The sequence below is a fragment of the Anastrepha ludens genome, chromosome 6 (assembly GCF_028408465.1).
Source record: "Anastrepha ludens isolate Willacy chromosome 6, idAnaLude1.1, whole genome shotgun sequence".
Classification (NCBI taxonomy): domain Eukaryota; kingdom Metazoa; phylum Arthropoda; class Insecta; order Diptera; family Tephritidae; genus Anastrepha; species Anastrepha ludens.
The window spans coordinates 38,565,762-38,854,119 of record NC_071502.1 but is presented as its reverse complement, the minus strand read 5'-3'; the positions used below and the strand labels follow the sequence as shown (position 1 = coordinate 38,854,119).

Below are 288,358 nucleotides of genomic sequence, written 5' to 3'. Positions count from 1 at the left end.
CTGATTCCAGACAAGTAGTGGGGCTTTCGGAGTTGGAAAAAAGAAACAACCCGAATTGTCTATCGACTCGCAATTAGCAATTCAACAAGTAAATTTGCATATTCGCAGTGAGGCAACAAGAAAAAAGAAGAAAAATAACTAAAAAGAAGAAAAATAAATAAATAAATACAAAAGAAAGAAAGCAGCAAGAAATGGAAAAAAGTAAAGTAAATATTGAAGAAATATAATATTGTGAAAAAAATATTATGAAAGAAGCAGAGCTGATTCTACGCACCTCACCCTCTCCGCTGTTCTATTCAACTCAGAATGAGTCCAGTATTGGATACAAAGGGGCCCGAAACAAATTGATTCATCGCTGGCAATTAACGAATCTATCAGGTTGTGCATTTTTAATTTTCGCTATAAATTTAGCATACACCCATTGTATAAATTTGATACTTGTCCGTATATGTATGTGCGTACATAAGTGAGTATATTATGGACATTTGGAGAAATGATCGTTGAAGACGGCTTGGCTACAAGCGAATCACGCGCTGAATGGCTCCAGTTGCATTGTGTACATTTGTATATATGTATGTATGTATATTGTGCATGCGTCAGCCGGTGAATAACGTTAATTTGATTGTTGATATGCAAATCCACGCAAATTGTCACATCACAAGAAAAAAGTAGTAATTATTGTATAAAAGTTGAAATAAAAACAAAAAATCATAAAAAATTATAACTATCAGCTCTGTTAGCGAGATTTGACCAAATTTATGTCATTTATACTTATAATATAAAAATCAAACGTTTATATGTTGGTTGACTTATGGCTAGGCCAGTAACCGTGTAAATCACCGTATCTGCACTAGTCCACGAACCAGAGAGTTTCATATGTAAATAGCAAACGGATTAGTTTAAAAGTGGTTAAGTAGACGTCCATGTGCGGAGAAAGAAGTAATTAATCATTTGCTTGTGTAAGCTTATGCCTTATATATCTCTCTATTCTGACCTAAATTTATGCACTTTTGATATTCATAAGACCGATATGAGGGTGGTTAAAAAAGTTCATGGAATGAAGAGGAAGTAAGAGCTGACAATTAAATATGAAATTAGTTTTCCCATTCTGGGTATTGTCAAACTTTTCTTTAACCTTGGCTCACTAAACATTCGTCTAATAGACTACGCACGCCTAAAGGTTTGCCAATTCGACATATTCGCGTCCCACCCCCTCATTAACAGAACTTTCATAAATAGTTAATTAGAAATAATGTAATACTTCGTTTAATTTACATTCATTGTTTAAAATAAAAAAAGGAAATATTAAAATACTAGGTTGCGCAATAAGTTTTGCGGTTCGATAAGAGAGTGCATTGCTAATAGCCTAAGTTTTTTTTATTATGTTGGTACACTTTTCATTTGAACGTGAACGAAAGTGAAGTGAATCTGTGAATTCATTCTTAGTTTATAAGCCATTTAAAATCGACGTGTCACAGTATTTTCTACCATAGAAAAGTTCAAGGTTCGTGTATTGATTAAACTTGTATTTTTGGAAGGTTTAGAAGCAAAAGAAATTTATGAACGACTTTCAAGTTGTCATCAATTAGTACAGTAGAAAGATGGCTGAATTTAAACGTGGCCGTACAAGCCTTGAAGACGATCCATGCCAACAGCCTTGAAGACGATCCAAAAACAGTGGCAACACCAGGATGCGTAGAAAAAATACAGTATTGGAAAATCGTCGAGTGACTGAAAGTGATTTAGTAGGAGCCCTAGGCACCTCATTGGGCAGTGTAAGCAATATTTTGACGGAAATATTGGGTTTCAGAAAGTTGTGTGCACAATGAGTCGGCATTCGCTTACAATAGAACAAAACCACAATCGAATGTCGAATGCAACTTTTTCAGAAACAGTTAGATCGTTTTCCAGTTTTTGAAAGGATAAAGTAAATTTCGTGCATCGATTAATCATTACACTGCGTTACAAAAACGAACTTTTTTGCTGTCCTATGAACCAAATATCCTTTTTCGGAAAGGGGAGAAAAAATAAAAATATACGTGTATCAGCGATTTTCATGTACACGTCAGAATTTTTTTTTTATGTATAAAATATAGAGCTCGTAGTCCGCCTGATCAATTTTTAACCCTTTTTCCGTAATCCAATCGCGCTGAATTTCTGCAGGCAGACTCGTGGAAATGTTTTTTAAAAGTAAAAAAAAAAAATTTATCAATTCTCTGATTTTCTTGAATTTTTTTTTTTTCTAAAAAGACAAATTTTTTTCTAAATTTTCGGCATAACTTGAAGGGACTCCAAATTTTTAAACAACTTATTAAAGATTCATGCAGTTATTTTTTTACGAAGTCTTTTAGTAACTTTATTTTTTAATGATGTGTATAATTTAAGGTGTTTTCAGTGGTCCGCAGATAAAAAATATAGTTGCAAATTATGAATTTTCATCTAAATTGAATGCTATCGAAGAACGTGCATGGAAAGGCACAGTTGCCGTTATTGAGCAGTTTCTTGGCAACAAACGAGCTGACAATTATAAAAATATTGCTGCAGAAATGATTTCGGCATATGGCGAAATGGGCATATTAATGTCGCTAAAGATCCATTTCCTTCACAATAATTTAGATTGTTTGCCTTGTGATTTAGGAGCTTTAGCGATGAACATGGCGAAAGGTTCCATCAGGACATTGAAAAGCGCTTTAAAGGACAAGACATTACGCATATGCTTGGCGAATACTGTTGGTCTATTTGTCGCGATACTGACACAAATGCTTACAAACGCAAAAATAAAAGGCCTAAATTTCTTTAAAAGCATTAAAATTTGTAATGTAACAATTTTTAATTTTAATATATTATAATAAAATTAATAAAAAAATTCGGGGTTTTATATCTCTATTGTAATGCGGAGTGAAATACCTTTCTCTTGATACCCACATCGGCACGTCTCATGCAAATTTTTTTTTTTGAACAGGTGGCAACCCTGTGAAACATTGTCAGTGTTAACACACTATCTGTGTGCCCAATTTCATTCAAATCCGTTAAGCTAATCCTGAGATCGTGTGGCTATACAGATATGCATACAAGAATTGCTCGTTTAAAGCTATAAAATACAAACAAAAAATTGTGACGTGTACATGAAAACCGCCGATACACGTGTATTTTTATTTTTTATCCCCTTTCCGAAAAAGTATATTTTGTTCATAGGACAGAATGTGAGTAACGCGGTGTTATGGATGACACTTGGGTCTATCACCATGATCGTAAATCAAAACAAGAGGCTAAAGAGTGGTGAGAGACCGAAACGAGTTCGAGTCCAAAAATCGGCAAAGAAGGGGTTATCATTAGTTTTTTGGGATACGAAAGGAATTCCGTTTGTCGATTACTTGCAAACTGGTGAAACAATAAATTCTGAATATTATTGTAACCTTTTAGACCAGCTGAAGGAAAAAATTCGTGAAAAAATACCCAATTTGCAAAAGAAAAAAAATATTTTTCATCAGGACAATATACACAAGAGTATTTTGGCATGTAGAAGCCTCAAAAAAACGTGTTTTTTTATTTCGATAATCTTAAGAATATACTGTGAAATTTCCATGCCGAAATTCTCTATATTATAGCTTCTACAGCCCACTAACTAGGCAGAGAGCGGTCCGCGCTCTCCTGTGCCTCAAACTTGAAACTCAATTATCTCGAAATGACTTTTTTAAAAACTGCTCGTGTTCTAACTCAAAAAGTTATCGACCGATTTGTTTGAAGTTTGGTGGGGGTGAGGGCTTTCTGTACATTACTATCGGAAGAATAAATCTAAAATTTTAGATATTTCGCGTTGATAAATTATTTTTTGGGGGTTAAAAATGTCAATAAAATAGCCCTAAATTCTGACTTTTTTTCAAAGGCTTATTTTATTTAATTTTATACTTGTTTTTTAATTTTATAGGTTCATCCTTCAAGATGTTATAAAAAAACAACCAATTTCATTTTTTTTGTTTCAGATCGTTAGATTAAGAATAATAAATAGAGCAGTTTGGAACCTCGCGCCGTAGGCAGCCGACAAGAAATGATCCTGAGCTGCCATTTTGGAAAAAAAATATAAAAAAAAATGTTTTTGGTACTCTTGAAAGGTTGAATAAAGTTGTGTTAAAGCTTTACAATAATATAATTATTTTATACCTTTAAAAATATGTTTAAAAAATGAGCGATTTTGAGGCTTCTACATGAGGCTCCCTGCCTGAGCGACCTGCATCTGTTATCAGACCTAAACAAATGAATGCGTGGAAAGCACTTTCATCAAATGGTCAGGTAATATAAGCTGTGGTAGCCTATTTTGCAGCCCTTCCAGATTCTCTCTTCAGGGACGGAATTCATAAATTGAAATCCATTTGGATCAAATGTATTGCTGTTCAGGTAGACTATACTGAATAATTATTTCAAACCATAAAATTGTTTGCGCTCGCCCTCATGGTCTTTTATGCCCTCCCTTATTAGGCTTAGGATAGAGCTGGGTTGGATTGAGTGCATGTGCATTTCTTCTCGCTCCAACTGGCCAGATGTCTCAACCTTCTCCGCGCAAGAGTCCGTAGACCAAATCTCGATCATGACAGAGTAAAACAGTGGTCTATGGTTAAAATAGGTAAATAAGTAACCATCTGCATTTCAAAACAATTTCATCAACTCGTGAGTCGTTTTTATCTCTTATTGTACACTGTTTTCATCAAAGAAGTGAAAGACTACTAAAATTTTGCTAGGAAAATCTTTATAGAGCCTTTTAGCCCTCCATCGAACCAGCAAGCTTAATATTTTTCAGATTTTTTAAAATACAGTTCAAAATGAAATATTGGTTTAAGATGATCCGCAAGCATATACCCTTATAGACAATATAAACCCTTATAGACGATAAACAAAAATTTTCCTTGCGATGTGGGTTTTGTGGTGAAACACTTTTCCTCTGATCAAGAACACAATTCATTTCCCGCGTAAGGAAGGTTCATTTTAATACACTTGTTTCGTAAATAATATTAAGTTCTATAAACCGCGGTCCCGGGAGTGTGTAGGTTCAAATCTCCGTGCATGAAGCAGCCACATACATTACGCATGCATTATGCCAATATGACCCTGCATCTTATTCGTTGATTTTTTATATATCTGACTGCATTTTCTCTTTCTATAAGTATGATATATCCAGCTCTTCGTTATAACTTATTCGATACACGCCATCTTCCATGTGTGGCCCATCTGAGTACTACTTTCCAAATTTAATATTTGTGTCACGTCTTAAAGGTCCATACCTCGCAACCGTATGTAAGGCTTGGTCTAATTAGCAAGTTATATATGCAAAGTTTCTGCACTCTTGTTAACAATCGCGATTCAAAGAGTTTCATATGTAGGTAGAATGATTTGTTCGCAGAGTATATTCGATCACTTAGGGCCACAGATGTATCAGCATTGCTGTTGATGATTATGCCTATGTATTTGAATTCATCCACCCTCTCGATGCATAGTGAAGGGGTTTCTCGGCATTGGATTATTTGCACCAACAAAACAGACATTTATTTAAATACCGTCAATACGTCTGAGTTTAATCTAGCATTTGTGAATAATTAATAACACACTAACATTCATTCATATGCATAATTGAGTAATCATATCAGCAATTATATTACAAAAAATTGTTATTACTCCATTGTAACACTAATTATTCCACCAACAAACATCTTCTCGATTTAATTGCTTTCATTTTCCTCAACATACTCAGTGCAACATTATGAAATGTTTAAAAGCTGTAAATTCATTGATGCGCCACTACCGCAAAAGTCATCATCATTTACTAATCGGACTCATGCCCACCAATCAATGTTTTCATAGCTGCGAGTATTTATGCGTTTGTGTACATAAATTTGCATATTAATTCATTTATTGTCTACACATAAAGATTATTTTTATTTTTCATTCATTCATTGAACAGGTAAGTGCTCAGCTAAAGGCTCACCAGCAACTATGCAAATGATGTTTGTTCATTTTAATGTACTGGATTACATTTATTAAACACAAATCATAGTTCCGTCACATCATAGCCACTTGTGTGCATATTTATGTAGGTTGGTGTTGAAAATGCCATCAATATTATTGAGCTATTAATTACAAAGCGGACGTACAAATGTACATATATATATAAGTATGTATAATATATAGCTATTTTGGTATAATCACTTGATTGCATGACTGTTGAGTGGCATAGGTATGCACATACATTCATACAGGAATACATACAAATATAAATTCATGTTTGGCAGTACGCAGGTTGCCTTTTATATTTTGCGCCTTTGCTACACTACTTGTGATGAGCTATACGAGTAATTCGATACTTTCATCGAAAGTGATGTATTTTTTACCATAAACTTAAATACCTCGTTTTCACTTACGAGCTTTATTTGATCTTTATTTCAATGAATTGAAAAATTCATCTCGCCCAAAAGGTGGAGTTAACTCATGAAAATTTTCGTTGATTTATTTGATTTTGAAGTGCATTGATCAACTTACTTCGACTTTTGGCGCTGAAGCACCATACTTAGCCACTGTGAAACAGTGGTACAAAGAGTTCCAACGCTACCGCCATTCTAGCAGGATGAACTTTGTGAAGGCGATCCAAAAACGGTCGTTGTGCCAAGAGCGACAGAAATCTCCGTGAGACAGCATAATAAAAATAATAGAAAAATTGTCTTCTAATAGCGGCAAGACAATAGCAACCTCCAAGTGTATTTTTGCCTTGAAAAAGCTTCTCATAAGAAATATCTGTCGTTCGGAGTCGACTGAAAACTGTGAGCCCTCCATTTGTGGAACCACATCAAGATGCATGCCACAAACAGGAGGAGGTGTTTGCCAAACACCCAAAATGTGTGTGAGCATCAATTATATACCTATATACCTACATTCTGTCAAAAAAAAATATCGGGAACTATGCATTTAAAAAGCTCGCGTTACACATATGTGTAACTTTTTTTTCTGGAATATTGGTACAACTGTTTTCTATAGTGTCGCAGAGTTTGAGCGTGATCTGCCAATTAGCTTGTTTTTAGCATTTAATTGTATCAGTCCACCGCAGGTGTGCTCTGCGCTTTTCACTATGGATAAAAATATCGAACAAAGAATTTATCTTAAATTTTGCGTTTTGAACGGAATTTCGTGTGCCGAATCTTTGAAAATGTTGCAGAAAGCCTATGGCGAGTGTGATTTATCAAAAAAGCGGATCTACGAGTGGTATAAGGTTTTTGCAGAGGACGGAGAAGTCGTGGCTCGTTCTTAAATGATGGTTTTCCAGCAGCATTTCCTTCATTTTGTCGACGTTTTCATCCGTTGAAGACGTTGATGGGCGACCAGACCGGCTCATCTTCCAACATTTTTTTTTATTTGCAGAGAGTATATGTTTAAAGAATACCGACATGCAAAATATGCGTTGAGTTTCTTCGTTTGTGGACAAATAAGAAAAGGAACAGATTGAGGTACTGCTATGGTCTGGAAAAATGGATTGTGGTGTTGGAGCTGGTATATATTCTCATAGACTTGGAATTGAAAAATCTGTGCGTCTCCCTAATACCAGCAGTGTCTTCCAGGCGGAAGTACTGGCAATTGGGGAAGCCTGCAGGCTACTAATCACGGATTCCTATCGCTATTCTTTCGGATAGCCGGGCTGCAATCCAGGCACTGGACGCGGCTATAACAACCTCTAAAGTGATGGAGCAAAGTAGGAATAGCTTCACTACCTTGAGAGAAAATCATAAAGTAACCTTAATTTGGGTCCCGGGACACCGGAACATAGAAGGTAACGAAAAAGCCGATGAACTGATAAGAGCGGAATCTACCATGAATAGCGTTCTTGTAGTACTGGTATTCACACCATTAGGTATAGTCAAGAATGCAATTTCCCTAAAATACCTTCGAATCGCAGATTGTAGATGGAGAGACCAGACGCAATGCAAAATCAGCAGGACGTTATGGCCCACCTACAACCTCAAGCAATGTCGACGACATTGATAAACATGAAACGACGTCACTCCTGTAGACTAACGGCAGTCATAACTGGCTTTTGGTCTATCGGAGAACAAGCCACCAAAATGGGCATCCCTCACAACACATACTGTCATAGTTGTAAACAACCGCTGAAAAAGGAAACAATCTTCCATTTCCTCTGTGAATGCCCTATGAAAGGACAGAATGTTAACTCTGGGCAAACCGCTGTTCGAGAGTCTCGCTTAGACGTCAACAACCTAATAAGGTTCCTAAACCGCACAGACTGGATATAGTCTTGCTTTAAATAACTGTTAAACAAGTTGGTAACGAGGATGTGGCAACAAAATGGTGCAAAAGCGCTAGTTGGATTCTGGATGAATCACCACTCTAACCAATCAACCAACCATGGCCTGGAAGGAGCCCATCAGCCACGGCGACGATTGTTATTTTTGTTTGGTTAACATAACTGGCATTAACCGGAAAAATCGAGCCAAATGGGAATATCCTTGCATACGGTCGGCACATAGACTTACCTCAAGCTGATCCATCACAGGAGGAGCTTATACTATACATTTGAAAGCGAATTCTGACTGTAAAGGTAAAAGCTTTCAATGTGGCCTGGAAATGCCAAGACCATTCAAGCAAGATGATTTAAACGAGCTTATCAGAGATCTGGGTCTATCAAAGTCTGTTTCACAATTTTTGCTTTTAGGCTAAAGGAATTAAACTTAAACTAAAATTTCTCATCACCGCAGAAGAGAACAAAATCTTCTGAAATAGTTTGCTGAAGAAGATGACTTTTTATTTTGTGAAGTATACCTTGTATAATGTCTACAATGAGATTACAAAATTTCGGTACTAATTAGTGGCGTTTATTCATAGACTCATCAAAACGGAGTCTAAAATGCGTTCTGTGTCACAATGGAATGTAACATGACCATCAAATAACACTTTCTTCATAACCACCTCGACTATTTCTCTGCCAATCTTTTGGAGCTAAGTGAAGAATATGGAGAGCGGTTTCACCAGGACCTTCGTACGATGGAGAAACGTTATCCATGCTACTAGAACGCACATATAATGGCAGACTATTGTTGTAGCATTCAGAACAGCTCTCTGCCTTTAGCTTCAAAAAGAAAATCAAACAAAAGAAAATTTTTTTTTCAGCTTAAAAACTAAATAAAATATGATTCTCTTTAAATATTAGTGTTTTTTTTTATAAAAACACTTATGTGTCATATTTTTTAACAAGAGCTGATTTGAAATTTCAATTACAGATTTGAAGTACTCATAAAAAATTGGACTAAGATCAGGTGTCATAACCCAATCAGCAGACATGATGTTGTGCAGTGAAATGTAGCGGTTTTCTAAATTGATAGAGATTTCCTTGCGTTCTTTACTCGTGCATCTGTTGGCAGTTCTTACTTGTAGTTCCAGTCAACGAGGTTTGCAAAGTTGGTATGCGAAGTAATAGTGACACAATTTTTATGTTATCCAAATTTTTAATTCTGTTTTGAATAAAATAAATCAAAGTCTATTTTTAGATTGCTGTGCTAATATTTTCAATATTACTTTTTCAAATTTATTTGACGACATCTGATAACCAGTCAATATTTACAATGTTTATCAAATTTGAGTTTACCCAAACTTATATATTTTTAGTTAGTTAGCAGTTCGATTTGTAATCTATCATCTCTTTACTAACAATGCGACTCCTCAATATTTTCCTCAATAGAACTCGTCTTACCTATTACATATCCGACGATTGTCATTTTTTATTTACAATACCATTTAATAAATTAAAAATAAAGATAAAAAAATAGAAAGACAATAAAAAGATCGATGGGTGTGCTAAGCAAGTTAGCTAGCAAAATGGCCAAATGGATAGGTTTTATGGAAAAAACTTGGCTGATGGGTTGGTCACCTGCTTGAGCGCGCTCCCCCTCATATTTATGCAAAACATGCAAGCGTCTACACATACATATATACAATTGTTTGTGTATGTATTTATTATAAACTTAAACGTGTTCTTAACGACTGATTAAATGAAATCTCTTCAGCTAATTCTAGACGCTTTGTTATGTGACGCAAAGCTGCGCGGCTTGAGTTTTTGATTCCTCTTTAGACAAAGTGTCTTCATTTTCAGATTCATTTTGATTTAGCCGCTCGATAAAGACGCATTTCGCATTTCACATTTCGCTTGGCGGCGCGTACACACAAAAATACAGACATAACAAATTTTTCAAAGCTCATGATTGTAGAAAAAGCATTTCACATATAAATGAACAGAATAAATAGATTTTTAATAGCTGAAAAAAGCGCCCAGATATAAATGAATATCGGCAAACACATAATGCAAGTGATTAGCAAATTCAATTTTTGATTTGAGTTGTGAATTAAGTGACATTTATTTTTTCAATAAAATGGGCTTTATCTAAAATTTCATGGAGTGACTTTAAAATTTTTACTGGCTTTTTTATGATCGTTTAAAAGTCGTTAGCTACTTGTACCTACTGTGAAATTGCAGCACTTATATTGAAGAAAAAAATATAAAAAAATTAAAAAATATAAAAAAATAAAAAAATTGTAAACCCGCTTATTTCACGGCTGACACTGGCAATTAGCGAAATGTCAACAAAACATAATTTACGAGTTTGCATACACAAGCGTCAGCAAATGCCCAAATGGCAGTGGCAGCAGCATTCGACGATCACAGCAACTCTGTCACTGTTATTGCTGCTACTGCTAGTAGGACATGGCGGCGCACAGTACTCCTGGTGTAATCCGACCTTGTGCGAGAAGGGCGTACGGCATCTGGCCTGCCGCAATAACGGCGTAAGTGCCACAATTGAAAATTTGCTACAAATTTAATTTACTATTTTATAAAAACAACAAAAAAAAATAAAAAATTTTTCTCACTCTTCAGAACTTCGCCAGCCGCTGCGCCGCCGATGCCACAGAGCTGGACATTTCCGATTATAAGGATCAATTTGTGCATGAACACAATAAACGACGAAATTTCTTGGCGCTTGGTCTGTTGCCTGGCTATTATCCGGCGGCTCGTATGGCCACTATGGTACGTATTTTCACATTTACTTTGCATAAAGTCATCAGCAGTATATCTAGAATTAAATAGTCAAAGAATATCGTGTGATTATAATGAGAAAAAAGTGCAAAAATTCAAGAATTTAATGGTTAAATGGTTTAAATTTAAACATAACAGTGTTTTAAAACAAAAGACTCAAGCAGCAAACCCGTTTCACTTTCATTTGCATTTCAAACGTGTGCGCGTCCAGCATTTGGTTCGCTAATTTAGAAGAGGTAACTATGAAAAATGGGAAAACTATAAAATCCAGAATTGGCCACACCTGTTTAGCTACTTTGCGCACTGTGTGCATTGTGTATGTCTGCTGCAGAACGTTTGACGCGCTACTCATCCATATGCAAGCTATAAAAGTACCATTCGATCAGGAATAAATCTTTACTACAAGCAATCAAAGAATGTGTTCGTAAATGTCAGTTTATCTTTATATTGACTCCTTTCAATAAAAAATGATTAATTTTATAATACTGGGTTGAGGTGGCGCTTATATGCATCAGCGGCGCTCTTAGAACCACTACCCTTTGATGCTTTGAATACTCTTTTCTTCTTACCTCCCTAGACTTGGTAAACAGAATGCAGGTAACACTACTGCTCGGCCTGCCCCGACTAATAAATGACGTGATTTAGGTGTTGAACTTTTTGGCTATAGCACTCGGTCTGAATTCAACTAATCCTGCTAAGAACTGTTTGAATGAACCATATTTTAATAGTACTGAAATTCTAGTTAGACATGATTGGGTTGACAATATACCTAGTCCGAAAAACTGCTTATGGTTCCTTACTGACGGCTTACAGCTTGACGATAAGGTTTGCTTTAGCATCTAATATAAGAAGGCGTCTAATGAGGAAACTCCCTGGTATTTAAGTACCTTTAAAGAAGTCTATATTTATTCTGATAGCCAAGTGGTGATTAAATTCCTTGGTGGGGTTGTCACTAAATCCATAAATGGCGCTAGCTACTCAAGAATGAGGAGGAGGAAGAGTCTGTCAGGCATATTCTCTATCACTGTCCTGCGTGCCATGCATCTAGGTTTAGACACTTTGCCACATCGTTCTTGAATAATACTTATGAGCTTAGAGATATATAAGTAAGTGTCAGCCAGATCAATGGGTTTGCACTTAAAACCAAATGGTTCATTGGGGAGTAACAGATAAATTGCTGCTGTGGTATCTCAATGAATAGGCAACGGTCTAAGCGAGTTGGTTTCGAAACCGTCACTTCTATCTATCAACCTATCTGCCATGCAGCGCGCTTAACAATCGATTTATTTGAAATGTTCAAGCCAACTATGACGCCATTTAGCCAAATGTATTGAAAGAAGCAGTCAAAAATTTAACTGATCGAACGGACCATGCAACTCGTAGCCGCGGCGGAAATATGCTAGATATCATATTTGAAAAATAAATGCCGTGAAATGATCAGATTAGAATAAAAAAATCATTACAACAATATTTATATTTTGTATTATCATTTTAAGTTCTCAAGCTCTCAAAAAACACTCGATACTCTTTTTACATATTTGGATACACCTAGCTAAAATAATGGCTAAATCATCATCATCAATTCCTTTTCTCCCTAATGGAACTAAGGGCCTCCTGTTAAATATATTCATAAGTTAGTGAGGATGGCTTACTCATTCATTTTATGAAATTTTGCATATCATTAGTCCATCTCACAAAACGAACGGGCTTATCTCCCTTCGTCCAATTAGAGTTACCAGCCTTAACGGACGGATTTCAAGTTTTAATAACTGAGGAAATGGAGAAGAAACTTAGAACTAACAAGGAATTTTAACATTCCTACCCCGAAAATTTAGTCTCAATTTGTATGCGAAAGATCCAAAAAAATATTTGAGTCTTATCCTTTTTACTTTATTTTTCATATAATAATAATATTTAAAATATTTTAGGTTTGGGACGATGAGCTTCAATATTTGGCATCACTCAATCTACGCACCTGCATACTGGATCATGATCCTTGCCATACAACCTACCGTTTTCAGTATTCCGGCCAAAATCTTTGTGGTGTTGTGCGCGATCGCAATCCGAATGTGAATGTGAGTGGAATAATCGAGGAAGTGATGGGGCTGTGGTTCAATGAATATCCGCTGATCGATAGCAGCTACATAAGGAAATTCAGAGTCACAAAGTACTTGTAAGTATTTGAGTTTAAGTTCATATTTTTTTTAAGCTGTTTGTGTTTTATAGTCCTTAATTTTTGTTTCATTTCTTTTTTCTGTCAAATTGAAAATAAATTTTACTCTTTGGCAAATATTTATAAAATCTCTATATTCTTTTTTCACCTTCAGCGAAGACTATGGCCATTTTGCCGAAATCGCTGTCGATCGTAATACTCATGTGGGCTGTGGTATTATTCGTTTCACCCGCCCCGATGTGCCCTTCGTCTATATCTATAATATGGTTTGCAACTATGCATCGATTTACGCTCTGGACACGCCAGTGTACACAGTGGGTCAACCGGGGTCCCGTTGCTTGTATGGCAAAAATCCATATTACCCTGGTTTATGCTCAGAAAATGAACCAATCAATCCGAATTATTAAAATTTGTATGGTGTGATTTAATATAGTAGTTATTTACTCGTATTTGTTTATGTGTAATGCTAAGTTTATTTTTATGAATTTTTCCAATTTTTATTTGTGTGCAGATAAAAGTGCAAAAATGAATAATATATTTTTAAGCCCTTTAGTTAAAACATTATTGTTTTTTCTTAATGGTATATGCTTTTCATCGTATAATTGGTTCATATACACGTAAATTATGCATATCCAATTAATGCAGGCAAAACTATTTAAAGTATTTATAATTTTATTCTCTTCATGGAACTTGTTATCAATGAAACCAGTTTGCAATGAAAGTTGCCATTTTAAAAACGGCATAATTATTTAAGAAAATATTTGTTTCGATTAACTAAGTGACAATGCTTGTTAGCAGGTTTCAATGAACTACGAATTGGCAAAAGTGATGAAGAAGCAAGCAAAAACAATTTGTGTTAAAGGTTATTGAAATCAGTTGCCAGATTGTAGACTTATTAAATATTCAATGTCAAGGAAAATAAGAAATAAAATTTGCATTGGCAAATATTTAATCTGCTTCAAAAGTATACTGCAAATTTTATTTTTTAAATATTTTATTTCAGCACTGCGTAGCAGCAAAAACAGACAATAATGCAATTTAATAATTATGATAGCGAAATACAATAAGTGTAGAATATTGGATCACCGGCTGTTTTGTCACTAAACGTAATATTTTTCCAAATAATGTATTGAAGTTTGAAGTTATATACAATATTAAAGCTGAAATCGCGGCCGCAGTAACCGAATGGATGGTGCGTGACTACCACTCGGAGGTGCATGAAATACCAAATGATAGAAAAGTTATTTCCATGAGCGGTCGCCCCTCAGCATGCAATGGCAAACCTTTGAGTGTATTTCTGCCATGAAAAAACTCCTCATAAAAAACTATTTGCCGTTCAGAGTCGACTTAAAATTGTAATGTTGGTACCCCTATTTGGGGAACAACATAAAGACGCACACCCCAAATAGGAGGGGGGTCAAACACCCAAAACGTGTGTAAGTGTGTAAAATTTTATATATGCATATATGTATTGAAACTTGCCAAGTTGATATACATATAGTAAAGGGCTATCATATTGGAGATACCTGTCCAATAGGGGTATTTTGATAGATCACACGTGACTGCTGTCATACTTAATACATAATTTTTCCAGTATTCATTGACATTTCACCATGAAAAAACTTACGCCTCAACAACGTTTACAAATCATACAATTCTATTACGAAAATCGATGATCTGTGAAAAGTATTTATGACGCACTCAGGCTAACTTATGTTGCACATAACCGTTTAGCGATGAGGCCTGTTTTTGACTTAATGGCTACGTCAATAAACACAATTTCCGTATTTGGGCTGCAATTCAAGAGCAGCCATTATATCCATTGAAAACAGCCGTTTGGTTCGGTCTATGGGCTGGAGGAATCATCGGCACATATTTCTTCAAAGAAGAGGCTAGCACCAATGTAACAGTGAATGGCGCACGCTATAACGCCATGGTAAGGACTTCTTCATGCCGGAAATTGAAGCCCGTGATACTCATAATATTTATTTTCAACAAGACGGCGCTACTTGTCATACAGTTCTTGAAGCAATGGATTTACTGCGTCGCCGTTTATTATATGTTCAACAGTTCTATGTAAAAATTATTGTGGCATCTTTTTGTAAAAGATTTTAATCCTCTAACTCCTCAATAGATGAGTATTTTGGTATCTTTTGTGGAAGGGTGTAAAAACTACTCTTAAAAAAGGACGAAACGGGTTAAAATGTAATATACTACAAAAATATTTGCCATAAAGTTCCACTATAAGCCTCTTAATGCGCCAAAGCTCAAAGTTCAGGACTAGAATTTTCAAATAATCGAAATTTTTTTATATTTCGAAAGTATATAGAATATGCGGTCAAATTTTTCGAGGGATATTCTCAGTATTTTCGATTCTACAGCTGTTTCGATTCGTCACGCGGCGGCATCAAAGGTCGCATTTAAATGGTCAAAACTTTAAATGCAATTATCTCCAAACTACTTTTTTCGGCCTGGTGTTGTCAAAAAAAAAAACTATTCAACCGAATCGCCTGAAATTAAATTATGTTTTTGTTTTTTTTTTGATTAAAAAACTGAAAAAAACGGTTTTTAGAGTGTCAAATTCAAAACCACGTCATTTAGTCAAGATTTTTTTATTTTTATTCTGGTACGGGATATAGCTACAGCCATGCTGATTAATAAGTTTTTTGGTTTTTGTGTTTCAGATAAATAGAAGAGCCAAAATGGACAACACCGTCCAAGTCCAATTTTTCGGGAAGTCAACTTCAGCGCCATTTTCAAAATTATTAATATTAAAAAACTTTTTTTTTTTTCATTTTTTATGTAAAAGAAGTTAAATAAAAAGTCACAACATTTGACTATCGTTTTTCATTTTTTTTTTTTGTTGCAAAAAAAAAATTACTGAAAATACCCTAAATTTTCGATCTCTAGACCACCGGGACCTATTAATCGTTAGAAATAAATCAAAACATAACACTCCATTTAGCAAAATTTTCAGAACAAAGTGAAGAAAACATCATCAAGTAATAACTACGCACTACTTCAAAAATTTAAAATACTCTTTCGTAACATTTTGTAAATTTTATTTAACGAGTTATAGAATTTTTTTTTGTTCGCTTAAATAATAAAACAAAAAAAATTAAACGCACTGGCTACCAGAGGTAAAGGAAGGCCTAGGAAACGCTGGTTCGACTACGTCATCGGAGATTTCAAGAAACTGCAAACACATAACTGGTGCCTTGAATCGTGTAACTTGGTGAAGGCTAGTTGATGAAACTTAAGCCCACCCCGAGCTGTAAGGCTGCCTGATGATGATGATTTTTTTCGCTAAGTTTTAAGCTATAAATAAAAAACAACGAGCGGCAGTTATGATATCTAATATATATTGAATTTTTTTTTACTTTCTGTGTAGAGTCTATATCTAAGACACTGCTTTTATTTACTCTTCCATTTTTTTTTTACTTTTAACACCTTTGATGGTCAGACAATTCCATACAATATCTGCGCCACCTCTAAACTTCAGAGCAGTCTTCACATGCTGACGCTCCAGCTGGGCTCCGGTTTCTACCCAAGTATGTTAATAACTGTGAACTATTAATAAAGTGAATTATTATGGTCCCATATGGCCGTATAACCTAGAGAAAAATTACTCATATAGATTTTCCTGTGAATATTTTCGTACAAATTCTACCTGGTTTGAAAAGGTATGCTGCCATAATTGAATGAATAAAAAGTTTGCAGCAAAATTATATTCATTATACACAACTGATATCATAAATTCAGGGTTTCTACTTCATCTTTTGTCGCTCGAAAATTTTACTTCAAGAGAGATTCTTTAGTTGATTATGAAAATATTGTTATGCACAGCATTAGTTATTAGTCACTCATACGCCCCGCACATCACTTTTTATAATGCTTTGTACGTACGTATGTACCTATACTAATATAATTACATTATACTAGTTTTAATTTTAGCATAATCTCTCAATACATTCAATAATAATAATCAGTATAACAATTCACGCTAATCAAATATAGTTTGAAAAAGCTTTAATGCGAAAATATTGATAATGAAATTATTGAAAAAAAGACAAGATAACTAAGTAACCAACATAAATTATAAATATACTTATAATAAATGCAAACTAGTTTTTACTTTAAATATACATTTTTCAGCTGAGAGCCTGTTTCCGATATGTGCTACATATTTCTTTAAAACGATTCTACAATTCAACTGCTATACTTATCTGCGCTGGCTTAAGCTGTTCTGGGTCAATGTCATTGTGTGGGTGGGCATGACGAAAAGTGATGTCAGTGAACTGTTTTTATAAAAATAACAATAATACATATGCGATTTCCGCTGCACATCTTAATTGAAAATGTATAAATACATTTCACTAATTAATTAAATGTTTTTAATTTGAGATCGTAGAAATGAGAGAATGATGTTTTCAACTTAAGCAGAGCGATAGATGAATTGTCCATTTACTGCCAAAAAAGTAACAGGGAATTGATCAGTTAAAAATACGGTTTAATATGATTATTAAATTTCAAAAAAAAAAATAGCAGAAGAAGCAAACAACAAATAAAGAATTTTATCTGGCCTTAATGCGGCATTTTCGCTGAAAAATTTATTTATTAAAAAAAGTCATATATATTTAAAAAATAAATCTTTGTTTTCGCATCACGAACATGCGTCGTCTTAAAAGTGTATGCATTATTTCTAAAAAATTATCCAAAAACTGAAACAAAAACAGTAGAATCCAGGTTACGTCATCAAGACCAGAAGCATTAAAGTGAATTTGTTGCCAGAATTGAAGTCGATTCGAGCAAATGCGTTTAGAAAATCTTTTCATTGTAAGAATATCCTCTGCCGCCTATTTTTAAAGCGCTACAACAAATTTGTGTGTGTATAGTAAATTGTAGGTATATTCGAATAATGTATATTTCGAATAATTAAATATTAACTTAAAATATTTTCAATGCCATTTTGCTTTAATACCAACATAGCAAACAAAAATTTAGCAGCGCTTGCAATTTTTATGCAGTTTCACACTGGATGCCGATGCCCATGCAGTTCAAACAGCAGTGGAGTGCGGCGTGCACTATATGCTAAAGGCCGAAATATTTGTAAAGAATTTGTATTATTTTGTATAATATTTAATAATAGCAATTGAGATCAAAATTAAACCCTATGCAATAAGTATTAGCAATAGTGTAATGTACAAAGCGGCGCAAAATTAATCACCCTACCGGAATATTTATAATTCGTGTAAATGGTGTTGCACGGTAATCATATTTGGCACTTGAGAACAAAACAGCTACATCATACTCATCACTCAAAATCATTGTTTTCTTTTGTATTTAGTAAAAAAGTTAATCAAAACAATTTGAATCATTTCTTTATGTAAGTGTTGTTCATTCTGGGGTGAGGGAGGTGTTGCCTGATTAACACAGCCCAGATCCAATTAGCAAATAGAAGCTATGGGGTATCAACCACTTGTAGAACCACTGCATTTTATTAGTCGAACCATCTTGATTTGACTGTGAATCTGCCTATGTCGTCTACTTTCTTTTCTGCAATTTCTTTTAAGTTAGCCATCGAGAATTCCCTATTGGGAAATACACGCCTTAGGAACAGCCTATTTCTGTCGTTATAAGATGCCCCCTGTCTTGCCATTTCAATCTTGTCTGACGATTTTTCAATTGCTTATAGTGGACTTTAAAGCTAAGATGGCTGCTTGACTATCTGAAAAAATACATATTTACCGATAGTTGTTGTGGATGGTTTCTAATTATCCTGCAAGCTTCCCTTATCCCGATAATTTCCAATTCCCCAGGCGAAAAAACTTGGAAGTTTCGAGGTCCTTCGAACGTACACTGACGCCGATGCCAAAATTCATCTTGGATCCGTCAGTGTATAGTGCAGTTGTATTCTTTTTGACTACTGAATGCAAATCCCATTCCTTTCGCATATGGAACTTTACCTTAAATTTTAATCAAAGGTCTAGGGCAGCGGTTGTAAAGTCTGATGAGCTGCTATTAAGCCTTTGGCTGTCTAAAATAAAACTATAACCAAACATCCATTCTACATACTACAAAAAAAAACCAAAAAAAAAAATATATAAATCCAAGTTTCAAACTTTGAGCAAATTCATATACTATATTATATTTAATTTTAATAATTTTTTTATGCAATGATAGTTTATTCTAATACAAAAATCATACAAATATTTGCAAAGTTTTATTTAAAATTAAAATTCTACAAATTTTCATCAAAACTTCAACCTTTTGAAAAATTTCGAGAATTAATGAAATGCAAATTTGAGGTGGCTTTACAATCGCATGCACTTTTTTTGTTTGTTTTTCTGACTGTGTTTGGTGTTTTCTTTTATACAAAAAAGTCTCGAGGATTTGTTATAGATTAAATATATGAAAAAAAATGTTTAAACCAACTAAATTTTTGTGTCACTTAAAAATTGCACTTTGTTCTGCCAAAATGCACTGGGATGTGCACAAAGCGCACTGGAAATTTTTCTAAAAATTCTGTTTAAAACGTGGACAATTTTGATAAAAATTTGATAAACTTTTTTTTCTTTAAATTAAAATGGATTTTTATGATTTTTGTAGTAGAATTAACCAAAACTAACCAAATAAACTGCTAAAACTTGTTGGCAAGTCCCTATGCTATAGTTATGAAACGCATTTTATATAATATTATATTACCTGAAGATATTTAGCCTGAGTTAATCCTCCGTTTTGAGGTGTGCACATAGATTTCTTGTTCTAAATTTAAATTTAAAAAAATAATATGAATAAATACTTCTTCTTAATTTTCGCGATAACCGCTTACGCGATTTTGGCCGAGGTTAACAAAGCGCGCCAGTCGTACCTTTCTCGTTCTAACCGGCGCCAGTTGGACACACTAAGTGAAGCCAAGTCCTTCTCCACCTGATCTTTCCAAAGCAGAGGAGGCCTTCCTCTCCCTCTGCTACCACCAGCTCGTACCGCATCGAATACTTTCAGAGCCATAGTGTTTGTATTCATTCAGATGATGTGACCTGGTTGTTGTTGTTGTTGTAGCAGCATAAACATTCCTCGTGCATATACGAGGAATGCTGCTGAAGTGACAGTCCTTGGCCGGATATAATTCAGGGTCGTTCCGGTGGATCTTTATTCGCTGGGCTATGTCTAGGTCGTCGTAAAACTCGTACAGCCCATTGTTCCATCGCCTACGATACTCGTCATCGCTGGCGTGCAAAGGTCCAAAAATCTTCCACAAAATCTTTCTCTCGAACACGCCAAGCGTCGCTTCATCAGATGTTGTCATCGTCCACGCTTCCGCGTCATACGTTAAGACGGGCATGATGAGAGTCTTTTAGAGTGTTAGTTTTGTTCGTCGAGAGAGGACCTTACTACTCATTTGCCTACTTAGCCCAAAGAAGCACTTGTTGGCAAAAGAGATTCTTCGTTGGATTTCTAGGCTGACATTGTTATCGGTGTTAATGCTGGTTCCTAAATAAACGAAGACTTTTACAACCTGGAAATCATAACTGTCAACGCTGACGTAGGTGCCGATAAACGAGTGCGCCGACTGTTTGTGTGATGACAGGAGGTACTTCGTTTTATCCTCGTTCACCACCGGACCCATTTTCTTTGCTTCTTTATCCAGTTTGGAAAAGGCAGAACTATTAGCACACAATCCTCTTCAACATCAGGTTAAAGAAGCCCCACGACAGCGATTCACTCTGTCTGAAACCTCGTTTGGTATCAAACGGCTCGGAGAGGTTCTTCCCAATTCTGATCGCGCTGCTGGTATTGAGCAACATCATCTTGCATAGCTGTATTAGTTTTACGAGGATACCAACTTCAGACATCGCGGCATACAGGTAACTTCTTTTCGTACTGTCGAATGCAGCTTGGAAATCGATGAAAAGATGGTGTGTGTCGATTCTCCTTTCATGGGTATTTTCCAAAACTTGGCATATTGTGAATATTTGGTCGATGGTAGACTTTTCAAGTCCAATCAGTTGGTTAACGGTGGGCTTCAGTCTTTCACACAATACACTCGCTAGAACCTTATAGGCGATATTTAGAAGACTAATCCCCCGATAATTGGCACAGACTGCAGGATCACCCTTCTTATGGATTGGGCAGAGCACACTTAAATTCCAATCGGTAGGCATGCTTTCATCGGACCATATTTTGCATAGAAGCTGATGCATGCACCTTACCAGCTCCTCAGCGCCATGCTTAAATAGCTCAGCCGGCAGACCGTCGACGCCCGCGGCTTTGTTGTTCATTAGCCGCGTTTTCGCTGATCTCACCTCGACATGATCGGGTAGCGGAACGACAATTCCGTCGTCAACGATTAGGGTATCGGGATCTTCACATTCTCTGTGACATGCCCGATCTCAGCGTGATAGGCAGCATGAAAAAATACTACTCAATATTTTTCAAGCTTTAATTAATTAGTAAGAGTAAATCTACTCGGCAGGCTAGCCATTGCCGCCGTTTAAATGCAGCTCGTCATAGTCCAAAATTAATTGAGACGCCTACTGTTACTCATAAAATCAAAATCGTTGAAAAATATTTAACTGCATTTTTTATGTAAAGTCACCATCTAATGCTCCACCCTCTAATATATATTTTCATTTACTGTGTATGCATATAAAATATGTGAATGTGTTGAGGTTTGACGAAGCTTGATTTAAATTGATTTCGATCAAAGGAAATAAAGAATTACGAGCTCATTACTTTCAATTTTTTGCACATTACAGTTCTCACGCTTTTACGTGCGCACATAAGGTGTATAAAGCAAGTTTGAATGTGTAAGTTGGAACGTAAATGTTGTAATAAAATTCGAAGTCAGCACGCGTTGAATTTCATATACCTCTGCCTCAAAATTTCTTTACCAGCTCACGTGCACCTGCGAAACTTCTCTCTCCTTCGCTCTTCGCTTTTTTAATTTCTTCGTCACCCCAACTTGCTTTTATTTTAATTGTCATTTATCACCATTTTTAGCACTTTTATGAATTTTTAAGTATGAAAAGATTTTTTAAAGCCAACACATAAAAAAATTGAAGCTTTAGAATTTTCGCTCTTCATTTTGAGTATAAATTACAAGCGAATTTTGGCAATGCATTTAAACACTTTTCGGGCACAAACTTACGCAGATATCAATACCTTACATTCATACCTTTTACATAGTTTTAAATTAAAATGCTTTTGGAAAATTATTTTAAAATATATTTGCTATTTTTTGGTTTCGCTACTATGGTGGCAGCAAAATCTAGTAAAAAAATATCTTGGTGTGATCCGCAACTGTGTCCGAATGGGAAGCATCATATTGCGTGCGGCCATGATGGTGTAAGTATATTTGCATTTGTGTTACATTCAATCTTCCATGCATTAACTAAAATCTATTGCCATTCATCTTCGCCAGAAATTCACGGCCGCCTGCCCAGATGATGCTGTCATGATCGATTTACGTTCTTACAAAAAGGAAATTCTGCACGAGCATAACAGACGTCGCAATTTCGTAGCGCTCGGCGAGTTGCCCGGCTATTATCCCGCCGCGCGCATGGCCACCATAACGTGGGATGATGAGCTCGCCTTTCTCGCTGCACTCAACATGAAAATGTGTTATGTCGAGCACGATGATTGCAATAACACGCCACGCTTCAAGAGTGTTGGACAAAATTTATCTGGCGTGGCTTACGAAAGGGAGGGAGTTGACATCAGTGAAGTCATAAGCCGTTCTATGGGTTTGTGGTTTGGTGAATACCCGCTGATCAATAGTAATTATATAACAAAATTTCGGGTCACATCGAATTTGTGAGTATGGAAGATTGAAATATTATTGCGCATACGAGTCTAAACTAAGTTTTATTTTGTTTATTATTTATTTTTTGTAGCGAAAAATATGGCCACTTTGCGGAATTTGTTGTTGACCGTAATACACATGTCGGTTGTGCGATGATCCGTTATACGAATCCTTCATTTCCTTTTTACCATATCTACAATATGGCCTGTAATTATGCCAGCAAATATGCACTGGATGTTCCGGTCTATAGCATTGGCGCACCAACTTCGGAATGTGTAACTGGCAGTAATAGTCAATATCCTGGTTTGTGCTCTGCGAAAGAGATATACAATCCTAACTATGAATAAGACAAAACATAAATAACCGAAATAGAAAGCTTAAATAAAGACTGAATTAGAGATTAGTTTAACACTAAACACAACTTTTTATTAATTTTTAAGTATCTTCGAAAAATAGAAAACTCTGAAATTAGAGTTGATTTCATGTAAAGTGGTTGAAATATATTCAACATGGTCTTAAATATTTCTAAAAATTGGTTTATTTTATGGCTGATTATAATAAGAAGTGACTTGAAAAAAAAAAATTCATAGTTTTGAGATTTATTCAATGTCGAAAATTTTTTTACGGAGGTCAAATATCTTCGGTTCTTTTCATAATTTTTTTAATTTTAATTTTTTAGGAAATAGTATACTTAAAAAGAAATTTTTTTTTGGAACAAAAATTAAACAAAAAAAAATTAATGTTTAAATTTAACAGTAATCTTTCTCATATTTCTTTAAAATACATATTAAAAATTTAGTTTTGAGCAAAAATTATTATCATTATTTTTTCTTATTTTTCTTTTCGAATGAGGAGGTTTCTGATGCCTAATGCATAATTAAAGCTGCCGCCGCAGCAATAGTATGTTCGGAAACTAAACACATCCCTCTCGTTTCGAATCGTTGCCCACCCTGGTGCCGCTTTCGTATTACTTCAGAGTGACGTTCTGTTTTCGTCATTACCAGATCTATGCTTGTGTGCCTGCGTCCAGGTCCAGCTTGTTCATCTGGAAAATTTTTTCCACGAAACCACTGATGATTTCCCACGTTTCCTCACTGCTTAGCATCTTGTCGATTAGATTTTCAGTTCTTGTTCCCAACGCTTGCATTGGAAATAGGTTTGATCATTGTATTTTTCGGCTACATCACCGGGGTGTTTGCATTTCCCTATTTTGAACAGGTCTATCTGGAAATACCCGTGCCCCAAAAGCATTTGGGTTGTATAAAAACTTACTTTCCCGAAGTTCTTGCTACACCATGTAGCGATGTTTTATATTAGCCTAACCGTCCATCTGCTGGATTATTTCTAAATAAATTCATTGAATTTTTAAACTTAAAATTTTACAAAATCCATTCAATGCTGATGTTATAATTTCGAAGAAACAGCATTAACATATTATTTTTTTAATAAAAAAATGAATTATTATTAATTGTTTTAGCACTTTCTGGTAACTTATTGAATAAATTTGCACCATAGTTGCGTACAGAGTTTGCATTTTTCCCTGTTCTGAAAAACGTATTCCTAATATTCGTTGGGAAAAACGCGACATATTGTGATCATGAAAATGGACTTTCAGATTATCATTCTTCTCTCAGCTTTTCTTCCTTAACAATTTCCCACCGCTTCTCGACTCTTTTGCAGAGCCCGACAAGAATATTTTTACCTTCCCTTTGCGTTTCAAACACATCTCACAGCACATTTTATAATATGTAATTAATGTCGAAGTTGGGCGGCCGCCGTAGTCGAATGTGTTGGTGCGTGACTAACATTCGGGAGTGCGTAGGCTCAAATCTCCGTGCATGAAAGAGTAAAGTGATAGAAAAGGTGTTTTCTAATAGCGGTAGCCCCTAGACAGGCAAAATATTTGTCGTTCGGAGTTGGCTTAAAACTGTAAGTCCCTCCATTTCTGGAACAACATAAAGACGCACACCACAAATAGGAGGAGGAGCTCGGCCAAACACAAACAGATGTGTACGCGCAAATTTTATATATTTTTATTTAATTTGCCATGCACAAAACTTTGTCAATTAATTTTCAAGACATGAAACACTTTAAATTAAAATAATAGTTTGGACTCAGGTCAAATTATGGCGTACGAAAAACTTGGAGTACGAAGCAGTTGTCTTCATTGAGACCAAACGATTTCGATATCGAGCAAAGAAGGTTAAAGATGAACCCTTGCAAGGGCATTGTTAAAATTTAAATTTTTTACTAACAGACATCATCAAAACAATATTAAAAAGAAAAATCAATGCGGTTTTTGAGCCATTTGAACTTTATTGTCCCAAAATTCAATGGGCTATAAAACTGCATACCCAACAATTTTCTAAAAAATTCTAGCTAAAACATGTGAATTTTTCATGGAAATTTGTAATATTTTTTATTGGCACAAAGTTTAAAATTGGGGCCTATATGATTTTTTTTTTGTAGGAAATTTTTCATAATAAGATTATTAAATTTAAATAAGAAACAAATAAACCATAGTGATATAGTTATTGAACGCATTATAAGTTTTTAAGCTGGATCGTACTTTAGTCTCCCATTCTCATTGTTATTTTGTTATTGTAGTTATAACTCTATGAGGATGAAATTTAGTTGCTGTTGTAGAATAATCAATCAACCACATTCAATTTTGTATGAAGTAGTTAGAAGAAAAGTAATTAGTTACCTCACTCAACTTCAATAAACTCGCGCGACTGAATACCCACTTTTTTACAGCTAATTCATACTACCGATTTTCTCACAATGGCAATTAATATTTGACAGATGCATAATGAAATAAACGCACAACAATCCAAATGAGTAGACAAACGTACATACTTACATACTTACTTACTTAAAGCACTTAGCGGGCTTACAAATTTCCAATAAATCCTTTCAAGTTATTCCATCTAAGCTTTTGAAGTGTGGAGTGAATTAATTACTCGCAATTAATTGCATGCTAAAGCAAATGTATGTATGTGTGCACCATGCAAATGCATACAAATGTTTATTTTTAACTGTATTTTTAAGAAGTGTTATTATTGCACAAGCAAGAAATGCATTAAGCACCACAAATGGTCAGTCACATTACAGTTCGAACGAGCGTACGACTGTTCGCCGGCTAATATGTGGTTGTGCAAGCCAACAAACACACGTGCATATAAAGTCAGCGTCAAATGAGAGTGTACACCGCATATTGACAAGTTTTGACTATTTATTTTGTTTTTGTTTTGTAATTTCAATTATTTTTAATAGAAATATAGTTCATACTACAACAAAAACCATATAAAGAAAAGTATAAAATTAAAAAAAATTAGAAAATTTTCATCCAAATTTAAAAATAATAATAAAAAATAGAAAATTTTCATCAAAATTTAAAAATAAAAATAAATAAATATAAAATAAAGTACAAGTTTCAAGTGGTTAAAAAATCACATTGATTTTTTAGAAGTTTTTCTTCTCACGGTGTTGTCTTCCGTATAAAAAAAGTGCAGTAGGCGTTAAAAGGAGAAGATGTACAAGACCGCGACCGAAAGTCCCAGAAATTAGTGTGATTTTTGCCGCATTTTTTTTCTTTGTAGAATGAACTGTGTTTTTATAAAAAAATAATTAAAATTAAAAAGCAAATAAATAAATAGTTAAAACTTGTAACAATATATGGTGTCCACTTTCTTTTGACGTTGACTGTATGTAAACGTGCATACATATGCTGTTAGATACCCTCCAAGTAGGGAAATTCGTTGGTTGTGACCTCTCTCACTTCTTCTATGATCTTTTTCAGTAAAAGTAACTGCTTTCCATAGATTTCGTTATTAATTTATTTGCCTTTATTTGGCCTGTGTCGGCAATTCTTCACCGTCTTATGAAATTGTGCTTCAGCAGCATTTTGTAATCAGCCAACTAAAGAACTGCTCACTAACAGTCTGAGCAGACGCTCCCCTTTCATTAGCTTGTTCTAATATCTACAATTCTCAACAGCCTTGTATGTTATGTCATCTATACTATAAAGGTGAATGTTTGTACGTTGTCCGCTCATCACTACGAAACGACAACACCAAATGACGTAAACATTTTTATACATTCATGTTTTCACCCAATGAAGGTTATAGGCATGTTTTTATGATGGAACTCCCTTCCCACAGCCCCCAGGCCGCGCCACCACTCTCATTCGTCACTAATAATCGAATATTTGCTTAAATTTAATCTAAAAAATCTTAGTTTTTCCTATTTCCCACTATTTATAGCACACTCTAGACTTCATAATCCGCATAAGCTGTTCAACTATGACCCAAATGCAAAGTTCAAAAACGGTTTGAGATAGAAAATTAATAAAAATAATTTTGCTTGATATTTTTCTGATTGGTTGTTTTGATTTTATTCAACGAGGCATAGCAACGGATGCCGGGTATTGTAATATTATGGTTATTACAATAATAAAAAATTATTTTCTATGAAATTATTATTTGTAATTCTTTTATATAATATATGTACATATCCTAAATCCCTTAAAACTACTCCTACGCGAGCGGGACCGCGGGCTAAAGCTAGTAGACTATAAAGTAGATGAAGTGAAATGAAATTAAATGAATCGGTACGTTTCTAGACTTGCCGACCCCCGTCAAGCACAAATATTAGCTTGGAGAAAAATAACTCCATTATTTTGCAATGGTTTAAAATCTTTTTAATGGTCAATCCTTAGCTCTTGGGCGATGCTACGACTACTAACATGCCGGTCAACTTCGATTATTTCTGTAACTCTACCGACATTTTCGACGATGGTCCTGCCTGTGAGAGGTGCATCCTTAACATCAAAAATGCCTTAACGGAATCGGCGAAACTAAAATACACCTAATTAGCAGTTACAATAGCGCCCACATAAACGACATTCAGGCTTGCATTTTCGCTTTTATCAAAGAAAAACTGTAAAATTTATCGAATTTCCTCTTTGTTGACTTCCATTGTTAACATCCCGTAAGCCCACAAATATGGAATGGAACAAACAAAAAATAACAAAAGGAATGTCCCCTTGACAACGAGCATAAACTTTAATTTATTTGATGGATAGTTTACGAGATATCGAACACTACAGGCATCTACGAAAATATAAAGGATTTCTTTTCCCCAATGTAATATACGAGTATATTTATTGACACCTTAATCGTTAATATAATATATTACTAACCTCAAGAACTGTAATGGTGCTCACACTCACCAACGCAGAAGTACGAGATGCATTCAAAAAATATAGTAACTATTTTTATTTAACTCGAAAAATATTTATTTAATAATTTCCATATATTATGACGCCTTCAAAATAGTTCCACTCAAATATCAAAAATACTGGTTCAAAATTTTCCTAGGTTTCTTCACTTTGTTAGGCATGCAGAAATATACTTCCTCTCAATGGCTTGAATAAATCTTTGGACGGATTACCTAGCAAGTGCCGGATTAAACTTTTCCGTCAGGCATGCTTCACTCTTATAGGCACGCGGGCGTGAGTGATTTTTTACACATATTAACGCGCATGCAAATTAATGAATTTAATTCCATATGCAGTTCAATTCGCGGCTTCATGAGCGCAGCGGAAGCGTCAATTAGCACTCACATTATAAGTCCTTATACTATACATGATTTAATTTCTTTTGTTTTTGTAGTATTGCTGTATTCATTTTACTTTTACATTCGCTTGTTTCCTTGTACCTTTTAATTGCTTTAAAACAGTAATTGAGCTTTAAGAGCGATCACCTTTTGTTTATTTACGGAAATCTTACGCCTAATGACTAAGCAACCGGGTGGCAAGTAAAAAGAAAACAGTTCATAAGAAATTCATCAATATATTTGGTGTTTTTTGTACTTTTTTCCAGGCGAGTATACAGCAGTGACTGATTATTCATAATTCGGATTAAATTTCTCTTTCAGCGCACAGAGGCCGGGATATTTTGGATTGGGGCCTGTTGTACATTCAGAAGCGGGTGCACCCACGCGATAAACCGGCGTCTCCAGTGCATACTTGCTCGCATAATTGCAGGCTGTGTTGTAGATATAGAGAAAGGGGTAGGTGGGATGTGTGTAGCGCGACATAGCGCAGCCGACATGTGTATTGCGATCGATCATCATTTCCGCAAAGTGGCCATACTTTTCGCTATAATAATGTGAAAGGAAAAATATTTAAATACTTGATTATATTTGCTAAAGCTTTTTACTTTTATCGCTTACAAATTTGACGACACGCGAAATGAGCTAATGTAATTGCTATTAATCAGTGGATATTCGCCAAACCACAAACCCATCGACATATCTATTATATCCGTGACGTTGGCCTCCAAGTCATGACGACGATCGACACCCGAAAGATTTTGTCCTACATTTGGAAAGCGATAAGAATTGTTGCAATCGTCGTGTTCTACATAGCACATTTTTATATTCAGTGATGCGAGATAAGCGAGCTCTTCGTCCCACACCATGGTGGCCATGCGTGCGGCTGGATAGTAGCCGGGTAGCTCGCCAAGCGCTACGAAATTGAGACGTCTATTGTGTTCATGTAGAATGAGCGCGCGATGTGGCCGCAGATCGTACAGTGTGGCATCTTCTGGACAATTTTCACCGAATCGCTGCAATAAGTGAAAACAGGGATAAGGGTAATGATTAATTAATTGGCGGAGAAATAATTAGAATTGATAACTAAAAGAATTTTATTTTACTATTGCGTAGACATACTCGCTTCTGTTCAGTTATTGTTTCTAGGGCTTTTTATTAGAAATTACAGCTTAAGCACACGGCGGCGTTAATTGGGATAACCAGCGTAGTTAATTCTAATTAAAATCGTAGTGTGACAGACGATTGTGACGCGGATTAAACAGCTGATTTGTTTATTAGCTGTCCTGATACTAAAAAAGAATTATTTATTTTAAAAAATCTTAAATTGCTAATTATTTCTCAAACTGTTCCGCAAGGTCATAATGTTCCAGAATTTTAATGCTGCAATGATTGTTTTCAGTCTTTCTTGTTCTTGTTTTTAAAGTTTCATTACTTTTCATTCACAATAGATATTAACTGTCATTTTTCGGCACTGTTGCCATCCCGAATAACCACCGTCGATTTAAGCCAGAATACAAAAAAATTGGCGTCAAATTTCATCGTCAACTCATAAAATTTTCAGTTCGTTGCAAACGCAAATTCAATTTAAGCAATTTTCAATTGCGTGCGAGGAAGTTTAGCTTATTAACATTGCCGCCCAGATGAAAATGCGTTTCGTTGGGAAATATGATTTTTCGAGAAAAAATCCTTGACCATTTCGAGCAGCAATATTTGCAATACTTTCCAACGTTTTTGAAACAAAAAGCTATTCATACTGACTTTCTATCAACATTTCCAGCAGGTAAAAGCTGTCAACTGTCAGCTGTAACTGTCAAAATGACATATGTTCAAAAAAACCACTATATGAACTACCCTGAATAGCAATGCGCATACTAGCAATAAACCAATAGATATCTCATATATTTGAAAATAATTTTTGGTGTATTAGTAAAGTCTAAACTAGCACAACCATCCTAATTACTGTTCGTTCCAACGAGAGTCGATTGTTCCTTATCGGAATGACCCGGATTTTTATCCGGCCAAGGACTGTCACTCCAGCAGCATTCTACGTACATGTATGAGGAATGTTTATGCTACTACAACAACAACAACTGTTCTTAATATCCAAAGATCTAATATCTGTGGGGCCTCTACATTATTAGCGCAAAAGCTGCAGCCAGTAAAATAAAAAAAGTTTGAACTTTTTTCTCAGTGGAAAAGAAATCGGAAGCTCGACCTGAAACCATTGAAGAACAAACCTTATCATACACGCTGGTTGGTTCTAATAAGGCTCCTACGGTAAATGGTACCAAAACAACACTCGCGATTTTTTTCCGAGTTTCGTTTCTTTCTTGTGCTAACCGGAGCCAGTTGGACACACCAAGTGAAGCCAAGTCCTTCTCCACCTGATATTTCCAACTTAGGGGTGGCCTGCCTTCCTCACGACTAAGCCAACCAAGCTTATTTATAGCTAATTTTATTACTCATTAATCTAAGAAAGCCGAAGACCACAGTTGCCAGTGCTTTGGTTGTTAAGTATTATAATTATTTTACTTCTAAATAAATAAGTAAAAAATAAAATTAATCTAAGTATTAACAAAATTAAATTCGCTTGTGGACAGTCATATGTATAGAAAGTGTCAGTATGTTTGTGTCATCGGTACAAAAATGAGTTTCGAACAAAGAGCCTATATCCAATTTTGTTTCAAAATCGGTAAAACGTTTACCGAAAGATTTGAATTGATAAAAAAAGTTGATGGCGATGATTGTCTATTTTGTGACAAAGTTCATGACTGGTTTACAAGTTTCAGAGATGGTTATGAGGACATTAATGACAATGAACACACGGGCCGCCCAAAATCAGTAGTCACCGAAAACTCCATCGAAATTGTTGGTACATTTATCAAAAATTAACCGAAATCATGGTTGAAATTCATGGAATCGGAGTTGAATATCTCCAAAACATCGATTTATCGCATTTTAACTGATAATTTGAGCTTACGAAAGGTCTGTGCACGTTTCATTCCGCACATGTTAACTGAAGACCAAAAATTGCTCAGAATTCAACATTCGAAAGACCTCATTAAAGAGGCGAGAAAAGACGAGAACTTTCTTTACAACATTGTAACTGGTTATGAAACGTAGTGTTTCCAACGTGAACCTGAAACTAAGTGTCAAGGTGCCGAATGGAAAGCCCCAGATGAGCCACCATATATACATATATATGGCGCGTACACACTTTTTTGGGTATTTTACCGAGCTCCTCCTCCTATTTATGGCGTGTGTCTTGATGTAGTTCCACAAATGGAGGGACCTACAGTTTCAAGCCGACTCCGAACGGCAGATATTTTTATGAAGGAGCTTTTTCATGGCAGAAATACACTCGGAGATTTGCCATTGCCTGCCGAGGGGCGACCGCTATTAGAAAAAACGTTTTCTTCATTTTGGTCTTTCGCCGAGATCCGAACCTATGTTCTCTCTGAATTCCGAATGGTAGTCACGCACCAACCCATTCGTACCAACCCACTGTTCACAAGGAGTTCGTGCCAGTGGCCCAAACCGTCAATGCAATTTTCTATCTTGGCGTTTTGAAGTGTTTGTAGCATCGCATTCGTCGAATTCGCCCTGAATACTGCGAAGGAGGAAGCTGGCGCTTATTGCATGATAATGCATCATCTTATCGATCCACTCTTGTGACTGATTTTTTGACTAGAAATCACATTTTAACCATCAATCATTCACCGTATTCGCCTGATATGGCTCACTGTGACTTCCACCTATTCTACCTACTCTACCGTCCGTAGAGGCCATCCAAAAGGTTTGTACCGACATTTCGGTCAATAACCTGAAACACTCTTTCGAAAAGCTTTTAGATCGCCCAAAACAGTGTATCGAGACCAGATGAGACTATTTTGAATAAATAAAGTCGAGGTTATCAGAACAAAGCTCCTGCCGTTTCTATTTTAGCTCAGGCTTGTTTATTTTGGATTTCGCCTTATACATATTTTAGGAATATCGTGTCAAAATGTCAAGTCTATCGGAACAAAATTGACGAAGTTGTAAGTATTTGAACGTCTGGTGGTACAGTTGCGAATTTTAAGCGGTTTCATAATTACATTTTATTGTACTGAAATTGAATGAGCTATAAACTGCGTACTCTAAAATTTTCTAAAAATTCTGATTAAACAACTTTTATAAAAAATTTGACATACAAATTTTTATTTCATAGAATTTGTTGCAAAGTTTGTGCGAATTTTTTAAGACGTAAACTTTTAGTTATATGGTGTATTTTATTGAATGAATTATACTTTTAGAAAAAAAAATAACGCGATACCTTTAACATAAAAATACTTTTGAATATTGTGAAAATAACAATGTTGTAGTTGAAAAATTGTTCAACCAAAAATAAATTTACAAAAAAATAAACAAAAAAACCAACACTAGTTTTTATAAATTACACTTCTTCTATATATATATAAATAGCAAGAGCCGTGCAAAAGTGCAAAAACAAAAAATATATTATTTGGGGAAAAAGAAACCCATTATTTTGTGATCGATATTTCGTAAAGTATTGATGAAAGAATTCAAACATTTTTTAAATTTTTGTAAATTTTTATTAAACGGACACGTAAAGGACTGAAAAATGTATGCGTTTATGGGAGGGTTGTCCGCTCAAGAAAAAAAATTTTTTTTTTTTTTGAGATTTGTGGTTTTTATTGTATATAGTTTTACCTAAAGCATGAACAATATTATTTTTAATAACAACAAATTTTAGCTCGAAAAAAAAATTTTTCAAAACACAAAAAAACCTTGCCGATGAAATAAATTGTTTTCTCTAAAATGGAATGACCGCAAAAATTATGTTAGTTTTTATAAAATGGTAAACAGGATCTTACTTAAAATGAGAAACGAAGGACCAAAGTCAACTGCTTATACAGATGACCTGGCCATCATCATCCCAGGAAAATACTTAAGCATTATGAGTCTAATTTTTGAAGGGGCACTTAAGGGAATCAGCAAGTGGGCAGTTGGATCGGGACTAAAAGTATATAAATCCTGAGAAGGTGTACTTAGTACTGTTCACCAGCAAGTACAAGATTCCGAACTGGACCCCACCTTGACTGGCTAACATCACATTAAAGGTTAAGACATACTCTAAATACCTAGGATCAATATTGGACAGCAAACTAACGTTGAAGCTCAATGTGGAAGAACGATCGAAGAAAGCACCCAATGCCTTATACGGCTGCAGAAAAATGGTCGGTAAAAGATGGGGATTATTTCCACTTTCACATTAGATTTACACGGCGGTAGTAAGACCAATAATGCTCTATGACATTCTAGTGTGCTGGATAAATTTGAATAAGATAACGTACGCTAACAAATTGGAGAAAGTACAAAGAGTTGCAGAGTTTATGTGTAACGGGTGCCATGCGACACCATTCCTAGAGCGGCACTGGACAAGAAACGTGACCGTCGTCCAATAGACTTAATAGTCCGCAAAGTAGTCCGCACTTTGGCTGTTGACAATAGTACGATTAGGTCAAAGACCACATGGCCACAGCCGGATATGCAGAGGCTTAAACGTTAACTCGCACTACCTTATTCCTCAAGCTAATTTCAATAGCGAACCAAGGGTAGTATTAGAAACAAACGGATGGCGGAAGGGACAACAGGATGATTGAGCTAGGAACTGAGGAACAAGCCCCCATCTACGCAGTTTGCTTAAAAACAAAATATAAAGTTCTAAACTCTCCTACTGCGGCTGCCGTAGCCGAATGGGTTGGTGCGTGACTACCATTCGGAATTCAGAGAGAACGTAGGTTCGAATCCCGGGGAAACGTTAAAATAAAGAAAATCATTTTTCTAATAGCGAACGCCCCTCGGTAGGCAAAGGCAAAACCTCCGAGTGTACTTCTGCCATGAAAAAGCTCGTTGTGCTAAAATTTTACTCCAACTATGACACCTTATCCTAAAATCACTATTCACCACCGGCTTTTCTGGAATATTTATTCGCTTTTTACTCACCCCATCGTTATTACAAGCCACATGCCATTTGCCGTTTGGACAGAGCGTCGGATCACACCAGTCCAGATTATCTGTTCCATAGGCGAAAACAGAGGATATCCACCCAGATGTGGCAACAATGAAGAGTAACCATCTGCCGTTAGTGTGTTTCGAAAACATTTTATTTGAACTCCAACTGCTTAAACCCATAATTTGTCTTTGGAAAGTGTTACGGAAAGTGCAAGTGGAAGTTTGACGACTTATTAAACTCAATTCGTGTTCAGCTCAAACATTTATACTCATGTAATCGAAATCGTAAATTGTGTACTTGTACGTTTGAGGTGCTAACGACATTTATGGCTCACGCAGTAAAATGTTGATTTATTTTTTTTTTTCGTTTGAGTTTTATTTGCCATCTCACAGCAGAACCTGCTGTTTGTGGATGTTGCATGACACGCATGACACACTCTCAATCAATCGTCTATATCCTTCACTCATATTGCAGAACTCCATAGCAACACATGCATATCACACACTCATTAACTTGCTTTTTAAAGAGTTTTCGAAATGAACTGATTAAAATAAAATTTAAAATTTATTTTTATCGTTAAAATCTTTTAGTGTCAATTTTTATTGTAATTTGATTTTTCTTATTTTTTCCGTAACGGATATACTCGTACATTTGTATATATATTATGTAAATATATTTTCTCAATAATTCTGTGTGCCCATAATTATTGACCAGGTTATCAAAGGTACAGCTGGCGATAATCGGGTCATAGTTGTACATATGTATGTGAGCAAAACTACACTGAAAATATACAAATAATTGAGAATAGCGAATTATTATGCTAGGTATGTTTTTGTTCTAGCAGACCAAGATTTATTTTCTATTGATGACATACAGACTTTGATGGCATTCAGATTTTTTAACAGTTCTCGTAAAAAATCCAAAACCATTTTACTTTAAAATAAAATTTGTACATAAAAAATCAACAGTACAAGTAAAAAAACACAGTTATCACTAAGAAATATAATATAAAAAAGTAATTTTCTCGAAAAAAAATTGTTTTCGTAACATTTTATTGTATTTTTCGTAGCTTAGTACCTTATAATCGTACTTACCCAAACTACTATTAGTGTTTTAAGAAGCCCGTGATATAGATTACGCATGATTGAATTTTTAGCCTACTGATACTTTCATACCTACCATAGTATACTAAGGTGGCTTAAGAACAGACTCAGACCCGTTCAACAACAGACCCAGTTTTCTTGCTTAAACAAAAAATTCTAAAAAAATGCTATGATCGCAACACAGATATACATCTGCTATTCATGGATTTCAAACAAGCGTTCGGCCGCGTCCACCACTGTAAAATGCCTGAAGTTTTTGCAAAACTGGGCTTGAGCAGCAAACTGTCAAATTTATTATGGCCTCCCTGATAAACACTGCCGGAAAAGTAGTAGTCCCGCAATCCGTCTCGCTTCCCTTTGGAGTCAAACAAGGGGTCTCTTTCTCTCTCCAACTGTTTTCAACCTTCCACTACATTTGCAATTAGAGATGAGTTAAAATTTGGCAAACTCTTTAGCCGATGCGCTAACCATTGTATATGCCGATGACATCGCGGTAATCGCGCAAAATAACAAAATGCCTGGCCGAACTATAGGACTCAAAATAAATTCAGAAAGAACCAAATATCTCAAAAGTTCACACAATATGAAGAGAAGACAGCCAGAAGAATTAGTAATTGGCACCTACCGCTTCGAGACCGTCTAATCGATTAAGTATCTGGGCGTCACGATACAAAACGCCAATAGCTGACACGACACAATATAAAGCTACATTGCGGCAGGAAATAGAGCATATTTTGCTCAAACCATGCTATTAAAATCTGAACTTCTTACGAGAGATTGAAAACTACCTCTGTGCCAGTCAATAATACGACCAGTTCTTGCAGGCGGGTAATGACCTCTAAAGATGAATTGTGTCTAAGAGTATTGGCGCGAAAAGTGCTGCGAAGGGTGTTTGCTCCGCTACGTCTGCAAGATGGTATCTACCGGATGCGCTACAATGAAGAAATGCTGCACTATGTTATGGTGAGGACTTCGTGATATACGTCAATACCCAAAGACTGCGATGGTTTGGTCATATTACGCGCATGAGAGATCAGAAAGCAATCGTGTCATACAACCCCGTAGCGCCTAAAGTACGAGTACGTCCAAGACTAACATGGTTTGAACAAGTCCTAAATGACCCAAGGACAATGGTTGTTAGAACCTAGAGAACTGTTATCGCAGATTGAGATGCATGTAAACGAATCGAGAACAAAGCTACAGCTGATGATGATGATACCTTCATTACTTTGCAAAATTATTTGTTTCTAAATTACTTTTTTACTGAATAATAAAATGATGTTGATTTATGAAAATGTTGACCTTTACGCGCTTCATTGGTTGTCATTACTTCATAATTTTCCGCAGAAAACAATAAAAATTAATTTTTCAGCCTATGGAGTAGTCTAAAATCTTAAGCGACAATCGGGAGATGTGACGTCTAAAATGATGTTCAGATCATCTCTTGGCATTTGGGTTTGAGCGTTTCATTTCTGCCCCTCCTTGGTGAATGTTAATTTCGAAATCACCTAAAGCTGGTAAAATAAAAAAAACGTATATCTCTAAATATAATATATTTAAGAAAAGTTAACAAAAAAAATTTAAGTGTACGAACAAAATTAAGAACGATTAAAGCCGTTGACAACGAAATTCTGGTACGGAATTTTAAAGTTCAATAAACGCTTTGATGCGTTCTACCTAATAATACACGTTTTGACCTTAAGTAACGTGAATCAATCAAAATAGCTGCTGCTGAAAAGATGAGTCAAACGATGGACATATTGATTTTTTCGAAAACTACTTACTTCTGAAAAAAAAATAACTTATATAATACCAGTTTCCTCATAACCCATATATACATACATACATATATATTACACATATTCGAATACATTTACATTTTTGTGATACGCTTTAAATAAAGTATTTATTAAATTTTGCTTAATATTTATTCCTGTAAAACAAACTTTATTTGTGGGTTGATGCACGAAAGCGAGCTTTTTTCTCCTTTATTAATTTGGTTTGAAGGAGTTGTTGTATCATAGCACATTCAACTGATGAGCTTTCAAGGGAGGACTTATGTAAGTACATAGTAGAAGCTTATGCCATTTATATACAATAGTATAAAGTAAGTATATGTATTAGTAAATAAAGGATGGTTCTTTGATTGCTGTCGGAGAACAACTTCGCATATTTATAGGCCTGGCAACAGAATTTTTTTTTCTGAAACATTTAATAAAGTAATTAAAAAAAAACTGCAGCAGTACTGTCTTAAAAATTGTTTAGGCTTCAACAAAAATATGGTGAATACAGTGGATGCTCCAACAATTCGAACTTAATTCGTGGATTTTAGCCATTGTCAAAATGCTCTTGTTACACGGTGCATTGCCCTCATGAAAAAGAACTTGTTCTTTTGCAAACTGGATACGGCTTATCTAAAAGGTTACAATAATATTCATAATTTTCGTGTCCAAAAACACTGATGCTAACAAATTCGTTTCAGAGCCGAGGATCCAGGATAACACTACTCTTTAGCCTCTTGTTTTGATTTAGGATCATGGTTATAGACCCCAGTCTCATACGTAGTGATCAATCGGCGCACAAAATACACTTTATCTTTCGGAAAACGCTCTAAATGTTGCTGAGAAAGTCGCATTCGAATGTGTCTTTGTTCCAATGGTTAGCGAATGCGGCACCTTGTGTGCACACAGCTTTCTGAAACCCAATACTTCAGTCAAAATATTTCCTACACTGTCGAATGACATGCCTAGGTCTCCTATTAAATCACTTTCAGTCGATTTTCCAATACGATATCCCATATTTTTTTTACGATTTCTGGTGTTGTCGCTATTTTCGGAGGTCCTTGACGTGGATCGTCTTCAAGGCTTGTACGACCACGTTTAAATTCAGCCATATTTCTTCTGTACTAATTGATAGCGACTTTCAGGTAAAATCCGCCAAATAATCGCCTTCGATTCTTAAATGCCTAATTGTTGAGAACGTCGAGATATCGAAATTCAAGGTTATTCATCAACACTTTGCTCTACAGCTGCAATATTACCGACGGAACGTCCTGTTTTTGGTCGCTGATCTATCAGTCCTTTTTCTATCTTCGACAGAATCAATTTCTGGACATTTTTTTACCAACCTGTGAATGGTGGACTCATTCGGAGGATTATTTCCTTAAAAAAAATCAGGAATTTTGCGAAATGTTGTCCTCAAAGATCGATCATTTTCATAATAAGTTTCAATAATTTTAATGCGTTGTTCTATCGGGTAAAATGGTACACCTTCCTACTTGACAAATGTCAAAGATGGCATAAAAAAACGGCAACGTCTAGGAATTATTCATTACTGACATGTAGGCGTCACTTTTGAAAGACTTTTCACAAAATTGTTTGCGCTATTGCGGAAATAGGCGAATGTGCTGCCAAATTGGCTAGACAGGATAAGCAACTTTAGGGCCAGTGGCCATTTGGAAGAGCTAGTATTCCAAAACCTATCGGAAGAGTGACTCTATGAAAGCAAAAATTATTGAAAAACATTGAGCACTGATTTTTATAAGAATTTGTAATTTTTTTATTAAAAGAAACCATCCAGTAAGACACGTTTTGCATTAGAAGTGTGAAAAGAACAATTTTGATAAACTAATAATTATTATGCAAATGAACAAGCATCCACTGTTTGTATCTTCAGATGATCGTAAATTGTGAGCAGTTTAAGTGAAATAATAAAATTTTACTGTCGAAAGCGTCATAACAATTTCGGCCGTATATTAAATAGCAGTATTAATAACCGAAATAAAAAAGAACATTAGATTCTAAATATTAAAACACATATGGCTACACACACACAAACAACGTCATGCCACTCTCTACCACCAAATGCCCAAATCGCTGAATAACTCCTCCGACGAGGGCAACTCATAATTCTCATTCACCCACTCGGAATTCTCGCCCGTCTTATGCTGTTTGTCACCATACTCCTTTCTATAGCCAACTTTACGCAAATCTTCCTCATCATACTCTTCTTCATCGTCATCCTCCACCGCCTCCAATGTGCTACGCCTGACCAAACGTGATTTGGCAAAATTGGACTTTTGTTCGCTGGGAATCACTTCAAGCAGCTCACTGAGACCACTGATATCGACTTCTTTCTCTCTCTGTCGTTCGTCTACCTTAGCCACGGGCGTTTCTTCAGTTGTCGCCTCCGTTGTGGCAGCGATACGTTGTATGCGTTCCAATATGGAGAGTATGTGACGCCTAAATCGATTATAGTCGAAATTTGCATGCGTCACATTTGTTTCGATCGCATTTATGCCCTCGCTATTATTCTTGACCCGATTTAAGGGGCCATAATGATAGAGCATATCGATGCCGGGTGACATTGACTCCTCCCAACTCTATAAAATAGACCGAAGGCAAAGTTAGAGTATCACTTTAATATTGGTTAATTTGTAATGAGTAAAAGTATTGTATAACTTACCAATTCCGTCCAATCTTCGATCGGAGTACAAAGTACCGCACAAATAACATTTACCAATTTCTCCTCCATGCGTAGCGCGCTGATAAGTGAAGTGGCTGTGGAAATCGCGCAAGTAAGGTCACAACGTTGGCTATAAGAGACAAGAAGGAGTTCCAATTAGTGGTACACATATTCTCTGTCTTACAAGGTAACCTGATGGCATCAGCTACCAGATCGCAAAGCTGACGTAAGCTGATTCTAGGAATTTATTTATCTATTCACTCTTTCATCAAGTACAACTCAAATAGATTTTCAATACTAAAGCTTAAATCTAATATATGGTAAGAAATATGGTGAGATGCATTAGTCACAATTCAAAAAGTGTATCTCCAGATTAAGTTTTGAGTTGAAAGTTTCTCCTGAGTTAGACAATATATCAAAATCTTTACAAAATTCTTTGCGACGAATTGGTATTGTAAATAGGTATTGTAAATGGATCATATTGCTGAGTCCAAAGCTACGAGTAGGAAAATTAAAAAGTATTAGCTGCAGTAAGTAGTGATATTTGATATGATTCGTGGCTATGTCCCTTATAAACATCACCAATGAAACTCTGCTTCGCATTGCTAATGTTGACAATGCTAATCTAACAAAAGGCATCTATTTTTATATGTACGCAAACTACAAGGCCAATGAAGGGAATGAATGGAACATCTAGTGAACCGTTTCTAAACCTTCTCAATTCTTAAGGGTTCCAGTTAGTGCTGTAATATTCCAGGTTTGATCTAACAAGAGAAAAATACAATTTCTCCAGCATAGAAAGGTCCTGGAACACCTTTGAATTCCTTACTATAAAGCCGAGCATAGATCTAGAATTTGCAATCATAAAGTCTATATGCTTAGAAAACGACATTTTGATGAAAAAATATGTCCAACAAGTCCTTCTTTTCATATATTTTTGTGAGGGTTATAGTGTCCAAATTGTAATCAAAATCAATCGCAACTTTGCGTCTACTGCAGGACAAGTGCTGGCATTTACCGGCATTATGAGATAAGGAGTTATCATCACACCAAGCTTCCAATCTTGTTAGGTTCTCTTGAAATCTTATACAGTCAGCTACACCCTCTATACGACTATAAATTTTCAAGTCATCTGCAGACATTAGACAACGCGATGTCACAAAAACCTCTGGAATATCATTAACAAAGATTAAGAACACTAGTGGCCCGAGATGGCTACCATGAAGTACACCTGGGGTAACTTTGATGGCATCAGATTTTATATTGTTAATACGAGCGAATTGACAGATGGAAGTCTAGGTAAGCTAGGGTGAAGACCAACTGAACACAGCTTTCTAAATAGGATACTATATTTGACTCTATTGAACGCTTTCGAAAAGTCGTTGACTATGACATCGCCTGTTTCAAATTATGTAAAGACAAAATTAGGCTCTACACAGCAGTGGTATGGTATTGTAATATGGAATTCCCTTGAGAAGGGTGTGAACATCAAAAAACTTGACAAGGTTCAAAGACTAGCATCTGTTCTGTTAACCGGTGCGATGTCAACCACATCATCGAAAGCATTATATGCGACATTAAACTTCCTTCCACGCACGCAGTGCAGCAATAAGTCTGAACACTCTAAGTAAGTGATCAAACACGGATTATGGTCACGGTAACATCCTGGCTGGCACTTTGGGGCTTTCCGGACTGATGGAATATGCACTCCCGCCTATACTTGCCATTATAGCGTTAACGACCCTCCTTCCCTCAAGGGAAGAGTGGAACGGGACGATGTAAGACAGGCGAGTCTATTCATGTATGCACAGACGGCTCAAAGCTCGAGGGCAAGGTGGTTGGAGGTGTATACTCCGAACATCTGGGGACCTCCTTCAGTTTTGGGCTCCCCGACTACTGTAGTGTCTTTCAGGCTGAACTGATGGCAATAATGAAAGTCACGACACTGATACGGTGTGATGCGATATCCGGAAATGATATCTAATTTTTCAGTGATAGCCAAGCGCCGATAAAACTCCTCACAAAACAGTCGACAACGAAATGGCTAAGTCATTTCAACTAAAGCTAACATAGGAACCCATGTCAACCCATGGCCATCGTGACATTGAGGGTAACTGTAGAGCCGATGAACTAGCGAAACTCGGCACCAAATTGACCGATGAGTACATAGACAATGACAATGATATAGGGATACCCTTACAAATATGTAAGCTACTCATCCCTGAAGAAATCGTGGCCGACTCTCAAAGCTAAACGCACAGATTCTCTGCTAAGCCAAAATAAACACAGTTTTAGCACACTGATTTCAGTGTGGCACTGCCTAATAGGTAGGCACATCCAAAGGATGGGTGTGTAAGCACATGAGTTCTGTAGAAGTTGTCTAGATGAGGATGAGGAGGACACTGTCCTGCTCTATCCAGACGTAGATTTGCTATTTTAGGTAAACATTTTTTTAATGAGTTGGAAGCTCTCAGTTCTGCAGAAATCAGAAATATTCTACACTTTTTTAAAAGCGCACACTGGTTTTAAAAGAGATAGGGATAAGCCCCCCCCCGCGGCATCACAATGGGCTATGAGCCTGAGTGTGTCTTACAGGATAACCGCTTCAACCTAACCAGACCTAGGTATACTACAGAGAATTTGGCATCCGACTTGCTTCCAGACTTATGAATCGGTATGATAAAAGATTATTTGTTGAAATATGTGTTTAGTTTCTCCCATCGTCTTCCGAAGATACCGCAACATTTAGAATAAGTAGATAGATTATACCTACTTCCTGATTATACTCACACGGAAAGTGATAAATCACTATCACCGAAACAATTAATTTTCGGAATCATTTTTTTAGAAAAAAATCACAGCGCACGGCAGTACGGACGAGTGAGCTCTAGTGTGGTGAAAGCAGACTCGCTACATAGGTATAAAAATACATGCGATTTGTAATCTCTAATCCAGACATCGAATCGGAGTACATAAGATAATGAAAGAAATATTCCGAAAATATAAACTGGATACATATTTGAGTTTCAAGAAATAATCGTTCAAATACTGCGCTAAAAGTGATTTTTTTCGACGATAGTGTTTAGTAAAAAATAAAAGAGGACGAAAAAATTAGAAACTCTGATTCTCTTTCGATAGCTAGAACCGGACTATAATTTTCCGAATATTTTTGAAAAGTTAAATTCGAGCATTTTCGTTTATATTTAAGGTTTGGTAATACCATAGAACATTTTTTTCAAAGAGCTTAATAGTAACTCAATACACAACTCTTTCAATTTTAAGCCATTGTAATAATTTTAAAATAATTTGTTATACACACTAGGGTTGCCGCTATTTCTGAAACTGTTGATAGTGTTAGTGAACACAATTCGTTACGAATTTCCTTTGTTTCCCAAACAACAAAACAGGCAATGCTTAGATCTTTATATTTTGAAAACTCAGTTTTTAAAAGTCGAAGCAATTCAGGGAGTCAATGAAATGGACTACTCTAGCGTCGCAACAAGTGCATAGTGTCAGAATCCAAAAACGAGTTTTTTTCGAGAATTACTAGGTTGTTCAATAAGTTGTGCGGTTCGATAAGGGAGGTGATTACTACTAGACCAAATTTTTTTTGGTTATGTTGGTAAACTCTTCATATGAACCTTTGTGAAAAAAATTCTTTTACATCAGGACAATGCACCGTGTCACAAGAGCATTTTGACAATGGCTAAAATCCATGAATTGGAGTCCGAATTGTTGCGGCTTACATCGTATTCAACAGATTTGGCCCCTATCGACTTCCATCTCCAGACCTAAACAATTGCAAGCGTGGAAAGCATTTTTCATCAAATGATGAGGTCAATACAGCTGTCGAAGCGTATTTTGCAGCCATTTCAGATTCTAACTTTGGGATGTAATTCTTAAATTGGAATCTCCTTAGAACAAGTGTATTGATGTTCAGTTAGACTGAACTGAATAAAAAAGTGTCTTTCAAAGCATACAATTGTTTTTTTCTTATCGAACCGCAAAACTAATTGAACAACCTAGTACGTATGTTGTACTCACATTTTTTCTATCCTTCTTATTTCCATTAATTTATCACCCTCTGCTATCAGATGATCGTAATTTTCCTCAATTTGCATAACTAATGTCTCCTTGGATTCATCCTCAGAGTGATCCTGAAGTTTGCGCTGTAGAGTCTTAAATTGTTGTAATAGCATATCCAATTCAACCTGTAAAAAAAAGAGAAGAAAAAAGTGTAGCAACAAACGACAAACAAACGAAGGAAAACTTAAGGACATCCAGAAAAAGATGTGTGTGTGCAAAGGGCTTTTCAATAGGGCACAACATATCATTGGTAGGACTCAATCGATGAAGTTTTGACAATCCACATGATCAAGAGGTTTCACTTCTTGAATTGACTTGGTCTTTTAAGGGAGTAGGCCAAGATCTTTATATAAAATTCGCCTCAGTGCAGATTGTGAGATTCCCAATTTATGTGAACATCATCGGAACAACTTATCGCGTGCGGCCTCTGTATCCTGGGTACTTTAACCGGTGCGTTGCCTTACAGGCGCAGTGACATTCAATAGTTAATATGTTGACTCGGCTGCTCCGGACTCGAAATCCATTGCAAGCGTGAAACATCAAATGATACGAAATGTTTTTCCAAAAGCAATCGCCACTTAGTAAACACTGGCAAAGCCAAATAAAAACCATTTGCCGACCGTAGATTTCTTCACTTTTACGACAGCCTGAAAACGCATATAAAAAGTTGAAGCGCAAACTCGCCCGAATATCTGATGCACAGCATGGGTATACCCGTAATTTTTATTAATTCGTGTGCAAACTTCGCCATCACACAAATTTAAACTTTGTATAGCGATTTGACTTTGCCAGATCATAAAAAGATAAGCATACGTTTTTATTCAAGTATAGAATTGTTGTACTCCTATTGAAACCCCCTATCTACTCGTTTGTATTTTTTTTTCTAAGGCTACTACCGTTTGCTTGCGTATGTTATCTTGTGTTTCACGATGTGTATCGATCTTATGCAAAATAGAGTGGATTGGTAGTACGGGGTTGGCCATAATCGTTTTCACTTTAGGATTGATCCCATTTTTAACACGTTTTTCCCTCGAAACATTGGCTTCTTGCGCATCCTCCAAAGCTGCTTTCATTATGCGTTCCAATATCATTGGAAATGTCTCCAACGTATCTGATTGTATTCTGAAAAAAGTTAGCAGGAAACACAGTTGAACGGTTTTAAAACGCAGTACTATGATAAACCAACCTCAGACGATTGGAATTCTTTGCCAGAACTATAGTCACAACCTCTTCACTTTTCTCGTCACCAGGACAAAGCAATAGGAGACCCAGCGCCTGCGATTCACTTTCCGGCGTTATGAACTCAGGAAAGAATGTGGATAGCTTCGGTGTAAGTGATTTTGATATAATATTGTATGTCAGTTTAATGTCAGCAGTCTTCTGTGGCGGCTTTGCTTTAAAGAACATGCTAAGCGGTAAATAAGCGGACTGCTGCAATACGCGTGGTATACCCTAACAAAATCCAAATATTTTAGAGATAATCAAATCTACTTAAATCAATATTCGTCAGTCCACTCACTTTGTTACTGATGAATGATATAATCACATCAACACGCGTCGAGTGCACATGCAACAGATCATCCACATAAAAATCCAATTCCAACGTCTCTGCCTGTCCCGCTGTCATTTCCACATAGGTGAGTGTATCTTGACTGCAGCGTACACCTTCCGCCATGCTGAAAACGACCTGCAACTCAGCCAATTCCAGCTTACATCTCAACTTTAATGTGCCCGTACACGTGGGCAGCTCCCTAACAGCCACATGAGCAGGCACATCCAATAGAAGCACATCCGCATCTTCACTAATCTCAGAGTTGATAGTGAATTGTATGCGTACATCCTCGGCGGCACGTTTATCTATGTCTTCTAGATCTGTCATATCGACAGCTGCTTTAATCTCCTCCTCTAACTGTTGTAACTCCTTGTGGGCCTGTGTAAAACTGATATCTTCCATATTAACAGACGGTACTTTGAAGACAAATGGCTCAGAACCAAGATAGCCTATACGTAGTTGACCCGTGGGACCGAGCGCAACAATACCACCGGCCAAACCATTTAAATTGGAACGTTGAATCGCCACCGGAGCATCATCTTTGTACTGAGAAGCCCAAATAATATTAGCACCCTCGTAGATGAAAAGCTTACCTGAGTCGGAGACGATAGCGGTAATTAAGCGTGCACCGGGCTCTGAGTGAAAATGAAAAGAAAAAGTGGGTTATACATATCGGTGTTGTGTGTTGTATGAGTGCCATAGTCCAAGCAAAAAAAAAAGTGATGAAGTGCAGAAGTGCCCCACAGCGCTTCAATTAAACTGTGTAACAAATAGTGCTATCTAACACATGGACTGAAAAGTCCCGCACCCTAGTTTTATACCATTCACCTGTTCTTCAGTAAGTACTAACCTTAAAAAGACAGCTGTTAAATTTCCATGACATTTTTCATTAGTTCGTAAGTTATTGTGCTAAGAGTGACGCTACTTTTGTTATTTTCAAAGCAATGGATGGAAAAGAGTTTCGTGTTTTAATTTTACCCAACTTTTTGAAGGGAAAAAATACCATTCACATGAAGCAATGGCTTGAAAAGTATTATGTGGACTACGCTTCATCAGAAATAACAATAAAACGATGATTTGCTGATTTCAAACGTCGCCGTAGAGACACTGATGATGTACAACAACAGCACAACATACCTTCATTAGTTCGTAAGTTATTGTGCTAAGAGTGACGCTACTTTTGTTATTTTCAAAGCAATGGATGGAAAAGAGTTTCGTGTTTTAATTTTACCCAACTTTTTGAAGGGAAAAAATACCATTCACATGAAGCAATGGCTTGAAAAGTATTATGTGGACTACGCTTCATCAGAAATAACAATAAAACGATGATTTGCTGATTTCAAACGTCGCCGTAGAGACACTGATGATGTACAACAACAGCACAACATCCAAATAAGGCGGTAACACTAGAAAACATCAAAAAAATCCACAACATCGTCTTGAATGATGGAAAAGTGAAGTTGCGTGAGTTAACTGACATCGTAAAGATATCAAAAGAACGTCTTGGCTTTGTATTGCATGAGCATTAGACTATGAGAAAGCTTTGTTCAAAGAGGGTGACGCGTTTGCTCACTGTTGGCCAAAAACTAGAGCGTGTCATCAAGATTCAAAACAATTGAACTGATTTGGCTCCCAGCAACTACTGACTGTTTGCAGACCTAAAAAAACGCTCGCCGGTAAGAAATTTCGCTAGGATGAAGAGGTTATCACAAAAGTGGTATTGAAATGTTAGAGCGGCAGTGGATTGATTGCATTGTTCTTGATGGAAATTACGTTGATGAATAAAGCTAATTTTTAACAAGAAAACATGTTTTCTTTGATAGGTCCGGGACTTTTTAGCTCATGTGTTATTAACAGTATCCCATTATGTCAAAATGTGTCATTACTTTTAATTAGAGTGAATTTAAAAGTTTAAAGCTATTTTTATCCATTTTTAGGTTATAGTTTTTTGTGTTATAAATGAACAATTTATACTTGTGTATAAGTTCTATTTTCCCAGTATAAATGCACGCGGGCGACCGCATTATTATTATTATTATTAGAAGGCCATTACGCACTGCGACCAGAGCTGATCAGTTGTGAAAGGCCTATTTTTGTAACCCTAGAGTTTTAGGCGTTTTAAAAATTTTTGCACAATTTTGGGTTTGTTGTTCCAAAGATTGCATGGAGATACTACGATCCCACCAAGGTGATGAAGTCTCTGTCTGCCCAACGCAGGACATTCACAAAGCACATGTTCTGAGCTTTCTATGTCCATTACGCAAAAGCGGCAGACATTGGTCGCAGATAGACCAATATTATTTAGATGATACCTCAGGCTGCAGTGACCTGTAAGATATCCTGTTAAAAGACGCAGATCTGCTCTGCTTAGTGAGAGAAGCTTAGGAATAGTTTGGCTTGACGCTGACCGGCACAGTTTAGCCAGTGTGCAGCAAATTTTCTTTCTTCCCATTTCCTAAGGAATTCATTAATGTGGCCTTTTGTGAGTCCACAGAAAGGCTCAGGACCAGTAAGTTGCATATTTGCTCCTTGTTTTGCAAGGTCATCAGCCATTTCATTTCCCTCACGTCCTTCATGTCCCGGAATCCAGCCTAGTGTTACTATGTTGAGGTTTCTTAACGTGTTGAGAAAGTTTAGGCAATCATTTACCAATTTAGAAGTGATAGTTGTTGATAGAAGAGCTTTTAGAGCCGCTTGGCCATCTGAAAGTATGTAGATGTGAGTACCTCTCATTTTCCTGCTAAGGTATTCTCTCACACATATTTCAATGGCATGTATTTATTTCTGCCTGGAATATTGTTGGGTGGAGTCCCATCGGAATCAATTCCTGCCCCTGTTCTACCATTTTCCAATTTGGACCCATCAGTAAACCATAGCTGGAAGCCAGGTTTGAAAGTGATAGAATTAGTTCTCCAGTCTGTGCGTTCATTAATTATAACTTGGAAGTTCCTGAAGAGTATTGGTTTGGGTGATAGTATATCATCCCTATGAAGAATGGGACTATGTAGGAAGTCTTCTAAGATCTTTAAATGTCCTTTCATATCCCCACTTTTAAGTTCAGATATACCTTTTAATCTTAAGGCACTCGACCGAGCTTCCCTTTCAATCAAGATTGGAAGCGGTGGTATGTTCAGGAGCGATCGCATAGTCTGGCTAAGGACTGTCACTTCAACCGCACTACTCAAAAATTTATATGGGAAAGAAAAAATTAGTCGTCTGTAATTTCGATAAGTCATTTTCGAGCTTACGATATTCACAAGCTCAAGTTCTTTGATGGTAGAAGCCGCAAATAGGAGGCTGTCCGGTCAACTATTTATTCATCATAAACAGTCATAGTCCTATCGGAAAATATAATCGAGCCATTGAATCTACACATGTAAAAATATTTATATCCAGGTATAGCTCAAATGCTGTAGTGCTATTAGTCCACAGACTTCACGCGCCTTCTCTTTTCTTAAAAACTCCAAGAATCACACCACAGCTCTAAAGAAAATTGGATTTGAAAATATTATAAGAACTTTACGCTATAATTGCCTATTCGGGATCTGCATTTGGTTTCAAGCCTGTTGATATTTTCGAAAATTATGTATTTATTGGACGCAGCTCTTTACAGTCTTAAAAGATCTTTTTACTGCAAAGCAGTAGACTTATTATAACACCAAAGAATTAAGAAACGATATTAGTGCTCTTTGCTTGGTCTCATTTATTTATTATTATAATTCACTAGGAAATGCCTGGCGGCCATCGTAGGGGAATGAGTTTATGGATGCGTACTATTCGATACACCCGGGCTTGAAACCCGTTGTGGGCATGTAAATAACCAAATCCTAGAAAAGGTTTTCTCTAATGGCAGTTGCCTTGCGGAAAGCAAGGACAAAACTCCAATTGTATTTCTGTTATGAAAAAACTTCTCAGAAATCTCTACTTATAAGAAATAATCTGGATGTGCAATGAAATCGAAGAAGACGCATCATATTTTCTGACGAAGCGCATTTTCTTGGGAAATGTCGCTGGAAACGCCAGTTCGGCCACATCGAGCAAGCCATGTATGAGATTAGACCAAAAACCATCCACAAGATCACTAGATCAAGAGGGTGCGCTACTGCGAAGCAAGCCGAGGCAGCCACATTAATGAAACCGTCTTCCACAAATATTGAGGATATTTGCTCTTTCGAAAAAACCAATAATATACCGAAAAAATTGGTTTTTGAGTTAAAAAATAGAAACGTCTATATGGACTATACACAAATTCTAATATAGCCAAATGTCGTGTCCTGTTTGCGGGAGGAGTTCTCGGACATGCCTTTCATTTTCTTGCCTGATACTAGAGTAACTCTATCAGTAGCCAGCGCACTTCGGCACGTCTTATAAATATATCACTAATACACACACGTACATATGAATTAATGTTTTATATATTACCCCAGTAATAGCCGATAACAAACGAATGAAAGCATCTTGGCGTATAATCCAGCTTCAGTATGAAATCCACCAATCCATCATCAGTTAGGCTAATAAAGTTGCGTTCGCCTAATACCATAATCGAGGCTGAATTTCTTTTGAATAGAAAGAATTATTTCTCTATTTAAAGAAATATAATTAAAAATACTTACGTCTTCGTCTGCACCACACAAATATCCACAATACCTTCGCCAATACAAACTGACCAGGAGGGCTTGAACTCCGAACGATTGAGTGAAGAGTGTGAAAGATCCTGATAGCTGTTCAAAATGGTTTTGGAAAAAAGATTTAAACAGCATAAATCCCCTTACATTAGTTTTACATACGTGAAGCACTCCAAATTCCAACCTGCTGTGAAGCGGAAAAAACTATCGGTTCTCTCACAATAGACCACCGGTACGGGTAGTGCACGATTTCCCGGCAATTGGCATTCATATAAAATTCCATCCTGTTCGTGAAAGGTTAATGTGCCATCCAAATGAGTAATGCAGAAAAACTCTCGCCCCTTGACGCGCCCAAAAGCGCCCTTAGTTAACGCCAATGCGCCACGTTCCAATTTATAATCGGCTAGCAAATGCAAACGCAACTGAGCTCCATGCTCAGCGACACCACCAATAGACTGTAGCTTATAGATTGCCACGGAACGTGGATGCAGCACAGCTAGTTGATTGTGTTTCTCATCAGCCAATTGGCCACTAATTTGAAGCAGTTCATAAACGGAAAAGTTCATAAAAGTAGCAAATCTTTAAGCATTTTGCAAACATTTCAACTTACCCACTGAACCGTCCTGCGTATATGCCCAATATTGGCCTTTTGAGATTCACTTCCAACAACAAATCTGTCGGTCTGAAAGCATTCTCGTCGCCTACACGTCGATTTTGGTCTAAGCGTGGATAAAAAATGCTTAAATTGCCGCTATGTGAACCCACCACCAAATAATCCTTTTCATTATCCTCGAGTCCGAAACGGGCGACTAACAAACTGGCCACATCGTAGTTTTCCTCCAAATCGGAGCACTGGGTGTGCCACCAGTTGCAAACGTTGAAGAGCGACATGACGTGCGACGGCTTTGCATAACGCTTTGTGAACTGGCTCAGCTGGTTAAACGTGAGAGGAATTGAAGCGAAAATTTTGCTGTGCTTTTAGTGCTTCCTGTAGAGAGTGTATTTGTTGATTTGTTTACGTGGTCGCAGGAGTGTTGCTATGACAAACTGACGTCAGCTGTTGGAACTTACACAGGCAGGTTTTAACACTGCCACCTCTAACAAAGTCAATAACAAAGTATTATATGACGCCTAATATGGCTGAATGTGTGGCTGAGCATGTCATAGCACCGGAGGGGCGGAGAAGCTATACTTATTACGGGGTAGAATGCGGATATTCGAAAACTTGCAAGCTAACACGGCATGCTTTTTAAAAATTATCCTGCAGATTTGAAGGCTGCAAATTAAAGCCATAAGATTGGTAACGTCTAACTCGAAATGTGTTGAAAGTGTCGAAGATGCTTATAATATTATATCTTCGGCAGCACAGCTCCAATATGTACTTTGATCTCGATAAACAAGCAAACTTGGAACTCACTGAGTCTTTCAGAAATGAACATATGGCTTCCCACGGGAATACTAAGGAACTATGGACTAAGCCAAGGCCCGTGATCAACTCACGAGTTCTGTATGAGCTGTAAACATAAAGAAGAAGAGATGAGCATGAAATTTCCCAAATTCTACTGACAGAACGCGTTACATTGGCTTTGTTGTAGAAATTTTGCGACTCAAAGTGGCTTAACTATGTGAGCGCAGGTGTATTTTATAGCTATTCGATTCATTAACACTTACATTTTACTTATTGCAGCGAAGAATTCGATGTAGAATGCAACCAATCCTGATGCATTTCCCATGAATCCAGACACTCATTCCTTTTACATTTAGAGACCTCAAAACATGGCACATAGTCATACAGTGAAGGGCTTAAGTCTACATACAGCAGCATATTTTCTTATTTCCAAGAAGATATAGAATAATTGAAAAAAAGTTGATGAAGTTTTTTTCGGAATTCATACAATATTTATTCATAAATTTATTGGGTATGGGAATCAGTTTCCGTCCTTTCTTAGCCAAATTTACAAATTATTTAAACAATTAAATAATACATGATATTATGTGAAGTATGTGCCATTGGAAGCTACAACTTTACTTCATCTTTCAGGCAACATACGGACTCCTCTGACGAAAAATTCGAGGTCTTTCGACATCATCCATTCATTGAGTCAGTTTGTGATGGTCTCGTAAGAAGTGAACCGCACTCCAATAAAAGCTGACTGCATTGATCGGAATAGATGGAAATCCGAAGGTACAATGTCTAGGAAATACGGCGGATAGAGCAAGATTTCCCAACTCAGTCCCTCTGAATATTTCTGGACCGATTTAGCAACGTGTGGCCTGGCGTTGTCATGCAGCAAAATCAGTTTGTCATGTCTACCGTCCCATTTCGGCCACTTTTCTTTGAGAGCTCGATTCAAACGCATTAGCTGCACTCGGTAACGATGAACCAGTGATGGTTTCAGATGGTTTAAGGAGTTCATAAGAGATGACACCCTTCTGATCGCACACGTCACCAAACGTCTCTCGATATCCCTCTTCTTCAATTGATGTGGCATCCAGTTACCTGCTTTCTGGACCATTCCCATCACGTGCAAACGTTTACCGGCCCTTGATCTGTCAACATCCAACTATTTAGACATATCAGGAAGGGTTCGACATGTGTCCTCATCCTATGAATGTTGTAGATGAGTATCTTCGATTTTTTTCGGTGGCCTTTTGCGCTCTTTATCACACATGCCGAAATTGCCACTTTGTAAGCGTCGAAACCACTCTTCCCAAGTTGTATTTGATGGAACGTGATTGCCGTAAATATTGATCAATATAAAACACGTTTCAGCTGCACTTTTAAAAGTTCTTTAAAAGGTAATAATGAAGCATAACTTCCCGCAATTGCTGTTTTTTCGGGACGAACGTAGACATTTTTGACGTCAGATAGAAAAGTATCTTCACGCTTCAAACGAATGTCAACTACTGCGGTCGAGACCTCACACATACACCTTCAAATCACCAGTACATTACTAGAGCGAACATAAAAATAGTATCAGCAGCGATATCTCTTTTGCGAGAGCGAAAACCTATTCCCATATCCAATACAAAAATTAAATTATTTCACTTGCTTCATAACAAAAAAATTAACAAAACAACAAAAAAGTGGTATAACAAAAGTGTACATACGAGTACATCCATCTTCTTTGGTTCACTCAAGCAAAGCAAACATTGAAAAAGTAGCTGTAAAGTACCGTTATAAGAAAATTTTAATTGATAAGTCGTTGTTGTTATTGCATATAGTATATATATAACTACATGTAATAATTCGTATGAAAATAAAAAGTGAACCGGCAGCTTAAGGCCGGCGGGCCAATTAGATGTCCTAAATTCAGTAGTTTTCGCGAAGCGTTGTAGGATGAGAAAAAAAACAATTAGCCAAATGAAGTTTTGGGGATAGTTTAATATATATTTGAACTAAAAAAAAAATTTGTACAATCTCCAACAATATATTGCAAGCCGAGTTATCAATAGATTCCCAGAGCGCCTTGCCACTGAAGTATCCAACTTCTGTACAAGATACAACTTGCAATTTTCATCTGAAAACAAAAAAAAAAAAGATTATTAATTTTGATGTAATTATCTTCGATGTGAACTAAGAAAATTGGGAGAAACACGTAAAATTCGAATTTTTTTGGAAGGTAGAAAAAAAAGTGGTTTTTCAAGGACAAAAAAAACTCTTCAACTGGGTAAAAAAGTCGCTTAAAAAAAGTTTTTGGATGTTTTTTTTAGTTCACATAGAAGAGAAAACAATACTGAAGATAACGCATTTTGAATGAAATGGATAGCTCGTTCATACATAAATTAGGTAAAATCGTGAAAATGAAAAGCCGAGAAAACGCGCTTCAAACTACAACAATAAGCGCACGGTTGCTCGACGCCGCACTACGCTCGGCTCTGTAGCTCTGCAAATACTTGGAATTTAACTCTGAAAATTTGTGTCTCATGTTCTTGAATATCTAAGCTATTGATTTCAGGAAAAACAAATCGATTTTTTTGACCTTTTAATTGGCCCGCCGGCCTTAATGAAGCTGTCCAGAATGGGTGTAAGCCCAATTTTAAGGGAAATCGGCCAAAATCCGAAATTTAGTGCTCCGAAATTAATCCAAAATATTGTCGAGACATCCAGAAACTTTTCAGAGATATCTTAATAATAACGGATATTTCAGCAGGATACCACGTGAAAAGCCTCTGATTTCAGAAAAAACGTTGTCTTCAGCTTGAGTTTACAAGGAAATGGATTTCTGGTCTAAAGTTTTCTTCACTGAATCATTGAATTTCAATATATTATATTTGGAAGTGTTGGCCGGGCTAAAATGTGGAGGAAACGAAATGCTGATATGAGAGTGAAAATTGTGATAGCTCCTGTCAGGCACGGAGGTGATAGCGGACCGGCTTGGGGAGCTATAGTTGCATCTGGCGTGGGAAAGATGACCTTTATTGAAGGTACTATGGACCGAAATAAATATAAAAACATATTGAAACAGCATTTGAGGCTATCAGTAGCATGCTTGTGTTTTGGGCAGCGATTTTTCCAAAAAGACAATGAGCGTAAGCATATTGTACGAATTGGCAAAGAATGGCTCTTATATTACACACCCAGACAAATAAATACACCGCCGCAGAGTCCGGATTTAAATCTGATAGAGTATGTTTGGGAGTTTTTAGAGAGAAAAATTCGACAAAGTATAGTAACTGACAAAAAATTAGTAAAGAGAGAGTTGATGGGTAGGTAGGTAGGTGAAATGGTTGAAGTGCCAGTCTGGCACTCATCAAGTAGCACTGAAGAGCCGTTTTGATACTATTATGAGACCTCCAACAGGCAGATATCTACAGCCAGCCAGAGCTGTGAATATAATGGAGAAGATTGATGGGATTTAGGTTGGCGCACTGCCCAAGGCTTTCAAAGAAAGGAGCGCCCAGTGACCTTAGTCGTCTACCAAACCCGGACATTTACAGAGAAAATGATCTCCTTGAAAGGTCCCCACAGCTTCTGCAATGGGGGTTAAATGGTGACCCTAGCTTTTCCGCGTGTGTGCCGATCGTCCAGTGACTAGTAAATACAGCTATGAGTTTTGAAATCGAATGGCGAGGAGTTCAAAGGACTTTCTGAGTCCTTTGTATATCGTATTGGGGCCAAAGTGTTTTCGAAACAGTACATGAAGAAATGGAGCTCCATCTTTTCTGCGCTTTCCTGAGAAATAATTTTTACAGTTCCCCTTTAACAACTGTCAGAGGGATGCCGATGACCGGGTAGGAGGTATCTGAAGCCAATTCAGTCCCCTTCCTGGCAAGCTCATCAGCAATTTCATTTCCCTCTATGTTCATATGTCCTGGTTGATGGGAGCATGGAACCAAATAAAGCAAGAAGAGCTTACTCAACACTAGATCAATACCCGACGCCTTCAAGCAATGATTGATGACGGTACAGCCAATTGAACTGTATGTAGGACTTTTGTCATACCGCTTTTTTGTTGTTTTTTTTTTGTGTTATAAAGCAATTAGAATAATTTTTATAATATAAATTTATGAATATGAATTCCAAAAATACTACATAAAGTTTCTTTTAAATGTTGTATACCTTCTGGGAAATAAGAAAATGTGCAGCTGTATGTAGACTTAAGTCATTCACTGTATGTTCGCTTCAAAGTCTCCATCGAGGCCAGCACCTATCTGACATGCGTTCCCGCCACAGTGGGTTCTACGTAATCGTTATATCCGGCGAAGGGCTGCCAGTCCAGCAGCATTCCTCAAACATTTATGTTGAATATACATACATACATATATGATGTTATAACAACATGACAGCACTTGACAAATATGCAAAGATTGGACCCTCCTCCTACAGTATTGAGGTAACATTTATTACCCAATTTGTTCAACCCAAAGAAAAGCGTTAGCATTTTTTGGAACATTCTCTCTATTTATTACATATTTAATTTAATTAGTTTGGGAATAATTATGTACTGCTTACCACATTATGCTATTACAAACGCTTAAAATGTAATTTTCAATTAAAAAATATTAGCTTAAAATTATAAATACAGTTTATGAGCGATTTTTGTTTTTAATTGTAAATATTATTATTAATCGTAAATTATGGAAACATGAGGAATTTATGATAGTAGATAATTAACAAGATACAAACTACGTTAATATCATATTGATTAGCAGTATATGTATTACACATACATACATCTATATTCTACTCCATACAAACGTATTATATTACGTAGTTTAATTATTATTGTAATATAATATTTAGAACTAATAATAACGATTAAGAATATAATACTCTTAGATTTTTTAGGGCCAATTGTAGATGCTATTACAATCAGCACTTTCTTTTTTGTAATACTTAAAAGAAAGATTACTCTTCTTCCATCTATGGTAAGCATTCATTCTTTTTCACTACGTATTTGCATGATTTTCTTCTTCACCAATGTGCGCACCTGTTGCGCTGTAGCCTGTTGTGTTTGTTGCTGTTGCTGCTGGCCGCCACCGCCACCGGATGTGGCAACCGTTTGTGTTATGGTCATCACCTCGCCCTGCGATGCGCCCGACGAGCTGACAATACTGGATGAGGCAATATTTTGTTGCTGCTGTTGTTGTATGTTTTGCTGTTGCACGACTGCAACCAAATTTCCACCAGCTGTTTGTAGTCGCACTGGACTGGCATTCTGCCGTTGACCCTGTTGTGCGGCTACTTGTTGTTGTATGAGATGAATAGCCTGCTGGGTCTGCGACGGATTGCCGCTGGTGGTGCCCACCTTAATGGTACCGGCAATGTTCTGACCACTGGCAACGTGTGCGCGCAGATTGCCAGCTGCGAGTGCTTGAGCCGAAGCAGCCGAAACCACCTATTTGAAGAGGAAAATATGAAAAAATGATATTTACTTAAAATTTGCAAATATTTTACTTTACAAAAGGAAAAGAGAAAATATTTTCTTTCTTTATATTAATTTTGTTTTTACTTTTTCATTAAAATTTTTTAAATAACTTTTTATTTTTCTTTTTAATTTTTCTTAAATTTTTTAAAAAACTTTTTAAATTTTTTTTTTAAGTTTTTTTTTTTTTTAATTTTTTTTTTTTTTAATACAGTCGAACTTCCATATAGTGAATTCGCACGGGACCTGAAAATCACTTCACTATATAGAAACTTCATTATAAAGAAACATTGATTTTTTATGTAATTTTATTTAAAATAATCAGTGAGTTTGGTTTGAATTACAGTCTTCCATTTTTCATTTTCAATAAAAGCTTCCAAATCATGTAGAGAGTTGAAAACATTAATCGGCACGTCATTCCTCATTTCCACAAAGGCTCTAATTACGCTAATGGATGAAGCAGCTTGTATCAACGTAGGTAATGCCTCCTCAGTTTCTGCCAATTCTTCAACGGTCAAATCGTGTTCATCGTTATCTGAAATAATATTTACATATTAAATTTTTGTTTGACTATAAAAAGATAAATGCTTACCAGGTTCAGCTGGAACTCCGCGACTTTCAAAAATGCTGTTGAGAATATCTTCTTCGGATGGTTTGTCCCAAGTCTGCACACCATTATCAACATTTACGTAGTCATCAAACGATGCTTCGATATTTGCTACTTTTTTAAATGAAGACTGTAAAGCGGCCTAATCCGATATTAAAAGAAGGTCCTCTTCATCCCAATGCTCAAATGGAATCTGCATAACATCTTTTGAAAATCCAGCCTTTTTAAAACAGTTGGCAACTGTTTCCGGTTTAACATAGACATTCCATATATTGCTAAGATTTCGAACTGCTTGCAGCAAGTCTATGGCCATAACAGAATTTCCCTCATCCACTTGAGTCAATATATTCGTTAAAATTCGTTTTCTGTAATGTTGTTTCATGTTGTAGATAATGCCTTGGTCCATTGGTTGCAGTAACGAAGTCATGTTGGTTGCAGTAACGAAGTCATGTTTCTCAACTTGTCTCTTACATCTTTAGGGTGGGCAGTGCAGTTATCAACAAAAAACAACACCTTTCTGTTTTGATCACAAAATTTTTTGTCGAGTTTTACAATCCATTTCGTAAAAATCTCACTGGTCATCCATGCTTTTTTGTTAAACTCATAATCGACACCTAAAGATTTTATTCCCTTGAAGTACCTCGGATTTTTGGCCTTTCCGATTACCAGCAATTTTAGCTTTTCTGATCCAGTCATATTGCTTCCCACCAGGACAGTTATTCTCTCCTTGCTTTGCTTCCCACCAAAGCATTTTTCATTTTTGAATGCCAGTGTTTTAGTTGGCAAGCATTTGAAAAACAAAGCAGTCTCGTCGGCATTAAAAATGTCGTTAATGTTGTAATTTTCAATTAATTTCGGTAAGACGTTCGTCACCCATTCATCACGGTTTTCTATGTTGGTGTCAGCACTTTCCCCACATAATGTCTTTTGAATAACGCCATGCCGACTTTTGAACTTGTCTAACCAACCTGTACTTGCCTCAAATTCGTGGTGTCCTAGTGCTTCCGCAAAATCTCTGGCCTTTTGCTTCAATAATGGTCCAGATAAAGGGAGATTCTTACCACGTGCAACGAGTAACCATTTCAGCATTGCTTCGTCAATATCCTCAAAATGACAAGGTCGAAGTCTTTTGCGTTTGGTATTTACTGCCACATCCTCCGCATTTTTTAAAATCACTTCCTTATTTTTTAAAATATTTGATAAAGTGCTGGGAAGAACTCCGAATTCATTGGCAATATCTTTTTTTTTTCTTTCCTTCATTAACTTTGTTAATCATTAATAACTTTTTTTCAAGCGAAATGCTGCTTCGATGCATCATTTTAACTTCAATCACGGAATAAAACTGTAATAGCTCAGCTCTTTCTGTTTTAATTTCCACATCTAACTGTAATTTTTTGCAACAGAAAACTTTTGAAAAAATTCACTATATGGAGACAAAAACTTAGGACGCTTGAATTTCCAGCTGTAAAATTTGTTCATTATATAGAAAACTTCACTATATAGAAATTCATTATAAGGAGACAAAAATACACCGAAAGTAGAACGAAAAAGCAGTGTCTTCGAAACCAGTTCATTATAAGGAGAGCTTCATTATATGGAAGTTCACTGTAGAGAAGTTCGACTGTATTTTAAATTTTTTTTTAAGTTTTTTTAATTTTTTTTTTTTTAATTTTTTTTTAATTTTCTAATTTTTTTTAATTGTTTCTAATTTTTTAAAATTTTCTTTCTGCTTTCTTTTTTTTATTTTATGTTTTCTCTTACTAATTTTTTTTTTTTTACTTTTAATTTATGTGTTCTTTTTATTAATTTTTTTACTTTTATTTTCTGTTTTCTTTTTTTTTTAATTTTTTTTTAATTTTTTTTAATTTTTTTTACTTTTATTTTCTGTGTGTTCTTATTAATTTTCTTCTTTTATTTGTTGATTTCTTTTTTTAAATTTTTTTTTTACTTTTAATTACTGTTTTCTTTTTTATTTTATTCCTAGTTTTTAATATTTTGCGATTACTAAACTTCTTATTAAAATGTTTTTGTTAATTTTATCGTCAACAAGTTTTTACTTTATATCTTTTGTTTGTTTTCTGGTCGCTAAATCAATTATATTTGTTGTTCCTAATCCTATATTTATTTTCCTTTTTTCTAATTATAAGCATTGATTTTTTCTTACCTGTATGGTTTGCCGCTGATTCGACTGCGATGCCACAGACACGGGTATTACCCGGCCCACACTAGTCTTGCTCAGCACAAGCCCCGTGGCGTTTAACGATCCCTGCTGCCCTTGTTGTCGCATTACCTGCTGTATTTGCTGTACTGTCACCGAGCTGGGCAGTGATTTGGTATTTTGTATATGCACCAATTGTGTCTGTACGCTGCCGGGACCTTTGGGCTGTTGTACCACCGTTGCGCCGGATGAAGACTGCCCCACCGAAGTGGTCACTTGCTGTCCAGCCTGTGCAGCCGTCGCTATCTGCGTCATGCGATTGATTTTGCGCGGCATATTCAGTGGCTGCATATGCAGTTGTCGCATTTGTGCCTGATTCGCCATAGAGGTGGTCACCTTTATCTGGCCGCCTGGTTTGATGTGCGATAACGCCATATTCACAGTGCCTTGCTGACCGCCTCCCGTTGAGACGGTAACACTGCCGCCACCGCCGCTACTTGCCTGCTGTACAACACCTGCTCCAGAAGATGTTTTCACAAGTGTGGCTATTTGTTGCGCAGTCACCTGTTGCACTTGTTGCTGCTGAGATTGTATCTGTTGCTGGCCACTACCGACGGAGCCTTGTGCTTGTGACTGTTGTTGTTGTAGCTGGACTGAAGCTTGAGCAGAACTGCCCGTGGTGTTGAATATCTGTCCCTGTTGTAACACTTGTGCTTTTTGGTGTGCGCCAATTACCTGACGTTTAACCAGCACCATATCGTCGCCCACTTGACGGGCTATCGTCTGTTTCCCGCCGACTTGCTTGATGAACTGTGTGCGGCCTTGGTGCGCCACTTGCACCGTGCCCACTGACGTTGAATTACCGCCACTTGACCCCGCCGCCATGCCGGTCGATGATACTGTGGCTACGGCGACCTTTTGACCTTGCACCTGCATTGTAGCCTGACCGCCGGCGGTTTGTACGAGACTGCCCTGTATGATCGTGCCAGCGGCATTCACCAAAGCTGTTTGTCCACTGGCCGTTTGCACGAGAGTTTGACTGCCGCCTTGAGCTGGTGTGGCTTGCAGTACCTTTAGCTGTTGACGCTGGCGATAGAGTTGTATGTGCGCGGGCTGATTGCCTCCGACGTTGCCGGCAATCTTGCCGCCCTGTTGCAAAGTGTTGACAGGCACCTTTGTGACCTGTTGAGAAGATCCTGCCATTGAGGCCAGACGCAGCTGCGCTGCTTGAAATTGTGCGGCCGCTACACTCTGTCCCAAATTGGACATGGACACAATCGTTGGGCTGGGATTGCCGCTGCGCTGTTGAAGTACGACATCCTGTAGTGTACCCGCGGTTGCTGCAACAATGCGTTGCGCACGTAGCGCCGAAGTGTTCAGTGTTGTCACCGTAGCGCTGGGCTGCAAGCTGGCCGATGTGGTCAAAACAGTGCCCACTGTGGCGAGTTGAGATACAGAAACCACTTGTGGTAGTGATTGAGATGGAATTGTCTGTACAATGGTGCCGCTATTCTGTGACCCACTGGACACTATAGTTTGTGGTGATATCGATACTATTTGCGCGGTAGATGATTGTGCATGTTGCTGCGCGGATTGCACGCTGGACGTCAGCGTTTGCACCGGCGTGGTCAGCACCACCGAAACGGACGACGACGTACCAACGTTTCCTTGCTGCTGCAGTTGGACGTGCTGCGCGCCCGCAGCAGCCGCCTGTTGCGTCAATTGCTGCATTTGGCCAGCTGTGAGCAAACCTGATTGTGGCGCAACTATCGCCTTTACAATCTGCGTATTGCCCATGCCCGTGCGCAATATTTGCTGCTGAGATTGTGCTGATGTGGAGCCGGCCGATTGCTGTTGATGCGTTACCGGCAAGGCACCGGTATGTTGCAATACAATCGCGGTGGCCGTCGGTTGCTGAGCAACACCTTGCACATTGCCGCTTGGTATGTGCTGGATTTGAAGCTGTTGGGTGTGCAGTGCGCCGGCTTGTTGTACTGTAGTTGTGCCTGTAGAGGCGTTTTGCTGTTGCTGCTGCACTACCATTTCTTGTATTTGTACTTGCGCAACTGAGGCGGTGGACTGTTGCTGAGTCTGTTGTTGCTGCACCGCCACCGCTTGTGTCGGCGCTGGCGGTGGTGGTGGTGGGCATTGATTGCGCTGCTTCTCGCGTATTTTATTTGCCTTCATGGCGGCAATATTTAGCGGTGAGATCGGTTGATCGTAGTTCACAATTCCGAACTCTTGCAACACTTCCATGTGCTTGGGATTCATCAGATTAGGTGTACTAAAGTGACGCTTTGGTGGTGGCGCCTTCTTAAGGTATGCCGCTTTAATGCAATCGAAACGCGAACGCATTAATTTCGTAAATGTGGTGTTATTGTCGTTAGCATACAAATTCGTGGTGCGTAAATAACGTAAAGGACCCTTGAGGTATTCCGATTTCAGCATCGTCTTTAATTTCTTCTGCTTCTTCGGACTCTCCACAAATTTGCCCTCTTCACGCGGCTGTATGACCATTTCGTAACGCCAACGACACTGTTTCGGCGAACGATATGTTTTCGATTGGAAATTCACAATCTCCGAAACCAAATCCCAATTGGGTGTGTGCCCCGGTGAGAGCACCATCAGATTGCAAGGCAACCCCTGCAAATTGACTAAAACGTGCAAGATTACAATGTCCTCGAAGATGGTCCACTCGGCCATACCCTCCGGTTCGACCAGCTGCTTCTGTGGCGTTTGTGGTTTCAGCCCGGGTATTTGAACATTCGGTTTAAAAACTCCACGATAACGTAGATTCTTCAGATCTCGACGAATGCGCGCTATGGCCGCCGATGGACGATCGAAGAGTGAACGGGGCGCAACATAGTTTTCCTCGCGGCGCATTTTCAATGGACGCCGACTACCATCCAGTGGAAAGCCGGCATCGCCACGCGAACGCTTGTAGTCTTTCTTAATATAGACTGGCGGCAACTCTGATTCAGGTATTGGACTCATCTCGTACATGAACGTTAGCGAGTAGTCGATGTAAATGTCGTTGTCATCTTGCGGTGGAGTAGGAGGACACCACATCTACAGAGGATTGAGTGAAGCGGAAGAAGGTAAATAGTGAGAATGCAAGTGTCTATTTGCATAATATTTTTAAACTTAATTACTTATAATCTCTACGAACTTAATCTGACTACAATTCACCTGCGTCTTCTGATTTTGTGAAACTTTTTTTGAAATACGAAACACTTCATTTTGAGCTTATATTTGGTGTTTAGGATAATCTTGCTTTTACATTTTTGCGAGACATAAAGTGTCGAAGTAAGGAGATAAAATAAAAGGCAATGGGGGAGAATGTGCTCTTATTTAAAAATGGTCGATTGGAATATTGAATTTAACTTCAAAAACATGCCAGCGTATTTTTAATGAAAATTACTTTAGAATTTAACTTCATATAAGGTTGTTATATTCTCATATGTAATACATATAGAAGAAAGCAATGAACGATTTGTGTTTTTTTTTTTTTTCTCAGAACTAATTTTAAATAGGATCGATGCTTTGTGAAAAGTGTTCATCGCGCGCTCAGGCTAACTTATTTATTTTTTGGTCCATTCAATAAGAAGGTGCGGTATTTGCGCTGAAATTGAAAACAACCGTTTGGTGCGGTCTATGGGCTGGAGGGATCATCGGCCCACATTTGTTCAAAGACGAGGTTGGAGCCAATGTAACAATGATGATGATGATTGATGCCGGAAATTAAAGCCCGTGTCTCCACAACATTTGTTTCCAACAAGACGGCAAAAGTCGCTACTTGCCATACAGCCCTTGACTCAATGGATTTACTGCGGCGTCGTTTCAGTGAGCAATTTATCTCTCGTCTTGGACCAGTGAATTGGCCACCAAGATCTTGTGATATCACAACTTTGGACTTTTTATTGTGGGGGTATGTAAAGTTGAAATGCTTTGTTGATAAACCAGCTTCGATTGAGACATTGGAAGCTTGGAAGCCAACATTACTAAAGTTATTCACGAAATACCGAACGAGTCCTCCAGCGAGTCATTCAAAATTGGTGTTTACGGATGGCCGAATTACGACGCAGTTACGGCCAACATTTGAAAGGGATTATCTTTAAAAAATAAATGCCATGAATGGTTCTACACAAAAATAATAAAGGTTGCCCGCCCAATCGATATGAATTTTCGTCGCCTTATTTCAATGTAAAATGCGATACGTCTAAATTGATCAACCTTTAATAAAATTGATTGCGGTATAAAACTGCATACCTTGAAGTTTTCTAAAAAGTTTCTTTAAGATAAAAACTGTTATAAATTTATTTCAAAACTTTTAAACTTTTGTGAATTTCGTACAAAGTTTGCAACTTTGAATTATATAGTTTTTCTTATAGAATGCACTATTCTTTCATAAAAGCATATAACAAAAAAATTACAACTTGGTAATTCATCGTGCTACTATTATTTTGAACTCAGGTGTATGTAAACAAATTGGCAAAAAAACAAAAATAAAAACAATTACTATATAAAAAGTTATATGTGCATTTCGACTTACCGGCATTTGTTCCATGGTATTATCCGATATCCAAATCTATGGAGTTTCGTAGAAAATAAGGAAACGAACACGCAACCGCCAGAGTGGAATCAAAGGTTTTTTATTGGAAAAATTTCGAGTTTTTTGCACAATCAGCGTAGCAGTCACAGAAGTGTCAGTGGATGCGGGAGACAGATGTCAGTCAATGAATGAATTGAGGCGTACGAAAGAAAAGAATAAAAAATATATAACGATGAATATTATTTTCTTCAATAAAATCTGTTTTGGTGTTTTTTTTTTTTTGGCTTAAATTTCTATTTGTAAAATTTTGCCTTAAGCAGAGCAGAAGAGTTTATTAATAGAACGCGCAGTTTTATGCTTAAAATACAACACATAAAATATAGAAGAGCAGTGGCGAGAAGGCTTCACTTTGTTGCATTGCTATTTGTTTTTGAGTCCTATTTTTTATGATTTTAGGCAGTTAACAGTGAAAACAATAAACAGTTGCGGGCAATTTATTTATATATAGCAATTTTATTTGTGCTTTGCATTGCTTATGCTGCAGACAATTTTTTCGCATTTTCTTGTGCGTTTTTATTCATTTATTTATTCTTTATGGTTTTGCGAAAATCTAAGAAAACAATTAAATAAAAATCTGTGGCCGTTTGGAAGTGGCAACGAAGTTTTTTTTCTTCTTTTTTTGAATTGGGGAAAACGCATACACATCATACATACAAATATCAGCTGTTCCTTCACTTTTTTCGTGTTCTTTTTTGTTTGTTTGTTTGTGGTGAGTATGAGCATCTTTAAACTAATTTCTGTTTTCTTCAAACCGTAAGCGAATTTCGGTTAAACGTTTTGTGGTGCAACTGTTTTGGTGCCCAAGCAAAAACTAATGAAGTTGTAATAAAATTAAGCTATTTGCACAAATTATTGATTTTTATGTAGGTTGATTGATTTTTTGAATAATCAAGAACTATTCAAGTACTATTTTAATGCATAAGTACAAATGTTGCAGCAGTTGCCCGGCTTTGTCTTTGCCATTTACCAAACCCAAACCAAATATTTAAGTGAATTTTAATTTGCTATGCCGTTTTTTTTTTTTTGTTTTTATTTTGTTTTTAACGTTGTCAAAATTAAATAACTAAGCGCGCCTAAGCAATACACGTTTCCGTGGCGTTGGACAAAAAAGTGACCTAGACACCAAAACAGATTCTAAAAAAATTGCAAGCAGAAAATAATATTTATACGAGATATATTTTTTATGTCACAAATTCGTATTCATCGTCTTTTTCAATTCTTGCTTAGTTTATCACTACTTAGTAGCTGCGTAAGAGAGGATTGGGTGCGTGGTTATTTCCAAACGATTTTACAACGGGGCCAAAGATTGTTATTGTTATTTGTCTCCTTATGCTTTCGACAAAATCAGAAAGGCAAAAAAATAAATAAATAAGAAAAAAAAAACGAACCATCTCAAGAAAGAGAGTTGTACGAAAAAATCGACGACAATCGATCGTCAAACACAGCAAAAGTTAAATAAAATTGCAATAAAACCACAACAATTTCTTTTGATACTTGATTTTTTTTTTTAAAAGCATATAAATTAGTTTTTTATTTTCTTTTGTTCTTCATCTTTTCTCTTTAGCTCTTTCAGTTAAACGGTTATCATTACCTACTGCTTACATATACATATACATATACATACAATATAAATACAAATATGCATTTTACGCTCTGTCATTCGATTCTCCACCCAACATAACAACAACAACAACAATTGTGTTGCGAATCGCACTATTGAGGAATATTATACTCCTACTTGATTTTCATCTTTTTGTTATGAAATTTTAAATCGACTTTGATAGAGAAAATATTAACTTACGGCGAGAGTAAACATAGAGTCATAAACAATATGTTCTGCTACTAATTCCTGGTTAAATAACTTAACATTAAAGCTTATTGCTTACAATTTAAATAAAATGCTAACTAATGTTACTAGTTATGAGTGTAAATAATCCGACCGGGTCGTGCGGAGGTTGTTGATATGAGTAGGATGATTGCCTTTTTGAGAGTATACAAAATAAAAGCTACACATTTGTGGGACTTTTGACAAAATATCTTTTCTTACTATAGCGGTTTTTGCTTTTCGAGTAATAGATGCAAATTATTTATAAAAAATGTATCATTTCAATTAAATTTGTATTCCAGATGAGCAGCGTTTGAACTATGAAAGCATCGATGAATCGATTTAAGTTTTTTTGTCAAAAGATCACGAAAATTAGTGCCGCAAAAGAAAATGCAAACTATTTAATTTACAAAAAAAAACTAATAATTTTATTTTTTTTTTGTTCACAGACCTACATATGTGGAAATAATTCTCTTGCAAATTGGAAAATCAAAATTAAAAAAAAAATCATACAAATATTGGTGATTGTGCATTAGTAATGAAAATTGTTTATTCTTTGATTTCGCTGCGTATGAAATGCGATTGGGTGCCATTGAAGCCATGTGTACTACATAACCTCAATTATTATAATTTTTTTTAATAATGGCATAAAACTAGTCAACAACGTAAATGAATGCCAGTTATGAAAGAAGATAATGAATACCCGATACGGATATATATACATCATATATGCCCTGCAGTCGTAGCTACACTTTCTGCATAAAAGTACCTAGCAGTGCGTAAAAACTAACTATTGTTTTATAGTAATTTTTTCCTCTTTATTCGTTTTTTGTAAGTGTATCAAATAAAATTTTACCCTTAATACTTAATGTAGACTACTAATAAAAACCTCTATTTGGAACTATGGAACGCACAGCGGGTCGCAGCGGCAACTAGCAGCTAAAATGCTTCTTTTTTTGGCATTAAAAAAAAAAATAAATAAAAATAAAACGTATAATACCGCATAAAATATTTAGTGGTTGTGCAAGTTTGCCATCGCAAGTAGTTCCTGAAGTAATTATTCGTCAGTAATTTGCGTTTAATTTCAAAATCAAGTCGATTACTTAGCGAATTTGATTTTTAGCTCAATTTATTTTATTAGCCCAATTTCGTCCGTCGTTATAATTACCTTTTCAGTGGACTTGCAAGAAAAAGGCTATCAAGTCGATTGCGTTGACTTCAAAGTTAAAATAAATACACGCGCCATTGGGCCATCTTAGGAAAATTTTAACATTTGAGTGAACTTCCTTTTGCAAAGTGCAGCCAACAAGTTTGGACTCACTTTATTAAAGCCGGTACTTTTTTATTGTCTCTGATTTTATATGCTTTCAAACACAGTTTTAGGACAACATGAACTATTCTAAGAAAATTGTTATAAATGAACTCACACTACTTGAATGTCAAGTAAAACTAGCTTCGAATGAATCAAACAGCTGCAGCGCGTAGAAATGATAGCAGAGAAGTTGCGATTGTTTCTATAAAAATAATGCTTAGCCTCACATCTGTTTCAAATTGAGCATTTAAAATGCTTTGAAAAGTAGAAGAAATTCTGACATCAATCGGGTCTACATCACCACAAGTACTCGGCTAGGGAATAATACCGGCAGAACTTATCTAAATTACTCGATAGTCAAATCTAAGCAACGCGAATTCATACACGCCGACAAGGATTGCTAATCCTGCAACATTTCACTAAGCTCCAATTTTTCAGTGCAAATTTAACGCTGCTTTCTAGTTAAACTAAGTTTAAACGCCAATTTTGCAGGTTTACACTCAGTTTAAAAATTCATAACAGTTAATCTAGCAAGCAAAACTGTCCCAATGCTGTATGTTAGTCGTTTTAAGTTTTACAATAACAGGAACAAGCGTGTTTAGCATATAAGTTATGTGAATAATGTTGATTTATATTCGACTAAAGTCTGCTACAAGAACCACAACAGCAACTTGGGAATAAAAAACAAAATTAGTCGGCCAATTGTTGACGCGAGCACTTATATTTGAAATACAATAGTCTGGTAATTAATTCACTTCATAAATAAAAATGAAAACAGATACTTTATAAAAGTTGATGCAATTCATTTTCTAACATCGATTGCGTAGCGTCTCGTAGAAAATGCTGCACTTATCAATAATCCATTCACTCCCCTTATGCTACACGACCACCTTCGCAATTTGCACACTGTTATATGATAATTTCCATACCAATACTATTTCGTTAATTCCTAAAGATTTATTTCTCTTCTTATTCGTAAATTAAGAGTGTCCCCTAACTAACTACCAGTTAAACATACATATTTACAAGATTTAGTATTTGATTCCTTTATGTGGTTTGTGTTTTTGTTTACAATTAATTGCATTAACTTGTATCTACTTGAAATATTGTGATTCTCTCAATTTAGCGTGTGCTTTGTGTTGCACGTTTATGTTTTATCTTTCCATAGCCCGCAACCAACTAACTGCGCTCCTCTACCAAGGGTAGCTGCTAAAGCTGGGCATGCAAAACTTTCAGTCGGCTGAATGGCTTCTCGGCATTCTTTACCCACTCGAGCATGCGCATGCCAATTTGGTGTGCGTTAGTGTTGCTTGCCCAACAATCAGTGGCAGACAGCAAGCATATAATAAGTTATCCTATTAAAAAGACCACAACAAACGCACAACAATGCACGACAGCGCAAGATACAGTGCTAATAATACTGTCTCAGTACTTGAGTCATATATTTAGCGCGCTCCAGCAACATGACATGACACTCGTCTCTAGTTACAATAGTTTCTATGTGTTACCAATCGCGTCAGCAGCAGCAATGTGACATCATGTCGGCCCATTGCTGTTTCTATTTGCTGCCATTTTCACCAGTGTTATCGACTCTGTGGAATCCATGCTTGAAAGCGTGCTATTGTCCGCGAGCGGATCGAGCAGTTCACTCACATTCGCTTCACGTTCCTCGTTTTCCGAGTTTGCGTCCATTTCGGCCACTCTAGTGGCTTTCGGCGTTTTGAGCAGCCAACGATGTAGCGTTGTTGTGCCGGTTCGTATATTCGCAGCTGAAACCCGCGCCTTTGGAAACCGGCGTCCTTGCGTCCCCGTTACATTTACTTTTGCCGATACCGTGTTCGATGCCTTACTATTCGGCGTACTTGCAGCTGTCGTTTGCGGTATCGTATTGGCCAATCTGGATTTGTGATTGGTGGTGGCATTCTCGGCATCGCTGTCTATTAAGTGCTCTTCTTCGCCCATGTCTTCGTCGCATTGCTCTTTGTGGCTTGTATGCGTCGCTGTCGTTGTGCCTTTCACCGACGCCCCCACTCTACTGCGTCGCTTAGTTGCTTCCTTTTTTAACATCCGCGACGCTGCTGAACGCACATCTGGCAGCACTGGGCTCACATCCAATGTCCATAGATTGATTTTAACCGCACCGCGTGAACGCGTTCGCGGGCTGTTCACATCGACATGATTCTGATGCGCTGCAGGTGTTGGTGTTGCATTGGCTGATGTCATTTTCGTTGCGGATGACAGACTCCCGGCAGTTGCCGCACCGCGTTTTGTCGGCGATGCGTTCAAGTGTGCGAGTGGAGTTTCATTTTCTTCCGAGTCAGATTCGTCGGAAACGTTATAATATGTCGAATTGGTCGTCGTCGTGTCTTGTATCTGTGTATGTGCATTCCACACGTCCAAACTGTTTGAATTAGTTGGTGCCTCTGAATCGTTACGACGTCGTTCATTTGCAAACGTATGGGATTGTGCGTTAACTTTTACATTTTCACTTTCGCTATCGTTGCCGTCATTATCGTGGTCATTGGCTCCATAGACTTGGTCTTGGTCCTCGTCCATATCATCGTAATCGTTTTCGATAGTATCCAGCACTGTTACATAGCTGGAAGCATCATTCTGACTCTCATTCTCAGCGGCATCGTCACTATAGTCCTCGGCGACTTCAGCTGGGGGAGGAGAAATATTGCTAGCGCGTGATTTGCGTGGTGAGTAGTATTTCGTTGGCATTCTTTTTCGCACCATCTTAGCCTTTTCATCCTCACTCACCTCCGCTTCGCTTTCTTCTTTATTCCCTTTTGTCTCATCATCGCTGTAATGACTTTGCGCACTGTCGTATTGGTTGTTGTCATTTTCCGAATTGTCTTCCGCACTGATCGCCGTACTAGTATCTTCAGCAGCTTCCTCTTCACTATCATCTTCATCAACTTCTGCTTTATCACTATCAGCCTCGTTATACTCGTTTTCGCTTGCCGATTTCTCACACTCCTCCCCATCTTCGTCGGCTGGCGCTAGCTCTTCCTCCTCTTTATCATCATTATCGCTCTGCTTGCTGCTAAATCTACGGGAACTGGACTTATTTGCACGCGTATTTTTCTTCGGAGTATTGCGCAGTTGCCGGCGCTTCGCTGTACCTTTGTTTGCAAACTTTTCAACAGATTTCCTTTTAGCAGCCGGTGGCTTTACCAGAGCATCACCACCGCTTATTTTTCGCTTTCGCATATTTGCTGCAACAGCATTTGCTTTGAGACGTTTATGTTGCAGGAGGCGACGATTCAATAACCTTTGATTTTTCACGCCAGTCGGGTTTCTCTTCACCCCCACCACTTCGCGTTTATCATTTTCCGTCACATCATTCACTGCATCGCCATCTGTATCCGCTGTTGATGCGGCTGCTGCTGCCGCCATTGAGGTACGCGTTGTCTTTCTAGTGGATTTTACAGTTGTCGCCATCTCCACAGCCTCTTCCGATGCTGTTGGTGACGACAACCTTTTCGCTAGTCTACCCTTAGCAGAACCATGCACCCGCTTTACTTGTGCGCTTTCAGGCTCAACGCTATTACCTCTACTTCTGCTAATGACATTTCTGTTTCTAACACCTACTGAGGCTACTCTACCACGTAAACCACGATTACCTCGCCCCCTTCCCCTTCGCCTACTCACTGGCGCCCTCTTCCCTCGCATACTACTATTCTGTCGTGGTCTTACTGCACAGCTCGCGTCTAATGTACCAATAGCCTCACTGCTACGTCTACGTCTACCGAATTTACCGCCACCTCGCCCTAACTGTTTTTTAAGTACTCTTCTATTCGGCTTAATCATAGTGTTTGTTCTAATTGTAGACCCTTGAATTTTATTATTAACCTGATTGTTTGCATCCTTGCGATTGTAGGTAAGCATTTCATCAGCTTCAGCCTCCTTTTTCAGCATCTCCTCCTCCTTTTGTAATGCAGCCAAACGATTCGCTTCCCATTCTCGTTTTTGCGCTTCGATTTCCTCCTCGGCTGCACGCAACTGTTCGGCAGTCCATGCCGCGCCGGTTTCTTCCACGAAGCGCATTGCATAACGTTCGATTGGCGAGAGCTGTGAAGTAGAATAATTGCTTATTAAACATTGGAAAAACAACAAACAAATAAACGTTACACCGTGTTTGAATCGTCATCATCGCTAGTGGTGACGAACAACACTTAATAGTTGCTTTATTTGTAAATGTACGACGCTGAGTGATATAACCAAGCGTTTGCAATCGCTTTGACTATGTCTGAACGTCCTTGAAGATTTATATTGGCACCAGACCACCGCGTCCAAGCAAAAGTGGAAGTACTTGAATTGAACATTTGGCAGTCTAATGCCGTGTAGGAATGATAAATAAAATAAATAGTTTGGTTTCTCCTGATGCATACACATGTGGTCATTAAAATAGGTACACTGCCTTTTTATCTCGATTTCCTTGAGCCGCTCCAAAAAATTTAAAGCTATTATTGAAATTTCAACTTTTTACAAATGGCATCACTGCTTCGTTGTGAATTTGAAGGACCCCTTATATTAAGTTGCGTTATTGGTTGCACAGATTCGGTTATTTCCATAAAGTGTAATTTTGAGTTTCCACTAAAATAGATACTTTGCGGATAACTCTTACACTTTGACGAATTAATTAATTATTAACTAATAATTAAATAGAATAGCTCGTAAAGTTCCTCTGTTGAAACAAGCAAATTTAAGACGAAAAATTTTGCTGAAGAGCACAAGTCATGGAGTGGACCAGAGGGTATGAAAAAATTGTATAACCTACTTTGGAGCGATGAAAGAAAAATAAATTTATTTCAAAATGATGCTGGGCGAAATGTCTGACGTCATAAGGACAAAAATTCTCACCACGGTTCACAATAGAAAAAGCCATCCACGGTGGTGGCAGCATAATGATTTTGAGATGCTTCTCTTGGTATGGAGTAGGACCTATTCACTTCATACCAATAAAATGGGCAAATTTATTTACAAGGACATACTTTAAGAAGTGACTTTCAGTGACTTTTTGTGCAAGATAATGACCCAAAACACTCCTCAATGTTATAACAAGAATGGTTTTAACAAAATAATGTTAAAATTATGGATTGGCCAAGCTACTCACCTGACCTAAACCCCATTGAAAACCTTTAGGGAGTTTTAAAGAATCGAATCGGGAAGAAAACATTCAAAAATAAGAAGGATTTATCGCAAAAAATCAATGAACTATGGTATTATTATGCTAAAACGAGTGCTAAAAGTATTTTAATGACCATATGAGTATATTGAAAGTTTTTAATGGAACTTTTTTTTTTTAATAATTCTAGAATAGCCATTTGATAATAATAATTGTAGAATGACCATTTGTTTGTTTTTTTTTCACGAAAGGGGCAGGACTTTTTTTCTTAAAATCCAGAAAAATAAAAGCAAACAAAAAAATTCAATTTCGTCTATTTTCCTTCAGACGTTCCGGGATTAGAATTTACACAGTGGGGTACAAATGGTCAGGCTGCTCTAGATAATATCTTGATCTAATACTAATTATTTCAAAATTCATATTTTTGTTCAGCAGTTTCTTTTATAATTGTAAAATATTATAAAACCCACCTGTTTTACAAGATTTTGCATTTCTAAGTCGGCTTTACTCATTTCCGTCGCTGCTGCGCCGTCTACCGTCGTTGCCTCATCAATAGGAATTGTTTCATCGAATTCTGCCAAATCGGCCGCTGCCTCTGCCTTTGCCGTTTTTGTTGCCTGTACATCCTGCTCGTCCTCAGCAGCGGCCAATGCGCTCTCAAAAGCACGCAGAGACTGTTTCTCCGTTTCAATTTCAGTGCCCAACTCACTAACTATTGCTGCAGCACCAGCTGACGAAGTCGTTGGTTTCTCCACGCGACTACCATTCGCTGCAGGTGAGTCATCTTGCTCAGCTTGTTCCAAATTGAAGAGATCTTTGATGGTGGAACTCTTGAAATATGTTGTTGTAAAGTTGCCACCTTCGATCGCCATATCACTGAGCATCCGCTTCTGATTCGCTTTCTTGAGTATGTTCACTTCGATTGTCTTATCCGACACCAGTCGATATATATGCACATCGCGTGTTTGCCCAATACGATGGCAACGATCTTGCGCTTGCGCATCCATTGTTGGATTCCAATCGGAATCGTAAAATATCACAGTATCTGCGCCGGTTAAATTAATACCTACGCCACCGGAGCGCGTAGACAAGATGAAGCAGAAAATGCGTTTGTCACCGTTGAAGCGCTCCATTAGTACTTGTCGCTGTTCGACACGCGTCGAGCCATCTAGCCGCAAATAGATGTGGCCGTGATAGTTAAGAAACGCCTCTAGAACATCCAACATTTTTGTCATTTGCGTAAATATTAGCACACGATGCTGCTCGGACTTCAGTTGGCGCAATAGCAGATCGAGCGTTTGCAATTTGCCACAATCGTATTGAATGAGACGGGGGTCCGGAAATTGTGTGGTCATCGCTGAGATGACAGGATGCAGCAATGAAAGCTTTGGTGAGACATATTGCGTAACCATATTTTCAATAGCATGATCGCGCTGCAAGCGTCCCGATGTTAAATGTTGCACATAGAAGCGTATACGCGGCGCACACGCCGATGGTACGTATATTACAAAATTGTTGAACGTTTGGCGAAGCTCCTCAACGCGCTTCTCATACGATTTGAGTATCTTGCTGAGTGTCCAACTATCGCGACGTTTCATGGCCGTACAGCAGTTGGTATAGCTGCGCGTTTGCCAACTAGAGTATTCCAATGTCTGACTCGGATTGCTGCATTTGGCCAACGCATCGCGACAGTCGTCCCCATAAATTGGCACGCCCTCGATGCGACGTCTATTTACAGTTGCCACCAGTTTTAAGCGCGCCATGCGCTGCTCCTTACGCTTCTCCAGTATTTCATGCATATTATATATTGGATCGGTCTCGGATGTTTCGGTTGCTGCAGTTTCAGACTCATCGACATCCATCGCCGCGTTTGTCACATCGTCGGTGCTACTTTTTACCTGTTGAGCAATGGTGGACAACAGCTTGGAATTTTCCGGTTTCGGCTTTATGCTAACAGCAGCAACGCTGCTTTTTGCGCCACCACTAACGCTTACATTAGCCATATTCGAGTTGCTGATGCCACTTTTGCACACCAAAGTCAGCCGGCTACCCGAAGTACTACTTCCAGATATGGTGTCACTCAGTGAACTGCTACCAGCGGAGGATGTAACCAGAAAATACGGTTTACCATTGCCATGTTGCATGAGCTTGGCGATTTTCGCTGGCGGTGGTGTTAAATTTGTATTCGATTGCGGCGCGACCTGTACACGCGTGACTGATATGCCTGAGGCGGTGCGTATATTGCCAACACCACTGTTAGCCAGAGCTATGGCGGCTGATGTGGATGTTGAAGGCGCCATGGACAACGCGGGCATTTTGGACGTGTTAACAGGGTTTATATTGTTCAAACGCTTTACCAGCCGTATATTCGCAGTATTCGTTTCGCGCAATGGCAGCATCTTGCTGCCTTCTGTGCGCATAGCAGGACTAGCGCCCACACGTACCGAGGTCGTACTGTGTTGACTCAAATTCTGCTGAACTTGCGGGTCGCGCACGCGTATGTAGAATTTAAATTTCCCACGCGGGCAGTGTGGCGGTGGTGCCGGTGCACTGTCGATTTCCTCAATGAGCTTACGTGGCGCTTCAAGCACGCGTGACTTGTACGATACATAAGCGGTGAGTGTGATCTCCAAATCAATAAGAATTAAATTAAGCGAATGTAAATCGACGTGCTGAAAGATAAATAGCGGGGGAAACATTCAATTGTCAAGTTGGGTAACTGATTTGGATTAATTATTAAACTAAAGAAATTGTGGTAGTGCAAATAGTTCAAGATATAGTTCGTCGATATAGTAGGGAAGGCGTAGAAGTTTGAAATCCATAAATAAAAAGTAAACTACAGGTATGGCACAATGGCGCTGAATACTTTAGTATATTAGTATAGAAAATTCGATTTCATTACCGTATTGTTGTGTTAACAACATAACACATCCACCCAAAGTCATATTCACACAAATCCCATCTCCATCAATTTTTTGACGAACGCTTTTGGGACAACAATCTTTGCTTCGACTTTCCAATAGAGTAGAGTATACACGACTGTCTTGGGAACGATTTCAATACCGGTCTGCCAACTAATTAAATACCAACAAGATTGCGGAAGTGAAGGAAGTTATGTGGAAGGTATGTATATAAAAACAGTTACAGATAAAAAAAATAACTGCCAGTAAGTTGAGTTATTGGAGCGTAAGGAATCGGAGAAAGAAGCTTTAGGAGCCCAATCGATTAGATTAACCAACCTAATAGTCGAAGAACGTAACGTAAGGGTGTAGGGAAGTCAACCAAGAGAAGATTCGGTACATTTTAAAGTTTTTCTTTAATCAAGGCGAAAATGCAAGCCAGACCGCTGAAATTATGAGTGGTGTTTATAGTGCCGATACCGCAACAGCTAATTACGTGTAATTTTGGTTTCGTTGGTTCTATTCAGGAATTTTTGATGTTAAAGATGCCCCTCGCAAGGCAGGCCCGTCGTTGGAAATATCGATAAAATAACAGAAATAATCGAAGTTGACCAGTATGAAGCTAAAAATCTACCATAAAAAATGCGCAGAGCTTGATTCAAAATGAAACTCGATGCTTGGGCGACACACCAATTAGCACCAAAAACATGATGTATCGAGCTTTTATCTGCGAAACCTTAGCCAAACGGTACGAAAGCGACCATTTCTTAAACGGATGGCGATTGGGGATGAGAAATGGTCAAACCACGACTAAAAGGAAGGCCAAACCAGGGCTGAAAGGACTTGAAAGGAATACTTTATTATGAGTTGCCTCCGTATGACTAAACACTAAATTTAGACCTTTACTGCCAACAATAAACGGTCAGAATTGGCCAACAAAGGAGCTGTTGTGTTCCATCACACAGTGCAAAGCCACACACGTCTATAGTGGCTCGCCAAAAACTCCGGGAACTTGGTTGGGAATTTTTAATGCATCCACCATATAATCAGGACCTGGCACCAAGCGACTATCACCTTTTTCTCTCCCTTCCTGAGTGATAAGAAATAGGTATCAAGAGAAGATTGTGAAAATCGATTACTACATTTTTTCGGCAAAGAAGGACCAACACTTCTATGAAAGAAGCATTAAAAATGGCCGCAAATTATACAATAAAACGGTGCACATTTGATCCAAATCGGGCAATCCCGAACATCTTAAATAAAGTTCTTAATTTTACACAAAAATAATGGATTTCTTTTCCCCCAAAAGAATACTAAAATTTATTGGGGAAGTTGGACTCATAAAAATACTCTGAATCCATGAAGGGGACACAATAGATCTTTGAAACATAAGTAAATGAAAAAAAAATTGCGATCAGAAATATTCTTAAAATATACTGCACTCTACCATTTTAATCAGACAAATGCCTCGCAAATGCGAACATCCTTTTTATTCCGATCCGCTCAATAATAGATTGGATCAGAATGTCAGTGACATTTTATCATCAGTGAAGAAAATCGTAAAACTTTTCCTTTACCTGACTGAGTAATAAACATACCTTTAATGGTTCGTAATCCAGTAAATCGTACACAATTCGTGGCGCTTCGTAGGTTATGCCCTCCATTTGAAATGGCGATATTGTTGGACGCACTTCAAACATATTTGGATGATTACAAACTTTACGCAGCTGCATGAGTACGTTGATGACGCTCAAAAGATTTCCCGTTTGCAGCGTTTCCTTGGTTCTAAAAGAGAATAAGACAATAAATAAGAATTCAATACCGCATGTACGGCATAAACACTTTGTCTACAAACTCACTTTGCGCGGCTCATAAAATCATCGTACAAATAGCGCTGACGATTGGACAAACGACACATTATAACATGTTCGTACTTCTTCGGCATTTGTTTTTCAACTTCTTTTTTGAGACGTCGCAGCAAGAACGGTCGTATAACCTGATGATAGGGAAAACATTGAAACTTAAACATATATGTCACAAATGTCAATGTTTTGCGAGTGACTAACCTTGTGCAGTCGACTTATGAGCGTTTCATTATACTCCATATTGCCCTCAATCATACCGGTCATGGGATTTGAGAACCATTCTTTGAATTCACGATGCGATGAAAACACATACGGCATAAGGAAATGCATTAACGACCATAATTCCATCAAATCGTTTTGAAGCGGTGTACCGGTGAGCAGGAGACGTCTAGGGGGAGAAAATAGTTAATTTACTAATATATATGCCACGCGTTACAAGTGAATACTCAAAATTTTATAAATATTAATCAAATTTTCGTTCATTGTCTTCAAAGCATTTGACAAGTCAGCGTAGAAAGCTTGCAGTCTCTAAAGTAAAAATGCTTCAAGTGATTGATTTAAGCACCTAAGCGTAGTTCTTATTCTAGTTAGCAATTCGAATAAGCACTGATTAAGGTGCTTCATGTCACAAACATACTTTTTTTATCCTGATTTAAATAAAAAAAACGTGGAAATCAACTCACCTTTCAGTTGAGAAGTTCAGCAGTAATTGCCAGCGTTGCGACTTAAAATTTTTGATATTCTGCGCCTCATCCAATATCAGATATTTCCATTTTTTCCTACGAAAACTCTGTTGATCCTGTACCACCAATTTGTACGATGTTATGCATACATGAAACGCATTCGGCTTCGTCCAGCCTACGCGTTTAAGCTTACGCTCCTTCTGCGTACCATAGTATGTGAGTATTTTGAATGCAGGACACCATTTTTTGAATTCCATTTCCCAATTGAGCATCACCGACGATGGCACAACAATCAGATGTGGACCCCAATTACCTTTGACGCATGCCAAATGCGCCAGTAGTGCAATTGTTTGTATGGTTTTACCCAAACCCATTTCATCAGCCAGTATGCCATTCAATTTACGTTCATTCATGGTGACAAGCCAATCCAAACCGATGTGCTGGTACTCACGCAACGTATGTTTAAGTAGAAATGGTACAGGCGTGACCACATTCGTTGAGGACAGCGTATTGCCCTTGGGCTGTATGCTTTCGGCAAGAGCAGCGGCGTCTTTGATCATGTCATCCTTGCTGTTGCCCTCAGTCTGGAACCGTTTAAAAAGTGAGAAATAAATATAAATATTTAAAAGAATTGGAATATGCCACCCGTTTCCACTTACATCCTCAAGCAGACTTTTCAGTCCATCTTCTTGCTCGTTTTCTTCGCTCTCGTCCGATGAAGGCGCCTCGACAATAGTGGCTTCATCTGACTCACTTTCAGTTTCCACCTCCGTACCTTCGCTGCTAGTGTCTTCATCCACTTCATCATCGTCTGAATCAACCATTTTAGCGCGTTTCTTTGCTGGGGTCGCTAAACCACTTTTTCGCGCCGTTGTTACTGTTGGTTCATCAATTTTACCCGATTTGTACTTTTCCAGCAACTGTTCGACCGTCAAGTCATTGTCCGCTTCTAAGTCATCTATTTCTTTCTGATGATCGATGCCCGTTTCTTCCTCCTCTTGCTTACTAATCGTATTCTCATCGTCATCACTATCTTCATTCGCTTCGAATTCAGCGTCGTCTGCATCATCTTCTTGACTACTGGTTGCCATTTTGGAGTCATCTTCTTCTTCAAGTAAAATTTTATCGCGATTTTCCAAATAACCTTTTGGCAGGTCTTTGAGAAAATCATCAAGATCCATTCGAGATTCCTTTTCCAATGCTGCAACCTCTTCTTTGACATCTGCCGCCTCCTCTTCTGCTTTAGCAATTGTTTCCTCATCATCCTCTGAACCAGATTCTGGACGGAAATCATCTAGAAAAAAATGTATATATATTAGCATATTACTGATATTTTGTCTGCTACACTTACCATCAGACCCGTTGCCCGTTATTTCACGTTTGGGCGATGATATTCTGCTTGATTCCATGCTAGGCGCTCCACTAGCAGCACCAGCAGCTGTGTCCATTACGCTCTTATTCATGCCCTCGGCGAGCTGCTGTGAGAATTTCTCAGTCTGATCGACAATAAAACTTAAATGCTGATCAAGCGCCTTCTTACGCTTCTCCTCTAGCTTGGTATGATGCTTGTATTCAACCAATTTCTCCACATTCGACCAAAACATTTTAACCTCCTTGGAGAGAAAGGCAGCTATCCGCTTTAAATGTGCCTCGTGCGCCTTCTCTGCTTTCTGCGCTGCATTCGCCTTATCCTGGAAATACTTTTGCACCATTTTTGCGCATTTCTTAGCAGCATTCTTTTTCCATTTGCGCTCTTGCGCAAAATCCGCTGCCAACCAAACCATTTCCTCCAGCAAATAGTCCCAATGTGCCTTCGGACGGCTGGGTTCTTGTAGTTTTGGCAAACGTTTTTCAGTCCATAATCCCTCTCGTTGTAATTCCGAAATGCGCTGCAGCACATAAACCTCCTGTTTGGCTTTGAATGAAAATTCTTGCACGTTGTTTGTAGCAGCTCCACTGCTGCCGGCGCTGGTCGGTGTACTTAAGCTACTGCCGGATGCGCCAGCCAAAGCCGTAGTGCCTCCACTACTGCTTGCAGCAGTGGCACTGCTACCATTCACGGAGGCTGGCACCAACACCGCATTGGGAGTTGGCGAATAGAGCGGAGGAGGCGGGTTACTGTGCAAAGTGTTACCTGCTGTGCCAGCTGACGGAATCGCGGCGCCATTGCCATTACGTCGCAATACCGTAGGAGAACCGCTGCCACCACCGATAGCAGGTACAAGCGGTGTGCCACCTAGAGAAATCCGATTTGAAATTCAAGGAAATTTAAAAAAACAAAAAAGAAAATTATTAACGCATTTTAGAGAAGTGAGTTAGAGAAAGTCATATGGTTCAAAGACACAACGGCACATGCGTTGGAGAGATGCAAAAAAAATCATACGTAACCAACGACAAGCGAGAGGCGATACAGGCAAAAACCAATATTTTGTATAAGAAATCCAATATTTTTAATTGGGCATTAGTGCCTAAGCTACAAATTAAAAAATGGATTCAATGAAAATGGTTGGGACTTTGAAAAAAAATTAAAAAACTAAGAATTTAAATAAAATATAACAAAAACAAAAAAAAACTGTGTTGACGCTATTTAGAATACTTTAAAAATAATATTTTAACTCTATCTACCGAATTCATTTGATTTTTTTTCATATTTGTATGCGATAATCTAGAATGATTAGGCTTCTGGGTTGTAAGCAATCAATTGGCAACATCGCACTGAATATTTTTATAGCACCTCATACGAATAAACACCACGTAAAATAATCATTCAGATTTTACGTGATTTGGAAAAGTGCAGCTTTTAATTTAATAACTCGTGCTCGAAGACTGTACTTATATTATATATCACAATAAAATAATATGCGAATATTTAATTAAAAATTAAAGTTAATTTATTATTACACAGAACAACGAATCATTTGTTGTTGCAACATAAAAATACGTTCATAATTATTCTTTTTGTATGCGATAATCTAGAATGATTAGGCTTCTGGGTTGTAAACAATCAATTGGCAACATCGCATTTAAGTTTTATTTAGCACTTATTAATAGTAAAGTCTTGAAAATGTAAATTTTGAGCATTGAACAAGACTGCGAAAAGTGCGGAATAATAAAATACCATATGAATGTGAAAGAACTAACTCCAAACGGCAAAAAATACAGATCACCACCTGAAAAAAACGAGCTTTTTATAAATAAAATCTATTGTAACGCAAATTAGCCAGATCTGATTGTGCGTTCCTAGTAGATTCAGTTGCTCGATACACTCAAGGACCAGTGAAGACTTGATCTCACAGGACTGTCGCTCAGAATGGCAATTCAGTCATTAGCAGTTCAATTCTAAACTTCGTTTCGAATTTTATCATCTCTGGGTAGCTCGGTAACTGGGAGCTGCAACCTCAACAATTCCATGTACGGCAGGTCCGCTTCGCCCCCGTAGGAGCTGAAGTTTTGTTAGCACTGCCCGCGCTGTCGATGCACAAGCGACCGCTCCATGTCACCACAGCCGCAGGAAATTTCCTGCTAGACGTTAGCAGATCATGAGAGCCTTTGTTGCTTTGGACAAGGTTGCGCCAGCATGCCTGTTACAGCTAAGCTTGGCATCGAGGACAACGACAAGATACTTAACCTCGCTGATCAAACCAATAGCAACCCCGTCCATGCTGATCTCTCTCATTCCTGGTAAAATTCTTTTCCTGGTGAAAGGAATAATGGCTGTTTTGGCCGGGCTTATATCCAGATCTACCCGCCTTTATCAAAAACTTTAAAATGTACCAAATTTTCTCTTTATTGACTCCCATTGTTAACACCCTGTAACTCGCAACTGAATGGAACAAACAGGAAAACAGCACAAAAATGTTTAATGTGAAATGTCACCTTTGAGCGATACTTTGCGAGATATCGAGAAAATAATAGAATTTAACTGGGATCGTGTCAGCTATTAGCTGAAGTTTTTTTTTTTGGACACGGATATCAAAAGAGCTTTCACATAAGACGGCCCCGCTAAGACGGAAACACATTTCTAAATAAACTGGCTGAGCAATCGAATTAAAGTCAAACTTTAGCTTTGACAAAGGAGAGGAATTATTGGGCAATATTATTTGTCGTCTGATTTAGAAAGATAAATATGGAGATAGAAGTTTGCACTTCGCCCTTAAGATCTATTACACCCTGTATTATCTGCCTTTTATTAGCTGTGTAAAAAAAAAGAAGAATGTTGCCATAATAAACACTTCAGGTTACATAAAATAAAATAAAAATGGATTTTTCTTGACATATTGATTTACATTCTTCTAACCCAACTCTTCAAATGAGAACATAATTGATAAAAATGGTTTGTACTAAAGGTTACAAATTTCTAAAAATAATGTTAAAGAGAAGTCAATGATTGTGGCAGGAAATTAGAATAAGTAAAAATAATACAGTTATACTTAGAAATTATCTAGAAATCCAAATGAACCAATAGCCAATCCAATCATTAATAATCAAAAAATTAACTTTACAAGAAGCATGAAAAAGCATAAAAAATTTTACTATACTCCAATTGCATATGGAATGCACACTTAACTACCTCAAAGAAAATCAAATCAAAATCAAATTATTTATTTATATTAATATGTATGTATATCGGCAAAATTTAACTACATAACTGAAAAACTATTTAATTGATAAAGTAAAAGAAATTGCTTGTTCTGAAAAAACGATAAGCACCTGGCACCAAAGGTAAGGTAGAATTTCCTACAGCTGGTGGGGTGGGTATTTGACCAAATACCATCCCGTGCCGACCTCCTAAAGGTCTACCGGGTATGTGACCTATATAATGATACAATGTAGAGATGATACACAACAGAATAACGTGAGAAAGTGTGAGTGTGTTTGTGAGATTGACAGTATAATACAAGAAAAACGTGAACAAAAAAATAAAAAATTAAATATTGGCTAAACTAGATGATGTGGCCAAAGATGTCTAAATCTTATTATTTATCTGAAATATTGATGTATTTAGTTTAGTAATATTGTTATGCCTTTTCGCCAATTTACAGTTATATTTCATATACACAAAACTAAATAAACTAAGTAGGTGATATTGGTAAGGGTAAATGAAAATTACAGAAATTTCCTTTAGGAGGCGAAAAGGTTTTGAGTATGTGTGTGTGTGCACAGTCGGGAAAGCGAACGGAAGTGGCAAATTTTACATTTTTGTTGTTAAACTTTTAGCACTTTTGTTTTAATAAAGAATTCGTATGAAATGTTAGAAACGAAATAATTCAACTAAGAAAGCTTAATCATAAGATGTGGACACATACCTTGTTGGGTCAGTTGTACAACAGCTGCTGGTAACTTTGTGGAAACAGCCACAGGCGTTGCACCTATGGCGGGAATTTTGATTTCAGCACCTTGTGGCAGTACGTCGCTAGTCGCATCAGTGGAAGTTAAATTACCACTAACACTGCCACTACTGCCAGGCGTTGAGGTTGTTGCCGTGGCAGTAAGCGAATTACCAGCGTTCTGTGTAGCTGCCGATGAAGCTCCACTGCAGCTGCTGTTGCTGTTACTACCACTACTACTACTTATATCTGTTGCTATTTGAGATTGCGTACTCTGCAAAGTAAAAAATGCAAACACAAACAAAAAAATTTATTAAAATAACAACAAACAATTGTGATTTATCGCACAATTATTTTCTTTTGAAATAAATTTGAATGGTATGAATCAGACAAATGCCTCGCAAATGCGAACATCCTTTGAAAGCTAACTTTTTCAAAAATAGAGCCAGTTAACTTGTTCAGTGACATTTTATCATCATTTTAAGCTCATACCTTTCAAGCTGAATTTCAAATCGGTAAGTTTTCTGAATATTAGTTTTACTAACCGTTTTATTTGTGATTGCAGCCAAATAGTCTTGTGTTTGCTTTTGTGATTGCTGTGATTGTTGTTGCTGCTGATTCGCTTGATTGCCGCTGGCAACACCAATTATTGTTGCTATGTTATCAGTAGTTTTTTGCTGAACTAATACAGCAGCTCTGTCCTCGCTAACCAACTGATCTAGACGATAAGCATTGCTGAAGGTGACGAACTGCGGGGTTGGTGGTTTCTTACGCCACGTCGGGTAGTCCATCATGTTGCCACCGCTTTGTAAATAGAATAATTCGGCGACATTTTCTGTGTGTCTGTAAACAGAAAAAACAGTTTTTATTTAAATTTAAGTAAATTATGAATAAGCATAAGAAACAGAAAATTCGAAAATTATGCGAACAGATTAGTATTTAGAACGCTATTAAGAACACAATTTCATTTTTATGTTAAGTTGACTTAAAATACTATGGCGTACCGCCACAGAAATGATTAGATATAATATATTTTTTGGGGAAAAATAAAATTATTATTTTCTCGGTTATTAATGTAACACCTTACTAAACCCTGCCAGTGCACTGTAGATACCGGTCCAGCTCATCTAACGTTAGGCGGCCCAGGAACGTGCAGTTTCGATAGGTTGTGTCCAGAGGGAAAGGGGTGTTAGGTGAGTGGGTTTGATGAGGATGTGACGTAAGCTACAGAACATAATTGTGCCAAGGTTAGGCGGGTCTCTCGGTGTAGCTGGAGCTCTTCATCTGCTGTGGGTGGTGTCATTCGGGGGTCGGGAGTTTAGGAAAGTGGTGTCTCACGATGAATGCCGTTGAGTGTATGTCCAAACACTGTCCGGCCCAGTAGTTATAGGTTAGTTTTGTCCTAAATCTCGTCGGAATAGCTGAAGAGATTGCTCCTGACGTGCCTGTGAGGCGGCTCTGGTTCAAGCAGGTGTCTACAGGGGTGAAACCTGCAGTAGCAGCCGAGTAGAAAATGTTTGCTGAGCAGTTTATTGTTCTCCCTGAGGGAGCATCTGTGCCTCATAATGTAGGTGTTGTAGAGAGACCTTAAGAGACATTCCGTGGCTGTCTTAATAGCACTTTTTTTTATATGTCTGGAGTTTGTTCACTGCGTATCAATAGTGCCAAGCGACCAGACAGGCGTAGCGTAATTTAGAACCGACCAGCCAATTGTTTTAAATGTCGCCAGCATTCTGAGTTATTCTTTTGGGTAGATGGCTGTAGTGATCGATATCTCGTAAAGTACAGATCAAACAGTTTAAATTTCAATCTTTTGCTGTTTTTTGTTTGTTCCATTCTGTTACAATGGAAGTCACCAAAAAGAAAATTCGATACATTTTAGTTTTTCTTTTATAGGCGAAAATGCAAGCCAGGCCGTTGAGATTGTGAATGGTGTTTATAGTGCCGATACTGCTACAACTGATTACGTGCAATTGTGGTTTCGTCGATTCCGTTCAGGCATTTTTGATGTTAAAGAAAATGTCGATAATGTCGATAACATTACAGAAATATTCGAAGTTGACCGGCATCTTACTAGTCGTACCATCGCCCAGAAACTAAAGATCGATCATAAAACAGTTTTAAACAATGTGCACAAAAATAATGGATTACTTTTTCCCCAAACTAATATTTTTTGTAGTTTTAGTTTTTTAAATTCAGGTGAGCAGTAATTGGTTCTAGTACCCAATAACTGATACAACAACAACAACAACAACAACAACAACAACAACATACCTTTCTGTAAGACTTCGCAAACGGAGATTCTTTTGCTCCAAAATGCGCTTCTTGAGCGCATTTATATCCTGTGGTGCACACAATGCCGTATTGCCGTTGTCCTGCGTACTCCCACTTGCTGGCAACAACGAAGCAGGCAAGCTACTGCCGACACTCCCCCCAAGTTTGGGTCGCTTGGGCAGCGGTGAACCGCTGTGTATATCTTGCTGTCCCGCCTCTGCAATTGAACCGGGTGTAATCGTTGAGGATACGAAATTATTAATTAGACTGCCGGACGTGTCCGTCGTTAACACGTGTTGTGTAATCTGCACACCAGTTTTGTTATCAAATTGATTTTGTGCTTCCGAAACGATATCAGTTGCTGCTGTACTTATTGTTTCCGCTACTTGTGTAGTTTGCGGCATAGGCAATTGATGCGCCTGCGCCACCAGATGTTGCAATTTCTTTTGGTGTACCGATTTGTTTTGAGTACTTTGATTATTAGTTCCTGATATTTTTGTTGTGGAAACTTGTTGTTGCTTCTGCAAATGTTGCTGAGTAAACGCTTGTTGAAAGCTGCGAGGTGTAGTGGATGTATTCACAAACGTTGTTGCCACGGCGTGATATGAATCAGATGTGGTAATTTTTAAAGTTGCGGGTATGGTTGCACCGCTACTGGTGGTCGTATTCACCGATGTTGTTGAAGTTGTTGACGATAAAACTGATCTATGGTCGGATACAGCAGGAGGGGCTGGGCTAGCCCGTTGATGCCCCCCTCCTGCTGACTCACCTTCATTCATGTTTGATGCATCTGTAAATGGGGGAACAAAAAATTTTTGATGAAAAATAAATACTAATTTTTTAGTGCAGGCATCGTAGTGTACTAATAAAAGTCGTCGACTGTTGCAAAATTGGATCACTTTTGAAACAAGGGAGCAGTTTCAGAAGTGTAAAGCAAATTTTGCTTTTCTATAGCAAGATTACAAATTGTTTTATCACAATCGAATGATAACACAGAGTGCTCTTGCATGAATAAATTTATTTATATTCAGATCGTAACGTAAAATACAAAAAACCTTTGTAAGTTTTTTGCAGTTAGAATTAATTTTAGTACTAATCGAAAATCAAAATGTATTCAATATAGTAGTTATTTAGCAGTTCCCTTTTGTGTTCCCGAATATAATGCCAAATATTGAATAACTTTTAACCCTTTACAGGTTGATACAGGAACCATTGCGCTGTGTGTAGCAAAAGCCAAGACGTCAAAGTGGTGCGCCCAGTTAAGAATTTAGAAGATTTCTTTCAGGGCGAATTGTTTTATTATGTGCCCCTTGCAGCCAAATATTTTATGCACATACGTTTATACCCAATTCCTGTAGTTCCCATGCCCTGAGAATTAAGCATCCGAAATCTTTGAAATGACTGTATCAATTTATTTGGATATCTTGAAGCGGTGCTGCCATTAACTTACTATCAGACGGAATTATTTGTTTTAAAAAACTATTTCTGTCTTAAAGCAATTTTTTGTTTTGGTAAATTAACAGTTTTCAAGAAATAAGGATAAATAGAAAACTTGAAATTATATAAATATTATATGAGACGTACCAAAAATTGTTTCAACAAAATCACAACTTTGATCAAAATCTTGGAATTAAAACAAAACCTTCAAAGAAATACAAAAAATAATTGCCTCTTCAGCTAAAATGGTGGTCAATGATTTATCCTGTTATGCGATCAGTTTTTCTTAGACAGCTCGATTTCCGGTGCTGAATTAATTTCAAGCGAAGACCGCTTTGCAAAACCAGTTTTCAGCCAAATATTGGATTCACCGTGCGCGTTGGCTGAACGAATATGATAACGATTATCAGAAAATTCAGTGTTCATGCTTACTTTATAATGTCAAAATAACAGGAAAATTTTCGTTTTTAGCATCAAAAAAGTAAAACTCTATTAACAGTATTTACCCAAAATACCGAAGAAATGCTTTACAAAATGTTTGACCAAATTGAAATTTTGGGTTAAGTATTTTTCACATATTTTGAGCTATATCCTGAAACATAAGATTTCGAAGTAAAACCTCCAAGAATAATATAACCATTTTCAAAATGACAACGCTTTAATGCGAGGTCTGTCATTACAACAATAAAAAGAATTAGCATATTCAAAACCAAAAAGGACCGTAATTGCACATCTGGATGGTATCAATTACTAGCACTTTAAGCCTGCGCGCAAATAAAATATACTTACGTGTGTAAAAACACAAGCATATTTCTGTAATCAATGCAACCATTTCACAACAAAAGCAATAACCCCTTCCTTTCTAAATTTTCATTTACGGATAGCTGAGAAGATAAGAGTAAAGTATTGATGAGCCGAGACAAGTCAACTAGAGTAGAAGTACTCCTGTATACGAGTGAGCAAAATATAGTATTCGGATAAAGCGACTCAAGTGCGGGACTTAAATACTTAGAAAGAAAAAAAACGATTTAGCCAATATCTACAAGCATATGCCAATGTGTATATCGACATCAGTCTCCCAAGTTTTTCTATGAAAAGATTTCGAATATACTCTGTGTGTTTTAAAATTCCGGTTGTTAAATTTTCTTTGACTTCGAAGTTGCGTCGTTTTTGATTCGATTACATGAAAATGTTTACCGGGAACAAAACATCAACAGAAAAAGGTGATTTCCGTTTTTAATCTATATTATGCGAAGTTAGTGTGCTAATCAATAGTTGAAAATCATTAATTAATAATATTACTTTTGCGAGGACTACCTTACTTATAACTTGTCACAAGAGCACCTAAAACTATTGGCCTCTGGTGACGCTCCAGCATGCTGTCCAGCAGGCTTATATGTGTGCGTGTCGGGTGCTTGACGCTAATATCTAAAATTTTTGATTTTCATCAAGCAAAAGCCGACAACAAGTATGTGTGACACGAAGCAAGTACGAGTGTCACCCGACACGCACACATATAAGCCTGCTGGACAAGCATGCTGGATCGTCACCAGAGGCCATATACCTGCACAAGAAGTTTTGCATTACACATTCTGAAATAAACAGAAATCAACTGAGTAGTTGTAACTTCTCGTACACTTAGCACTGGCAGTAGCATTTTTAAGCCCGCGGACGTGTACCCAATGGAATTATAATTTCTACACATAACGGTTGTACGTAACGTAATTTTTTACAAGTAAATTGTTTCAATTGAATAGTGAAAAAGCGCCAAGATCAGAACAAAAATGCAGTCAATTATCAAAATTTATTTATTATTATTATTATTATTATTTCTTTATTAGTTATATATAACTTTTACATTTATAATTCATTTTACATTATTATTTTACATGATATAAAATTCCAAATTCATTTAATTTATATTTAATTTTATAAAATCCACTACAAGTTTTCTAAAGTGAAGCAAATGATTTTCATTTTTTATTACATCAAGTAAAGTGTTGAATAATTTTAAGCCATTATACATTATTGAATTCTGAGTGCTTCTCTTATTAAATCTTCCTAATCTGAAGTCATTTGCTCTTCTCAAATTATAAGGTTGAATATCTCTGACATAGACGAGCTCATCTTGGAGGTACACAGGAAACATACTGTGCTTTACATTGAACACAAAAACTAGGACTCCTAACGCCAAACGTTGCTTTACATTCAACCACATTAACATTTGTAACATAGAAGACGTTGATGTGTATATATTGCACATGATTATTACACGCATTGCTTTATTTTGCAAAACTTGAAGCCTTTTTTTAATATCATTATTGCACATATAAAGAATAGTTGCACAGTAATCAAAATGTGGCAATATGATTGTGTTAAAAATCATTACTGCATTATCAAAACTCAGTCTTTTTCTAATTCTGCTCAAAAATCCTCCCTTTTTACTAATTTTATTGCATATATAGCCAGCATGTTCATAGAAATTTAATTGTTTGTCGATTATGACTCCTAAGTATTTTATTGTGCTAACTTCACCTAAGCTTTCACAACCAATTTGTAATCGCAAATTTTCATTCGAGTTGAGAATCATGAATTTAGTTTTATCGGTATTTAGCTTTAATTTATTCATGCACAGCCATATTTCTAGATTTTTCAAGTCCTCTTGTACCTTGTTATGGATATCACTTAGATTTTTATCAGCTATGTATAGCAAGGTGTCATCAGCAAACAAAGCAATATTACACCACTTTAACACCGTATTTATTTCATTGATATATAGCAAAAAGAGATCCACTCCTAACGTTGAACCTTGAGGCACTCCAATATCTACATGTTCCTCTTGAGAAGTAAATTCCATAATTTTTGTTTGTTGCGATCTTCCACAAAGATAGGATTCAAACCATTTCTTTTCAACACCTCTGACTCCATATCCTTCCAATTTCTGAATAAGGATACCGCGATCAATTGTCGCAAAAGCTCTTTTAAAATCAAGGAATATTGCAAGTACTTTGTCTCCAACATCAATCCTCTTTTTCCATTCGTGAATTATCCAAATTAAGGCCGTCTCACAAGAATGACCCTTTCTAAAACCATTATACTTTTGTATAATAGGCAAGATAGAAAATTTTATGAAAATCTCCTCAACCAATCTCAGCCATTCACTTGTCCCTACTGTAATACCTATGAACTTATCATAATTCATATATTGGAAAATTGTCCAGAACTTGAATGTATTCGGCAAGAAGTCAGCACTAACAAAAGAAATATTAAATTTCTATACGAACTAAAAATATATTTTGAAACTTGATATTCTATTATGCATTCTTAGATAAGTATTATTAATTCTGACTTAGCAAGACGAACCCAACTAGCCTTTGTAGCTAGTGCTTAAACATTATTTAAGTTTAATTCATTAACCTGTACATAAGTAATTATAAGTAATAAAATTTTATAATCATGTATGTAGCCTTCATTATAATGAATAATTTTTGTCGCAATTTTCTTCACTTATGAATATAGAAGTAATCCAAAAGTTTTTGAATATGCGTTAATTTTGCAAGATTTCAAATTGTTTTATCACACATTGAAATGATAACACAGAGTGCTCTTGCTAAATTCACGAAATATGGAACATAAATATCTATTTCGATTTCATTCAAACATTTCGTCTAATTTGAATTGGTTAAAAGAAATTATTAATAATTCTTTTTTGGCTACTTATTCCGTGTATACATATGTATATATGCAACAATAGCAGACGTCTTGGAAAAAACTTTTAAACGTATTATTATTGGCATTTAAAACACACATTTGTTTTTGAATTTCAAATAATTTTTCATTGAAAATTAAAAATAAATCCGTTATAACTTTTTTCTCACAGGCTTTTAAACTATTGGAAATGATATATTTTTATATGTATACAAATGTTTTTATTATATGGTAATTAGCATACACATACTTACAACAAAAATCATAACAAGGGATAGAGATTTATTTAAAATAAAATATTTTATAGCCCCCTAAAATTAAAAGATGAATATGCTAAGTTATCAAATTACTTTAAGGATTGGAGAAGGTTGATGAAATTATAAATTTTTTCACGAAATTACATTTAAAAAAAATATATGGTTAATATGCGACGCAACTTTATTAAATAAATATATTTTTAAAATAACACACAAAAACCTTTTTAGGTTACATGAAAAACAAAAATATTCAAATCGAGTGTTTTAACTGAAAAATTAGCACATAATTTATAACAATATAATTCAGTAATTTTTCAATTATAAGAAAACTACAAATTTTTCATATCACAAAGACAACACTGCAATGAGAATGACTGAACAACGAAACAATATCGCGAACTGTGAAACGACTTCCCTGTTTTTGTGCAGCGGCCATATTGATATTTCATTTGCCGAATGCCACATTGAGGGTTCCAACTACACTTTTTGCAATACGCCGTTCCGACGACAAGCCAAGTAATAAAAAAAAAAAAAAAAAAAAAAAACAAAAAAAAAAACCCCAGTCCAATACACAAACCTCATACAATGTAGCAAGCTTTGTATAATTTCAAAAACCACACCTTTTTAATACACTTTTTGGTTTCTTAATAAATAACTATTGAAACTTTTAATTCTTTCATTACGATACTCGAGTACTAAAAATACAACACTGCGACAAACGAATTTTCTCTACCCTGATCAAACGAATGATTTGCAGCCATTTCCACTTACCTCAGACAGCTTTTTTCAATCACGAAATTTCTGGTTTTCCTGTAGACATCTGTTCTAAACTCAATTACTATTTCAATTTTCCTAATTAGTTCTCTATTGAGACACAATAATTTTTAATATTTTCGTAATATATTCCATACAAATCACTATTCAAATTTTATGTAAAATCTGGACAATTTTCTGCGCTTCACCGGAATTCAGCTTTCACTGTACTCTTCACTCGCACATAAAACCATATGTTCCGTTTCATTCAAGTTTATAATTTTTCCATAAACATCAAGCGCACCATTGAATTCACATCCAAACGCGTTGAGAACATTACGGAAACTGAAACGGCGAACTCAAAACTCGACAAACGAACCTGCCATTTTGCTACTTTCCCACTTTGCCATTGTTCCATTGCGCCATTGTGCCATTGTGCGTTCCGTCAACTAGCCCGGCAGCCATTTTTCCACAGAGTTGCATTAAATTTCTTCAATTCACTAAATGAAACCTCAATATTATTGATGCGAGGGTCGGGTGCGCAATAATATGATACAATTTTTTCTTTCAAATTGGTGTTTATATATTTTTCAATTGAATTGTAAAATAGCTACATAAATGACATATTTATTTTTTTTTTAATTTATTGTCAATTGCGGCAAGCATGTTTGTGTTTAAATTGATGGTGGCTCAATCAGTATCGATATACATTTATAGTCACGGATATCTGTGTTTTATTTTTTAAATTTGGAATTATGTAAAAATCCATACATAAACATTTATTTCGTTTATTATTATTTACTTAAACTTTTGTTCATTTACTGTTTGTTTTCTTGTGGATTAACATGTGAAAATATCAGTTCATAGCGAAATATGTGGATTTCATTTAACGAAATTCCGATAATTAAGAAACCGCAATATCGATGTATCGAACTAGTATGATTCTCATATTTTGCCACTATTAAGTTATTTATTTGCGGTCGATATACAATTCAGCAGAAACATTCTGTAAAATTTATTGGTTTGCTTTACTAAGCAATTTAAACAAAATTTAGTGATTTTGTAAGCCAAGTAGTTTACAATGGCAAATCTTGGACAATTCAATGGCCTTGGACTTTCTACATATTTATTGAAAAAACTCCATCGCAAATGTATTACCACAAAATATGAGTTGTTCATTACTAGCAATTCAGAGTTAATAGAAATCACAGGTTTGCCGGAAGCCGCTATATTGGAAATGAAAGAAAAATTGGGTGAGGATTATTTCCCGCAACAACAATGTATTTGGCATAAACAGAATACGCGAACTAAAGTATACAATACTGGTATCGAAAAGTAAGTACTCAACGTGAAAAACAATTTCTTTTGCAAAGATTAATCTCTTCCTGATAATAGCTTCGATATGCTCACGGCTAAAACACCACTCAGAACTGGTAGTGTATGGGAAATATGCGGAAAGTCAGGCGTTGGGAAAACGCAACTATGCCATACAATCGCCGTAAATTTTGCAACCAAATCACAAGGGACAGTCCTGTATTTGGATACCAAGACTGACTTCTCGGGTTCACGCATTATGGAAATGCTGCGCTGTCGAAATGTACTCAATAACGATTGCGGCCGAATAATGCAAAATATTTTGGTGGAGCGTACAAGTTCTGCTGAAGGCGTATGTAATATATTGGAAAAACTGCACATGCAATTGATGGCTGACGAAAATGCTGAAGGAAGTAACGTAAAATTAGTTATAATTGATGCACTACCGGCCGTATTTTTCACATATCGCAATGAAGCAGATCGATTGAAAGGTTTGATATCTTAAGTTAATTTCAAATTATAATTACCAAATAATTAAAACATAATTATTATGCTAGGAAAATATTTGTTGGCGACATTGAACAACTTGGTATACAAGCTATCGAAGGAGCATCATGTCGCTTTTATTTATGTAAATTTATTGGTGAATACTGACGAAGATCAACTAATAGCCGAAGGCACAGGTATGGAATATTCCCCTTAGATATTGCACTTAATTGACTTTGCTGTGATTGTGCAAAACTGCTTTGCAAAGCATACAAAACGTTTTTCCTACAGATGTGGCCGAAAATGACGCAAATGTTAATGAGATTACTGCCTCACCTAGTCTGATAGGCAGCAAAAGCATGCGTCCTGCATTAGGTGAATACTGGAATCGAGCACCGCGTCTACGTCTATCACTGGAAATGCCTACAGAAGCTTCTCACAACACGAATGAGCGCATATTAAGAATAGTAAAAAGTTGTTTCACTGCTGTTAATGGAGTGTGTACTCTACGTATCACTTCTGCTGGAGTTTTATGATTTGAAGATATTAAAAACGCACGAGCTAGACATCTTCCAAATGATACAATAGTTTAAATAGTTTTTAATCCCAAATGATAAAACATATTTTACGAGCAACTTATTTGCTTGCCAAACATAAGGTTCCTACAGTACCAACTTAAATTTGTGTGCGTGCGTCAACACATGTACAACATAACCAAAGCATGATCCAAATTACTGCGACTTGCAAATAGGAATTCAATAAAACTTAATTTTTTTTTGCAATTTTTGTTTTTATACACATCTCAGTACCATAGAATTATTGGCCATTGACTTTAGATTTTTATTCTGAATTGAATAATATATGCGTATACACCGTACATGCATATATGTATAAGCTGTTCCTCGTGGCCTTTATAGATTTGGGAGCTAGTGCCGATTAGATTAGAGCTGATCGCGGCTCAAAGTCAAAAAGTCTTTGCTGCAATAAATGCGTACATAGCAGCATTAATTAATAATCTGAGCTGGCAAATTTGATTTCGAAAATGCGGTCCATTTCTAGGCCTACGTCCAGTCGTGTATTGTAGATAGGAGTATATTGAGTTTGGAGAAGAAAACGGATATTCATTTGGCAAATATAAATGCATATATTTGATTCATGAGTTTGATTATTTCCATTCCAGCTCTTTGTTAAAAACGAAAGTAAATCATTAGTAAGGCTTCCGTGGTGGATTCATACACACAAATTGAGGTTACTTGTGGAATATTTGGCGATTTGCAATATGCATCTCGTGCCGCTTTATGCGGTTGCAGCAGCCTCGGTTGCTGTCACAAACCTCAACGAATTATCAAAAACATATCAAACTACAAAGGGGTATATTGTATTGGCTGACTAGTAGAAATATTAAAAAAGTGCGCACACAGCTATGTATGTACGTACGTACAAACATGACGGTATCTGACTGCTGCTATGCTCCCAATCACTAACAAATCTAAACAGACAATTGTACTTATACATCGCATTCGCTGCTCGCATTCATTCATTGTGCTTGCATCTTCCATAGCGAAGAGTTGCCCGCTTGGCAACGAGAGTTTTGAGTGGTATTAGCATATCAGTAGCACAGTGAGAATATAAAAGATTTGGTTTGCTGGCATTCTATATCAGATTTAAACTTTTTTCACTTTCAACTTTGCCAAACTTTTAGAAGTGTATAAAGACGAAATGTCGCATACGATACCCTTGTCGTCGGGAAATGGAAACGGTGTCAATTTTCGTGCGCCATTGAAAGTAGCAATAATTGGCGGTGGTTTGGTGAGTCTAAAAAGGAAAACCTAACCGGGAAAAAATTATGCATATCGCGGCTTTGCTGGAAGAGTGTCAAAGTTCGTGAAAAGAAAATATCAAGAAAATTAACTTTAACGATATGAAATTTAATGAAAAATGATAAGTAAATAAAAATCTCAAAAATTAGCTAAATTCAATTGTGCAGTTTTTACGTAGCATGCAAGAAGAGTTGTTGCTATTTCTGCATACTTAAATAAAAAAAAAAGACGTTCAGCAAACGTGCGATGTACATGAAAAATGTTTTCATTGACTGGATGAACTCCGCACGTTTGCCAAATATAGCGAATTAAGCACTTAATATAATATACAATATATTGAAATTCTGAACCTGATAGCATTCAATAAAAACGTGCTTTGAAATCCACGAAAAATGATAAACACATACCACATGGAATATTATGGCACTTATTGTGTAATGCACTAAAACTTGCGCGATTCACTGACAAGTATTCTTAAAATGTTGCATTATATTTGAAAGTTTTCACTTACTATCTAATTCACCTTTAAGATAATTTTTTTTTGAAAGAGTTGTAAGCATTCGCAGTTTCAAAAAGGTCCAAAGTGCGCTCTTATAGCATTGAATTTGATGTTTAAGCTCTTTACTGATATCTCTTCCACGCATTGTTGAACAAGGACACTGAGTATTGTCACACACAGTAGTAAGTGGAGAATATAGTATAGTCGCATCCTCCATTGGTCTGACATTGAATAGTGTTGAACTTCTTTAACAAACATTTCACTGCTCGCAGCTTCCAAATCAACCGCGCTAAGTTCTGAAAACTGTGCTTGTCAGCTGGACGAAGGAACCCATAAAACCGACGAAGCCAACTTTATCTTTAAAATATGAATTCCTCTCTGTAGCGACACGCATTTTATGGCAAAATCATTATTTCCCGAGTTCTTTCGCTGAGTTGCAAGACTTTAAGCTCAAATAATTTTCTAAAATTTGCAGTTTTCAGTTGAAATGATAAATTGAACGCAAAATATCAAAGCGGATTAGAAATATCATTCCCATGGCAGCCGGTTCTACGTTACGGGAATGATCGGGTTTTTCCCGACCAAGAGCTGAAGTCCCAGTAAACTAGCCTTGCCTAGTGAACCGTTTATCACAGAAATATCATTTTGATTACATTTGAACAGGGGTTAATAGAGGGTTAATACAAGTAAAACACTTTCTACATCGCCATAATATGCCAATTATTTCTAGTTTACATTTACATGTGGAAATATATGAGAAAAGTGATTATTTTAAGAGTCAACTTTGGAAAAAAAAATATCTTTATATTCATAGTTTTTTCTTTGATCCTCTAATCTACATACATATTTGCGTAGATAATCAGAATATATTACAATAAAAATGATTAAAATGTAGCTAAAGCATGAAAAATAAAGCGTCTAGTGGCAGTAAGTGAATTCAACTTGACTCTTCTTCTTCTTCAACCTGTTACAAGTGTAAAATAATAGCTGATAAGAAGCAAGAAAATTATCAGAATACTCTAATTAGGGCACTGACATTGACAAGCGGCTGCGCAGGAGGTTTCGCTCATAGTTGGAATTTCTTTGTAAATATTATATTAAAGCATACTCAGCAATACCTATAATTTAAATCTCCTTAAAAAAACTAAATGTTTTTAATTTTTATTTATTTATTTAAAAAAAAAACTAAATATTTTTAATTTTTATTAATTAAATTTTTTTTTTGTCCCCGTCAATACATTTGTCTTGCGTTGGTTACGGTAATCTATTTGATTTCTGACAGGGTAGGTAATTATCCTGCCGCTATGCATTTTTATTTAATGCATTAAAATTTGTACAAACATCTGAAAAAATATATTTTTTTAACGTTTCTAACTTATTGTATTTTTATACGTTGCTTAATTGTTTCGTTTTTCCGCATTTTCATTGCGTTTCAGGTCGGTTCATTAGCGGCGCTCAGTTTTGCTCGACGCGGCCATGAAGTGCACTTATATGAATATCGTGAGGATATACGCGGTGCTGAATTGGTGCAAGGGCGTAGCATAAATTTGGCTTTGTCGCAGCGGGGGCGCAGAGCGCTGGCCGAAGTTGGTTTGGAGCAGGAGGTGCTCGCAACGGCCATTCCCATGCGTGGCCGTATGCTGCACGACATCAAAGGCAATCGCACCGTAGTGCTATACGATCCCTGCACGCATCAGTGTCTCTATTCGGTGGGCAGAAAGTTTTTGAATGAGGTGCTATTGAATGGTAATGTTTTAGCGAAAGAAATACTTATTTATATACATAAATATTCATGCGTATGCAATTGTCCCTTTGCAGCGGGTGAAAAGTTCCCCAATATTCATCGTCATTTCGAGCACAAGTTGAATTACGTGAATTTAAATGAAGGCCGTATGGAATTCAAGCGGTGAGTATGAGAATTTATGATTCTGTTTCAAAAAATATTTTTTTGAAAGGCTTGAAGCGCGTCAACTTTCAGTGTAAAGGCCAAGTTTAAGAAAATTTTAACCAAGTTTGGCGATTTGTAAACTAAATTTGAGTTTAAATTTCGTGCATGAAAGATAGATGATAGGAAAAAGTATTTTCTAATAGCGGTAGCCCCTCAGCAGGCAATGGGAAAACTCCGAGTGTATTTTTGTCATTTAAAAACTGTGTTTAAAAAAAACTGTAGATCCCTTCATTTGTGGAACAACTTTAAGATGCACGCCACAAATAGGAGGAGGAGTGCGGCCAAACACCCAACAGAAGTGTGCGCGCCAATTATTTATTTTATTTTAATGTTTAAGAAATTATCTTCGTCAATATGTAGGTTAGGTTAGCCTGGTTGGCATTAAGCCGCGCATAGACCTTTTGACCCCTAGCGATTCGTCAATATGTAAAGATACAAAAAAAATTAAAATTTAAAAGTTTTATGTGCGAGTTTGAGTGTGCAATCGTTTTAAGTTAGAGCCAAGAAATTCACCAAAAGCGCTACGACGCGCTTCAAGTTGCTGGTTCGTCCGCGCGGAAACGGTCACGAGTGCAAAGTGTTAAGTGGGAAATATTAGCCGCTTACACTTTTTTATTCATTTATTTCCATGCCTCTGAACTTCTTAGCCAATCTGTAAAGCTATGCAGGTTAGTCTTACACTAAAAAGCAGGCTATTAATTTTAGCGCTAAAAACGCCTGACAAAAGAATTGCATATGACTTTTTATTCTCGTTCTTCTGTTCTCTTTTTCTCACTTTCCTTTTGCTCCATTGCAGCTTGCACAGCAATGAAGTGATAGAAGACAAGGCGGATTTAGTTGTGGGCTGTGATGGCGCTTTTAGCTCAGTGCGTCAGCAAATGGTGAAGCGACCTGGCTTCAATTATTCACAAGAATATATTGAACATGGTTACTTGGAGCTCTGTATACCAGCGAAAAATGGCGAGGTATGTTTATGCAGATATTTATTATTATTTTTTTTTAATCCTACAACTGTAAAAAAAATCGTTTTAATATAGTTTCAAATGCCTGAAAATTATTTGCACATTTGGCCACGTGACGATTTCATGATGATTGCACTGCCCAATCAAAATAAATCGTTTACTGTAACACTCTCGATGCCATTTAAAGTTTTCGCAACCATACGCACCACCGAGGATTTATTAACATTTTTCCACAAATACTATGCCGATGCCTTGCCACTGATCGGCGAGGAAATGCTAATCAAAGATTTCTTCAAATCGCAACCGCAACATTTACTTTCAGTAAAGGTGAGTGGAATATATTTTTTTCTTACGCTTTAATAACTTTTGGCGTAAAAGAGCATGAAACTATGTATAATTATTATAGCAAATTAAGGGGTTACTTGTTAAATAGCATAATTTTTTATTTTATTTTCAAATAAAACCTTTTTTTCGTTCTCAGTGCCATCCCTACCACTATGGTTCGAAGGCGTTAATTCTTGGCGATGCTGCGCATGCTATGGTGCCCTACTATGGACAGGGTTTGAATGCTGGCATGGAAGATTGCACCTTGTTAATGTCGCTATTTAATCAACCAAATTTAAGCACCGCCGATGTGTTGGAGCAATTCACCGAGATGCGTTGGCATGATGCGCACGCTATTTGCGACTTGGCAATGTACAATTATGTTGAGGTGAAAATCACTAAGATCAGCTATTAAAAAATTGAAAAAGATTTTATAATAATTTTATATAAATTGCACAATTTCTCTTCTTACAGATGCGCGATCTCACCAAACGCGTTAGTTTTCGCTGCCGTAAATGGCTCGATACTCTGCTGTTCCGTTGGTTCCCAAGCGCTTGGGTGCCATTGTACAATAGTGTGTCGTTCACCAGCATGCCCTACAGCAAATGCATAGCCAACCGTAAATGGCAAGATAAGGTGATTAACACAATCCAATTAAATCTGGTATCTGTATAAATTAACTGGGACTTTTGATTTTTTACACTTTGCAGCTGTTAAATAATGTGCTGATTTCGGTTTTGTTGGCGGTTTTGGCTATAATCATTGCCATTTATCTTGGCGTTTTTTAAGAAGTTACCTTTAAGTAATAAAATTCCTAGTTTGATAAGAAAATAAGCTGCTTAGCATCTGTAGGTATTAACTGCTGTAGTTTTTTTGTTTGATGTATAATTTGAAATTTAATGCTGGCGTAAAATGTAGTGTAGGGGTAGTAGATAATTCATTTATGTAGAAAATAAATACAAAAACTATACATACGAGTATACATATATTTTTATTACTGCCTTAAAGCCCAAAGGCATCACGTGACGCAGAAACAAAAGTTAAAGTTAAGTCTTGTTAAATTAGTGTTTAATAACCGAAAAAATATGATGTGTACTTTCATATTTTGCAAGGATATCAAAATAAAAAAAAAAAGAAAACAATTAAAAGAAAAATTAAAAAAAAATAAAAAAAAAAATTAAATAAAAAAAATTGTACAAAAAAGAAGAAAAAAATAAAAAAGTGCAGAGAAAAATGGGAAACTGGTAATAGATAACGCCATTATTTTTTTTACGCAGCATAAAAGAAGAGCTTGTGGTCACTTCCACATACTTATCTAAAAAACCTCTTTTTAATTGTGACATTTAAAGTAAATGAGCGATGTATAGTATTTTTTTACCGGGAAAATATCACTAACGTCTACATACGAGTATATACATATGTATGTAAATGCTTTTAGGCATCGATATTGGCACATCAACGGGTACCAGGACTCTTTATCATGCTGCGAATGTTGTAAAATATATTTTATTTATTGTAGCAGCATAAACATTTCCCATACACGTGCAGAGAATACGGCTGGAGTGACAGTCTCTGGACGAATATTAGTTCGGATCGTTCCGGTAACGTAGAAACGACTGTTATGGGAACGATATTTTATTTGTCAAAATTCCCTGCTTTCCAAAATATGAATGTGAATGATGATGATAAACGGTTCACTAGAGAGGGCTAGTTTTCTGGGGTGGCAGCCCTTGGTCGGAGAAAACCCAGAGCCATTCCGGTAACGTTGAACCGGCTGCCATGGGAATGTAAATAGTTGCGGTTGGTTTGCAAGTCATGAAGGCGAAATATCTACTGGAAAACCTGTTAGTTAATATAAGTTTAAAAACGGTATGATTGATTTTCAATTCTAACTTTTTGTAAGCATTTAGAATTTAGATGCTTTTTGATCTCTTCAAAGTAAAAAAAAAAAATTCTTAAGAATTTAAAATTTTTTAATTTTTTTTTAATTGCACTTTATGGAAACGACGTTATCAGCAATCACTTTTTAAGCACGTAGTAATATTGTTAATAATATAAAGCGAATATTTCGTACAAAGTGAACGCGCAAGGGCGAATTTCTTTGGACGTGAATGGGTTAATTTTCTATATATTCATAGAAACTCTAATCTTCACTTCGCCCAAATATGGCCGCACATTCTTTCCTTTTTTGGTTAAAAAATTGTGCGAACTGTGTTCTGTAGTTCTGTATTTCGGTTTAAATTTTGAAATCAATTGCGAAAAGTTTTGCCTATTATTGTCGTAAGGTAACATAAGAAAAATCGTAAATAAAAAAATGGATTAAATTACATAGAATTGTTTACAGAGAACAACGGAGTCCTCGTATTCCACGAAAATAGTAAAATAAATGGCACGTACACTTCTGTTAGTTGCTTGGCCGAGCTCCTTCTCCTATTTGTGGCGTGCGTCTTAAACTTGTTCCACAAATAAAGAGGCTACCGATTTCGAACGGCAAATGGTTTTTATGAGGAACTTTGGCAGAAATACGCTCGGAGGTTTGCCAGTGCTGCCGAGGAGCGACCGCTATTAGAAAAAACTTTCTATTATTTGATGTTCATGCGCGGAGATGCGAACATCTGCACTCCCGCATGTTAATCACGCACCAACCGATTCGGCTAAGGCCTCCGTCGTCCCTTCCTATTCCATATGGAACTAATTTGTTGGAAAAGATCGGCGAAATGTTCGGTTCGGTTTGGCCAAAATACTGCTCGGTTACATTACGGCCTCAAAAGTGATATGCTGTCGATCTCTAGACAAAATATTTGTCATTTATAATTACACTCGGTTACGCCGACAGTTTAGTAATTAGCCCTTTTAAGGATCTTGTAGATTTACTTACCTTTTGAATTTTATAAACTTTTTTTAGCAGTCCCATAAAAAGCTTAATGAGAAGAATCAGAAACTAGGGAATATCTTATTATTTTATGATAGTTTCTAAGATAATGAGTTTTAAGTATTAAAAAAATGTGTTTCAACAAAATTAATTTACCTGATATTTAGTTAGAAAAATAATTATATATATGTAAAACAATATTTTATGTTAATTTTTTTTTTTACATATCCAAAAACTAAGCGAGATATCGACAAGTTTTTATTTGCGTTTTTTCATTATGCTTCGTTCTATAGAAATCCACCAACAACGAAGGTGACTCGAAAACAGCAGCATTTGGCATATTGCAAAGTTCTCCATAAAGCTAAAAGTTTCTGAGTAGACTGACTTCAAACTTACATAGCTTAAGTTTGTGTATATGCCGATTTACTTGCCTTAATAATTCGCATTGTTCGTATTCAAAGCACATGTAGTTTGCGTTATCCAAATTTGACTGTATTGTTAGGTAACGCCATTGCGCTTATGCGTAAATGCCAGCCAGATCATAACCACGTGTCCACAACACATGCATAAACGCCATTTGCACGAGTCGGATTTATATCGGGCTAAGTACTGAAATTGTAGCAACTTTCCATGTGTATGGATTGTTTTATGCTGTTAAAAAACATTAGTTTGGAGCCCTGTGAAATTTGAGTTTTTTAATGCACAAAGAAATATTTTTATTCGACGATATTTTTATTACTACTTAAAGGTATCAGATGTGAAATATTTAAATTATCATAATAGTTTCAAAAAAGAAATGGTAGATGATTGCTCCAAATTAAAAAAAAAATGATATTTCAGAAAGTATAAAATAAATTTAAAAAACTTGCTGCAGTTTGTGCGATTAAATACATATTTTCCTTGTACTTTCTCCACATGTGCGATCAGTTACCACGCAAAAATCACAAAGGTGTTGCCTACTTTTAGGCACATCAACACATGTATGACAATGAATTTTGCCAAGTATGATTTTATATATGTATGTATTTTTTGTTTCGCATAATGGTAAAATATGTACATTAAATACTTTATACTTTATTTCCTTAATCACTACCAAATTTATTAAAATTTCACCACTCACTGAAATTTCAGTTGCTGCCTCACTAAGAAATTCTCCACTGCCTTTTGCTATTGAATTTGAATACTTTGCTCACTAAACACATGTTTCGCCTCCTTTACTTTGCGCCGAAATGAATTGATATAGATGGCGTGGTTCACCAAGCACTACATATATATGTCTATATGTACTCATAAACCTTGAGGCAGTTTTCATTCTCACCAATTACGAACGACGACCATGTGGCTTGTTAGTTTCTCTAGTTTTTCATATTTCCCGCCTGAAGAGCGCTTAGTCAAAAATCAAATTGGCGCTCACAGCAACAAAATAAAAAAAACTAAATTGAGTAGAATGATTGGTTGATAGAGTATCATGATGCAAAGAATAATGAGATGGCGCCCATCGTGGTCCCGTTACTTTGCGCTCAGCGAATTTGACAACTAGTTACGTGATTTTAGCTCTAGTATGGCCAGATTACCATTTTCGTAACTTGATTTAGCATTTTTTTTTGTTGTTATTTTTATTATTTTTTGTCTCGGAGTTTTAGTTCTTTCTTCATGACATTTTTCTAGCTGTTCTAATTAAAATGTCATGTTTATAATTTTGTAAAATATACATTTTTTAATAATTATTTAAATAATTCACTCAGTTTTATCTAGCTTTACTTTTTTTTAACATCTGGTGGCATTGCCCGCGATTGCCGGTGTTGTTGGTGTTCTTCTGCTTTCGGCAGTCAAATCTCTCTCTCGTTACTGCAGAGTTGCCTAGCTTTGGATATAAAAACGCACTAAATGCCCATTTAAAGAAAATAAAACACGAAATTTTTATTGTGTTAAGTAAGAACTTTGTATGCGTGACAAATTGTCTGTAGAATGTGCGTTTTTTTTAAATAAATGTGTTATGATTATGTACAATTTAATTTATGAGTTTTTTTTGTTAAGCGAAATTCTTTTGTTAAGGGAACGACCTTTTTGCTATATTTGAAGCTATGTAACTAGATAAGGTACTCTTTTTGTAAAAATGTCAGTATGGTTTCTTTAGTATTTTCTGGTATTTTGTTGCTTATTTTTACTATGAATACACCTCTTGATGCTCTAAGGATTGATGACCGGAAAAAACGATTACACCTCTATGGTTTCAATTCGCATTCAATAAATTCAAAGGCTTTTTAAAATGTGTAAAAAGGTTTTCAATCTTAAGAAGAGTTGAGAGAGGGGCATTTAATATTTTTGCATAGCCTTAAATGGAGCCAAAAATTAAATTTGCACTTTCAAATTATCAAATTTTATAAGAGTAAAAAAATTTTCATTAGCACTAAAATCTTCTCAGAGTGGCCTTTTTAAAACTTCTTTTGTATAATAATACAGTTTTTTTTTCAACCTAAAGTCTCGGTAGCCTTAAATTAAAAACAAAAAGAAACAAACACCAAACTTAAAAATTGTCGCATTTTCGGTATAAAAAAGCACTAAATTTATTGCGAAGAGCAAATGGTTGGCAATACTGCACAACTCTGCAAACGTGACGTCACGTACTCTCTGATGGGCGCAATCTTCTTTCTATCATTCTTGATAGAGTATATGTAGGTAGGTGAGTACTTAAAAACAATAACAGCAAAAGGCAACTTCTTCTATATAATACATATGTATGTATGTATAAAAATGTATGTACATATACATATGTTAACTCTACAACTGCCGTGTATTGGAAATTTACCAGAAAATTCTATTTTTGTTGGGTTTTTGTTTTGTTGGGATATTCTTTACAAAATACGCCGGCTAGTCTGAGCATGACACAAAGCACGCACTCTTAAATGTGCTGTGTTGGCTACATATTTATTAAAATGTGTGTTTGTTTGTACAATTCTTCTGTGAGAGAACCGCTTATAGTGTTGCCGGTTTTGGACTTGCCATACCAAAAGTGTTAGGATTGTTTTCTATTGGCTGTTTGCTAGGTCGGCAAGAATGAATATTGACAGATTTTGGCACTATCGAACAATAAAAGTACCTGCAGAAAAACAATATTTTATGACGAAACAAACAGGACACCCATTTATGTGCATTTTTTTAAATTAATATTTAGCCATGCTACCAACGCTTTAAATATTACCATTAAATTCCAATGAGGAAAAAACACTTTTCCATAATTTTGTTATAAAATGTTTACAGATCGATATTATTTAATCTCTTCTATTTAAAAAAATGTCATAAGCCCTTTGAGAAATTACGAACGTTCATCGCTTTTAAGTCTGCTTCTACATCATCAAGCCTTCTCTTTCTTGGTGGGCTTCTCTTTCTTTCAAAGTTTTATACATCTTGATTTTCTGCATTCACGATAAAATCTTTGATCTGAACAAATTTATATTTGCATAGTACGTCTTATTAGCAGATTTAATTCTTTCCTCTATTGCAATTGATGTGTCTTTACTCGCTGATAGTACGAATTCTAAGTATTTGAATGGGAGCGTGTCATTATTCCGTATTACAAAATTCTGTAAATTGCAAAAAAATTGTGCTTTTTAAAATTCTGCTTTTTTAAAATTCTGCTTTCTAAAATTCTGCTTTTTCAAAATTCTGCATGTTTAATGCGAAAAATTTTGTTTTATTCAAGTTTTGTGATTTTCGTCACACAAGAAGTAACAAAATAAACATTTATTCCATAAATATACATATGTATATGTTTAAGCGATAACAATATTTTAGTTTAGCCAATTACAATATTTTTTGGAATTCTTTTTAAATATGTAGTGTGACTTAATTCATTTCTTTTCTTAATAATTCTTCGCAGCTGTTCGTTTTTTTTAGAAGAGTTCTACGCAAAAATATGGTGGATTGCGTAGCCGGAGTTGGACTGATGAGGGTTATTTTTTTGCAGCGCGGCCGAAGGCCGCCCACGCAAAAAGGAGTTCTACGCAAAAATACTGTGGATTGCGTAGCCGGAGTTGGACTGATGAGGGTTATTTTTTTGAAGCGCGGCCGAAGGCCGGCCACGCGAAAAGGAGTTCTACGCAAAAATACGGTGGATTGCGTTGCCGGAGCTGGACTGATGAGGGTTATATTTTTGAAGCGCGGCCGAAGGCCGCCCACGCGTAAAGAAGTTCTACGCAAAAATACTGTGAATTCTATCGAAACTGAAGAAAAAATTATTATTATTATTATTATTTTTTTTTATTTAATATCTCGAATAATAATAAAAAATAATAATAATAATAAATTAAATAATTACATTACCTCTTTAACATTGTTAACATTATATTTTAATACAGAATTTTGTAAAACAGAATTTTGAAAGCAGAATTTTAGAAAGCAGAATTTTAGAAAGCAGAATTTTAAAAAAGCAGAATTTTAAAAAAGCAGACTTTTAAAAAGCAGAATTTTGTTTTTAGAATTTTGTACATACAGAATTTCGACACCAACCCTATTTGAATTCATTTACACTTTGAAAAATAAAATCAGCAAAGAGTCATTTTCCTTTAATATATGTACATACATACATACATATTTTTTTTAGACGATTGCTAGCTAAAATCTTGGAGTTCAATACTACTTATACTAAATGTTTTGCAATTTCTATTATTGAGTGGCAGCATTGGTCGCATTCATTAATATGTACAAACATATGTATGTGTTTTAGTTTTTCGATTGAGCACTGCTCTCCCACCTCGTTTTTTCCGCAATATTTTGTCGGCGAAAAACAAAATGATTAGTCAGTTTCGTAGTCACAAGTTGGTTTCTGATTTAATATGCAATAATATTTTGTTTTTGCAATTGAATTTGATTAAACGTAGTTAAGAAATTTATAAGTCATAAAAAGCACGTGGTGGCAGAGGTACACAGCTGTTGGGAGGCTCTTCAACTGGGTTAATGTAAACATACATACATATGTACATAAGTATGTGTAAATTTTTTTAAGGTCATCAATCTCCCGCCATCTAATGTTATTGTTTGTTTATGCTAAAAACACATGTCTTCTACGTGGGTCGCAAACAAAAATATTTATTTTTGTCAAAAAAAATTGCGAATTTACATAATTTTTTTTTTTGACAAAATGTTCTTATAGAATATGAGAAGATAAAAACCTCGCAATTTTTTAGAACTATTGAATTAACAGAAAGTAGAAAATAAAAATATACAAACATATGTTTGCTCACATCCTATGAATCTCCCATTTATGAGTGCTTTTCAAGCAAGTTGGCAAATTTTTAGTAGCTTAATTAATTTTTTATAGCTGGATAATTAAACAGGTCATTGAAAAATTTTATTTCCACATCCTTCCTACAAATTTGTATTACAGTCATTTTTTTCTGTTTCAATATCACGAAATCCAAACGAGTTATTTAAAAGTTTGGTACCCACATTTAAATCTATGTATCTCTTTGATTCTTTTTTAAGATTCCTTGCTTGGTGAATTTAAACATTAAAAAAAAATTCTTTTTTTCACTTCCATGCATTGACAACTAAGTGCGAATTTCAACAAATTTATTACATTTTTTCATTGCAATTTTTAAGAATGAGTTGTACAACACCTGGAGGCGACAGATGGATGCAGAAGCGCAGAAAGCAGGTTATTCGTGGAGACAAATAAAATTTCTAATTTCAAATAAATTAAATTATAATTCGTTTGTTGAGGTCATATGTTCCACCTAGGAAGCACGGGAAAATATAAGTATTTATTAAATTGAGCTTTTTGCATCGCCTTAACCCTTCGAGATGGTGTAGGCTAAACTGAGATTCTGGGTTATATTCATTAAGCTTCGACTTTTCGGATGCAGGCGAGAGATGATGTTTCCGACTCCGAAAAATTCGGGCCTGAATCGCAAACAACATCCGATGAGTTGTCTCTTGGAGTGTTTGAGAGAAAGATTCTGCAGAAGATTTTTGGAATTTTTCACGTTGGTGACGGTGAATATCGCAGGCGATGGATGTGCAAGGCAATGAGCTGTATGAGCTTTACGACGACATAGACATAGCGCAGCGAATAAAGATCCAGCCATCCAGCAGTGGATACCAACGCTCCGGCTCTCAAAGTATTCGATGCGGTACCAGTTGGTGGTAGCAGAGGAAGAGTAAGGCCTTCTCTGTTTTAAAAAAATCAGGGGGAGGAGGACTTGGCTTCACTTGGTGTGCTCAACTGGCGCCGGTTAGCACGGCCAAAATCGTTTAAGCGGTTATTGTGTCAATCAAGAAGAAGAAGAAACCAAAGGACACTAAAATACTCTTTTATGAGCTCTAAGCTTTTTATATCCGAAATTTGCCTTCAGAAATGAGCTCCAAATCTAATTCTGATTCGGCACATTTTATGACTCATTTTCAGTGAATTTCAGAGCTCGTTTAGAGTCGCATTTAAGGATTTTTTTTGGTTCATTTTTGATGGTTTATTGAAGCCTCTTTTATGTAATTCGAATACCTGTTTAATGTAATTAAAATACATGCACGCGTTTTTTTACATATGAATTAGATTTTTTTTTGTTCGCTATTAACATATTATGAATTATGATTATACATATATACGTATGTATTAATATTTATGAATAAGTGCATAAAATAAAAAATATCCATTCCCATGGAAAAATATACTCAAGCTTGTTATAGAAAAATTTATCAAAAACTTTATGTTAGGAAAACAAACATTTATATTCACCCTGAATCAATAAAGCGTTTAAAAAAAATTATTTCACGGGTGAAATAACTTTATTTACTTATCAGTAAGACATATTAGGGAAAAATAATAAAAAGGTTTTATAGTTTGATTTTTATTTTCACGAAACCATATGGAGAAACTAGTTGTAAAGTATAGAAAACAGTTGAAAAACGGAAAAATTGTTATCCTTCGGGAGGGATGAGTATATCGACTCGTTGAAAATATATATTTTTTTGTTTCCAAAAAGTACTTACGTTTTACTCTGTTGTTGTTTTTCGAGAATGAATCACTCGCACTTCAATTTCAATTTTCAATTCTATTTTTTCACCCACTTGCACAAAAGTGAGTTTATTTCGAAATGTCATAAAATCATAGAAAATTTTGTTTGCGTTCTTTTATTGCTAGATATATATTTAATGGCTTAAAAAAGTTTGAATTTTCTTATAATGCTTAATTTGGGAATAAAATTGAATTCTAATTGCATACCATATATGGGTCCATATGCGGTAAAGAGTTGAAAAGCTCACGGTATTGAGTATGAACTAGTCATAAAAAATTCACTTAGCAAGACGTAGTGGCAAATTATTTTTAAGTTTCGTTAGATGAAAGTTCTAAAATGCTACCATAAATGAGTATTAACGCTCAACCTTCAGAAAAAGGTGCATTTTTTTGAAATATACAATAAAACATTCCAAAAAAGCTCAAAAAATAAGGCTGATTTCGGCTTATCTGGATGTATGAAAGCATCCCTACAGTGGAAAACCAAACTATTCAGTCAATATTCTTGTTCATGAACTAAATAGAATTTGATGGAAGAAATCAACTAGTTGGAAGAGTGACTAGAATTGTAGCAGTTGTAAAATTACCAGTTACAGGTGCATGAAGAATCAAAAGGGCATCTCTAAAATGTGATCAGATTGGGGACACTTTTTCCAATAGGGGGTTTTTTTTGATAGACCACGCGTGACTACTGTCAAACTATATACATACTTTTTTTAAGTATTCATTGACATTTCATCATGGAAAAACTTACGCCTCAACAACGTTTACAAAATAATACAATTCTATTACGAAAATCGATGATTTGTGAAAAGTGTTTATGACGCACTCAGGCCAACATATGATGCACATAACCGTCAGCGATGAGGCCGTAATTTCCGTATTTGGGCTGAACAGCAACCGCAAGGTATTCGTGATCTACACAACATTTGGTTCCAACAAGACGGTGCTACTTGCCATACAGTCAAACATGAAACAATGGATTTACTGCGTCGTCGTTTCGGTGAGCAATTTATCTTTCGCCTCGGACTAGTTAACTGTTATGGATAAAGTTATTCACGAGATACCGACCGAAGTCCTCCAGTGAGTCATTCAAAATTGGTGTTTTCGAATGGCCGAATTACGGCGCAGTTGCGGCGAACATTTGAAAGGGACTAGCTTTAAAAAATAAAGTTCATGAATAGCTCTACACAAAAATAATAAAGATTGAAAGCCCAATGTACTTGAATTTTCTTTGTTTTATTTCAATTTAAAATACGATACCTTTAAAGTGATCACCCTTTGGTTAAACGGTTAAAATACGAGTTGGTGTTTCTGAAAAAAAAAAATCAAGATAACTACTAAAACTGGTAGTTAGTTAATTTTGCATTTTTCTGCATGTTTGGGTGTTATTTTATTTATTTATATGAAACCTCGCTCAAGATAAGTACATATTTTCTCACAAAATTAGGCATTACGTTTTTAGGATATTTTTTAAATACGAGAAAACATTTTTTGTAGCCCAAGATCAAAAATTCTAACTAACTTTCCGAATCTACTAATATCCGCCGATTACTTAGCAAATTCATAGCATTCATATCATAGATGACTAGATGTGAAACTCTTTTTCTCGTGAGAGCGCTGAAAAATGTGCATTTTTTATAACATTTTCCAATATTGCCACACCGGTAGAAACATGAATTGGGTATTTTTGAACCAAAGGTCTGGAATTTTTAGTTTCCATACCACCATTGAGGTTAGTATTTAGTGTGCGGTTGCCCAATAGCCTTATATCACTCGTAACCCCCAACATATACTAAAAATAAGCACAATCCGTATGAAATATGTACATAAATAAGCAAAAAATTTTAAAATTTATATGTAAATGAAATTATTTAAAACGGATATTCATAAGTAATTTAATAATAATAAAGTTATGAACCCGAAAAACCTAAGTTATAATTAAAAACATGACTTATTGCGATTTTTTAATATAACACAGAAAGTGGGTAACAAAAAACAAAAATTCTCAAACAACGAACTGAATAAGTTAAAGCAGATTACTTTTAATCTTCGTAAAATAACTCAAACTCAAATTAAATTCCCTTACCTACGCTTTTCACTCATAGAATATTTACGTATATACCAATTTACAGACATAACCAACATACAGATTTCAATAAAAGTACATGTATGTACGAGTAAAATGTATTCATATGCATATGTGCATAAGACTAATTAAAGTAGAAGTTGAAAAGGATATAAAAGGCTTTGAAAAATTCTAAAACTCCCTTCAATTTAAATTATTACGTTTCAATTGAATTAATTTAAAGACAAATAATTATAAACATTTCAACGCGTCATTTCTCCACTATGAAAAAAGGAACTGTTTTCGTCAATTATTTTTGGCGCGTTTCTTCTGGTAGCCAGCCATTTCGCCTATCAGCTGTTCAAAATCCCATAATGTGTGAGTGCTACCAAGTTTTGAAACGTCCTCATGGGCGCGCTCTCTCTCAAAATGAATAAGTTTCACATCTAGTTATCTATGATTCATATATCACCATAGATAACTAGATGTGAAACTTATTCATTTTGAGAGAGAGCGCGCCCATGAGGACGTTTCAAAACTTGGTAGCACTCACACATTATGGGATTTTGAACAGCTGATAGGCGAAATGGCTGGCTACCAGAAGAAACGCGCCAAAAATAATTGACGAAAACAGTTCCTTTTTTCATAGTGGAGAAATGACGCGTTGAAATGTTTATAATTATTTGTCTTAAAATTAATTCAATTGAAATGTAATAATTGAAGGGAGTTTGTAGAATCCAAAGCTCGTTATATCCCTTTCGACTTCTACTTTTAATTAGTCTTATGTACATAATGTAATTTTATTGAAAACTGTGTGTTGGTTTATGAAAATTTGTATATACGTAAATATTCTATGGTTGAAAAGCGTAAGTAAGGGAACTGAATTTGTGTTTGAGATATTTTACAAAAAATTAAAGGTAATCTGCTTTAACTTATTCTATTCGTTGTTTGAGAATTTTTTTTTTTGTTACCCAATTTCTGTGTTATATTAAAAAATCGCAATAAGTCATGTTTTTAATTATAACTTATATTTTTCGCGTTCATTACTTTATTATTATTAAATTACTTTTGTATTTCAGTTTTAAATAATTTCATTTACATATAAATTTTTAAATTTTTTGCTTATTTATGTACATATTTCATACGGATTGTGCTTATTTTTAGTATATGTAGCTGTTTACGAGTGATATAAGGTTATTGGGCAACCGCACACTAAATACTAACCTCAATGATGGTGTGGAAACTAAAAATTCCAGACCTTTGGTTCAAAAATACCCAATTCATGTTTCTACCGGTGTGGCAATATTGGAAAATGTTATAAAAAATGCACATTTTTCAGCGCTCTCACGAGAAAAAGAGTTTCACATCTAGTCATCTATGTATATCACTAGCGCTACATATGTACCTACATACATGATGCAAAGAATAATGAGATGGCGCCCATCGTGGTCCCGTTACTTTGTGCTCAGCGAATTTGACAACTAGTTACGTGATTTTAGCTTCAGTATGGCCAGATTACCATTTTCGTAACTTGATTTAGCATTTTTTTTTGTTATTTTTATTATTTTTTGTCTCGGAGTTTTAGTTCATTCCACATGACATTTTTCTAGCCTATTCTAATTAAAAGTAATGTTTATAATTTTGTAAAATATACATTTTTTAATAATTATTTAAATAATTCACTCAGTTTTATTTAGCTTTACTTTTTTTAACATCAGGTGGCATTGCCCGCGATTGCCGGTGTTGTTGGTGTTCTTCTGCTTTCGGCAGTCAAATCTCTCTCTCGCTACTGCAGTGTTGCCTAGCTTTGGATATAAAAACGCACTAAATGCCCATTTAAGGAAAATAAAACACGAAAGTTTATTGTGTTAAGTAGGAACTTTGTAGGCGTCATGATATTGAGCGTGACAAATTGTCTGTAGAAAGTGCGTTTTTTTTTAAATAAATGTGTTATGCTTATGTACAATTTAATTAATGACTTTTTTTTGTTAAGCGAAACTCTTTTGTTAAGGGAACGACTTTTTGCTATATTTGAAGTTATGTAACTAGATAAGGTACTCTTTTTGTAAAAATGTCAGTATGGTTTCTTTAGTATTTTCTGGTATTTTGTTGCTTATTTTTACTATGAATACACCTCTTGATGCTCTATGTCTCACTAAGGATTGATGACCGGAATAAACGATTACATCTCTATGGTTTTAATTCGCATTCAATAAATTCAAAGGCTTTTTAAAATGTGTAAAAACGTTTTCAATCTTAAGAAGAGTTGAGAGCGGGGCATTTAATATTTTTGCATAGCCTTAAATGGAGCCAAAAATTAAATTTACACTTTCAAATTATCAAATTTTATAGGAGTAAACAAATTTTCATTAGCACTAAAATCTTCTCAGAGTGGCCTTTTTTAAACTTCTTTTGTATAATAATACAGTTTTTTTTTAACCTAAAGTTTCGCTAGCCGTAAATTAAAAACAAAAAGAAACAAACACCAAACTTAAAAATTGTCGCATTTTCGGTATAAAAAAGCACTAAATTTATTGTGAAGAGCAAATGGTTGGCAATACTGCACAACTCAGCAAACGTGACGTCACGTACGCTCTGGTGGGCGCAATCTTGTTTACATCATTCTTGTACCTACATATACATATGAACATACGTGTGTATGTTGCTCTACTTTAACCGGAAGTCAATATAAAGTAGATATTCCCCTAAGAATTTTAGCACGTTTTTAAATTGACAAGAACTACATAAATAAACACTTACAGGAAACTAAATTTTATCAGATAAATTTTATATATATTTTTTAAACTAGTGCATGAAATGTACATATGCTGTAGATATATACATGTTTATATATATGTATATATACATACATATATGTTTCCTTCTAACTCCTAATGGCGCATAGGGCGTCACGCATGTTTAAAGCTACATAATTCGGCAGAAAATCGCACATTAGTCAAATAACAAGAAACCGCATTTAGTGTGGGTAAAAAACAATGCGTGTACTTATACATATATACAAACATGTATGAATATAAGTAAATACTTCTGTTTTAATGTCTAGCATCGGAGACCATATGAATGTTTGTATGTAAATAATAGCAACAATTTTTACGCCCACTCTTAACAAGTTTATGAGTGATCTGCGCACTTGAACCGCACGACAAAGATTCAAGGTGTTACATACATATATGTACATATGTATATTTTCTTAACTTACAAACTTATTTATTTATTTTGTTTAGCGACACGCTGTGTGACTCTTTCCTATCCTTCTCTTCTTATTTTCCTAGTGATTATTATTCAATTTCCTACCTATTCTTCGATTTAAGTATTCAATGCCGATCGTTGATGAGAGGTGCACAAATCAGCTGAGTTGCCGTGTAACTGAATTATTTTTTGTTTTCATTTTATTGCACGGAAAATCACCAGTGTCGTTTATTGATGTTTTGTAATTCGGATTTTTTTCAGCATTAAAATTCTATAAAGCTATAGTGGTGTGTGTGTGCTTATGGAACAACATCAGCCAATTTACAGACGATTATCAAAGGCTTTCAATTTTACTGGCTTAATTCCGATTCTATTATGTTCGTGGTTTCAAATTATTAAATTTTCTAACGATTAGAGATTAAAGGCATTAACATATTTTTTCTTTTGAAATTAACCCCTTGCGCTGGAAATGGCGTGCAATGTACGTCTGCTGAATTAACTGTAAAAGAGCTGTTGTTTATTTCGGAAAACAAAATAAATTCCAAATTCTAAGAAATATTCCCTTTCAAAATTTGGCTGGACATTGCATCTACAAATTGTTAATATTCCTGAATACCCAACACACGGAAGGACTTCTTTAGATAACACATCATTGCGCTTGCAGGCAAAACGGTGGGGACTTTTTCCAAGAAAAATTCCTCCTACACAAAGTAAACAAAAGCCTCAAAAGCCTCAACGAAGATGTGAGGTATGCGCGAAACAGAATAAACGTAGTGGAACTGTATGGCAATGTATGAAATATCTTGTTGCGCTGCACATTCCTGATGATTTTGAAATATACATCACCGTACAAAATTATTATATTAACAAAATTCTTTAAAATATTATTGATTTTATTTATAAGCATTCAAATATTGTGAGCAAGCACTCGTTATAAATTGGTTTACACGATACAGTTACCGGCTTTTGAGAATGAATTTCCAGCGCAAGACGTTAAAGCAATAAGTACATGTAATATGTATATGAAATTTCAAAAACTACAAGTTATTGAGCTCAAAGAAGAACATTACGGAGTCTTACATACATACATATATCGGACTCCGACTTGTTCGCATCTCTGTCTAAATCGGAAATAAAGACGGCAAATTTTAAGGCCATAACCTTAACCGTAGTCTTAACCATAACGACACTTACTGGCATCTGTTATTGCTGTCATAGCAATAAGCAGCTGATATTTACATACATTGTCATTTATCTGTTTATTTGGAAAGCGCAGAAAGTAAAGAAAAGATAACCACTTGAGTAGTGACGAGGAAATTAGTAATTTATTCATTAATACGGTGGTTTTATATACTACAACGCAGCAAATCAACAATCAATTGGTTTGGTTGCGGCGAAAATCCAAAATTTTATGTTCTCTACAGCTATGGTTATGATTACGGTTTATGGTATATCATCTCTAATCGGCTAATGTGTTGCCCAAAGGTTCGTTCGATCAGCAAATTTATGTGGTTATGGTTACGGCACCTCAAACTGGACCTTAAACATTAGCTGTTTTGCCGTTGTTCTCAGTTAAGATGTTCGTCAACCTAATTCTTTGATATCTATTGTGCGCCGTATATGAAAAGAATATAAACGTTGTCGAGTTTCTAATTACCGGTAATACAATTTTCCCTTCCGTTGCTTAAACTGTAAGTTGGCGACCTTAGCCATTATTCACAACCAATTTGTTTCCGTTTCCAACCGGCTTTAGCAACACGAACTTTCCAAACATTTCGTCAATGTACTTCGTGCTCTCTTATGTTCTCTGTATTTCTCACTCTTTACAACTTAACGCCGTTTGTTGCTTGTTTTGTGACTGACCAGCTGTTATTCTCTTCAGATATTTGATTTTTTTCAGCCGTGTCTTCGGGTTTTAGTTAATTTGAAACGAATCGTTTCCTTCTACTTTCTTTATGTAGCCTCTCTACTCTTTCTCTCTCTCTCTTGATCTATCATTATTACTTAGCTATTTGTTGTTCTTACTCGCCAGCTGATGCGATGACATTTGTGATTCCTTTGCTAATATTGCGATTATGGCACGATTGCTAATTTTCATTCCTATGCTTACTAAATTTTTATCGCTGTGTTTGTTGTTGCTCTTACTTCAAATATTTCGCATTTCGCTATACATAAGTACGAATTTATATATTTATATATATGCTTTCATGTATGAGTAAATATGTTTGTGCGTGCATGTGTGTGCCATTGATTATTCTTTGCGCTAATATAATTTGTTTGGTAGCTTACTGATGACGAGCTTGTGGAATCCGCCAGAGGTTGGAGGGTGCGGCTAGTAGGCTAGCAGCGGCGAACGCTTTGCGTTTCGGCAAACTGACTGCTTTCGTGCAGCAAACGTCTTCGTTCGTGCATCAGTTGTTTGTCACATGTTCGACGTGAATGTTCATTATACATACATACGTTGTTTGTTACAAATTTCCAAATTAGCTAAGCAAAAAACGTTTTTTTTTCTGTGTATTATGCAGCATTTTCACTGCGAAAAATACGATTTTTCACGAAAAAACGCAATTGTCATATAAATAAAAATCAAAAAATTGTGCAAAATTAATAAGTTTAAATGCGAAATAGAAGACCAACCTTAAGTGAAGGAACTAAATTGTTTATTGTTGTTCGATTCGTGTAAGTGCGTATTGTTTATGTGTTTGTAAAACAACAAAACAAGTAAAAATAAATAAAATCATATATAAATAAGTCAAAAAATGCACACACGTTGCGCTAGTCTTTTCGTAGAAAAATAAAAACGTGCGCGCGTGCTTCACCAATAAGTTCAAAGCCGAAAAAACCAACGCTACAAATAAACTCTCAAAGTTTAGTTCGGGGCAAATCGAAAACAATAATAAAACATTTCGGCTGCAACAAAGGCAGTGAGTGCGAGTTCGGAAGATAACCTTCAAGAAAAAAGTATGCACCTATTTTTTATGCGTAAAATATTTCAAATAAGTATCAAAAATATTAATAGATAAGTTAACCCACTGGGTATTTGTTTTCTTCTGTTGAACGTAAATTAGACTATGTTGGTTTTTTGCTACTGTTCGGCCTTGTTTGTTATTGCAACGGTATCAGCGATTTGCTTACTAAATTAGGGGATTTTCTTATTTTCAAATCAATTAATTCAAGCATTTGGATGAAGTACACTTCAAAGGCTGCGTAATCTACCGGCAAACGCCGAATTCGAACAACACAACAGCGTTTGCCAGGACACCTTACATACTGAAATACACGCGCATCAGCGAACAGGTGCAAAGAGCACCTACAAACATTAGGGAAGGCCCGCTCCAAATATTGTTTTCGAAAATGTATGTTTTTGTTTTTTGAAAATGGGCTCTGGAAAAATGTACGTTGAATACTTCTAAACAGCTCCAATAATTGTCGCTCTTCAATTTCATCCGTCTCTTATCTCCATAACTACGCCGTATGATGGAAAAAAGTATGCATTAATGTTCGCTCAGTTAAAAATGGGGGCTTAATGGAACTAACAGACTTCCAAGTTTCATCTTTCATGCGTAACGAATCCATCTGCAGAATTGCCCGACAATTGTGGCCGAGTCCCAATGCTAAACGCATAGAATCTCAGCTGAGCAGAAATGAGTGTACCTTAGCACACTGGTTCCCCTTATAACAAGGCTCTGTCTATTATGACAGCTAGGCGCGTCTTATGACAGACCCCTTATATGTTTCTATGAATGTATGTTTTGAAAATGCAACTTATGTAAAAAAGTCATAGATTTTCTTTGAAATAAATGAACTCATGAAATAACTGTGAGCCACTGTACGTGCTAGTTAAAAATTATGCATCGCTACTTACAGCCAATAATTACAGCCACGGGTGGACATACAAAATACTGAATTTAATACCATTTCTGTACCAGAACTGTTTTATATGAATTCATTGAGTTTTTTTTCGGTTATTACATTTGAATGTTTAAAAATATTTGTTACTTGAAACAACAACGAAAATATAATTTTTAAACTGTGAACTTTGTTGTTTCACTGTGTATTGTTTCGAATTGTAATTTGCTATATATTTAATTAAATTTTTTGGGGTAATTTATTTTCCCTGCCTAATCTGCTTTGCCCTCGACTGCCAATCACCTGGTTGCATATTTGAAATTTTTTAATCATTTCTTTAAATAATTTAGAGGAAAGAAGCGGTAAATCAACACACAAAAAAATAAATAAATAAAAATAAAACAAAATAAAAATATATGTGAGATAAGTGTTTTCAAGTAATCCTGATAGTAGCCTGCACGCCGATAAAAACAAAGTGCGTTCTAAAATACATTTTGAAACGCAAATACGCAAACACTAACAATAGATTCATATAAACATATGTACATGTATATCATTACTGAAAAATTACTATAAAAGAAGGAAACGTTTAAAAGACAAATAACAATGAAATGCCAACTAAAATTCAAATCAGTTTACCGTAAAAAAATATGTAACAATTTTGCGTAAACGAGTTGGCGCTCGCAAAAAGTCTGTAACGAGAAAAAAAAGAAAAAAAAGGAATATGTAAAAATATATATGTACATTGTTGCCATAACTTCCCACCTAACGCCGCTAGAAAAAAAGGCGGCCGTTGATTCTGCAATGCACCCACTCGGAAATTTCGTAATGCATCCCTGCTTTTGCATCTCTAAGAAATTATAATGCCATTTGCGCGCGCCGTATTGTAGCTGCCAAATAAGTTCCATAAATAATAAATATATACACTGGAAAAATATATTTTTATTTATTATTTTTAATTTTTACAATAAAAAGTAACCACTATTCCAGTTAATATAACTGTAAATTTTGCACTTAAATTCATATTTTCCTAAATGCCACCAAAGAATCTTGGTAAATAAATAATTGAAAACTGTGTTTATTTTGCTTTTGGCCATCAGAATGTGTGTTCAATGTTATGGCCTCTGGTGACGGTCAAGCATTGTTTGACAAGAACTTTATATGTGTGCGTGTCGGGTGCTTGACGCTAATATCTAAAATTTTTGATTTTTACCGACAACAAGTATGTGTGACACGACGCCACCCGACTGCACTAACACATACAAAGCTCAGTCAAGCATGCTGTATCGTCACCAGAGGCCATTATGCTAATAGTAATTTTTAAAAATTTTAATTCAAATTCAGGAGTGCTGTATTGTTAAGTGATGAATTCAAACCGGCGTTGGCTTCGATTGGTTACAAAAAGAAAAACTTTATAATTTTTGTACTCTAGTGAGGAACTGCAGTGGAAAGTTAAGAGCGAAATTAGAAAAGAAAAAGATTCCAAAGTGTCGAGTACTGATGAACACACAGGAAAATTGGAAAATGACGGAACTGAAGAAATTAAAATAAATTTATTTCAGGAGTTAAAAAAAGAGTTACAAGGCTCATAACGAGGAAGTGCTTTTATAGTTTGCTCAGAAGGCTGTGATGTTTCAATGTCTTCCAAAACTATTTGGAAAAGTGTCGCTACTGCTAGTAGAACTGTTACTCCAGGTTCTTACTTGGATTTGAATAAAATTTGTGTGTCTATTGATATTGGCAATATTTGTTTTTAACTTTTGCAAAGTGTCTTCAAAAAAAGGGATTCACAAAAGATATACATAAAAATGAAGTACAAGACGCCATTAAGCGCTCAAATGTCGAATTTAAATTAAAAAAATATATATATTGTACATATTTGGAGCAAGAAAGTTTAATTGCAATAGATTTGTAAACTACATTTTATTTTCCGTGTATTCATATACAAGGTGAAGTCCAAAATAAACAAAACTGAGCTAAAATAGAAACGACCGGAGCTTTGTTCTGATGACTTCGAGTTTATTTATTCAAAGTAGTCGAACATTTTCGAAAGAGTGTTTCAGGTCATTGACCGGAATGTATTTCAGGATGTCGGTACAAGCCTTTTGGATGGGCTCTACGGACACAAAATGTTTTCCTTTCATGGCTAAATGCAATTTTTCGAATAGGTAGAAGTTACAGGGAGCCATGTCAGGCAAATACGCGGAGTATAAATCAAGAGTGGATCGATGAGATTGTGCATTATCATGCAATCAGTGCCAGCTTCCTCCTTCGCGGTATTCAGGGCGACTTCACGAATGCGATGCAACAAATGCTTCAAAACGCCAAGATGGAAAATTGCATTGACGGTTTGGCTTGTTGGCACGAACTTCTTGTGGACAGTCCCCTTGAAATCGTAAAAACAAATGAGCATCGACTTGATTTTCGACTTCTCCAAACGCGAGTTTTTGAGTGGTGGCTCATCTGGGGCCTTCCATTCGGCACTTTGACGCTTAGTTTCAAGTTAATGTTGGAAATACCACGTTCCATCACCAGTTATAAGGTGGAAAAGCAAGTTCTTGTCTTTTCTCGCCTTTTTAATGAGGTCTTTCGAATGTTGAATTCTGAGCCATGTTTGGTCCTCAGTTAACTTGTGCGGAATGAAATGTGCACAGACCTTTCATAAGCCCAAATGATTAGTTAAAATGCGATAAATCGATGTTTTGGAGATATTCAACTCCGATTCCATGAATTTCTTTTTTCATCAATTTAAATGTTTCGGTAAACGTTTTACCGATTTTAAAACAAAATTTGATATTAGCTCTTTGTTCGAAACTCATAACTTCGCTTCCACTGAACAGAATGTTACCAAGCTTTCACTGGAAGGCAGCTAGGGATGTAACTTCCAACGCACTAATTCATTAAAAAGATAATAAAAATAAATAAATAATTGGCGCGTACACTTCTGTTAGGTGTTTGGCCGAGCTCCTCCTCCTATTTGTGGTGTGCGTCTTGATGTTGTTCCACAAATGGAGGGACCTACAGTTTCAAGCCGACTCCGAACGACAGATATTTTTATGAGGAGCTTTTTCATGGCAGAAATACACTCGGAGTTTTCCCATTGCCTGCCGAGGGGCGACCGCTATTAGAAAAATGTTTTTATTAATTTTGCTTTCACCGAGATTCGAACCAACGACCTCTCTGTGAATTCCGAATGGTAATCACGCACAAACCCATTCGGCTACGGTGGTCGCCAGATAGCGCCATGAAAAACCTTTTATGACGCCAGTCTTGTTTATTTTGGTCTTCACCTTGTACAGTCAAGGACTAAAGTTTACTTACAGCACATACAGTGCTTTTAATAACTATAACACAGAGACTAATTCACAAGTTTTGACGATTTAATTGTGTCTTATTTATCCTTGTCCTTAAGTCCTTGACTGTATGTATTAATATAAATAAAATATTCAATAAAGGTAATATATTTTAATATGGTTATATATTTTAATGCATTCGACAGAAGACATACCAGAATGCATAAACACGCTCAATCAAGAGAGGCAATGAGATTGTATAGAGAGAAATTTAGAGGGTAGGTAACGGAAAATGAGATTACAAATGAGCGAATGAAGTGAATGTTCATTTATAGTAAACATCATTTCCTGCCTCACCCTGACAGGATCATACTTCATAAACGGATACATGAATTTCCTAAGACATCGCCTTGTGAAAGAAGATGCATCCTGAAATGTAAGGCGCTAATTTCGCGTTAACTCAACATCTCGATACTCATGGCAATATTGACAATATTTTCAATGTGAGCATTGCCTTGTTATGTTATTGTCAGTTTGAAAAAGTCCCAAATTAAGCCAGTGTGGTGCGTTCGAGCTTTTGATTGTTTGATTTATACGATGATGAGGAAAGGAGGATGCTAAGAGTCTGCGTGAATCCTCTTTTGCAAAAAAGGGAAATGTACAGCCTGAACAACTAAAATTATCAAAGATGCTGCCCATGTGAGCGTCATAAAAAATACCAATTGGCTGTTGAAAGATGCATAATGACACCCCATTGCTTCATAGATGTTAGTAATATATGACTTGAAATATTTCATGACAGGAATTGCAAACTTCATACAATTTGCTCTCCCGATTGGCAATTTCATTGAAATTGACCACTGGATGTCATCAAAAATTTAGTATCGAGACGTTAAGTAAGCGAGCTGTCACTTGCTTTCGATTGCCATTTTTGTAGTCTGACAGGAATTTTCTCATTTCGCCGTATCTATCGTCGAGTGCGAGATGACGGCACTACAAAAAGAAGACAAATTTAGAAAGAATTCGAGCTTGCAATAGAATCGTCTGTCGCATTCTGCATATTTTGAAATTAATTGATTTATACCAGTAGTATGAATGGCTTTGGAGTTTTAAAAATGCCAACTATCATACAAGCGGACTTTTGAATTTCCTTAAATATTGCGCAGGATTGACGATATGTTGCATATGAAAAAACCTATGTTTTAAAATTCCTAACCAAAAAACAAAAAAAAAACTAAAAAATTTAGCGTCTAACGCAAATGACTATCACCAAAAAGGCCGATATACTTCTGGGTACATGACTATGCATGACCACTTCCGACTGGGCAGCTGCGCCTACCTAATAAATTTGCACATATACATACATATGCACAAATACATAGATACATATATGCATGTATGAATACAATACATGCGCGTTTTCGCTATATAAATTTTTTTTTATTTTTCCGCCTCTTTACCATGTTTACTTATTGAATTGCTTTCCTCGGCTTATTTTTTCTTAAGCATTTGCTCTTATTTCTTGCCTTCCTCTTTGAACGTCCCATAGCTATTTTGCCGCCTTTAATTATACTGAGACATCGGCACCATACATCCACCCCTTATTGCTGCAGATCCTATGTCTTTTCAGATATTTCCTCTTTTTATTTCTTTGTACACAGCAATCCACTTACTTATGTACTACAGTGACTTTGAAAAGTTTAATTATGAAATACAATTTTTTTTTGGTTTATTTGGCATTATTCTTTGTGTTACCATGAGCACATTTGTTTACTTTAAGGGGTTATATACAGTTGGAAGACCGAAAAAGCGAATTTTCCAGAATGTTTTCTGAGAAAACTTTTAAATTAATTGATGTAAAAATTTGTGCACATATTATGTTATTTTTTAATTGTATTTTAAGAGTTAGTATTAGTAAAAATATTTATTTGGAGAGTAGCTACAGCTGATACAGGAGCTCCTCTCAAAACAGACGTTTTGGGGTGATCACTATATCTCTGAACTGGATCCTCTGAAATTAAAAATCAAACAGATTTCGTTAAAGTAATGTTAAATCTAGTAATTAATCGAAGGAATAAGGAAAATAATTTTTTTTGACAAAATAGCGGTTTCTTAAAAAAAAAAAATATAGATTTTAGACCATAATTTCGGTCTTAAATTGCTTATAAAACAAAAAAAATATTTATCGGTGAGAAAAAATCTTCGATTCATTACTAAAAAATATATGTATTTAAGAAGCTCGTATTAAAATTTGAGACTGATTGGTTTAGCCGTTTTCGAGTAATGTTGGTCAGCGACTTTGAAAACATCATTTTGAGAAAAACGCGTATAAAGTTTGCCTTGTATTTTCAAGCACTCTGAAACGCCTTTTCAAATTTGCGTGTAACTTTGAAAATATTCACCGGAACGATATTAAAATTTCTTTGTGTATTCTTAAATATATGTACATTAAGAAAAAAAAATCAAGTATTTGAAAATTCTAACTGTATATAACCCCTTAACACTTTAAAGGACCGAGCAAAGAATCGAATGCTATTTTAAATCTTCTTATGTCACTTTCCTCGGAATATACAAAAAAAAAAACTTCCGACTGCCTTGTATTTTACGAGGAGGACGTGTTGAGACGTTTAACACTAAAATTCGACGGAATCCAATTCAGTCCCCGTTTTATATATCTATATGTAGCCACTGGCATTTCCAATAAAATTTTAATGGCGAAAATTCATGCTACTACAAAATCCACCGATTAATCTGATTTTGCACCAGACGTTTAATAAAGGAGTTTCTGCGTGAACCGCCGATATTCATGTGCTATATGGTCTCTTGATATATCCTAGCTTTATTTCTCTCAAGAAAGTTGTGATTGATAGAGACAATCGTTTGTAACAACTGTTTATAGGCCTGTCACAACGGGTATGTGGCCGCAAAGCATTTGACTGACGTGCGATGTAAAACGTACCGCCGAGCCACAATGAAAGTATTGCGGCATACGAACAAAAACAAAAAACAGATGTGCTTGCGAAAGCAAATATTTATTATATTTCGTTGTGTATAAATAAACAAGTTTTTGTTGCTTTTGAAGCTAAAGAGGGTTTTAAGAGAATTTATGGTAGTCGTGGCCGGTGGGTGCGACCATAATTTTGAGTTCGGAATGCACATTCATTTTTCAGGGCAACTTGGTTAAGCCTAGCCTTTTCTCTATTCCTTTTTACGCTTTTATCGAAAAGGCAAGAGCGCATTTAAATTAACTCAACTAATTTAAATTGCATTTATTTTCTGCATTTAATTTCATGCAATAAAAATAACCATCGATACAAATTTTTGTGATACAAAATTATTATTTTTTAAGCAGTTGTCCTTTTCGCTGCTGCAAAAGTAGAAGGTTGCCAGTTTTTGTGCTTTTCGTCATGGCGTACGGCACGCGCCTTTGACTCAAACACAGATTATTTATTTTGCTGTCAGTTAAATTCTTTGCCGCAACGGACCCATTGTGACGGGCCATTTATTTGCCATGTCTTTGCTCTATGTGACAGACAATATTGGTATCGGAAATATTGATCGCAACCTACTTTCAAGAGTCAGATTTTACTTAATTTACGAGTGTATGTCTCTAAGTCGGATCTTTCTTAATTTATATGCGTTCTCGATTATTGCACCTGCATCTGCCGCTAACAAACGAGAAGTCTCAATCCAGGTTTCTTCCCTTATTAGATATATTCGTAAATTATGATTTTTCTAAATAATAAATAGAAATATATATAGAAAGAAATATAAAGTTTTTGTTTTCAAAACTTGTTGAGAATGAACCAGATGTCATCTCCATGAGCTTAGTCAAGGAGTTTCCTGAATTTATTCGTATCGTTCAATTACAGAGAGTATTAGCAGGGAAGATCCACATCTACATATGTATTTGCACTTTTCTTTCGCGGGAGTGGAAATGGATAGCTTGTACATTAGTGACAAATTAACCATAATAAAACTCGGTATTCGTGAAGCAAATCACTCAGGTTGAGTAAAAAAATTGGAATGTTACTGTTGATGCTATTTATTCTGCTAAGTATTAAATAAGGAACCGTTTGTGGAACAACATCAAGACGCACATCACAAACAGGAGGAGGAGTTCGGCCAAAGGCCAGGTATTTTTATTTTTTATTTTTTGTAAAATGAAAATAGAAAATAGAAAAGAGTGATGAAATTGCGTAAATGACAGTGGGATTTCGAGAGTAATTTTAACATGACGTAGTTTTAGAGTAGCCACGAATGAGATCTGAGAGGAAAGTGTCAAAAAAATAAGAACAAATTATTGCAAACGCAGAGGGGAACATAAAGAAGAGTTGCTTATAAACAAGAAAACGTAAACAAACATCAAACTACTATTGCTTTCAAATTCACTCAGTACTGAGATATGCGCAACCTTCTGCATTTTTTCAATGATGACTTGGATGGGTTTTCATGGAGACTGGGGATTACAATACGATTGAAAATTCAAAGAAAATTTTAAGCATAACGTGTAATGTTAAAAAGGAAAATTTTAGTAGTAACATGCTTTAAAAAAAATGTTTACATGGGGGGGATAGACCCATCTTAAAACTGAAAACCGCACCCTCTTGAGGCTTATAGTTTTTAAGTAATTTAATGTTAAAGTTGTGTAATTTAGCGAAAAGTTGGTGTTGCCTCACCACCGGAATAAAAACGAAGTTCGTATGCAGAGATGTTCAGTGAAGCTTTGATTGTAAATCTGCAGTATTTTTGCTGTAATTTAAAATTGAGAAACATTTTTGAAAATATAAATATACAAAAAAGCGTTCAGTAGAGAATTTGGAATAAAAACAGTGCGATTGTCTGGATTATGTTATGCACTGCACATATTTAACTCATCGAAACTTAAAAACAATGATATTAAAGGTATTACAAAAAATAATAAAGTAATTATAAACCAAAAATTACGTTTCATAAGTATATTGTATTGCTTCGATCAGTTTTACAAACGGGTCCTCCTGCCTTTTATGAACAGATTTTCTCCACAAAATTCGATTATCATGTCTGCAAACGAAATAGGGTGATTGTAGTTGCCTTTATTAAAAAACTTGTTTCCTTTAAAGAAAATAACCCTCATTAGTCCAACTCCGACTAAGCAATCCACAGTATTTTTGCGTAGAACCTCTTTCCACGTGGGCGGCCTTCGGCCGCGCTTCAAAATAATAACCCTCATCAGTCCAACTCCGTCTACGCAATCCACAGTATTTTTGCGTAGAACTCCTTTCCGCGTTAAAACAATTGACCCAAAATTAAAACGTCATATGCGTGTGTGTAGTAAGGAGGCACAAGAACCCCCTTCTCCATCATTAACACTAAACGGAAATACTTCATTTTTGTTCATATTTTTGTTTTCATTTTTAGGGATCCGGCAACTCTTGTTTAAAATTGGAAAGTGAATATATGGGTAAATTCATTTGCATTTAATTTTCATTAAAATAATTCGAATCCAAGTACAAAAATAAGTTAGAACACGCGTGTGAGTGTATATTTTAAGTGAAGTGCCGAAAAATATATATATAGAGAAGTTCCCGAGGGCACTTTAAAGGTAAATGATTACCAAACTATTATTTCCCGAATAATTGGGAGTTATAGAGATTGTTGCTGAACCACTCCCTAACATCTCCACAAAGTTTCATTAATTAAGACATTATAGTTTGCCTAATGTTGTTAAAATATTTATCCACAAAGAGGAAAAGTTCGGGGTATACAACGCATGGTTCTTTACGCAGTTTCATTTTCCATGATCGTTTTGCAAGTCACTGTACAGAATGTGTTATACAAACATATGTACCTATATTCATGCATATGTCTTTTATTCATACTTTCTTTCTCTTCCGTCTTTACACCTATACACACACGTAGATTGTGTGTCTAGTGCACTCGTGTCGCAAAAGTGGCAGATACGTTTGATGAAAGTAGTGTAGCTTGTTCGTAGACGTGTTTCCATAGATAGGCTTATAGCCCGCCAGACAGACCGGCCGACCTACTCTGCATGTAGTGGCATAGCACCGTTGATCTGATTAGACAGTGGCAATGGAAATAAAGGAATGAATGAAACAAGCGGCATACAAGAGAATATTTTTCACATTGTTTATTTGCACATTTAAGTGTAGAAGAGTGCGTAAAACGTGAACGAAATGGGTGTGAAAGAAGTTGCGCGACACAAAGTTGTGAAGCTATAGAATTTGCGAGAGAGTAACTAATTCTAGAAAGTTTGTAGTGTTTACATGCACGAAGTTGAGAAAAACAAGTAAAGATATGAAAGTAAATACATACACTTGCCAGAAAAAGTATCCGTACCCAAAGAAATGAAAGCAACATATTAATAAATTCATTGTAAAAAAACAAAAACATTTTAAACATTTATGAAAAATGTTTAGCCAGTATTTTTTCTACAATTTCCATACATTTTTCCTAAGTACATCTTTAAGTCAGATCCATTTCGTGAGATCCAAGTATAGCAGCAAATTCTTCTTTATCTCTATGTCTGCGATTTCATTACTTTGCTGTAGGAAAGGTTTACCGAATGAGCTAAGTATTGTTCAGGCAAAACCTGGACATTTGCATAAATAGTGGCAAATACTTTCTTTCATTTCCACTAATACGACCCGTCCTTCCATATGGCGCAGAAATATGGACGCTGAAAACAAATGATATTCATTGGTTGCTGTGCTCCGAACGGCGCGTCATAACAATAGACGACACCTACCACATTCGCTACAACAATGAAATCAAAGACATTCTTTAAAGACAAACTGTAATACGTTTTGTCAAACCCCAACGGATTAGATGAACTGGGCACGTATCGCGCATGGCGAAATGCTAGGAAAGCTTTTACTCTAACACCAATTGGAGGAAGAAAGAGAGGGCGCCCATGAAAGAGATGGTCAGATGATCTTAAGGAAATGAATGTACGCAACTAGATAGAATAAAGTGGAGAAAAATTGTTGATGAATCGATGGTCCACCACGGACTGTGAAGCTAAGAAAAAGAAAAATAAATGTTGTTTATCCTTTATAATCTTACATGTTATGTATCACTGCTCTTTCAACGGATATTAATTCCGACCAGTACAACACCCATGCCCAAATTTAGTACAATCGGAAAGGGCCAATGAATACTTTTCTCTTTCGCCTGCAACTTTTATTATTTGACTATTGTTTTGCTTCGATCTTAAGTATTTTTCTCGAAGAAATTTTGCTTTGCATTAACTTTTGTACATGAAGTAAAAAATGTAATAATAATTGAACAGATTGAAAACTTTTAAATTTATAGAATAAAACCTGATATGCGAAGCATTTAAGTCTCAAATGGAGAGAACTGGGTATCGTTCTTAAGGGGTCCCGGTGGACTAGAGCTCGAAAAAAAAATTAAAAAAAAAACACATAATTATACCAACAATAAAATGGGCTACAAAACTCTATACCCAGAATTTTTCTGAAAATCCTCACTAAAAAGATTAAAATTTTGGATGAATATTTTCTGGTTTTTTTTTTTTTAGTTTTGTAATATACAAAGTTGGAAACTTCGAGTTATTCGATTTTTGTTAAAAAAAAACAATTAAAAAAAAAACCAAAAATTAAATTCAGTATGACATATTTTTTTATTCCTTTTTTTAAAAAACTATATTTTAGACCGCGTCTTTAAAATATTGAAACTGAACTTAAGGAATCCCGGTGATCTAGAGGTCGAAAATTGAGTATATTTTTCAGGATTTTTTTTTTGAATAAAAAAAAATGAGAAACGACATTTAAATTTTTTAGACTTTTTATTTAACTTCTCTTACATACAAAAATAATTTTTTTTTTTTATATTAATAATTTAAAAAATGGCGAAAAATTGGCCCTGGACGGTGTTGTCCATTTTGGCTCTTCTATTTATCTGACACACAAAAACCGAAAAAAATATTAATCAGTATAACTGAAGCTGTGTTCCGTACTAGAAAAAAAATTGACAAAATGGCGCGGTTTTGAATTTAACACTCTAAAAATCGGGGTTTTTTTCAATTTTTTAATAAAAAAAATACGAAATAATTGAAATAATAGTTTTTTTTTTTGACAGATAATTGCATTTAAAGTTTTGACCATTTACTATAAATGCGACCTTTGATGCCACCGCGTGACAAATCTGACTCTACCTGCTAAAATGGCTGTAGAATCGAAAATACTGGAAATATCCTTCCGAAAATTGTATATGTGTATATTCTTAAAAGCCTTTACTTTCGAAATATCAAAAAAAAACACGATTTTTTGAAAATTCTAGACCACTAGGACACCTTAAGTACTTTTTAACGCCTGTAAATATTTTCGTTTGCCGAGTGAACTAATCATTTAAATCACCTTAATTTACTACTTCCTTCCATTCTCAAGTGCCTAAGAGTCAACAAAAGAAATACCTTACTCCTCCAGCCTTTTTGATTTGACATTGAAACAAGGAAACATTTAGTACAGTCTTTTTAAACAAAGCTTCTATATTAAAATTATGAAAACAAATAGATTTCGAACAACTTAAAAGCGGCTTACAAAATGAAGCGAGCAAATTTTTTGAGAAGTTAATTAAAATGAATTAACATGAAAGGTCACGTTTTACTTTTCACAGAGGAAAATCAAAACTTTAGTTGTTATCAGCCGCTATCGCGCCCTTGTATGTACGAATGTATGCACGAGTTATCACTACCAACGTGATACATTCACATGAATACGAAAGTGTGCTTAATTGATTTAGAGGCACCTTTTGAAAATAATGCATGAAATCATCCATCAGAGCTCTAATTATATAGTAGGAGTATATGTAACGGTTTTGAAAACATCCGCCAGTTTGCGTCATTTCGAATTGTTTGTGTAAAGTTTTGTCATGAAAGTAATAGTAGCGCTCACAAGAGTTGATAAGATAACAAAAATTTGATAGGCACATACATTTGTATGTATATATAAAAAAAAAACCAACAACAAAAAATTAGGGGGAGCACATGACGAGGCTAAACATACCACACAACAACAAATGCTGTAGTTGTGGAGGAGTGGGGGAGAAGGAAACTCCTTTTCACAATCTTTGCAAATAAAACTACGAGCTTTCGACGAACTATTCCTCATTGACATTGAAGAAATTATAGGTTCCCTTTCTAGACCCAAGGAAGTGGTTATTGGAAATAGCCTTTCTTGAAAACTGCGTCACCAAAACAGCAGAGGATGATGGTATTCAAACGCCGCCAGACGCTAATTAAGTGCCCCCCAGTTCAGGAAACACAGCCACACAGACAACAACAACAACATAATATAGATGATTATTATTAGTGAAGAAAGTTAAATACGAGTAATAACACAAACTGTATTATGCGCCTGTTTGCTTTACTTCATTTAAAAGCAAAAGAAAATCCATGAATGAATGTTGAAAGGGTATAACGACTTTTCGCTTTAATACAGTAGAATAATGGGTTGAAGAATTTAAACGCGGTCGTACAAGTCCTGAAGACGATCCACGTCAAGGACGTCCAAAAGCAGCAACAACACCAGAAATCGTAGAAAAAATACAGAATATCGTATTGGAAAATCGTGTGAAAGATAGCCCGAGGCATCTTATTGGACATCGTAAGCAATATTTTAACTGAAATATTGGGTTTCAGAAATCTGTGTGCACAATAGATGCCGCATTCGCTAACAATGGAAGAAAACTCACATTCGCATGCGACTTTCTCAGCAACATTTAAGGCGTTTTCAAAAGGATAAAGTGGATTTTGTGCGTCGATTCGTCACTATGGATGAGACTTGGGTCTATCACCATGGGCCTAAATCAAAACAAAAAAAAAAGCTATAGAGGGGAGTGAATCTGGTTCTTCGGTTAGAAACGAGTTTGTGTCTAGAAATCGGCCAAGAAGGTTTTAGCATAATTTTTTTGGGCTACGAAAGGAATTTTGTTTTGTGAATTACTTGCAAACTGGTAAAACAATAAATTCTGAATATTATTGTAACCTTTTAGACAAGATGATAGAAAAAATTCGTGAACAAATACCAAGTTTGCAAAAGAAACAAAATATTTTTCATCAGGACAATACACCCTGTCACAAGATCATTTTGAAAATTGCTAAAATCCATGAAATAAACTTCGAATTGTTGGAGCATCAACCGGTCTTGAATCGACCCTAGGCTGTTGGCGTAGACCTTCTCTTTCACCTTCCCCCAAAGAAAAAAGTCACAAGGTGTTAAATTACAAGATCCCGGGGGCCAATTGTGATCCCCTTCGAGATATAACACGGTCCGGAAACTTTCCCCGTAAAATATCAATGGTGTCGTTGCTTGTGTGGCACGTAGCGCCGTCTTGTTGAAAATAAATGTTGTCCAGATCAATACCATCCAATTCCGGCCATAAAAAATCGTTAATCATCTATAATCTAGATTATTCAGGTGAAGACTGTATTTTTCACATGCATCAAAATAATATTCCATGTAACGGTAGTTCCCACCTGTAATACTGTGCTTAATTTATTTGTGCACTTGAATAGAGGCCCTAATCAAATAAGAAAAAATAATAATAAATATAAGAAGTTTTTTTTTTTTTAACATTAGAATTCGAATCAATCTTAAGGATCGCAATCCTGCTTCTGGAGTTCTTACCAAAAGAGACACTTTGTTTCACTTTAAGATCGAAAACGTTTGGACTTCGACCAATCTGAGGTCAAGACATCGATTTGTCCTTTTCCGCGATCTGACAAAACCTGCTTTCACATTTGATTAGAATTAAGAAGTTTTCGACCAAACACCAAAGTGAACCAATAAATCAAGCGCAATATTACAACTGCTGAAGTTTTACTGCTGGAAAATACCGTACCGAGCTAGAACGCGGTAAAGCAATACATCGAGAAAGTACTACGGAACAAAAAGTTTGACCTCGACACCATTGTAACAAAGCCAAGCCGCAGATAGAGACACAAGAAGACGAGCGTATAGCATGAAAGCTGGCTACAAATAAGGTGAGTCCAGACGTGGGTGAATAGAATTGGTCCTGTATGGATGTCGTTCTGCGCCCTCCTGAAATAATATATAGGAATCAGTTCCGAGAAGGGTGTCTTCCCAGAAGGAGAGGAGGGATCGTTTAGTGGCCACACCACACGACGCAGTAGATGACGGTCGCTGTAAGTGCGAAGGCACTTTGAACCAAACAAAAAAAAAATACCGTTAGATAGAATAACATTTTAATGCATGTTTAATTTCGAGCAAAGTATAGACTTCACTTGAATTATCAAAAAGAACCTTGGATTATTAGATCATTTTAATAACAATTTTATACCATAAAAATTTTGCCCCTAATCAAGTGAACCGGTCTGTACTTTTTTAATGATACCTTAGAAGTCCAAGATTATTTGAGTTATTCAAGATTTCCTTAAACCCATCTTGCGAAAAAAGTCACAGCTCTCATTAAAAATCTCAATATTTTGATTTCGTTCATAAAATTTTGAAACATTTTACGTAGTCCCTTTAAACTTCAACTCTTCAACATTTTTTTAAGGGGCTTAATTTGAATTTTGAAGCACTAATGTACGTACACTTTTAACAAAATGCAAATGTTTGAAAACGTCCCTATATAAATTTTGCGCGATTTATTTTCTATAAAAAAGACACTTCATAATGTCACTTTTCATTACGTAAACAACTGATAATATAATGTACATACATAGGTGTATTAGACCATCTATAGATATACATATATTCTATGTTTGTGGGTATGTATGTACGCGAGAATGATAGAATACACGGTGGTATACATATACATATGAGTAATAATATAATTATTACTTATTTTTAAACTATATTATTGTATTGTACGTATGTAGCTTTCCTTTCGTAAACACATTCGTAAATGTACATGTAGGTATGCACATTCACTGTTGAATTATGTGCAATCAACCGCCTCGGCCCTGCGTTTTAGTCAGACCTGTTTTCGCCAGCCGGCAAATTGCCGCATTGTAATCCACATTCGTGCAAACATATTCGCTTACATACTATACTTGGTATATGTATGTGAGTATGTAAATGCATATGTACATACATACATACGTCGGACGACAGACAGATTGGCACGTGAAAAATAATATTAACAGCAACTTTTCATTACCAAAGCGCCGGCAAGTTAAGTTGTTTGGTGTTGCTATTCTTATACCCACGCACTTGTGCCCAAGGGTATTAAAATTTTGTTCACCTAACGGTGGCATTTAACAGCGTAAAGGAATTGAGACAGATGTAGATAAATATAAACGAAAATGCATGAAACAAAGAAAGAATTTTTTTGAATAGCGTTCGGCCCTCGGCAGGCAATAGCAAACGCCCGAGTGTATTTCTGCCATGAAAATTAATATTATTATTAACATGGTCCAAAATTACAATCAAAATCGTAACTAAGAACTTTTGTTTTTTCACTCAGACGCAATTAAGTCCATTGTACTGCACTCGGGTTCCCTCTATAATTTTCTTTAAATCTACTCGACCTGCGAAAAAATCTGAGTAGATCTTGTGGTGCCAAGGAGGCAAGCTGGCCGCTGCTTAACACATCAGTGCCAAAGAACTCAAGCCTGATTCGAGCGAAGGCCGGCAAGACGCACAAAAAGTGGTCCGCCGTCTCATCCTCCTCCCTACAAGCTAGGCAGAGTGCACTGTTTGAAATGCCCACCTTAACCTGTCATTAGTCTAACCAGCCGCCTACACTCCCCTCTGCTTAGTGACAAGAAGAACTGCGACAGTCGGTCGGATATGACAGGTAACATCAGACTTGTCCATCTGCAGGCTCTCTCAGCCTACAAGCTCGCTTGTTGGTTAGAGTAAGTAAGAACTTAGTCTATCTACTAAAGATTTACACAAATCACGGGTTTTCTGCAAGAAATTGCAATACGCTAAATGATTTGCAGGTCTTCGTATTAACACACCTCCACCAAGTCAATTGAGGGCGGCCCCTATTTTTGGTGCCTTGAGGGTTCCACTGTAAAGCTGAGTGAGCTACTTCGTCCGGATTCTTTCTCAGTGTGTGTCCAATCCATTTGTATTTTCTGCGTATGATCTCCTGTTCAATTGGCTTTTGCTTAGTCAATTCCATAGTCGTTGGTTAGAGATGGTTCGCGGCCACCAGATACCGATAATACGACGCAATCATCTGTTTACAAAAGACTGTAGTTTTCTGATGGAATCTTGCTTTAAACGCCAGGTTTCCTTGCCTTAGATTTGGACCGATTTTACGCAGGCATAAAATGTTCTAATTTTCGTTATTCTTTTAAACGCTTTATTCGGCCACACACGCGATAGCCCAGCCAATGTATTGTTCGCTTTGTCGATCCTGCGCTGAATGCCCGACGCTGTACCACCGTCAGCAGTGAGGATGCTGCCGAGATACTCAAATTCATTTATATCTTCTACTATTTCTCCATCTAATGCGAATTGTGTGCTGTTGCTTACATTGATTCGCAAAGACTTGGACTTATGTATTTGTGCCAAGCTTTAAACAGTCGTTTGACATGTTTCAAAGTCTTTCAGGTATTTCGTTAAAGGAACTACTAACTAAAGCGATGTCGTCAGCATTTTACGGGTCACATAGTTTTTGATTTATCTTCCAGTTTATGCCACCTCTGGTGTTCATTTGCAGAACTATGTCTAGAGCAGTTATGAAAAGTAGGAGGGAGAAATTGGAATACGAATGGCTCCCCACTTCATTAGATTCGATATATTTTTGAGATTGAAACACCCCAAAAAGGGTGTTCGCTCCGAGCTCCTCCTCCTATTTGTGGTGTGCGTCTTGATGTTGTTCCACAAATGGAGGGACCTACAGTTTCAAGCCGACTCCGAACGTCAGATATTTTTATGAGGAGCTTTTTCATGGCAGAAATACACTCGGAGGTTTGCCATTGCCTGCCGAGGGGCGACCGCTATTAAAAAAATGGTTTTCTTAATTTTGGTGTTTCGCCGAGATTCGAACCGAAGTTCTCTCTGTGAATGGTAGTGAGGCCCCAACCCATTCGGCTACGGCGGCCGCCCTCTTTATGTATATGGATTAAATTTCCGTTCGTCCGCCCCTCTAATGTTATACATAAGTTGTAAGCTATAACTCCTATCTGCTTTGAGTTTGTTTGATTCCAAAAACTTATAGCCAGACAGAATTTAATTTTACTAAAATGTGCGCGTGCATACATATAAAGCTAGATCCGAACCGAGTTTGGCTTTCCTTACTTGTTCTATTTAAACGCCATAAATGTGAGTGGAATGTGCAAAAACAAATCTATTTCATCAATTTTGCTTCCAGTATTAGAAAATATATTTGCAACTCGTAAAATGTTGATGAAATGAAAGGTGCTTTGACAAGCAAAAAAAAAAAAATATTTTGCTTTCAATATTAGGGGTTTTCACTCCGAGCTCTTTGAAATTGTATTCGTCATTCGTTATCTTCTGTCGTGTATTTTGTTTTTGTATAATTTCTGATTTACCGAATAAAATTTTAACGAGTTACCGAGGGCAGGTAGGTTTGGCAGCCGCATCGCACATAGAGACAACGATGCCACTTAGACCACGGAATGGGTCCGTTGTGAGCCGCTGGGCTACATTTCCCTTTCCATATTGCACCATCCTGAGCTTTTGACAAAGCGTAAAAGGTTGTTGATACCTAAAGTGTATAGATTATCTATATTCGTTAAGAAGTAGGATTTTAAAAATCGGTTTCTGCTTCTGGCTAGAGCCGGGCATGTGCAAAAAAGGTGTCAATTGTTTCCAATTCCTCCTCATTTCTGCAGCTACGACAAAAATCATGCGTGTAAACGTCTAATCTTCTTGCATGATTTCCTATGAGACAATGCCCTGTGAGGGCCCCTACTAAGGTCCTGATTTGAAGTCTATTCAGTTTTATAATACTCTTGGACAGACGTAAATTTAGCCTTGGCCATGTTTGCCTAGCAATTTCACAGGTGTTAACGCTAATCCATCTTTGATTTGCAGACCTGATTAATGCGTCCTTAATGAGAAGCTTACAAGTTGCGAGAGGTATCTCCATAAGATAACTGATGTCTGGCATACAGGTACCTTCTCTTGCAAGTTGGTCTGCCCTATAGTTCCCTGGTATATCTCTGTGGCCTGGGACCCAGCATAATATTATACGATATTGTTTGGTCATCTCATTTAGAGATTGGCGACAACGTAAGACACTCCTTGATGTTGTTTGGAATGCATCCAGGGCTCGTAGGGCAGCTTGGCTGTCTGATAGAATGCAGATATCCGTTGATGATATTCTGTTTATCTTTAACCATTTTAAGGCTTCATGAATAGCGTTTATTTCCGCTTGAAAAACGCTACAGTGATCCGGTAATTTAAAGGATTCACTAATAGAAAGCTCTCCGCAAAATAACCCTGATCCTACACCGGTGTCCATTTTGGATCCGTCCGTGTAGATCTTAAGGGGTGTGTTGGGTGTTGGATCTTCTTCAAGCCATTCCAGTCTAGAAGGGATTTTCATTAGGAAATTCCTTTCGAAGCAAAGAATGGGAGGGTGATAATCACAGTCACCGGCTATATCCGTGTAGGAGTCTAAAATGGTTGAATGTCAATGTGTGACAGTTCTCCATTGTGAGTTCGCTTTGAGCCTTAAAGCGGCGCAGGCCGCTGAGTATTTGCAGAAGAGATCTAGGGGTGGCAGATGTAGCATGATGTCCAAAGCCATGGATGGCGTGGTTTTCATGGCGCCACATATTGCTAGTTCCGCTGATCTCTGCACCTTATTCAATAAATTAGAATAGGTTTTTTTCTGCATAGCACACCACCAGACAACATTTCCATATAGAAGAATGGGTCTGACGACAGCAGTGTAGAGCCAATGAGCAACCTTAAGTGGCAGGTCTGATAATGTTGTAAAGGATATCTTATCGAAATTCATTAACACATCAGTTGATTGCTTATTCGCCTTTATACAAGGTGGCGCAAAATTAATCATCCAATTTTGTTCTTGAATAACTTTTTAACAAAACAATAGCGCATCAACATTTTGACTATTTTTTCTTTATTCCTCATTATTTTTTTATCAAAGTATTGTTCATTGTCTAACAAAATCCATATAAAATCATATAAAAAATACAGATAAATGTTTTTTACATGACTCAACTTTTTTCGTCATTAATATTATTTATTAATTTCAATTGCAAATTTTACACCACCGTAACCTATTATAATTGTGTCCTAAAACGGGTTTCCCAAGTTTTTTCCAAAAACTATTGCATTTTTTTTTTTTCAAAACTATTTGGCAACCTTAAGAAATTTGCATATGAGTTCTAAGAAAATTTTATTATTAATTAATTTTTACTTGATAATAGGAGTTTCCCGTTGAAATAATGTCTGGAACGTGTACAGACATTTTGTACCTACACTTGGGCGACGCAAAACAATGACCGTAAATGTGCTCAGTTTCTTCTCACTCTCACTTCTAGGAAAAAAGTATAAAACATTTGATTTCGTAACGAAACGTTTTTTTGTCACTTTGTAAACAAATTTTGTTGTTTACTAATTGTAAGTATGTATGTATGTAGATACAGTAGGTTCTGTTTTTATGCGGCTTTTTTTATGCGGTTTTGAAATAGTGCGGTTTTTTTTTAAATTACAAAATGCATGTCGACCTATCGGGAATTGTACATATAAACAAGATTCTAAACCAGCTAAGCAAAAACTCATCACAGATTACATCAGAAATGCTAACCCTACAAGTATGGAACCGCCTGCATCACCATCCAGATCAGACGTGTACATTTCCTCAAGTGACGGAAGTGATTTTACGCCAAATCCTAAACGAATGCACAACATGCGGGTATTGCCTGATTCTATTTCTGACGATGTAAATTTATTTTGCGATTCTGACGTTTCTTAAATAAAGATATAATTTTCAAAAATACAATATTTTGTTTATGCGATTTTATTTAATTATTTAAGATTCATGCGGTCTATGGAACGTATCTATAGTTATAATATGGGACTAGCGATTTTATTATATTATTTCAGATTTATGCGGTTTTAGCACTTTGAAACGTATCTATAATTTTACTATAGAACTAGTAGCTTTTTTTATGCTGTTTCTTGCGGAACGTATCTACCGCATAAAAACAGAACCTACTGTACATAATATACAATTGAATACATACATATATTTGAATATTCATAATGCGTCAGCAGTTAAGACCCGGCTTGTAACGTTGCTGTTGACCGCAACAAGGGAATCACCTTTTATTTGAATTTTATTTATGAATCTTATACATTTTTGAACTTATGGGTGGGTTTCCATAAATACTCATACACAATGGTGATTATAAAAACTGCAGCGCTGGCTTCTGAATTTCCCATAATATTTTAAAGCAAGACGCAATTTGCAATAAAAAGCTCACATTTAGCTCTTGTGAGGCTAATTTGCTAAGACAGAATGTTCTGGTAGATCGCTCAAAACCAACCAACAAATAAACAGGAGAATAAGTTTGAAGAATCGATTCAAAAAAGCAATGGCGATAAGAAGTGAATTCAGTATACATTGAAATGTGAATATTAGCGTTCAGGCTTTGTACTGAAGGCTTAGGGAATGTGGATGGTACGGATGACGACGGCAGAGGTTTAGATAGGCCTTGAACGCCATCAGATGGTTGGTGTATCCATTCCACATTACGAACTGGTGCCGTACATTCTTTTAGCGTTGTGGGGCGCCTATTAACGCTTTGATTTTATCCGCTGTGCTTTTGAGCACCCTAATCATATCGCAAATCATACCGAACGCTGTACGTTCGGCTGATGATCGGCAAAAAACGATTATTAAAATGGATTCTAGAAAACTTAAGGAAAGTCTTGTAGTCGGACGAAAACAAGTTCATTTATCTGGACGCGGATAATCTACCGAATGTTCGAAGCCTAAACTGTGGAAGATATGGTAATAAATGATACATGAATAATTGTGTAGTGAAAAAAGTGTAGTTTCCTGAAGGTCAGACCATCAAGCGTTGTATTATATACTATAGCCGAGGGCCCCATGGACCATTTTGCACGAACTGTAGCGCTCAAAAGTAGTTACAAATTGTTCAAGACCAACTAGTGCCGACCATTAAGCAACATCAGCTATACCTGACTCGTGAATTTATTTTTCAGACCAATTCTGTGCCGTGAGAATATCCAAAGTAACTAGTCAGATCATCACATCAGTATCCGTTTACACAACAACCCCTAAATTGGAGGAACAAAACAGGAATAGCCTTACAACCCTGAGCGAAAACCATTACGTGAACTTAATTTGGATCTCGGGACTTCGGAAGAATGAAGAAAATGAAAAAGCATACGAACTGGCAAGAAGGGGGTCTTGTCATGGGTAATATTCTTGCAGAATCGGTATTCACACCGCTGAGTGCAATCAAGAACGAAATTTCCCTAAAACATCTACAAATCGCGGATTGCAGATGGAGAGACCAGACAACATGCAAATTTAGCAGAACGTTGTGGTCCATCTACAACCACAAACAAACGTCAATACGGACGAGTATGAAACGAAGCGATGCCTGCAGACTCAGGACGGTGATAATTGGCCTCTGGTCTGTATGAGAACAAACAATCAAAGTGGGTAACCCTCACAACACACACTGTCATAGTTGTAATCAAACAGATAAAACGGAAACTATCTTCCACTTCCTCTGTGAATGCACAGCTTTATGGAAGGCGAAGCTGAGCTGGCTGGTACAGACATGAACAACCGTATAAGGTTTCTCAATCGCACATACTGGATATAGACGTCTACGAATAACCCGAATAACTTGTCGGCAGCGAGGATGTGCCAACAAAGTGATGCAGAAGTGCTAATCGGATTTTTGGTGAATCACCACTTAAACCAACCCACCAACCATCCCTTTAGAAGAAACGTGTCTTTATTTGTAAAAATTGCTTGAATTCTTTAAAGCTGATTTTCTGTAGTTTTTAGTTCTTTTGGAGTAAGCAAACGCACAAATGCAGTTGATAAAATGAAATACCTAAATGTTAACTTTCATTAGGCAAATAAATCCAACCTGGTGCGGCGTTTAAGACAGCCAGTCTATGGGTTTATAGGCCGCTTCCATTCGCCACTTCCCCACTCGTTATCTTTATGCTCGATTAACTTAACGAAAAATTTGCATGCGAATGCAACAACAAAGTTATCGAGTAAGATTCGCCGCTAGCGAGTATGGCTATAGCTCATTAGGCTGATATAACTCACTGCCTTACAAACACATGTATGTAGTTTAAGGCAGCTCTACTCCCGCGTTGCTAATATATGTTCATTTATACCAGTTGCTTCATCTATTCGCCACTTCCTAACGCTGGGCGAAAAGAAGAGGCCTTATATAAGCACTGAAAAGCTACATTTGTTGATTTAATGCGTCCGTCGCAAGAACATCTGAGCCAAAAGCGCACCACTAAGGCATTCATTGTTTGTATTGTACTTAGCCTGCACGAAAATCCATTGGTACCGAACTGATTCTATTCAAGTAAATTTACTGCCGGGACTAGTTTGTTTTACTTTTCTTTTTCTTTGTACACTACCCTGTCCTAGGAAGAGTGAACAGATGAAGCAGTTTTAAGTTAGACAAAAAAAAAAAATAAAGGGGTTTCCCATAACAGGTGTTGTCTATCGCCATCGAGAGATGATTGACGATTTTTATGGCCGGAATTGGATGGTATTGATCTGGGGAACATTTATTTTCAACAAGACTAGCCCTACGTGCCACACAAACAACGAAACCATTGATCTTTTACGGGGAAAAGTTTTCACAACTGGCCACCGAGATCTTGTGACTTAACACCTTGTGACTTTTTTCTTTGGGGCCACGTGAAAGAGAAGGTCTACGCCAACAGCCAATAGCCCAGGGTCGATTCAAGACCTCAAAGATGGAGTTCGTGAGGCTATCGAGGACATAGCACAGCCATGAACAACAATGTTTTGTACGTTTGATTGTCATGGCAAGATATTGGCGAAGTAGAAAACAAACAATTAATTCGCCTTGTTTTATTCTGTACAGCTACATGGACACATCGAAAGAAATTTTAAAACAAATCAGCTGATTTACTAATAGATTCGCCTTGAATATGCCCAAATAATAGTTATTATTTTTTTCTATCATCAGTTTCTCTCTAAATATCAAATTGCAGAATATTTCTTCGTACGAGCATCACTCGAAAAATATTTCCTCAATTTTAACATCTTTTACACCGTTAGATAGCCGTAGGTGGTTTGTGTGTAACATTCATTCATTCATTTTAGCTGGGTGTTGCCAGCTATTTTAATTAAAGAAAAGTATTCTAGTTTATTAAAAAATTAACATAAGTAATACAGTGTGGGAAATATTTTGAAGATACATTTATTCCAAAACCAATTTTTCCGAAAGCGTTGCCACCTGAATTCTATTGCAAAAGAGGAGCAAGTTGTTACAAATTTCAGTTGAATATAAAGATATGCTTACTTATACATGGGAGAATTAAAGAATTTGGAAAGAAAAATTTAAATAAATAGCATAATTTAACTAGACTTTAGGGTATGGGTATATAATAAATATGTTGAAAAGAATGAACAAAGCTTTAATTAAAATTATTTGTTATTGACGTTGCCACCTATCTCTTAAGGCGAAAATAATAAATAACCGTACAGTATTAGGATCTAGGTATCACACAAATTATGACTGAGCACATTTAATTAATTTTAATTAAAACAATTAAAAATAAATTTTTAAACCACACTGCCACTTATTTTCTAATTCAGAAGGTAGAGAAATTGTCTTATAATATAAAGTATGCACACTTCTGCTCACATAATTAAGGCACTTTTTTACAACATTTTATTCATATACATACGAGTATATCATTAATATTCATTGTGTAACAGAAATATTATAAGCCAAAATTCCAAGCTTTGTATAAAATTCTCAAAAATTTAACGAATTTCCAAAATTTGTATTCAACTTTTTAATCGGAATCTTTAGAATACTTAAATTTTAGTAAGTTTGAAGTCAATCAAATATTTTATTGATTTTTGCCAATTTTTTGCAAACGACATTTTCGTCAGTCATAATTGACGAAATTGCTGAATCAGAAATTTATTTCACTAGTTCAGGTTATGCCTACACCTACAGGTACAATACAAACATACGTACGTAGCCATGCATGTATTTGTCAGCCAACTTAACTTATATTTGCGACAGCTGAGTTAACGTCAACAAATTCTGGAATTATCGTCGACTAATGGTTATATAATCATTTGATACATTTATAAATTCAGAGGCTTACTTACCGACGTATGCACTTATTTGTATTCATATGAAGGTTAGTCAACAAGTTTCTAAAAATTAGATAAAATCCAAATATTTGCTTATCAAGAAGCATCTTTCAAAAGATGAAACCCATGACAACCATTTTAAAAATACACTCTTGAGCATATTCGCACAAAGGGAATAACTAACGCACATGAAACAAAAGCTTGAAAATTTTTATTGCGACACTTCGCCAACAATTAGAACCACCCACAAATGTTGCCGCGGTATGTTATTGCACAATAGGCGAGTGAAGGCGCGAAAATTTTGGAGGCTACAGGCGCTTCATATGGGTGGTCAGTGATTTTAATTTTTGCATAAATATTTGGTTTCGAAAAATCTAACAGCAAGATTGGGGCTACAATTGACAAAAAAAATTGTTTGACAATTTCAAAGTTGTGTGGCGATGCTCAATCGCAATCGCTCTCAAAAGCAATTTTTCGCATACTGATGATCAGTGGGCCTCTCATAAAAATTAAAGTGTTTTTATTGCTCATTAAGGTCGTGCAATTCGCTAGACTTTTTCGTGTAAGGTTTTGTAAAGACTCGGGTCTATGTCAATCGACCGGTGGCCGCAATGTCAACATAACGGCATTTAAACTCGGTCATGCAGATACATGCAACAATACGTGAAAATGTAAAACAGAAATATTCTAAGAAAACAGAAAAATTCTGTAAATATTCATTTTGAAATCAATTTTTGTTGGTGATGAACTAGAAAAATACTTATGCAGTATGCACTTAGTACCTACATATGTACAAATAAGAACTATGTTACAAAATGAAGTTTACATGTCTTTTTTCTTTTTTTCTGCAGAAAAAATAACGTTTCAGGAGACAAAAAGAGCCAGAAACAAGTGTGAAGGTGGCAAACGCAAACAAAGCTAAAACAGTTAGTGTGAAGAAAGCAGCGAAAACGCAGCAAAACACATACAACTGCGTTGAGGCATCGAAAGGCAGGCTATCAAGTTCGTTGTGCAAATATTAAAACAACAACAATATAATATAACTTCAAACTAACAAAAACAAGCAGCTCAAAGAAATATTAAACAAACAAAAAAGCGTACTTGCCTACAAACATACATATACAAAGCCAGTAGGTGAGCGCGCGTTATATCGAGCTATAAAGGCAGCAATTACAAATCATCACAACAAATAACGGTAAACAAAAAAAAAACAATTAAAAAATATAGAAATTAGAAAAATATATATTATAAAAAAAAATACCTATAAAGCACTTTTAAAAAAGCTCGCATTCAAAGAGACGTCCCTACCTCAATTGTTTGTATGGGTTTGGAGAGTTTGTAGAGAAGATCCAGTGAGCGGTAAAAAAGTGTAGACAAGCAGAGAAGTTGGCAAGAGCAGACGGCAAAAGTGAAAGAGGAAGTGAAATTAAAAAAAGAATTCAGCGAAGGTAAAGTAGAGAAAGGAATTAACAACAACTTAGCTTTCGGGTGGAGAGTGGCAAATTGCGCAGTCAGTACTAACGGCATAACATCAAGCGAAAAAATCGTTTGTCCGTAAAAGCGGCAAAGCTCACAACTACTGGAAACTGTTTCACCAGTATTAACAACAACAACAGCTTGCCAGGCAGCAACAATACATACATATATACAGCTAGCTAGGTGTGCAGTGAATAGTGAAAAGTAACCGACAGCACAGTAAAACGCCGGCCGCACTGAAGACTTTGCGTTATTTTTTTTTAATTTCACAGTCGAAAAATAGACGGAGTGAGAGTTAAACGCGCATACACGAGGTGCTGAAAAACAATCAGAAAATTAAAGTTGGCTTTTCGAAACTGATTTCGAAAATTCGAAGCGCTTTCGCAGAGTAAACAGAGCGCACGTGGTAATTAAAGAAAGCCAAAATTGAAGTTTTGAAATTTCGAATTTATTTTCGAAAATTCGAAGTTAATAAAAAGTGAAATTTACAAAGTCTGATAAACGAATTTTTGTTTGCGTAATTTAAAATAATAATAAAAACAACAACAGTGTTCCTGCAAATAAGTGTGAGTGCGCGTGTGTGTGTGTGTGTGCATTGCACATGAGTGAGTCTTAACTACGCCTACGACAGAAGCAACATGGTGAATACCAACAAGAAAGCAACGTTGGCGACAACAACCTCAACGACGACTACAAAAGCAACAACAACGAATAAATCAAAACAACAACGGCAAACGGTTGGTGTTGCTGTAGCGGTCGGTACAACAACATGGGGTTCAATAGGTAGCGTCCAGCAGAAACAAAAGCAGGAACCAGTACAGCAACAAAAAGAGCATTCAAAAAGACAACAACAACAACAACGACAGGAAGAACAACAACAACCAGATATTGACGCTAAAAAGAATACCAAGCCTAAGAATCAGGAAAAGATCGACAACAACAACAAAAACGACGATCGAATCGTCGTTGAAAGTAAGCAGTCCAATGTTAAAAATCACAGCAATACCCATAAACAGAATAATATTACCGATGATGGCAACAGCACGCAAAATAGCAACAAAAACAGTGAGCCGGCTAATAATACACTAACAACCAAAACAATTGCTACACAAACGATAAAAACACCGGTAATTTCCGCTACAGATACGAAATCGAAATCGATGCGAAAGAGCGACAGTATCGATAGTAAGGAAAATGCATGCATCCCAAAAAAACAAAATGACAGCTGCAATCAGACGAAACCAATATCGCAAGAGCAGCAATTGCCGCGTAAAGTGACAACGGACACAATAAACCAAAGCAACAACAGCAATAATAATACTCGCTTTAACAAGAATGCTAAGAAACATCAGCAACAAGCCGCCGGGCAAGCTGTTGGTCGAAATAGCCAGAACAACAAAAACAATAACGGTAACAAGAGCCAAAATAGCAAAGTTTTCACGAACAGCAACAACAAAATCCGTTGGAAGCGAGTTGACAACTGTAGCAGCATAATATTTAGCACTAATCATCATTACAATAATTATAACCACAGCAGGAACAACAATAATAACAAAAGCAACAAATATCGTATATCAAATTCTAACACATCCAGCATCATCACCGACGACGACGATGACTATCGTGATGATATTGCTGATATGACCGATACCGATTCGGTATACTCTCATGAGTGGCAGAAGAAAAGCGCACGTTATCAACAACAACAACAATCAAATAAAAAAACACCAAGTGGTAGTGATTTATTGACCGCCGCACTGATGGTGCCTTGTCAAAAGTGCAACAAAACGCTAACGCCAAGTGGGGGGGTTACGTTCGCGAATGCGCGCCAATACCGCAAATCCAAGTCGTATATGGGTGGCGGGGCGAATGGAGCTGATGGCACTGGTAGTGCACGTAATTCTATTGCTTCGGTAGATAGTTTGCAAAATCTAAATAATAGCAACGGTGGCCATCGCTATCAGCGTTCGGTTAGCGATCGTCGCACTTCGTTTGATCGTGTATTTGCCGAACGTAATAAGGATTTTGTACCAATTGTGCAGCCAACGCGCCCTGTGCTCGCATCGTCGAACATCGAATGTGTATTAACCGATACAGAAAGGATGACTCTCATCGAGCGCTTGGGGAAGGGACGCTTGACATATCCAATAATGCAGGTAAGTGAATGCAAAAGCATGAGGAAGAGTATACAAACGTACAAACTTAGTTTTGAAATATTCAAATATTAGGAAAACTGATTTCAAATATATTTTGCTATAACAAAAATAATATTCAGTAGAGGTTTACTATCGACCCGGACTTCTTCTTAATTGGCGCGATAACCGCTTACGCGATTTTGGCCGAGCTTAACAAAGCGCGCCAGTCGTTTCTTTCTCGTGCTAACCGGCGCCAATTGGACACACCAAGTGAAGCCAAGTCCTTCTCCACCTGATCTTTCCAACGCAGAGGAGGCCGCCCTCTTCCTCTGCTACCACCAGCTGGTACCGCATCGAATACTTTCAAAGCCGGAGCGTTTGTATCCATTCGGACGACATGACCCAGCCAACGAAGCCGCTGGATCTTTATTCGCTGCGCTATGTCTATGTCGACGTAAAGCTCATACAGCTCATCGTGCCATCGTCTGCGATATTCGCCGTTGCCAACGTGCAAAGGTCCAAAAATCTTACGCAGAATCTTTCTCTCGAACACTCCAAGCGTCGCTTCATCGGATGTTGTCATCGTCCAAGCTTCTGCGCCATACGTCAGGACGGGCATGATGAGAGTCTTGTAGAGTGTTAGTTTTGTTCGTCGAGAGAGGACTATACTGCTCAGTTGCCTACCTAGTCCAAAGTAGCACTTGTTGGCAAGAGAGATTCTACGTTGGATTTCAAGGCTGACATTGTTATCGGTGTTAATGCTGGTTCCTAAATAAACGAAGTCTTTTACAACCTAGAAATTATAACTGTCTACAGTGACGTGGGTGCCGATACGCGAGTGCGCCGACTGTTTGTTTGAAGACAGGAGGTACTTCGTTTTGTCCTCATTCACCACCAAACCCATTCGCTTTGCCTCTTTATCCAGTTTGGAGAAGGCAGAACTAACAGCGCGGTTGTTAAGGCCGATGATATCGATATCATCGGCATACGCCAACAATTGTACGCTCTTATAAAATATTGTGCCTGAGCGATTAATTTCTGCGGCTCGTACTGTGCTCTCCAACATCAGGTTAAAGAAGCCACACGACAGTGAGTCACCCTGTCTGAAACCTCGTTTGGTATCAAACGGCTCGGAGAGGTCCTTCCCAATTCTGACGGCGCTGCTGGTGTTGAGCAACGTCATCTTACATAGCCGTATTAGTTTTGCGGGGATACCAAATTCAGACATAGCGGCATACAGGTAACTCCTTTCCGTACTGTCGAATGCAGCTTTGAAGTCGACGAAAAGATGGTGTGTGTCGATTCTCCTTTCGTGGGTCTTTTCCAAGATTTGGCGTATTGTGAATATTTGGTCGATGGTAGACTTTCCAGGTCTGAAGCCACACTGATAAGGTCCAATCAGTTGGTTGACGGTGGGCTTCAGCCTTTCACACAATACGCTCGCTAGAACCTTATAGGCGATATTTAGAAGACTAATCCCGCGGTAATTGGCACAAATTGCAGTATCGCCCTTCTTATGGATTGGGCAGAGCACACTTAAATTCCAATCGGCAGGCATGCTTTCATCCGACCATATTTTGCATAGGAGCTGATGCATGCACCTTACCAGCTCCTCGCCGCCATGTTTGAATAGTTCAGGCGGCAGTCCGTCGGCGCCCGCGGCTTTGTTGTTCTTTAGCCGTGATATTGCTATTCTCACCTCGCCATGGTCGGGTAACGGAACTACAATTCCGTCGTCATCGATTGGGGTATCGGGATCTTCATATTCTCTATGACATGCGCAGCTGTCACTGTTTAACAGGTTCGAGAAGTGTTCCCTCCATAATTTAAGATTGCTCTGTACGTCAGTCACCAGATCGCCGTCTTTGTTCTTACAGGAAAACGCCCCGGTCTTAAAACCTTCTGTAAGCCGCCGTACTTTCTGGTAGAATTTTCGGGCGTTGTTCCTATTGGCCAGCATCTCAAGCTCCTCGCACTCACGTATTTCGGCCTCTCGTTTCTTCTGTCGGATAATGTGTCTCTCTTCCTTTTTCAGCTCTCTGTAGCGATCCCACATGGCTCGCGTTGCGCCCGATCGCAGCGTGGCTCTATAGGCGGCATCTTTTCTTTCTGCGGCAGCATGACATTCCTCGTCGTACCAATTGTTTTTTCGGGCTCGCCGGAATCCGATTTCTTCTTCGGCGGCGGTACGTAGGGAACGAGAAATGTTGCTCCATTGCTCGCGCATGCCGATTTGTTGGGCAGTGCTTTCGGAGAGCAGGAGTGAGAGTCGAGTGGCGAATCTTCTGGCTGTCTGTTGTGATTGCAGCTTTTCGATGTCGAACATTCTTTGCGTAGGTAGATGCACGCTTTTTGCTGCACAGAGGCGGGTGCGCAGTTTGGCTGCAACAAGGTAATGATCCGAGTCGATGTTGGGTCCTCGGATCGTACGTACATCTAATACACTAGAAGCGTGTCTTCCATCTATCACAACATGATCGATCTGGTTTCGCGTTTTTCGATCAGGAGACAGCCAGGTAGCTTGGTGTATTTTCTTACGCTGGAATCTGGTGCTGCAGACTACCATGTTTCGGGCCCCGGCGAAGTCGATCAGCCTCTGTCCGTTACCGGATGTTTCGTTGTGCAGGCTGAATTTTCCGACTGTGGGACCAAAAATTCCCTCCTTGCCCACCCTGGCGTTGAAGTCGCCAATCACAATTTTTATGTCGCGGCGGGGGCAGCGCTCATAGGAACGTTCCAAGCGCTCATAGAAGGAATCTTTGGTCGCATCGTCCTTCTCTTCCGTCGGGGCGTGGGCGCAAATTAGCGAGATGTTAAAAAATCGGATGCGGATTATTGCGAGACGCTCGTCCACCGGAGTGAACGACAGTACTTGGCGACGAAGTCTCTCTCCCACAACAAATCCGACACCGAATTTGCGCTCCTTTACATGGCAGCTGTAGTAGACGTCGCAAGGTCCTATGTTTTTCTTACCTTGCCCCGTCCATCGCATCTCTTGGATGGCAGTGATGTCAGCCTTTACTCTCACGAGGACATCAACCAGCCGGGCAGAGGCACCTTCCCCATTAAGGGACCGGACATTCCAGGTGCATGCCCTCAAATCATATTCCTTATTTCGTTTGCAGGGGTCGTCATCAGTAAAGGCAGTTATCATCCGAGGCTTTGCAATTCTTTTCATTGGGGGGGATTTTTAAGTGGCGGGTCCCAAACCCAGCGCACAACTAGCTATCCTGGAATGCTTCGCCTTCTCACGTTAGCTCACTCCCGAACGGGTGTTCGGAAGCTAACCAGAGGATACGTGGGCTAATCCCGGACGTTGTGAGCTGCTTGAACCATATGTAGAAGAATCGTCCTGGCCACTCCCAACTGAATGGCGATCAGTAACTTTCCCCACTTGCGTGGACTTCTACACATGGAACCATCCTCCTCTACACATGGAACCATCCTCCTATCCACCCGGACTATCGATTGATATAACTCGCTAATCTAATAGTTGTCGAACAAGACCAATAAAACTATTAAATTACTAGTCAAAATGGGTAAGCTCAGAGAAGTTTCTAGAACTAATTTCACTTGAAAATTGACTACAAATGTTACAATAAATTCTTTTTGAATTGCAGTGGGCGGCTCCTCCAGGTCCCACAGCACTTTCAAATTTTCTATTATTATTTTTTTTTTGCTTTAAAAATTCATTTACAATCTATAAAAAAAAGTTTTGAATGCTTTAAGCTTAATGCATAAGTCAGTGAAGTGATGAGCGTCGAACGAAAGATGAGTAAGAATGAAAACTTTAATCGCGTTTTTCTCGAAAAAGGTTTTTTTCCGCGCTGTCGAATATAACCCAAAAAGTAATCAAGATATCAACTTAAAATGTCACATGTCAATTCTTTAACATATTGACCTTTGTGTGTCCCTCAACTCAAAAATATTGTTTTGATAAATTTGTTTATAAAAAAGTGTAATTTTTTTCTTTTTCTCTTTAAATTTTCTTTTTTTTTCGTTACAAATAGGTAAGTGCAAACGGAATAACTTATTTCAATGAAACATCTGGCTGATTTCAGCTTATTAGTTAGTTAAGTTTCAGTTCTTATTTCGAAAAAAATTTTTTATGCTCATTTGTGTAATTTATTTTAAGATCATAAATACTCTCAGTTTTTCGTAAGAAATGATTGAAAAACTCGATTTCTGGAGGAGCTGCCCCCTAAACCGCCGCAGTTACTGCCGCTGCTCTTTTAGTTAATCGATTTGATATTCAGATTTTAGTAATGCAATTTTCCGTCAAATATTACATTTTTGTGAAACAGTTCAATGCTTGAATATCCTGTGTGTAAGAACTTTGCAGGATTTTTTTGCGAAATAGACTAAGTTGTACAAAAAAAAAACGGAATTTGGTGGTTAAAATATTGTCGTATTGTCGTAAAACTTGAATGTAGGACTTGGCTAATCAAATTGCATTCAGTGATCAACTTTGGAAGACTTTTTCCCTTAATATACGGGGATTGACTATTAAATTACGTGACAGCGTCATTTGCGCTGTAAAACACTTGTGACATCCCTAAACGATTCTATAAGTATTCGAATCTTCATTGTTCAAGCCAGTGCTGGTAGTCTTCGCTCAGCTTCCTCAGTATGCGTTTCGTTTTCGTTTGCCAAACAGAGACAATGATGATAAGAAGCCTCTTAACATGAAATACAAAATAAGCCAACGGCACATTGTCTTTCACAATTAGGATCGTTTTTTTATCCTTTCATGGAGCTTAACAAAGTTAAAGTATAGCAGTTGCAAAAATGTGAAATCTCAACTAAAATATCTGAACTCAATAAAGAGGCGATGACTTTTTGTTTGCAGCTTTTGTTTTTGTGTTTTTGACGTTTAAGTGGATCATTTTCTTTGGTCATTCGTTGCCCGAGCCCAAAGTGTATTTGAATAAAAATACGAAAATGTGAATACGATGTAAGCGAAATGTCAAAAAAACCCGTTGACTTCGCTAACCCTGAGTGAAAAGTCATCGTGAAAATTGGCTCAAAGTTGCGCAGTCATATAGACACGTAAAAATTCAACATTCACTTACCAATTTTCAAGCGGGACAGAAAACAAAAAACATCAACTCTACTTTTAACGAAAACTGCACTGATTTGTTTACAGAGGCGGGGAGTACTGCATTCGAAAGAGAAGGTTACTCGCTTATTTTCTGGCTTCGATCGCCAAGCGCAAATGTTAACCCGCTGGGGCGTTCATTGCATAAAAATTATCCACTCAGCATCTACCCTCTTTGAGTTACAACGCCGTTATACGAGTACTATACTGTTCCAATTAAAAAAGTCTTAATTTGTTGGCATGAGGAAATTTATATCTGATCGTTCGGTTTCTTTTAGGAATATTTGATTTACATATATTACAAATATATTTTCTGATAAAATCTGCTCAGATTAGCAACTTCAGACTGTCTTATTTTAACACATTCAGGTAGAAATATGTTATCGGTGTTTTCCGACTATATCATACAACTATAAACACCTTCCATAGAGATACGGTTTCCGAATGGGTTCTGATGTATTCGCATTGAAATATTACGCATTTATGGATTCCACACAATAGTTCGCGAATTCGTTCATTTTTACACATATACATATGTATGTATATAAATATGTATGGAAGTAAATTAAGGTGTCTATATACATACATAGCTTATCAAACGTGAAAAAGTCGCCTGTTTCGAATTATTTTGATATTTGGTTTCCGTATGAACCTGATATTCTTTTTCTTTGCTACTTAAGTTCATGGCTCTTAAAAGCCTACAAATATGCACATATTTTGAATATAAATAAGCAATACATCCATATGTGTGAATATTTACGCAAATTTAGTAATGCGGTTTAAATGGGTGTGTGAGCGTAAAATGTGCGGTCAAACCGGTAGGAGAATGCACTGGTTTGGAACTAGTTTACTTCTGATGAACTGTGACTAGTTCGCATTCCACGTGTTTTCGAAAATGGAGGTCTGGCTTATGTTCGAAATTTATGCAGAATTGAGTTTTTGCTGTGTAGTCTAATTAGTGGAGTATTTTGTATTGAAAAATGCTAAGTCGTAAAATGAGCCGAATAAAATCGTCACTTTGAGAGTTGAAATATTAGGAAAAATTAGTAAATGTTCCTTATTTATTTTATCAATTTTCAATAAGCGCAAGCTGGCTTCCCTATGTGGAAGAGAGCAAACAACCGCAGAACCTTTTCCAAATTGGATAAAGAAGAAAAGCGAATGGGTCTGGTGGTGAACGAAGACAAAACGAAGTACCTCCTGCTTGAAGCAAACAGTCGGCGCAATTGGCACCCACGTCACTGTTGACATTTATGATTTCGAGGTTGTAAGAGACATCGTTTTTCTCAAGGCGAATCTATTAAAAGTGGTGTTGGTAAATCAGTAAATCATCCATGTGGCTGTCAGCTCAGAATTAAACAAGGCGAATTCATTATTTGTTTTCTAGTTTCTCAATACTTTGCTTTGACAATCAAACGTACAGAACATTGTTCTTGGTCTAGTGCCACCACCTTTATTGAATGCGCCTTGGGTTTTTAGGAACACCGATAACAATGACAGCCTTGAAATCCAACGGAGAATCTCTTTTGCCAAAAAGTGCTACTTTCGACTAAGTAGGAAATTGAGTAGTAAAATCCTCTCTCGACGCAAAAAACTAACTCTTTAAAAAGCTCTCATTATGCCTGTACTATCGTATGGCGAAGAGGCTGGGACGATGAGCTTAAATGGAGATGGATGGATCATACTCTACGGAAACCTTTTTCCGAAATTAGTAGAAAGGCATTCGATTGGGATCCAAGCAGATTGGGCATGAGACGCAGTCTTAACGTTGAAATCAGCGCAACCAGACTTAATACGAAGTAATTTTAAGTCAAGGAAAAGGCTGAAAATCGAAGCGATCTTAAAACATTTGTGAAGGCAGTATGCGCCCACTAGATGGCGCTCTAGCAACTAATTATTATTAATATTGTAGGGATTTATTGACAAGTTTTGACCATTTATTTGTGTCTAATTTAATTTTTTATGAAAATAACTTCATTTTACTACAATAACCGTATACATAAATCTAAGATTCAAAATGTGCAAGTAAAAAAAAATCAAAAAATGTTCCTCAAAATTTCTCACTTTTTCGGAATTCCACGAAAATTTCAAGTATACCTTTTTATACAATAGCTCATTGAATTTTGATGCAACAAAGTACAAGTTTTAATTTTCTCAATTTTGTTTTTTGCTAACGTTTTTGTCTGGCGTTTCTCCGTAAAACGAATGCTCGCCATTTTTTTATATAGATGAAAACACCGAAATTGTAAAGCATGTCGAATGAAGTTTTTAGATCGGCGGTTGGTACAATAATTAACGCAAGATACAACAGCATAAGCTAAATGCTATGTTGTACATATATGGTTTTGAACTAGTCCAATTGTAGCCCAATGCAACGTATTTTTTCTTAGGTGTTGGTTAGTTGGTTAAAGTGGTAATTCGTCCAGAATCCAACTAGCGCTTCCGCATGCCTATATCCAGTGTGTGGGGGGTTCAGACCCTTATTAAGCTGTTAACGTCTCTCGAACAGTGGTTTGCCAAGGGCTGACACTCTCTCCTTCCATAAGGCAGGCCATTCACAGAGGAAATCGAAAAGCGTTTTCTTTTTCTCTGATTGCTTACAACTATGACTCTATGTGTTGTGAGGAGTTCAAATTTTGAGGAGGAAGCCAGTTATCACCGCCGTGAATGTGCAGGCATCTTTTCGTTTCATATTCGTCCGTATTGACGTTTGTTTGTATTTCTAGGTGGGACATAACATTCATGTTGTCTGGTCTCTACATCTGCATTCCGCGATTTGTAGATATTTGAGGGAAATTACATTCTTCATTGCACTCAGTGGTGTGAATACCAATTACGCAAGACTGTTTTATTCATGGCAGATCCATCTCTTGTCAGCTCGTCTGCTTTTTCGGTTCTTTCAACGTTCCGATGTCCTGGTTCCTAGATTATGGTAACTTTATGGTTTGCACTCAAGGTTGTAAGGCTATTTCTGTTTTGTTCCACCAGTTTAGAGGTTGTGTTAACTGAATCCCGAAAGAATAGCGATATTGCACTTAAAAGAGAAATCTGCGATTAGTAGCCTACAGGCTTCCCCGATTGCCAGTACTTCCGCCTGTAGGACACTGCAAGTATTAGGAAGATTCACAGATTTCTTAATCCTAAGTCTGTGCGAATATATACCTGCTCCAACACCACAATCTATTTGTGAACAATCTGTGTAGACTGTAGTGTCGAGGTTGTTTAGTAAAAGTATCTTACTCCATAGGTGCAGAACTTCTAAGGGAAGCTCGAGGTAGAAATACGGCTCTCGACCGTTTTCGCGAGTAACAACAGTCGTATATTGGCAATAATGCGAAGAGTGTTGACTTCCAGTGATAGTGTCTTAGTTGGTTGCTTTTTTATCGCAAAAAATTGTATAATTAGGATACCGCACGATCGTGTCGACGAATTTACAGCTCCCTTACTTCACTTCATATGCCATATTGCCACGATCTTGTTCTTTAAAAATAACGCCACTCAGTGATATATCTATGTCTCTCTCCATTGACTGCAACTCTCCAGGCGGCATCAACTTTGTAAAAATTCAGGCCAATAATTTCACCAGCCCATAAAAATTGAGTTTCTATAGAAATAATGGCGTCATTGTTGGCTTCTGGATTTACTTCACTATGTACTCGTATAGGGTAATTTTGCTCGCTTTTGAGTCAACATTCACCACTGAACTCAGTGACTGAACGCTGGTGTTCATAATAATTTGCAAGCCCAACTCTGGCATAACGAACAGGCGAAACAACTGTGCCCAAACCAACTGTCAGCTGTCAAATAGACCTCAACTAACGGCGGTGTTGCCAGGCTATAAAGCAAGTCTAAAAAAATACTGCATAATAATGTTGAAGATTTTTACGAGCTCTGAATTTTCCTGCAGACTACGTACACAGCTAACGGAGTATGTAAATATGTATGAATGAATGCTAATAAAATGTATGTATGTATGTTTGAAAGGAAATATGACAAGTGGCTTTTAACTGCGGACGTCAAACTATTATATTTCACATGAATGGCTATAGCCAGTGAACTCAGTGGACCTTCACTATTGAGCCGTACCGGAGGGTAATAATTAATAGCAGACATTGAATGTATACAAACAACTACATGTTTTATTCGTGATTTTTCATATCATTTATTTGAGTTTTTTATTTTTGTTTTTGTTGCTTATTTTTTTTCTTTCTATTGCTTCTTGTTTTTTGTTTTTGTTGGTTTGCTTTTGTTTCTTTTGCGTGTGAATCCCGGTTAGACCTGTTGCTGCATACAACTATGAACAATTTTTAAATTACTGCTTTACTATGAATTTTGTAGGCTTGATAACGAGAAATTTTTTGCTGCGCACATTTTCCTGAACTTCATTTGCAGAAAATTAATTGAAAAATAAAGCAAGTATTGCAAACAAGTTTCAATTTCAATATCTAATAACAACAAAATTTGTGGGAAGAAGTGTGGAGATAAAATACAAGCCAACCAGTTACCAAGAATATGTTAAATCTTCAAACAACTTGAAATTGTATTCTTTTTTTTTTTTTTAATTTTGTATACGATCAATTTAGAATATGCCGAAGAAGATCAAGTTGGTCACTTAATAATGAAACGACTTTCAATTTTAATAACTGCCATTGATTAGCATAAAAAAGCAGTATCGATATGTATTTTATCTGAACTATTGATATGAAGTCGGTAGAAAAATCGTCTAAAGGCTTCTACACACGTACACTCATGTGTGTGCATGTAGTTAGTTAATAACTGTTCGTGAAGAATAGTCATAAATATTTATATTTATTACCAGAAGTGGTCAAGGATGATAAATTACAAGGTTTGGGCATCCGTAGCTAAATTGTGAGAGTAAGATCGGTTGACACGTCATAGGGGATTCGACAACTGAATTCAGCCCGCACATTTCATACATATAGACACACTCGTCTAATCAGTCTTAGTTCAGATGGCAACGAAGAGACAAATAAACGAAGGCTGCGTATTTTCTTTCGTATATCACCACCACAATTTCAGTTTTGTCATAAACAAACCGCTGTCATAACCCCGGTAACGTCAGAAAATCACCTGATTGCTTCACAATCGCTGAGAGCCAGTTAACGGTCTGATGTCGGCTACATCTTCTAAATTTTCTACACCGTAGAAGTGGTGGATTGAAATTTACAAGATATTGAAAATTGGTGTTTACGTACAATATATAAGTACGAGTATATTCGTACGAAGTGGGTTCATGTTCATACATACATATTGTACATATACACATGCGAGGTTTGGCTAAAAATATTTGAATACTTTGATTTCAAACATTGTAAGAGTCGATATTTTATCGCTTGCTGTATGCACACCTCCTTTATTCTACCAAAGCTCTATGCTCTTCTTTTGCCAGTGCTTTGAGTACGCGTGCAGCGATCTTCGTTTCTTTTACCATAGGAAACAGCGAAGATCTAGCGATTAAGTCGTTTACATTAAGACTAAGGTTTACTCGCTAGAAACCCCTTTTTCTTGTTTTTTTTTTTGTTGTTTTTTGGCGGTGGGGTTGGGTTGGAGCAATGCGTAAAGAGCCAGCGGATAACTTACGACTCGTCCTTCCACAATTCACAATCCACGCACCGCGCGTTCATGTACCTCTGGTGTTGTCAAAAACAAAAAAAATGTTCAACCGAATCCTCTGAAATTTTAATATGTTATTCACAACATCAATGTCTATCGCCCGTGCTAGAATCATAATATTATTTCAATTATTTCGTATTTTTTTGATTCAAAACTGGAAAACCCGATTTTTAGAGTCTCAAATTCGAAACCACGCCATTTTGTATTTTTTTTTTATTCTAGTACGAGACATACATAGCTACAGCCACACTGATTAATAATTTTTTTGGTTATTGTGTTTCAGATAAATAGAAGCGCCAAAATGGACAACACCGTACAGGTCCAATTTTTCGGGAGGGTCAACTTCAGAGCCATTTTTAAAATTATTAAAATTAAAATAATTTTTTTTCATTTTTGTATATAAAGGAAGTTAAATAAAAAGACTAAACATTTAAATATCGTTTTTTATTCTTTTTATTGTAAAAAAAAAATCCTGAAAATACCCTAAATTTTCGAGCTCGAAACCACCGGGACCCCTTAAGGCCGGCAACGGCATTCACTCGCAAAGACTGCAGCTGAACTTAAGCTTAGGGCTACCTGATCACTGCACTGTCTTTCAAGCTGAGCTAATAGCTATAAAATATGCTACGTTGTGGGAAGGGCTCACCTACCGTAGCACAGCCAATCCTTTTCTACTCTGACAGTGAATAATACGTCCTCTCTACAGTGCAATGATACTTCATCTAAAGTAGCAATTGACTATAGTGCTACTCAAAATAAGCTGGCTAAACAGTACACCGAGACTGTTATCTGGATCTCTGGACACAGAGACATTGCTGGAAGTTGCATTGCAATATTTCGTTGTTTAATAGAGAGCCGAAGAGGTTTCCCCACATCGGGATTTAGAAGTGGGAATTGAGCCCGAATAAGTGGTACAACCATGGCTCCCTCTACGCTCTCATGGAGAGCGGCAACCACCCTAACCCAACCTATTGTTCATTGTGCATTGAGCTCGGTATCAATGGAATGACAGTCACACAACAACCCACTTGGCCATGTGATAAATACTTTTCGAAATTGCCAGTACTTTTATTACCACGTCTGCGAGCACCTTTATGCTGGCTGAGAAAACCCCCTCATTTCAATAATACCTTCAACGTTTTTAGTTAGTTTAACATCGAAAAAAATGCACTAAGAACTAATAAATTATGTGCAGTTGTTTAGAAAGTTGCATGAACTATTCAATACTTTATCAGTAAAAACCTGTTTTTCCCAGAGCTATTTTCTGTTTACTCTTAAAAAGCTGTTAGAGAGCACCTGCATGCACATTAACATACATACAACAGCGTACATATGATATAAGCATTGTAGTCTAATAACTTTTGTTTTTAACTTTTTCTGTTTAAGGTTACGGTGACATCTTGAACTGTTTTTTATTTGCTATAACGTCAGATACGATAAATATTCTTTGTTAGTTTAGCAGTTCATAGTAAAGTTAGTGGAAATATCGAATACATCAAAATCTAAATAACAAAGGAGGTTTCTAAGGGTTGTACGCTTGTACGCTCCTCTCAGCTCAATGCATATTAGTAAAAAGGGTGAATACTACGACAAAAAAGATTTTGGGACTCGATGTAGTCCTCAATTTGTTTGATGTTATCGGCCATAGAGGACCATACTCTTTTTGTATTGTGTGCTATTTCACTAAATTGAAAGCATTTTCAATTTCTGGGCACCAAAACCTTACCTAAAGTGGTTTCACAGTGTTTATTGTAAGGATATTGCAGCAACATTTTCGAAGAGATCTCAAAAAATGATACTGCCACCCCACACAACTCAGTAAATTGTGGCCGACTTAGGATATTTTGATACCTCAATTCAGAAACATAATTTGTTATAACCATTACCTTTTGAAAATATAACTTTTATATAGTTCATAAGCAATAACCGCCTAAGACAACTTAACCCATCTTTGGTAGCTTGTCGGTCTTTCGTCTATCGACCTATTGGAACATTTATAATTTTTGTGAATGCTAACTTTGGAAGCACAGTCTATATGAGAAGTCTCGACCTCTTACAGTATTGCCAAAATAATACGAAAACAACCAACTTTATTTTATCACTCCCAAGGAAGGAATGTAAAATTTTGGTTGGAGTACTGACGGCACATTGCCTCACTTCATGTCATGCAGCTAAAATGGGATTGGTCCAGAACGACGCATGTATTTTATGCGAAGAAGAAACGGGTACGTTAGAACACTTCCTTTTGAACTACCCTGCTCTACATAAGCAGAACTCGTTACAACTGTCTGGGATCGGTATACTTTTCATCTCTGAAGGATATTGCCGACAAAAATTTGAACTTCGCCAAGACGTGTATCACGAACTATGTTTAACACGACTGCAACAACACTGGTCACACTACGGGCCCTTGTGGTCTATGTGAGATCTATTCAGATCAGCCAGATATATTTATTTATTTATTTAATTCAATTAATAGTCTAAAAATACAGTATTTCTTACAGACTATGAAAACAGATTAAGGCTAAATTAATTAATCAAAGTAAACTAAACTTATAATTAACCAGCTTCAATTGTAATGAGTAAAAGAAAAAGATAAAATTTCTTATAACTTACAAAGAGGATTAATTCATTTTAGTAAGTCAAGAAATACAGAGTTTCTTACTAACTACATAGAACTAAGAGTATTTATATAGAAGTAGTTGACAAAATTAAAGCTTATTAAACTAAATTAACAGAATATATTAGATAATTATTTAGAATTCTTACAAAGGAAGAAATTTTTTAATTGGGTATTAAATACCTGTTTCGCTCTGGAAAAGTCTAGGTCCAAAAGGGAGGCGAGATAGTTAATGTCAGACAGCGTTCTAACAAGAGGTGCTTTGGAACTATATAATGTCCTCCTAACGCCAACATGAAAAATTTTGACACGACGAAAGTTCCTGCAAGGAACATTAAACTGTATTCTTTCAAGAAGAATCGGGCAGTCAATTAGTCCATTAACAATATCGAAAATAAAAGAAACTGCCTGAAACGTACCTCTGTCACTTAATGGACAGAGACTAATCAAACGACAGCGTGAGACGTATGATGGTTTGGGGTCTGAGAAATTTAGTGAATGTAGCGTGAAACGCACAAAAATTTTTTGAACCCTCTCCACTCGATTTATATGAACTGCATGATAAGGCCTCCAAATAAAAGAGGCATAATCTAATTTGGACCGCACAAACGCGGAGTATAAAATCTTAAGAGTATATGGATCAGTGAAATGCGATGAGTGCCGTCTAACAAAAGCGAGCATAGCAAGAGAATTGGAAACGGCATAATTTAGGTGCGTGATAAAATTAAGCTTTGAATCAAAGAAAACCCCTAAATCTTTTATCACATCAGACGAGCCAAGATATGTATAATTGATATGATAAGAGGTGTTGAGGGGGTTTTGAAGCTTAGAAAAAGTGATTTTATGACATTTTTCAATATTAAGAAATAGTCGATTTATAAGGCACCAGGAAAATAAATTATTCAACTCGAACTGAAGGGCGGCTGAATCACTAGAATTTCTTATTTCAGCGTATACTTTTAGATCATCAGCATAGAGAAGAAAATTAGCGAAGGAAAAACACGAACATATATCATTAATAAACAAAACAAATAACAAAGGTCCTAAAATACTACCCTGAGGTACACCAGAGGTGGCAGTGTAGTGTTTCGAAGAAACACCATCGATAACTACAGTGCAGCACCTCTTTATTAAATAGGACCGAATCCAATCAAGGAAAGTAGAATGAAAACCGAGACAAGCCAATTTAGTTACTAAAATCGTATGGGAGATTTTATCAAAGGCTTTAGAAAAATCCGTGTATATCGCGTCAATTTGGAAACCATTCTGGAAGCCAGCGTGGCAATCATCAGAAAAAACGGATAAGTTAGTTAAGGTAGATCTAGCAGCTACAAAACCATGCTGACGTGGACTAATTAGACGTTTAACACTAAAATATAACTTGTCTTTAACAACGCATTCAAAGAGTTTAGATACAGCAGATAATTTGGAAATTGGTCTGTAATTTACAATATCACTTTTATTACCGCTTTTGAAAATAGGAGTGACTGAAGTCAGCTTCCAATCGTCGATAAATATTCCTTCGGCCAAGGATTTGTTAAAAATTAGTTTAAGAGGTTGAACCAAAGAGCGACAATTTTTAAACAAAGTTGCAGAAAGCCCGTCAACATCCGAATGGGCCGAGTTTTTAATCTTTAACAATCCCTCAATGACATCATCATCTGATAGAACAAGCGAACCAAAGTCAACTGAAGAAGAAATTTTCCCCACGAAATTATGGCGAATGGCTGCCAAATGTTCCTCCTGAATATCTTCATCAGACACGAAGTTAGATGAAAAGAAATCAGCAAATAAATTCGCTGCATCGCTGACAGAGCAAGCAGTTACGTCCCTATAAAAAACAGAGTTAGGAATAGAAGAGGCCTTTTTGATCGATTTAATATATCGCCAAAAATTCTTCGGATTACTTTTTATATTTAGCTCAGATTTGTGAATGAATTCCTTATACAAAGACTTATTTAAAGTACGAAACTTATTCCTGTGGAGGGTAAAAAAATCATAATAGCGGGTTTCGTTAGTTAACTTGAACTTCTTAAAAAACTTATTTCTCAAATTTTTATGATGTTTAAGTTCTCTCGTGCACCAAGGAATCTTATAATTTACACGCTTAAAAATTGGAACATGTTGAGAGCATATATCAAGGACTAAAGTTTTAAATATCTTAAAGCACTCAGCAACTTCAATATTGCCTAGAGATACTTCCCAATCAATTTCACGTAAGGCATTATCGAGAGTTTGGAAATCACAATTGGCAAAATTAAAGGAGGGATGAGCACTATCGGGCCTGGATTCAAAAAATTCTAAAAATTCCAAGTCTAGCTTTAAAGGAATATGGTGAACGCTGATCGGCGATATAGAAGAAAAAGACTGCGATAGAACAGAACTAATGTTGTCACTTATAAAAATCAAATCTAATAAACGACTCATACTATTAGTTAACCCATTAATCTGAGTTAGACCCATGCCCAGTAAATTATCAATAAAAAAAGATTCAGTAGGACTATTGACATTTGAAGGCGTTAGATATACGTTATTGTCTAAATATACCCAATTTATATTGCTTAAGTTAAAATCCCCTAAGACACATAATTGGTTATTCCCAATAACATCTTGAAGGGCTAATATGTTGTTCACATGCGACTTATACAAGTACTCATTACTTAAGGGTGGAATATAAGACACACAAATATAAAGAAAACTATGCGCACCGCGTATTCGCACGCATAGCTGGTCTAATACAGTATCAGTCTCATGTAATTGAACGAGTGATGCGTGACGATTACAGCGAACTGCAATCATGACTCCGCCTCCTCTGCTACATCCAGTTTTGACAGCATCTCTGTCTTTACGAAAAAGAACGTAAATGTTTGGATCGAAGAATTCAGCATCAAAAAAGTTTGAGTTGAGCCAAGTTTCGGTTATAACCACCACATCATACTCACAAAATGAACTAAGCAATCGTACTTCATCTGACTTACTTCTTAGTCCGGACGCATTTTCATAATATACCTAACCTAACCTAAATGCAGTCGAATGTCGAATCATATATGACGCCTGTGAGCTAGACAGCTGCAGACAAAAGACAATCAAATGAGCGGTCAAAATAATGAATAAAAAAAAATTTAGTGATTAATTACGCGCCACCTTGTATCAAAACAACGAATGGTTGGATTTATTTATTTATTTTGTGTTCTTTTCTTCATTAGCGATCTAAAATCATTTTAAGAGGAAATTAAGAAAATTTAAAAAATAGTTTCTCAGCAATAACCAAACGTAAATACATTTATTTCAATCACTGGAAGCATGAAACTGCACTCTGGCTCATATTTCGAACAGGAAGTGTACAAATAATTTATTAAAGAAACCAAAATTTTAAATATCAGTAAGCTTAACTTGAAAATTACCTACGCAAAACAGTTGAGTTTAAGCAAATCGTTATATGCAAATCTCATTCGTTCAGCTCATACGCTTCCAATTCTCAACAGGTTTGCGAAATAATTTATTTGCATAATTTGCGCCTATGATGCATTATAAATTTGCACCAACCTCTGAGTACCTGAATCAAACAACTCAAGCGTGAACTCGACGCATTGTGTCTTTCATTTGCATTCACGTGCTCTATAATCTATAATTCTCATGTAGCTTATGAAATAAATGATAGAGATGATGTGTACTACAAAATATATCCGAGTTTATATTTGCGCTCTGGTGGCTGATTTGTATGACTTACAGTTATGCAGAGGTGGCATAAGCGTAAGTTTCCCTGATTTTAAAATTTTGCCAAGTGTGAGACCAGCTGCTCCTCAGCAGCAAGAACGTGCCTATAGAAGTTAGAATTTTCCGTCATATGTTTGTTGTTGTAAATATAAATCTGATAGCAATTTCCAGCGCACCAGTCATTCATAAAGTGTTGTTTTCTGTTCTTTTGTTAAGGATTTTGATACTACATGCATAAACCATTCATGTGCGTACCCTGTAGGGATATCCATTGGTACTGAACTGGCACATTTCCAGTGCATTTATTGGCGACGCGGCGTTTTCGCGTTCATTTTTACCTCCATTTAAGTTATATATGGCGATGTTATAGAAAGTGTTAATTATTTCTTAGTTCGGAATTAGTACTAAATTCAATTGCTGTACTCTAACTGGCGCTCTCTGAATCCATTTTTAGATTTTTATAGTGTTACACACCGATATTTGGTTAAATTTGGTAAATTATATCGGTAAGAAACCCGGCTGCCGTAGCCGAATGGATTGGTGCGGGCCGCCTGAAGGCATGTTAACCCCTTTTTTGGCTATATTGTCCGCTACTCCATTTCCCTCATGTCCCTCGTGTCCAGGAACCCAACCCAAAAATACTGTGTTGAAGTTGCCTAACATGTTGAGAAGGTTCAGGCAGTCATATACAATTTTTGAAGTGATTTTAGGTGATAGAAGAGCTGACAAAGCCAACTGACTATGTAAAAGGATGTAAATATGGGTTCCTTTAATTTTCCCACGGAGAGGTTCTCTCACGCATATCCCAATGACGTGTATTTCTGCGTGGAAGATTGTTGGGTACAAACCCATTGGAATCAATTCTTTGAATTTAGGCCCTTTGATTCCCGCCCCTGTTGTACCATCTTATAATTTCGATCCATCAGTGAAGCATAAAAAATCACATTTTGCTAAGGCTTTCAATTTTTTACTAATACTTAGGCAATAAATCTATATTTTTTTGACAGTAGACAAGATAAGATTCCAATTCAATTATAAATTTAAATCGAGTACTTAAATACGCATAATAAATAAGTAAAATGTATAAAAAAAAAAGTAAAAAAGCGAGAAAATAGTTTCTCTTATCTTCGGTACATACACCCCGTCATCAAATAATAATACAGACCAGTTACGACACTTTTCGTTGGTTTTATTTAAATGTCATAGTCTATCAAAGACCTTATAAATCCAATCTTTCGCAGATACATACTTACATGTACGCTTTCCAATTTCCTTTAATGAGTAGTTGTTCACGCATCAGAAGACTTGTTGCTCTCTTCTCTCTCTGTGAGGCATTGAACTAAACAGAGTTGTGCTATTTCTGCCACAAATTGGCCGGCGGTACTTTTGATCATGACTTTTATAAATGCACACCGACGCTTACTTGGTTTATTTCCTTTCTTCTCCTATCTTAATAAGCTTTATAAATTATAAGAATTTGCATAAAAGAGAACGACAGAAAGAAAGCTGTGGGGCTTGCAAACCAAACACCTTTCGTTAAACTTCTACAATCATTCTTTGTTCAAGCAGAAGCCGAGAGTTTCACCCTTTTTGCTTTGTGAAAGTTGCTGATTAATCATTATGATGTGATTTATGCTTGAATAGAAGAATAGATGAAAAGATATTTGATTATAATGCCAAAAATTGAACTTGCAATTCATTTCATTAATTTCAAATCCAACTCACTTATTATATACCCATTTTGATCGGTTTCACACTTTTCTCAAGTTGGAAGATGTCTGTTACACTGTTAGTTAAAGCTTCTTTCTAAATGAGCCTCACTTTTGGTTGAGCCTTAAAATCATCTTTCATGTCATGATCAAAAACTTAAACGATTTAGTTGAAAGTTTATATAGCAGAAAGTTTTCATGTTGATTTCTGTAGGATTACACCTGCATCTATGCTGTTATATGGTATTTGCTATACACTTCAGCTTAGTTTAGATGGAAGAGGCTGCTGCCACACTTATGTGGGCCAAAAACATAGATCAGACTTTAGCTTCCAGTTTCCCCAACTAAACTATTGATTATTTAAACACGAGATCCCAAATATGGAGATCTGTCTATGCACAGCGTTGGGAAGCAACCGAGCAGATAAGCGATGGAGATTCGAAATTCGCTTTCTTTATTTTCTGAACTCATCTGGGCATTAGTGATAAAGTGAGTTTGAAGTAGTTTAGTTAAAAAAAAATCATGCACTCCAAAAATCAGCAACCGAAATAACCGAAAGAAAAACTGTCAATGTCAGCTTCCGTGCAGAAATTTCCTTGCTTCAAAAAAGGATATTTAGGAAATTTACTTGTGCAATAAGACAAAACAGTTCGAAACCCCAGCAAAGCAGTCCAGGCTATGAAATACCCCCCCAGCAGAAAGAGGAATTATTTGTAGGACGAGGAAGAGCGACACATTATTTTCCCAGCGTGAAATAAAGGCTGAAGTGAGTGAAGGCAAATGAGCGTAAAAATCTGCGCTCGGCTAATAAGGAGTCGGGATTTTGTGGTTGCATTTGAGAAAAACAAAAATTTAATGGATAAAAAAAAATAAAAATGAATATAGGTATAGTATAATATATATTAAGAAGCGACGTATCCAAACTTAATTTCAAATTTTGAATTTTAAAAATATATTAGAAAAATATATGCGGTAGAGTCCTTTTAATTATATATAGACAAATTTTAAATAAAATAAAAAATTTGCTTAAATAAAAACAAAAACATTTTTTGTAATATAAGAGTCGAGTTGTAACAGAAAGAGTCGGTTATTTATAGTTTCATTGCAGAAAAACAAAAATTGAATGGATAACAAACAAAACAATATTAACAAGCGACGCATCCAATTTTAATTCCAAAAAATACCAGAAAAATATAAGCAAATATAAGCGGCAAAGTGCTTTTTAATTATAAAAAATAAATAAAAAACAGAATCAAAAAATCGAAAAATTTATTGAATTTAATTAATAATTTATTAATAATTAATTAAAACAATGAATTAAATAATTAATTACTTACTTAAAAAAATAATTTAAAAAAAAGCAAATATTTAAACTAAACTTAAAAAAAAAAAATTTTTAAGTTTTTCAATTTTAAAACTTTTTTGTAATATAATAAATTATTTATAAAAAAAAAATTAATAAAAAAATTTATTTAAGTGAAAAGCAGAAATTAAAAAAAAAATTCAAAATTTTCTATTTTACAATTTTTTTATAATATAATAAATTATTTATAATAAAATAAATAATTTAAAAAGTAATTTAAATAAAAAGCAAAAATTTAAACTAAAATTTTTATAAATAAAAAAAAATTAAAATTTTGTTTAAAAAAATTTTTAATTTTTAATTTTAATTTTTTTTTTGTAATATAATAAATTATTTATAATAAAGTAAATAAATAGAAAAATTAATTTAAATTAAAATAAAAAATTTTTAAATTCATATTTATTCTGCGCTACTGAGAATGCGTTATATACTTTATGTGCATGTATGTATGTAGTCAGGGCCATAGAGAGCATATCCGGGCCCCGGGGGGAAATTGCAAATGCGGGCCCTTTCCAATGATGTCTAATTCATATAAATACGTATAATCTCGAGTCCGGGCACCTCTGAAAACTCCGGGCCCGGGGGAAAAAGTACCCGATGCCCCCCCCCCCTCTCTTCGGGCCTGTATGTAGTTAATAATTATAATTCAATTTGTATGAAAGTGAATTTTTTTTCTTTTTTAACTCACATTTTAGAAGTCACTAGTAAGCAGAAAATTTACATTGTGTACTATCTTCTCACAAAAGGCCATAGATTTTCTTCCTTGCTCCATTTTTCTTAAAAGCCACTTTTTGCAAGCCCGTGTCAGAACTTATCAAACCTTTGATAGTTGATGCATGTCGAAATATACTACAGTGCGTTTCATAACTGTCGCGCAGATACTTATTCATAAGGTTTGGTAATTTGCTGGCCTCTTTATATTTAATTTTAATAATTTGGTTGTGAAAATAAAGTTCATTTTACTACAGAAGCCCTGTGTTCCGTGCAGGTAAAACTGTGTAAATCAAAGTTTGAAACCTTTTCAGAATTAAAAAAAAAAATTTAATTCAACAAAAGAGTGTCCATATAATAAAAATGGCAATCATTAGTTATTTGGAGAAAATATGCAAGTCCGTCAGTGAAACCCATTTTCAAAAATCAATACAATTTTTGAACTATTTCAAACCTGCTCTTGGTAATGGTAATGGTTGCAGGAGTTGGGCTAAGACCTTTATGCTTAATTTTAATTATTTGGTTTTGCGAGAAATCGAACAATTTCCTTGGGAGGGAGCATTTGTAAATCTTCATTTTTCCCAGGATTCTATGTCTCCTGTGACCTAATGCTTCACAATTGGTGATCAAGTGATCCATGGACTCCTCTTCATCACAGCAGAACCTATATAAACTAGTGCTACATATTCCAATTGTATTGAAATACTAGCGGGCCCGACAGCCTTCGTTCTGTCAAATAGATTTTTGAATGTGGCAGTTTTATGTACATACATATTTCGACCTTAAGACGTTTTTAATCTGCTGACCCTCACACACCGCCCTATCATAATGGTGACGGTTCTGTTCAGGAGAATTAAAGAAAAGGGTCAGCTCGGGTGACCTAAGTATATTCGCATCCACGAACTTTGTCCACCCTTTTGAAACCCACTAAAACCCCCGACTGGGATGTTTGCCAGAGGGCTTCAAACTAAGAGGGGAACTTAAGGTTCAAAATATGTTCGACTTTTGGTATTCTTAAAATAGGTTTGGATTTGTTCAGCCCTGCATGATTATTCTTAGAATTTACCGAACTATTTTTATTTATTTTTTGTGAATGAAATCATTCCTTAACTCGCTCTGAAACTCAAACAAAAGAAAGAATATTGCGAGGCCAATCAAATCTATAAATCTTACATTTTTTGACTTTTCAATTTGGTCGGGTTCTCGATATTATCACTTTTGTGTGAACGCATTAGATCCTCCAACGCGAACACGCACACACACGAACGCGCAATATTTTTTTTATTAGGAGAAAAGGGCTGTTTCAGGGGTTTACGGGAAATTATTCGAATTTTTCTCGCCGTAAAAACCATCTTTGGACTATAAGGAACATTTAAAAAAAAGATTTGTTAAGATTGGTCCATGCGTTGTTGAGTTATGCGCTTACCAACACATTTTGCGATTCATTTTTATATTATAGAAGATTTATTTCAGGCAAACTGGCCAGTAAATGCTCCACAGAGTAGTCTGAGGCCCTTTTTGTGTAGGATTAGAGCAGATTTCGCGCTATTGGTATTAAAGTTCAGGAACTTTTTAGAGTAATGAATCTGCACTTAACCTGTGCTATAAAACTGTCTACTCAAAATTTTTCTAAAAATTTTTTAAAAAAAGGTTTGAAATTTTGTTAAATTATTATTTTTTCTAACTTGCCTTAAGTTTGAAACGTTGACTTCTAGGGTTTTTGTGGTAGAATGAGCTATTTTTTCCTAAAAAATTATTAAAATTAAATCATAAACAAATAGATTGACACAACTTGTCCATAAGTCTCTGTACTATAGGTATGAAACGCACTGTATAAGCATGTATGTTGTTGTATAACATGCAAAAGAATTGTGACAATGAAAAATTTCTATTTTTTCAGTCCTCACTAATGAATGTATTTCAAAATATTTACACAAAAACAAAAACAACAACACCAGTTACTTTTTCATACTTTGTTGGGGACAGTCTTCTTGATAACATTTGAAACGCTACACTTCCATGCAATTAAATTAAACAAAAAATGAGCTACATGTGCTATTGTATAATAATTTCTGAAGCTTTGTGTAGATAAAGCGCAATAACACCTAGCATTGGGTAAATTAGTTGGAGATATTGACAAGAAATTTATTATTTGAGCAGCTGTTTTATTTTCTTCGTTTATTAATTTTGTTTTTACATTCATTTTTTTCGATTTTTGTTTATTTAGTTTGACTTTCCATTTCCATCTTATTTTTTGTTTGATTATTTACCTTAGGTTATTTTCTTCTAACGGTTGTTTTTGTTATGCAACCGTGAATAATTTAAGTGGCGGGTAATGATTCAAACAGTATATGTATGTACATATATGTACATATATAAAGTGGCACAAAATTAATCATCCACTTTCATTCCTGAATAACTTCTTTACTAAATAAAAACAGGATTTTGAGTGATAGAAATCTTTACGTTGGCTTTACGCGCTCCATTGCTTGTCCGTTTGTATACTGCAGCTGTCTAAGTCATAAGTGTCAAATATGATTGATCTACGACGCCATTTGAAAAGCTTATAATTCTTTCGATAGGGTGCTAAATTTTGCGCCACCTTGTATAATAGTGTGAAATTCTTAGCGTGAATACATGCGATAAAAAAAAAAGAAAAAAATTTGAATGAAGTGAAAAAATGAGGCTCCAAAAAATGGCTTTTGTTCATTGAAACAAATTTAACTTTAGCCTTTGAACCAATTCATTAAAAAGTTAAAAGTAACAAACAGTAAAAGGATGGTACTTAGACGAAGACATTAAGTACTCCTATGCCACAGGACAGATGGCCACGGTATTCCTTTCGGAAGTCTATGCCATGTGGCTATGTCTTGAATCTGGCGTACTGGCTAATTGAGAAAAAGCGGTGGGGCAACAGTATTGGAATTTGTAGTGACAGTGAAGCTGCACTGAAAGCCCTTGCTAACCCACGCTGCTCTTCGAAGTTAGTCGGTGAATGTAAGACAAAACTGAGCAGTATTGCAAAGCACAACAAAGTTAGTCTTATTTGGGTGCCTGGACATTGTGGTATTACAGGGAACGAGTTGGCTGATAAACTGGCAAATGAAGACTCTGCAAGTATGCCGCTAGGCCCTGAACCCTTTATAGGTGTCAATTCCGCATCGATTCAACTATGGATTGACGATTTAATGAGGTCTACCCACAGAGGTCGTTGGTCTGAGTTCAATTCGTGCAGAGTAGCCAATTGCTTTGTGAAAGAACCAAACAGGAAAACAGCGACCTTTCTCCTAAAACTCAGTAGAAAGGACCTGCGAGTACTGGTGCGTGTAATCACAGGGCACAGCGTCTGTGGCCAGCATATGGCTACTATGGGGGTCGTAGACAGTCTTGAGAATGACGAAACTGCAAAGCATTTTCTCTGTAGCTGTCCTGCATTTTCCAGAATCAGACTTAGGATATTGGGTTGCGATATACTGAGTATGGACAAAGTTCATACTTTTCCTCTTCCGGATCTCTTAAAATTCATCAATGAATCCAGAAGATTTGTGGAAGAGTGACCTCAAACTAATTTATCCGTTTTACCATCCACTTTGTATCTTTCCTGTCTCTATTCTTTCTACTGATATCTATCCGGGTGTAGTACAATGGTCTACTGACTGAGTGCTTGGACTTGTCCAACCCCCCACAAATCTAATCTAGCAGTACATTTTGGGCCAATTGACCCCAGCGTCTATGCCTTTCGGTGTCTTCGAGCCATCTGTATACCAGTGCAGAGCACATGGTTGGAGTTTCCTTTCAAATATGGGCACTTAAGTCCAGTGCAATTCTGAACCTCTTCTCGAAAACTTTGTATATCACAACCTTGTTGACAAATGGGGAGTTGCAGGCTCAACAACTCCATATTCTTGGATAAGATCACTTTACTTTGCCAAAACCTTCCCTAGTCATGTGAATTGGGAACAACTGGCTAACTGCTGACTAACTATGTATATGAATCGGTGCTAGCTCGAGAATAAACTCCAATGCAGCCGTTGGACAGGTGCGCATCGCGCCACACGCATGCCATGCAGTGAATCTGAGTCAGAAAACTGGCCGTACTGTCGATGGGATGGCCCTCGATCTCCATGCAACCGCTCCATATGTTATCCTAGGCCTAATTATCATTGTATACATAAATCTCAAGGTTTTTGGGCAACAACCCCATGTTTCTTTCAGTTAAGCTTGGCGTCCAGGTATTTAACCTCGCTGACCATTTCCATAGTAATTTTCCTCATTTCTGGTAAAGATCTTCTTCTGGTGGAGGGAATGCTGGGTGTTTTGGAGTGGTTTAGATTCGAACCCACCCTTAGCACACCATCTCTTCGCCAGGTACAAAGCTCTTTGAATAAGTAAATAAATAATTGACGCTTACACCCTTTTTAAGTGTTTGGCCGAGCTCCTGCTCCTATTTGTGGCGCGCGTCTTGATGTTGTTTCAGAAATGGAGGGACCTACAGTTTTAAGGCGAATCCCAGCGAAAATATAAAAATGTTTCGTAGAACTCTTTTGTGGGTGGGCGACCTTCGGCCGAGCTTCAAAAAAAAAAGTAATAAATAAATTTTGGAAGGGGCGTTGGATTTACTCCGTTGATGGGCTGCCTGTTGAGACCTTTGAGTCAACTCTGACAAAACGGAATTCACCAGAAAATAGAAACCTCAATTTTTTATACTTCCTAGATTAAACAACCAGTTTCTTACGGTCTCGTCAGAAGTCAAGTACCTGGTGTAACCCCAAGCTCCATTGGAAGCTGTGCATCGAAAATCGAATTAAGAAGGCCAGTATAGCTTCTACTCCTGTAAATCTATGTTCGAGGAAAAAAGGGGTCTCAAGCAGCGTGTCGTACTCTGGATGTTTGCCTAGTTTGGTGTGTAGCTCTTTGGAAGGTCTATAAATTATTAAATTGCAGAGGACTGCATGTTTTGGCATCACTGAGGCGTCCCACTGCCGCCCTTAACGTCATTCTGTACTTACTGCCCGTTGATCTGCAATTCAATCCATTGCTGCTTAGAGCGGTATTAGGTCGAAGGACATGGTAGCATTTTAAGGCAGATTTCTCTTTCCTTCTCTGTATTTCGTACAGATCTCTCCATCCACAAACAGAGCTTTGAAGGTTGTGTACTTTGTCTTTCAAAGTACATAGGTTGGATTGGAAGGGGTAGAGAGTCTGCACGTACATAGGTACCTCTATTTTCATCGACGGATTCAACATAGAATCTAGTAGTGTTTTTCAAGCAGAGTTCTTCGCGATCCTGCAGGTATGCGAAATGCTTAGGGATCGCTGTTGAGATGGAAACATAAATATATTTTCCGTTAGGAAAGCTGCATTCAAAACCTGTCGTCGCTATGTTGTAGCTCTCTTCTGGTCAACTCCTGTAAGGAGGAGATCAATCGTCTCGAATATGCAGGAAACACTTCTCTTATCTGGCCCTTTTCAGGGAATAGAAACTTAGAGGGAAATGAAGTTGTCGATGAGCTTGCCATGAAGGGGTCGACAGAACCGGTTTCAGTTGTCCCCTTCTCAGACATCGGTGTCCCCTTTACCGTTGCTAAAGGGGAACTGCACAATTTCTTTCTTTAAAAAGCGCAAGACAGATGGAATTCCATCTTATCGCGCACTATCTCAAAAACACTTCGGCCTCAGTACGGCAGAAGCAGGACGTTTAAAGTGCTGGAGATCCCCCGCCATCTAATTTCCAAACTCAGCGGTACTCACCGGTAACTGGGTGATCGGAATTCATGCGAGGGAGCTTGAACTTCCGTACAATCCCCATTGCAGAAACTGTGGGAATCCTGCAGAGAAAGAGAGCAAATGTCCGGGTGTAGGCTAGGCCCTTGAGATTCCTTAGCGGCGTGCCCTTTGGGGATGGCTTGAGGAAATTCTCCGGCCTAGATCCCTTTTCTCTTCTCCACTACATCAACAGGACTGGATGGTTTTCTCTTGCCTAAATTTTTTCGCAGACAGTGGTCCACATTATGGTATCAAAACGGCACGTAAGTTCTACTTGAAGTGTACCTGGGGTACTCTTGCCATCTAACCTACCTACCTAAACCTTATAAATTAAAACTTCATATGTATGTGGGTAGTACGGAGGCACGATAACCCTCATCCCCATCGTCAACATTAAACTGAAATATTTAATTTTTTTCGTATTTTTATTTTCATTTGCAAGCATCTGGTAACGCAATGCCAGGAATATTATTTTAAATACCAATGAATTCTTATTCTCGTTTAAATTAGAAAAAATGCATATGCATTTAATTTTCATTGGAAGTTTGAATAAAATAAAATAAATTGTGGCAAACTATAATAAAGTTGCTGAAGGTATTTTGAAGGCAAATAATTGCAAAAATATTTGGAGAAATTCCAGAATATTTGGAGCTATAAACGTTGCTTAGGAACCACTCCCTAACATCTGCCCCAAGCCACATTGAGTAAATGAAATCATTATATTATGTCTAAAATCGCTCATGCGACTCTACAATCAATCTGATCCCAAGCAACACTTATGCGAACAGCGCCATATGAACCGTGAGCTGCTAACTGTGCGTTGGGTATACGAAGGCAGAGAATTAAAAAAAACCAAACGCTGCTATTTACTCCGTTATTGTTGCTATTTCTGTATATCATTATTTTTTTTATACATTTCTGTTAATTTTATATTTTATTTTTTTATTTTATTTTATAGTTTATTAATTTTTGTGTTGTGTAATCTCATTTATTAAATTTTATTGTTTATCTGTTGATATGGGCGAATTTTTTTGATGTAGTTTTTTATATTTTATTTCCCGTTTACATATTCAGTTCTTATTTTTATTCAAAAGCAATCTCTAACCTTTGTCTCACCCTGCACTCTCGTTTCGATTCAAACGTTTCCTAGAATATGATGAAGCCCCTAAGTGCCTGAAAGTATGCAAATATTTTGCACAGTGAGTGAGTTCGCATACGATCACTTGGCTATTGCTGGCATAAACTTAGCTCAAGTAATATTTTGAGAAAAATATGGTATGGCCGAAATATGGTACTAGTTTTAGGCTAATAAAAATAATATTTTGTCTTTCGAATTTTATGTTGTGCCTCTCGCTTTCTGATTCTGAATTACTGGTAAATATTAAATAAAAACGTGTACATTGAAGTTGTTGATTGCATAAATGTGTACTTACTGTTGTTGTAATACGGAGTTGGGGTTTTCATCTGTAAATTTTTTCTACACAATATATGTATGCAAGTATGTGTACTGCTTTAAAAATCTATAGCACCAGCGCTCATCGATAGGTTGCGGCAGTTTATTTGCTTCTTATTTTATTTTAATATTTTTGAAAAAAAAATGTAGCTCGTTCTCCTACAAAAATCATATATGTATGGAAGTGCAAATTACATTTGCAAATTACATACAAAAAAAAAAAAATTAATAAACTTCACAAATTCATGAAATTTTTTTTATATGAAAGAAAATACCTAATTGCGTCAGCAAAAATTAAAAAAAAAAAATCAGCGGGATTTTTGAGCCAATTCAAAGTTGCACTTGTTATTAAAATTCTGATTAAAAAGTGCTTATTGTTAAATGGCGAAAAAATGTAAAATGGCTGTAAAGTCGGGTGCGAAATGAAAAACTGTGCCTTTCATGTCTTGTGGGAAATTCACTCAAATCTGTAAATTTATTAAACTTTAGTTTACAAATTTTTTATAGTTCATAGGTTAACAATTTAAATCATACGTGTTTAACTTAACACCCGATTACTAGTCAGAATCCAATACTCGTTTAAGAAAAAATTAAAAATGTCTGTGGAACTTTGCTCCCATTTGCTCACAAGTGACAATTGAAGGAGTTGAACAGTTACAGAAATGAAGTGTGTGAGAGCGTAACAGTTCTATCAGCGAAGGGGAATACACTACGTAGGTAGAACAAAGGGGAATATGGGTGGAGCGAAGAACGGCAGTGCTCTGTTAAAGAGAGCAGAAACAAAATATTAGTATATTGTTGCTTTTTCTTTGCTTTATTAATTATGTATGTATGTGACATCGATTCCCCTAGATTTAAGTTCCTAGGTCAATTGAACCGTTAGATGCAAGCACCAATGCAAAATTCCCCAATTTGTAGACCGAATTTATGCGCGCACTTTAATAATATGTTAGTGTTACAATATACTCTCACTCTCCCCAACTTCCACATTCCCAACCTCTCACACTCATACACCACATTCTCTCACACTTCCACACTTTCCCACTCCCACTTCCAACAATTCCAAATTTTCTCATTATTACTCCTCACTTAACTTAAGTATTATTATAGATTTGATATTTGAATAAAACAGACCTGTTCTAAACGAATCAATACATACATATATACCTATAACTCGCATTAAAAAAAATTTAAATTTATTAATTTCTCAATCAAGAAGAATTAAAAAAAAAGTGAGTTGGCTAGGGCAATAAAAACATTTTCATGTATTTTGTTTTTGCAATTTGGTCGTTAGAATCTCAAAATTTCAATGAGAATGCAAACAAACAAAGAGAATGCAGCAACAAAGAAGGAGAGCACTTTGGCATTCCAACTAGCAAATTGCAAGAAATAAAGCAAATCAGCTGCTATAGCGAATTTTCCTTGTGTGGATTCGCCTTGTTTCATAACCTCAAATATAGACGAAAAACCCGTTTTTTGCACTTTTAGCTTAAAATATGTGGGAAATCTGAGTCACTAGAGGATTTGCAACAGGGATTTGGGTTCAATATGCCAAAAACCTTTGAAAAAATACATACTCTTGTTTCTTGTAAAATTTCTGGCCGGTCTGCGTTATCATTCCTGCTGATTGTAGACTCTTCTTTTGTGATTGTCTCATATTTGAATATTTCAATTTCGCATAAAAATGGGCAAATATTAGTGATAACGAAAAAATGCTGATAACTTTAAACAGCACACATAATTGAGCCGAGTGTTATTTTTGCATTAACGATTAATTTGGAAGCGCAAGTTCTTTCTATGGACAGATGTTCGATTTGAAGCCGGATGTCGTTGATTTGCAATTTAAGATTAGAAGAAGAAATGAAGACACCTGCTGCCAAGTTTGCGATTATTAAAGCGAAGCACTCGAAATTCATATGAAACCATTTTCATATTTACTGTCGTCTGCCCCATTAAAGTGATTTTGAAAATCATAACATAGTGGGCAATCTACGCTAAACGCTTTATTTTTAGCTAAAAGAAGATGCAGCGTTTTCTATAAAAACCTCAAAAGGTTACAGAAGTCATGCCGAATTTATATAATATTATCACTGGACAGCCAACAAGTCCAAATTTAAATTGAATAAAAAAACATAAAAATGTAGCGGATGCCACCTTGATCAAATAGTTCCCGGAATATCTTCAGAAAATTCAAAATACCAGTTTATTCCTTGAAAGTGATATTAACGCCTTCAAAGTACTCCCCATCAACTGCACTGCACTTAGGCCAGCGTTTGATTCAGTTTCCGAAACATTTATGGAACTCTATAGCCATCAGTGTTAGCTTCGATTTTTTTTAGTACTTCCTTTCGGCTGTTAAAACGCGTTCCCCGTAGTGGTTTTTTCACTTGATCATAGAGAAAAAAGTCGTAGGGGCCTTATCGGGTGAATTCGATGGCCTTTTGATGGTATTTGTTTCGTTCTTGTGCGATGGTGCCTTGGCATGGTGCAAAATCTCCGAGTTGTTTTCCCACAAATCCTTACTTTTGGGGAATTTCTTCACGTAAATGTCTCATATCGCCCAAATAATAGTCTTTATTAAATGTCTAACCTTCTGAGAAAAATTCGTGATATACAATAAAGTTGTAATTTATAAAAACCGTGAGCATCGCTCTCTTTTTTGACTGAAAACGTTGGTTTTGGTTCATTCGGAACTCTCCACTTCACTCGCCTGATATCTGGATGGCGTGTCGCACTCACAGACTTACGTGCCGTCTACAATAATGATGGGTTTGATGAATCTTGGGTCGGATTCAGCTTCGGAAATGATTTGTTTTGGCGATGATGCGGTCCATTTTTTGTATGAAATTCAATTCCATTGTGATTAACTTTGCAGCAATACTGAACAGAACCACAAGTAGTGTACAAGTCCTCTGCCAGCTCTTCGATGCTTAATTTGCGGTTATTGATCAACTTTTCTTTCACTTTATTGGTACTTTCATAAATTTTCAATGTCGATGGCCTGCCACTACTTTCGTTATCCTTAATGGACTCACGATCTCTTCTGAATCGTTGGTGCCACTCGTTAATGGCTGTTTTCTTTATAGTTTCATTACCGTAAGAGTTTCCCAACATTTCTAAGGTTTTTGCACCTTTGAATACATTTTTAACGCAAAATTTAAAAATTAAAAAAAAAAAAACTCGTTACAAATCAAATTCATTTATAATACTGTAAAAAACTAAAAATGTTGATGATTTATTTGTTTTTATAAACATTTTGATTTTTGTTTTAATTAGCAAAACGCATAAAACTCGGACTAATATAGTTTTTGTAGGAGAGTGAAATATATTTTCTTAAGGAAATATTACGTAAATATATTCAAGATGGAGTAACTTTTACAAATGTCTACCAATGGCGATACAATTTTGATAAGAATATTAATCAAAGATGTGGCAACCAAACAAAAAGAAAAAAACAGAACTCAAATCAATTCACTCAGGCCGTTACCTGGAGTATATTCCAGGAAGATTTTGATCAAGATGGTATTAATTCATTCTCTTGCACTTCTAGAGTGATGTGTATTAAAGCAAAAAGTAGGCATCAAATTTGTACTTCTAATTTATGATTTTGTGTGCAATATATATAAGTACATGCACGCACTACCTTACATACAAGCTCTCAACTGCTGCATTATGCACCCATGAAGTTTGGGAGAATTTTGTTCTCTCTCTCAGACAAGCTGACTCCCACTGGAAGCTTCAAATAAAGCCAACTTTATCATAGCTGCATTTCACTGTCAGCGAACATTGAATCTTTTATTGACTAGAAAGTTTGGATACAATTAGGCGTTAGAAAAACTTAAGTCAAGAAGCCTACGCACGATCCGCTTCGAATTATGTACCTCGTTTTCATACTGTGACTTATTCAATGTGCAATAGTGCAAATATCTTCTGCAAAATATGCACCTCAAACAGTATGGCAACCCGATTTATAATAGTTTTAGATTAAGTAAAAGTATCTGAATGTTTTCCCGCCTAGATGTCGTCATGATCCATTCAATGCAGCGGACCACACTGCACAGCGATTTAAAGGTGGCATTGCCCTTCAGAAAAAGTTCCTTGAAAGCTTTGTATTTGGTGTAGCCAGTTGTATGTTACAGGTAAATAATAACAATAGAGGTAAAAAAGCTGAAATTCGTTTCATTCTTTGGCCACTTCAATGGCAGTAAAAAGTCGCAGTAGGCGGCCAAAAAAATCTGTGCTATTTATGGACCCAATACCGTATCGAATAGCAAAGCTAAACGAGTGTGTGGTGATAGACCGATTGTCGACAGAGTCACTGAAGTTGTCGACTTGGACGTGTATGCCTCAGAATTCCGTTCCCTTGCGCAGGAATTGCACAGCGATAATTACGCTGATACACAAATAACACAGGTCTGCAAAAAAATGGGTTCGGAATCTATACTAATATTATAAAGAGGAAAACTTTGTTTGTTTGTTTCTTTGTTTGTTTGTTTGTTTGTTTGTTTGTTTGTAACGAATAGGCTCAAAAACTACTGGACCGATTTTAAAAATTCTTTCACCATTCGAAAACTACATTATCCAAGAGTAACATGGATTACATTTTATTTTGGAAAAAATAGGGTTCCGTAAGATATTTGGATTTTTCGGACACAAACTGAAAAAAATCTTATATATAAAATAAAGTGAACTTTTTGTGTGTGTTCGCTAGCCGGCCGTGTCTGCACCGAATTAAACCAAACTTACACACATTGTTAAGAAGGTATTGAAGATGATTTCCGTATAGTTTGGATACCTATTGGTGGATAGAGCTCGAGATATAGGTCAAAACGTGGACCCGGGTAACCTTCGGATGTGTATGTACAATATGGGTATCAAATGGAAGCTGTTGGTGAATGCTTTAGTTCAGAGTATTTTTCATGCCGCTCCGTGACTAGGGTCTCGAGATAGAGACCAAAACGTGGACCCTAGAATGTGTTTGTACAATATGGATATCAAATTGAAGCTGTTGGTGAATGCTTTAGTACAGAGTATTTTTCATGCCGCTCCGTGACTGGGGTCTGGAGATATAGGTCAAAACGTGGACCCGGGTAACCTTTGGTTGTGTATGTACAATATGGGTATCAAATGAAAGCTGTTGATAAGTGCTTTAATACGGGGTAATTTTCATACCTATTGATGACTAGGGTCTGGAAATATATGCCAAAACGTGGACTCGCCGTGTCTTTGCACCGAATTAAACCAAACTTACACACATTGTTAAGTAAGTATTGAAAATGGGTTTCGTAAAGTTTGGTTGTAATTCGGAGCACTGGCAACGGATACAGCGTTCTTTTGAACCAGCCATAATGTCGCTTACTTTTTTAACGCTTGGGGCGGAACTGAACTGTCAAATTGACAGTGTGAGTTACAATGTGTCAATATTTCTTTCTGATTTGGATGCCATAAGGAAAAAACGTAAGTGCAACATGTAAAAATTGTTTGAGAGTTTTTTTGGAGTGGATTTTGGAGCAGTGAATAATTTCTTACGAAATTTGAGAATTTAATGTGAAATCCGAATGAAATTATGTGTTCGTGGAAAAAATAATTTTTTTCGTTTTTTTTTTTTTGAAAAATATAAATGGATAATGGTTAAAAAAGCTCCAATGCTTAATAAAATATATAAATTGAAACGAAAAATTCATGGATGATCAGGAAAAAAGGATTTTTTATTCATATGCGTTGATTTGAAATTTAAAAACAATCTTCTTTTTTCCTGATTTTCAATTTATATTTTATATTTACTCAAAAACAAATAGAAAAACAAAAAAATATTGCTTATGCCAAAGCGCTTGAATAAAGAATAAAGAAATAAATAATATGAAAATCATATATTTTCTGTTCTAAACCATATCTATTCTATTTTAGTGTGCCCAGCGAAGGGGGCCGGGTTTGCTAGTGTTCTATAAAAGTGTAGTGTCATTTCCGAAGTAATTTTTTGCGTAGAATCCGAATCCGGAGTTTAAATTGCTCTATCACGTCAAGACTTTGAGATATCCTAACCTAAAAGTGCAAAAAACGCTGTTTTTGCCCATTTTTGAGGTTATGTAGCTACGAAGATTTTGCTCTTCATAAAAAAGTAGACGTGGTATTTTAAAGTCAACATAGTATTTTAAAGTATAAGTCTTCCTCTTTTAAATGTCGTTGAGTTTGCTCAAATATCTTAATTTTTCACTGAGATATCGCATTTTGGTCTAATTGGCTATTTTTTTGTGCGACTATGTAATCGACCGTATCACGTCTCATGTTATCTCAATAGATTTTCGAATATCGAAAAATTCACAAACATGGAAACTTCAAAATGCGATATCTCAGTGAAAAATAAAGATATTTTAGCAAACTCAACGGCATTTAAAAGAGGAAGACTTATTCTTTAAAATACTATGTTTACTTTTTTATGAAGAGCAAAATCTGCGTAGCTACATAACCTCAAAAATGGGCAAAAACAGCGTTTTTGCACCTTTAGGTTAGGATATCTCAAAATCCTGACGTCATAGAGCAATTTAAACCCCGGATTCGGATTCTACGCAAAAAATTACTTCGAAAATGACCCTACACTTTCCTAGAACAAAACGTTGTTGACCTGTGTAATTAATGATTTTTTTTACCCAAGAATGAGGCAATTCAATTCCTATATTATTGCTGTCATGTAGTTACGGCGACCGCCGTAGCCGAGTGCGTTGGTGCGTGACTACCATTCGGAATTCACAGAGAGAACGTCGGTTCGAATCTCGGTGAAACACCAAAATTAAGAAAAACATTTTTCTAATAGCGGTCGCCCATCGGCAGGCAATGGCTAACCTCCGAGTGTATTTCTGCTATGAAAAAGCTCCTTATAAAAATATCTGACGTGCGGAGTCGGCTTGAAACTGTAGGTCCCTCCATTTGTGGAACAACATCAAGACGCACACCACAAATAGGAGGAGGAGCTCGGCCAAACACCCAAAAAGGGTGTACGCCCCAATTATATAGGTATATATACCTGTAGAATTCGAAATCTTAGAACCCTTTAAATTGAATTAAAAATGAGACAAAACAAAAGACGCAAAATTTACTTACCTTCACCTTTTTATATCATCCATTTTAGAAATTTTTATGACCTACTTTTTTTCTTTAACCCAAAATGGTTAGTTTTTGCATTACAGTTTGGTTGAAGATACTGAAATGCCTGTTTGGCGGGTTGTTAATGGGCTAATCATATTTTTCGCAGTAGTAGAAGAGAGTAGGCCATCAGATGTCAGCATTTTTCTAAACGAAAAATCTCATAAAACCTGGATATACACACCCCAAATTTATTATGAAGAGAAAACATATTGACAATTTTTTCCTACTTACTTTAATATTTAATTTAAAATTACTTACTTACTTTAATTTTTAATTACAATTTTTTTTTTATAAAAATATAGTTCATTCTTTAACAATGCCTATCCTAATCCAAGTATCAAACTATGTAGATGATTTATAAAAATTCGAAAGATTCCCATCGAAATCTCAAATTTTTTTAATCGGAATTTCTCAGAAAAAATTTAGGTACGCAATTTTATAGCTCATTAAATTTTAAAATGAAAGTTTCAAGTCTGTTGATTTTTGATTATTTTTCCCCCTGAAAGTGCTGCACAGCTTCTCCATATAACAAATTCCGTAATTTTTTTTGCATGCAGGTTCGATTATTATTCCGATCAGAACTGGTAGAGAAAGCAGCACAGCTGTGGAGTAAAGGCAATTTTGTCATATTACTCTCAAAAAACTGAAAGAGAGCGGACAGCTGAAAAAATTAAATGACTTTCATTTCATTCAGTAAAAATTCCACTGTTATTTTCTACAGTTTCTTCAACAAAATCACTGCACCGCCAACAAAGTTTTTCTGTTTTGGCCTTCTTATCTTGGCCCATATCTATTTTTATATTTAAGCAACTATTGCTTTTACATACGAATATGTATGTATGTGTGTATATTTGTGTGTGGGAAAAAATAATAAAAAGTCTTCTTCAAACCAAGGTATTTTTCACTGATAAGGTTGTGTCGAACTTTTTTTTGCTTTTAAATTGAATTGATTTGTGTGTGTTTCAAAACACTGCAGAGTTACAAAACTATGTTCATAGCACTAATATTAAATCTTTTTATGCATGAACCAAAAAAAAAGTGCGGTTTTTATCCTGCAGAGGGGATACGAGTATGACCACTTTTGAAAATAATGAAAAAACATTTTTTAACAAAATATTCATGGTTTCCGTTCATTAAGAGCTGAGCGTTTAGTGATCTGGCCGTTATCATATTAGAGTCTCTTCATTCTGCTGTATGGTATACCAGTATGCACTCAAATCTGCACTAATAATAATAATAATAATTTTGTGTCTGTAGTGGGCCCAATGGCCGACAGTTCGACCTAAAATAACTTTTGTGTCTACTACATCTTTTAGAAGTAGTTGATACTAGTTCTATAGCCTAGCACTGCTGCCTTAAATATTTTACATCAGGTTCTATATAACCTAGATGTTCCCTGTCTCAGGTTGGGAATTGGTTGAAAGCCAAATTCGTTCAGTAAATTTTTCGCCTTGCGGGCAAATTTTAGAATAAAGCAACAGGATTTCACTGGATCCATTTGATCTCGATGAAAGGTGTGAAGTTTTGTCTTTGCTAAGGCAATTCAATTCACAAGATGTGCTCTGTGGTTTCGTCATCCCCCAGACAGAGTCTACACTCTGTCTCATTCCCAATGTGAATTTTAATGAGACCTTTGAAAAAACAAACTATTTTCCTTATTATGTCTACAACTATTGTACTTTTTTCCAACTATTTACCCTGCATTTAGCTTCTGTCCAGTTCATACCCCACTATGGGTCCGGACCGCGAAAAACCCCGCCCTAGCGAGTTCATCAGCAATTTCATTACGATTTATTCCAGACTGACGCGGAACCCAGCAAAGTACAATTTTGTTTGTTGCACTAAGTTGGTTTAGGTTGCCAAGGCATTCGTACACTAGCGCTACTAATGCAGCTTGTCTGTCCGAATATATATGTAGGTATGCGTGCACCCTTGAAAGGCGCTAGGCCATTTGCACATAGGCTCATCGGAGATTTCCATAGGACCAATTCTGCACTAGATTATTTGTGCTTTTTATAATCGTCTTGTTATCAAACACAAAAATAGAGCTTGTTAACTGGTTCGGTAGACAAATGAATAGCAGAATTTACTCCGTAAACGGAAGCAAACCGAGCTAAAATAGAAATGGCAGGAGCTTTGCTCTGATACCTTCGAGTTTATTTATTCAAAATAGTCCCCTCTGGCTTGGTACACTGTTTTGCGCGATTCGATTGCGCTTTTCGAAAGAGTGTTTCAGGTCATTGACTAGAATGTCCTTCGGGATGTCGGTACAACCCTTTTGGATGGCCTCTAAGTACGCAAAACGTTTTCCTTTCATGGCCAAATGCAATTTTCCGAATGGGTAGAAGTCACAGGGAGCCATGTCAGGCGAATACAGTGAGTGAGTGATGGTTACAATTCGATTTCACGCCAAGATAGAAAATTGCATTGACTCTTTTTGGACAATTCCCTTGGAATCGTAAAAACAAATGAGCATCGACTTTATTTTTGACTTCTCCAAACGCGATTTTTTGGTGGTGGCTCGTCTGGGGCCTTCCATTCGGCAGTTTGACGCTAAGTGTCAGGTTCACGTTTCATCACTAGTTACAGCAAGTTTTCGTCTTTTCTCGCCTTTTTAATGAGGTCTTTCGAATGTTGAATTCTGAGTAATTTTTGGTCCTCAGTTAACTTGTGCGGAATGAAACGTGCACAGACCTTTCGTAAGTCCAAATGATCAGTTAAAATGCGATAAATCGATGTTTTGGAGATATTCAACTCCGACCCCATGAATTTCAACGAAGTTTTCGTTTCATTTTTTATAAATTTACGAACAATGTCGATGGAGTTTTCGGTGGTTACTGATTACCGTTTTACACTCATTGACATTTATGTCCTCACAACCATCTCTGAAACGTGTAAACAACTCATGAGCTCTGGCACGAGAAAGACAATCATCGCCATACACTTTTTTCATCAATGCAAATGTTTCGGTAAGCGTTATACCGATTTTAAAACAAAATTTGATATTAGCTCTTTGTTCGAAACACATAACTTCGAATCTTACCAAGTTTTCACTGAAAGTAAGCTAGGGATGTAATTTCCAACGCTCTAACGCATTAAAAAGATGGCGCCATTAAACAAATGTTTATGACGCCAGTCTAGTTTATTTTGGACTTCACCTTGTAGGCATTCGAATAAACTACCCTATTCAAGATTTCAAACTCTATTCGCGTAGGCAACGGATACCGAAGAAGACGGAGTGTTTTATGATGGCATACAACGCATTAAAATAAAACGGATTTGTTGAACATGCCATGACATACACATACATGATGATGATCCTTTAGAAAATATCATCTGATTCGTCACCCATAGGTTTGTGCGAAACACGGATATAACGGGCGGTTCAAGTTCAAAAGGACTCATCTGCAATTGGTATGAAAAACTGGCGCAACTTGTCAAAAGAGAAAGCCAACCGATGAAAGTTCCGTGGGGTAGTTCCAAATAGAAAAATGTCAGTGGAGCCACAGAGAGAAAAGAAGTAAAAGTGTCTATACTCATTCTTTCTTAATGTATTAAATGCTAAGTTTTTTCCTGTTTTTTATTTTTATGTGTTTTTTCTTTTACTTTTACACTTGAACCCATTATGGCTGCTTCATTGCGGATTATCATGATGATAATGCAGAACTCTTGACGCTCTTTAACTGAAAGCATACATACATACATAGGTACTTAAGTGGAAGAGGAATTCTTGCTAAGAAGTGGATTGTGTCATCTTCGTTCGTCACTCAGGAGGCGTATGCCGCGCACGACAAAGCTGTGTATGTGTCTGTCCGTTCATTGTTGTTATTTCTTTGTTTGTCGTTAATTTTGTGACTGAGCTCGAGTTGGGTGTACTAAAAATATAGCTTTTTACTGGCTTTCAAAATGCGTGCAATAATGTATGTATGGATGTGTGCATGTATGTGTGGGTGCATGCAACGAGAAGTGGAGTTAAAGCTTTATACTTACAAAAAATTATTTAGTTACTTTTAAATGACTTTGCCATGGCGACACAGCTGTGTTGGTGGTATTTATCAGTTAATTGAGAACATTTACGTCACTTGACTCTTTTCAGTTAGCGCCAAATTTTATGAAGTGTTTAAGTCTTAATTGAATGGCGTAATTTTATTGTTTGATGGATTTGTTCTTTTTTTTATTTTTATTGCAAGCCTTTTGAAATCCAAAAAATGTTTTGCATTTAAATTATTTTAGTTTAGAATTTTTCAATTTAAGTGCCCCATTTGTATTGAGTTGCTTTTTGATTGCTTCTTTTATGAGCGCTTAAACGATTGTGAACGACTTCGATAAATCACGTCACTTGTTTATATTCATCTCGACCACGCTGATGCCTATTGCAAACTTCTCGACTCCGTCTTGCCAATGTGCACCTAGGCAGCTGCGATACCAAGATTTGCTTCGCCACGCAATTTAAACGCTAAGCCATTAAAATTTATTCCGATCTAACTGATCGCCTAGAGCCTGTACACTAATATGGGATTTAGAAACTTACAGTCTTGCGCAAAAGTTTAAGACCATTGATGTTTTTACGAGTATAAGCTTAGTAAAGTTAAGAATGTAATAACTTAAAATGTTTGCCATATTCGAAATGCAGCCCAGCCCAACACAAAGGTTGTGTGCTTGAGAGGTTTATTTATTTTTATTTACTTAAGTGGCATGCGAATGCAAAAAAAAATAGATTGTTCACAATTTTTGTCCCACACTCCGTACGAATGGCTACGTCATAAATTCGAAATGCGACGAGTTTTCAAAGTGAGTTTATTCATAGCGGCATTTCGTAGATTTTTTAAAAAATTGCGAATAGTTTCATAATAAAATTCAGCAGAAATAACTACTTTTATTTTAGTAACTTATAACCGTAACGTATCTATTTTTATTATTTTTAGTACTTTATGAAATGAAACATTTAATTTTTTTGTTTTCGAGAAATTTGCTTGTGTGCGATTTTTCGTTTGCGGTCACAAATTTGAATAACCCAACACCAACACACGCGCTTGCTGGAATTATTACCAAAAAATTCAAAAATTTTTAGAGGTGTGCTCTTCGGTCATCCAACGTTATTCGGCTCTGAGCGAATTTTACACATCCAGCTGATGGGCTGACGCCACTTGGGATGTGGCTGCAAAAAAACTGAGATTGTGTTGGTGATATCAACACAAAAATCAACCAATGACACTCCATTGCCGTCTGAACGACGACCGATTGGGCGAGTGTGTGAATACGTGTGAAATCATCGTGCAGAATTCGGTTGAATCTCCCAAGTGACGTGGTAGCCGAAGTTCCCCTCACAATTTTCTCTTTCCCCATAGTTAAAGTGCAAACCTAGTAAATCATCGTTGGAAAATCCATAATTTGAGCAGGGTTACGCCAAATGCTAAAAAAGGATGTGGACGAATTTAGGAAAATTGTTGCAGAGGGGCCTAATAACCTAGACCCGCCAATTCTTCTTACCAACCGTTAACCATTTCCAAAGGATTAAAGGCATCTCTCAATCATTTCCGCTGGATATCAAGTATTTCTGAATTTTAAAGCCAGCTGGTGTTGAAATATAAATATTAAAAATTGTATTCACAGCTTTTCTACTACGGGCTGACTATACTGACAGGGCTGAATATACTTTCGATTTCATTCTTTATGGATTTTTTTTTGCGGATGAGGGTGCTTTAAATTGCCAAATGCATGATCAAAGCTGCCGTCGCAGCAATGGTATATCCGGAGACTTTGGAACCGTCGCCCACCCTCCTGACCGCTTCAGAGTGGCGTTCCGTCTTCCTCATTACAAGGTCTATGTGCCTGCGTCCAGGGCCCGCTTTTTTATACGGAGAATTCTTTTCGCGAAACCACTGATGATTTTCCACGTTTCCTTGCTGCCTAACATCTTGTCGATTACATTTTCATTGGTTATGTGACCGACTGTATTCTCCAGGGTTCGACGTTCTTGTTCCCAATGCATGCATTGGAAAAATGTGAGTTCAGTGTCATCTTCGGCGGCATCCCGTATATATCTGTGGCGCGTTCGCTTTTCCTTATTTTGAAGAGGTATTTCCTGTGACCCGAAAGCAGGTCTGCTAACACTTTCTTCCATTCCATCTCTCTTTAATGCCCATAACTTTTTTCTCTCAAAAGCTGGTAAGTGTATCGGTATTGAGCCGCTTATTACTTGAATAGCCCTGATACCGTTCATTGCGTATGCACATGTAGCGCATATGTCCACAGTTCAGCTTCGTATAAGAGAACAGAGAGCGTGGTAGCCATCATTATTTCCCGTTTCCTTTGTGCTGGACCTCCTACGTTTGCCATCAAGGATGCCATCTTAGCGCCTTTCTCTGCTGCGTGTTTTATTTGGGCTCAGAAGGTTAGACTTTAGTCCAGTCTTATGCCGAGGTACTTTAGAACCTTTTTTGTGGTTTGTTTACTTGAGCAAGTTTGCATGCTAATTTTTACTTTGTTGGTTAGAAGTATTAGCTACGTTTTCTCTATGACTAACTTGAAGCCACGTGAATCTATCCACGTTTTTGTTCGTATCATTACTTGGTTAAGTCTTCTACAAGCCCCTTCAACGTTTTGTGCTGTGATGACTGCTGCGATATCGTCAGCATATCCGATTAGAAAGGTGCTATCTCTTTCTTTATTCTTTCATTCTTTAAGGAATAGAATTGACTAAATTTGCAGTCATTGTTTACGGCCACTATGACTTCATCTAGCTTATCCATTTAAGGGATCAAAAAAAAATTAATTCAAATTAAAAAATTAAATAAAGTGTTCACTTTTTCCCAAGAATTTTTTTTTTTTTTTATGGCATCTTACATTTTCAAATATTTTTAAAGTTAATTTAAAAGTGGTATCATCTCAGCACCTGCTCCTTACCTGCCCCGCTCTCGCGGGACTAGGTAGGTAGGTAAAATGGTGTAAGTGCACCTGGCGCTCCTCAGGTAGCACTAAAGCTCCGTTTTGATACCATTATGAGACCTCCAACAGGTAGATATCTACAGCCAGCCGGAGCTGTTGATATAATTGAGAAGTTTGATTAGATTTAGGTTGGCGAACTGCCCCAGGCTGTCGAAGAAAGGAGCTCCTAGCGACCTTAGTCGTCTAGCTGCCAAACCCGGACATTTACGGAGAAAATGCTTTACAGTCTCCTTCTCTGAAAGGTCGCCACTGCTTCTGCAATGGGGGTTAAATGGTAATCCTAGCTTTTCCGCGTGTGTGCCGATCTTCCAGTGACCGGTAAACAAAGCTACTATTTTAGAAATTGAATGGCGAGGAGTCCAAAGAACTTTCTGAGTCTTTCGTATATCGTAATGAGGCCAAAGAGTTTTCGAAATAGCACATGAAGAGATGGAGCTCCATCTTTTCTGCGCTTTCCTCAGAAATAATTTGTGCAATTCCCCTTTAACAACTGTCAAGGTGATGCCGATGACCCTCCTACCCGGTCTCTGAGGCCAATTCAGTTCCTTCCTGGCAAGCTCATCATCAATTTCATTTCCCTCTATGTTCCTATGTCCTGGAACTCGGATCAGAGAAATGTTACCTGCATACCCAAGAGATTTGATCTCTTCTTTACAGGATCTTACTAATTTCGTTCTGCACCATGGCGTCGCCAGAGCCTTAATCGCGGCTTACTATCGGAGAAAATGTTAATATTTCCCTCCCGCGCTCCCTAAGCATTTTGCATGCCTGTAAGATCGCAAAGACTTCTGCTTGAAAAACACTAGCAGTGTTTGGCAGTTTGAAGGAGATTGATAAATTGGCTGATTTAGAGAAAACATCCGCTCCGACTCCCGATTCCATCTTGGAACCGTCAGTGAAGGCAGAGGTGCCAGCTTCGGTGCAGATTTTACGCGGGACTAAGATTTAAACATCTTGGGTCTCACTTCTTTTCTGCGCCTGCTGGTATTGCAGGTCTTGATATCAAAAATCTGATGAACTTCATCAGCAGCATAAAACGGCTAACACAACCGCAAATTAGTCACTGTTCATAGTCCACAAATAATCAATCTTCCCCACCCTTCTCCTTTTCGCCCTATCGTTTTTTCCTTCACCTCTTTTTCCACTCTTGCAATGGTATCACAAAGGATGCACCAAACTTCTTTCGTCCAAGTGGGCCCACTCTCTGGGCAACTATTACAGCCTAATCTATCCCAGATTCCTTTTTATCATCTTTTCACACTCGTACTTGTGTTGCGAATATAGCCTTTCCAATACTACAGAAATGACATTCTTTGAACGAAAGAAGTGAAGGCGACAGACTTTATTTTTTGCTTTAATTCGATGATAATCCCATAATTCGTTTTTTTTGTTTAATAATATTACTAGTTGCAGTTTGCCGTCAGCGGCTTTGTCGTGTTACTGTTTCTTTAGGTCGATCAACTTACCACTTTCTACTATCGTGCAGTGGGTGCAAACGTTTGTGTTCTTGTAAAATGTCACTCCATTTATTTTACTTACTTCATATAATTAAATAAAATTACACTCACATAATTAAATGACATAAATAAACCTCGTATTAAGCAACTGACAACCATGGTTTTCGGCCCAAAAAGTATCACTTTGACGTGGATTGCGGTAAGAAGTGCGTCTGCCGTCAGCGTGGCTGTCTCGCCTTGTTTTGTCTTCGCAATTATTTTATCCTTATAATGTGTTTAATTTCGTAAGCGGAGTTGTGCATGCACTTTAATTTTAATTTTAGTCCTTTATTCCTTTAAGATGGCCATCATTAAGTCGCTACATCGCTAAAAGTATACATACCTATTTATGCTTAGTCTTTAGGCAATTTAATTGCTGATTCTCGAGTTTCACAGTAAACATTTTTCAGTTATTTATTAAAATAAAATATATTAATAATACAAAAAAAATTGCTTAAACAGCTAAACCCAAAATTCAAGTCATTGTACTTTTTGCTTACCGATAAATTTAGCACCGTCTCAACTCGAAGTCTGCATAAAACTTACATATAAACACCGAGATTACAACTTACCCACACACACTTGCTCACATACATAAGTATTATATACTACACATACCATTATACTAAACGTTACGTAAGTCAGTCAGCCGCCAGTCTTTGGTGCCTGTTGCCCGGGCTGGCTTTGTTCATAAATCGAATTGAAGCGGAATTTGGTAACCGAAAACCAAAAAATCTAAAAAAAATCTAAAAGCAAAGTAAGAAACGTTCAAAATAATAAAGCAAAAAACAAAAGCAAACAAAAATTATACATTCGTGAGCACCTTTCAAATTCTGTAGTCGCTGTCGTTGGCTCTGCTGCTGCTGCTTCTGTTTCTGTTGCTGCTGCTGCTGCAATTCTGTTGTGATCTCTTCAGAGCGATTGGTGCGCGCTCGCCTTTGGCATTCGTGCAGCAAGTCGCAAGTCGCAGATCGCTCCAATCCAACTAACCGGCCGTGAGCCGCTGAGCCTACGAATCAATTGCCAGCGTAGCTTTTCTTACTGTTCACTTTTTTATCAAATTATTTTGTTGGTTTTTAATATATGCCATTTTTTGTTTTTGATTTCATGTTACTTATTTTACAGGACTACAGTTTTATTTGATTTGCTTGTTTGGTAATTTGTATGGAATGTTAGTAAATATTATTAGGCGGCTTGGAATGACAAAAGCTGCAGCTTTTAAAAAAACACAATTAGAATTGTGAGAAAAAGAAGTTTTTTTATAATTACAATAATCGCAATAATAAATGGCAATTTGTTTAATGAAGCGGTAATTACAAATACTTCAATGAGAGTTTTCGATAATACCTTTTAATTGTTTAAATAAATCAAATTCAATTTAAATGTTGTAGAATAACTATTGTAGTGGAGTAAAATAAAATAGAATAAAATTAAAAGAAATTTAAAATAAAAAAATAAAATAAAAAAACAAAAAAAAAAACAGCTACAACGAAAAAAAATATATATAATACGCTAAAATAAAGAAAAAAATAAAATACGGTAAAATAAAACAAAACAAATATAAAATAAAATAAAACAAAGAAAAAAAACAGAAAGAAATTTAAATTTTTAACAAAGAAAGAAAATAATTTTCACCAGAACTTCATTTCCATCCAGCATAAATAGTCGAGTATAAAAAATAAAAAATAAAAATTAAAAATAGAAGTAAAACAAATGCAATAAAATTAGAAAAATAAAATACGATAGAATGAAATAAAATATATTACAATAAAATTAATAGCATAAAAAAATTCAATAAAAGTAAATAAAAAAATATAAAATAAAATAAAATACAATAACTTAAAGAAACTTAAATTTTTAAGAAAGAACGAAATTAAGTTTCACCCGAATTTCATTTCCATCCAATATAAATAGTCGGGTTAAGAACAAAAAAAAAATTACAACAACAAAAAAAAACAATATTAAAAACGATAAAATATAATACAATAAAATAATACAGCATAAAAAAATCATAAATAAAATAAATAGCATAAAAAATAAAATAAAATAAAACATAAAATAAAAGACAGTTACATAAAGTAAAATAAAATGAAAGAAATTTAAATTTTAAAAAAGAACAAAATTAAGTTTCATCAGAATTTCCATTCCATCTAATATAAATGGCCGGATACAAAAAAGAAAAGATAACAAAAAACATACAAATAAAATAAAATATAAAATAAAATGAACTATAAAGTAAAGCAAAAGAAAAAAAATTAAATATAAAATAAAATACAATAAGAAATTTTAATTTTTGAGAAAAAAAGAATTTAAGTTTCAGCAGATTTTCATTTCCTTCCAATGTAAATGCTTGGGGATACCGGTACATTACTACTTTGGAAGGAAAAGCAAATATTTCCTTTATTTATGAACCAGGATTTATTCATGTCATGGTTCATGAAAAACCATGCAATGTCCGCTCAAAATCGACCTTGCAATGTACCACACAAACGAAATCGAATGGTGAGAAAATCTGATGCGGCCAATTAAAAGCAACAAGGCAACAATTTGGTAACCTGATTACGGTAATTTGGCGTGCAAGTGATCGATTGTTCGATGCATTGTGTCGCATGAAGTGTCCGTCATGCTGCTGCAACCAAAGGCCGTCTAAGTTATTAAATTTTCGAAGTAAGTAAAAGATTTCGGTGTCTTAGTGGAAGAAAATATATAATAATTTATTGAGCTCAACTTGCACTCACTGTTGATGCACTGGCTCCCCGACACTTTTATGTCTGTTTATCGATTCCCGGATGCGCCATTTTTGATTTGTTTTTTTGCTAACGTAGCTGGTGAAAAAAATGTGCTTTGTTGGAAACATTTACGAAGATAGTTCGGACTTTGGGCGCGAAAGCGTTGACAGTCTCAAAATGACCGGATATTAAAGAACTAATATTTGCACCTCTGCTGCATCATCACGGCAGTTGGTGGAACAAATGAAGATGTGGACTGCAGGCTAAACAAAGCAAGGGCGGCATTCGGGCGAATGCATACGGTATGGGGGAGTTCGCAAATCTCCAGGCGCACTAACCTCCGAATATTCGGCTCTTGCGTAAACACAGTATTGTTGTACGGAAGCGAAACATGGCTGGTCTCTAACACCATCACACAGAGGCTACAATCCTTCATCAACAAATGCTTCCGCATCATCTGCAGAATATTCTGGCCAAACACCATCAGCAACGACGCACTGTGGAGATTAATGAACGAGGAAGCCATTCTTAGGCAAATCAAACGCAGAAAGTGGCGATGGATAGGTCACGCACTGAGAACCACCAGATAGCATCACGAGGATGGCACTTGACTGGAACCCGCAAGGGAGCAAAGGTTGCGGTCCACCAAAAAATACTTGGAGAAGGTCGATGCTGCGCGAACTAACAGATGTCGACATCTCATGGGACGGTACAAAAACAACAGCAAAGAACCGTATACGGTGGAAGAGTCTTGCCGAGGCCCTATGTTCCTGAGCGGATTGAACAAAGAAAAAAAAAATAAAAATAAATTTGCACCTCTGGCTTTACATGCAAATATATATATATACATATATAATTGGCGCGAACACCGTTTTTGGGTGTTTGGCTGAGCTCCTCCTCCTATTTGTGGTGTGCGTCTTGATGTTGTTCCACAAATGGAGGGACCTACCGTTTCAAGTCGACTCCGTCCGGCAGATATTTTTATGAGGGAGCTTTTTCATGGCAGAAATACACTCGGAGGTGTGCCTGCCGAGGGGCGACCGCTATTAGAAAAATGTTTTTCTTAATTTTGGTGTTTCACCGAGATTCGAACCAACGTTCTCTCTGTGAATTCCGACCCATTCGGTTACGGCGGCCGTAATACAAATGCAAATACAATACTAAAATATCAGCAGTTCAAACTCTTTAAACGGCTAAAACACAGCTAATTCTAACTGTAGATCCGTATAATACAGGCTTCACGAAATCACTTCTAGCTTGCTTTCAGTCACATGAATATGTCTTTGGTAGAGACAGCAGCTGATATGAAAAGCTCCGCGCTTTATTATCAAATTAACTCTTCAAGTGGCTCTTGACCGCCTTGATAAGCTTAGACTGATATTTTTCTGCAATATGAATGTAAGGGTGGCTAAACAAAATTGTTTTCTTGATGCCGTCAGCTACATACAGTTGGCAATCCTAGGATGAGACGACGGTCGAACGAGGTAGAGGGCGCGATCTTAAGTAAAGGAGAGGAGTTGCGGATTGGCATCGGTGGCGTGCGGTCGAGTCGCTATTTTAGAGTTTGAAGTGCGCTATTATTTAGTTTAGTATTATTTTCTTGTAATATTGAACAAATGTACCTTAATTCTTATCACCATTAAAGTGACGCGTTTTATTATTTCGGCTATTCTGTAATGCTGGCTTTATTTTATGGTCAGAAAATTTAGATACCTAGTTTTAAGCTTTTGTTTTGGTGTAAGTGTTTAAATACTTCGAAGATTAGCATTGAATTCTCATGGAAAAAATTACTTTTCAAACAAATTAGTGCGGATTTTTTACAGCTTGAGTCTATTTAAGCTCTTTTTTTATTGCACAAATGTCCTTAAAATGATAACCTGTACTTTATTTAAAAAAAAAAGAAAGAAAAATTAATTAAAAATAATTCTCATTAATGCGTAGCAAAGCACGAATTACAAAGGTAAACAAATTTAGGGGTTGGCATCATGAAAAAAAAAAATATTTTGGTCCACCCTAACGTATGAGTATATCTATACGTAATCAGTGCAGGATATCTGGCACTTAATTAGGTGTTTAGCGGATCTTCTGTTTCAATTTGTGGTATTCGCCTGCAGACTTTTGGTAATAAATGATGAACAATTTTTTCATTGCCGTAATTAACCCGATAGCTTTTCAGTTGTCTGTCGAGAACCAACAAATAGTGAAATTCATCAGCAGCTTGAAGCGGTTAACACAAACGTAAATCGTCACTCGTTGGTCGTCATCCTCAAATCCTCTAATCCAAGCCCTGGATTTTGTTTGGTTTCTCCCACTCTTCTGTTCCCCTCCCCTCCCCTTGTATTGTATCACAACGGACAAATTTAAAATTTTTGCCGCTCGTAAGGGCATCCATTTAACCTAATCTAACCGACAAATAAAGAAACATCTTTTCTATGATATTTCATGTTTCAGTGGGCATTGCAACCAGAACTCACCGATTGTTCAGGTACAAGCCCACTTATATGATAAGTTTTCCTTTTCAGAATTTTTATGTTTCTTGCCTGCAGTCCAGACTCAAGGACGTTTTTTTGCTAGATGTACTATACCCTAGTGCAGAAGGAGAAGGAAATTACCATAATCTCGTTAACTTGCAAATTATGTCTTATTAGCTGCAAGTCCTCGAACATACATAGAAGTATTCGAAGCTCTTTGACTGACGTTCATGTTGTAACCATCCCTAAATTCGCCATTCCATTCATTGCAAGCATATTTTAATCTGCATAAATTATTGTTTAAACAACATCAATTTAACACTCCTTCAAAAGGTTGTCAGAACAACATTAACACTATTTCTGCTTATTATATTGCATTAATTTTATTTCCCTGCGTCTCTTGCTTTAGCGTTGCCAACTTCTCGAGCTAGCCATTGTTATACATATCTACATAAATTGTGTCTGTTTTTGTTAACACTCAAAGCATAGATACACATACATACAGACACAGCTGTGATCCGATAAAATTAACAATGTAAGCATTGTTAATAACTAAACTGCATTGAAAATGCAAAATTTAAAATGTGCAGAATGGCAAAGTTTGCATAACGTTTAACACTCACTCTTCAAATGCTCTGCTTAAACGGCTTTTTAGTTTTCATGCACTTTTATATTTTTTTTTCTTAATAATTTGCTTTTGCTTAACGTGGCAGGTTCTTTGAGTGGTTTGAGCAGATGATTTGTGTGAAAATCTGTGCACACACACACATAAATAAGTGTGTATGCTTGTATGGTTATTTTTAAGACCAATAAGCGATTAGAGCATTATTTATGCAAGGTGGCGCAAAACTAATCATCCAATTTTGTTTTTGAACCTTTACGCGCTCTAATTTACAAATGTCAAATAAGATTCTTATTAAAAAGGGATTCTAGAGAAAAGGGCGAAAGGGAAATCATTTTTTTTAAATTAATCTTTCGCGACTTTATATAATATATCTAATTATCTGTAAAACTTAATTCTTTTGTACATTCTTACTTGAAATAAATAAAAATCCCCTATAATTCAACTATAGATGGAAGCCTTTCTAACCTATAAACCTTTAAAGCCCTTTCGATAGGGCAATGCATTTTTCGCCATCCTGTATATTTATTCTTTTGAAGTACCACGCGAATTGTCGGTGTTTCTTAGTCTTTGATATGTAAGAAAATGCTCAACAACTCAGCAAAAACAACAAAAAAAAATTTGTCAAAAATCAACGACAGTTTTGAATCACATAAAAGTTGCACTTTGTTGTATTAATATTGAGTGTGCAACATGTTGAAACTGTATACCCAAAAATTTTTTGAAATTGTGAACTAAAAATTTGGAAATTTTAAAGATTTTTCTTTTTTTAATTTGTTGAATTTTTGTGCATTTTGTACAATGCTTTGAGCTTTGAGTTATACGTTTTTTGTTGTTATATGTTATATATTTTTGTCACTTTTATAAAACCAATAAAAAAATTATACAACAAAAAGTCAAAACTTGGACATTCGTCGCGCTCCTACTATTTTGAGCAATGGGACTTTCTTTTTTATAGCATTTTTAATTCCGTAAAGTTATATGGCGGACCCTGTATATATATGAAATATTTCGAACATTTTCTAAACAGATCTCGGCCACTTTAATTGAGAGTTTGTGTCTTGAGAAAATCTTATTTTAAGTTACATTAAATTTCTAGTGTTTTTTTTTTCAATAATATTAGCACAAAGTAGCTAGGTTAAGTTAGCCTGGTTGGCAATAAGCCACGCACAGACCTTTTGGTCCCTAGCGATACCAGATGGAGACCGACTTCTATGAATACTGAAAGTAGACCTCACGTAGCATGTCAACGCTTTTGACGAATCTAAGCAGAGCAGGGAGATCCGCTTTTGAAACATCCTTCATACCCTCAAACAATGGGGCTCCCAGGCATTTTAAACGCGTTTTTAATAATGCCGAACAGACGCACAGAAGGTGTTCTAAAGTTTCTTCAACATCCTCTCTGCGTTTCCTGCAATTGTCGGTGTTAGCAAGCCCTATCTTGTACGCATGTGCAGCCAATAGATTATGACCTGCTAACATACCCATAATAGTTCTGCAGTCCTTACGCGAGAGCTTAAGTACGAATTGAGTCAGTTTTTTGTCGTTAGTTCTACACATAACTTTTGCTGTTTTGCATGTGGTCAAATTAGACCACCTAGCTTCCACTAGTTTTTTTCATGTAGTCGTCCATTTCGTTTTATATATGTAGTATTTAGCGGTTTTGGTATGTCGTTCTCTTGTTCAAATGGTAGTGTGACAGCACTTTTTGCTATCTCATCTACTATTTCGTTCCCCATAATGCCTTTGTGACCAGGTACCCAATAGATATGCAGCATACAGTTTGCGGCTAGCCTTTCTATGGCCTCCCTGCTCCGTTGAACATTTTTGGACTTAATACAATATGAGCTTATTGCTTTTATTGCTGCTTGACTGTCCGCGTATATTTTAATTGTTGACTTCTTGTGTTCTTTCTTGCTCTTGTATAGGGTAGCTCCGCGGCTTTCTCCACAGCAAATACTTCCCCTTGGAAAATACTGCTGTGGTCTGGGAGCTTAATAAGCTGCCTTATCCCTAGTTTTGAGCAGTAAATGCCCGCTCCCACTCCGTCTAAAGTTTTAGAGCCGTCTTTTACATGCGTACAGCACATTACTGGCCTTTTTCATCTTTTCCTCAACATTGTGCTTCCACAGCAATTTACTGTCTAGTATTACGCCGAGGTACCTCGCATGATCTTTGAGAAGTAGTTCGTTGTTGCCTAGCTTCGGCATGAGGTATTACTGGCCTCATGCCACGGCTAACAGACGAGATATTCCTTACGGGTCGTTGATAACATAATCGCAATACTGCTAGAGCCTAGTAACATAAAAGCAGAATTTAGAATCGATTAAGCTAGAAGCTCTAAGGTTTACTTGCTTTTCATTCGAAATGGTTGTTATTTTGGAACCTCTAAGTTGACTGTCAAGCTGAGAAATTAGATCTTCAGCCAAGTCTGGAATTAACCGGAACGCCTCTACAACCTAATGGAAAGGATTCTCCCTATCTCAGAGCGCACTTTCCTCAGGCATTTTCCAGAATTATCAGTTTCAGTAGCTTAATAATGAAAATTTTGTTCCGATTTAATTAGCACCGCAGCCACTCAAGGGGATTAACCACCCGGTTCTAGCTTATTATGCGTATCATACAATATTAACATAAACTCGCTAAGAATTACAGCTATCCGAAGTTAACGAATGAAATTTGTGGCTATGGTAGATACATTACCGCTCTTCAATGACTATATTATCGATTTGAAAATAAACTTAATTTTTTCGCACGTATATCTTTTGGAAATTACTTCGATATTAGAGTTTTTTTTTATTAAACTTTTCGCAACAAGCTTGGCAAATTTGTTTGCTGGGAAATTAACATGGCCACAGGCAGACAGAATTGATTGAACTTTCAAGTTTCAACTTGAGCCAACAGGCAACCATCAAGCAACAAGTACACAAGAATTCCAGTTAAGAAGAAGACCCGTTCGCAGACAGACAGACACTAAGGTAAGCCAGTTGTGGGATTGTTAGTTAATTTTGTTGTACTCGTAGTGAACATCATTTCATTTGTCAGACGGCTGGTGGTGGTGGTGGTGCTTTTGAATGCAAATAAAATGCAATTGAGTTAAATGTCAAAATCTACTTTGGCAGCCAAGTATAAATCGAGGTAAATGTTAAATTGGTGATCTTCTTTTTTTGCTGGCGTTTTTACAGTTCGAATAATGAATTTCTTGCTTTATTTCGTTTTATTCTTGTTCACTTGCACTTGCAATTTGCAACTTGTTGCAGTGCAAAAAATAAAAAAAAAGCAGCAAAAACTGTACAAAATGCAAAACAAGTGCTTCAGGTATTAAACAAAAAGAGTTGATAATAAATTAAGTAGAACCACTTTTAAATATCAAGAAATATCAGAAAAAAAAGCGACCGTCTGATTATTTTGCGAGTTATGCATCGTGGCAGGCTGGTTGGCTAGTTGGCTGTAGTTGGTTGGCTGGCAGCTTAAAATTGATTGCTGTCGTTGATTGGTGGTAAGGTTACAAGTTGTTGTTCGCTCAGAAACATCAAAAGAAAAGAAGAAGAAGAGTTAGTTAACTCTACTGAAATGTTGCCTGTGAGTGCTTGGCTATGCGAAGCGGCGAATTAAAGCACTTAACCTTACTAATTTATATAATAAACAAATGCACAAGCACACATACATGTGTACGTATTTCTGTGTATAATTTTTAAGGTATAAAAATAATTTGAGGAAATTATTTACCTCTTTAAAATGAAAATGAAAATTTGTGCTTTTAAGAAAAAAGTTAAACACACTAAACTATATTTTATTCAATACTTAGCAGTCAATATTTGATCGTTGATCACTTATTGATGACCATCAATAAATAAATAAATAATTAATTGGCACGTACACTTCTGTTAGGTCTTTCGCCGAGGTCCTCATCCTATTTGTGGTGTACGCCTTGATGTTGTTCCAAAAGTGGAGGCACCTACTGTTTTAAGCCGACTCCGAACGGCAAAAGATTTTTATGAGGAGCTTTTTCATGGTAAAAATTAGAAAAATCCTTTCTATAATCTTGTTGTTTCATGAAGGGAGATTCAAATCTGACATCAATCATCATCATCAAGTAGCGATTAGAGCCTAGGATGAGCTTTAGCTTCGTCCACAATCCTATTCCAATCTGCACTGTATATAGCAATAGATTTCCAACTTCCAGCTCGTAGCTTTTTCAGGCCGGCTAACCTTGGACGCCCTCATTAGAAAGTTTGTAGTTAAAAAGGATTTTGGAGGGCGGCTGCCCTCCATGCGCTCAGTGTGTCCTAACCATCGAAGTCTTGGGGATTTAATGGGTTTAGTGACATCTTCTCTCCGGTATAAGTTCAGCAACTCATCGTTGTAGCGTATTCGGTATGTTCCATCGTTTCAGCGTATAGGGCTAAACACCCTTTGGAGTACTTTTTGCTCGAACCGAACACTCTTAAGCTTCTTTCGTCTTTGCTTGCCATTGTCCAGCACTCGCAGCCGTGAGACAGCACCGGCAGTACTATTGACTGATAGAGGCGGAATTTACATTTCTTGCTTTGTTTACTGCGAATATTCTGCCTACATAGTATTGCGTCGTGATTACTGTTTTAATTTTTTATTAACACTCCTAAATATTTGAAGAGTTTTCAAACTTGACTTCATTTCTTATTCCATAGCAAGGCAAATCTATTAAAGGTGGTGTTGCTAAATCAGCTGATTTGTTTTTTTTTTTCTTTCGCCGTATCCATGTGACTGTCAGCACAGAATGAAACAAGGCGAATTCATTATTTGTTTTCTAGTTTCCCATTATTTTATTTTGATAATCAAACGTACAGAACATTGTTGTTGGTCTAGTGCCACCACCTTTAATGAATGCGCCTTGTTGCATAGCGAATAAGGAGATTGAAGACAAATGCTTGTAGAAAGCTAGCCGCCTAACAACAATAGTGTAATTAAGGGGGAAGTCTACTGTGACAAGGGAAAAAACAGGCTTATTTTCCGGATTTTATTTCTAACAAAATATTGCTCGTACATAAAATCTATTTAAACTCTTATCTTTATTATATATTTAAGTTTTTGAAAAAAAAATTTTAAGTCAAAATATTCAAAATGGCCGCTGTGGCACTTCTGCAAGCGCAGGTCCGCTTTTCTTAGGTGCCTAAACGGTGCACATGAAATCTTACGTTTCGGTGATCTAAAACAAAAAAACAAAATATTGTTATCATATACATAGTATTGACTCTCGTCTGACGTAGGATTATGTCGATAAAAAATTTTGGCGTTGAAAAAAAAATTCTTGAAATTTTTTTCTTTTTTTTTGCCTAAAATTGATGTTACTATTGTTTATAACAATTTAACAAATAACGATATCAAAAAAATCCTATGTCAGACGAGAGACACTATTACAGAGAATATATAATTAAATTTTTAAGCTGATTCATTTATCAGAACTCGAGATATCGTGTACACCGTATACAAAAACTTAGTTTCGAGAAAAATGCGTTTAAAGTTTCAGTATAGCAGGTACGCGCTTTGGAGCGCTTCGGGAAAAGGTCGAAATTTCAACGAAGAAAAATTTAGCCAGCTGTAACACATATTGTACCTTATTTAAGAGGGTTCAAAGTATTTTTTAAGCTAATAAAAAAAAAATCGATTTTTTGAAAAATTCACAGTAGACTTCCCCCTTAAGGAAATTGTTAAAGGTTTCTACCTCGCAAAGCTCCAAACTCTTTGGAGACCGAGAATGCGCTTAGCCAAATTTCAATACATTCAGGGTATACGGACACATATATACATCTGTGTGCAAAATAATAGGAGCGTAATGAATTAACAGGTTACTCGTATAACTTTTTTTGTATTGAATTTTTTTTTTGAATGTTTTTATAAAAGTATAGAGCATTCTACAACAAACGTCATATAGCTCCAAACTTTGTACAAAATTCACAAAAATTTAACAAATTTTAAATATTTTCTAGACAAACTCTGGGTATGCCGTTTCATTGGCCATTCTATACGTATTAGTAAAGTGCAAGTTTGAGGTGGATTAAAATTTTCGTGGATTTTTGACAATTTTTTTTAGGTGAGGTGTTTTTTATTTAAATATGTGCTTTATATGGAAAAAACTTCTTGACATTATGTGCAAAAAACATTTTTAAGAATTCAACACGGTTTTTGAACGGATCCCAGCTTACACTTTTTTGTTTTTTCGAAAGATTCGGATTAAGAAGTTAAGCAATTTGGTGACAATATTTTTAAATTTTTGTGAATTTTGTACAAAGTTTGGAGCTATATGGTTTTTGTTGTAGAATGCACTACACTTTAATAAAAAAAAGAAAATAATGTAGTACAATACAAAAAATTGTTGTAAATTCGTTGCACTCCTGTATATTTCTGTTGTCGTATGCCACATAGATAAAAATGAAATCGTTTTCTTAATATCGTTCAGTTTTCTTAATACCAAACGGCTCAATCAAGTTTTTAGTTCTTTTATTCATTATCATTATTCCATATTTAAATTACAAATTTTTTTTAAATAAAAATGTATTATTTATAAAAAAAGCAAATATTTGAAGATTGTTAACTGAAACAAGCTAGCAAAAAGCTATACAAACGTCCTAACTTTCATTTGGCCTTATGCAAATATGTCATACGACCAAAAATCGACGACCTGGCATGGAACGAAAGAGCTTTTGACATTCACGTAACATGAAAAGAAGCCGAGTATCTACTAGAAGCTTTTCTAAGCCTAAGCGCGCGCTTTGCTGCTCCGATACCCAACTGCCAAGAGAAATTTTCATCTAATTTCATAATAACTACTTATGAAATATGTGGCAACTTCCAGGAAAAATACCATAAAAAAAGATTTAGATAAACCAAGTACCCGCTCCAGTCCCTCATTAAAGTACAACCAATGAATTGATTGTCAAATTTTGAAATATGATTGTTATGTTAATTTCATCCTCCAAATAAATCGAAAAGATGTTGAGATCTTTCTACCTCACCTAATATAATATTATATACGTGCACAATCTACAACTAAAAAATCGGTCGTCACTTTCCACCGAGTTGTGTGCGTTTTTGTGCGTTTATTTTCTACGATTTACTGTAAGTTTAGCAATCTTTCAACGGGCTGCATTCGAAAGTTTTTTGTTAAACATTGCTTGCAACTTTGCAACAATCCTATAATCCCTATTGTGCTCGAATTGGACAATCAACTCTTTGATTGTTTCTTACTTTAACAATGAATTCGATTTGGAACTTAGCTTGGGGAATCGTGATGGGGTTATAGCGACCCGCTTAAATGTTGACGGCGTTTCTTTATTGAGCTCTGACAATAGACTGATCTTATTACTAAATAAAGTATATGCATAAGCTAAACCGCTTATAATTAAATGGAAATATCCTGCTATTTTAGATTTTAATATATTAAGGCCACCTATAGTCCGATTTTCTGAAACAGCAGGTAAAAATGCAATGAGCGAAAATAGTCCCAAAAAATTATGTTTAGGGTGTTAGTTATTGAACGGAAAGAATGCATACAGGAAAGTGGATAAGTAAACGGAGCTCTAACGAAGAGAATAGCGACGTTAGCGCTAATAAACTTACACGCTAACTAACGCTGACGTACAGCTTGTGCTATTTTTAGGGATTTCATGGAAAAAAATCAATTTTTTTATGCCAATTTTAGGGCTGCAAAATCCATTTGTTATATCTACTTCTTTGTAAAACTGATTCTAGACGATGCTACAAAGATCACTTAATTGCTTTTCGTTTGAAAATTGTGTAGTGTCGTGCGGAAAAAAATTATGCGAACGTGTTTTTTAATGGAAAAATTACTTTTAATTAAAAAAATAAAAGTTTTTGTTATAAAATAAGTTTTCTTATATTCTTGAAACAATGCACGAAACATATTTTCGGCATTTTTCTAAGACTTTGTCGTCTTTTATTTACAACAGTGCGCTTAAATGTCATTAGACTATCATTAGCCAACGCCTAACTTGACAATCTAACTGATAACTTAGATTATGTTAGGTTACGATGATTACCACCAGGCCCGACAAGAGCGGGCGGGATCGGGGACTTTTTACCCCGGGCCCGGAGTTTTCAGAGGAGCCCGGACTCGAGGGTAATTCGAATTATATGAATTAGACATAATTGGAAAGGGCCCACATTTGCAATTTCTCCCGGGGCCCGGATATGCTCTCGGCATATCGGCCCTGGTTACAACTCTCCATGAGGGCGCAGAGTAGTCCACGTAGGCCTAAGCACAAATTTGTTATTTATGGATCATATTTAGATTTATATCTTGATGTCGCTTTTTTCTTTAGTAAATAGGACTAAGGTCATAAATAGGGATCCTTAGTAGGACTAAGGTCATAAATAGATTTCCAAAGTAATCCACTTGATCTTATGTTCACGAAATTACTAAATCCCAGCAGTTATTATTAAAATACGAAACTTTTAGTATTCAAATTTGTAAGCAACATTTATTTCAAACCTAAATTACTAATGTTGTTTACTGATCGCTGCTATTTTCTCCCCAACTGCTGCGCAAACTTGCATTGAATCTGTAGCTATTCACAACAAAAGCTTCGCGCACCAAAATCTACCGCAACCTTTCTAATAATTTTCCATACATTTACACATACACACACGCTTACATATGCATATATTTTTTATTAGAACTAAATATTACGTAAATAAAGTTGAAGACGTTCAACTCAACTCCTACACTCAATTCGCGATCATCGCTGGCATTTCCGTTGCTCTAAGCTGCTGCTCGAACAAACAAAAACAACGTAAAAACACGTTGCTATGGCACACAAATCATGGCTTTGCTTATAGGCAGACCGAGTTAGAATGATAATAAAAAATAAAAATAGAAAAACAATAAAAAAGTGATCAGCTATGATCGCTTATTGACGACAGTATCGAACTATCAAGCTCGTATCGGTTGACGTGAGTGAGTGCCAGGTCGGCTGGCTGGCTGGCTGGCTAGCTGTTGTTGTTTGACTGTTTGGTGTCCGGCGTGCTCGTCGTTATGGCATAAATTTGTGATTACTTAGTTGAGTTATGGCGAAAAATTGCAAATACGGTTAACTGCAGAAGTCAATTAAAGCTAAAGCGAGCAAGCGCAACAGGCCACATCCACAATGCAGAAGAGTGAAGAGCAGGATAGAGAACAAGTAGTAGCGAGGCGTGCAACGACAGCCAGGTACGCAGGCGGAGGCATTCATGCTGTTGCACCAGTTGCCAATTTAACATTTTAATCGCTTAATGACGTTTAGTGTCGATGCTGTGTTGCAGCAGCTCCTGCACTTGTTTTACGATGTTGTTGTTGTACATCTTTCGAAATTCTATGTTGAAAAAATTGCAATTTGATTTTAATTTTGACTTTTCTTGCTCGCATATAGGCCACCACTACGGTACCCGCCCTGTAGGGAAAATTTGTAGTTATTAGTAAAACAAATTTCATGTTCAGAATTAGTGTGAACCACTACGCTGTAAATGTCACAGGAACCCTCCAAAGTCCTTTTTGCAGTGTGATCCCAAAGCCGCAATTAAAGTCTCATGGCCTCGTGAGTTGACTGTCGCTTGTAATGGTATTGGTTCAAGTCAGTAGCGTATAGGACACCGCGAGGGCAATAAAGTGTATTGAAACCTTAGATTAAACTATGCTGTAATAAGATAACGATGCTGACACTACCCTTGGCGCGGCAATGCGTGCAAAGGAGTAGTTTGGGTTGAACAGTGGTAGTAGCCATCCCAATCGCAGTATTTCGATTCGTTTTAAAGTATGCGGATCTCAGAGATAGTAGGGATTTGAAAGTGAATACTCCGTAATAGAGATGAACAATCAATTTCGCCTTTAATTATACTAAAAAAAAGGCAGTGAAAGTATAGACCTTATACTCTTTAGAGACTTTGATTAAATTAAAATTAAACGAAAATTAAAGACCGGAGACCATATTTAAGGTACTCCTTCTGTAAACGTTCAATTCTCTTAATTGTTAGTTGGTGACAAGGGCTCAACATAAATGTTGCATACTCTGATCTAGAGCGAACAAAGGGAGTCAAAATAATTTGAGAGAGTAGGGGTCCGAGAACTTCGAGCTATTACACCATATAAAACAAAAGATTTAGTAAGAGGTGGACAAATCTTCATTTTTTCTAATCGCAAACAATATTTTCAAATCATCAGCATACAGACTAAAATTGGCAAACGTAAAAAGGACCCATATCATTAATAAAAAGAACGAAGGGAAAAAGGGCCTTGTGGCACCCCTGAAGATACAATGAAAGGTTCCGAACATTCACCCTCAATCGTCACCACTGAGAAACTCTATCAAATGTTTTAGAAAAGTCGTTGTAAACACACTCGACTTGAAAACCTTCAGCAAAAGTTGAAAAACAATATTCGCGAACAGCAGTTAGGTTGGAAACTGTATGTAGATCTACCCAAGACAAATCAATGCTGATGGGGCGAGATTAAACTCTAGATTTTGGCCCTTCCCCAAAAAACGAGGCACGAAATACCCTTCTATTGCTGAGTTAGATTAAAATGTTCCACAAAAATGTCCCGCTGAAGTCATCATATATCTGAAATGAATGGATCGGATTATGTCTTATGCCGATTTACCAAAGAATGTGCAAGAGGCTGAAAACCTCTGACCCCATAAATTAAAGTTCTGGCATAAACTTTCAAATTACCGATGAACATATATGTTTTTGCTACTCTGTACCAGAGTCTGTGCCGGAACCTTTTTATTTTGGGAAGTTTGGTTTTGCCGTATAGTGTTATTTTTCATGTAACTCTAGGCATTTGTTCTTTGTTCCCTTCAATAAAATTTTACGAATTTAAAATCAGTTCTGAACTATTCGAAAATGATTTAATGAATGCTCCAGTTGCTTGAATAGCTCCATATAAACTAGAATCTTACCAGTTCCCTATCGGGTATTTCCAACTCACCACCACTATATTACATAAATATGTTCTTGGTCTGTCAATAGTGATTAACACCGCCATTTGAGGGCAGCAGAAAATTTGCTTATAAAAATTGCAAAAAAAAAAAACCAAAGTTGCATTGTAATTAATTTTTTGCTTTTGATTTTTCCAGCTAAATAAAAACAAGTTGAATAAAATTAAACAAGTTATGCGTTTTATGTGACAAAGATAGAGTTACTCCCTACCACAACGACTATGACGGGGACGACCCTTTCTCAACTTAGCCACAACTTTGTATTTCCATTTTTATTTAATTCTATGTTTGCGGTTTCTGTTTCACTTTTACGTGTATTATTTAAAGTTGTAGTTGAAAACAAAAAAGAAAACCGATAAGTACTTGAGTACTCTTTGCAACCACCAATATATTGTACATACATATATACATACGGCAAATATATACACGTACACACATACCAAAATACTTCTCAGCAGAGTTGGCTATCAATTCTCCAAATCACTCTGGCTTGCTCACTCGATAGCTTCAAAGGATGATATTCAAAGAACATTCCCTCTGGATTGCGATAAAGTGGATACTTACATACGCACGTAGTTTCAACTGGGAGCCTCACAGCTGATGCTAAGTATTTTTTTATTCTTTCATAATAATAATATGGTGATAATAATAAACGTATGTATACTTTTAGATGACATTTTTAAGAAGAACTAGAGAACTGCTATAAAAAAAACATCTCTCTGCACGTATTGTCGCTCCTAGTCGGGGCATAGGTCAGAAGATGCTCAGTGTATTGCTTTGCTGTTATTGCGGTTTTTTTTCGCAATGTCACTAACGTTGATTGGCGTCAGTTTGCTGTGTGTCAGTCAGGATATGCCAATAATAACTATTTGTTTTTTTAAGTTGCTCTTCAGCTCTCAGCGAAATATTTTAGAAACATAAATTACGTCATGATGAATTGGCCACAGCTATAAGACATTCCTTAGACCCTTCCATTGTTTAAAAGTAACTGTAATGCCGTCTTAGACCTAGAGCAGTCGCGCCTTTTCGTCACGCGTGAGTGATCGCGTGAAGAGCATTTTGCTGCCCCCATCTAAGATGTTTTTTTTTAATAACAAGCTATCTCAATTTTAAATAATATTCAATTTTTGCAGTTTTAATACTCAACAACTTAGCTAAACTATTTCAATGTCAAACAACTTCTCACGGGCGGCAAATTGCTCATAGCGCAAGCACTCTAGGGTTAAAGGCATATTTCATTATAACGATTTGAGCTTCCCGATAGCTTACTAAAATTTAATTTTCTAACGTTTTATGGATATAACCTACGAAAAACGATCCTTTAGCAAGACGAAAAACGAACAGAACCGGGTGCACGAACGAAGGTTTAAAAAAAATATATAATTTTTCAATGGATCGAATTCGTATGGAAGTTAAAAAAAAATCTCGGATTTGATGGCTACTTACACCGCTTTTCAGTGCTAATCAGCATATTTAACTACTACTTACAACTAAAAAAAAGCGATGTTCCAGGCAAAGCACCGAGAATATTGTAGCCATAAGTGTTTCAGTTCAAAATGAGCGAATCAAGTCGATTCCGTAAAAAGTGAAAAGCTCTCAGTCTACATTGTGGTGAATTTTTGAGTCAAGATCTTGACCCTGCAAGACTAAAATTAATTGCATAACTGAAGCCTGTTGATCATATAAAGCGCGGAAGATTCCTTGAAATTAAAAAAAAAAAATGAAAAAAAAAATAATTAAAAAAATTATTAAAAAAAATTATATAAAAAATAAAATAATACCAAAAAATCGTTTATTTATACTACTTTATTAGAAACTGCGAAAGTTCACATTAATTTTCATATACAATTATATTAAAATGCACTACTCGGCAACCTGTTAATTAAATTTTCCAAGGCTTTTGTTTAGGTTTCCGACTCTATTTGTATCATGACTTGAACTATAGCACAGAAAAACTAGCAAACATGAGAATCACCGCTTACAACTTAATTTTTCACTAACTGCTCGGCCGTAAAACTTTCTAGGCCGACCTCTGCTGCCGCTGAGGAAACTACTATCACGCATGCACATCTGCTACGCAATGAGCCCCAGTCATCATGCCGATTTTGCTGTATAGCTACATTTACGATCCCTCATATCTTTGTAGAATGCCTCTCCTTACTCAATCTAGAAATATCTTTTTCCATAGCCAGAATCTCTTAAACTATTGAAAGATCCAACAATAGAGAACATAAAAGCAATATATAATTTTCTAAAATATAACTAATTTTAATATTATATGTAAATAAAAATAAAAAAACTATTTGTACGGTACAGATCAGAGGAGTTAACATCTCGTCAACTATGAATAACATGAAGACTCGGAACAGAGTAGAGTAGTTAACATCACGCTCCTTATGGATAACATGAAGTGAGCATCTTGTCGGTATTTGTCAAAATTTCACGACAGCAGCTCGGCACTATTGGGCATTAACACAGATGTGTGATTTGTGTTAGTTAACATTCTGTCTTCATAGCGACGAGGAAATTGACAGCGTCAACCGACTAAAAAACCTGCTAAAGTAACAGAGGCAGCGCCGCTTTCCTTTTCAGGATTTTCTGCATTTATCGGGGTACGCCACTTCAAAATGTCGCAAAATTAGGAACGCCAAAATGGCTGGCAACGTATACCAACCTATGTGGGTTTATTAATTTAACCCTTTAATGCATGAATCAATAAAGCGGAGAAAAAACATTTTTTTCACGGTTGAACTATATAGCTTTATTTAATTATCATTGAGTCATATTAACACTTTGCTGACCGGCAATTTTACACAGAAACTATGCCATGTCACCGCCTATTTTTTTGTAATTGAATATGAAAGTAAAACATTCTAAATAAACTCCAATAAATTTTATTTATACTGAATGAAATGAAATTAAACTTTGGATATACTTTTTATATAAATTTTAGTAATTTTTTTTGGTATGATAAACTGTAAGGCAATCACCTTCGTGTAATGGTACACAACAGGTTTTGCAGATATATCTCGTTTCGCTGCGCTTTCCTTTTGAAGAGCATACTCTACACCTTCTAGTTGGATTTGTTTTTACGCCAGTGACTATTTGTTCTAAAACGTGCTCGCTTAGTTTTCCTGAAAGCCTGGAAGGTGGATCTTTGTAAGGAGCCCTTTTAGAAGTACGAGAAGAACTGCCAGGTGGTGTGCTGCATTCATTTTAATCTACAGAAATCCATTTTCTAGCTACTTCTAGTAGAAATTTTTTGTATCTTACTTTATTTTGCGACTTTTTAGAGTAAATTATGAATGCATTAAACAAAATACAATTGATTAAAAAGAATGCTGCCTTTTTGTACCACTTTATACTTTTTCGATAAATACTGCTGTTCGCCAAATACTGGTCTGCACGGTCAACTCCTTTCATGTGTTTATTGTATTGTATTATGCACGAAGGTTTCACTTTATCATTTGTATAATTTTTATTCCGCTTTTCAGTTGATATCATAGACGCATCATGAATAGTTGATATCATGCGCACCAACCTTTTATCTTTCCATGTGATAAGAAGAATGGATCCTTTCCGTACAAAAGTCATTTGCCCTCTCTGAAGATTCTTGGACTTTTCTATTAGTATCTTTGGCAAGCCACGGTTCTCTCGTATGGTGCCACATACAAGTATTTTCTTTTCTAATAATATAGCAGCTGTAGAAACGTTGTTGTAGTAGTTGTCTTGATATACATGATGCCAAAAACCAAAATACGGCTGCAAGAGTGATAATATAGTTTCCTGTAGTTTTTGTCCTCCACCCGAATACATTTGAAAGTTGCAAATGTACCCAGACTCACTTTCACAAACCATTCTCAGTAAAATACCGTATTTTGTAATCTTTGCCGGATTATATGTTTTGAAGCTGAGACGTCCTCTCCATGGTATCATTGCTTCGTCAAGTGATAATTGCTGTTTCGGTGTATACATAGATTGAATTTTTGGAATAAGGTAATCCAGTAGAGGTCTAATTTTACAAAGCCTGTCTTTACTAGGTGCATTTTGTACATTATCACTGAGATGGAAAAATGTAAGGATTTGTTCGAACCTCATCCTGCTCATAGTTTTAGGGAATATTGGTGCTTCAACCAAAGGGTCCGTTGACCAGTAATCTCTCCAATAAGCTTTTTTAGTTTGCCCCATCAATATCAATAACCCAAGAAACTTCTTCATATCGTTTGTTGTAACTTCTGTCCATGGTAAAGTTTTAACAGAATTTTTATGCAATTCTTTCGTTTGGAAGTGATATAAATTGGTTTGAGAAACAACTAAATGAAAAAAGTCGTTATCAAAAAATAAATCCGTTACTTCACTAATGCTCGGTGTGTCACTTAATTCAACGATTACACCCGAAATGTTTGAATAATCCAAAGAAGGTGTAAAGTCATTTTCATTCCAATCTTCAAATTCACTTTCACTATCGGATTCTATAGCATTTCTTTTTTGTCGTTTTGGTGGTATAATGTCAGATTCATCACTTTCGGAATCACTACAATTTATTTCGAAATCACTCGGACAATCAGATAAACTATCCGCGTATAATTCATTAAAAAGTTCTTCGCCGATACGTTCCGTCATGGTTGAAATTCTTGAAATTTTACTCAAATTGTGATAGAAATCGAAATACTAAGAAAAGTAATTTTTTTGTTATAGAGCGGACACGACTAAACCCGATACGCCAAGTGTTTGCAATATTCTATATCGCCCTGGGTGTCAAAAAGTGAAATAGATAATGCAAGTGCAATGACGAGTTAACTCGTCACCGGTCACCAAAGTGTTAAGTGAAAAATATTTAAATATTTTGTTTTTTTCTACGGAACCATATACAAAAACTAGTTGTAAAGTATAGAAAACAGGTGAAAAGTGAAACAATTATTACCCGACGAGAAAGATGAGTATATCGACTCCATGCAAATATTTTTTTTTGGTAAAAAGTACTTACGTATTACTGGGTTATCGTTTTTTGAAAATTAGTCACTCGCACTTCAATTCTGCACAATTCACAATTCGCTTGCACAAGAAGGAGGTTATTTCGAAATTTCACAAAATCATAGACAATTTTTTGCGCTTCATTTTTTATTTTTTTATTGCTAAATATATATTTGATGGATTAAAATACTTTGAATTATTTTATAATAAATATATGGGAAATAAAATTAATTTGGAATAAAAACTGCATAACCATATGTGGGCTAATATGCGGTAGAGGGTTAAGTATACTCAACCAAAGCCAAAGTATACTAAATGGAAATAAAAAAACTGAATTAAAAATTAAAAAATAAATGAAATCACGCTTTTTTTAAATTTTTCGTCACATTTGTCCCATTGTGCCGCTCTAGAAGTAAACATTTCATTTCTGAAACATTGTTTTGTTTTAATTAAAACCAAATTTAAAAAAAATAAAATAAAAGCAAAACGCAGAAATGCTCTTAGCAACAAATACTCAACCAGACTACGGCAGCAATAATAACAGAAAGAAAAGGAAAAACAAAAACCGCAATCAAAGTTGTCTTGTGGTTAAAAAGCACTCAGCGACAATAAACACATCAGCAGCAATTTGACTAGCAGTGTAGCAGTGACAGTAACGGCAGCTGACAATTACACCACAAATAACAACAACGAAAATAACAATAACAATAAGAACAACAACAACAACTACTTCTTTTGTGATGACAATAATAATAATCATAAAATTTGAGTTCGCACAAATGATCCACACCGCCGTCACCGTCAACATCACCGCTACTGCTACCGTAAACACCCATCATAAAAGACAATTGCATATTACAGAAATCAGACGTTTTTACGTCCATATGACCAAGCGAGCGTAATTACTAACACAGTGTACAAACATACATATATTGCTATAAAAATGAGTGGATATGTATATAAATTATAAAAGTTAACACTTCTAAGTATTAAGTGTGTGTGCGTGTGTGATACCTTATGAGTACAAATTTGCGGTTTGTTGAGTCCGAACGAACTTTTGCGCTTATCAGTTTCTGCTACTGTGGCTATCAGGTCTTTCAAATAAGAAATACAAAAAAAAAAAAGAAAACATGCATACATATGCACTTATATAATGTAAGATGCACATACATACATATGTATGTATGTACATATGTGAGTCAAAGTTTTGTATTTTTCTTTTTTAATTTAATTTAATTAGCCTGCTTGTTGAAAAGCATTCAACTGTGGAGATTTATATTACTTATGCATGCATTTATGTGTATGTGTGTGTGTGTGTGCATGTATGCATGTAAGTGTGTATGTGTTTGTGAAATGTTATAATTAGTGTGTTTTTTTAATCTTGTAACATTTAAGTGGACATTCAGCTTATCACACTGTCTTTAAACAACACCTACAGTTATGTGCATGTTAATAGAAACGGTGATAGACAATGTCAAATTTTATTGTCAAATGAAGTTTGAACAGTTCGTTAGCCAAATTACATTTACTTATTATTTTGTTTTTTACAAAAATAAAAAAAAAAATATTTTTTTCGGCTTTGATTCATATATTTATTTTATTCATATAGAAACGTTGAAATGTAAACGTTTACGCTTACTGTTTGGCCGAGTTTCTCCTCCTATTTGTAGCGCACGTCTTGATACGTACGGCAAATGGTTTTTTTATTGGAGCTTTCTCATGGCAGAATACACTTGAAGGTTTGCTGTTGTTTCCTGCGGGGTGGCCGCTATTTGAAAAAAACTTTTCTGTAATTTGTAGTTTCATGTTCGGAGATTCGAACCTACGCACTCCCGAATAGTAGTTACTTAACAACCCATTCGGCCACGGCGGCCGCATTTTCTGCTATCTAGGAAAGTCAAATATGTAAGTTTTGCCAAATATTTAGTAGCAGCCAGCTTGGTATATTGATTGCCAAGCGGATTTGTCGAAAATTTTCACTGGAGACCAAGCAGGCTTTGTGTGAATCTCATTCTTTTGTGCGGCATAGCCTCGTGGGACAGCGGTATGAAAATCGGACCAAAAATGTTTGCGAATGTCAATAGGCATAAGGTGGAAGTATTAGGTATTGTACAAAAATGTGCGATATGTTAATATGAAGTTCCTATATACCATCCAGTCTCGTCACTGAGTTTCAATACCATTGTGTGTTAATAATCTCCATACCATTAGGTTAAACCTGGTCAATAACCCGACCAGCTTTGTCATACATACCCCTGTGTATGTTGAAAACAGTGGGGAAGGTACTCGAACGCATTATCTGCGAACGGCTTCAAGAGAATCTAGAAGGCCCAACAGATCTCTCTGATAACCAATTCGGCTTCCGAAAAGCTAGAACTACGGTAGATACAATATGACAGGTGGTAGAAATAGAACAAAGGGCTGAAAGTACGGGAAGATCTGCAAGAAAGTTTTACGCTGTGATCACCTTAGACGTTAAAACTGCTTTTAACTCGGCAAACTGACCTAGCATCATCACTGCCCTGGAAGGCTTGAACGTCCCAGCCTACCTTGCCCACATTATCAGAAGTTATTCGACTGACCAAATCCTGAAAATGGTCTAAAACATGCAATGTCTCCGGCGGTGTGCCACAACTATCAGTGCTGGGACCAACATGCACGAAGAAGTTCTGAAGGTGAAGCTTTCGGCCAACCCCGAAATTGTGGAGTACGCTGATATTGCCCTGGTGAAAGTTGAAAACTTGGCCATTTAAAGGAAAAGTGCAACTCTCGCTGGAGGGCGAGAGTTTTTTCCCAGATTAGAATTTAGCCTAGGTGGAAGGATTGCTATTGTAGTTGTGTGTGCTTACCCCGCATTCTATTGGTGTGACGACACCTTTGAGATATTTCTGACATTTTATTTAAATTTCCTTACAAAAAAAAAATAAAAAAAAAAAACAATAGCATTAGTATGCAATGGGGTTTATGGTTTGATTGGAATCGTATGCTGGTTTTGTTTTGACGAACGGGGCCAGTTCTTGAGGGTTTCAAGTTTTCACGAAACAATTTGCAAGGAAAAGCTTGTGCACGAAGCGGGCGTTAGTATAGCCAACTTTGGTGCCAATAAATGTTTAGCTGTACATTTGATGGTAATGGAAAGGAATAATATATTATGGCTCGCTTGGAATGTTTTGCTGCATATATCATATGCGCTTGAATCTGCTTGCATATCCGACATATTTGTAGTCCTGAATTTGCACTCTAAGACTACAATTTACTCTAGGCTCAGATGAGTTCCCTAAAGGGAATCAAATTGATTTTATTACAGGCCTTTTGAGACTTGCACTTCTAAAGAAGCTGTTATTTGTTGCTTCAAGAAAATTCACGCATTTTACCCGCGTTTTACTCAATTTTCATTTTTGGTGTCACTGTTTCCAATAATTATTAGCGAACTGTATTTGCCCCTGTTTTCTAAAGTTTTCCCAATTACTCACTTCTCACTTTTACAAATGTTTTACGATAATTCTTTGTACCAACGTAAGTATAAGCATACCATCCTTGTAAATATATGTAATTATGTATGTACGTACGAACGCTTTTTAATAGTTGCTTATTACACGAAAAGTGCAATGACCACCAAGGCACTTAGCTTACATGCACACCAACAAAACAAACGCTAGTGCGTACAGATTTACAAAACACTTGTAATATAAAACATTTCTGAGATAGGGGAGTTTTTACTTGTTTATGTTGTAAATGTAGGTGTAATACAATAGATAGTTGAACGGCTTGAAGTGGTTTTTTCCGTTAGAAAGGGAAAACACATTTCCTTATCTATTTGGGTTCGTAGGGTAAAAATGAGTGGGATCATAGTCCATCTGCGATAGAAACAGTTTGACAACGATTTTTATCAAAACGTAGGCCTCTGGATGTGCAAAAAAAAACAATAATTAATATACACCCAAGCATGAGAGAGGATACTCGATATAGTGGAAATGAATTTTTTCACTTGATAAAAGAAGAGAGATGGATTAGGACTGGATTTTCAGTGCAAAAATGACTCATATGTTAGCTCATCAATGCTTAAGGGGGAGTTAGATGTTTAAATTTTTTGCTCATATTTTAAATTTTTTTTAACTACGTGACCACGTGGCGTACCCACTGCGAGCACAAAACACCAGGGGCGACAAAAATCAATTGTTTGATTTTTTGTCAGTTTTGTACAAAGTTTTGAGTCTCTATTGTATGTAGAATGCATTTTACTTTTATAAAAGCAAAAAATTAAATCCAAAATTTTTTTTAAAACTTGGTAGTTCGTCGCACTTCTATTATTTCGAGCACCGGTGTATGTATGATGTCTCGGAAATATTAGTTTGGGGGAAAATAAATAAATAAAAATAAATAAATTTTCATTTTGCGCAAATGGTTCAAAACTGTTGTATGGTCGATCTTTAGCTCCTGGGTGAAGATACGACTGCTAATACGCCGGTCTGCCTTTGCTAGAGCAACGCTACGAGTTTTGGGTTCCGATGTCCTGAGAATGAGTAATATTCGTTCTCTAAAACTGGAGGTTATTTACAGATTTGCGAAAGAACCTGGAAAATTGTCACAGGATTAACTACCTTTATCTCTGTCTCTATTCTTTCCCATCTCTTTCTCTGATATTTTTCTTCTTTCTCCTTCCCTCCTTGACTATCTACCCTCTTTTCAGAACTCTAAACACAATGGGCTTTTTGGCCTGAGTGTTTTAGGAGGCACCAAATCTCTTGGTGCTCCTTGGCTCGACCTATTCAAATTTCAAATTTCAAAATGCCGGTCAACTTCGATTGTTTCCCTGATTTGGTCGACATTTTCTACATTATTGACATTTTCTTTAACATTAAAAGTGCCCAAAAATTGCGCTATTTAGTTGTTACAGTATTGGCATCATATACAACATTGACAATTTCAACGGCCTGGTTTGCGTTTTCGCCTTTATCAAAGAAAAACTGTAAAATGTTCCGAATTTTCTCTTTGTTGACTTTCATTGTTAACAACCTGTAATTCACGACTGAATGGAGTAAACAAAAAACAGCAAACGAATATTTTTTCGAGTGAAATGTCACCTTGAAAACGAGCATAAACTTTAAATTGTTTGATCGATACTTTACAAGATTTCGATCACTACAGTCATCTACCGAGAAAATAATGCAATTCTTTTTCCCCCGAAACTAATGATATATCAGAAATACTTTGCCAAAATATCAAATCGATCGGAGCAAGACGAATTTATTAAGATTTGAGCGTCCATTGTTGCAGGCCGGGCTTCTATACTTGCGTTTTTCTGAAGCTTGTTACTTTTGAAGTCTCTGTACACCATAACTTAACATCTGCTATACCAATCGTTTTGAAATTTTACGCAGTACTTCTTCACATAATTCATCAGGTATAGCTTAGAGCATTAATAATTTTGTTTTTTTAATAATCATCAATCAGGGATGGAAGTAGGGCCACCGCGTATCTGATCTCAGACGGGCAACCTGACTAACTTAATCATTAATTTTACACTAAAAAGTTTGCTGATTTGAGATAGGGAAACTCGATTTTCTGGCTTATATGTAAGTGCTATGAAAAATTTAAAAGTAAAAAAAAAAACGCCTTCCCAGTGATACCTCTATAAACATCACTTTTAGCAAATGCATTTTAATTAGTATTATAATTTTTTTTTTTTGTTTTTTGAGGTGTGTTCTGAGATTTTCAAAATTCTTAAAAATATACCCTTTTTCATCTGGGCATAATTCACTAGCTATTAGAGCCAAACTATTCCGCAACTAGCAGGTTTTGTCTTGGAACTCTCGCTCTTGGTTATTAGTTTATGCTACATATGTATGTACTTACATAGAAATACAATCACTAAATTTCTGAGCAATCAAAACACTTTGTGTTTGTTATAAAATAATTAAAAAAATTTTACTATGATTTGGAAAAAAACACCAATTGTTGAGCTGCAAACCACCGCTAAATGTGCGGCCTTGCTGAAGGCAGTCTCTCAACCTCATTTTGCTAACTAATCACAATACACCATAACTGCAGACTAACAATGCATCAAATGGAAGACAAACGTAACATTTTTTGTGTTTTTAACAATATATTTGTTACTTTTTAATTTTACGGCTTCATGACATGCAGAATTTTTTTATGATTTCATGTTTTGTTTTTTGCTTGTTTTCGTTTTTGTAACTGCAAACAACAATTTTGTGTTATTGCTTAGCATTGCGGCTGTTATGGTATTTTTCATTGTAATTCTCTTTTTTCTGTGTGCACTAAAGTCTCATATTTCGGCATAAGCAGCACAGCAGCATAGACTGCATTGGCGAGTGAACGCACACAACGGCGTGCGGGTGGACTGGCTGTTTCGCGCGAACTCGGTAACACTCGAAAGGCTTGGCACTTGTTGCATACACTCGCACACTTCAGTGCTGGCTGCGCTGCACTGTCTAACACCTCTTTATGTTAAACATCAATTTTGCATTTGCTTCGATTTGCACTCGAGCTTCAAGTCGCATACATTTAACTACATTTAGAAGTGTGTGTGTATGTGTATGTGCATATATACTTGTCAGCATTTTGTTTGGCAACCTGCTGTAGCTATAATTTTCAATCAAATTTATCGCCAAGCCAGCAATCAAAACGTCATAACAAATGTCAACGTCGACGCTTTTGCTCCAGCTTCAGCGCAGCTCTAGCTCTAGCTTCTCACAGCTAGCTGTACTATATTTGTATGTTTGTATGTATGTATGTACGTAGTTATTGACCAACCCAGTCAAATTAAACACTTATCTCTGATCGGCAAGTGCTGTGATTGGTATGTATGCATAAGTATGCATGTATGTATGTATGAATGTATGTATGTGCATATTTTTATGTGTACCAACGTAGCGAATGCACGTAACAAGTGACCTTACTTGAACAATTGGCATAACTGCTGCTATCTAATTCAAGCGAATTTGTTGGCATCTTAGGCGAATGTGCAGATATTTAATATAAGACTTATTTGCTTATGTATGTACATATGTGTGTAAGTATATGTGAAAAACGTTTAAAATATAATTGCAGCTGTAACGGCGTGTTTTAGTTCATTTTTTTTATGTTTCTCTTGGATTTGTTTTGGTACGATTGGGCAATGCAACCAACACTTTACGCAAGAAGTAAAATTAAAATAAAAAAAAAACAAGAAAAAAAATTTAAGCAAATACTTAACATGAAATATAATATTGTAGCATTTGCTGTTTCCAAGAATTTCAAATGGCTTCAGGCTCTAATTTTGTTATTATTCATATTTTATGCCATTCATTTGTAGTACAAGTACACACATACATATGCATATATGTTTGTATGTACATACATATATATCTAAATATATAATATCATCGCTATTGTTCTTCAATCACAGATTTATACTCTACTTTTTCGTGCATTTTATTTATTGGTTGCGGTTCGGCTGTAGATGGATCTTGGCTGCTATATAAATGGTCCATGCCATGCAAAATATGGTATAACATAATTTTTTTAATACTACCTACAATATTTCATATTTTCCTTTTGGTTGAATTTTCAATAGTCATTGTTTACAATGAAAAAATAAAATGAAAAAAAGCAAAAATTATTAAAAATTGTGAAATTGTGTATAAACAACAACGATTAATAATTGCCCACGCATTGTTTATTCTACCGTGAATTTCCATAGAATGACGTAATATGGTTAAATTTCTTACAATTTCTTACGTACATATTTTGCGGAAGTCTTCAGGATCTTCACCCAGCATTAAATTTGTTCATTTACTGTACCTGTTTATCGAATTTTGACCGGTGTTAAAAACGGCAAAGCTTGAATTTACGATACTTAGAGATTAATTTTTTTTTTTGTAATAATTTGTAATTTCCACTAAAAGCTTCGGCGAGAAGCCCACTAAACATTTCACAGCCGTAGCGCATCTATTGGAAGACCTTTTACAATGTGTGATCACATTGTTTTTTTTTTTTTTTGGAAATAAATATAATGCAAGTCATCAGTACTCGGTTTTACTATTTCAATATTTTGTATTTTTATTTTGTTTTAATAAATGCAGCGAATATGAAATTGCGATATCTTTAATTCATAATCGGTGTTTACACTTTTAACTTTTTGGCGAAATTTTTATCTCTCCATTACCCAGTAAAATACAACCCTGGAAGAGATAAAGAGCTTTAAGCTGCCAATGCAGGCTGTCTTTGTTTGCTTGGCTTTGAAACCAGTCAAAAATGAATAGAACAATACTGAAATATATGAAATGAGACCAAATGGCAGCTCTGCTTGGTTCTATTTGAAATTAGGAATTGCACAACCCTGTCTTTCATTTAATTTCATTTTGTTTCATTTGTGAATTTTATGTTGCAGACAGAGTGAAAGCGAAGCCGAAGACGAAGATACAAATATTTCGTTGCCTCCAATAGCTCAGAGCAGTAGCCAACAAAAATTTTAACTGCCCTCTGAAGTTGGAGTAGTAGTAAAGAACTTGGAATCGGCCGGAGTGTTACTTTCGAAATTATTAATGTGTACGAATTTTAGCAGGTAGACGAATGATGGACAGATAGATCCTTTGCAAAGAGCAGAGGATGCAAACTCTCGAAAATACAGGCTAGCGACACTGGAAAAACGTAAAGATATGCTTGTTATTTTGCTGTGGTTAGGTCCGCCGTTGTGAACACAGGTGAACCTATGGGAACCGGGAATATTTCAATAAAACAAAACAGAGTGAAATTTCAGGCAAATTTTTTTTATCTTCTTCGAAATATGATCCGTCTGAAGTAACACACATGTGCCAATGTTTAACCCAGCCCTCCATGCACCCCTGGTAAGCAGACGAAGGGATGGCCTTCATCTCCTTCGTCGCATTCTCTTTGATCTTCTATATCGACTTAAATTCCTTTCCACGAAGTGGTAACTTCAACTTGGGAAACAAAAAGAAGTCGCCGGGGCCATATCAGGTGAATACCGAGCTTTCACGATGATATTTACGTGGTGTTTGGTCAAATAATCCAGCACAATTTGGGTTCGCATCATGCAAAATCCAAGAATGTTTTACCCACATTTCCGACCGTTTGCGACGTACAGCATCTCTCAAACGCTTCAAAACGGATAAATAATATTCTTTATTGACTTTCTGGCCCGATGGAAGGTACTCATGGTGCACTACGCCTTGGCAATCGAAGAAAACAGTCAACAACACCTTTCCGGTACTTTTTGATCATACCCTATGATGATATGTAACCTTATTGACAATAAAATAGGTGTGCGACAATTTGACCAGTTTTAGCTATAGGGGTTTTTAGTAAGAGCGCATCAACTTTTGAACTTTTTTGAGTAAAACACAAACGGTTTGACTTTTTTAACTAATTTTTTTTTTATTATCGAGTTTGAACATATACATTTAAGTATGAATTTCCATTTCTTTTGCATGACCACCGCGTGCACGTTTTACGAAGTCCAATCGTTGAACCCAATTTTCGACCACTCTTTTGCATAAATCGGCCGAAATTCCAGCAATTTCGCGTTCAATATTGGCTCTGAGCTCACAAATCGTCGCCGGCTTGTTACTGTAGACCAATGACTTCACATAACCCCAAAACGGGACGGCTTGTTAAATGGACAGTAAAATGGCCGTAATGCTCTTAAAGGTACTCATGGTGCACTACGCCTTGGCAATCGACAGTCAACATCACCTTCCCGGTACTTTTTGATCTTAGGGTATGTATGTAACCTCATTGACAATAAAATAGGTGTGCGACATTTTGACCAGTTTTAGCTATAGGGGTTTTCAGTAAGAGCGCATCAACTTTTGAACTTTTTTGAGTAAAACACAAACGGTTTGACTTTTTTAACTAATTTTTTTTTTATTATCGAGTTTGAACATATACATTTAAGTATGAAATTCGATTTCTTTTGCATGACCACCGCGTGCACGTTTTACGAAGTCCAATCGTTGAACCCAATTTTCGACCACTCTTTTGCATAAATCGGCCGAAATTCCAGCAATTTCGCGTTCAATATTGGCTCTGAGCTCACAAATCGTCGCCGGCTTGTTACTGTAGACCAATGACTTCACATAACCCCAAAACGGGACGGCTTGTTAAATGGACAGTAAAATGGCCGTAATGCTCTTAAAGTAGCAGCAACAGAACGATTATTTTCATAAAAAATTTGCACGATTTGCAATCGTTGCTCAAGTGTGTAGGGTTCCATGATGAAATGTATACTAATGAAGTTTACAAATGACAAGCGAAAAATAAAAAATATTGCGTCGTTCGCCCTCCCTATCGGAAAAAAGTTGAAGCGCACCTATTGAATAACCCTATATTTTACTTTTGTTCTTTCAGTGTCTATTAATTGTTTATATTTTTTATTACCAGCGAAATTCAAGGATTTAACAGCTTAGGCCAATTCCGTTTTGAGCTATATTCGCTAGGGCTCATTTTGTGGGCAGAATGCTGCCTTCGACTGGAATTACTAACATTTAAGTCCGAACATATCTGATCATATTTGCTTTAAAATGAAATACCTGAGGCTCAACAGCTTTGAAAAATTCTACTAGTGAGGGGAAGCTATTTTGCGCAAAAGTGATTAACCCGGAGTTACTCGCGCGTGGTGCAAATTGCACTCCACTACTTACAAATTTTGCATATTTTTTTCTAACTATACCTGAACCGCACCTGTTCTGATAGTTGACTGTATTGAGCCATTTTATCAGCAGATTTATGCTGATTAGCTTCATTTGCGCCGATGAGGTGGAATACCACTTGCAAATCATACTGAAGTTTACTTATTGACTCGGGGTGCTTACGACACCTATATATTTTCAAGTAGCAGCAAGTAGAGCAGCATAAATGAATGGCGCAGCAGTTTGAACAACAGCGTGGCACGTACTTACATAGAAACGTGTGTATTGCCGTATCTACTAATAGATCCGTTAATGCTGAAACCTTCGCCACTCTGGTATGGCATTTAGGCCCACTTAGTGGCATGTAACGACCGTATTATAGCTGAAATCCAATACTTACACCCAACACTTCACAGAACGCAATAAAAAAAAATTGTTTAATTAGAAATAAAAATAAAAAATGTACATCATGCGTGCGCAACATTAACTTTTGCTTTATTTTACTTTTATATTTCCTATGTCTCTCTTTTACGAAATGTTAGAGGCAAAGAAAAAAGTTAAGAGCTACAACAAAAATGTCTTAATAAGCGACAAACACGCGTAATTATTGACCACAACGTAATTTATACGAGCTTTTATTTAGCCAATTATTACCGTTATTGTTATTGTTGTTGTTCATGGCTGTGTTTTTGTTGTCAAACAAATGCGCCGCACACTGATAACCTGGCTTGAAACAAAAACCGCTTTGGCAATAGAATGCACCGTTGTGGCACCACCGAAGCCAACAACTAAGAAATCGGCCAACAATAATCAAATCTGCAGCACCAGTAAGCAAACAAACACACATGCGACAACAACAAAAACAATATTTGGCCAACTTGGAATGCTGCACCGAAAAATTTTGAATGGTTTTCCAGCTGAATCTCGACGCTGTGCGTGTTGTTTTAATCAACCACTGCATGCACACATATTCCCATATGTTTATATGTATGCGTGTGCATGTGCGCTTTGTAGTCGTTGTTGTAGCAGTGTTTGCACAAAAGCCAACAACGGCACAACAACGTAATGCTGGCTTTGTTAAACCTGTAAAATTGGTTTTAAGTTTCAAGGACTTTCAGTGGACATTCACTTTTCGGTCGGTTTCAGTCGTTGCAGCCAACAGCAAGCGGGCAGAGTGAACGCCAACAGAAATGTGCGCGTAAGTGTTCGCCGCGGTTCTTTCGATGGCTGAGTTAAGCAGTTCGCTTTAGCTTGCAGATAGGCAAGCATACGAGCAGAGAGGCCGAAAGCAGCCCAGTAAACCAAAGTTTCAGTAATTGACGTTTCGATTCCTTAGCATATTTCCGAATTTGGGAATTCGAATGAATTTTTAGTACAACTATTACAAAGCCTATAAGGTAACAAATTTTTAAAACCGATTTTGGTAACAAATTTCTTAAAACCCTGCTTCGAAATGGATTTCAAAATGGACTTCAAAATAAGTTTTTTTAATATTTCTTTATTTAATTTATAACCAATACAAAGTTTCTTAAAGAATTTCGATGACGTTGCTGTAGCAATTCCAATTTTCGAGCTATTAAGTAGTAACAACAATTTGTTAATAAAAAAATGTAGCACTATTTAGGAATTATGCTTCAGAAACGAAATTTGGTAATGTTATCTATAACATGGACTTTGTGTTGGACTCTTTCGATATTTGGAGACAGGGCATGGCAAATATGTTTACGAATGGCTCGAAGTTGGACCGAAGAGTTGGTTGGTCTTCTCCCCATCAAGTTCATATTTAGGCTGCCGAACCACTGTAGTGTTAAGGAAGCAGTGGAATGGTTGCGACTAACAACTAACAAAATGTAACAAAAGGAAAATTGGCAAATGCAAAAATTATATATTCGGATTGCCTTTGCAGTGCTTACTATGTAAGCTACGTCTGCAATAACCACAGCAAATTTCCATCGAAATTTCAAACTGTTACTGAGAATTCTCAAAAAATATGAAGTATACAATTTTATAGATCATTGAATTTTGGTATAGTAAAGTGTAAGTTTCAAGTAGGTCAAAAATCACATTGACTTTGAAAATTTTTTTCGGTCGCGGGCTTGTGTATTTTCTCCATTTAACGCCGACTCCACATTTTTTATATGGAAGAAAACACCCAACACCGTCAGAAAAAAAATGTCAAAAATCAAATTGATTTGTGAACCACTTGAAACTTGCACTTTAGTATACCAAAATTTAATGATCTATGAAACTGCATACTCTAAATTCTTCCAAATTTGAAATGTTGATGAAAGTTTACCGATTTTTTTTAAATTGTATACAAAGTTCGAAACTTTGCTTTATTTTGTTCTTGTTGTAGTCTGAACTATAGTTTTATAAAAAAATTAATTAATATTAAAATATAAATAACTAAGTAGTCTTTTGACGCTGATACTAAATATATATGTACAGTACATAAAATATAAATTTAAAATTGGAAAGAGGCTTAGAAGCCTCAGCAAGAAAATAAGTTAATTAAAAAATGTGTAAAAACTCATTTCATAGAAACCGCACAATCACAATGTTAAAAAATTGCAAGCTATTTCCCTTCTAAGTTTCATGAAAGCCGATAATTTTTGGCTTACTGGGAAATCAGCCAGTTAAATTCATATTTATATAAAAACTAAGGCAGGCTGCTGTCTGGTGTTGCACTATATTGCCACTTTGTGGCTTAAAATGCCTACAAGTTCGGTTGCACGAAATCAACATTCAAGTTACAGATATAACTCAGCACCAGCGCCTCCCCTACTTATGCCATCCGCTCATGTAGACACTTGCTTGGTAGGCTGGCTGGCTGGCTGGCTTCTTTGCATTTGTACTTTAAAGTACAGCAAGTCGAAGCATTAAATTACGTCTTTGTCACTTAAGTCAGCAGTGACATTCTAAAGTACTCGGAAACATACAGACACAAGTGTTTATAGTCCACCCCACTGCATCTTTTGCGCATTAATTTCAAAATAATTCCAGAATTCCTAAAAATCATATGAATTGATATACTTAAAAGGCAAAATTAGTTGATTACTTAAATAATGGCTTTTTTTTCAGTGGACAAAGTTGATTCGCACAGTATTAAAGTGAAGGGATAATAAAAATTTCATCAGAAAGTTTTCGCAAATGGGAAATTTATTGTTTGAAGCTTTACAATAAATTAACTATTTTGGTCCCTTCTTAACCTAGTCTCTAGCCTCTTCACTACCTTAGCAATTGTCAAGTTGGTCCTGCAAAGCCGAAAAAGTATTAGTTGTAACTAGAAACTTTTCGTCCTGGTTCAAGTTTTCTCATCTACATACATACCATATGACGGACATATATACCTTTCATAAGAGCTGCTTAGCGCGGTCGAATATACATATTGAGCGCACGAATTGGAGTAATGTCACATTGCATCACTTGTCTTCTCTTCATGCAACCTTGCTCTTTGACAGGAAATGTCTCACAATAATTCTTCTGAGTTTTCTGGATTGCTCAATAAAAGTGACAAATTAATGGCAACATAACCTGCTTGCTGCTTGAGTGAATCACTTCACGGCTTTACTATTCGTTTGTACGCTCGCAGGGTAAAGTTAAAATAATATCTGACATCTCACAGTGTATATTTACTTTTCAAACCAAATTAAAATTAAAAAAAAAAAACGTTAAAAATAAAATTAAAACAAATTTGTTTCAATATTAAACAAAAAAAACTCAACGAGTATATACAAAAGCTAAAAGAAATATTGACGGAATTCCAAAACAGATTTCAAAACTTGAAATATTTTAAATCGTTTCTTCATTTCTTTTTTTTTTCGAATCCCGTTGAAATTAACATAATTCAAAGCGAGTTTTCCATTTCCAATATAATTATGACCCAAAAAGCATCTGGAGAATTAGATTTTAAAGAGATGGAAGAAGATTCAGCTCTACAATTAAAATATAAGTTGGAAGTTTGTACCAAAATCGAGGTATTCTGAACTAAAAAAGGCTGCTTCTCGAATTATTTCAATATTCGGAACAACGTACGTATGTTTTTATTCCACTTTAAAATTCGTGAAATCAAAACACCCATCAGTATTAACCCAAATCCCATATTGATGGTCGTTCGTGTTCGACCCGTTTTACTGCACGGTGCATGTTTCATACCATTTCCTTATTATAAAATATTATTCAAATAAAAAAATTTTGAAAAATCTCTTCGGATATTTTGAGTTAAAGCTTAGAAGGTAACCAATGAATTTTTTCTAATTTTCTCTTGGTGTTATTTAGTAGAAATATGCGCCGACCCATCGACATTAAGATGCAAAATGGAACGACTTGGGATTTGGGTTAACTAAGCAGCATCTCAAAGAATTACTGAGAAGTGCTGCCACTAATTATTTACCAAATTTTAAAGAATTATTAAGAGAAATAAAATGTGCTTAACTTTTAACATTTAAATTTATTAAATTATGTGTGCTTTTATTTATATGTTTTCAATAAATATAATTTATGTAAAAAACAATTTTTTAATACCTTTTTTGCATATCTTTTAAATACGTATTTAATTACGACTCACGAAAAATTTCAAATTTTGAAAAATGGCTCGGGCGCTCAAGGAGCTTGACCACCTCTGCCATATAGACTAACAAAGGCTAACGATAAGTCGGCCGACGATTTTCTTCGCCTTTATCGCACTGCTCTACGTGGACACCCCGTAGTCATTCTAAGTTAAACTTTTTTCGCAACTTCAGAAAAAGTGATAAAAATTCAACTAATTTTAAACAGAATTTAGCATTTTTTTTAACCACAATTTTCAGAAAGTTTTAGGGTATGGGACAGGGGAACATGAAGGTTACGATGTCAAGGAGCAGGTGGACTACCTAAAGAAATTAGACCCTACTTCAGAATTACGTTGACCAGAATCCTTTTGTGGGCTCACCAAAGCTCACGTAAAGGAAGTTATCAAATACAGGGAATTCACGCGACACTGGATGGAGAGTTAGTATAGAGGCAGGCTCAATAGTTTATCCTTCTGATAAACCTGGGCAGAGAAAAAAAAATAGTCCAAACTGCTCCAAACGCTGATTTGCTGTGTTGTTTGTTGCGGGCTGTATGTGGAGTAGAATTTCACCGTTTCTTTAGCATTATTGTGTGTTGAAAATGTAGCAACTTTTGAATTTCCAAATTTATCTTAATTGTTTTCAAATAAATAACCGACTGCTTACCTTACGCTTATCATTAATAGATTTTTAGGTGAAGTGAGTCTGCTATGACGATTACACCATCTTTTCTGAATTTTTTCCTTAATTCATTCCGTAGTTCTCGTTCGCATATAGGTACTCTGACAATATTATGGAATGCAGTTGTTCCGTGAAGATTTTGAAACTCTCTGCATTTTTGCCTTTTTTCATTAGTAGGGTGTGCAAAAAAGTTTCGTGCTCCCTGCATTATTACTTGCACTACTCAACTTTCAACATTTTAACCAGAATCTTTAGAATTTTTCTGGCTATGCAGTTTTATAGCTCATTGAACAAAGTGACAAAGTTCAGGTTTCAAGTGATTATAAAAAATCGTTGATTTTTGCAAATTTTTTCGTTTAGGTGTTACGTCTTTTCATCCCTACAAAGTACAGGCTGGACGTTTTTGGAAGAAAAAGTCTAGCACCGTCGCCGACTGGGATGATATCCCTCTTGAAGTCGTTATTGTAATTTGTACAAATAAATCTCTGGTAGACTCCAGATTTGTGTCTAGAAATTTGTGTAGTCACATGCTTGACTCATACAAGCTGATGCAAAATTAATCAGCCTATCGGAAGATTTATATTTTTTGCAAATTGTACGTCAATCATATTTGACACTTGGAAACTAGCCAGCTGCAGTATACAAACAGGCAAATAATGGTCAAAATAAAGATTTTATTTAGGATGATACGAAAGTTATACTAAAACTAAATTGGATGATTAATTTTGCGCCACCGTGTGTTATAATCTTATTATGCCCTGCCCTTATCGCTTTAACTATGTCTCGCTCTGTTTTTGCCTTCCACCAAACACAACCTATTTATTACAAAATTATTAATGAGCTAAAATCAAATAATCAACTCATTTATTCATTCATAACTGTCACGTAATTGCACAAAATCGTTACCAAAAGTAATCGCCGCCCATTAATGGCCTACTTCACGCAATAAATTAAGTTGCTCCTGTCTGTGTTTTTGCACGCATGTACTCATACATAAATACAATAATGCGCAGTACATGCATACGTACATATGTTTGACATATGAAACAAGTGGTCTGGAGGACTTTTGCCTTAAGAATAAACGCATTCACGCAATCGCATAAAAAAAAGCCATACTAGAACTTTAATTAATGTAGCTGCACACAAGTAAATATTTATATTGCATACATACACGTAAATGAATAAAAAGAGAAAGAAAAAAAATCACGTTGTAAGAAACACAAAGTACTTGTAAATGCGTGCAAATACCTGTAATACACCATTCTTTGGCTTTGGACAGGTAATTGGCCTTTATAGGTGTTGGCAGACAACAAGTGAACGTCATGAACGGTACACAAATCCAAGTCTCGAGTCTCAACTTAAGTCTCTGCAAAGGCGTACTTATGCACATGCGCATAAACGAAGCTGACAATCACAACAGTCCTTCTGCAAAAAGTGCCATTGCACGAATTGCTAATTGGAAGCTGTGTCCGATTCGTTTTGGTAAACGGACACCAAATTTGATCGGAATAAATTCGGTTTTTGAATTATCATTTTTAGCGGCGCGCTGCCATTTTGCCGCTTAATTTTGGTTAGTCTGTAACACTTTTTTTTCTCATATAATCTTATTGTAGTGGCCTGACCGTAGAGCGGCGGTGACAGCGCGAGCGTGAAAAAGGTGATGGCGGTGGGTAGGGAGTTCAGCAAAAGCAGCAAAAGTTAAACAGGGCGCGCACGCAAGCGACAATGGCGTCAGTAGCAATTTCAGTCGCAGTCTGCATAGCACAGATTCTATGTTGCCAAGCCAGCCAAAACCAGCGCCGCGCCCAGAAATATCCATAATTGTTATTGGCTCACTTTTACATATCACAGTCATTTTTTCTTCAGTTCGTATATAAATCGGTAATTTTTTTATTGTATCAATTTTAATTTTTTACCTTTGGAGGTTTTTCTGCATATGTAGGACCGGATTTTTACTGTTTAACAATTTTTCTTGATTTTTATTTAGATGTGTCTATTAAGCGGTTGGCTTGCTTTTTTGCCGTTTTGATTACCTTGTATCAAATTAGGCGAGTGATTGTAATATTTTTGTATATCAGTACGGTGCATACGTGAACAAACACATATACAAGTTGATAAGTATGTATGTATGTATGTACATAAATATGTAGTTAATAGCGGATACATTCACTTTGCTGAATTTAAATCTCTAAATGTCTTTTTCTGTTATTTACTTTTGGAATTAAACAAAAAATAAAACTTTGTCCTTTTGCGCTAAGGCATTTGTTCTCTGTGTGCGCTTAAAACTTAAACTTTAGCGTTGAGTTCTGCACTTTTGGTTTCTGGTTTTTATCTTTTTTGTTATCTTTTACTTTGGTCCTTCTTTTTGATTCTCTTTTTCGCGTCATTTGTCAACGCTGCGCCGGGCCAAAAATGCTTACGTGAATTGGAATTTGAATTTTGAGCGCTATGTATTTTTTTGTTTGTGGGTTTTTCACTTATTTTGCTGGCTGTTGTGCAAACTGTTTTTGGTTTGGGCGAATAAGACAACAATCTCCGGTCATTGACTTCTTGCAAACTTTTAGTTGTGCGCCTAAAGCCTCAACTTAATTTTAACTTTCAGTTTCACACTGTGTACTTATGTAATTCAGATGGATTATATAAAAGCTTTATAGCATTGAGAGTATTGCATTAGCATTTCGAGTGGGAAGAATGAGGAAATTCTTTTAATCATAGTGCGGTATAGACTGCATGTAATTAGCGCGAAAAGGGAAAACAAGTAAATGGAATTGCAGTACAAAGTAAGTATTTAATGATTAAATGATAATGATTACATGCAATTGAATTGATACAGACAAGCTACTATATATAGAGGCGGTAGTTATACTCAGATCAAGGGGCGCTCAGGAATGCCTGACAGTTCTAACTGATATGAGCACCGTCTTCAAGATCAGTCTTATATGGGTTTCGGGATATAGACATATTGAAGGAAATTGCAAGGCGGGTGAGCTAGCCAGGAATGATACTGGTCTTTTACTGCTTGAAAACTGAGGCAATATTGGAATTCCCGTGGCGAAAATTATAATATTCTCCAAGAAGTCAATAGGTCATGGAGAAAATAAAACACTTGTGTTACAACCAGGCTAATTTCGGGCGTTCCCTGCGCCGCAATCCGTAAGAGTTTCAGTCCAGTGTCATTCCACTTTTGTCAGTCGCTGGTTTGCGCAGTGTATAACGAATTCATTAGCTTTTTCACTATCTAATAGGACTATGAATAAGTTCGTGCGGTTTTACAACAGATGGCATAACTTGATTATTATTCCATCGATCCACATTTCCAAACATTCATTGGAGAGCTACTGTCGTAAGGCACAAACGTCAGTATAAGTTTTTTATTTGAAGCGTAAACAACAATATTTTTACCACACTTGAAAATGTCGAATTTCGTGCCAAATAATGTGTTTTTGCGGGGAATTCTTCTTCATTATTTTAATATGAAGAAAAAAGCAGCCGAAAGTCATCGTATCTTGGTGGAAGTTTATGGTGAGCATGCTCTATCTGAGCGAACGTGCCAGAAGTGGTTTGCACGCTTTAAAAGTGGTGATTTTGGCTTGGAAGACGAAGAACGCGAGGGTGCGCCGCCAAAGTTCATGGATACCGAATTGGAGGAATTGCTCGATCAAGATCCGGCTCAAACGCAAGAAGAGGTTGCAAAAACTTTGGGAGTTGATCAATCAACCATTTCCAAACGTTTAAAAGCCATGGGAATGATCCGAAAGGTAGGCCATTGGGTGCCGTATGAATTGAAGCCAAGAGACGTTGAACGCCGTTTTATGGCATGCGAACAACTGCTTCAACGGCACAAAAGAAAGGGTTTTTTGCATCGAATTGTGACTGGCGATGAAAAGTGGGTCCATTACGACAATCCAAAACGTCGGGCAACGTATGGATACCCTGGCCATGCTTCAACATCGACGTCGGCGCAGAATATTCATGGCCTGAAGGTTATGCTGTGTATCTGGTGGGACCAGCTGGGTGTTGTGTATTATGAGCTACTGAAACCGAATGAAACGATTACGGGGGATGTCTACCGACGACAATTGATGCGTTTGAGCCGAGCACTGCGAGAAAAACGGCCGCAATACGCCGATAGACACGACAAAGTTATTTTGCAACATGACAATGCTCGGCCACATGTTGCACAAGTGGTCAAAACATACTTAGAAACGCTCAAATGGGATGTCCTACCCCACCCGCCGTATAGTCCAGACCTTGCGCCATCCGATTACTATCTCTTCCGATCGATGCAACATGGCCTGGCTGACCAGCACTTCCGTAATTACGATGAAGTCAAAAAATGGATCGATTCGTGGATTGCGGCAAAACCGACCGAATTTTTCACAAAGGGAATCCGTGAATTGCCAGAAAGATGGGAAAAAGTAGTAGTAAGCGATGGACAATATTTTGAATATTAAATTTGTAACCATTTTACGTCAATAAAGATTCAAATTTCGAAAAAAAACCGCACGAACTTATTCATAGTCCTATTATTTCAATGTTTTTTCCCAGCAACCAATGTGATTTGGCATCCTAGATAGGTGAAGCTGAAGTAAGGTGTTGATTTCTATGGACTTCCTTATTTTCCTGACAAAGTAGGCGGTTCTCATCCGAGACTTTGTTTGGTTTTTCAAATGGGGAGGTTTTTTACGTGACGGCTCCCAATCACAGCTTACAACTAGATATCCTGGGTTGCTTCGCCTTCTCACAAACAGGTCGCTCTCAAACGGATGTTCGGAAGCTATCCAGAGCATACTTGGCTGAAGCCTGGAAGTTATGAGCTTCTTGGGCCATATGCAGAAGAATCGTACCGGCCACTCTCAAGTGAATGGCAAGTGAAGTCCCACTTGCGTGGACTTTTACACATGGAATAATCCTACTCTCTCGACGAACAAAACTCACATCTTATAAATGTCTCATTATGCTCGTCTTATCTTACAGTGCAGAAGCTCGGTGGACGACAATATCCGACGAAACGTCCCTTGAAGTATTTGAGAGAAACATTGTGCGGGGCATTTTTGGACCTTTGCACGTTGGTGTCGGCGATTAATGCAGGTGATGGAACCATGAGCTGTATGAGCTTTACGACGACATAGACATAGTGCACCGAATAAAGTTCCAGCGGCATCGTTGGCCGGGTCATGTCGCCCGAATGGATACAAACGCCCCAGCTCAGAAAGTATTTGATGCCTTGCCAGCTGGTGGTAGCAGAAGCACAAGAATGCCTCCTATGCGTCGAAAAGATCAGGTGGACAGGACGACTCGGCTTCAGTTGGTGTGTCCAACTGGCGCCGGTTAGCACGAGAAAGAAACAACTGGCGCACTTTGTTAAACCCGAGCAAAATCGCTTAAGCGGTTATTACGCTAATCAAGAAGAAGAAGAAGATTAGATTATATTTTATTATTTGATATTAGATTATATTGAATTACGAAATCTTAAATTAGATTGCATTACCCTCACAGGAGGTAGCACATCGTCTCTATTCGATGGACGGTCTTCGCCGATGCTTGTATCGCCACAGAAGAAACCCCACAAAGTCCTGTGGCATGATGTCATTTTGGTCGTGTGCTTCCTGATACGTTAATCGAAGAAGCGAAATCCAGGCCTCTTTATCATCAGATAACTTGCATTGAATTCATAAGAGAGCTTTGGTACTGTGCAATGAGCAACCGGAAGCCCTGTGATTTTAAGGGGTGTTTTTTTTTTTTTTTGGTAACTGCGGATTTCAGGTTTTAGCTGGACTGTTGCCTTCCACTTTCGCTCAATATTGTTGGATCTCCTTATTTACTTTGATATAATAGTTCTGCCTAATTCATCTTGACGATAGTTTGAAGAACTGTACTGAACCTCTAAATGATTGGGCTTGGGCTACCTCCTTCTTGACAGGGATATCTGTCACGTTATTGCGTTCTATGAGGAATTCATGTCTATTGATAGTTGAAGACATTCCCACACCAGCTTGGAAATAACTTTATGTGCTTTCAGTATCAGGTGTGTCGCACTGCTGCTCGAGTGTGGGTAGATGTGTTTGTTGGTCCCGCGAGAGCTGGGCAGCTGAGTAGCAGGTGCTGAGATGATTCCACCTCATCTTCCATACAGCTGACGCAAAAAGGACTCGAAGTAATTTCGAGTCTCACGGCATGTATACCCCGCGGACAGTGCCCCGTGAGGATGCCCACGAAATTTGAGAGATGAGATTTTGTCTTCCTCAGAATATCCCTCAAACGCCTCTTATCCAAACGTGGCCAGAAGGACTTCGCGACCTTACACGTTCGTGTACTTGCCCAGCGCTCGCTGAGTTGTTGCAAAGCCCATCCTTCCAGGAGTAGAGCGCAGGTTGTCAAGGGGATCCCGATCCTCTCCTCTCACCAATCAAAATTCAAATTCAAGCAAAGAGCGCCCACTACAACTCACTGGTGATCCATCGAAAATGTGAAAAAACTCGATATATCCAAATCAATCCCACTTATCGCGGATGGCCACACACAAGGCACTAATATACCTACATAGTAGAAAAAAACATAAACTTATTGAATTGCAAAGCAATTTTCACTCAAAATATTTAATACTTTATTTGGTTTTGAATGTAAATCTAAGAAAAAAACATCTCAAAATATCGATAATGACTATCACTCAGAATGCGGAAATCCACATTGTAAACAAATTTAATTGTGATTTAAGAAGAAAAAAAAACTATTTATAGCGGCATTATTCAAATGAAAATGGAAAAAATACTTATATAATAAACCATCAGCTGCAAATGACAGCGCGCTGCAGATTCGCCGCATCATTCACTGTGGCTCATTATTGTGTTTAATGATGTGAAAAGTGTTTATTTGAGGCACAATACTATAAGCAAAAAAGTGAATAAAAACGTTTAAGCAATAATGGAGTAAAAAAGTAGTGTCGTAATGAAAATTATTGTCACATCATTTTTATAAGTAAATTTCAATTGTACGCTGCACAGTTACTTTTCTGCTAGCAGCTGTTAGCTCAGCAAATAAAAAAATAAATCGATGGTCAAATATTTATTTGGTTCGACTACATTTTCCCCGCGGAATTTACAAATAGTTACACATTTAAGTACAAGTATTTTAATTATCCAGTGAGTTTAAGTTTAAGTACCTGCCAAAAGTGAGAATTTGGGTCGATATTTGTCACTATCTCTGAAGCGCTTTATAATGCACTTTTTTATCGACTGCTTCGCTGCATTTTTTTTTAAGTATTATGTTTTGAAAAAACTTCATTATTTAGATGAAGTGAATGAGAAACATAGAGTGGTGTCGTATACCGCAGAAAAAGTATTAGGTTGGGGGAAAAATATATTTAAATTAAAGAAAGACAAAAATTCAAATTATTAGGTTGGGGAATAAGTTCGCAGCATTTTTTACCGAAGGCTTTTATTTGAACAAAAACACAAAAATTATATGAATAAGTTAATCAATTATATATTTTCCGTTGCTGTTAACAACCTCTTCTTATCTCTCGACCAATTTGTTGATGTCGTTCTACCAAAAATCGCTTGTTCTGGTGACAAAGAAGTTGGTGAGCCAGCTTTTAAGGACCTCTTTATTATCGAAGGTAATGCCCTTCATATGGTTTCACAGAGAGCGGAAAAGCTGGTAATCGGTCGGTGCAAGGTCCGAAGTATACGTTGGATGCTGAAGGACCTTCCATTCGAGTTCTAGGAGTGCGGCTTTGCCTTTGTGCAACATGGGGCTTGGCGTTGTCGTCAAGAAGTATGGTTTGACCATGTCGATCAGGCCTTTTCAGTCGAAGAGCCTCATTTACTGGGCAACGTGGAGCTCCTTGTTGACCGTGGAATTCTTTTCGAGCATTTCCCAGTGCTCCGTGCCCTCTCAGCCCCACATATCATTATCATCTTTGGATGAAGATCCGGCTTGACTCTCATTTTTGGCGTATCTCCTGGAGCCACCCACTCCTTTATTTGATCCATATTGATGTAAAAACACCATTTCTTATCTACCGTGACGATTCGGTACAAAGAGCGCTGTTTAGAACTGCGTTTTGGCGACTTTATTTGTTGTTTCGTTGAGCTCGTGAGGCGCCCAGGTTCCCAATGTTTCGATAAATCCCATTGAATGAAGATGATTGAAAATCGGTTTATGGTCGCAGTTCATTTTTTCCACCAATTCACGACTGGTTTGGTGATCGATCTCCTTCAAAAGTGATTTGAGACGTTCTTCATCGTATTCAGAAAACTTTCCGCTGCGGGAGGTGCTATCGACGTATTAACGTTAGGCTCAAGAGGCTCACTGTGGGCCCATTTTTTTCTTAAATTTCATAAACGACTTACCAAAAATATTTGAATTTGTAAAATGTGTAATTCTTACAGATGGCGTTAAGCTATTTCTACAAATTATTTGTAACACACCAATCGTCAAAAGGATCTTAAACATTTTCAATAATGGTGTACCTTGCGTCCCCTGTACTTGAATATCGACAAATGATGTGTGGTTTCATACAGGAAAAAACTCAATCCAATTATCTATGATTCTATTTTGAACAATATTAAACTTAGGCGGAAAGAAGATTTCAAAGACCTGGACATAATTTTAGATTCCGGACTTACGTTTTCGAAACATTTTGATTACTTTATATCCAAAGGTTTGTTCTATGATTGGAGTTTTACGTCGAAACACGGAAGACTTTTCTTATCCCTTCACTGTGAAAGCACTCCTTACTTCGAAGCCGACTAGTTTATTGTTCATTAATATGGAACCTATTCTTCCATTGTCATATATATAAGATTGAAAAATTCCAAAAAGGTTTGGTATATGCGTTGCATAAGCTGCACTGGGAAGCTGTTATATAGGAAGATTTAAATGGACTGGACTGTCAAGCCTTGAAGATAGACGTATGCACTTTTCGTTTCTCTTCGGGTAGAATCTTTTAAATTTCAATAGAAATTGCAGTGAGCTACTGAGTTTAATTAAACTCCATCCAAATCACTAAGGCAGGTTTGTTTATTTGTAGATCAAAGGTATAGAACTGGGCGTCATAGGCGTCAGGCCTCCAATGAAGCAATGGTGAGATGCATTCGATTCTGCACGAGCTATCCTAACCTCAACTTTGGTCTAAGTTTATACAATTGAGCAAAACGTGAGCAACACGAACTTGCTCCACAGCGGCTTTAGGAATGGTTACTGCACTCATTCCAATTCACGTAATAGCCAAGCGGTCGGCAGCTAGTGCAGTCGTAAGGCTTCCTAATCTATTTCATTAAAACAAAAAACAATCTTACAAGTCATGCAAGAATTCTGAACTCTCCATGCCTGACGGCCTGTGACAAGATGGAAAAAAAGCTTGAATTCTCCAAGAATTTCGAGGTGCTCATCAGTGATCGCTCAGGCTGGAATTATAGGATTACATTTCAAGAAGGCAATTGCAATGGGAAATGGTGCAAACACTCCCTTCATTGGTGCTGAACCTTTCTGCGGTTTTAGAAAATTCGACACTGAACTACTAACCGGACATTGTAAACTTATTTACCATATGGAAAAAATTGGTGTGGCAGAAAATGATTTTTATAGACACTGTAAAAAGGAACAAGAAACAACAGAACATTTTCTATGCGACTGTCTCGCAGTGGCACGATGGAGGGAAACCGGGTTATAGATCCAAACCTGCTTGTAGAAATTTAGTCTACAGCAGCTTTAGGATTTATTATTTGTCTAAAACTGTTTGAGTAGGCTACATGGCTGCACAGTATATCTTTTTAGGTCGCAGTGCTTAAATAGCCATTCATTATAATAACTGATTTTTAGTGCATTTTTTTTGCCTGGCCCTAATCTTTACATATAAATTTAATGACTAACCAATACACTTTCATCAATTTGTTTATGCATATAGTACATTTTTTTTCTTATGGGCGCACACAATAATTTTCTACCACGCAAAAATAGTGTCAATAACTCTTTTTGCTTGCAGCGCAATATTATAAACCCAATTATTAGCCAGTTAAGTATACGAGAAAATTCATTGAGCAAACCTTCTCGTGCTACTCGTTTCTGCGAAAGCATTTGCTTATCAAAAAATAACAAGTATACTAAAGCACTGCATATACATATTTACTATTGACTTTCATGGCAAAACGTAGGTATACAATTTCGAAAAATATGTAATCGTTTGATGTGCGTAACAGTTGGTTGGTTGATTTTTGTGTGTGGGTGGGTTGAAAGTCTTTCAGCCGCAGGCGCGATATGTTTTTGTGTACGTTTTGTTTTTTGCACACAAATTATTTGCCATATGGTAATTGCACACTTCCGTTTTTGCGCTGAATTTAAACATATACTTTTGAATTTGTGTAGTTGTGTGGAATAAAAAGTTTATTTCAAAAATTTGTAGCTGTTTTTTGGGCTGGCAAATAAATTACGTATACGCAGTGGTGAAGAAATTTTTCACATGCCATAAATATGTATGTACATACGACACCAATTGCTTTTGAATAGATCTGTACGTATGTCTGCGTGTACTTTTTGCTAACTGCGCACGTTTTCGAAGTACACTTGGCTTTCGTTAGAGAAACTTCGAAAAAGTTCTTGACTTTTCTCAGATATTTCGCAAAAGCGAAGGTCAAAAAATGTTTTGGATTGTGTACTCAATTGTGAGGGGTTGTTTATTCGTTGGATTTTTAAACTCAATATGCGCTTACACTCAAATACGCCTACTCACCAACAGGCTGCACTCAATCACACTTAGTTGTACAGTTACCGTAATGCGCACAAAACTGAGCTACTCAACTATTTCACTCGTGGAGAGTCCTTAATTGCGCCACAATCTTTCGTTTTTAACTATGTATGTTTGTACACACGCGCAGCCGCACTTACCACATCCGCTCACTGATAAACACATTTTGTGTACATATTTGTATTCACCGTCCGTGTGTTTGTTTTCCATTTGCATAAAACGCCCAGCTTCCGGCTGTGACGCGCAAATGATAGTAGTGGCGTATGGACGCTGACACTCCCACTCATTCGGCTATTCGACTAGCTGATATGTGTGTGTGTGCATGTGCTGGCATGAACAGCGCATATCGTAAATATTGCGCGCACGCACACAGGCACATGTAATCAGTATTTTATTTTTATGAATGAATTTCGAAGCATATCCCTCCGAGAGTCTTCTAATGAACCACCTCGAGCACCTCAACTCATCCCAGACGGTTGAAAGTGGCAGACAGAGGCGAGGAGTTGTTGGCTCGTAAATGACGTAGGTTTAACAAAATTGTTGTTGTGCTGCTAGTGTCTGATAGTGTGTATCTTTGGCGTTGTCTTCTTTATTTTTCTTATATGCTGGGCTTATGTCGCCAACTGGTGTAAATTCGTGCATATAATTTCCGTAACATAAATTTGATACATACACACACACATAGACACTTAGTACATATTTGGTATCTGTGCTGCTCCTCTTCCTGATGACGTCAAGTTACATTATATTAAGTTAAATTTTCCAAGTATGCACACTAGGGCGCTCTAAGATTTTTCGACATCCTCTGACCATTCTAAGAAAAAAGTCGATTGGAGCATAAATCTTAAGTTGATTTCTGGCTCCCCAAAGATTAATCCGATGATTCAAAAATTTTAATCAATACGAGGTAATGTGAAGATTAATATTTTTTTGTTTTTTGTTTTTTTTTTTTGCTTTAATCTAAACTTGTACTTGGGGATTTTTCGGTACGTAAAATTTATATTTAACTTTTTAATATTGCAATAGAAAAAGTGATTGTATATGTATTATCCCTTTCCACATGTAGATCAAACCAAAACCATCAAAAAAACAAAACAAAAAAACTATTAGATTTTACAATATTTAACAATTTTTCAAAATATCGTACCAAAAAATTTCCAAGCATTATTTCGTATAAAAAATTATTCTTGGACTTTTTCTTGCATTTCTATATACGGAGGGAAGTCTTTCCAAACAAATTAACCCGCCCTTATGCGCTTACGTGCTCATATATACATATATGTATATATTGTACATTTTCTAAATACCATTTTTTTTCTATTTCCTACTACGCAGCATTTATTCCTTCTCTCTGAATTACAATAAAAGCAACTGTGTATATTCTCTCATTCACTAACCCAATGAGGTGGTAATATTAGTTAGTCAACTGTTCAATCAGCTGCTGAGCAGCTCAATTAATCGTTTGGTTTATCGTCACGCCGCTTTACCACCCGCTTTGCCCGTATACCAGTGGGCGTTATTTGTTGGCGTCTAAAATTATCGTCAAGTTTCCATATGGTAGCTTTGGTAAGCCGGCAGCAACGGATATGCTGTCGTGTCCCTGAAATTAGTGCAACGTAATTTGCACTCATACATACACACTTCACTTACAGTGTCCCATTCCTTCTGCATAGATAATTACATAGAAATTGCACACTGATCCATTTTTTGCGTAGGCAGAACTGATTGTAGTTATATGCATGAATGTGTGTATACACGTTTGTGTATATTTGTAGAGGTTTATAGTAAATGATGTCAAATAAAATTTTGATACTTAAATGTGCTTACGAAAATTGAGTGATGATTAACATCAGCGTACTCTTACCAATATTTGTTCGATGAGGTTTGACGAGGAGATGCGTCATATAATAGCTAAGTTATGTACATACTATTTATAAAGTACATATATGAACATTAGGATGGGCAAAACCATTTTTTTTTCTTGAGCGAAATCTCCGACGAAGTACCAAACAAATGGCGAAAGAACTGAAAATATTTGATCGTAGCATCCGCCGCATACTTTTCAGTGATCTCCAAGTCAAGCTTTACAAGATCCAAAACGGGCATGATCTCACACCAAAGCAGCAACAAGTCAGGCGTGAGAAAGCCATCGAGTTCCTTCGCTTGGCCTAAAGCGGTCGATTTCCGAACATTATGTTTTCTGACAAGAAATTTTTTTATCAAATTGAGCAATTCGTAAACTCCCAAAACGATAAGGGGTTTTTATGACCGACCGTTCATATAAGAATTTGAGTCATCGATTGACCACCAGGAGGCAGCACCCGCCAGAGGTAATGGTTTGAGCCACTATAACCGCAGATGGGCGCTCTCCAATCGTTTCCATCGAACCTGGCGTCAAGGGAAAATATTCTAGAGGTTGTTTTGAAGCCGTGCGCAGACAAACATTTCAGGGCCAGACCACGTACGTTTCAACAGGACTCGGCACCGTCCCACAGTGAACCAAGAATGGCTGAAAATAAGCGATGCGAACTTTCCAAACGAACTAAAGTCCACACAATGGCTCTCAAATTCACCAGACGCGAATCCGATGAATTAATCTCTTTGTGGCACTTTGAAGAGCAAGGTCTGAACTAAAAGATCCACCAGTTTCGAGGCGCTGAAAAGAGACATTGTCCGCAAGTGGACCAAAGTACCTGCAAGTCACAGTTGGGCAGCTGGCGATTTGTTTCTGGACCGTCTCAAGGCCATAGTTAAGGCAAAAGGTGGTCATATCGAGTAAAAGTAAATTGATTCTTAATTTTGTATTATTTTCACACATTTTTTACTTTGAATTGAATAAAAGTAATTTTCCAAACTAAATTTATGGCCTTTTTAATTGGTTACACTTCTAGTGCCGGACCCTGTATTATGCTTTAAATGGTTGTATGAAATTGGGTAAATTGTAAGTAAAATTTTGCATCCAAGTATGCGACACGGGTCAACTTAGGCAGATACGATTTCTGCAGAGACTATCTAAATGAAGTAGAGAAAGAAATGATTTCGCACTTTTTTCTATCTTTCCACTGCCATCAAAACTCGTAGCGCACTTCTCTGCCAGAGAAGCAGCGTAGCTGTGAATATCTTTCGCCAATTATTCCGTCTGCTACTTTAAGTACTGCAAAGGTTTTCGGTTGAAAGACCTTTTGTCATCATCACCAAATGTCATCCCGCTGCAGTACTACTTGAAGCCGTCGTTGTAGAAATTTCTTGCTCCCTTGTAGGAAAGCTAGGGACATATTTTCCTCCAGAAGAGGCAATGGCTGGTACGTCTATTATTATTAATAAAAAAAATGTTGCGCCTTATGACTTGGCGACGGTGAGAAGTATCTTGACTTGGTTATCGAGCTACTCGAATTATTATTGACTGCTGTGCAATAACAGGAAATTATTTCATAAGCCGGTTGAGCCAAATGTGCTCGAAATAAGCCAATTAATTAAGAAATAGAGGCAAAGGTTACCCTCTGAACTTATGAACTTTGTAGGAGGTGGCATACAGTTCTTCTCCACGTGATATACAACAATAAAATAATGATGATATGAAAACAGTATGCATACTAAATATTTGGAATGGAATTCGGTCTAAAATTGTTAACTGTTAACGGTGTTTGAAAGAATAATATTAGCATTATTTTTTTTTTTACTATTTTAGTATTTTTCAGATATGCTTCGTTAATTCAATTTAAATAAATAGTGTTATTAATTTTTCTTCTCTTTTCTTTTTTCAGGTATGTACCAAAGATTTTGAGTTTGAGGCGCTTTAATTCCCTAATCCATTTATGTAAGTAAATCTTGATCATTTGTGCCATACTTAAGGGAGTATGTAATGGTTGAATCAGCTGATCTCTATACTATATGCAACAAAACAACATTAAGTAACTCACCAGAAATTATTACTGTTATGTATCAATTTTTATTGTAGAAGAGTTGAATGTGAAATAAAAAATAGTAGCGACGAAAATGTAAAATTTATGTCGCACAACTTAACCGAAGTCAAGCTTGAGAAAGTGATTTCTTTTTTTCATTAGTTTGTATAATTTAATTTTAGAAAGTTTGAAAATAAATTGGATTTGTACGTACAATATGCCAAGCTACAATCGCTGGTCGCAATTTCACAAAGTGTTGCTCGATCAGGCTCGACCGTGATCTTTGTATTGAGTCAGTTGCTGCGGTAATCCAAAAATATGCCATATCGCACATGAAGAGGCTCTCATGAAGCTTCAGCTCTCACCGATCGGAGGGAGTGGAAAGTAAGACTGAAGCATAAAAAGCCGCATCACTTCACGCAGCAGCCAACTACTCTGCAAAATCAGCAATCGCAAAAATGCACTTGGGGGGTGCTATTTGACCAATACTGTATGTATGTATATGTAGGGACAGATTATGTATTACCGCTACCTGGAACCGGAAATATACTCGTAATGTTATCATAATATTTTCAGCTGAACCCATTAGCAGGCGTAACTATAAAATCAAATAAAAATCTGTTGACTCTGTTTAGTAGTTCCAAATATACTTAAATTTTATTGGTGCCGGCGATTGTTGTTTACTTCACATTACAATTTTGCTCAATTTGCTTGTGGAATAATTTCGTGTGCTCTAGCGGTGTTTATGGAGTAACTACATATTTCTTACACTCTATTATACTGTTATCTCTGTCAGAATAATAAACCTGATTTGTTCGCTTTTATTGAGCATGTACTATTTACACATACATTCATATGTACATATGTATGGGTTTGTGTGCACACATGTGTTGAATAACACCAACGCATAATAAAATCATTACTTTAATATTTCACCTACTCTACTTCCAGTAGCCCTTGCTGGAATTTTATTTTGTCATCAATTATAGATTTCAATACTAGGGTTGCCTTTTACATTTTGCGCCCAGTAATGAAAACACTTCGTCGGCAAAGAGTGCCGAAGAAACTCACGTCTTTGGTATCAATGGCCATGTGAGGAACAACAACCAAGGAAAAACTTCAGAGTCATTTAATGTTGTCACAGGTGAGAAACAAGAAGACACATTCTCTACCGTCATATTTAACCTAGTTTTAAATTTTGTAATCAGCGATATCGGTCCTGGAACTACCATCCTCACTAAAAGCGTCCCGATTTGCGGCTATGCTGACGACCTCACTATGGTTGTGAGGAACCAACGCGCACTTGCTTACTAAACCCTGGAGCTGATAACTAAAGCAAAGCTAGTCGGCCTTGAAGTTAAGGTCGCTTAGACAAAATACCTCGGTAGATCTTTAAGCGCCTTTAGGCAACATGGAGATTGGCCCATATATTCTTCATAAAGTGGAGAGTTTTAAATAATACCTGGGTGTTAAGCCTTAGCAGCGCTGCAGACCCCCTAATCAATGACAATGAATAGAATTATAGAAGTTATTTTGCTCACCTGAAACTTCTCAAAAATAAATTCTTATCGCAGTCGTTTAAGCTAAAATCCTGAGGAGGATATTTGGACGAGTAAGGGAAGCTGATGGATCGTACTGAATCAGATACAATGATGAGATTAAACAGCTGACATCAGGTCAAAACACTGTGCGTTTCAGTAAAGCTTAGCGGCTGAGATGGTTTGGACACCCACTCAGGATAAACCACAGCCGGATTACGGCAGAGATATTCAAATCTCTTTTTATGGGCCGTAAAATGCGTGGAAGACCGCCAAGAAGATGGGCAGACGATGTTGATGTAGATTTACGTCTTATAAATGCTAGGGACGCAATGAACCGAGTCGTATGAAGTGGAATTGTAAGGAAACAGGAATGACCCATTAACTCGATTTGCAAGTGCTCAAAAATTCTCTTGTGTGAGCCGATACGTGAGTGCTCGCATTGTTTTTGTGAAGGATGATTCTTCTTCGGCGGTTGGTTTTCCTTAATCCTCCGAAAACTTCTGGCAAAAAAGTGGTTGTGTAACACTTAGAGTTGACTGTTCCAAGCTTCTGTAGTGGCACAGTTGCGACAGCGCAGATTTCCTGAAAAAACAGGCGACAGGTGCTCCTTCTGCGGACACTTTTGTTGAATTAAGCTCGTCTTGGAACACCCATAGTGTTGATTGTTGTTCTGTTTCCGGTTCATCTGCTAAATGTAAGATTCGTAACCTGTTACGATGTCATAGATGTGCTTTGAACCATCGCGCTGAATTTCTTCAACATTTCGTTACACCAATTGACGCGGCTCGTTTTTTCGGCAATTTTTCAAATTATATTGTATCCAACGAGAAAAAATCTTTTCGACGGTCAAAAGTTGATCAATGCAGGCCTGTCTCGATAATGCGCGTCGAAAATCGTAATAAATCATTGCACGAAAATATTTACGAGTTTGTTCCATTTTTTGGGCGAGACGGATTTTTCAACTCACTGAAAAAAGTACAAATAAAACTCGATTTGAAAATTTTATATGTAAGTTTATACTAAAAACCACGCAATTTTTTGATAAAAGTATCGAATTACAGCTCATTAAATAAAGCGTTGCAAGGGCGCAAAATGTAAAAGGCAACCTTCGTATACACAATTTTTCACTGTAATCTTCGCTTTGAATTCAACTCATCACCTACAAATTAGAATTTAAAGAATTCAGCAAATCATTAATAAATCCAACTGGAATGCTTGTTTAGCGAGTTAGATGAATATTAATTGATTTCAATTCTGAATTGAATCAGCGCTTCGTTTTTTGTCTGATCTTCTAATTAATTATCCTATCATTACTTGCAATTTGCTGGGAGGGAAAAACCGGTATTTCAAATTCAAATAAAATTAATGACGTTAAAGCGAGCTTGGAATTACAATAAAAACAGCTAAACAAATAAATAGCAAAGCTTTTATTGAGATGCAGTAATTTATATTAATGCAAGTACGCAATTTCAACAACAATAATAGCTAAAATATCCTATTTCATAACCATGTTTTTCAAAAATGCCGCGAGATTTATAGTAAATGAGGAAAATAGCAGAACACAAGCACACAAACTTACGTTTGCGGACATAAAAGTTCAGACACTACATAGTGTGCAAATCTGGTTCGACTTTTGTTTTGCGATAGCTGCGATAATTTCTTTTCGTTAATTGTTATGCGAATTCAATCATGATCAAAAAGTTCGTGGAATGTATGTATGTAGAAAATTCAAAATACAGTTTTATGTCCCATAAGCGATATTATCGCCTTCAAAGTACTCCCCATCAACTGCATCGCACTTATGCCAGCATTTGATTCGGCTCTCGAAACATGTGTGGAACTCTATTTTGGGTATAACCATCAGAGCATTCTTGGATTTTTCGATTACTTTCTTTCGGCTGAATTCGATGGCTGTTGGATGGTATTCGTTACGTTCTTAGCCAAACAGTTACGCTTAATAATGGCACCATGCGACGGTGCGTTGTCATGGTGCAAAATCCACGCATTGTTTTCCCAAAGCCTTTCTTTTTTTCGCGAATCGCTTCACGTAAACGTCTCATAACGCACAAATAATACCATAGACCTTATTAACAATGTGACTTTCTGGCAAAAATTCGTTGTGTACACTATCGTTGTAATCAATTAATATCGTGAGCCATCGATTTCTTTTTTGACTAAAAACGACGTGTTTTTTATGTGTTGGTTCATTTGAAGCTGTTCACTCACTTGTGTCGGATTCAGCCTCACATTAACACGACACAAACCAAAATCATTACCTGCAATGCCCAGAACGGATCCATGTTAATTAGCGGTTTATTGATATATTCATAATTTTCGATGTCGATGGCTTGCCACTACGTTCGTCATCCTCAGTAGACTTACGATCTCTTCTGAAGCGTTCATGTCACTCGTAAGCGGCTGTTCTTTTAGAGTTACATTACCGTAACAGTTTCCCAACCTTTAACCTACAAGTTCGTTGAATCAAATTCGAATAAATTTTAAAACTGTGAGGAATATAAAACACGTGCAGAGGTAGATTTACTCAAGACCACGTAACTTTTACAAATGTCAACGATAAAATTTGGTGTTAATGTTAATCACAGATGTGGCAAACGAACAAAAAAAAAAAAAAAAGCAGAACTCAAATCAGTTTATTTAGAGCGTCTTTTAGCGGATACTGGAACTTTTAGATCAAGGCGGTGGCTACAGAATAACTACATAAATTAGATCACATTTTAAATTAGTGGTATTATTAGATATGTATTCCAAAAAAAGTTTTATTGTAATATTATTTCGTCAAGCCACTTTTGACTTTACAGACTGTTTTACAGATTCTGAATTTTAAACGTTTTTAAACTCCGATAGGATTCCCGACACGTGGGAAAAATTTGGGGATTAAGATTATGGGAATCCTACGATAGAAGATATAACTTGTCGTGTATCAATCAAAGGAGTATTAAAAACTTATCCATCTTGGATTGCCAAAGGTGCTAAAACGGTAGCTTTTCCTGAACAAAAAATAAAAAAATTTAAAAACGTGTAATGTTGACAATTTAAGGTATAGATAAAATTCGAAAATTGTGCCAATGTAACCAAAAATTAAATCAAATATTGTGGTTTTAACTTGTTTAATGAAAATTTCGAAATTTTTAAAGGAAGTGTTTAATAACACAGTGCCCCAAAAAGAAAACAAAATTATATACTTTTAAGATGAAAGAGTAGATGTTGTAGATTTGGTCGAGTAGAGCACAAAACCATGTTTAAAATTTTCCATATCTCCATAAAATATTTATTTATTGTTATACAACTGGTTTTTGTTATTTTCTATATTAAAAAATGCAAAATTATCATTTTTAATTCTATTTTACCGATTTAAGATCATAATCTGGGGCTTTCTCTGGTTAGTTGAAGTTACAGTCGTAAAAACTCTAAAATGTTGCCTTTTTCTAATTTTTCCAACATTGCCATTGTTTTTTGTTTTTAATATATTGGAAAGGCCTTGCATTCGAAGGCTTAAAACATTTCGCTGTAATAATCATAAAATATTATAAAAGCTTCAAATTAAAGCAGACACACCTAAAATACCATCAATTAATAAAATGTTACTAAATATATCTATAAGAAGCTCGTCATGTACTTGAGAACTCGTCTAGAGTCATTGTATAATCATATTATATACTTAAAACTATCGTTTATTTTAGTACATAACATTATTAATAACAAATAAATAAACAACTTAAAAAAAAAACATTTCGCTGTATTAAACCGACTAAAATCTGAGGAAAACATTTTTGAAAAATTACTCTTTACATTCTATCATGGGGCAAGAGGAGATCCAACGCAAGATGCGAGGTTGAAAGCCAAGAAGATCGAGTTTATAAGCCTTGGGTGATATTTTTTGTCTAATACTTTACTGAAGTCATTTATAGTGTGAACATTTTCTTTAAACCCATGTGAGACGTCAGTCGTGAATTAGAGAATATTTGCAATTGGTTAGTTTGCTTTTATTGAAAATTTTAATGGAAATTAATGGAGAGATTGAAACGATATATTTGTTTTTATTTTTTGTTAAGTTTTCATTACGACTAGTTACAAAATATTTGAAACTAACGAGAAATATGTAGTGAGTTTGTATAAAACAAATTAGTATTGGGATACTCTACTTAAATACTATGGAAATAAAAGAAAAGATGGAGGCCTCTGTGTTTATGTGTTTATTAGGTATCTTTTTATGAGAATTTGTTATCTTCTTTATTGTGTCTGGAACTGAATGAAGAGCAGAGGTCACGTTCAAGATCAGAGATAGGTACACATATACCAAAGAACACCAACGACACTTTTTAGCCTATGTGTTCTGCAACCTTTGAATTATCATAGTTGAATATTGCTTTGGCTGGAACAACCCCATATCTGAGCGCAGTCCACAGAGGTTTTAGTATTATATTTGCTTCTACAAAACTATCTTGATTCGGGCAAATAATAGCGATAGCTTACGTATTAGCCAATCCATATATCTATATTTAAATTCAAGCTCCTCTTTTTTTCTTTACGTGTTCGCTTCATCTGGGCTTAGCATCCAATGTCATGCCTAAGTACTTTGCTGTATTTGAGTACGAATTTGTGTTCCATTTTTGTATGTATGAGTATATAGAAGGTATCGTATTTTGTTGTATGTAAAGTTTACATGCACAGACTTTGTTTCATTAAATCGAATATGCCATTTCTTTGTCCAATCGTAAATGTTGCCTATGGTGATTTGGTATTCCGAGGTCGATTCACTTGCAGTCTTGCTTACTGAAAGTATTGCTGTATCATCAGCGAATGTTGCTGTAACGCAGTTTTGATTGCATGACAGGTCAGAAGCAAACAGTAAAGACAGGAGGTAGCCCAGCACACTTCCATGAGAAACTTCAGCCTGTATTTCTTTGAGACCTGAATACGCATCTTCTTGTTTGACTCTGAAGTAACGATCGGATAAATAAGAAAGTAAAATGAGATAGTACTGATTTGGTAATAGTGCATTTATTTTTTTTAGTAGCCGATCATCACATACTTTATGAATACAGCAGAGCATGTTTTTTCTCTTCACATGCATTCTCGATTACTTGAACAATCCTATGGATATGATCAATAGTCGAATGTTTAGTACGGAATCGAAATTGGGGCCCAGTAATTATATTTTCTTTTTCACTTATTTCATTGGTTCGTTTAATTAATAATTTTTCCAAAATTTTTGTGAGAAAGGTCGCTATAACGTTTCTTCGTAGGCTGATTTGCCTGGGTTGTGGAGCATTATGACTTCTCAAATTTTTTCAGGTCAATTTGATTAGTAACAAGCGCTTCAAACAATTTTGAAATATAACATAGCCTCTTCTGTCAATTCAATTTTTCCGCACTCTTTTACGAATTGCGGCACTTACCTCACCAATGTAGGCTTCGTTTTATTGTCTCCACCCTTCAATCTTCCTTGGTGTAAAATTTATTCCCAGAAAAAATAGCCTAATGCCTACCGCTGATTCTAGGCGACCAATTGACATAACTGTTTCGGTGCAACAGCCAATGCGTGTATAGGGCTTCCATTTTGGAAAGTTTCCGAGTTCGCCTTATGCTGCGGCTTATGTGAATTGTTCTGTGTGTGGCACCGACCAGTTTTAGCATTTTCATAAATATTCTGCAATGTACTTTCTAAAATCAAAACAACCCAACCCTTCAATAAAATATTTTTTATCTGTACCATCACACATCTCTTGCGCCGTTTAGAATTTGTTTCAGCCACTGCTAATAGACAATTTTATTTGTAGCCTGAAATATGGTACGCTTTCCTACTGTACATAACACCACCTCATTTTGCGGTTCAAAACTTTTAGCCAAGATTCCACAAAGCGGAAACATTCATGCAACGCCAGTCATGCATACGCTGCCCACATATTAAATATTCCTAGTAGACATACATATATTTACCTCCAATCGACCGCAGTGAATTGTTAGCTAAACATATGCTAAACGACATTATGTGGTAACACTGTGCAAAGGCGCCATATATATTTCGTCCTTGATGGAGCATTTTTTACTTCATTGCATGCATTTGCACTTGTTGGTTATGTTCGAGAATGAGTGCGAGCGCCTGCGTGTGCGTGTTATGGGGCATTAGCCGATAGGCTATTTGTGTCTGATGTCACAAATCAAAGAGCGTGTACCCTCATGTAGGTTGGTGGCGGTTATTAATGTGCGAAGTTATCCGGTAGGGAAATGGAAATGGCTTTTACCATGTGGGAAGTGAAAGATGTGAAATATATTTGGTAGAAAATATGTTTGTCCTAAAAATTAAATTTATCAGAATCCATCTATGAAGGCCTAGTATGTTAGGTAGGTGAAATGGTTGAAGTACCAGTCTGGCCCTCGCGAAGCACTAAAGCGTCAATTTCATAGACATCCAACGGGCAGACATCTACAGCTAACCAGAGCTGATAATGTAATAGAGAAGGTTAATGGGATCTAGGTTGGAGAACTGTCCCAGGCTGTCGAAGAAAGGAGCACCCAGTGACCTTAATGTCTAGCTGTCGAATCCGGATATTTATAGAGAAAGTGCTCAACAGTCTCTTTCTTTGAAAGGTCCTCACAGCAATGGGAATTAAATCGTAAACCTAGCATTCCTGTATGTTTGGCGATCGTGCAATGACAGCAGTTACGAATACTGGACCTTCATTGTACTGGGGGCAAAGGGTTTTCGAAATAGCATACGAATATATCGAGCTCCATCTGTCCTGCGCTTTTCTGAGAAATAAGTTTTGCAATTTCCCTTTAACAACAGTTAAGGGGATGCCGTTGTCTGGTTAGGAGATCTCTGAGGCCAATTCAATTGACAACTTCCTGGAAAACTCAACAGCAACCTCTTATGTTAACTGCGAAGACAAATCCCGACCGCTATTCTGACGCCATGCGACGAAGAAACGCGAAGTATTAGGTATGGCAATTATGGAGTGGGAAGAGCTGTTGATTATTGAACCACCTGTCGGTTTGTTTCTAAGAGTCTCAATTTTTGTTCACAGTGTACTTGATCTCACTCTAATTATTTGAGAAAACTGGTATAAAATAACATTTACCATTAATATTGCCTTTAGGAGTCCAGAATAAAATTTAATGGGACATATTTAATTAAATAATTTAGCCCAGTATTTCTTAACTGTGTGGGTTGGTTGGGCCCTTATTTTTTAAAATTTGCAAATGTGAAGTTTATGAGGTCGTTGAAAGGTTAAAATGCCTCACAGAAATATTTCCATGAAAATTTCAGACCACCACTGAAGAGACCGTTATGTGTGTGTGTAATGCACAAATGATCACTATTAATTTGTCTATAACACTATTATGTTCTAGAATTATTTATTTACAATTTTTTTGTCATAAGTGAAGATGCTAATTTTATCATCCCAACTCGATTCTCGAGTTTATTCAAAGATGATCGATTACAAAGTACGGCCTATTGTGAAAATCAAAATTGTGCGGGTAACTTTGGCTGCCATGTTATCGGGTACTCGGCAGCAGAATTATGCCCGCTTATTTCAAACGTATTAACACACTCGTGTAAGCAGTCGTTGTTTAGACGGTAACGAAGTAACATGAGCGGATACCCTGTTGAGTTGTTTCGTATATCACCAACACAATCTCAGTTTTTCCGTAAGCAAATCATTGTCATGGCCCTGGTTACGTCAGCTCGTTATTGATTTTTCCTGATTACTGATTCGTCAAATTCACTGAGAGCCGGTTAACGGTCTGATCTTGGTCACGCCACTAAAAATCTTTTCACCATGGAATTTACTCCTCTCAGCAAGGGAAAGAAGTTGTCGATCTTTCAAATCTGTTGGCGAAAAGTTCCTTTTTTAACCCGCATTCTCTTGACACAAACGAGCAATCTTAAAAGTATTGGTTGATTGATAGTAGCGCTGCCTAGTATCTTCTGAGGACTAATTATTCCCCCAATGATTATTTTAAAAAGCTTCTCTTCGAACCCCTGGCGTCGTCTATTATCAGGATTCACTATCATTTGCAAAATTATCTGTCGCAAAATCTACATGGCTAGTCAAAGCACTTTTAGAGATTTCTTTTAGCGCTTGCTTTGAATTCGGCTTTTCATTCGCGCCTAATGTAGACGCTGGCGGTGTAACCCTTGAGCTTTGAGTTACGAGAGCCCCGGTTTGTTTTTTTTGGTTTGGCCTTTATGAAGCAGACCTCCTATTTTTGAATTGTCATAATTGGGCCAAATATGTTTCGCAATTTTGCCAATACGTACCTTGTTTCATTTTGACTCAGCCATTTTTGTGAATTGCAAGGCTACTTCTCTTTTATTACTCTGAGTTCGCAACGCAATGCTATTGATTAGGATTCATTAAAAAAGCTCCGGCTTTGGAGAACTCGTCGCAGGACGGGGGAGGTTTGAGAACCCACACGTGAGAAATGTCATTAGCTGTAGCAGCTGATTCGACCATCGTGCACTACAGCGATTCATCCAAAAATATAATATTATGTGTTTCGTGCGTGAGTGGTCTTAGAACACTACATTGTTGATGATGCCAACTACTCAGATATTGGTCAACAGCCATACTGAGTAGATATTTTTAGAAAAATTTAATATATTTGATTGATAGGTGATTTCAATGAGACGTAGTCACTCGCCATGTAGGGAAGGGGATAACTCCATATTGACAGAATATAATACTAAGATAACAACCGATCTGTAAGGGAAACCGTGACCTGACTTTATGGGCATATTGGTCCCAGATACCCAAAGGCTGGATATAGCTTACAATATCTACTACATAAGCCATGGGAATCAAGAATCAAGATGAATAGGAAACAGCAACTCCCAGTTTTATATAAGGAGCGAGGAATTACTCTGGACGTAGCAATGCCCGACTTGAAACCTAATAGGAGTTTCTCTTGTCCACAAGTGCTGCTTTGGACTAAGTAGGCAACTGAGTAGTAAAGCCTTCTCTAGACGAAAAAAACTAACACTCTATACGGCTCAATATCCGATGAGACGTCGCTTAGAGTATTTGAGAGAAGTATTCTGTGGAAGGTCTTTAAACCTTGGCGCGTAAGCGACTGCGAGTTCCGCCGGCAATGGAATAATGAGTTGTATGAACTTTACAACGTCATAGGCATAGTGCAGCAAATAAAAATCTACTGATTTCGCTGGCTAAGACATGTTGTCCGTATAGATGCAAACTCTCGGGCTCTAAAAGTTTTCGATGCCTTACCTGCTGGTGGTAGCAGAGACAGACGAAGGCTTGCTTTGTGTTATAAAAAGGAGTTGAAGAAGGAGTTAGCTTCATTTGTTGTATCCAACTGGATCCGGTTAGCACGACGATGAAACGACTGGCGCGCTTTGTTGAAGTCGGGCGAAATCGCTTAAGCGATTATTACGCCAGCCGGCAAGAAGAAAAGAAGATAATAATTAAAATTTCCTTCCGGGTTACTCATTTTATGTAATCCAACATGTAGGAGTTTTCATTATATCGAGGACATCCAATGAGGGCACAAGCAATTACACATAAAAAAGCTCTGTTTGTGTGTGTACGGCTAGTACCAATATATGGACACTGGCTCATAAATTTGCGTTAAATTATCGGTTGATTTGCATGTGGTCTAGATTATGCAGATGTTCGGTTGGTTAATGTTTGGACGCAGGTTGTCGAAACGGATGCCCAGATCGTTGACTTGTAAATTTGCTCTGGTAACTTTTAACTTTCCGCAACAAGTGTTAACATTTATATTTTTTCAAAGCGGGGGAGAAAGCAGAAATGTTTCAAACTCCCTCCCTGAACCAATCCAGCTGTAATTGTAGGGGAGCAACGAAAAACTACTTTAGAATGCGCACTGAATTAAAAAGTGAATTGCGTGGGCATAGCTTTGCATACAGACACATACATATGTACATATACAAGTAGCATTGGGGGCGTCAGTGTAAATCATCACTCTCACCGAGAGCACTTTGATGAGCTACCAGCTGCTGCTGGCAACGTCTACTCACTGCTACCGATTGCTGAGGATACATCTCAATGCGTTGGCTGGTCATTGTGTTTGTGATGGTGGCTGGTGTGCGTCGATAAGGCGGTGAATTTCGTTTGATGAGATTCTATTTTTAGCTGTGCATCGCTGTGAATGAAGAATTCGCGCTTACGTAGGTGTAATACAAAAAAGGAAATATGATTTAAACACATACATATACAAGCATGCATACATACACGCATACACATACACACTTTTGTGTTCGTATCTAACTTTCTGGAATAGTGGTGATACAGCCTACGCAGGCAATGACGTTTCAAAGCAAGTAGAAAAAGTAAAACAAGAAACCAAGTAAAGAGTTAACATAGAAGCGAACTTCTAGTCATTCTATTTGTACAGGGTGTCCGAAGTACGTGTGGTATTTTTAGAATTCACAGAGTGGGTGGCTTTGTCATTCCAGTGCTTGGCTTTGGCATTTCAATAGAAATGAAGAGAAGCGATTGCAATGCCTCGTTTAGTTGAATGCAACTGATGGAAACGACCAGCCTCACATGCGAGTTCTTTAATGGAAGCTTTGCAATTAGCCATTCAGCAAGGTCGATTTCACGACAATGACAATAAGATCACGGAAATCGAGTTTGGCTACAACTTCGACGTTTACCTTTGCGACAGAAATGATTGCGATTCTGAAATTATTGAGTGACACAAAAACTGGTGTATTATTTTAGCGACTCTCAGTGAGTGACAAACCTCAAAAATGAACAACAGATACTTTACTGATATTTTCAAAAACGAAAATGTGGCTTCGCTACATTCAGAATCCCGTAGAGACGAGGAAGCCGTTTAGTCTAATCAGTACTGCCTTTATGAAGGGAACGCACTTTGTATTTCCAGAGAACCACTGTTTCCAATATCTGATCAGTGCAGGCACAGCCTCGCTGAAAGGGATGATTGAATTCGTTGAAAGATTGTAATGGCTTCAGGTATCAGCGATTATAAAAATCTCAGAGTTATGTAACATAATGATGACATTAGATCAATTGTTAAGCGTCCGCCATTTTGAATTCTGGAAAACTGACACCTGATTTGTAATAAGTGAAACCCGAGTATCCATTTTAGTGAGCTTAGCTCAATTGATAGTGCAATAATTTGGAATTTGGTCGTAATTAATGGACCTTAAAGGGTTACCCCATTTTATTCAACCTGTTAACTTTTTACGACCATATGTAAGGTCACATCTGTGTTCACAATAATAGCTGCGCGACATAATGCAAAGTTTTGCCTATTTTTTATTTTATTTAATATTTTTATAAAAACATAGTTTAAATATATTACAACAAAAACCAAATTTTACAATTTTGAACAAAATTTAAAAAAAGAATACATCAAATTGTCAAACTTTTCCTTTAGAATCTTTATAAATTTATCTTGAAAATCTACTTTCATAGTTTAAAATGTCGCACATCCGTTACATGGAAGGAAATGTGTAACAGCATCAACAAAAAAAAAAAATTATCAGACACCAATGCGAATATTGAATCACTTTAAACTGGCGCAATATTGTCCGAAATTGAATGAGCTACAAAACTACACTCCCTATTCGAAAACTACTGTTCATAACGGGCAGAAAATTATGTATATTTTCGGACCCAGTGAGAAATGTTACCTAGCAACAGCCGTTCACCATAGAGAGATTTTGAATGCTCTCTCCTTTGTTGATTCTTCGTTAATATAGTAGAAGGGCGATGTTTTCGTTTTAGAGTTCGAATAGTTACTGTGTTATAGTCCAGAGTTACAGATTCATTTTCCGAATTACTGTTCATCACTGGTCGTGGTTCTTTGCAATTTTCTGAGTAGAAAAACAGGTCATAATGAAAACCATTTGTTGTTCGGAGGCGGCATAAAACTGACATGACGCACAAGGCGCACATCACAAACTGGACTAGGAGCTCGGCCAGACACCGCAGAAATGGGTGTAAACGCAAATTATATTTATATACTTGTTTTTTGAGGTGATTCCTGGAAAAGTTATAATTTTTGACCTACCTAGACAAATTTCTTCATAATGCATTCCACAACCTTCCTGTTCATCCTGCGAATTGTTTGACCTTTTCTCGTGATAGTGTTATAAGTTTGATGTATATTATTTAGTTCTGTTTTATTTTGAGGTATTTAAATTTAATCTAATATTTTACTTTATCTCATTTTAATTTAAATTTATTTATTTATTATTATATTATGTCATATTTTATTTTATTTAATTTTTATTTTAATTTTGTTTTATTTTATTTTATTTTATTTTATTTTGTTTTATTTTATTTTATTTTATTTTATTTTATTTTATTTTATTTTATATTATTTTATTTTATTTTATTTAGTTTTACTTTTTATATTTTATTTTATAAATGGTTTTCCAATAATAGGTTTTATTTTGATATTCAAAGAAAAATGCTTTAATATAAATGATCGAGTGTTTATTTCATTACAAAGAGGAAGGAATGACGTTATCCTTTTCATGAAATTTTCCATAACCGAATTGCAAAGTGGCTGCCCTATGTTCTCGATAGCCTTACGAATTCCATCTTTGAGGTCTTGACTCGACCCTGGGCTGTTGGCGTAGACCTTCTCTTTCACGTGGCTCCAAAGAAAAAAGTCACAAGGTGCTAAATCACAAGATCTCGGTGTGCCAATTGTGATCACCTCTTCGAGAGATAACACGGTCCGGAAACTTTTCCTGTACAATTTTAATGGCTTCGTTGCTTGTGTGGCACGTAGCGCCGTCTTGTTGAAAACAAACGTTGTCCAGATCAATACCATCCAATTCCGGCCATAAAAAATCGTTCATCATCAATAATCAAATCAAAATAACAACTGGTATTGGAAAACCCTTTAGTTTAGTTTGTTTCAGATAATTTTATTTTATTTTATTTTCTTTTATTTTTATGTTTCGTTTTATGCCATTTTATTTTATCTTGTTTAATATTTTCAATTTTTATTAATTACTTAATTTGTCATTTATTAATTTATATTTTTTTGTATTTGTCTTATTTAAAGTAAGTTTCGATTTATCTCATTTGATTATTATTTCACTTGTTTTTTTTTTTGCATTTTTATTTAAATTGTTTAGTTTTATTTTATTTATTTTTTATTTGTATTTTATTTTATCATTTTTTTTTTATTTGTATTTTATTTTATCTTTTTTTATTTTTTTTATTCATTATTCAGTATTTATTGATTTTTATTTTTATTTTTAATTTTTTTATTTTTTATTGGTTTTTACTTTTTAATTTTATTTAAATTCTTTATTTTACTTTATTCGGCTTTATTTTATTTTTTTTTTTAGTTGGTTTCAGTTTATTTTCTTTTATTTTTTATTTTTATTTGATTTTATTTCACATTATTATATTTTATTTTTTATTTAAATTTAATAAAATTCTTTTTATTTTATTTAATTATAATTTTACATTTTTTATTTTTATTTATTATTTTGATTGTTTATTTTTATTTATTATTTTGATTATTTTTATTTGTTATTTTGATTGATTTATTTATTTTGATTTATGTTTTAGTTTTTTTAATGAAAATTTCTTTTATTTATTTGAATTTAGTTTGTTAATTTTATTTTTCAATTTCTTTTAGGTTATTTTCTTTTAATATTACTTTGTTTCATCTTATTTATTATTTTTATTTATAAATTATTAATGTTTTTATTTTTTTGTTTTATTTTTCTTATTTAATTAATTTAATTTATATTTTGTATTTTTCTTATTAAATTGACTTTGTTGTTGGTATATTTTATTAATTAATTGATCCTTTTGGTTTAATTTTTATTTAACTTATTAAATTTTTTTTTTAATTTGTTTATTTTTAGTTAATTTCAGTAAATTTTATTTTGTTTCTTTTTATTTCATTTTATTTTATATATTTTAGTTGAAGTTTTTTTTAGTTTATTTATTTTAATATTTTAGTACTTATTGATTTTAATTTTTATACATAAATTTTTTTATTTTTAGTTTTTTCTCAAATTTTTGTATTTTTTTTATTTTTTATTTATTTTTATTGCATTTACTTTTTTATTTTATGTTGTTTAATTTTTTTATTTTATTTTGTTTATTTTAATTTAATTTTTGTAAATTTATTTTATTTAAAGTTGCTTCATTTTTTATTAGAACTGTGTTCATTTTATTATTAATTGTTATTAACTAATTATTTTATTTTAAAGTAACATTTTCTCTTTTAAATATTGAAAACTGCTAACTGCATTACGCCTGTAGCTGCCCACTTATCAAGCCAATTAAAAGCTTATATGGCTCGAAAGCCATATCCGTGCAAATTGGTGTCCCCGCCTAATATTGGGCGCATTGATATATGTATATGCATGTATGTGTTCTATAGACGGGCGCATGCGCGCACGCCACCTTTCAAAATTGAAAATCTCTTTGATTTTACACCGACTTACAAAGTAACTTTCAAAAAGTTTGTCTAAAGCAGCAAATAAATGTTCGTCTTTTTGCTTTTGCTAACTGGCTACTGTTGTTGTTGCTATTGTTTGATTTTAGTGTATGAATTCTACTTTTTGTTCTGTGCTGTGCAACATATTTTGTTGCTGCCATTACTGTGTTAAAACACACCAGCTAACTGACTGCATTATCAAATTAGTTCACGGCAAAATGTGCGCCGCCGCTGCTACCGAGCGCTGCATTTTTAATTTTGAAGTGTGTTGTGCTGCAGGCTGGCGAACTGGCAGGCAGGTATATCGACTTCTGCAATTTAGCCGCTTGACTGCCTAGCTACCGGTGCTGCTTAGTCCAAGTTGCCGAATGCTAAGCTTGTGCATGCACTCAGCCCGTGGCTGGTGATGTTGTGAGCGGCGTACAGCAACTGCTGCTGGTGAGCGCGACCAAACGACGGTCAGACGGACCGAGCAACCAACCAAACAACCAGTTAACCAGCCAAGCTGCGCAGTGGCGACCACAACCAGATCCAATCACTATGCGCCGAGAACGCCTCGCATCCGCATCCAGCGTGAAGAGTAGGAGCCAAAGTGCCGCGGTGTATGGATTTGTGTGTACGTATGTGAATACTTACATGTGCACGCCACACCAATACGTACCTTAAACAGCATTAGCTGGCAGGTGCATTGTTGTTGCTGCATTACTGTTGCTTAGAGGATATAAATTTATGCGCATGCCAAGTGTGAGCGTGTATTTTTGGGTGTGTGTATGTGTACATGCTTGCCATTCGAAATGTTTGGTTGTATGGGTGCGATTGGACTTGTTGTTGTCGTTGCCGTTGTCGTTGACTGCACCATAATCATGCAGCCGTTGCAGCCATTCTAATGGTCTTGGCACACTCTTGCATAATCAAAAGCGCGTCAGAGTCGTCGTCCGTTTCTTTTGCTAAATGCGCCCTTGACGGAGTTTCTTGACTTCGCTCAAGCGTTTAAACTTCAAACCAGAACAACAGCTCTAGCAGCAACAATTGCTATGAATTAAACAAGGCTAGAATAAGAACAAGTATATGCACCGACCCGTAGACTTGAATTCAACCAAAGCAGAGCGACAGAACTCTATAAACAAATTAGAGATAGCATATCAGCGGGAGTATTCGACATGAGTGTGTGCGTTTGGAGACGGTCAACCGGACCTGTCTACCATTCTTTCCTTTTGTTTTAGTTACAGCTTCAGTTGGAAGTGGCGCATTTGATAAAGTAGTAAAGACTTACCGTCGCCCAGACGTTTCTACATTCTTGTTGATTGGAGAGATTGTTTGATTAGCTTGGTGGTTGGGCGGCTGGTCGGCTGGTTAGCAGTGTTGACATGTCCTCGGTTTTATAGATGAATTGACAAGACTGATAGCTAAACCCAATTTTATTAGGCCTAATTTATGATTTTTATTGCATTGAACCCATATACCTACATGAATATAAATCCATTGGGCCAACGTTGGCAAAGTCAGTTAGGTGTATTGAATAGTTTATTATAAAACACCAGACGATATAATTGCCCATCTGTGCGTTTTTTTAGTTTTTAGGCAGCAGTAAGACCTTTTAACCTCTAATTTTACTTTGGGTTGCCTTTGCATTGTCGATTCCAAAGTTTGACATAGCAGAGGTGGAGTCTAGCACTCCACTAAAGCGCGTTTATTTGTGACATAGCATATTTCCTTCATGAAGATTGGTTCTGAGGCATTTGCAAAGGAAAGCAAACTGAGGTCGAAGTACCTCCGAATAAATGGAACAATAATTGAATTTACTATTTTCTTGTCACATCGGCCTTGAGCTCATAAAATAGAACCACCAAGCAATTTTTTTTAATTTAAAAAATTGTGTATTGGAAAGACAAACTGATATTCTGCCAAACAGATGCTGCAATGTTGTAAAGGGTGATCAATTCAGAGTTATCGGATTTGAAATTGAAAAAAGCAGCGAAATTTCCAATTGATAGGCAATCTTTATTATTTTTGTGTAGAACCATTCATGACATTTATTTTTGAAATATAATCGCTTTCAAATGTTGACCGCAAGTGCGCCGAAATTCGACCATCCGTAAACACTAATCTGGAATGACTTGCTGACTTGCTGGAGGACTTCGGTTGGTATCTTGTGAATAATTTTAGCCCCAATCGAAGCTGTTTAATCCACAAAACATTTAGACTTTACATACCCCTCAAATAAAAGCCCAAAGTTGTGATATCACATGATATTGATGGTCAATCCACTAATCCGAGATGAGAGATAAATTGCTCCCCGACCGAAACTAGCGCCGTCTGCCGTCTTGTTGTCGTTTATCATAGCGAAACAGCGTTCGCCATTCACTGTTACATTGGCGCCAGCCTCGTCTTTGAAGAAATATGCGACGATGATTCCTCCAGCCCACAGGCTGCGCCAAACGGTTATTTTCAATGGATGTAATGGCTGTTCTTGAATGGCTTCGGGTTTCTCTTTAGCCCAAATACGGCAATTTTGCTTATTGTTGGCGAACCTCTCATTTTCAGCCGCAATATCTTCTTCACTTCGGGGTGCACCGGGTCTAATCGGTCGAGTATCATCCAATAATGTAAAATTATTCTGAATTTTGCCGAATAGTGCGTTCGGTAGGACGGTTATGCCCTCCCATAAGTTGGCTGAACGCGCGATGAAGACTTTTAACAGAGCATCGATTTTCGTAATATGTACAATTGTGCGATTTGTAAACGTTGTTGAGGCATAACTCTTACCATGACGGAATGTCAATGAATACTGAAAATAATTATATATTTGGTTGGGCAGTAGTCTCGAGTGATATGTCAAAAAACGCGATTGGAAAAAGAACCTCCAATCTGATCACCCGTTATTATGTCATGTTGTGTTAGGTTGTGTTATGTTATGTTGTATTAAGTTATATATACTTTTAATTATATTTTAACTTTTAATTTTTCAAAATGTGCCTAGTCGTTTTGAACAAGTATTTCACCGTACTTTCCATTGTTCAGAATTGAGCGAAGCATTGTTCTTATGTTATGTTATGTTGTTGTGTTATGTTATGTTCTTATGTTATGCTATGTTACGTTATGTTATGTTACGTTATGTTACTTTATGTTATGTTATTTTATTTTATTATTTAATTTTATTAATTCTATTTTATATTTACAACACAGTTTTTTTTTTAATTCTATCTTCGTCTGTGTGGTATAGTATGTGGTTATATTTTACATATTTCAAACAGCTTTGTCCACTTTTTGGCATTTACTTTATTTTATTTTTGATTTTAACTCCGTCTGACTGGGTCAATCAAACGCTCAATCAATCTATCAAATTGTAATTAAATTAATTCACTTAAAAAATCATGCCATTGACATAAGTACATAGAACATATGGCTCCATGGCACACATATGCACACAGCGAAAACCACTTATCTTTGCTAAATGTTTTATCAGCGTATGCAAATCGTCTCGATCAAAATCGCATGGCGGCGGCAACTACAACACCCTTGGTAATCCAATTTTTTGTTTTTCGAAAATTTATAAACATGATTAATTTAGACATTTTAATCGCAGTAGCAACACAAACGTATACAAATATTTGATTTAGAATGGCCACACTATTTTTTTATTGCAAAATAAATTTTAAAATAATTCTTGCGCTGCATAAATTAAACGCTCTGCTGCCAATTGCAGCGGCCTTTGGCTACACTCAGCAATTTTGTTGGTGTTCATATGCCGTTTATGGCGCATGCGCAGCCCAACCCTGCACAGCAATGTGACTTTTTAAATTATGCAGCAATTTACTCGCGTACTTGCACTGCTGCAGCGCACAAGCTACAACAGAAAGACCAAATAACATGGACATTATTCCGCTTATTACCTTTAATCATAATAATAATATTTTATATTTTAATATTTTTCAAAAAATCTAAGATAATCCGGTTGAATGCGCGCAAATAATATGCAAATGAAGTGACCAGCTCAGGGCCAGGCTAGATTGCCACAATTAAATTTAAAAGGAGAAGAAGAAAAAAAACTCGCTTTGTACGGTTATTTGTAAAAATTGTAATTGCATGAAAGAATGTATTTAGTCAAGGACGTTGCTTTGAAGTTTAAACAAAGTAAATTAAGAATGCACTAGAGAGCACAATTAATATAGTTTTGAATTTAGAAAACAGTGTCTATAACTTTTACTTATTGAGCTTTCAACTTAATGGCGTTTTTAATTTTGAATAAATTATGATGCTCAAAAACTGCTTTGCTCACCCTCACCCTAATCACTTGAAATATTTAACCCTTAACGGCCGAGAGCTTTTTTTATAATACTCGCCCATAAGACGATGGAAAATTAGGTGAAATTCTAAAACATTTATAAGGATAAAGACTTAAACTGCTTTGCTCACCCTCACCCTAATCACTTGAAATATTTAACCCTTGACGGCCGAGAGCTTTTTTTATAATACTCGCCCATAAGACGATGGAAAATTAGGTGAAATTCTAAAACATTTATAAGGATGAAGACTTAAACTAAACATTAAACTGATTTATTTAGATACATATGAATTCAATATATTTACTTGATTTATAATTTTATATGATCAACAAACCAGGGATGTACAAAGTTGCAATATTTGTTAAAGAAAACTACAGCGATGATAAATAAATGAAATGAAAACTGAATTCTTTTCATGTCTCCGTATTGGGACCTTTCGTTTTCTATCGCATTAGTACGAGTACAATGCCTTTCGGTCGTTAAGGGCTCATCATATTTTGTACATCCATGCCATGATGGAAAGAATAATGAGATGGCACCTATCGTGGTCCCGTTACTTTGCTCTCAGCGAATTTGACAACGAGTTACGTGATTTTAGCACCAGTATGGCCAGTTTACCATTTTCGTAACTTGATTTAGATTTTGTTTTTGTTATTTAGTCTCGGAGTTTTAGTTCTTTCTTCATGACATTTTTCTAGCCTGTTCTAATTAAAATGTAATGTTTATAATTTTGTAACATCTACATTTTTTAATAATTAGTTAAATAATTCACTCAGTTTTATTTAGCTTTACTTTTTTTAACATCTGGTGGCATTGCCCGCGATTGCAGGTGTTGTTGGTGTTCTTCTGCTTTCGGCAGCCAAATCTCTCACTCGCTACTGCAGTTTTGGCTAGCTTTGGATATACAAACGCACTAAAATGCCCATTTAAAGAAAATAAAACACCAAATTTTTATTGAATCACTTAAAAAACTTTTAATGCGTGACAAATAGTCTTTAGAATGTGCGTTTTTTTTATATAAATGTGTTATGCTTATGTACAATTTAATTTATGATATTTGTTTTGTTAAGCGAGACTCTTTTGTTGAGGGAACGACTTATTTGCTATAATTGAGGTTATGTAACTAGATAAGGTACTCGTTTTGTAAAAATGTCAGTATGGTCTTTTTAGTATTTTCTGGTGTTTTGTGGCTTATTTTTACAATGAATACACCTCTTGATGCCCTATGTCCCACTAAGGATTTAGGATCGGAAGAAACGATTACACCTCCACGGTTTTAATTCGCATTCAGTAAATTCAAACACCTTTTAAAATTTGTAAAAAGGGTTTCAATCTTAAAAAGAGTTGAGAGAGGGAATTTTATATTCTTGCATAACCTTACAAGGAGCAAAAAATTTAATTCACACTTTCAAAATATCAAATTTTATAAGAACCAACTAATTTTTATTAGCACTAAAATCTTCTCAGAGTGGCCGTTTTTAACCTTCTTTTGTATAATAATAATATATTTTTTTTTAACTTAAAGTTTCGGTAGCTTTAAATTAAAAAAAAAAAAGAAACAAATACGAAACTTCAAAATTTTCGCATTTTCGGTATAAAAAAGCACTAAATTTATTGCAAAGAGCAAATGGTTGGCAATACTGCACCACTCGGAAAAACGTGACATCACGCACTCTCTGATGGGCGCAATCTTCATTCTTGCATCCATGCAATAAGTTTACACTTTGTTTTACTATTCACGAAACTTTTTGTATAAAGTCAAACAAAACAAAAAAAAAAAATTTTAAAACAAAGTTCACAGTATCAAACAGTTGAAGTTTGTGACAAGTAGAAAGAAACACATTTTTTTCATTTTTCAAGAAATTCAAAAACTTTCGTAAAAAATTTCTGAAATGGCTGAAAGTAAGAAAGACGACGCTGGTGCTGGTTGTGTCAAATCGAGTAGCAGCACCAAATCGAAAGCCACGAATCCGTTCTTCATATTTCTGCATGAGTTTCGTCAAAATTTAACGAAACGTGGCGCCATCAAGTACATGACAGCGAAACAGATCGCTTGCGAAGCGGGCGAACGCTGGCGCCAAATGTCAGCCAACGAGAAGCTAACCTATGTGGTGTGGGCGCGCAAGAATCAGCAACAGTTGGACCCGGAGTTGCGTGTGTCGGCACCCAAGTCACAATATGGCAGTAAGAGTAAAAGGAAGGGCAAGCGGCACACATTTGGTGGCGGTGCATCGCGTTCGAAAAAAGTTAGCATGCAGAAACGCCGCCCAAGCTATATTAAGTGATTGTATTGCAAATGGGCTGAGTAGCCGTGGGAGGAGGACGCCACGTTTCACGTTTTTTAATAGTGTGTGTGTGTGAATTTTCGTTAGTACTTCTTTCCGTCAAAATATGTTCGTATGAGTGTATGCATGTGTCAAATTTTTTGTATATAAATTTTTGTATGATTTTTCATGTTTCGTATTTTGTCTATTTTTTTTAAATAAATGTGGCATAGAAAGTAGTTTTATATCACAATGACTTGAGTGTTATTTCAAAATCGTTCAACGAGTGTTACTTACATATCCTTAACTAACTATGGTTAGCGGTTCGAAAATAGAAAGATATCCCATCACGCTATTCAAGCAGGTAGGTTAGGTTAGGTTAGGTTATGCAGTAATGGTTGCCCAAAGAGTGGGCTCACATGGACGAAAGAAGTTTGGTTCATCTTTTGTGATACCATTCCAAGAGGGGAAGAAGAGGTGAGGGGGGAAAAAACGATAGGTCGAAAAGGAGAGGGGTGGGGAGGGTTGAGTATTTGTGGACTATGATTAATGATTCAAGCGGGTAAGAAATATAAAAAACCTCAAATGCTGATGGGATAACTAAAGGCTGGAATCTGGAACCGTCAAAGTGATGGAAGCTTATAGAGAAACTCGTTGAGATTAACTTTTTTCGCGCTCTCTCAGATCAATCTACATTCGAATCACTTTTGTTATAAGACTTTCTGTACAAAATATAGGAAAGGAAAGGAGTATATTCTGCTATATTAGATATCGGATTGTCGCTCTCTCTCTCTCTCTCTCTCTCTCTCTCTCTCTCTCTCTCTCTCAATCTCTTCGCATATAGTTTATGTTCCAGATCTAAAGTGATTCTGTCAGTAATTTGGCAGTGGAAAGAAAGGTTCAGAAGATGCCTTCGGCGTGTAATTTCTCAATGGTCAGAGAGGCACTGTGATGGCTAATAGGATTCTAATGAACTCTATGGTCTGGAGTTGGGATAGTTTTTCAGATACCGAAAAAGAACTTTACTCTGAAAAGCTAAGCATCAGTGCATTCTTTTGCTTGTCTAATTAGTATAGTGTCTTTCAGGCCATAAGATAGGGATTTTTGCTCTTAAAGAAGAGGCGGCAAACCTCTTTGCTAAATAAGTAGGTAAACTTGACCAGAATGGAACCACGGCCACATGAAATAGCTACTGAATCTTAGAAGACTGGATATGACAGATACGATAGGGGTACTAACAGGGCATTGTGTAATTGAAAGGAATGCATATACATAGAGTGGGGCTACCACATAATGACTTTTGTCGAAGCTGTCAAGATATTGAAGAATAGGTCATTGTGGAACACCTCCTGTTTACATGCATTGCTTAACATATACAGAAAAAGGGGTTTTACACACGGATTCGCCTTTTTGGACACCACTGAAGAGGTCTCACAAATAGGGTTGCCGAAATCAACAAAATTCATTAAATGTGCCGGTTGGTTCAGTGAAGACTCAAGAGTGTAAAGGGCAAACTCCAGTGGTATAACAATGGGACTATTCCGGCCTAAGTGTGTCGGATGACAGCCATACAAGCTAACCTAATCTAGTCTTCAGCTACTTCAGCTCATGTATGGTTTGCTTAGGTTGCTTATGACACTTGACTGCGGTTGCAAGAGTCAGTAGCAGAGAGCACTTGAGCAAGCATTAACTCTGCGCATTATTTAAGATTGCTGCTACCACTATTTTCGCACCATGTCCTTTTAGGGTATTGTAGCCCATGACTAATACTCCACAATGCTTCCGGCAACAAGCGAAATTTACAAATAAAATATTTTTAATAAATTAAACACTAAGGAAACTACATTGAAAAAAGTATCAGCAAACTTTGGGAATGCTCCCCAAATAACGATTCAAATTTAGCACTAATATGCGCGGACACATTTGCAAATATCTAATTACATATATCTTTTTATTTGTGTATGTATGTACGAGTAAGTCGTTATGCAAAAAAGAAGCGAAAATTTGCAAATTATTGCACAACACCAGCAACAGTTCAATCTTAAATCTCATTAACTTGGCAGAATATTTTCGATTTCGATACATGAAAAATTTTAATACCAAAAAATTCCAACAATTAAACCGTGACTTTAATGCATGTTTACAGCTTGAAATAATAGACATGCACAAATACATGCATACATTTAATACCAATACAATGTCCGTATGCCGTGAGCGAATGTGTGGCCAAGAGACGGATTCAGCAGCAGGCAACAACAAACATATACATACTTTTAAATTAAAATGAAAAACAAAAACAAAATAGATTTACAAATACAAAAGCACAGAAAACAGAGTATAGCAAGCAACAACAACAACCGTAAGACGTTCCAACAAAAAAGACCTTGCTTTCGATTTCAGTCCATAAAACGTTCAATTGCCATATTATGGATTGGACGTAAGCAAAAAGACGTAAACGTAGACGAAGAAGCAGAAGCAAAAGCAAAAGAAGAAATACATGGTGGTGCAGAAAAGATGCAAACGTGAAAGAAAAGGCACAGATAATGAAACAATATAGACAAACGCGTTAGCACAAACACCAACAACGCCAAATCTAAGCGCTACACCAACTAAATATTTATGTACTTGTGGGGACTTTTACCCAAACAAACGCATACGAAAGAGTCTTAGTCTTAAGCCCTCGGCAAAAAAGTGGGTATAGGGGGTGGTTGGAAGGCAATTCATATGAACTCGTAAATAAAATAAGTTTTTAACTGACTTTTTTATGTACATATGTGAGTGCCTGTGTGTGTGTGTGTGTGTGTGTCTGTGTGTATGTGTGATATAGAAATAAGTCAGAAGTGGAACAGAAATAGAAATAGAAAACTGCTGAGGTATTGTATCTAACGGATACCATCTATCGATACATACTTAAATATATGTGTGTGTGTATGTATGTATGCACTTATTTATATGTGGAGATAGAAATATATTTTTTGTTTATATATTTAGCTGCATTCACTCCAGTGTTCGTTGGCATTTGCGCTGTCGCAGTCGCTTTTTAGCAGCCAAACTGCTGCATCACTGGCGAAGAAACAGCTAGCCAAACATTCAGCTTGCCAACTCGTCTAGCTGTCGAGCTGGCTAGCAAGCCAACTGGTTCAATGGCTTGCTAGCTGGCTGGTTGGCGGACTGGCTGGCGTTTTGCGAGTGCGCAGAACAAATCGCGTAGTACTTAAGTATCAGAAAATACTGAGCCGCCTCGCAGACACTTGTGAGCCACTTCTTTAAGTGTTTGCGCACACACCACTACAAATAACAAAAAAAAAAAACAGCAACAACAAAAATACAAAACCACCCAACTGACTGACTAACTGACTGTCGTTAAACACATAGGCTACATTAAAATTAACCAACAGCAGCAGCAATGCAAGCAGACCATTAAAATGGAATTTACGATCGATTCGCGCAAATATTGAAACCGGCACTGGAGAGGTTCTGTTGCTAAAAACTCGCCCGAGCTCCAGTTGTAGGTTGGTCAAATCGCACGGTTTGATCGCGCGTTGGCCATAATAACACTCAGTTGTTGTTGTGGTATTTTTATTATTTACTTCTACTTTTGCCGCTGGCTATACAAGTGCGCGTGCGCGTTCGCTGGTTATTTTTCTTTCTTTGCTTGTAAGGCGTTGCTGTGTAAAAATGCTGCGAAACAAAAGAAAGAATAATACGAAGCTAATCGTATTAAATAAAAACGAGGAACGAGAATACAGGAGCAATCGCCATTCGCCATAAAAGCTTTGTTTTTTTTTTTCTGTTGCATACACCCAAAAGTAGCGACTTTTCGCATTTGAATTTAATTTTTTTTAATTTTTAGTCTAAATACTTTCAGTTTCTTCTACGATTTACTTTATGTTATAAAGTATTTCTATACAAGTTTTCGTTTCCTTTGTTTATTGCTTTATTTACTTGCAGTACGATGTTCACTGATATTCAGGTTGTTTACTGCGTCGCTAATGGTGGTTTTATTCTATTCTATTTATGCTCTAATTTTAATTCTATTTTCATCTAATTCTAATTCTATTCTTATTAATAAAAAAAACGTTTGTACCTGTAAGTTGCGATTTAACTAAGCTTTGCTATATCTCTTATTTTCTTCTCCTCTTGGCCAGCATTTCGGTCAAGTTGTTAAACATTTTTTGCGTTTTTTATCATCTGGTGTTTGTATGAGTGCAATTACATTCATTTAAAGGAATAAAGGAATGCACTTAACTGAATATGTATTAATTTTTAATTAGGGTGAAGTCCATCAGTTGCTAAATATAGGCGATGAGCATGACTGATTAAAAGCGTTGCGAGTTCACTAAGAAATGTGTTATATTTATTGCTTATAAGAGCCATAAGCAAAACAATATTTTAGAGCTAATATTATCTGGAGGCCGGTAAGCTTCTCTCAATGCGAGTTACTGGGCGAAGACGCCATACCCTATTCTATGGCACAATCAGCTGTGACGGGAAAGTTTGAGTATGCCTCGAATTCGCTTAGAACAATATCAGATTGCCAGTCACTTTGTCGTTAAAGTGAACATTGAAGTTGTGAGTTTTTTAATACTTGTTATATTTTCATTGTCTCGGAAAAACCCCATATAAATCCAAATTTTTCAGATTTTTAATATTTTTACTCAAAATAAAAACAATTGGGTACGTAGTTTTCTTCTCTTCTTTAGTTTAATAATCACTACATATTATAAAACAAAGTCGCTTTTTCTGTCCCTATGTCCCCTTATACGCTTAAATCTTTAAAACTACGCAACGGATTTTGATGCGGTTTTTTTTTAAGATAGATTGATTGAAGAGGAAGGTTTATATCTATATAATGTGAAGAAATATATAAAGGGGGCGTGGCAATCGGTCAAAATGTGGCAAAAAAACATAATTTTTTTGTTTTCACGGCCATAAATCATAAACGAATCAACCAATTAAAATGAAACTTTCTTGAAGTTTAACTTTGAAATATTTACTTTCGTTCTGCATCAAAAAAAATAATAGATTTATTTGTAATTTAACCAAAATTGTTTAAACAAAAGCAGCTCTTTTCCCAAAAAAAGCTGTTTGTGTGTGTGTTCGCTGTCAACCGAATGAAGCAACAGGCGTTAAGCGATAATCTCACCACACCTCATTAATGTTGAATTACATCGTATGGTGACGTATGTATGTATGTATTTACGAATCGCTCGCATTATTTCATTTCGGACATATGTACATACATATGTATCTATGTATGTACTGAATTCCATGTAATTATATGTACATACAATTTTACAGCGAAATAAAACGCTATTTTCAGGTTCTATATTAGTAAATCACACATAATTAAAATACAGTTTTTGAATAGTTTTTATTGATTCGGAGCGCGTTTAGTTTGCTATCAATTCCATACAATAACATTTTTTGTCATTTACTTTTTACGACAACTAATAGCTTATTTTCGAAGCGATTTCAACAAATGGGTACAACATTAATCCTTATCCAATTAAATACCTTAAATACATTGTTGTTTTCATATAGATCTATGTATATGGCTCTTTACAGCATATAATTAAAAACAATATTTTTCAAGATATTACATCAGTAATTAGTAATTGAGATCTACCGGAAAAATTGCGTTAGCTGTTGCGTCATCCGGCATTGCCGCTACTCTTTTGGAAAGAGGCCGAACCACACACTCTACAATGAAGCACCCGCTGAAAATCGCCACCGATGATAACAGCGTCTGTAGTGTTTCTAGACAGAGCAATACAGGAAAATTGATGCGTGACTGCTTATTAATAGTCTGGGACGAAGCTACCATGTCAAACAAGACGTCTGTGGAAGCACTGGATAGAACAATGCGCGATTTGCGCAACAAAAATGCACCTATGGGTGGATGTACAATTCTGTTCTCAGGAGATTTCCGTCAAATCCTACCAGTTGTGACTCGAGGAACACGTGCTGACGAAATAAATGCTTCGCTAAAAAGATCCCACCTTTAGTCGTATGTCAATAAATTAAAGCTTAAAACTAATATGAGGATTTCGTCATCTTCACGTGAGAACAGGCTATTTCCAGAGATGCTGCTAAAAGTTGGCAATGGAGAATTAACACAAAGTGAGGGAAGGATTAACCTACCTTTGTGTTTTGATAGACAACATCCAAGAGTTAGTCAACAATGTCTATCCAGACATTGATAACATAAGTTATAAGACAATATCTTGGTTTAAAGAAAGAGCTATTCTGTCACCAACTAACGAACAAGTAGATAAAGTAAATAACTTGATTATTTCAAAGATTGATGCGCCGACGAAAATATACTACTCGGTCGATACTGTTCTCGATTTGGAAGAAGCTGTTCAATTTCCTACAGAATTTCTAAATTCTTTGAAACCGTCTGGACTCCCTCCTCACAAAATGGAGCTGAAAATAGGTTGTCCTGTTATTTTATTAAGAAACCTAAGTCCACCTAAACTTTGCAATGGCACGCGTTTGCTGGTAAAATCACTGAAAACTTTCATAATAGAGTGCACAATACTCACAGGATGTGGTACCGGAGAAGATGTATTGATTCCCCGAATCCCTCTGATACCATCGGATCTACCATTCCAATTTAAACGCTTACAATTTCCGGTAAAGACATCTTTTGCAATGACCATTAATAAATCTCAGGGTCAAACCTTCAACGTTGCAGGCTTAGATTTGAGTGTTGACTGTTTTTCACATGGCCAACTGTATGTCGCTCTTTCAAGAGTAACCTCTAGAGAAAACATGTTTGTATTGTCTATTGACAAGAAGGCTATGAACGTTGTATATAAAGACATTCTGTAATATAGTATTTAATTGTTGTAAAAATAAAATAAATACATATGTAAAAATGCAAAAAGTTAATATGCAAAAAGTTAATATGCAAAAATGTAGGGTATGAATTTAGATATCCCAAAGACAGCAGGAAATCTTCATGCTATAAAGAAAGGGGAATTGTTTTACTCCAAATTTAACGCGTGCGGGTCACGGGCAATAAAGAATAAGCCAAAACTACTGGATCGATTTTAATCATTTTTTCAGTGAGTGACATAGGGTATATATTTTATACCCGTGCGAAGCTGGGCGGGTTGCTAGTAAATAATAAAGTCGAAGTTTGAAGTCGAAAGTCAAAAAAGTCACAAAGCTGTCATTTCGATAGGGCCATGAAACTATAATTCTCTTTCTAAACCAATTGTATTTAATCTGAATCGGAAGTTACAAAGGAAATGATACTAAAATTTCTTTAATCAGATACTTACGCGGACAAATTCATTTACAACAGCCCAAGTGGGTATTTTTTCGGCAATTCTTGAAAGAACTACAGGAAGAACTACAATTGTGGTATCTTGCATTATTATAAAATAACCGATTTTCCGTAATAGGAATAGTAACAGTAGCAGCGAGGCAGGCTGCTATGCCACAAAGTCACATAATGAAGATAAACTGAAAATTTTTGAGTGATCAAATCTACTTTGTTCCGTGTATTTGACCCTTTGGCTAATTGAGTTACATACATACATACATATAATATATATATATATATATATATGTACAGTGCTGGACTTAAGTATAGGCACAATCCGCTTTATAAAAAGAACTGCAGTTTTATTTGTATTCAGAAAAACGATATATTTATTTTGTAGGTATATTATAGGTGTAGAGTTTATACATTAAAAGATAGCTATGAAAACTAAATACATTTTCTTTGGAAATAAAGTTCAAAAATAAAAAAATTTAAATTAATTCGATATTTTACTGGACAAAAGTATAGGCACAACTACTTAAACGATAACCAAAATGCGTTGAAATTTTAATTTAATATTTTGTTGGTAACCCTTTCTGTTTTATGACGGCCTTAAGTCTATTTGGCATTGAGTGGACAAGTTTTTTTGTTACATTTTCGCCAATATTAAGCCACTCTTCCATTAAAGCTGCTTTTAGCTCAACCTTATTTGAAATTGTGCGTTTTCGAATTCTTCTCTCCAATTCCTCCCACAAATGTTCTATCGGATTTAAGTCTGGTGACTGTGGGGGGTGTGGTAAGACGTGTGAAACGTTATAAGCGAGCCACATCTTGACGTCATTGGCTGTATGCTTCGGGTCGTTGTCATGTTGAAATGTGAACGACCCGGGTAAGTTCAGTTTTTCAGCGCTTTTCTTCACATTTTCCTTTAAGATGTTTAAGTAAACCGTCTTGTCCATAATCTCATTAATGAAAACAAGCTCTCCCACATCTTTGTCAATTTCTGCCCTTACCTCTGCAGCAACCTGTGAAGATGTAATTTTTGGATCACGTTTCACTTTTCGTATGACCTGAGCACGTTCTCTCTCTGTTAATTTGCGCGGACGACCACAGCGACTTGCACTTTCAAAGTTTGTTTCACCTTTGAAGCGATTTACAATGGTCCGTATGGTAAAACGACAACGATCCATTAATTCACCGATCTCTGCAAACGATTTTCCTTTGCTATTCAAGTGTAAAATGATTTTACGCTCCGATACTGTTGTTTCAGTTTTTTTTGGGCTCATTATAAAGAGTTTACAAACAAAATAATTATTCACAAAAATGTTATCAACTTTTCGCTTGTTTGAATCAATAAAAAATAATAACGGTACACATAGGAATGTGCTGAATATAAAAGTGTTGCCAGATAATTGAAACAGATACTGAAGCAGACGCGCACAAAAAATTATGCAAGTAGTTGTGCCTATACTTTTGTCCAGTAAAATATCGAATTAATTTTAATTTTTTTATTTTTGAACTTTATTTCCAAAGAAAATGTATTTAGTTTTCATAGCTATCTTTTAATGTATAAACTCTACACCCATAATATACCTACAAAATAAATATATCGTTTTTCTGAATACAAATAAAACTGCAGTTCTTTTTATAAAGCGGATTGTGCCTATACTTAAGTCCAGCACTGTATATATATTTATACATATCCATATATGAACATTGTACACTTGCACGTGTGTGTAAGCACATCGGGTTGAGATTGTAATAGAGCCCGATCAACACCTGTGACGACCTGCAACACCTCACTAATCGATCGGCTGAAAGAGCTTGCAGCAACTGTCGTAAAAAGTTTTCTTTTTTGTTGTTGTACGAAGTATTGTTGTGTTTTCAATTAAAATTGCTACTGAGTGTATTGTACTTTTATTGGTTTTTAAAAATCTTCATTCACAATTTAAAATGGGTTTTGTTTATTTCTACTTAAAATTTGAATTCATAAGCAGGACTAAGCGTGATTTACTGTCTAGCTTAGCTTGTAATGCCCTCAGTGGGTTCGAATTTCAAGCATTTAAAAATTTGAAGCGAAAAAAAGTCGAAATTTTATTGCTATTTGTTTGTATTATCTTTTTCTGATATACACGTACATACATACATATGTATATGCTATTCGATGAGAATGGAGCTCATCTGTCGGTCAATACGAAAGAAGCGAAGGAGTTTATTTGTACCTAAGTAGCTATAAAATAATATTTTTATATACAATATGTATACCGTGCGTTAAAATAAAGTGTACGCCACTTTTTGATAAGTTTTGACTATTGATTTATTTATTTTGAAATTTCAATTTTTGTTTTTTTTAATATCGTTCATATTACAACGAGAGGCATATAAAGCAAAATTTCGATCTTTGTATAAAATTTGTAAAAATTCGGGAAATTTTGTTCAAAATTTCAAACTTTTTAAACAGAATTTTTAGAAAAATTTTGGGTACACAGTTTTATAGATAATTGAATTTTGTTACAATAAAATGCAAGTTTAGAGTGGCTCAAAAATCGTGTTGATTTTTGACAATTTTTTCTGCTGACGGTGTTGGGTGTTTTATTCCATATAAAAAAAAAAGATTAGTAGGCGTTAAATGGAGAAAATGTTAAAGACTGCGTCCGTAAAAAATTCTCAAAAATCAGTGAGATATTCGATCGACTTGAAACTTGCACATTTTTATTTGCATTCCAATGGTTGAAGAAATAATATCGTGGTTAAGGCAATAATTCATTACCAAATATTTTTGTCAGAAAATCTGAACGCTTTCAAGTTCATGCACCTACAGGGTTTTGTAGATCATTTCTGCTGAAGCGAGCAATTGGCCGATCAGCACGTTCCGACACACTTATATTAACACGACCGCAGCCAGCGGTACAGTGGCGAGCAAAACCTAGTGCTTGATGATTTCTCTTTTATTACTTGCAATCATTTTCAAGTAAGAATATTGGTTTTTTTACGTATTGTTTATTCTTTAACCAAAACCAAATTTTCTAAATGTTGAAAAATTCGAGAAATTTTCATCTAAATTTGAACTTTTAGTCGGAATTTTTAGACAATTTTTGGGTACACAGTAACAAGATTCATGATATTTTAGTAAAATTAGAGCAAGAATTTTAAAATTTTTTTTCTGATGGTTTTTTGCACTATAGTCAAATCAAAAATTGGAAGAAAATGCTTAATGCCGTTTTCACCAAAAATTAGAGGGAATCAACTGCAGTTTTTTTAATTCAACAACATTTTTTTAGCCACTTAAAACCAGCACTTTATTATACCAAATTCGTATTCAAAATTGTTGAAAAATTTAGATTAAAAAGTTAAAAATCTATATGAAAATATGTATGTTGAATTTTTTATAAAGTTTGAAAGGGTGATTTATATGGTTTTGGTTAAAGAATGAACAATTAAAAAAAAATTAAATAAAAAATGTAAGTCGAAAAACATTGTAAAGATTAAAAAGAAGATTATGTTATGCTCGCTACTGTTCATGCGAGGTTTCAGTCGCTTGTAAAGAGCCTCCATACTACTTTTCGAGCTTTGGTTTGATTTGTGAGAGGACCGTTTTGGGCGAGAATATACACTTTTACGCATTTTGCATTTCGGTGAAACTAACTTAGTTGATTAAATGGAAAAGAAATGAACAAAAGACAAAGATAAGATAAGAAGCCAGATCTATTTTACACAAAATTAGAATTTACATAAAATTAGATTTCATCGCCGAAGACGTGCGTTAAGATTTACATCAGATAATATCTTCGACTCCTGTGACTGGCAACACAATGGCCCCTAGAGGTCTCTAAGGGAGATCTTTTTACAAATCAGTCAGCGTTACCTAACCAACCTAACCTAGGTTTCATCACCATCGACCCAAAATAAAACATAAATATGTGTAAAAAAATGTTAAAATACAAATTTTTCGAATCTCCGTGCATGAAACTCCAAATGATAGACAAATCTTCTAATAACCAAAAACCATTTGCCGTTCGGAGTCGGCTTAAAACTGTCGGTGCCTCTGTTTGTGGAATAACATCAAGACATACACCACAAATAGGAGAAGGAGCTCTGCCAAACACCAAATGAACTGTGGAAGCGCCTATTATATGGAGAATACATATGTACATATTGTTGCTGTTTTTGTTTCTCTCTCTTTATTTTTTGTTAATATTGGATGAACTTTTTTGTGTCGATAATTAGAATTAGGAGAAGCAAACATCTCATTAGTATTGACTCACTTTTGGCGTTCATAGTGTACACGAGTATGTACATATGTACATATTTATGTAGGTGAGAAAATGCTGCTGTGGATTTGATTTATAGACACCACATCTGGGCATTGAAATGCGCAGTTAGTCAGTTAATCGGTCACTCAGTCACTCCACTACACACTACAGTTAACCATCAACAGTCAAATAAATGAATAGTAAATACTTTCACACATTTCTGCAAAGCTTCGAGCATATGTATGTATGTATGTCTGTATGAACTCTCATTCAACAAACCATAGTGGCATAGACCGCAGCGAGATACGGTAAAAGTTTTAAAACTAATATCAAGCGAATCATGCAAAAGTAGCAATGCTTGCGGCAAAATAAAAGTGATTAAAAAGAGTGGATACGTATTTATGCATTTATAAAACCGAATATGTGCTCATGTACACGTATATACATATGTATACTTATGTGTTTATAACAACAAAAAATAAAACAAATAAAATTGTGGTTGCAGCGATCAAAAGAAACGAATGATTTTCAAACAGTACAGCCAGTGGACGATTTAGCGAATGCACAAATAGATAATGAACAATAACAAATACTAGCTAAAAATTTTAAACCACCAAAATTCTACAAAATTGAGTGGACTTTTATGTATGTATATTTTATTGCTGTTATCTTCCTTTTTGCTCCTATTGAGTGTTGCTTTGCCCAAACCACGACAAAAAACGAGGCGCGTGGTGGGAGGCCTATTCGTTGATAGTAATTCGCTAGGCCAGCGGTGGTGCCGTTGATGGCATAGTTACACTGCTATCGATTTACAAGCATACCCGCGGTGAATATACATACATATGTATGTATGTGCATATATTGCATTTTGCAGCTGTCCTATTGCGAAATCCACTAGTTGGGAACTGATAAGCTTCTGGTTAATTTTTTCTTTTCGACTTAAACAACTAGCGTTGTGATAGAGAGCGTCAATATTAATCGGCTTACTTTGAGCTAGCACGCTTTGATATAGCAATTGTTTGTATGTTCAATTAAAAAAATTATATAACATTTTCAAGAAAAACATATTCCAGCGCGCTTCGAACCAGTAACTGCTTGAATCAGAAGCCATAGCCCATACATCTCGCCGCGGTCAACTGATTGAGGCGATTGGCGATTGGCGTTATTTTCGACTGTCGTATGCTCAACTTAAATAAAAACTACTCATAACACGGGCAGCAAAGTTCTTCGTAATGGGGCACTGAATTTTGATGGTTTTGTTTTACTCGGGTTTTCCTACAGGGATGCCACATATGATTATGTGACGTAATTTTACATTCACCCGAAATTGTGCGCTTTCAATTTCGTTGTTGCTACGAGCACAATTGCCATTGTTGTTGCTGTTGCTTCAATTGTAATTCTTGTTGTTATTTTAAAGGTTCGCCGTTGTTTCGCCTGACTGGTTGTAGCTGCAGCTATTGCTTTCAGAGTAATGGCTTCTTCTGCTCTTATTACTGCTATTGTTGTTTATGTGTTGCCTTTGGCACTTTTTGGTTGTTGTGCTGATGTAGTTTTTTTCTTCTTCTTGCCTTTATGCTGCCACTCTCAATCTCTGTCTCATTTGCTATTACCTTTCATTTGCTCTCAACTTAATTTTATTTGTTGTTAATCTTAATGCAGTTCGCTTTGAATGCAGGGAACAAGAATTAAGCGAATTTTTTGCGAGAAATGTATATAATAAACATCAATACATATGTATGATATTAATGTAATCAAGCGAAGAGGTTTTTTCATAACTCTATAAACAACCAAAAGAAAACAACATAATACGATTAATAATAATATGCAAATAAATAAAATTAACGGATCGGATTAAAAATCGGCAAATACTCGTCGGTGAAAGAGATCATTAGTGTTAGGTTCAAGAAATACTCTTCTTTTTCTAGATGGGCGCGTAGATTTATTTGTAGAGACTTCACAAAAACGAAAGATCTCTGCCCGTGCGGACCAGCCTGGGTAAGATCTTAGTTAAAAATATCTCCGTACCTCATGTCATAAATACGAGTTTGAAGAGCTAACATTCTGTTAAAAACAGCTTATTTAAAGAACTGAGCTAAATTGAAAAAAAGTTCAGGCACTAAATAAGGAATATTGGACAGTGCAAATTTGACAAGAGTTAGATTTGTAAAAATACCTTTTTGAGCTCTCTCGAACTCCGTTCACTATTCGTAAAATATTGGCCAAAAATGCCAAAGAGCCACTCTTTAATAAAATGAACCGACCACTTTGGGATAGAAGATATTCAATATACGATTGATTATAGGCAATAATTCTTATAGAATAGAATTGGTATTAAAGCAATGATCTAGTAGTCCAAGGTTCAAGTGAAGACTGTGCTTTGCTCGGAATTAAACATGCATCACTTGAATAGAGACTAGGAGTGGGACTATTTTCGAATAATATTCGAATAAACATTATTCGAATAAAACGAATAATACTATTCGTTTCAAATAATTCGAATAGTTCATTATTCGAATACCTTACTATTCGAATACCTCACTATTCGAATACCTTACTATTGGAATACCTCACTAATCGAATACCTTACTATTCGAATACCGCACTATTCGAATACTTTACTATTCGAATACCTCACTATATATTCATTTATATCAGGGAGAAAATGCTTTTAAAAATATAAAAATTACATTGGCCCTTCTCATGGTGCTCATCATTTTTTCTCGGTTTTTGAACATTGTGATTTTTTGATTTGACCGCTTCATGTTTCAATTAGCTAATATGATAAGATTTCTTTGGTATTGTTCTTGATAAAACATCGACAGGTATACATACTTATATGTATGTGTATAACTAAATGTGCATAAAAACATCAGAGGGTTTCTAAAAAAATATTTGGTTTTCCCTCGTAACAATTCTTGTGTTTAGACGCCTTAATATTAATATTAGGGTGGCCCGCACCGCACTTTTCAATTTCCCATATAAATTGTATGGAGAAATATGATTTCACATTTTCTATGTCCGCATCGGTTTTAACATTCTCGGTAACGGATCGAAATAATGGTTTTCTCTCAAACGATAAATATGGAGCCTTAAAATCTTCTTTTGCTTAATCTACAGATTTAGAAGTTATTCAAGGCCAATAATAGGATGGAATTACTATATACTTATTTATGTACATGTAGAAAACACTCATTAACGATCTAAATCCTTCATTTTCAACAAAGGATGTCGGCAGCATATCCATTGTTAACATTTTCGTTAACGCCTGGGTAATTAGTTCTTGGGGGTCTTGGGTAATACTTGTGGAAATGCTGGTTGAAGTACTAACCCGTGACTGCCGCTTCCGGTTTGGAGGCAAAATTTCACCTGAATCACCTGTGGCACGGCTGCTCGAAGGTTCCGGTTGATTATCAACTCCATAACTGAGTTTATGCTTAAAGTTATAATGGTTCCATAAACAAGTGGTGGATCCCATACGTTTCAGCATATCACCACAATAATTGCAGGAGGCCTCACCGGTATTTTCCACGATTGTAAAATGTTGCCAATCTTTGCTTCTGGGCATTATTATTATTATTTTTATTTGTCTTGATTGATGATTAGATTGGCTGAACGTTCTTGCTTGAGGTTCTTGATTTTAATGAGTGATCTAACTCAACCCAAAGAAAAGTTTGCCTCAAATGTCCATCTATATAATTCTCATCGCCAGTTACCTAAGCGTATGCATGGTCGTAGGACTGTCTGCACTCGTTTATCGGGCTTAGGTCAGTCAGTAGCAGGTAGAGTATATGAGCATATGTATGTGCATATAATAGTTCTGCGAAAAGCAAAAAAACCTAAAAGAAAATAATTTCATGCCTCAAGCAAGAGTAGTCCGCTAATCTAAGTAAATATTTACCAAAATATGAAACAAAAACAAAGCGCCGACACAATAAAAAGTAGGTAGTATTGTCATTTAACACGTTCCCTGTCCGCTGAGCCACATATGGTTCAGTAAACGTGCTCCTGATAAGCACTAATACGTTCCTGAGCCATATGTGCGTCAGGGGGTATATGAACCACATGTGTTTCATGAACGTGCAGAAGCAAAAATGTCCCTCTACGCTCATGTACCATATGTGTTTCAGGTAGAAATACCCTACTTCTGTTTTTTTTTTAAATTATTATTATTACGACAGGGAACGTGTTAATATAAGCCTTTGCGTGGTTTTTGAATTTGCATACATAGGTACATGCACTTGTACAGAAACCGATTAGTAGTCCGCTAATCTAAGTAAATATTTACAAAAAATATTCGAATAGTGAAGTATTCAAATAGTAAGGTATTTGAATAGTGAGGTGGTATTCGAATAGTAAGGTATTCGAATAGTAAGGTATTCGAATAGTGAGGTATTCGAATAGTAAGGTAATCGAATAGTGAGGTATTCGAATAGTGAGGTATTCGAATAGTGAGGTATTCGAATAGCATTATTCGAATAAACGAATAAAAAATTCGAATAAATATTATTCGAATTACGAATACCTCTCGAATAAAAGATTTTATTATTCGAATAGTCCCACCCCTAATAGAGACACTAATCAAAAATGAGAAAATAATAATAAATATAGGATTTTTGTTTTTTTTTATTGTTATCCGTGTTAATGCTGGTTCCTAGATAAACGAAGTTTCTTGCAACCGCGAAATCATAACTGCCAACAGTGACGTGGGTGCCGATATTCGAGTTTGTTTGGTGCCGACTGTTTGTTTGATGACAGTAGGTACTTCGTTTTGTCCTCGTTCAACACCAGACTCATTCGCTTTGCTTCTTTATCCAATTTGGAAAAGGAAGAATAACAGCGCGATTGTTAAGGCCGATGATCTCAATATCTAAATTGGCATACGCCAACAATTATAGAGTGTTATAAAAAATTGTGCCTGAGCGATTAAGTTTTGCTGCTCGCTCGATCTTTTCTAGTATCAGGTTAAAGAAGTCATACGACAGCGAGTCAATTTATGAAACCTTTATTCAACATTATAGAACTTTTTGCTTTAATCTGTAAAAATCTGAAATATAATAGCGGGAACAAAAATGCTTAAGGTATTTGAAAACCATCAAACAATTTATTTTTATCTTAAAATAAAAATATATTTTCAGAAAATATACAGATTTCATATTAAAACATATTTTTATATATATAGTAAAAAAAAGCAATTAAATAAAAAGATATTATATAAATATGAAATAAAATTACATAAAAAAATTTTAATAAAAAAAACAATTATATTAAAAAAATTTTAATATAAAAAAAAGTATAATAAAAAAAGTCTTATTTAAAAAACACTATATTATATTAAAACAATTATAATAAAAAATAAGTATACTAAAAAAATTATAATAAAAACAGATTATATTAAAAAACTAAAACACTCTCTACTCAACGTTTGTCTTAATTTTTGGCCTTAGGTTTTGCTTTGGTGGCATGTAAGACATTAATTTTTTGCGTTAAATACAATATAAAAACAACCAAAAACCATATATCACAAAAAAACATGGATTTTACTCACTTCCCGGAATAATTTATTAACCCGTATGCCTGTGCAGACCGTGGTAATGGTTTTCTTTATGCAACAGATCTTCAAGTACTCGGACTGCACTTGAAAATACTTAAAATCACATATTTACAACCGCCATCGCTGCTGGAAGAAAGTATGTATTTTGGAATTTTTACGCATACGGTAAAAATTACCCCAGGTTGTCACTTAAGTGTTGCCATATATGCTCTCTGTTTCAGTAAATAGCACCGTGCATTCGAAATATTAATTTACATAAATAAATAATAAAAAACTAATTGGTTCGTAAACTTCTGTAAGGTGTTTGGCCCAGCTCCTCTTTCTATCGGTGGTGTGCTTCTTGATGTTGTTCCAAAAATGGAGGGACCTACAGCTGTAAGCCGACTGCGAACGGCAAATGGCTTTTTGTAAAGAGCCTTTTTAAAAGTCCGCCACATCAAAATGCTCAGCGAGAGGCGTATTGATCAGGTAATAGCAGTAGAGCAGGTGATTTGATTTTTTCTATTTATATGGTTTCTAAATATTCAAATTCTGTTTCAGTTACTCTAAATCCCCAATCTTTGTGTATACATTTTGACGTTCTAGGGAGCAAAAGCAAAACAAAAAAAAAAAACCTTGCTCATGTGCTTTTTGCTCCACTGTTACTATCTGTGTAATGCACCTTGGTGCGATCACAATTTATCGTCACAAAGTGTTGGAGAATTTTTTTATGTGTAAGAGCAACTGTTTTCAGTAGCATTTTTTTTTTAAGAATTTTTATTTTCCCAGAAGAAAAAATACACTCACATGCGCTGAGAGCACAGAAGAAATAAATATTTTTTAACAATACACGCATGTTGAAGAAGGAGCTAATTAAAAAATACAAACTGAAGTGACTTGGCAGAAAAAGAAAAAACGCGATGTGTTTGAAACAAAGAAAAAGCGCAACATATGGTTACTACTTTATGCTGACTATGAGCCACTTGTAGAAAGATGTACGTATGTGCATGTGGATGTGTGGACTTGTGCGTTTAATGGGGGGCGCATTGTTCGTGCGGCCGTGCAACGCGCGTTAATGCGTCAAATATAACAATGCGGTGCATGCAATGCAATGAAAATAAAAAATACAATGCATTCGATGCAATTTTGTGCGCATGCAACAGCAGCAGCAGCAGCGACCACTACAGAGGCAAGCAACAACTTCAGCTACTTGACACTCGTTGTCGTCATCATCTTCGTCGTGCAACAACCGAAGTGCACTCTTAAAATATTAAAAAAATATAATCTAAAAGAAAAAAAAGTAGAGATAAAATGTGGGGGGATTTTTAAAATTTAATTTCATTTCTATTTTCTTTTGTTTCAGCAATCAAGCGCTGTGGCCTGCCACTACCCCACAATGTTAAGTAGCGGCAGTGTGAGTATTGCAACAAATTTAGTGCCCAAAAACATTCGCTTGCAAAAGTGGCTACATGGCTGATGCTGACAATATTCCACCGGCACATACATATGTATACTCATATGTATGCAATATACTATAGTATGCGCACACATACATTTGTAGCAACTGGTGTTCCCTAGCGGGCCGCTGCCCGCCATTCGCCTGTAGTTGCTTGTGCACGTACGATGCTCTTAATATGACCGCTTATAGAGCGCCCCGTTTAGGCAGCTATACACATACAGTACTCGTACGTAGTAGCGTCGTTTACAACCCCAGCACCATAGCAGCCGCCTGCGGCTTATTGGATTGAATAGGGGGGCCTGTATTTTTTCCTATGAAATTTATATATTCAAATAGGCTGGTTTCTCAATTTATTCACATTTTAGTATTTTTGTTTTGTTTCTTTTTTCCACTGCTTTATTGTAGATGTGGCATTCTCGAAAGCTTTGCGCAGCGCGCATACTCGTATGTATTGAGATTGTGTTCGTTCGGTACTCAGTGAAATAATTCGTGCGCACTCACTTGCCTGCTCAACTGAGTGCATACACTTGACGCTCGCTCACTCAATTACGTTAGCTTTTCAAAAGCGCCGCTATAATTTTGTTGGTGATACTCGTAGCATGGCATGCAGGTATACAAATTGCGTCGCTGAAATGCGAAAGCTTTGCTACTATTTTCCATAGCAATCACTCATTGCTATATTCTATATCTATGTATGTAAGTATTAAGTCACATTCTCCACTCACCTACTGCGTTGCTTACTCGTTTATTTCAGGGCTGTTGCAGTAGGTGCTTTGTACACTCACTCACTTACTCAATCATGCTTCTCTTCTTGCGTGCTGCGCTCGCATCTTTTACTCGCTTGCATTTCTTGTTAATATGTGTATTCTTGCAGCCTAGTGCCACCTCCGCACCCTGTTCGCCCCACTTAACTCGGATTTAGTGTATGTACGAGCAACTCGGTATTGCATCCATTCACCAGCAGCTGCATGCAACTGCCGTTGTTACTCTTGTTTGCATTGTTTTCGTTTTTGTTTTTACAATTTTTTTTGCTCCGTTTGTTCACTTACCGACTCGGTGCCGCTAGGCGCTCAATCTGCGAAAAATTTTCTGCAAATTTTCGCGCACATATAGAAAACAAAAAGTTGAAAAAAAAACAGAAAATATTTATTGTGCAGCAGCGAAAAATTTTGTGGCGCTGATTTTCGCCGCAGCTGCTGCTCGTTCGTGTGGTTCGCCGCTGCCGCTGCAGCTGCCGTCACCGTCACTACCACTGCTTTGCAAGTGGTATGTGATGCGGCCGCGACTGCGACTGCTGCTCGTAGAGGAGCTTCATTGTGCCGCAGTTTCATCGACCAGTTGTAGTCGTTCAGTAAGTGTGACCGCGTCCAAAAGTGTCTCCAAAATAACGCTCTGTATCAATGTCTCTATGTGTTATTATGATAAATGTTGAATAAATGTTAAATTTGTTTTTAAATTAATGAAATCTATGAAGAGTTTGTTGAAGTTATAAAAAAACGTACAAGTTCTGGAAGAAAAAGCGATTTTTTGAGTTGAAAAAAAGTAAAGTTTTACTGAATTATTTTTATTGCAATATGTACATATGTTTTTGAAGGAAAAAGCAAAAAACTCTGACTAACTAAACTGAAAATGCACTTAGAGTGTAAAACAAAACAGCTGAAATGCGAATTATAAAAAAAAAACGAATACGAAATTGTGTCAGCTGCAGCTTGCATTGCATTGATTATTGCCAAAGCGAGCAAGCAACAAAACAACTAAGCAAAGAAAGGCGAAAGAAAAGGAAATTGCAAATAGCAAATTGGAAATTGAAAACTGTTTATTAGTATATGTAAAAACTCGCAAATCCAATCGCATTGTACAAGCGAATACGCCTGCAACTGCAACAGCAGCAGCATTTGCTTCGCCCATCTCCTCGTCTTTGCCGCCGACTTCGCCTATGTTTCGTTGTATTTACTTTGCCGTCTGCGTTTACGATTTGCTATAGTGTTATGTTGTTGTTGTTGTTTTTATTAATACTTAAACTTATCTAGTTTTATCTTAGCATTTTCATGACTTCTCACTGTTTCATTTACAAGTTCAGCGATTGAGTACAGTAAAAGCGCGATAATGTAAACATTCGTTTAGGCTAAAATGGCAAAACAAAATTATGAGACTAATATGCTTAATGGGATCAAGGGTTGTTAAACGGTGAGATAACCGCTGAAAGATTAAGACGATTTTGGATTGCGAAAAAATATATGCCATAAATTATTTCGATACATTTGAGATTTGGGGCTTGTGCGAGTTAAATAATTTTTATGCCTATACAAATGTAAGTTAATTTGGGAAGAAATCAAATTTTGATTTTAAAATAGCCCTTTATTTGTTATTGCACTTAACCTATGTAAATGTTCATAATTCAGATTTTAAAACATAATCATGCTTTTCAACCAGGTCATATGTTTCATTAGCTACAAATTTATCAGAATATTCAGTAATATATTATTTTTCATTTTTATAGTATTTTAAATTTTTCGCCCAACAGTTTCAACACACCGTGTTTTGTCTGTAAATTCTTATACTTTAGTTTATAACTCCAGCCTTGTTCTTTAAATTCCATTTATATTTACTTCCGAATCCACTATTATAGCCTGGACGTTAATCGGGATTAATGGGTTAATTCGAAAGTATCTCAGGAATTAACTGCAGCTAATGCGAATTGACAACACATTTTTTTTGTACTCTCGAAAGGTTAAATAAAGTTGTGTTAAAGCTTCAAAATAATACAATTATTTTATCAACTTTAAAAACATGTATAAAAAATGGCCGATTTTGAGGCTTCTACATGGACTCCCCCCCTTAATTATCAAAATTTAGCAGGATTAGGAGATTTTCGATGGCAACATTGCCGAGAAATGGCAGTTAATATCTATTGTGAATGAAAACTAATGAAACTTTTAAAGCGAAGAACAAGAAAGACTGTATGCAATGCTAGTTTGCGCTAATACTTTCGATATTACATTAATTGTTTTGATATTTAGGAGCAGTTTGAGAAATTGCATTGTAATTTTTTTTAATAAATAATAATTTTCTAATCTAAGGGCAGGTACTACCCATGTTTGTTGCCTGCGCTCCATCTTTTACTGACAAAACTATCCGAAAAGCAAATCAGCTGCTCGCTAATCCGCGTAACAATCGTCTGTTATACTACAATTTTATTTAGAATTAACTGCGCCGGTAATCTCGATTAACGCCACCGTCTGTCTAGCCTGTTAGTTCGAGTTTTCAACGCGTTGACTAAAAATTTGCAAACTTATTTCGCTGCTATTTATAGCTGCTGTCGAAATGATTGGAGGATGAAGTTGTCAATTAGTAGGTTTCTGTAGGTGAAATTGAAGTCGTAAATTGTTGTAAACAAAAATTCGTGACGTTTGAAATTTTATGTATGTAAAATCTCGAATCTGTCAGTAAAAGTGTGAACTCAAATATCAGTTTTTGAAACTAATTCTAAAATATGTTCTGCTCAAAAACTTTAAATTTCATTAGTTTCAATATTAAGTGCTCCAAACCTCCCTCCTTTCTGTGAGTTACTAAAATATTGTATAATTCGAAAATGTGTACCCCACGCTTAAACTGATTTTGCTTTCAGTGAAGGATGACAATTTTTTTTGGTCCCTCGATTTCCGGTTTATTTATATGTGTCTTGATAAATAATTTCCTTATAATTTCTGTCTTAACACAAAGCGTTGCTGAGCGTTTTACGCAAAGTAGTCAGTTTGAATGATTTATTTTTAAACATTTTTGAATTCGAAAGTTTTCAATACTCAATAATCGATAATTCACATCTCGAATTCGGAAATTCCCATTTCGGTATTTATTTCTTAGTATCTCGCTCTTATCTATTCTTCTTGTAATATCTGTAGTTCCGTTTCTTACTTCATTGTACTGGTTTTGATTCTTGCTCGGGTCGAATCTTTAAAATTTTATAATTCAATAACTCACGAATCTGATTAAATACTTTATTGCACAAAATATTGACTTTCATGAATCGATAATTTCGATTTGAAAGTTCAATTTCGATTACTCAGCTATCGGTTTTCGATAATACTAGAGTTCCATCAGATCAACTTCCCAGTTCTCAATTCTAAATCGAAAATATTTAGCGCGAGATTCCGATTTTAAATAATACATTTCAACTTTCTTTATCCGCCTTCCATTGCTCGTATTTTACTACCTGCCGTTGATCCTTTTTCTGACACCAAATATAATTTAGCAATTGTGCCTATAAGTCTAAAGAAAGGTCATTACAAATTGCGCTGATAAATACAAATTGGCAAAACTTATATCTTAACTCGAGTGTTGACTAGTGGGCTGCCAGGTTTCGTTTTTTTAATCTGCCGAGTCTCTTAATACATAATCCAGATGATGTTGGGGCAAGTGCATAAAAGGCGCTGCTGTATCCGATCCTTCCCAAGCCACCCTTATTGGTAGCCGTATTAGTTGTCCGCACTAAGCATTGCAACG

General features: G+C 36.2%; 9 protein-coding genes and 3 non-coding genes across 18 annotated transcripts; 6 read left to right on the top strand and 6 right to left on the bottom strand.

Moving 5' to 3' along the window:
• The first annotated feature begins 10,162 nt into the window (after positions 1-10,162).
• On the top strand, positions 10,163-14,197 carry LOC128866830 (antigen 5 like allergen Cul n 1-like). Its single transcript, XM_054107830.1, has 4 exons — positions 10,163-10,830; positions 10,922-11,071; positions 13,009-13,253; positions 13,408-14,197. The coding sequence occupies exons 1-4, from the start codon at positions 10,624-10,626 to the stop codon at positions 13,658-13,660; spliced, it is 855 nt and encodes a 284-aa protein (XP_053963805.1). The 5' UTR covers positions 10,163-10,623; the 3' UTR covers positions 13,661-14,197.
• Positions 14,198-22,508: 8,311 nt separating this feature from the next.
• Positions 22,509-23,405, top strand: LOC128867016 (antigen 5 like allergen Cul n 1-like). The gene is made up of 3 exons (XM_054108109.1): positions 22,509-22,601; positions 22,678-23,069; positions 23,150-23,405. The coding sequence occupies exons 1-3, from the start codon at positions 22,509-22,511 to the stop codon at positions 23,403-23,405; spliced, it is 741 nt and encodes a 246-aa protein (XP_053964084.1).
• A 5,523-nt stretch (positions 23,406-28,928) lies between these two features.
• On the bottom strand, positions 28,929-34,842 carry LOC128867947 (antigen 5 like allergen Cul n 1-like). The gene is made up of 3 exons (XM_054109587.1): positions 34,684-34,842; positions 29,296-29,690; positions 28,929-29,221 (listed from the first exon to the last, which is right to left on the bottom strand). The coding sequence occupies exons 1-3, from the start codon at positions 34,840-34,842 to the stop codon at positions 28,966-28,968; spliced, it is 810 nt and encodes a 269-aa protein (XP_053965562.1). The 3' UTR covers positions 28,929-28,965.
• Positions 34,843-39,536: 4,694 nt separating this feature from the next.
• LOC128867511 (protein PTHB1) lies at positions 39,537-51,481 on the bottom strand. Its single transcript, XM_054108778.1, has 10 exons — positions 51,134-51,481; positions 50,686-51,054; positions 50,512-50,619; positions 50,321-50,454; positions 45,866-46,533; positions 45,533-45,798; positions 45,243-45,468; positions 44,305-44,471; positions 40,261-40,390; positions 39,537-40,177 (listed from the first exon to the last, which is right to left on the bottom strand). The coding sequence occupies exons 1-10, from the start codon at positions 51,412-51,414 to the stop codon at positions 39,650-39,652; spliced, it is 2,877 nt and encodes a 958-aa protein (XP_053964753.1). The 5' UTR covers positions 51,415-51,481; the 3' UTR covers positions 39,537-39,649.
• Positions 51,482-56,425: 4,944 nt separating this feature from the next.
• On the bottom strand, positions 56,426-103,842 carry LOC128866230 (helicase domino). 2 transcript variants are annotated; one of them, XM_054106795.1, is made up of 15 exons: positions 103,590-103,842; positions 86,090-86,879; positions 84,361-84,658; positions 83,795-84,089; positions 79,840-80,724; positions 79,148-79,782; positions 78,489-79,072; positions 78,007-78,193; positions 77,800-77,936; positions 77,539-77,725; positions 73,511-75,712; positions 71,765-71,983; positions 64,710-64,745; positions 60,164-63,226; positions 56,426-57,365 (listed from the first exon to the last, which is right to left on the bottom strand). In XM_054106795.1, exons 2-15 carry the CDS (start codon positions 86,866-86,868, stop codon positions 56,904-56,906), a joined length of 9,969 nt encoding a protein of 3,322 aa, XP_053962770.1. In that variant the 5' UTR covers positions 86,869-86,879; positions 103,590-103,842; the 3' UTR covers positions 56,426-56,903. The 2 variants fall into 2 exon arrangements, with proteins under 2 accessions (XP_053962770.1, XP_053962769.1); XM_054106794.1 differs by lacking the exon at positions 103,590-103,842 and adding an exon at positions 92,263-92,618.
• LOC128868963 (small nucleolar RNA Me28S-Am2589) lies at positions 77,389-77,494 on the bottom strand. Its single transcript, XR_008455181.1, has one exon. It is a non-coding gene; the product is annotated as a small nucleolar RNA Me28S-Am2589 (small nucleolar RNA).
• On the bottom strand, positions 84,194-84,300 carry LOC128868962 (small nucleolar RNA Me28S-Am2589). Its single transcript, XR_008455180.1, has one exon. It is a non-coding gene; the product is annotated as a small nucleolar RNA Me28S-Am2589 (small nucleolar RNA).
• LOC128868965 (small nucleolar RNA psi18S-841/snoR66) lies at positions 86,968-87,097 on the bottom strand. Its single transcript, XR_008455183.1, has one exon. It is a non-coding gene; the product is annotated as a small nucleolar RNA psi18S-841/snoR66 (small nucleolar RNA).
• LOC128866237 (DNA repair protein RAD51 homolog 4) lies at positions 93,189-94,826 on the top strand. Of its 2 annotated transcripts, none has more exons than XM_054106814.1 (4): positions 93,189-93,579; positions 93,640-94,049; positions 94,116-94,241; positions 94,313-94,485. In XM_054106814.1, exons 1-4 carry the CDS (start codon positions 93,326-93,328, stop codon positions 94,387-94,389), a joined length of 867 nt encoding a protein of 288 aa, XP_053962789.1. In that variant the 5' UTR covers positions 93,189-93,325; the 3' UTR covers positions 94,390-94,485. The 2 variants fall into 2 exon arrangements, with proteins under 2 accessions (XP_053962789.1, XP_053962787.1); XM_054106812.1 differs by having other exon boundaries at positions 93,192-93,579; positions 94,336-94,826.
• On the top strand, positions 94,907-100,579 carry LOC128866236 (kynurenine 3-monooxygenase). The gene is made up of 8 exons (XM_054106811.1): positions 94,907-95,853; positions 97,800-98,109; positions 98,182-98,269; positions 99,108-99,276; positions 99,349-99,600; positions 99,755-99,985; positions 100,072-100,233; positions 100,308-100,579. Exons 1-8 carry the CDS (start codon positions 95,764-95,766, stop codon positions 100,383-100,385), a joined length of 1,380 nt encoding a protein of 459 aa, XP_053962786.1. The 5' UTR covers positions 94,907-95,763; the 3' UTR covers positions 100,386-100,579.
• Positions 103,843-117,179: 13,337 nt separating the features above from the next.
• Positions 117,180-242,702, top strand: LOC128866234 (putative uncharacterized protein DDB_G0286901). 5 transcript variants are annotated; one of them, XM_054106808.1, is made up of 3 exons: positions 117,180-117,720; positions 144,068-146,848; positions 242,652-242,702. In XM_054106808.1, the coding sequence occupies exons 2-3, from the start codon at positions 145,331-145,333 to the stop codon at positions 242,685-242,687; spliced, it is 1,554 nt and encodes a 517-aa protein (XP_053962783.1). In that variant the 5' UTR covers positions 117,180-117,720; positions 144,068-145,330; the 3' UTR covers positions 242,688-242,702. The 5 variants fall into 5 exon arrangements, with proteins under 5 accessions (XP_053962783.1, XP_053962784.1, XP_053962782.1 ...); XM_054106809.1 differs by lacking the exon at positions 242,652-242,702 and adding an exon at positions 221,796-221,837; XM_054106807.1 differs by lacking the exon at positions 242,652-242,702 and adding an exon at positions 149,953-150,036 and having other exon boundaries at positions 117,180-117,438.
• Positions 242,703-264,870: 22,168 nt separating this feature from the next.
• Positions 264,871-265,590, top strand: LOC128866238 (uncharacterized). The gene has a single exon (XM_054106815.1). It carries the CDS (start codon positions 264,966-264,968, stop codon positions 265,356-265,358), a length of 393 nt encoding a protein of 130 aa, XP_053962790.1. The 5' UTR covers positions 264,871-264,965; the 3' UTR covers positions 265,359-265,590.
• Positions 265,591-288,358: the final 22,768 nt, after the last annotated feature.

Bases quoted from the DNA above. Each gene is read 5' to 3' on its own strand.
- LOC128867947 (XM_054109587.1), bottom strand. From the start codon at position 34,842: ATGTTTTCGAAACACACTAACGGCAGATGGTTACTCTTCATTGTTGCC. The intron at 29,691-34,683 runs GTGAGTAAAAAG...CACTTATTGCAG, and splicing joins TGGCTTGTAATAACGATGGG to CGATTCGGTGAAAATTGTCC. The intron at 29,222-29,295 runs GTAAGCGATAAA...ACATTATTATAG, and splicing joins TTTCGCGTGTCGTCAAATTT to CGAAAAGTATGGCCACTTTG.
- LOC128866238 (XM_054106815.1), top strand. From the start codon at position 264,966: ATGGCTGAAAGTAAGAAAGACGACGCTGGTGCTGGTTGTGTCAAATCG.
- LOC128867016 (XM_054108109.1), top strand. From the start codon at position 22,509: ATGGTGGCAGCAAAATCTAGTAAAAAAATATCTTGGTGTGATCCGCAA. The intron at 22,602-22,677 runs GTAAGTATATTT...CATCTTCGCCAG, and splicing joins TTGCGTGCGGCCATGATGGT to AAATTCACGGCCGCCTGCCC. The intron at 23,070-23,149 runs GTGAGTATGGAA...TATTTTTTGTAG, and splicing joins TTTCGGGTCACATCGAATTT to CGAAAAATATGGCCACTTTG.
- LOC128866237 (XM_054106812.1), top strand. From the start codon at position 93,326: ATGGCAAATCTTGGACAATTCAATGGCCTTGGACTTTCTACATATTTA. The intron at 93,580-93,639 runs GTAAGTACTCAA...TCCTGATAATAG, and splicing joins TACAATACTGGTATCGAAAA to CTTCGATATGCTCACGGCTA. The intron at 94,242-94,335 runs GTATGGAATATT...TTTTTCCTACAG, and splicing joins ACTAATAGCCGAAGGCACAG to ATGTGGCCGAAAATGACGCA.
- LOC128867511 (XM_054108778.1), bottom strand. From the start codon at position 51,414: ATGTCGCTCTTCAACGTTTGCAACTGGTGGCACACCCAGTGCTCCGAT. The intron at 51,055-51,133 runs GTAAGTTGAAAT...GCTTCAAATTAG, and splicing joins TACGCAGGACGGTTCAGTGG to TGGCCAATTGGCTGATGAGA. The intron at 45,469-45,532 runs GTTGGTTTATCA...AACTTTTTTCAG, and splicing joins AAGAATTCCAATCGTCTGAG to AATACAATCAGATACGTTGG.
- LOC128866236 (XM_054106811.1), top strand. From the start codon at position 95,764: ATGTCGCATACGATACCCTTGTCGTCGGGAAATGGAAACGGTGTCAAT. The intron at 99,277-99,348 runs GTATGTTTATGC...GTTTTAATATAG, and splicing joins TACCAGCGAAAAATGGCGAG to TTTCAAATGCCTGAAAATTA. The intron at 100,234-100,307 runs GTGATTAACACA...TACACTTTGCAG, and splicing joins ACCGTAAATGGCAAGATAAG to CTGTTAAATAATGTGCTGAT.
- LOC128866830 (XM_054107830.1), top strand. From the start codon at position 10,624: ATGTCAACAAAACATAATTTACGAGTTTGCATACACAAGCGTCAGCAA. The intron at 10,831-10,921 runs GTAAGTGCCACA...CTCACTCTTCAG, and splicing joins TGGCCTGCCGCAATAACGGC to AACTTCGCCAGCCGCTGCGC. The intron at 13,254-13,407 runs GTAAGTATTTGA...TTTCACCTTCAG, and splicing joins TTCAGAGTCACAAAGTACTT to CGAAGACTATGGCCATTTTG.
- LOC128866230 (XM_054106795.1), bottom strand. From the start codon at position 86,868: ATGAATGAAGGTGAGTCAGCAGGAGGGGGGCATCAACGGGCTAGCCCA. The intron at 75,713-77,538 runs GTATGTTTATTA...TTTATCTTTCAG, and splicing joins TGGATTACGAACCATTAAAG to CACGTCGATTTACATTCGCT. The intron at 71,984-73,510 runs GTGGGTTTTATA...TCTACTTCACAG, and splicing joins TGCAAAATCTTGTAAAACAG to CTCTCGCCAATCGAACGTTA.
- LOC128866234 (XM_054106807.1), top strand. From the start codon at position 145,331: ATGGTGAATACCAACAAGAAAGCAACGTTGGCGACAACAACCTCAACG. The intron at 146,849-149,952 runs GTAAGTGAATGC...TTTCGTTTGCAG, and splicing joins TGACATATCCAATAATGCAG to GGGTCGTCATCAGTAAAGGC.